Consider the following 288,358-nt stretch of genomic DNA (forward strand, 5'->3'; position numbering starts at 1 on the left):
CCTTTGGGATAGATTCTAAAAATGGAATGGTTAGGTCAAAAGGTAAATGCTGAGGTAGTTTTGTTGGATGTTGACAAATTCTTCAAAGAAATTCTACTATTTTATATTCCTAACAACAATACAAACACAAGAGTGCTTGTTTTCCTATCAATTTCACAAAACATGTTGTGAAATGATCATTTATTATTATTATTATTATTGCTATGAGACGGCATTTATTTTTACATAGTCAAATTTATGAATCATTTCTCCCCTTTTGCTACTAGATTTTGAGTCATTATTAGGGAAGTTGATCTCTCTTCCAGGATACAAAGCTATTGACTTGTTTTCTTGTTGCTATTTCTATGGTTTCATTTTAAATCTTACATGTTTTGGGTTTTATTTCTGGCTTACAATAGGAACATTAGATCCACGTTTACCTTTTTTATATATGGCTTTTAAAGACTTTTCTGGGACTTCTGTGCTAAAGGGCCCAGAAGCTGATCTGTGTATACCCTTTGGGGACTTGCACTGGCCACGACACTGGCCACTGTCAATAAATAACAGTTGATCTTTTCCCACAGATTTAAGAAGTCACCTTTATCATATACAATTTTTAAATTTTCTGGTATCATTATTGAAACGTGTTCCTGTAGCTGTTACTGAGATTATTATGAAATGCTATGATAAAGTTCATTAAAAGGTTTCAGTCCCATCAAGTCTTCCTATAAAATCCTTAGTTGCAGATTCTACATACCCTAGTAGTTTTGAAGTTAAAATTCAATAATCAGGATTTTCTCAGGAAATAAAGTTAGCAGCCTGGAAACTATTGTTTTAGACTAGTCCAGGAGAAAACAATGAATCTTAGGTGGAGAAAAATACTCCATTTGTTACACACTTATTATATACTTAATACTGGTCTGCATTATATCATCTTATTTAACACTCATACTAATCTTGTGTGGCAAGGGTTGTCATCTCCATTTTACAGATGAGAAAACTGAGGCTACAAGGAGTTTTCCCATGAACAAATCCAACTGGCCACAAATTGGGAGTAAGAAAATCTGGGGAAGAAAAAGAGTAAATAAATAGCATGTTTAAAAACTCATTTTATGTTGAGCTGGATAACTGAGGCTTTCTTCTCTTCCTCAAATCACAAGTCACAGAATTCCAATTGTCTTCTAAAGGGACGTTTGCTTTCCTAACGTGGCAACTTTTTTGTTCTATAAAGGTTTTTTTTTTTTTTTTCTCCTACAGAGTTTTCCTGGCTTAATTAAAAATTGTGACCTGTGGTTTCCTGGGCAGAGTTATTTTCTCTTTTTAAATATCAATACAGATGTCCTCCCAAAGTTAGTTCTCCCTAGAATCAGTTGAGATACATTTTTTAAGGGGGCTACAGTTGTGGCTCAGCAGTAAAGCACTTGCCTAGCACATGCAAGGCCCTGGTTTTGATCCTCAGCACACATAAAAATAAATAAATAAAATAAAAGTATTGTGTCCAATTACAACTGAAAGATAAATATTAAAAAGATATACTTTTTTAAATAAACTGGGAAATCAATGGGTTTTTTTGTTTGTTTTTTGCTTAAGTTTTGGTTCAATCTGAAAATAAGACATAAAGCAGAAAAGGTAAGAAAAATCTGCATATTTCAGCAGGTCTAGAGTAATGATCAGAGATGAAGAATTTGCACATGAATGCATTATAGGAAGGATGGGGGCTTCTCCCTTAGGAGATGCAACAGTGTACATTAGAACCACATTTCAGCGAGATCAAAACTTATTATAAATAGAGCAAATTACCATGATTTCACCTGGAGAAGTAACAGGAGATCACACCCAGCATAGATTAGTGGGCTCATTCGTGGCCACCAGTTCAAACCACTTCCTCATCCACAGGAGATCGCTCGGCTTGTTGGGTGACCCGGTTATTGGCTGTTATTATCTCTCTCTGTTGTTTTTAGTTGGTGCTTGAAGCCAGAAAGTTCTTTTTCTTTTCCTCTCCCTCCCTCCATTTCTCTCTCTCTCTCTCTCTCTCTCTCTCTCTCTCTCTGCCTCCCTCTCTCTCTCCCTTTCTTTTTTAGTTATGTGAGAGAAATTAATATAAGCATCCTTTGCTCTAGTTCTAAAAGGCAACACCGAGAGGCTTGTTAACTAGAGGTTTATGGATTGTTCCTTGGCTCCATCTGGCAATGAGCAAGTAGTGTGCTCCAACCGCCCTCCCTCCCGGGATTCACACCGTTTGGAAGAACAGAGGCAGCTTCTGCTTGGAAGCCTGGAAGCCGGGGCACCATTCCCAGTGTTGTTTTTTTTTTTTTTATTCCTTAGTTGTGTGATCTTCAGTGGTTGATTGAAATTCCCTGGGCCTCTACTCCTTCAGCCATAAAACAGAAAAATTGTTCCATCTTGGCATTCCAAGAGGGAACAAGCATTTTCCATAAAACAACAGTTTTATAGTTTCAAAGGTGCTTTGTTTGGAGTTGAAAGTAACAGAAAACCCAGTTCACTTGCCTTAAATAATAATGTGAGATCTGAAAGTTCTGAACTTTGTGACAGCTTAACAAAACCATCAAGGCCTGAAGTTCAGGGGGGTCTCTTTCCTCTGGTATCTTCCCACAGCAGTTCAGACCCCCACTGTGATAAAATGCTGGTTCTGGGTATGGGTGGTTATAACAACATTTTAGGGGAAGGAGGATGTTTTGGTTCTGAGTGTCTCTTTTTATCATTAAGGAAGAGTTTTTTCTAGAAGCCCACTAAGAGCTTTCACTCCTGTCTCCGTGGCCAGCATTGTTTTATGTGCCCAGGCCTCAGCTGACCATTGGCATGGGGAACAGGGCCACCATGACTAACTCAAAAGATTTCTCATTTGGTTGGGGACAGACTTGCCTTCCCCGAAGCACATGACTACAAAGTGTGGGAGAATACTGGGAAAAAGCCGTAGGTCCATTAGAAAGGAGGAAGACACTGAGTAGGGCAACATCATGAATTGCTACGCAGTGGGTCCTCCACGTCCCGGAGTCTTACACACAGCTGTGGATTTGAACAGCCTCGGATGAAAAACATTTTGGAAAAAAATATCCTTCTCAATGAATATGTATAGACATTTTCCTTCTCATAATTCCAATTTTACAGCAATTTACATTGCTTTAACATTGTATCATGTATTACAAGTGAACTGGAGGATTGTCCAGGTTACATCCTAATATGCCACCATTTTTACAAGGAACTTCATGATCTGAAAATTTGGTATTGTGGAGGAGGAACGGGAGGTCTTGAAACAGCTCCCCACAGATACTGAGGTACCTCTGTACATAGCTAAGTAAGTCTAAGCAGTGTTGGGTTAAACAAAGCAAAATAGATTCCTTAATGAGATGATTGTTATTGTCGAGTACCTTTATAAGGAGATGTAATGTTCATTTTTCAAACTTATTTGAGCCCAGAAAACTTTTCTTTCCTCTAAAGAACACCTAGTAACATTTGTAGGCTATTAGTGTTCCTCAAAATGCATTTTAGGAAATGCATGTCACAAATTCTAAGATCCATTCTAATGATAATATTCTATGATTGCCTATAAAATTAGATTTAGTTTTGTTGGGGTACAAGAAATTTATAAATGTAGTTATTTTCCTGGTCAGGGTCTCTGCAGATCACAGATGATATACTCAAATCTGGCAGTTTGAGGTGATTTAATAAATACGCTAGATTCAAAATTTGGGTGAACCATAAATCTGAGCCTTGAATCCTCCTTTGCCTGATGAGGTGAAGCAAGCAGTAGATTCTAGAACTAGAGATGGAGAGGACTGCCTAACCTTAGTGGTGACCCCCAGTTGGGGCACAGTCAGTACAGGCAACCCTGAGCCCCAGGTATTCTCTGCTCACCTGCTGGTACTCCATATTCCCCTGGATACCAGAGAGAAGGCAAATAAGTCCAGTGATGTGGTCCAAAATGTCAGTCTCCCAGGACAAATGGAAAATATTATCACAGTGCTCCAACATCTCACTCCATCAAAAATGTCCCCTGGGTGTCTCATTTCAACAAAGCAGACAGGGAACAGCATTGAAGCCAGACAGATCTGGATCAGCATCTGATTCTGCCCTTATTTATATAATCTTGAAATTCTTCTAAGCCATTTTATAGAGTTTAAGGTATTTCTTAGGTGTCAAATGTATGTTTTAAGACCTATCATGCAAGATTGTTATGATGATTAAATTGAGAATGCCCTTTAAAAATTATATGACTCATAGGAGGTCCTCTATAAATGTCATTGTTAGACATTTTTAAAAGAAAAAAAATGTGATTTTTCTTTTCCCTGTCTTCCCTCTGCTCTTTGCTAAACATAAATGGAGATGTTCACATGGGTTTTTATCCACAGAATTTGTTTTGGGACATTGTTCCACATCAGGTAGGGCTGGATGACACGTTCCTTCTGCCTCCAGGACATTATGAACCCCTCACAAGGATCACTGGGAAATGATGATCGCCTTAAAAATAACATTGATAATTCTATGCTTTAAAAAGTTGTGGTGAGTGCTCCACCAGCGTCCCCTAGCCTGTTAGAATTACTCAAGAAACTTTTAGAAAATGCAGATTCTAAAACTTCACCTCAGGTCTCCTGAGGCCAACCATTGGGAACAAACCCGGGGACCCCTCTTTTAGGAAATCCTCTTGGGCATTTTTGACAGCTGGCTGACTCTGATTATCTCTGCCCTGCGTGTTCCTGAAATGTTAGCCCATTAGTCTGGTCTTGAAGTGGCACCCCCTTTCTTCACTGAAAAGTCTTAACTGAGCCTCTCCAGAAATCTTCACCCAGACTGATTTTAGGTCAGCAAAAGTCTCTGCAAAACAGTTCACTGTAGATAAACTTCCTGTTTTCCTGTCGCCCTGTTTACTTGGCCACTGGCAAAGAAGATACCAGCCTCTTGAGTTGGAACTAGAGAGATGGAAGCAGTCACTTTTACATCCTTTGGGAGGATTCTTTGCAAATGTAGACTCAGAGTCTGCCGATACAACAGCGGGTTTAATCAGCCTCGACAAGCACCATCTCTGAAGTGGAAGTATTCTTCCCTCTGGGTTGTTCATAGAACAGTGACAGCATTGTGAATGATTTCTGACTCAGAGCCACTACACAACTATAAATGGCATGCCTGACCTTGATGTCTTTACATGTTAAAACTCTCTTGAAAAGCAGGACATCTGGCTCATTCTCCATCTCCCAACTCCTTCACTTCTCTTACCAAACAATTCATCCCTAAAGTCTTTAGATGGGGTGGAGCAAAGCAGGAATCCATAGTGGTGGTAGTAAGGAAAGCTGTAGAGGCTTAGAGGGGATATCCAGTCTGAGCCTGGTAGGAGGCGGTGCCCCTGGGTGAGCTGCCCAGCATGCTGTATCGATGCCTGAATGGGTGGGAAGGGTTAGAGTACAGCAGTGTGTGTACGTGTGCCCATGTGCACCAAAGTCTCCATACAGCAGGGCCACCTGCTATGGGTGTGAGGGCCCAAGCTTGGTGAGCAGAGCATCCACGTGGTGTGGGTGGAGAGAGGAACACAGAATGGGAAATCAGTGTCTGGGCAGTAAGAGGAAGAATTCTTGAGGAGGACAGTATGGAAGCAGAGGTGATTGATCATTCTGGGTATTGATCAAATAAGAAAACGTTAAGGATAATGAAAGAAAGATACTCAGAGAAGGGTGTTGCAAAAATATAAAGGAAGAAACCTAGAATAAACTCATGATTTTCAATAGATAGACATAAACATAAACAAATACATACATATGTGTAATATGTACATACGTACAACTACACACACACACACACCCTGTGTAAATTATCATGTATTCCTTTGCTCTGTCCACCGAGAAGGCTTGAGAACAATGACACCCCCAAAAGCAATGAGTATACCTAGCCCTGGATCTTGGCTTCCAAATACCATTTGCCACTGAATGGAACCAGGAATCCTAGGAGAAATGGCCGATTCCAGAGCCAGGCAGACAACGTTTAAGATAAGCCTGAAATACCTGGTACCAGAAAGCAAGAAAGTGCTTGAAGATTGAGGAGGCTATATTGGACAGACACAGAAGGCAGCTTCTACAACTCCATCATGAAATTAGCAATGGATTAACTTGATAGTATCAGATTATAACCTGTGGAATTATAACCAGAGGAAACCATGAATTCATACACACATAAGCAAATAAATGACTAATTTTGAAGTTTGATGGGGAAGAAAAATTTGCATAGTTTTACAGTATCTCCCCACAAAACACTAACTTTTAAAGAGAAGAAAGTACCTTTACAAGTGGAAAAATCTGACAGATACTTCATGAGTCAAATGATCAAAATGAGGGCCCTCAATAGAATGGGATAAATAAATGCAATGAAATAAACATTACATGGCTTCTTGACAATCCAATGGAAGTTGTGTAACTTGAATGTAACCATGCAGAAATATCTGACAGCACCAAACTTAGAGATGGTCCACAAGATACTTTAACCTGTATCCTGCAAAAATATCTAGGTCATGAAAATAAAGAGATCGAGGAACTATTCCAAACTGAATGAGATGAAGATGAAGTGTGAATTTGAGCTGGGTCTTTTAGGACAATTGGGATAATTGCAGAAACTTGAATGGCATCTGAGGACTATTAGCAGAAACATAACAGTGATAATTTCCTGATTTTGGTGGTTGCATTGTGATTATAAAGGAGAGTGTCCTTGTTTGTAGGAAATACACACTGAGGTATTTGGCAGCAGGGTGGTGGGCATCCTGTCAACTCACTCTCAAATAGAATCAGAGAGTGCTTTGTGCCATCTTTATGCTTTTCTAAAATTTTGTGATTGTTAAAAAATTTTAAAAATCATCACAGTAGGATCTGGCCCCTGTAACAAATTACAAACTCATATATGGGTGTGCTTGTGTGTTATCTTAAAATTGGTTTATTCAGATCCAAACACTGAGAGATATACTACATAATGCCAGTTCACTATGCCTTAAATAAAATGGTAGGAAAAAGTAAATAAAAATACATGTCCCATGTCACTTTCATATATATGTGAAGCAGGAAGTGCAACTTGGATCACAATCATTCGAAAAACAATTATACGTTCTTTTCTTTATTAAAGAATTTTAATTTTTTTAGACCTTTAAAAAATTTTTAATTTTTGGTACTAGAAATGGAACCCAGGGGTTCATTATCACTGAACTACACTCCCAGCCCTTTTTTATTTTTTATTTTGAGACAAGGTCTTGCTAAATTGCTTAGGGCCTCTCTAAATTGTGGCGGCTGGCCTTGAACTTGTGATCCTCCTGTTTCAGCCTTCTCAGCTGCTGGAATTACAGGCATATGTCTCTGTGCCTGGTTTAAAGAAATTTTTAAAAACCATTCATTAGGTCAATGATCAGTCAATAAACTCATTATTTCCTTTTGTACATGGAAATACCAGGTTGTCTATCAGGTCAGCTGAAGTGATTTAGCAGTAAAGTCTAAAATAAGAAAGGCTAATTCTTGGGTCCTTCCTGAGCTCACGGCTTGTGTCTTGGGTCTATCCTGGATTTATTCATTGTGATGCATGGCTCCTCCCTGTCATGTGTTGGTTACATCTTCTTAAAGTCCATTTTGAAAGTAACCTCCTAGGATCAGAGATCTTCTTTAGGTACTTCTCATCTCAAACATCTTTATTTTGTGACCAGAAGAAAAGATATTTTTAAAGAATTCTTTTTTTAAGAAGTTCTACTAGAGCCCCATATCTAAAAACTCCTGTTCTCTCAAGGTAAGATATTAGCTGGTCACATTGACCCTGATCCACAGGCTCAGGGGCTCTGAAGTAGTGTCAGGAATAATAGGTTCTTTCTTTCTTTCTTTAAAATTTTTTTTTTTAAACTATGAGCTTTCTGTTCATGGTTTGGTCCCCATGTTGCTGCCCTGGCTCAGAAGACACCATCTCACATTGCACTCAAGGGACACTTTTCATGTCACAAAACTGATGCTCCTTCCCACGGGCTGCTCCACTGATGGCGTGGCTGGCTGAAAAATCATCTCCTATTGCAAGGAGCACTACACAATGCTCTCTGGGATATGAGTGTGCTTTCCTTCTAATTTTGAGTGTTCTGCATTTTCCTTCTTCTTTGTTTTTGCTTCTGAGTACAATCTCGTGATATAATTCATGCAACGTTTAGAGTGAGAAGCTGAAAAATAAAAGATAAAGATGAACATTTATCCTGAACAACATTGCACCCATTTCTTGAAACAGTTTGATGGGGCATCATGATTTTAAGGTCCACATCTGATAAAACCTAAGAGTCCTTGATACACATAAATGGTCTGAATACATTGTTATACCTTAATTTTTAAAAAGTCTTGTTCACATAAACAACCTACTAAAAAAACTGAAATGAAATATGCAGACATTTATGCTGTATAACATGTGTGTTGCTGAAAAAAAGCACAATGCCTTCAACAAAACTGCATATTAAAAATAACAGGGCTCATGGGAAATACAGGGCTGGGGCAGACCCCTCGAAGCTATGCAACTGGACATGGAGGCAGCTATACAGAATATCTTTTAAATGTGCAAAAAAAAAAATACAGTGAAAACACTGGATTTGAGGGTGCTGAGGCAGGGAGGATGAAGGAAGAGGTCTGCATCAAGAGAAAGTGCCACCTCCTATGAGCGTGGTGAGCCCCTGGGATATCCCTGTCTGTGGAGGACGGGCTGAGTGCAGGTCCTCATTTTAAAATTTCCTTTAAGTTGAACTGCAAGGGCTTCTGCTTTTTAGCAGCTGAGCTAAGGGGTTTTCTTTTCCTGCTAAGGGGCATAATTCTCCTCCCACTTCTTTGGTTCCCTCACCTGTGAAAAATATAGGAAGCTACACATTATATGACATCATTCTCTATGCTTTGTAACCCAAGGGTCAGTCAGATGAAGTTTACACATATTCCTCCTCCTTCCCCCAGTTCTCACAGAGTCAATTCACTGTGTCCCTGTCTTTTGTGAGCACATCTATCCTCTCTTTCCATGGTGCACTTACTAGGTCAAAACAAAACGAAAGACAAAGGTATTATAAAAGACCGGGCTTCCTACAAAAACCTCAGTCAAACCAAGTGAACCTAGAGACAAAGCTCACTATATTTCTTGAAGCTCCTCCAAGGCAGAATAAAGTAATCTGCATGGAGGACATAAAATAGTTGAAAAGTATACATTTCTTACTCTTCTCCCTAAAACTAGCCTACTGGATCTTCATCAAATGCCCCCCACCCCACCTTCCTTCCCATTAAGATTCTTTTCATTTTCTCTACTTATTTTGCTTCAAGAATCACAATGGAGCTACCCCAAAAGACCTGAAACATTTCTGCTTGAATTAGTTAAAGCTGATATTCATTTATTCAATACAACTTTACCAAGCACTCCATTTGTATGAGGCCCTGTGCTAGAACCCAAGGATATAGGATAAATCCAGTTACTCACAAGATGAAAGAATATTGTGGTAGCTAAATCAAAGGCACCAGAAACCACAGTATAGTCTGGGAAGTGCTTCATAGTAAAGGTGTATGTAGCACACTCTGGGGCCCAGGAAGGACCCACAACACCCCAGTGTGTGACAGAAGTCAGGGGAGGCTTCCCCATGTGGAATACCTTCCACAACATGACCTTAGCTACTGATTGTTTTTTATTTGGGTACCAGAGATTGAACCCAGGGGTAATTAACCACTGAGCCACATCTCCAGCCCACCCCCACCCCTTTTTTATTTGTATTTTGAGACAGGGTCTCGCTAAATTGCTTAGGACCTCCCTATAGCTGCTGACTTTAAACTTGTGAACCTCCTGCCTCAGCCTGGGATTACAGGTGGGTGCCACTGTATCTGGCCCGATTATTTTTTTAAGATGCACTTCTTTAAATCTTCAAAGTGATTTGAGAGGTTGATTTTCTAGTTCTGAAAATCAAGCTTTGATATTTCTACCTTCTCCTTAAAGCGAATTGATAAATGAATCTTATTTTTCTAACATCAGGTTACACAGTTGACATACTTTGTCCATTTTTCTCTTGGGAAGATGTTTCATCATTATTTGACCTTGATCTGTAACTTTCTAGGGTGTGTTCTGAAATTTCCTTTTCTGCAAGAAAAGAAAATTAAATTGTTAGTTTCTGGAGCCTTGGACATCATTCATATGTAGAAATGTTTGTTTGAATAAGTTGATGCCTTAGTAACGGAACAATAGTTTTCTTATCATGTTCCTGTGTACCCCCAGTTCTCATTAACTCAACATGGAGCTTTTAGTCTTTACTAGTATTCCTACAGGCACTGGACAAAGCACTATAAGAATGATGAAGTTCAATGACAGCAGAATAGAAGCAAATAATGTCCTTCAGAGGGGAACAAATGTAGGACCCCTAAAAGAATGATGGGGGTGAATAGTTAATGGGAAATTCTGAAATAATCCTATGGCATTTGCCTATTGAGCAGGCAGAGATATGATGAAAAGTCAGGCCCTGTCTCTAGGTTATTTGTAATGAGCATATTAGTCTAGTAACAGTCCAAAGAAGATATTAAACTAGTAGACATGATACTTTAAAAAAAAAAGTCAGAGATCTTCAAAGTTGTAGTATTTTGCCTTGGTAATACACAGTTCTGGGGGTATTGAGGCCATATGTGACTAGATCAGCACTGTCTAGTAGCACTGTAGAAGCCACACATGTGATTTAAAGAATTCTACTAGCCATATTCAAGAAGTAAGAAGAAGCAGGTGAAATTGATTCAATAACATGACTTATTTGACCAGAACACCCATGATATAATTGTTAGTATGTCATATTCCTGCGTAAACATGCTAGTGTGTATACTGAATTGGGTGTGTATTTTATCCTTATAGCACATCTTTTAGGGACTAGTCACACATCAACTGATCAATAACCATCTTGTGGCTCCTGTACCAGATAGCACAAGTCCAGATAATGCCTTGGGAGGAAAGGATTGAATCCTGTTACATGTTTATAGGATGAATTGGGTAGACAATTATTATAAATAACTTCTAAGGTTTCTTCTAACTCTGATGTGTGTTGAGTTTATATATTTTATTATTTATTTTTAAAATTTATTTTGGTACTGGGGATGGAACCCAGGGGCACTTTGCCACACAGCTACATCTGCAGTCCAGTTTTAATTTTAATTTTGAGACAGGGTCTAAGTTGCTTAAGGTCTTTTTAAATTGCTAAGCTGGCCTTGAACTGGCAATCCTCCTGTTGCAGCCTCCCAAGTTGCTGGGATTTCAGGCCAGAGTGTGCCATTGTGTCCAGCCCGAGTCTATTTGTTTTAATCGGTATCTTTGTCCACTCACCCTTCTTCCATATCACGTGTGCTTTCCGCAGCTTCATTATGAAGAGCTGCACTATGATGAAGAGGATGAAGATTAGGAAGGACACCAGGGTGAGCAGCAGAATGCCACTTTTCTTCCTCGTCAATTCGATATACTGAGGATTTGCTTCTACAAGGGAAATGAGAGGATTTTAGGCAGTGTTCTTTACATTGCCCTTTGATTATTGAGGGATACACAATACTTCCACAATGTTTTATAGGCGAAGTGAGAGCCCAGAAGAAGAGATGGGGCAGAGCTTACTGCTGAAGGTAAAGAACACACATTATTCACGTTCTGCAAACAGGCAGAGCAGGCACACAAACAAGCAAAGCAATTCTGTAACAGGATGATTTGAAAAGTTGTTTTAATTTCATAGAAATACTTATTTTTCATTTTTAGAGAAAGCATGTAAGAATATTGACTTATTGTCAGGGGATTCAAATTAGCTGTAAGAAATGGTTTTTAGCAAAATGTAGTCAGGTAGCAAAAGAGGTTGTTAAGGAGATTGGAGAACTAACTAAATCAAATGAAAATCTACTTATCTTGGCTAGGTTAAATGTAACTCTTCATGAAGGCATTTGGGGATAAACTAGATGAGCTCTAAAAAGTATTTCTAAACCTAGAATTCTGATCCTATGGGCTACAATTTTGCTAAATGTTCTTCATCTCAACCAATAAGTAATTAAAGAGTGCCAGCCATGTGGAGAACATCATGCTTAGAGCTTCCTAAGACACAATTCCTATGTTTGAGGGGGTAGTTTTCTCTATATGTAAATAAATTAATTAACAAAAACAAACAAAAGTGAGATATCTTATGCAAAATTCTAGGTCCACATGTGTTGATATAATAATGTGTTCCGGGGTTCAGAGTCAAGAGAGGTTGCTGAGGGCTGAATTGGCCAGGAAAAGTTTTCAGGGAAGATACTGGCCTAGCAGGAGAAGCAAGGCCAATAAGGATGTTCCTCCTTCCAATCAGGGCAGTTAGGATACACAAGGGAAGTGTGGCTGAAACATGATGATATTTTCAGAGAAACATGTGTATCTTGCAGGGACTCTTTAAAGGAAGGACTGCAGAGGTAGGAGGGGTGTACTTTATTGTGGTGGTGGGGAGCTCAACTCTGCGCTGCATACTTTGGGAAGCCATAAAGGTTTTCAGAACACAGGTATGCAGAGTGCAAAGGGATATTTTGTCAATAGGAGCCAAACATGGACCCCAGGAAGAGAAACTGATGTTACAATATCTCTATGAGAGATTATGAGGTTCTAAATTCAGGGGTGGCAGTGATAATGACAATATACCTGAGAAAAAAAAGACTCAAAACTCCTTGGAGGCACTGGGGTTATGGCTCAGTGGTAGAGTGCTTGCCCAGCATATGTGAGGTACTGGGTTGGATCCTCAGCACCACATAAAACAAAACAAAACAAAACAAAACAAAAAATAATGGTTAAATTCTTAAAAAAAAACCTCCTTGGAAACTGGCTGTTTTTATATAAGCTGGGGGGTATTGCATATGTCTATATCTATATATCCACAATTATAAAGGATTACACTAAGATTTGGGGCTCTGCTTTGGACAAGCTGATTTTGTGGAAAAAGTTGCTATTTGGTTTTTAGCAATGTTGAGTGAAGGAGATGAAAGAAAATTTGGTTAGAGAGACAGAAAAATGAAACTGGGACTAATGCTCAGAAGAATGTTCTGGAAATACAGGTATGAAAATCTTCCTCCTACAGGCAACAGTAACAATCTTGGGAATGGGTAAACTCTTTAAGAATTAAGAAAAGTACAAAACATGAAGCAGTAAAATTGGAAGTAATCCCACATTACCCAAATTTAATTTTTTTTTGTGGGGTGGGGGATTTAAACCAGGGCCTTGTACATGTAAGGAAATCACTCTACAAACTGAGCCATATCCCACATTTAAGATGTCAGGAAGAACTGGAGTTAGCTAATGAATACAGAAAAACTATGGTTAGCAAAGGAAGATGTCAAGGAAGGCAGGAGGCAACTAAGTCAAGAAGGGACAAGGGAGTGATTAACCCATTGTGTCATAAAGGGCAGAAACGTCGAGAAAAATGAGGACTGGAGAAGGCCATTGAATTTTTCCACTAAGAGGTTAAAATGTCAAGGGTTTATTCTAAACACAGTGGGTGATACTTACCAATGGTCAAGTCAAGGTACTGAGTAGTTTGCTCTTTCTCTTCCTTGTCAATCTCTGGTATACTGGAATTTTCCATCATTGAGACTATGGTGAAAGAAAGTAAGAAATGTTATATGCCTATATCATCTATTCATGATTTTGCATATAACTGCTATAGCTTGCATGCCTGTCCCCTCCCAATCTCATATTGAAATTTAGTTGCCATTGCGATGATGTAAGGATGTGGGACCTTTAAGAGGGTGGTGAAGGCTCCATCCTCCATAAATGGATGGAGGCCATTCCTGCAAAAGAGTGGATTGCCCCTCTTGCTGTCTCTCCTACCCTTTCTTAGCAAGAAGGTCCTCATCAGATGTGGCCCCCTCATTATTGGACTTTCCAGCCTCCAAATCTGTGAGCCAATTAGGTTTACGTTCATTGTAAATAGCTCAGTATATAGTATTCTATTTTAGCACCATAAAATGAACGGAGATTATAGCTACCTATATAACTATATATATTCTGACCAAAGCAGCTTGAAAGCCATATTAAGTGGTCCTCATTTTATTAAAAAAAAGCTCATTTTAAAATTACTGATTTAATTTTTTTATTTTCTCTTTTTAAGTAATGTAATAATTATACATTTTTATAGGATACAGTGTATAATGACCAAATCAGGGTAGAGTTTTCATCTCATCATTTCTTTGTTTGAAACCTTCAAACTCCTCTCCTTTAGTTTAAAATATATCATTGTTTAATATAAACTATGGTTATTATGCTGTGCTGTCTATCTAACTGTATTTTGGTAACTGTTATACAACCTCCATCTAGTCTCATTCCTACCCTTTAGTAATTGCTATTCTAATGTTTTACTTTTGGATCAGCTTTCTAAGCTTCTACCATGAGAGAGAACTTGTAGCATTTATCTTTCTGTATCTGGCTTATTTCATTTTGAACTACTATTTCTTGCAAAAAAACCAAATAGTTGCAATGATTAAGTTCCCTTTGCCTTACTATTTTTTTAGGCAAATGTTTATTTTTACTTTACTTATTTATTTTGTGGTACTTTTTTATTTTTTGAGAAGGACTTGCTATGCTTCCAGGGTTGGCCTAAAACTTGTGATCTTCCTTCCTCAGCCTCCTAAATTGCTGGGGTTAAAACTATGCGCTGCTGCACCTGGCTAGGCAGACACTAGTTGAAAGCTTACCACATTCCAGGCCCTAACTGAGCGCTTGGTATCTTTTATTTCTTACTACAGCGAGGTTTTGAGGAATTAATAAATCACCTAAAGTTATGCAGCAAATTCATGGCAGAACCAACATCAAAAGAGTATTTTGGAATTCTAGAACCCCAAATTTATACTGTTATTTCATACTTTCTTCCTGATCAGGAATATTAGAAAGAAGGTCCTTAGGACACTTCAAAATAATCACTAAACGTGCAGATATGGCATCCCAAGGTTTTGAATAGGAACCTATAATCCCAGGTGCACAAAACAATGCTTTTTATATTGAAGTAAAAGCCTCAGTTGTCATTCAAACTTCTGGTTGCCTCTCCTTTAGAAATAGGATTTTCTAGGATGATGTTGCCTGATAAGACAAATCATAAAAATAGAAGATGGCTTTTTCAGATTTTGTTGCATATTTTTTCCAAATTTTCTTTCTCTCCCTGTTTCTTTTTCCATTTGAAATCTTTTTAGCTCATTGCACAGCGCCACTGTGTGGACCCAGAGGGGAATGAAGTCTTCCATGCTGCTGAAAATGGGTGTTATTAGTGACAATAAAATCACAGAAATTGGAAGCTGAAAGGAATTTTAGAGACCATATTTCTTAAATCCTATGTTGTATAAGAAAACACAGAGCAGGAAATTGAGTTGCTCAGTAGTGGTGCTAGCCAATTTAAAGACAACCAGATTCTAAACACGTTTAAAAATATTGGCTTATTAAAGCAAGTGATGTGGCTGTTCCACTTCATAATATTTTCAATTTCCATTGCCCTTGAAAACTGTATGGTACATGTTGTATTTATCAGTGTTTAAAACCCCCAAACATTTACTTTTAAACATTATTCAAGGTACACATTTCTAAAAATGTGATCTGATACTCAGAACTATGAACATGATAATGATGTGAAAACACTTATCTTACCAAATGAAATTATTATAGAGATATCACAAGAAATAGAAAAGGATCATAGAAGAATTTATGGCATCCTGAATGAGACTGTCTTGCTCAAAATACCAAAACAAATTCATCCATCTGTTCATTAAATAACATTTATTCATTCATTCTGAATTTTCTGAGCACTTGTTATTTAGCCAAAGACTATGCTGGGTAAACTATCAGGCTAAATTAAATATATGATTATTGCTCCAATTTAACTATCTAGTGAATTCACTGCCTAAAGATCTGGGAATATAAAAAAAAATTAAAAATAAAACTGTAGTTATAACCCAAGCTTTCTAAATTGGTCTTATAGCTCAATGCTGTCATAAAAAAAATGACCTAAGTTTTTGACAACCAAGTAATTGATGTGTCTTCAAAGATGATTTTGTTATTCCATGACAATACCAGATCCCAGCTCCTCCTTCTGGGCTCTGTGTGGAATGAAATTAAATCTGTGTTTTGTGTTTGCTCTGTTCTACGCAGGGGAAAACAAGAATGAGTCTCCTCATAAATGAATTAAACCTTGTCATTTACCACAGAGGAAATTCAAGTTCATAATCGTGTGTGCAATTTTGTGTGTGCGTGCATTACATCTCCAGCAAAATAGTACTGAACGGTCAAGGCATGCTGTTGCTCTCTGGTCCTCCATTATACGTCAGCCCTCCTGATGTAGCCCTATTTCAGGACAACACAAAGCTGGAGCCAGTGGGAGGGGGGGTCTTGTGTGGTCTTATTAAAAATTAAAATAAAAATATTCTTAAAACTTATAATGACCTTCCCAAGCAGGCACGATCTTTTGTCACGTTTCAGTGATTTAGACACTTACCAGTACTCGTGGGCTGCTGAGGGTCTTGAGAGGAGAGAGAGCTTTTCTCCGGAGCATCTGAGGCTGTCTCTTGATCAGTAACTAGGAAAGGGGAAAAACAAAATTCTGCAACTACAGAGAGCAATTTCACCCACATCGTGCTCAGTAAAACAGAACGTATTTGCCTGCTACTTCCTTGTGGAGGTTTTGCAGAAACCTCAGAGCTGTGTATTCCACAGCTCTTGCTCTGGTTTTTCAATCTGTACCCTGCTGGTTGTCCATCTGTTAACCCGACCAGCTTGCAAATGCATCATGCTGGACTTGTGAGTGTTGGTGCATTTGGCAGCAGTGGGCAAAGGGTGTTCACTGCCTCTGTCTGTATCCATCTACCTGTCTGTCATTCCCTCTACCTTTCTGTCCATCTGTCTACCCAGCCACACATCTATCTTCCTATTTATCACTTAGGTGGCTCTGGAGTCCCCCCAAGCCTAGGTTGAATTCCAGTGCTGCTATTTGCTGGAAAACATGCCTAATTTATGAAACACTCAGTTTTTTTTTCTTCTCGCAGAAGTGGACATACTGATAGCATGGACCTCTTTGGGCATTTTTATAAGAAGTAAGAAGCTCATTCAACAAAATAGTACAATGTCTTGATGTTTATGGAGCACAGTGCTTACTAAATATTATTATATAATATTGAGAACTACTTCGAGATGTTTCCAAAGGTTCAGTTTAGGATGGATTTCACCCATCAGTGAACAGGCCCACATCCAGGAAGAATGTAACAACTACCTGTCAATTCACCAATATGTGACGTGTGAGTAATGTCTCCATGAAATTTGTGTGCTTCTCAGTGTTTATTAAATCTAGAAATTTTCTGTGGTTTTGAAGGTGTATCTTATTAATCAAATATGTGTAATTTTTTTGGAAAAGTATAAAAGCTTGAGTTATGCCTAAGAACTCTGGGAAAAGAAAGAATTATTGAGGAAATGTTAGAGAACTAGTAATACAGTAGTACCCCCTTATCTATGGGGGATGTGCTCCAAGACCACCTGTGGATGAAGCTGTGGATAATGTCAAACCCTATATATATACTGAGGCTTTCCCTACACATACATACCTATGACAAAGTTTAATTTATAGTCACAGGAAGATATTCATTGCAGTAAATAATAGTAAAAATGACAATTATAACAATACATTGCAATGAAAGTTATGTGACTATGGTCTCTCTCTACATATCTTACTTACTGTAACTCAGCCTTCTTGCTGAACCACTGGTAACTGAAACCACAGGAAGCAGAACCACTTATAAGGAATAGTTGTACACACTATAAGTCTAAAAGAAGAAGACTATTGACAATGCAAAGAGGAGAAAGTTTGAAATCTAGTCAAATATAAATGCTGGAAGGATATGATAAAAGTGGCATCCTGTGGGAAGTACCGGGGACATGTAAAACACAATTTATCAATAATGATGGAAGTCTTTTAACATAGTAATTAGTATATGAGTTCAGATGATTATATGTTTGTGTATGTTTATATATGTATAATTTGCATATGTGTATGTTTGAACTATTTATATATATTTAAAACTAAAATTTGTGTGTACTTTGAATTATCCTCTCAGTCCACACGCTGCTGAATAGTTGTATTTAGACTTTGTTTTGATTAGGTGGACTCTAGCCACATTTAACTCCCTAGTGGGCCAGAATGTTATAGACCTCTGCTATGCACTGTGGTATACATTAACTACACTGTATACTTAAATTTTAATTAATTAAAGTTAAATGGTAGCACTAGCTGCTTTTCAAGTTTGAATTCATGTCCGCCACTGTGAACTTGAAGGCATCTGATGATATTAGTGATGGTATTATGGAACAGATTTTGATATTGAAATGTGTCAACGTTTGAAAGATCTGTATAACTCTGTAATTCAGTATTTTCCAAATGACCAAGGCATAGTGTTATGAAAATCATGCCAAGGGAAAAGATTCATTCAAGGTGCAAAATAATTCAATGGATTTTAATATAACAGAATATGAAAAGTTCATTTATAGGGTCCAGGGTCCACATAGCAACTAACCTTTAAGAAGCTACATCTTGTTGAGTATAATCTCAAAGAACAATATCCACAATTATTAAAAAAGGCTATTAAAACTATTCTCTAAAATGATATGTGTTTGTGTATACACACACACACACACACACACACACACACACACACACATATACATACACACACACACTCAATGGCATTTTACTCAGCCATAAAGGATAATAAAATTCTATGTTTTTCTAGTAAAAGGATGAAATTGGAGAACATCATCCAGTGAATTAAACCAGACTCAGAAAGTAAATAAATTTGCGCCTGTTGCTGTGATCAGCAGGCCTCCTTCAAACTACCACATGATTTCCATGGGCCCCTTTCTCTTCCAATTACATATTTTTGTGAAGTTGAATTATGTGTAGTTCAAGCAAAACAACATATTGAATATAAAAGTTATAAGAACCTAATTGTTTCTATTAAGCCAGACACAAAAGAGATCTTCAAAATGTAACACAATGCCCATTTTTAACTAATTTTTGGTATTACAAAATATATTTTTTAAAGAAAAACATGCCATTTCTGTTAACATTTTGTGAATTTATTATTTTAAAATAAAAGAATAAGTACATATTTTGGATCCCTCAGCTTTACTTTCCAATAGGTAAATATTGACAGATATAATTTAAATAAGTAAAAGTTCTTTGAGGTCTTAAAATTATTTTTAAGAATGTAGAGGGGTGCTGAAGTAAAAAATTTGAAAACTGTTCAATTTTTAAAAAAAATCTACAGATAAGTAACAGGGAATCAAAATTCCTCACTGAGAAGATGAAGTAAGTGGTTCTGAAGAGAGTCTGATCTCCTCTAATGTACCTCGTGTAGTGTGGCACCTCATGGACGTGGTTCATTGCCCCCCACCCAGGTCCTACGCTACAGAGAGGGCAGGGATGAAAGGGTCAGAACTCTCACTTGTAAATGTGTTTTAAAGCATCCTCAGCTAGCAAATGTTTTAAACTAATGACTATTTGTAATATCTGAATGTCAACCTAGACATAGCTCACCAAAGAAAGAAGGTCATAAACAAATGGAAGCCACCACCAGCTGACGCTGGCAGTCCTCTTTGACTACTTAGAGATCTAACTATGACACTAGATAGTCAATAGATCACAAATACAACTCATCTTAGCCTATTATTATAAATATTTCTAGATGTAATTTTGAGACATATAGAAGTATAGCATAAAAGGAGGGAAAAAATGATAGATGGCTTGAAACATTGCTGAAAAGTAAAAATACATTCCCACCCAACATTGTTGGTTCTCTTATTTAAGAACCTAAATGTCTCTGTGCTCCAATTCCACTATCGGAGGGGGAAGTGTGGGGAATCACCAAGGGATAGGGGTAGGTACACAAGATTACAGTGCAGCCCAGCCTATGGGTCCTTGAGTCTTTGACTGCAGCTTCCTCAATAAACTGCTTTTGGTTGGTGAGAAAGGGGCCCATGGAAAGCACGTGGTAGTTTGAAGGAGGCCTGCTGATTAGCAACAGCCTGCACAGAATAGCGCGGCAGCCTTCCCTAGTGAGGTTCCACTAAGCAACCTTGCCCTGAACGAGTGCCTTTTGTCATAAATTATTTCATTTGATAAAAGAGATTTTTCAGTAATGTATCCTCATCCAACATTTTCCTCTTTCATTCGTGTGAGCAATTCCTTGTACTCAGGAATCTCATTTTCCAACAAGAAGTACCTTGTAAAATAATGAAGCTCAGAGCTCTACTAATGACAGGCCAGTGATTCCTGCGGCTTCTTATAGGATCCTTGACTTGAAGAGTTGTTTGGGGGTTTTTAATTATTTCTTGGACTTTTGGGGAATCTTTAATACAGCGACAGCAAAGTATATCTAAAGGGCCACCATCTCAAAGTAACTGTGCAATTATTTTGTAAGAACATATAACGATATTGACTAGTTTTGATATTAGTTACTATCTCCTTTTGGGTCAAGTACAACGATGCAGTATGCTTCACATGCTCTCTCCAACAATGTAATTGCAATAAAACTATCTGCAGTCAAGTTCTGCTAGCTGTCATTATCAAAGAGAGAGAATGGTGCTATTTGCATGTGGTGCTCTGCTAGACCTCACGCCCAGCTGGATCTCTTCTGGGCATTGGAGCCTTTACAGTCCTGTCCTCAGCTGGAGAAATTTCAATCATTGCAGAAACATGCTATTAAGGAGATCTTTGTTGACAGTAATCTCACTCTGAAGGACTTTGCCCACTCCATTTAATTTTGTTTGAGAGTGCAATATGAAGGTGAATGTAAAATGACTGAAGACAATCATTAACCCTTACCCAAATCTTCAAGCCAGAAGGATGCAACCAATTTTCTCCCTTGCAGGCCCTTGTGTCGGACAATGCAGTCCACTGTGGAGTTTTTGCCGTATGCGTGCAGTACAAGGGTACTGGTCGTGTTGCACTTCTTCCCATCAGCTTCAAATTCATGATGGGTTCCGCCTATGTAGAAATTTAAAGAGAGATAAAAAGCAGGGCTTTTTAATGCTCTTCCATGGATTTGGGTCTGTTAGAGACCAGTGGCTTGGACTTCGTGGCAAACATGATAAATTTCTAACTGCAATCTAACCTCAGCCAGCTGCCTTGTGTGTGTGGGCTCTGGTCACAAAGGAAAGCAGGTGAACAAGAGTGGGTGAGCTCCAACTAACCCTTCACTACTGGGGAAAAACTTCAAAACTTACAGTGATTTTATAAGAAGGACACAAGGACCTGGAGCTTACTCAGGTTGTATGAATAAGGCAAATTAAAGGAGAAGCTTTGTGATGAAGTAGAATTGGCAATGGACTGGGAATTCGATCCAGGTTTTAGGTCTTTTCTCTCTAAAACTCTATTTGGCCCTCAGTATTCTTAACTGTGCAGGGTCCTCACAGTTCTCAAGGATGTATGATTACTTAGCTATGAAAGACAATGTATATTGAAATGTAAGCAAACCATTAAGTAGTTCCCAACACCACAGTTAATTAGTTAGCCTGTTTCAGTTAAAGGTCGAAAGTTTGGATTCTTTGTCCTCATAATATTTTTAATCTATGGTTTTGAGTGTGACACGGTACTACATTATATAAGGAAGATCTTGTTTGTTCCAAATCCATTCAGTCTTTGACCTATGATGGCTATGTTTACAATGGTTGAAAGCATACCATATGACCATTCTGGTTTTTCACTTTCAGTAGAATATTTATCAAATTACACAAGATATTCAGCACTGAGTTCACAATAGCTAAACTGTGGAAGCAACCTAGATGCCCATCAATAGGTGAATGGATAAAGAAACTGTGATATATATATATATATATATATATATATATATATATATATATATATACACACACACACACACACACACACACACACACACACATACATATATACACAATAGAATATTACTCAACATTAAAAGAGAATAAAATTATGGCATTTGCAAGTAAATGGGTGGAGTTGGAGAACATAATGCTAAGTGAAGTTAAGTCAATCCCCCAAAACTAAAGACTGAATGTTTTCTCTGATTAGTGGATGTTGATCTATAATGGGGTGGGATGGGGGTCCTTGGGAAGAATGGAGGAACATTTGATTGGGCGAAGGGAAGGGCTATGAGTGTAGGAAAGATGGTGGAATGAGATGGGCATCATTACCCTAGGTACATGTATGATTGCATGAATGGTGCATCTCTACACCATGAACAACGAGAGAATTGAAATGTTGTACTCCATTTGTGTACAATGAATTGAAATGCATGTTGCTATCATGTACAACTAAGTAGAACAAATAAAAAAGTAAATAAATTTTAAAAAAAGGATATTCAGCACTTATTATAAAATGGTCTTTGTATTGGATTTTTTTCCATGTATAGGCTAAAATGTGAGTGTTCAAAGCATGATTAATGTTTGATAGGTTAGGTGTATTAAGTGTATTTTTCATTTAAGATATTTTAAATTTATAGTGGATGTGTTGAGATGTAACCCCATGGTAAGTCAAGGAGCATCCATATATGTATTTTATTTTTTAGTTCGATTCTATTTTAAAATTTTTACCATTTTTAGTTAATTCATTAATAATTATACATATAGTGGGATTCACGATGCCACATTCACACCTGCAAACAACATAATTTGATCAATCTCATTTCCAAGTACCCTCCTTTTCCCTCCCTTGCTCTCTCTCCTGAGCTGCTGACTGTGCTCTGACTTCCCTTATAGTAGTTATTGTTACTTAATTAGTGTATTTTAATCATATAAGATGAGATTATATATATTATATGATTATTTGTGGTATATTCACATATAGATATAGCATAATCAGGTAGATTTCATTCCCTACTACGTTCCCATGCCCTCTTCTCCTCCCTCCCTCTTGATAGCTTTCCTCTACTCTATTGGTCTTCCGTCTATTTTTTGTGAGATCCTCACCTTTTTAAATATTTCTTTTTTTTCCATTCTCTTTCTCTCTAGCTTCTGTATATGAAAGAAAACATTTGACCCTTGATTTTTTGAGTCTGACTTATTTCACTTAGCATGATGTGCTCTAATTCCATCTCTTTACCTGAAAATGACATGATTTCATTCTTCTTTATGGCTGATTAAAACTTCATTGCCTATATATACCACATTTTTAAAATTTCTTCATTTCCTGATGGACACCTAATCTGGTTCAATAACTTGACTATTGTGAATTGCACTGCTATAAACATTGGCATGTATGTATCATTAGAGTATGCTAATTTTAGTTAAACAAGTGGGATAGCTGGGTCATATGGTGGTTCCACTTCTAGTCTTTTGAAGAATCCCCATATGCTCATATATGTACTTTATAAAATATATTTTCAATTTTATGCCTGCAAAAAACTTTCTGTTCACAGGTAATAACTATATTACACTTCTTACTTTAGGAAATATTGTCAAGATTTAGGAAAATGTTATAAATATTCTACTTTATTTCTAACTTGTTTTAAGCAAAAGCATTTTTATTTTCTGCAATTAGTCTTTTAGTATTAAGGCATAACATTGGTTTGGTTATAAGAATAATTTCTCGGAGGAGATTCCAACATGGCGGCGGGCTCAGAGAGATCAAGTCTCTGACCTCTTCAGCTGTGCAGGCATAGGGAGTCGTAAACAACCTAAATCTGTTTGCTCAGGATCACTAGGCAATGCTGAGCTGACGTGGATCTGGGGCGAACAGTCTGGGCCTCTCAGAACACACACTGAGCCCGGATTGGCTGAATTCAAGCTCCCGTTCGCCTGCTTCCCGCAGACAAACAGCTGTGACTCAGCACTAATCCATCCTGCTGAAACAACTGGTCAGCCCTTCTCATCCTACGGAGGTAAATGCCTACCGAGCCTTCATAGGTAGTGGCCACAGGTTTGAAACGGGGCTTGGGAGAGACAGTAAGGACCCACCCGTTGCATTGGTCACCCGGCAAAGGGAAACGAACTGTCGCCATTTGCAAGAGATACCACCATGGCAGAGAACTGACGTCATCAGACTGCGGCGGAGGAGATAACTTCATTGAAACCTGCGGCTACAGGTGTGTAATTCCCTAGCCTTCCCTCTCCACACATCGGGGAAACCTTAAGGGCCCCTCCCAGCTCTCCCGTGAGCACGATAGCCAGACCCAGGGAATCAGAGGTGGCGTGGGACCTGCGGCGCGGAACTACCGCTCCCATCAGTGCTGACAGCTGAGGTCTCTTGCACCAGCTACCGGAGGCGTGGCTACCGGAGGGCAAGTAAAATTCGCTGAGGATTCTCAGCCCCAAGCTCTACAAACGTAGGGTCTGAAGGAATGGCAAACTGGAAGAGTGTGCCCAGTCGTTCATGAAAACAGGGCTCCCGGGAGCAGCAGACCTGGCGTGTAGCCAGTATCGTGGTGAGCGGCACCCGTGAGAGGGGCCTGGCTAGAGGAAAAGTGGGAAGTGACTAGACACAAGAGGAGGCCCTAGGCACTCAGGATTGGAGACTCGCCCAGTCTGAGAGGAGCTGCTGCACAGTGATTGGTTCCCGCGTATTGACAGGAGAAACTTGGCCTGGTGGGCACAGCGCCACCTACTGGAAGAGAAGTTAATCAAACTCTAAGACTGCATTTATTAGTTTTTTTTCTTTTCTCTCTTTTTTTTTGATTTGGGTTTTTCTTTCATTTTCATTTTTCTTTCTTGTTGTTTTTTTAATTTTTTTACAATTTTTAAAAATTTTTTTTTCTTCTAATTTTAATTTTATTTTTTTAAAATTACTTTTTAAAAAAATTTTTTTTCTTTTTTATTTCCTATTTTTTTCTTCTTTTGTCTTTTCATTTCTTTTCAATTATCTTATCCCCCCTTCCTTGAATTCTACCTGCTTACTCTCATTCTCTTTAGTGACTTCGTCCCTTCCCTTCTAATACCTTTCCTCCCAAGCATCTAATAAATTTATAGGAGTAAACAGTAATTCATCAGTCAAACAAAACAAGAAGTAACATGAGCAGCTTCAAAAAGCAAGGAAGAAAAGGAGTACAAACAATGCAGGACAGCCTAAATATTCAGGAGGACCTAGAGTCATCAGAAAAATGGTCATATAAAGAACTCAAGGAACACCTTAGACAGATGGAATGGAACCTTAAAGAGGATACAAGACAGCAAATTCAAGCAGCGAAAGAACACATTGAGAATGAATTACATAAACAGATAAAAGAAGAAGTTAAGCATCTCTATCAGGAGATAGAGATTATAAAAAATAATCAAACAATAATTCTAGAAATGAAGGAAACGATAAACCAAATTAAAAACTCAATTGAGAGTATCACTAACAGAGTGGAGCAAGTAGAAGCCAGAACGTCAGATAATGAAGACAAAATATATCATCTTGAAAAGAGTCTAGCCAACTCAGAAAGGCTGGTAAAAAATCACGAGAAAAACATCCAAGAGTTATGGGATAACATAAAAAAACCAAACTTACGAGTCATCGGGATAGAAGAAGGTACAGAGATTCAAACCAAGGGAATGAGAAGCCTGCTGAATGAAATAATTACAGAAAACTTTCCAGAAATAAAAAAGGAAACAGATATACAAATTGAAGATGCATACAGGACACTGAGCACACAAAATCACAGTAGACCAACGCCAAGACGCATTGTTATGAAGATATCCAATATACAGAACAAAGAGAAAATATTAAAAGCTACAAGAGAAAGGAGACAGATTACATTCAGGGGTAAACCAATAAGGTTAACAACGGATTTTTCATCACAGACACTGAAAGCAAGAAGGTCATGGAACAATGTATTTCAAACACTGAAAGACAATGGATGCCAACCAAGAATTCTGTATCCAGCAAAATTAAGCTTCAGGTATGACAATGAAATAAAAATCTTTCATGATAAACAAAAGTTAAAAGAATTTGCAGCCAGAAAACCAGCATTGCAAAGCATTTTGAGCAAAACACTACACGAGGAAGAAATGAAAAACAATAACCAAAACCATCAGTAGGAAGTGCCTTGGTAAAGACAGAGGGCGAGGGGAAAGATAATCATGGAGAAACAAACTAAATTTTTTTAAAAAAGGATAAATAATCAAACATGGATGGAAGTACAAACCATATATCAATAGTAACTCTGAATGTTAATGGTTTAAACTCTCCAATAAAGCGACATAGGCTGGTATCATGGATTAAAAAAACAAATCCAACAATATGCTGCCTCCAGGAGACACATCTGATTGAAAAAGACATACACAGGCTGAAAGTGAAAGGATGGGAAAAAATATACCATGCACACGGTCCTCGTAAGCAAGCAGGGGTGGCCATCCTCATATCGAATAAAATCGACTTTAAGACTAAGTTAATCAAAAGGGATAAAGAAGGACATTATATACTGTTAAAAGGAACCATTCACCAACAAGACATAACAATTATCAATATTTATGCACCAAATAATGGTGCTGCGACATTCATAAAACAAATTCTCCTCAAGTTCAAGAATCAAATAGACCACAACACAATAATTATGGGTGACTTCAACACACCTCTCTCACCATTGGACAGATCCTCCAAACAAAAGTTGAATAAAGAAACTATAGAACTCAATATCACAATCAATAACCTAGACTTAACTGACATATATAGAATATATCAACCATCATCAAATGGATATACTTTTTTCTCAGCAGCACATGGATCCTTCTCAAAAATAGACCATATATTATGCCATAGGGCAACCCTCAGTAAATATAAAGGGGTGGAGATAATACCTTGCATTTTATCTGATCATAATGGAATGAAACTGGAAATCAATGATAAAAGAAGGAAGGAAAAATCCTACATCACATGGAAAATGAACAATATGTTACTGAATGATCAATGGGTTACAGAAGACATAAAGGAAGAAATAAAAAAATTCTTAGAGATAAATGAAAATACAGATACAACATATCGGAATCTATGGGACACAATAAAAGCAGTTTTAAGAGGAAAATTCATCGCCTGGTGGTCATTCCTCAAAAAAAGAAAAAAACAACAAATAAATGAGCTCACACTTCATCTCAAAGCCCTAGAAAAGGAAGAGCAAAACAACAGCAAATGTAGCAGAAGGCAAGAAATAATTAAAATCAGAGCGGAAATCAATGAAATTGAAACAAAAGAAACTATTGAAAAAATTAACAAAACTAAAAGTTGGTTCTTCGAAAAAATAAATAAGATTGACAGACCTTTAGCCATGCTAACGAAGAGAAGAAGAGAGAGAACTCAAATTACTAACATACGGGATGAAAAAGGCAATATCACAACAGATGCTACAGAAATACAGAAGACAATTAGAAATTATTTTGAAAACCTATATTCCAATAAAATAGAAGATAGTGAAGACATCAATAAATTTCTTAAGTCATATGATTTGCCCAGACTGAGTCAGGAGGATACACACAATTTGAACAGACCAATATCAATGGATGAAATTGAAGAAGCCATCAAAAGACTACCAACCAAGAAAAGCCCAGGACCGGATGGGTATACAGCGGAGTTTTATAAAACCTTTAAAGACGAATTAATACCAATACTTTTCAAGTTATTTCAGGAAATAGAAAAAGAGGGAGCTCTTCCAAATTCATTCTATGAGGCCAACATCACCCTGATTCTGAAACCAGACAAAGACACCTCAAAGAAAGAAAACTACAGACCAATATCTCTAATGAACCTAGATGCAAAAATCCTCAATAAAATTCTGGCAAATCGAATACAAAAACACATCAAAAAAATTGTGCACCATGATCAAGTAGGATTCATCCCTCGGATGCAAGGATGGTTCAATATACGGAAATCAATAAATGTTATTCACCACATCAATAGACTTAAAGATAAGAACCATATGATCATCTCGATAGATGCAGAGAAAGCATTTCACAAAGTACAGCATCCCTTTATGTTCAAAACACTAGAAAAACTAGGGATAACAGGAACTTACCTTGACATTGTAAAAGCTATCTATGCTAAGCCTCAGGCTAGCATCATTCTGAATGGACAAAAGTTAAAGGCATTCCCTCTAAATTCTGGAACAAGACAGGGATGCCCTCTATCACCACTTCTATTCAGTATAGTTCTCGAAACACTGGCCAGAGCAATTAGACAGACGAAAGAAATTAAAGGCATAAAAATAGGAAAAGAAGAACTTAAATTATCACTATTTGCAGATGACATGATTCTATACCTAGAAGACCCAAAAGGGTCTACAAAGAAACTACTAGAACTAATAAATGAATTCAGCAAAGTGGCAGGATATAAAATCAACACGCATAAATCAAAGGCATTTCTGTATATCAGCGACAAAACTTCTGAAACGGAAATGAGGAAAAACACTCCATTCACAATATCCTCAAAAAAAAAAAAAATACTTGGGAATCAACCTAACAAAAGAGGTGAAAGATTTATACAATGAAAACTACAGAACCCTAAAGAGAGAAGTAGAAGAAGATCTTAGAAGATGGAAAAATATACCCTGTTCATGGATAGGCAGAACTAACATCATCAAAATGGCGACATTACCAAAAGTTCTCTATAGGTTTAATGCAATGCCAATCAAAATCCCAACGGCATTTCTTGTAGAAATAGATAAAGCAATCATGAAATTCATATGGAAAAATAAAAGACCCAGAATAGCAAAAGCAATTCTAAACAGGAAGTGTGAATCAGGCGGTATAGCGATACCAGATTTCAAACTATATTACAGAGCAATAGTGACAAAAACAGCATGGTACTGGTACCAAAACAGGCGGGTGGACCAATGGTATAGAATAGAGGACACAGAGACTAATCCACAAAGTTACAACTATCTTATATTTGATAAAGGGGCTAAAAACATGCAATGAGGAAGGATAGCATCTTCAACAAATGGTGTTGGGAAAACTGGAAATCCATATGCAACAAAATGAAACTGAATCCCTTTCTCTCGCCATGCACAAAAGTTAACTCAAAATGGATCAAGGAGCTTGATATCAAATCAGAGACTCTGCGTCTGATAGAAGAAAAAGTTGGCTCCGATCTACATATTGTGGGGTCGGGCTCCAAATTCCTTAATAGGACACCCATAGCACAAGAGTTAATAACAAGAATCAACAAATGGGACTTACTTAAACTAAAAAGTTTTTTCTCAGCAAGAGAAACAATAAGAGAGGTAAATAGGGAGCCTACATCCTGGGAACAAATTTTTACTCCTCACACTTCAGATAGAGCCCTAATATCCAGAGTATACAAAGAACTCAAAAAATTAGACAATAAGATAACAAATAACCCAATCAACAAATGGGCCAAGGACCTGAACAGACACTTCTCAGAGGAGGATATATAATCAATCAACAAGTACATGAAAAAATGCTCACCATCTCTAGCAGTCAGAGAAATGCAAATCAAAACCACCCTAAGATACCATCTCACTCCAATAAGATTGGCAGCCACTATGAAGTCAAACAACAACAAGTGCTGGCGAGGATGTGGAGAAAAGGGTACACTTGTACATTGCTGGTGGGACTGCAAATTGGTGCGGCCAATTTGGAAAGCAGTTTGGAGATTCCTGGGAAAGATGGGAATGGAACCACCATTTGACCCAGCTATCGCCCTTCTCGGACTATTCCCTGAAGACCTTAAAAGAGCCTGCTACAGGGATACTGCCACATCGATGTTCATAGCAGCACAATTCACAATAGCTAGACTGTGGAACCAACCCAGATGCCCTTCAATAGATGAATGGATAAAAAAAAATGTGGCATCTATACACAATGGAGTACTATGCAGCAATAAAAAATGACAAAATCATAGAATTTGCAGGGAAATGGATGGCACTAGAGCAGATTATGCTTAGTGAAGCTAGCCAATCCCTAAAAAACAAATACCAAATGTCTTCTTTGATATAATGAGAGCAACTATGAACAGAGCAGGGAGGAAGAGTAGGAAGAAAAGATTAACATTAAACAGAGACATGAGATGGGAGGGAAAGGGAGAGAAAAGGGAAATTGCATGGAAATGAAGGGAGACCCTCATTGCTATACAAAATTACATATAAGAGGTTGTGAGGGGAATGGGAAAATAAACAAGGAGAGAAATGAATTACAGTAGATGGGGTAGAGAGAGAAGATGGGAGGGGAGGGGAGGGGGGATAGTAGGGGATAGGAAAGGTAGCAGAATACAACAATTACTAATAGGGCATTATGTAAAATTGTGGATGTGTAACCGACGTGATTCTGCAATCTGCATTTCAGGTAAAATTGGGGGTTCATAACCTACTTCAATCTAATGTATGAAATATGATATGTCAAGAGCTTTGTAATGTTGTGAACAACCAATAAAAAAAAAAGAATAATTTCTCTGGAAACAGAATAGATGAATTATTCAATGGTATCTTTTGATACCTATGGCCACCAGAGGGCGCCAGAACATTTAAAAATTCATTATAAATCTAAGGAGAAAGGAAAACAAAGAACTGTTTTCTCTCCTTACCATATATCTCCATGCCATTCCCCAGTAGCCAGGTTATCTGTGGAGGGGGCTTGCTTCTTGTAGTGGAGCATTTAAGTACGACATGGTCTTCTCCATTCAACCTTCTGATAACTGAAGCTTCCAAGGTTGGCTTCACAGGAATTGCTAGAAGGAAATTGATTTTTCTATGTTTACTTAGTTGGTCATCATATCTGAGCAAAGCACAGAGCCTAAGATTCTGTAGGAATGATTGTAGGACATAATCCAATGAATGGGCACATTTTTCACTTTATCTCTCCTTGAATCCAATCATGTTGAAGGGCTGTTATATGCTTGCAAAGTTTCTTTAGCTAAAGTCAGACTGTTTGTCACTCAGGGTATAATTAGTCCCTGAAAGTTCCAAAACAGATGATTTTACAACAATTTGAATGTGATATATTATTGTATTTGGTTGGTAGACACTAGGTGAGGGAGAGACCTGGATTCCGGACCTATCTCTATCACTGGCTGGTTGTAAGAACTTTGGTAAGTCCCCCAGCTTTTGGGCACAACAGTGTTTTCTCACCTGTGATGTGAAGGAGATGGCTCCTTCAGTTCCAAACTTTCCTGAGTCCATGACTTATCTCAAAGTCAGTTACTTCTGTCCTCTCCTGACATCAAAGGCACTCTCTCTTATAAAGGACCCATTGGTCCTATTTCTCTGTGCTTTTGTCTTGGAAATACTTTTTAGTTGGGCTTATTTCTTTTTCTTCTTTTCTATCCCACTTCTACTTTGGTCGAGAATGTTGCTCTTCTACCTTTATTTAACTTGTATATCTGCCATCGAAACACTGTCAAGGCACTTATTGGCTCCAAGCTTGCGCTAGATATGTCACATGCTGACAACACAAAGATGAAAAAGACAGGGTCTTCTGAGGAGCTGACAGTCTGGTGACACACTCAGCCCCTAAACTCTTAATTAAAGGATCACGGGTTGTAGCTCAGTGTAGAGCAGGTGCTTAGTGTGTGTGAAGTCATGGATTCAATCCCCAGCTCCATAAAACTAAAAAAAGATGAAGTATTTCAGGCAATGATAGCAGAGTTTTGAAAGCCCAGAAGGATACATGACCAGCCTGAACCAGGCTGGTACCACAGGTGGCCAGTCACACAGGGGAGAAGGCACCGAGCTGAGTCACATTGATTCTCCAAGCACTCAAGAGAGTCACTCCTTCTCTGTTACATTCCCACCAGGCCTTTCCTTTACGACAGGCGTCACACTGTAATTCAACCAGAGAGGTCTGAGGAATCATTTTATGTGAGATGTGGGATTATGTTATTTAGAGATGGATATAAAGTAATGTTTTTTAATTGATCTGTTCTGCCACCAAAAGATGGTAAGACATATACTGGTCACAATTGACCATCTGCAGAACTGAGCTAGTCCCCAATGATCAGGAGACTCACTTCCTCTGCCTGCACCCCAACAGAAAAGAGGAATTGTTTGGGAGAGGATGTGAGTAGAGCATCCAGTGCAACTACATGCGACTCCATCCTATCTTAGGATTCACTGTCACCAGGTTCTTTTAGTTTACCTTCCTAAATAGAGCACAAACCCCAATGGGCAGGGGTTGCGCTTAATTCCTTTTGGATCGCCTAGAGTCTCACATGGCGCCAGCATATAGTCAAAGCTCATCCAGTTTTAATTCTTTTTTCTCTTAGTTTCCCGGAAAGAAAATTCAATTGATGCCAAAGGCAAATAAATTCACAAGTTCACAGTTTAATCTAGAGCTTGTCACTCAAAATACTCTATTTCATTTTCTTTTATAAGAGATAGCAGAGGTGCCCTAGGAAATGCTTTCTTACTAGCAACACTTTGTAAACTAAAAGGTCAAGTTTTAAAAATGGTAACTACATTCCCCCTGCCTGGGTTTACTTGCTGGGGTACCCACCTAACACAGTCACTTTCACTTCCTTTGTGCTCACGGAGTGGCTGTAACGTAAGCACTTGTATGTTCCTTCATCGTGCAGGGTTACGCTGGGCACACTGATGGAGAGCTGGGTGGCAGAGTGATGAAGAAGCTGGTATCTGGAATTTTTTAAAGCTGTACAAGAAGAAAATAGAGCTGTTATGAGGAAAGGTGTCAGATGAATACAGATTGATCATTCACAGGAATAGCTTTTGATTTTCACACTTTAAAGGAACAAATAAATGTCTTCGTTTGAGTCGCCCTCCAAATTCTAGTGTGATCAGCTGGGTGCTTCTCAAAGATAGTTTAGGAAATAAAATATTTCAATAGTGGATCTGTGAAATAAACAAATTGCTTTGTTTGTACTTGTAGGAAATTAAGAATGCTAGACGGGAGAAAGATTCAGATTATAGAAGGATTCTAGTTGTTTTTCCAAGGTAAGTGCTCCACTGATTTACCTCTTTGAAATTTGGTTCACTGGAGGTCATGCTGTCACAGGGAATTCAAGAATGGAAATATATGCACCGATAAATGCACCAGCTAAGTGATTTTTTTAAAAAGCTAAGCATTTTTAAATTTAGAGATGTTCATTATTGTTTGAAGATTCCCGTAGATTATGATTTAGTCCTTCCAGGTGTTTAGCCAATGGCAAAAAAAAAAAAAAAAGGAAGCTCTAAGAAGTTCCAGCCAATAACAAGCTCTCTTCTTGACTATGATTGACATGGGGTTTCCATCTGCAGTCAAAGATCCCCTAACAAACAGAGACTCTGGAAATTAGTGGTTTTGCTTGTTTTTTTAAAACTGTTAAGATGTATAATATGAACAAGCCTAAAATAGTTGAACCTTAAATAGTTATGTGTCCTGGGGCACTGATATTATATGAATCAGAATTCTGGGATTCTCAATCTCTGTTCTGTTGACATTTGAGAGAATAATTCTTTGTGATGGATGCGATACTGTTCATTGTAGGATGTTCAGCAGCGTCCTGGGCCTTCACCTGCTAGATGCCAGAAGCAGCCCCCTGCCCTATTTCTAACAACCCAAACCATCTCCAGACATGGTTCAATCTTCTGGAGGGCAAGACCGTTCCAGATGCAGAACCACATCAACAGATCAAGCCATTATGCAGGTGAAATCCCAGAACGTCCATCTTCTCCCAATTTCCCAAAAGAAAAATGAAATAAAACACCAGAAAGCATTATTTAACAGAAGAATCTCTACTTAAAGTTTATTTCTCTAGAACTTTTATCAATTAGTACTTTCTTATTCTATTGGAATCTGGTATTAATAGTTGGTTTAGCTTGAAACGATACATATGGTTATTTTATATTTAATGTATCAATATTTCATGTTTTCAAAGCATATAAAATTTTTAGGTACTCTGCTTTGTAAACAAGAATGGAATTTGCTGTCATAGATGCTTTATCAAATATCTGGCAGTTAGGAACATTAAAATGAGACATGAGATGGTCTCATGATAAAGGGAAGGCTTTAGTAAAATCTTGTCCAAAGTCCAAGAGATGAATGAAATAGATTTTTGAGACTTGCTTTCCACTTTAGGCATCTAGTGCTCATTTAATGTGTGTTTGAGAAGAGAGAAATGGCTTTGTCAATTTTTCCCGCTTAGAAGTCTTGATTTTATGTTCAGACCAACGGGAGGAAAAAGAGATTTCTGAAAGGGGGCTTTGGAATGTGACTTGTGATTGCTCAGATGACTAGCAAAGCAGCTGGCTTCAGAGGTGGGGTGATAATATGGGCTACGTGAGGTGAGGGCCCCCAGGTCGATCCACTGTCTGCTTCTCATTTTGCTGTGGGTGTTTCATGGTCACCGAGAGTCAAAAAGCAATGTGGGGGTGAGGTGGGGACACAAAAAGGTGCTTTGTAATTTGAGCCCATTTAACAACCATTCTGGTGGGGTTTCCATTTCAGACTTCCTGCCCCCAGAAAAGCAGCCATGTGTCAAATGACTGGCTTTGGAGGCGTGATTCACGTGTGCAGTAGGAGGGCTGAGCCCACCCTTAGGGTGACTCATGCAGCTTTCTGTCCCACTAACCTGCCAGGATGGAAAATCCCTTAGGTCAAGGTCTGGTGGTGTGTGTGTGTGTAAGTGTGTGTGTGTGTGTGTGTGTGTATTTTTTTCTCTTTCATTCACTTACCAGGATGCTCATTTAAAAAGATGGTAAAGCCTGAGGGGGCCAGCCACTGGAGGGAGGCGTTCTTCCCTAGAGAACTGACACACTTCAGAGTGAGCGTCTGCCCTTCCTCCACGGTGATGGTTTCCGTGTGGTTGGTGAGAAAGGCCTCTGTGGAGGAAGAGAATCTGGACAGTCAAGTTGTCAGTGCCTGGCCACACCAGGGACGGGAGGGGATTTCGTCTCTACACAACCACACTCAGTCATTCAATCATTTATTGCATATTCTTGCAGAAATTGAGATAAAAGCGAATACCCACAAATATGAGGAGAGAGCCAGCACTGTGTGAGGGAAGTGTAGAGATGACACGTGGAGGAGGAGGGGACGATGCCGTGAAGTCTGAATGGAGGAGTTGGGTTTTAACAGGAAAAAAGGGAAGTTAGACGACTGGAGGCACTTGCTCTGTCCCAGACCAGGAACTACACAGGCTTAGGCTACCTAACTGTAATATTCAAACTAACCCTACAAAGAAGAGTTATCATCACTTTACAGATGAGGTTCCAGAGGCTCAAGGTCACAGAGGTCATGGAACTGGACTCTGTACCCAGGGCTGTGGATATCAAAATACATGTGTCTATAACTAAGTCATCCTTTCTAAGCAATGAGACCCCCAAAAGATTAAGCTTTCCTGGCCTCAGTTTATAAAATGGGTAACTTGTACCTTCAAGTATAAGTTGTGTGTCCAGAGTTCTGTGAACAAATGTTGGGGCTGGGGTGTAGCTCTGTGGCAGGACAGCTTACCCAAAATGGGCAGGGCCCTGGATTGGATCTCCAGCACGGACCAAAAAGAAGTGCTGTCATGAATTATGGAGCTGCCCTTCACTGAGAGTAAGTAAACCTCCACCTGCCAGTGAGCTTCTACCCAGAGGGAGGATGTTCTAAGATCTCCAATTCAATTTGCCCCAGTAGCACTTTCTCCAGGTAAACCTGAGGGTCCAATTCCTCTCAATCATGCCCCCCCCCAGAAAATAATTAACAATTAGTTCTAAATAATTGCAAACTTATGCCCCCAGAAAGAAAATGATGGAAAAATAAGCTGACTTTATTGCTAATTTAGCACATATATTTCCTCTCATTCTTTCTTTCTTTTTTTTGGTACTAGGATTGAATCCAGAGGGGCTTTTGCATTGAGTCACATTCCCAGCCTTGCCCTCCATTAGGAGACAGGGTCTCACTAAGTTGCATAGGGCCTCATTTAAGTTGCTTAGGTCCTCACTAAGTTGCTGAGACTGGCCTTGAACTTGTGATCCTCCTGCCTCAGCCTCCCCATTCTCTGGGATTACAGGGGTACACCACTGCACCCGGCTCTCCTTTAATGATTTCTTCACATTTTAAATTAAGAACATTTTTTTCTGAGGACAATTTGTATCAATAAAGTTATAAAACATTTTCATAAGCTGAAGAAAACCATAGGGTTATAAATTGTGAATAACAGAGACAACATATTCTATCTTATACCACACAAGAGAAAAAGAAACAAAAGCAGAGTTTATTTCCTTGTGATCAACTTTAAGTATTAGGAACAATGCTTTGGGGAGCTTTGGAAATTGATTGGGCAGCGCTTTTTGTGTGTTCCATTCCAAGGTCATTAATTTTAATCTAGCTTCCGGCGGTAATAACTTGGAATTACTACATTGTATTCAATGTTGACTTTCATGAGAAAACAGATTCCTTGAGTTCTGATGGAAAAATATCCATATCACCAGCCAATACTATAGTGAACAATGAGTCAATAAAAAGAGATATATGGGATTGGAGGTGTAGCCTGCTTAACATGCCAGAGGCCCTGAGTTCTCTTTCTAGGGTGGGGGCTGGGGAGGAAATGAATTGTGTTTTCAAAAAAAAGCATTGAGGCCTCAAATCAAAATTCTCCTTAGGTTTGGTCATTGGTTATTTGAAAATATTCTCATTTATAAAATCAACCCATAATTGAGGAATAAAGGTACTATTAATGAAGATGTTTTGAAATGACAGTAGAATTTCACCAAAGGGAGTTTTGTTGATAACAAAAAGTTGGGAAGTCATATGTACTTAGTACTGTTCTAGGTTTTTTTACATGTTACTTGAAAATCTCAATATCTCTATGCGATGAAATATATGTTCATATATATGTTGCATATATATGTATATGTGTGTGTGTGTGTATATATATATATATATATATATTTATGTTAAGAAAAACAAGACACACTATTTGCCCAAGTTCATACTATTAGTGGAGGAGCTGGGATTCTAAACCAGGCAATTTGGCTGAGGATTTGTGTTTGCTTTTTGTTTTATTTTAGTTTTTTCAGTGCTGGGGATTAAGTCCGGGCCTCACACATGCCAGACAAGCATTCTGCCACTGAACTACACACACTCCAAGCCTGAGTATGTGTTTTAACCATGTTATCATATGCTGCTTATGTTAGAGATAGAGATATGAATATAAAGTCAACCAAGGAAAAAGCGAGCAAATGGAGACCCTGGTCTTGAAGTCATCTACCCCTTAAGACAGAGCCTGGGGTTGGAATGGGGTGGGTGGTGGTGCCAAGGAGCCAAACCTGTCATCTTATGACTTTACACTTTGATCTTATTTTTTTTCTGTCCTGTGAAGATAAACTCATCTACTGACTTTTCCATGGCATGGCCAAATAGTTAAAGAAGATAAGTCTTTAGTTTCACTATCATTTCTTTACCCTTCCCCATCTGCCACAACTAAATATACCATAGTTTGTCAGTGTTCCTCCAAAAATATTACTCTATGTTTGGAAGAGTGGACTTAGATGTCCTCTGAGCTGGCTAGAGCTCAGGGGGACTTTCACTTGCCACACCATGGAACCCTTGGCCTCCCTTTTACTATTAAGCCCAGTGTTTTGCTCTTGAGTTCATAACACCTTACTGGACTTGTGCTGAGTCTATGGTCACCAAAAACACTCAGATTTTTTCCAGAGAACTTGTGGCCACAACATATTTCTCTCAGCTGTGCTGATACATTGCACTTTGGAAACCAAATTCAGATTTTATGTTCTCCCTAAGTCAGGTTTATTTGGTTACTTCAGACTGAGGGTTCAAACTTCCTGAGAACATTTCAACTCTTGATTCTCTTATCTATCACTGAACCCCTGGGGGGTACCCTCTGAACCTTATGCAGAGAGGAGCTGTATTATATACATATCTCTGTCCTTAACATGAGTGGTGTATGTTGACATGGTGAAAACATACACATTTAGGCTGGTGGTATAGCTCAGTGGCAGAGTGCTTGCCTGGGCTCAATCCCTAGCACTGAAAAAAATAAAATAAAAAGAAACACAAATCCTCAAACAGATTGCCTGGTTTGGAATCCTGGCTCCTCCACTAATAGTATGAACTTGGGCAAGTTGTTTCTTACCATTAAAAAGTTATATTATTTATCTCATAGAGTTGTCAAGATTTTCAAGTGATATGTAAAGAAACTAAAATAGTACTAAGTGCATAGTAAGCATCAAATACTTCTATTATTTTGTAGGTAGTTCCCAATAAGTAGTAGAGGAGCTGAGCTGACCTTCAACTCTTGCTTTAAAAAAGAAATTGGAGACTGGGGTGGTGGCTCAGTGGTAGAGTGCTCGCCTAGCATGCATGAGGCACTGGGTTCAATTCTCAGCACCACATAAAAACAAACTAATGTATCCACCTAAAACTAAAAAGATATATAAGTAAATAAATATTAAAAAAATTGGAAAGTTAAGTGTCAAAAGACAAAGCCTCATAGCAGCTCTGCAGCTCTTTACCTCATACCTCCTTCCTAAATGTTTCAAGACTGTTCCTTCCTAGACATTCTGAAGTCCTCTGTAGATGTTCAAAGAGGTCATTAGAGTGACAATATGCTTGTTGTAACTGGAACAGCTCCGGAGGATTAAGGATTTTGAGGATCATATAGTTATAATGTGTTCTTTCTATTTTGGACTTTAGGTGCCAGGGATGGAGTTAGTGCATGGCAGACTATCATTATTTGATGGAGGGAAAGGTATATGTGTATGTGTATGTGTATGTGTATATGTGTGTGTGTATGTGTGTGTGTGTGTGTGTGTGTGTGTGTGTGTGTGTGAGAGAGAGAGAGAGAGAGAGAGAGAGAGAGAGAGATTGTTAGAACTCTGTAAAATAATAAAATTATGAAATTTCCTTCCACTTCTCTCCTTTCTTCATCACGTTAATTATTTTTTGCTGTGAAAACATTAACTTATTTGCAGATGTGTGTACCAGTCATGCTCTAAAAATGTGCTGCTCACAAACCTCTGTGTGCTCCCACCACAAAATCAAATCCAAACATTTTAGACTGCTCATTCCACCTGCCTTGCGTCACTGGGGGTGGACTGGAAGTGATCCTGTCCCCATCCCTCTTTGTTTGATGAAGGCTTTCCCTCCTGCATGGCTCCCCCTTTCCTCTGTATCATCAGGTTTTTATTCTCTTTAACAACATCATTCTCATCAGTACACAAACAGGCTATTTCTCCCATATGATAAAGCAAACCAAAATGCTATGCCACCTTCCTCTCCAGCTACTGCCTTATTTCCCTCTCTTTTATTAAAGCATTTGCTGAAGAATTATCTACATTTTTCCTTTTACTCTTCTCTTTCTGATTAGGCGTTCAACCCCACCAATCCATGGAAGCTGCTCTTTTCTTTGTCAAGGTCATTGCCAAAACCAAAGGTCTATTTACAGGACTTACCTTTCCAACCTCTGTGTGCCTTTGCTGTCACTGACTACTCAGTGCTCCCTAGATAGTTGGCTCCCTAGGCCTCGGGTTCCCTATGCTCCTCCTAACTCACTGCTGTTTCTGCTTCTCATCCTCCATTCCTGGGTTCTCCTCATTTATCTGTCCTGATCAAATATATGTCAGACCTTGGATCTCTTCTCTGTCTTCCACTCACTCCCTAGGCATCTCATCTGGCCTTGTTATATTGTTGATGATTCCATTTAGATTTATCTAAGAGGCACTTCAAACCTAACAAGTAAAAATTTCATCTTTTCCTGCAGTGCTAGGGATCAAACCCAGGGTCTAGCACATGCTAGGCAAATACTCTACCACTGAACTACACCCTGAAAGCAAACTTTTGATTTTCTCCTCTGAAATGTGTTCTTCTAGATTTCACCAATAAATAGCAAGCCCAGCTATTCAGGCCAAAAACCATTAACTCTGAAGAAGGTGTCACTATTCCCGATTTATATCCCCCAACCTTATTTATTTATTTTTTTAAATGTATATTTTACTTAGAGACAGGTCTCGCTAAGTTGCTTGAGTCTCACTAAGTTGCAGAGGCTGACTTTGAAGAAATCAAAGTTCCAAGGCTCAGCAGCTTCCCAGCCAAGATTTGAATTTAGAGCCAATTGCATTACGGAAGTTATGATGATCCTTGTGCACAGTTCTCATGCGTAAGTCTTGCTTCCCAGAAGCACACTGAAGTGTTTGTATTTTTATGACTGTGTCTTATATTTCTCTAAAATTAATTTCTTACAGAAACTATTACAGTGTAGCTTGAAAAGTAATGTCAGTTCTCATCATGGCGCTATAATACAGGCAATAGACAGCTATCTTTACCTTATTGTTTTAATAAGAATACTGAGAAACACATGAAGTCAGAAGGGTGTCCAGTAGAGTAGAGGATGGGGACTGGGGGAAGTAGGAGGGGAGGTAAATGGGAAGTATTAGGGGATGAAATTGACCAAAATATGTTATGTGCATGCACAAATATGTCACAATGTATCCCACTGTTCTGTATAATTACAATGCTCCAATTAAAAATTAATTTAAAAAAATAATACTGAGAAACAGGGGCAAGTTCCTGGAAGAAAGTTACACATTGAATTAACAATTAAATAAAAACTAGGGTTAAGAAACATGCACTAATTTAATCCTTTGGGTCAAGAAGTAGGCACTTAGAACTTTTGCCAATGTTACTTTTGATAAAATTTGCACACAGAAATTCTGCATTTGGTATGATGAGAATGGTGGGATTTATAGGCGCCTGATAGGAATAAATATTTCCCAGTTTAAAGATGTATATATCATTTGTCTTTCACATGCTTAGGAACTAAATTGTGTTTTTTTTTTTAACCAGGAATTGAACTTAGGGGTGCTTAATCACTGAGCAACATCCCCCAACCTTATTTATTTATTTATTTTTAATGTATATTTTACTTAGAGACAGGTCTCGCTAAGTTGCTTGGGTCTCACTAAGTTGTGGAGGCTGGCTTTGAACTCATGAGCTGCTGGGATTACAGGCATGTGCCACTGTTCCTGGCTTGAATTGTGTCTTTTGACTCTTGTGATGAAATGTGGTAAGACTTTTTAGCATACTCTAAAGTGCAGTATATCCTACAATTAGTATTTGCTCTTGTTGTTGAGAATTTAGTATCAGGCTGCTGAGCAGACTGCCCACAAGGATCATCCAAGGATGGGTGCCTGCACTGCACATGGAAGGGCTGCGTTTGAAGCAGAGAATACACCTTGCTGCAAGGCTTGCTTTTGGCTATACAGGCCTAGATATTTGCAGTCTTATCATGTCGACCCCGTGTTTGATTTAGTGACAGGAAATCATTGTAGAAAGAAAAAATAGCCTCAGTGAAAAGCCACAGGCCCACCCAACTTTCCTTTAACTGTAGTTTTAAAAATCTTGTTCAGTGTGCGCAGGTGATGTAGAAGGGTGGGAGAGGAGGGTGCTGTGCTCAAGTCTGGGTGACACCTCTTCTGAGGCAGAGTTCCCCATGATTCTCTCATTATCATTGGAAACTAAATTGGAACTTGTCTTTTTTAGTTTTCTTTTACCTAACTTTGTAGACAAACTTTCACCTTTGTTTGAGGTGTGAGGTGTTTTTGTGTTCACCACTTCCTCCCCTGCAAACTCCATAGCCTTTTTCAGTATCCTCATTCACCCTTAGCCTTTCTTATGTCGACCCCAAGCACTATGTACCTACTTCTAGTCCTCCCTACCTGGGCTTCAGAGCTCTTACCTGCAAATTTTCCCTACGTGGCTCCACACAGAGCTAGACAATAAATGATGAGAAGTCTCTCCTGTGAGGTCACCACCTCTTACTGGTAGGTCATGTTGACTGGGTGGATTATTGGCTTTGGGGCTTGGTGTCTCTGACTGGAAGCATCCAGCCTTACGTGGCCACGTGTTAGGAGACTTCTATCTGAGCCTGGGGTTATAAATCGTTATTGGTTTATACTGTCATGTGTTGTTTAACACAGGGATACATTCTGAGGAAAGTATCAGGAGATTTCATTATTGTACAAATATAATAGAGTGTGCTTACACAAACCTAGATGGAATAGCTAGTACACACCGTAGGCTATATTATAATTTATAGAATTGCCATTGTATATTTTGTAGACCAAAACATCATTATATAATGCATACTCAATATAGACATGGAAGCTGTGACCTTCACCACCATCTCTGCACCCAATCCCATGAACTATTTGTCCTATCAGTGGATGGCTTCATGCCAAAGCACATGTGATCAACTCTCAAGCAAAAGGGCAAACAGCAGTCACAGCCACCTACCAAAGCACACACAGACAAAACCAGTGTGCTCTGAAGAGTTCTTGGTCTTTCCCAAAATTCAGGGGGGGTTACTGTTTGTGATCTTTACTTCTATTATAGGTCATCATAGCAGACTGAAAAAAGAATAACATATTCTCTTTTATTGCTTTAATAATACAATTATTGCATGTAGTAAATTTAAAACCATTTCAGAGAAACATGTCAAGGTGGAATTCATTCTTTCTCTTGCCCTCTGTGTCCTCCCATACCTGATAAAATATATCACCTGCTCTGTCCCAGTGATTTCTTATATTAAAATTAATGTCATCACACCAGTTCACTGCAAAACAGACATTTGACAGGCACCCTCACCTCTTGTCTTTCCTAAAAATCTCTTTGATCATTTTATTCCCCTTTTTCCCCACTATTGTTGCTGTCTTGGTTGGGACTGCCGTCATTTCTTTCCTGGACCATCCTGACCACATTTACTCTCTCCTCCCTCTAATTCATCATCCTCATCTGCTTCTAGAATTACATGTTAAAATCATAAATTTGATCATGTTTCTTCTTTATTAAAATATTCACCATGACTCCCATTGCCTATAGGAATCAGGACAAAATCCCCCATGACTTTTCTCCTGTGATCTCTTCCAGTATCATCTGCTGATATTCTCTTCAGGTATTTCATGCAAATGGTCATTTGCTGTGTCCTGAAATTTCTAGGTCCCAGAGACACTTTGCCTTTGTCTGTGTTGCTTTCCTGACCTTGAATGCCCTTATTATCTCCTCTGAGACTCAACTTGGAGACTGAACTCACATTACACCACTTTGTCTCAGAATTTCCAATCAGGCCTTGGCCTTCCTCTTCCCCACTGTAACTTATTCTCTCCTTTAGATGCCCAAAGGCTTTGCGTATACTTCTATTATAGCACATGGCACATTACTTTATATTAATTTGATTACCGGTACATCTCTGTGGATAAATTACAAACTTCTCATGGAAAAATTTTACATTATTGGGGTTTAGCACAAAATAAGATATTAGGTATTGGTTGAGTTTATGGGTAAATATAAATTAATGGACATCTTCAGAGGTAAATATTTTACTAGGGTGCTAATCTTGCTTTGTAATTATTATATCAAATAACAGACACTAGAACTAAATTAAAACCAGAAATACACAATGAGTTAACTCTTAAACCAGAACCCTATTTACATGACTGTTATGAGGTAGTAAGCAAACATATGCTTCAATTCAGATCATTACTTAAAGAGAGTTTTATTATTTGAATGTAGAATCAATAGAGAAAAAACTATAAGTGTGGAAAAAAATCAGACTTTTCAAAATCAATTTATTTTCAGTATAGCATTAAAGAAGCTGTCTCAATTACAAAAGAACAAAATAACTGTTCAGTTTTGCAATTTTTCTTTACATTTCCTCAGCCTACCTTACACTAAGTAGCCAGAATACAGTGATGAAATTTTGATGAATTTGATAGTTTCATTGTCTACAATGTAAGTAAGTGAAATTAATTTTGAAAACTTTGTTCTTATTGAGTTTTATCCATCCTAGATATTATCTATTCCGGGAATAGCTTTGAAAAGAAGGCAGGGTCCAAGATTATGGGACTGTTTTTGGTCTAAAAATTCTTGGCAGTCATAGAAGTTGTGCAGTAGAAGCATCTATGATCTTCCCATCACTTAATTTGCTGAAATAGGCTGACAATATGTTGCTTTGCCAAAATTGATGATTCACTGACAAGAAATCTGCATGATTGGAGCCTTCCCTATTTGGGACTCTGTTGGGCCTGAGTTCACAATAGCTGTTCAAACACCATTGAACATAGATGCCCTGGGATGGTCCCTTGGATGAATCTTCAAACTAGGGTATTTTTCAGTATTGAATCTTCCAAACTGTGTAATCAGTAGCTTTCAAACTTTCAGTCCACATCAGGAACACATTTTCTATTATAATACAACACACACACACACACACACACACACACACTCACACTCACACACACTCCTTAATTCAAAGTTTCATGAGATAACACATTTACTGTGTGCTTTACAGGTTGATGTTTATGTTACTATTTACTGGCTATGAAAACTTGGACAGGTTATTTAACTTCTTTTAACCTCAATTTCCCTATCTGTAAATTGGGGATATCAACACCTACCCCAGTATTTTTGCTAGGTTAAATGTAATTAACATAATGTGCCAGCACTGTGCATGACACAATAAATATGTTTCCTCTTAATAAAGTATTTAAATATAGCACTAGGGATGTGGTTCAGTGGTTGAGTGCCCCTGAGTTCAATACCAGGTAACCAGAATACCCCCCCACTGCCCCCCCCCGCCAAAAAAGGTGTTTGAATAGCTTATATTCTAGAAAACTTGTCCTAAGTTTAGTTTAATGCACCAGTTTTGCTGTTTATTTTGAAACTTATTTTTATGAGGCATTTTTTCTTAATGAGGCAATAATTTTCAGCCTGAAAAAGTTAAGATCAGTTAAAGGGAATTAAGAATAATTGAAATCGTTCTAATTTTAGCTGTCTAAATATAGTCTTTCTGAATCCGTCGATTCATCTTTATTCCACTTATTGAAAAAACTAATATTATTTGTTACTAAATTGAATCCTTGTTGAGTGCCTCAGGATATAGGGACCAAAAAGAAGGCACTGAATTGAAGTACATGAAACAGGAATTGAAATGCTGTGTAAAATAGGGAATATATTTTTTTGAAATAGCATCTTTCAGATGCCATTCTACAGTGAATGCAAATTTAGAAAGGTAATTGTGTTTGACAATACAGAACTGCAGATTCAATATTTGGAAACAAACACATAAAGGTTAAGCGATGGATTTTAAGTGGTTTCCTCTGCATGCATCTGATACAATGCAGTGCAGTCAGACTCAGGGTCACGAGGAGTCATTGCCTGTACCTTTGCCTTCACTTTTGAGGAGAAATAATTTGACCTGAGTGGAAAAGGTAACTGTGTTATACTTTTTTCTTTTTTTAGACAGGCTGTACTATATTTATTTTTAAACAGTATTCTCTACAGACACAGGTGTTCTATAGAGTATAAGACAATTAATTTTCAGAGTGCTACATTAGAATTATACTTCAAAAACCAAATTATAGTAATAATGTACAATGTAACTGATTTATGTAAAATGAGCACAATTTTCACCAGGCTTATTATTATCTCTAAACTAAACACAAGTTATGTAGTCAATTACAAAGTGCTTTCAAATTTGAAATTTAATTCTTATGACAATCCAGGGAGTTTGGTAGATCAAACATTGTTATCATCTTCATTTTAAGATACAGAAACTGAGATGTAGAGAAATTAAATTGTTTGACTAGAACTTATATTACAAGGAAGTCTCTAAATCCAAAACTGATTCTCTCTCAACTGGTAAACCCTTTAAAGACAGAGCCTAGTAAGTTTGTTACATTTTATCATGACAGAGATCCCACAGAGACACACACTAAAATGATCTTTTCCATCCCATTAGCAATTGAACAAGATATTCAACAAATGGAATATTTCTTGGGTTTGTGATTTGGGAGTGGCTCTAAAAGCCTTAGCAAATTTACTTGCCATGTCTTCCACAGTGGGTCCCTTATGCATGCAGTTGACAGGCTGATAGGTAGATGTGGAAAAATATTAAGTCAGCTGAACAATAAAGGCATTCACTCTAAGTCCTTACCTTGCAAATGGAACCAAGACAGCAAGCTGAGGACTCTCCACCACATATTGTGCCGCACTGCTGTAACACTTTGTTGGCTTCCTCTAGATTCTGAAGTCAATGCGGGAAAGTAGTTTCTTTTGAAGGGGGAGAGGGAGTAGCTCTGTGACCTCATGGTGTCAACTCCTTTGTCTTCTCTGGGAGCCCCCTCCTAGTTAGCTGCCCCCAAACACCTCCAGGTGGAACATTTTGAGGACCACATTTGTCATCCTGATTGTGGAGAGGCGTGAGTGATGTGTTGGTGATTAAAGTTGTTCTACCACAAGTGGGTAGTACTGGTAAATCCACTAACTCAAAGGCTTCAGGGGCTGGGGGGGAGGTATTAAAATGTCCCTATGTAATGATATCATCCTTATTTTTACTTTTCTATTAATTTACTTTGTAATGACTATATGACTTATATTCATTCGATACTTAGGTAATTTTTAGTCAATCTTTGTGAACAATTTATATTTCTAAATCTGGCAACAATTTCTAATGGTTATCAGAAGACAAATCCATTCACATATTTACTTCTTTTTGAAATATGCATACTTATCCATCCATCCATCCATCCTTCCATCCTTTCACCCATTTACCATCCACGATCTACCATCTAACATCCATCCATCCATCCATTCATCTGTCTGTCCAACCCATTTCCCAACTTACTCAGTCAGCTTGTATGCACTTAATCAGATATGAAAGATTAACATCTTCTTTTTTTATATATAAGGATTTTATGATCTGGTGGATGAAAAAAATAAACAAATAGAATTTTAGTGCTTATTAATTCTCATTAATTGGGTCAGTCGAGATAATCTTTACACCATTTTTTCATTTGAAATGGGGTGTCAGAGTGAGTGAATGAAACAATGGATGGACTCATCATCATTTAAGAAGCAAACACTGTTCTTTAAGTTCTTTGATTTATCATTTTTCCAGAGCATTAAAGAAGATCTTACTTTCAATTGTATTTTGGTCAATGGTGAGTATATCTTATTCATCTACAGGTATGATATTATGCTGGTTGAAAACTTTGACTAATGCCACAATAGTCCACTGAACTCAGAGATTAAAGACAGACCCTGGGGAAATGCTGCAAGGCAGGTTTGCAGAGTACATGCCCTTGTGGTTTGTATAGTCCTTCCTACTCTCATTAACCTCCGTCAGCCTACAGCCCACAGTGTGTTCAATAGGGGAGGGCAGCAGGTTGTGGCTGCTTAGAGGGGTGGAGAGAAAAGATGAGGTTGGAGCATGGTGGTCAAGGAGTGACCTGTTTTCTAATGGAACAGTGTCTACTGAACACCTTGTAAGTGGGAGTCCTCACAACTCTGTAGGGGAAACAACAACAACAATGACAACAATTTCCCCCCTATCCTTCTGAATTCTTAGCTGGGACCTCAATAACAATAAATAGATTAATATGAGAAAAAATGAACAATAAGTTTTTATAATGTATATTTCATCTATGCATGAGAAATTCACAGAGGGTGCTCTTTTTTATTTTATTTTTTTTGGTATTGGAGATTCAACTCAGGGGCACTCAACTACTGAGCCACATCTCCAGCCCTTTTTTGTATTTTATTTAGAGACAGAGTCTCACTGAGTTGCCCAGTGCCTCGCCATTGCTGAGGCTGGCTTTGAATTCGAGATTCTCCTGGCTTAGCCTACCGAGCCGCTGGGATTACAGGCGTGTGCCTCCGTGCCCAGCAAGAGTGAATAATTCTTAAGGAGATGTCTTGGAATTCTAGTCTATGTAACATTTTCAATAAAAAGTGCAGTTTTAGAGAAATGGCTAGACAAAGGACAAAGACCTTGAGTCTTGAATGGTGGAAAATTTTGGGAAGGCAAATATATGGGGAAACTCTTGGTCAAGAAGGGCTGATTAGTGGGCTGGGGATGTGGCTCAAGCGGTAGCCACTTGCCTGGCATGCGTGCGGCCTGGGTTCGATCCTCAGCACCACATACAAACAAAGATGTTGTGTCCGCCAATAACTAAAAAATAAATATTAAAAAATTCTCTCTCTCTCTCTCTCTCTCTCTCTCTCTCTCTCTCCCTACTCTCTCTCTTTTTTTATTTATTTATTTTTTTAATTTTATTTTTTTTATTGGTTGTTCACAATATTACAAAGCTCTTGACATATCATATTTCATACATTAGATTCAAGTGGGTTATGAACTCCCAATTTTACCCCAAATGCAGATTGCAGAATCACGTCGGTTACACATCCACAATTTTACATAATGCCCTATTAGTAATTGTTGTATTCTGCTACCTTTCCTATCCCCTACTATCCCTCCTCTCTCTTAAAAAAAAAAAAAAAAAAAAAAAAAAAAAGAAGAAGGGCTGATTAGTTAAGCTTGCTATGAAGTTTCCTCTGGTGCCCTCTCTGGATTAATGGTCCTTGGTACCAAGTTGTCCTGGGTAGAGAGGGAATGAGACCTTAGTAAATACATATTTTTTTTTTTTTTAAAATACAAGTGGCATATTCTGCTACCCTTCAAATGACTGCCAAGTTGTCATTTTGATCCCTATTCCATGAAATCCTAATGTAATGTTTCAGTTACTAACAGGAAATAATAGTTGGTTTTTGGTGGAAGAAGGTCATGTTTAGAGAAATAAGCAAATGTCTTATTTCCCATGGTCACTCTGGTCCACTGGGTCACCAGAGGGGGGAAAACCGAAAAAAGGCACATCTATTAAATAGCCTAAAGACACACTGTTCTAAGGGTCAGAACAAATAGGGGATTTCCCCATGTGCAGAAGCCACTGGGGTTTTTGTTGCAATTACAAGAGAGGCCTAAACTTTCTTATTGACCTTTCATGGCTTTTGTAGAGAACCATGGCCTTTCCCAAGGCCAGAGAGAGAGATGGACTTACCTCATTTCCCTGAAGATACTGCTGCTGCTAATTCACACCTGGGGTGGGATTCTTTGAGCACTGTTGTAAAACTTACCATGGAGTTTCTAAGTTAGACCAGCAGCCTTTGAAATTAGTTATTGATTCAGAAAACAATTTCCTAGGAGCAGCAAAACTTAGTGAGATAAACATGGGGGCAGAGATGGGCTGGTCACCTGGGCTTTGTCACTCTCAGCTGGGTAGCTTCTGCACATCATTTACCTCTTAGAATTATGTTTTTCATCTACAAAATAGGTAGACAGCCTAAGGTGATGGGAGGTTTGAATTAAATACAGTTCCCAGAGCACCCTGCAGTGTGGTGCATACAGGACCTACATGAATCTACAGACCTAGATGGCTGGGCAGCATCTCAGCCCCACAGAATCCACAGTAGGTTGGATTTGCTTGGAAAGGAAAGAGACAACTAAGTTTTGTTTGCTCTTAAAGCTTCTGCCTAGAAATCCAACCATTGTGAACCTGGGCTTCAGTGGAAGTGGAAACTTTAATATAATCAAATAAATCATTCTGGAAACAATTCAGGTAAGAAAGGATTTCAAAAGGAATTTGTGGTTCAGGTGAATATATCACAGAACAGCAGGGGTCACCTTCAGGTACCAGCTCACGGAGGTCTTCCTGGAGAGGTGGCCAACTTTAGTGGCTTTCTCTGTAGATGGGGTTTGAGGAAAGTTGGGTCTCACATCTGTGTTCTAAAAACCCAAGAATTTCCCAGGTTTTTCAGCCTTTTGAAATGTTTTCATGACATTTTCTTTAAAAATATGTGTGTATATGTGTGCATGTTTGTGTGTGTGTGTGTGTGTGTGTGTGTGTGTATAAAATATTGATACCAGGGATTGAATCCAGGGACACTCAACCACTAGACACATCCTCAACCTTTTTTTATTTTGATACAAGGTCTCAATAAGTTGCTTAGGGCCTCACTAAGTTGCTGAAGCTGGCTTTGAATTTGCATCCTCCTGCCTCAGCCTCTGGAGCCATTAGGATTACAGGTGTGCACCACCATAAGCATCTTTTATTTTTTTTTGAGAGGGGGTACCAGGGATTGAATTCAGGGGCACTCAACCACTGAACCACATCCCCAGTCCTATTTTGTATTTTATTTAGAGACAGGGTCTCACTGAGTTGCTTAGGGACTCACTGTTACTGAGTCTGGCTTTGAACTCACGATCTTCTTGTCTCAGCCTCCTGAGCCGCTGGGATTACAGGAATGCACCACTGTGCCCAGCTCATAAGCAGCTTCTTTAAAAAAATATTTTAAAAATATTTTTTAAAATACTCTGGAACCAGACGGATGAGTTGGTATCTCAGCTCCAACATTTCTTAGTCATGAGATTCTGGGCAAGTTATTGCATCTTTCTAAGACTCAGTTTCTTCTTTCATAAATCAGGGACTAGTATCTACTGAATAGGGGTGTCAAGAAGATCAGAATTTTCACAGTACTTAAGTGTCTGATAAATACAAGGGCTTAAAAAATGCTGGCTGTCACTGTGCCAGTCTCTGGACACTCCAATCTATGAATTTGTTATGTCAATTAAATTGGTTTGGGTCCAGATTCTGTGAACTTAGAATAAAATCTGAATGTTTTACTATGATCTGCATTAGAGGTCACAGACTCTTTCTACAAAGGGCAAAGTAGTAAATATTGTAAATATTTTTACTACTTAACTATGTGTTTGTATCCTCATAGCAGCTACAGGCAATGTGGCCATGAATAAAGAAAGCTGCATTCCAATAAAACTATACTAGAATTCCAATTTCATATAATTATCATGTCATGAAATACTATTGTTCTTTTGTTAAATTCTTAGCTTGTGAGCTATACAAAGACAGGCTATAGGCAGGGTTCTGCTCATAGGTAAGATTCAATTTACCGACCCCTGGTCTATAAGACTCTATGCTGTTGGATCAGCCACCTGTCTAGCCTGTCTCCCCCGACTTTCTGTCATGCTCACTATGCTTTCGTTCCCCAACCTCTTCTGTTCTAATTCAGCCACTTCCTTCCGACCTGGGGGGTTTCTGCACTTGTCATTTCCTGAAACCCTCCTTGTATAGTTCTTGCCAAGACCAGTTCCCTGATCAGCTGGTTTAATGGTTGCCTCTCAGGGACACCATTTCTGACCATCCTCTCCAAGAGAATTCTCCCTGCTCCAAAGTTACTCTCTGTCATGTACCCACTTTACTTCCTAAACATCATCTATCAAATTCTATAATTATCTTGTTCATTTATGTGCCATGCTTTCTTCTTTGCCACTATAGCTCCAGTCCACCAGCCTGCTAAGATATAGCATCCAATAAAGATCACAGAACGATGAACTAGTCCACAACCTCAATATCTTAGTTTCTTTTATACCATGAGTTAATAATCCCTGGTCTCCTTACCTTGTAAAATTGTTATGAGAATCAAATGAACAATTTGTTGTTTAAATTAAAAAGAGTTGTACCAAAGGGAAGGTTAATCAGTCAGGCAGCTTTCTAAACAAACCACAGAATTCAACCAACACACCCTGTTACTATTTTTCTCTTACTACAGAAACTCACTTAAGGGGAGAATGGTAAAGCAATGACCATATAAAAAAAGCTGTTTTATTTCTCATCTCTGGTATTCCCCATAGCCAAATGGAAGGGCTCCATGTGGGATCCTATTTCGGCCTTAGCAAAGAAATTAATTTCTTATTAGTATGTAGTCTTTTATTGTCATTAGCATGTACAACTAAGTATTTTATTCATTATCCCACTTGAGTCTCACAATCACGCTGGCAAAAAAATCATTATTGTGCCTATTTTACAGGTGAAATGAGTAGAAGGCATGTACAAAGCAGTCAAGCCAGGATCACTGCCCAGCTCTGCGACTCAGGAATGTTTCTTACTACAACAGGATGTTCTTCTCCAGAGACACACAGCCGTGTGGATTGCCCTAAGGACAGAATGGTGGCCAGGAAGCTAAGTAAGACATGATATCTCTCCACAGCCAGAGACAAGTCCTCTGTATTTCACATGTGTAGTTCTGGTAAAATGAAGTATGATGTTTCTTCAGAAGAAATGTGTGTGTGTGTGTGTGTGTGTGTGTGTGTGTGTGTGTGTATTTTTGGTCCTTAAACAACTTTCAAGAACAACAGCAGCAACACATTACACATTTTGCTGATTTAAGCTTAAACAAATCCAAAGTACATTGACTGATTTTCTCTGGATGTGTAAGCAGCCTTTACGAACATCACCAAAGGGGGAAATGAGTTTGGGAATCTGTCAGGCAGAGTATGACTGAGAACCAGCCAGAAGGCTAAACACAGCCTGGTCTTTTGTCAGACACCAACATTAGCTGTTATGTTTCCTCAGGAAGTAAACCATGCCAGGGCAGTAGATGGTTGTAATAACAATGAAAATCTGTATTCATATCCCCAGTACAAATTTGCATTCCAGGCTTATTTTAAAATCTTGTTAGCTTAACATATAATTTCGTTGATTATAGATTCCATGGATTGTAGTGGTGGAGAACCAAGTTTGAGTTGGATTTGCCCTCTCTGTTACCCAAATTCTTCCTGAATGGATCAGACCTGGTGAACCTCCTTGAGTTGGCTGTTGGAGAGGAATGAAGAGTCCCATGGGACTCAGGACATGCTACTCCCCAAATATGGCACTTAGATATAGGGTATGTTTAAAGCTGAAAGATTTGACACAAATGGCAGAAGCAGGAAGGTCCCTTTGACACCCCCTCACCTCCTGTTCTTCTCCCCTGAAGCAGGTCATAAAACCTAGGAAGGATTCTCTGACCTCCACCTGAAATAGATGCTCATGTAAGAGGTGTCCTCCCTATATCCGGCTGAAAGAAGCACCCTTATCTCTGAAGACAAAAGGACAAAACTGGGAGGAATCCAAACAGGCAGTGCCGTTTTTCTAACTCCATTACCATTAGATCATACTCTTTATCATATTTCTTCATGTTTGCTCACTCTTTATCAAACTTAGCATCAAAATACTTAAGCCTAACAATTTCTTTGGGTCTTGATTTCCTGATGAAGTTTTCATATTGTGGAAAACTTAAATCTGTATGCTTTTCTCTTGTTTTTTGCCTTTTGCCAAAGGGCCCTCCACCATGAGCCTAGGATTGTAGAAGGAGAGATATTTGGGGGCAGTGGAAGCATTTTGGAGCTTACTGTTTCATTCATGGCTGGATTTTCACCTCACCAGTCTGGATGACTCAGAGACTTAGTGCCTGACCAAAAGGGACCTGAGACCCTCAGAGCTGCTGGAGCATGTTTGCCCTTCAGTCAATTAGCAGTAAGTGTCCCTCAGGCCCTGTGAGAGAAGAATCACACTCTTAATGGACACTTATGAAATAATAATGACCACAATAACATCTGAGAATAGGATAGGAATAGACGCCATTCAGAATTTAATATGAGATTGCTCTGGATCGACTGAGGACACAGTTTCTCTTTATTAAATCATCTATGAACCATTTCAATGGAGATGCTCCTGGAATGGAAAGAACTAATTACAACAGTGCCATAGCTGTATCAGGAGGGGACAGCTCTCAGCCAGGAAAGCATGTGTGCTTGGGTAGTGGACAAGAAATTTGGCAATACAGTTAAATGAGGTTTTCTTTTTTATAATTACAAACTTTTTTTTTAATAAATACACTTGAATCACATAGAAAAAAAATGATACAATAGTTTTTAATAAGTGAGAAAGAACTCAATTGCCTCCCCAAAATAGCAGGATTAGGATGTATTAACCAAAAGGCTTTGGGATCTTATTCCCGTCTTGAGTGGCAATTAAAGAAAGAACCAGTACACATTTTTCATTACACATATGTATCCTGTACAAAGTCCATGAATAGTTGAACAGCTGCAAAATTCTGATTTTTGTGTGAATAATGGCAGCTAAGTGGTACCGAATAAAATATTTGTAAGGAATGATTGCATATTAAGTTTGACTACTCATCACTATAATTTTAAGCCTACATACATCAAACCTAATATTACATGTATTTAAAATCAAGTTTTCTCTTTGCATGTAGAAGAAATCTTTTCCCCCCTTTCCTTGAATTTTCAGTATAACTAGTCACTTCTCAAGGAAAATTCAATATGTGGAAGTATTAAAGAGAAACAAATCCAATTTTAATCCTACATTTAAAAATGGAAAGCATCTGCCGTCACCTACCAAAATATCCCCCATCACCTTTGTAACATGAACATTAACCTAAATAGATGTTCAATCGCTCTTTTTCCTGCCCTCCTCCGCCTGTCTCCCCTCCCTCTAAAGCAGCCTTGTCAGCCAAGTGCCTCTTCTTTCTCACACATGTGCTGGATTACAATTTAAATGCAAATCATCCCAGCCTCATTATCTAACTTCATGAAGATTCGGTACAGTTGACTGTGCTGATTTCTGTGAAAATTAAACGGAGGTTCATCTGTATTCCAACACATGCATTACTCAGAGTAAATTCAAAAGAGCAATTCATCACTACTTTTAAATTAAACACTGGCATTGCCAAGTGCCTAGGTTACGGAGAAACGCTTTCCTTTGACCACACAGGGAACCCTTTCTACAAAAGCAACGAGATAGGAACTTCTCTTCCTGTAGCTGTTCAATTAGTTCCCAGTGACACTAGGTAATTGAAATAAGAAACTTCATTTTAATACGAATACAGCTAGTTAAGTGGAAAAGATACATTTATGGTAATGCTATGCACAACGGGAAGACAATCTATATGTGTCTGGAACACTACAGACAAGAAAATGATCAATGATGACTTACCAAACTGATATCACTCCCGAAGGTATATTTTTTATTTTTTATTTTATTTTATTTTTTTTTGCAAAATCATCTTTCAAATATAAGATAACTTTAAAACAATTCTTTGGTTAAAAGTATAATTAAAATAAAAAGTAGAAACTCCTCCAAGCCTTTCAGCCATCAGCTGGCTATTTAATTGGCCATTTAGATTCCAGGAATCTAAATGTGATGGGCAACACTGTAATCTCAACGCCATACTGGGCGAGGCAAGAGTCTCCTCACTAGGAAAGCAGTGATGGCGGAAGAGCCTGGGAAAACGGAGCCCTCGGTTTATGCATTAGAATGTGCCAATTATTCTAGTCCATGGCAGAATAGATGTGGCATTTTAAAACCATGGAAAACAAAGCCCTATCTATGAATAATACTGGGGCATTAGCAGATTGATGTGACACATTTGTAGAAGCAGAAAACGGTTTCAGATTTGTAATCCCAGATTAAATCCTTTAGTTAATTTCATTTCCCCTAGTTTATTTCAGATAGCTTTCTACATTAATTTTTTTTCTTTTGTATAAGAAACCATTTGATTATTCTTTTCTGGCATTTCCTCCCTTTTTTTCTTTTTTATCCTTCCCTTACAGGTCATTTATTCTAATAAGCATCAATCTCAGATCAAAAAGAACCAGCCACAACTTCAGGTTGTAATGTCAACTTAGAATTTTTGTATGAATATGAAATCTGGTAATACTGTTGTTTTTTTATTACACATAGATTCAATATTATTTCTAAAGAATTCCTTAGTTGGAGTCCATAGTTAAATTTTTTAATAGGTAATTGTGCAAAGAGATTTTAATGTGAATTCAGATTATTCAGCCATTTTGATAAGCAATTTGGATAGTTAAAGCAGAGGAATAAACTCTTTCTTGTACTCAGGGTTCTCTACCTAAATTATTCAGAAAATTGTTTTAGATCTCTGCTTCCTTTGGCTCAGGTAGGCAGTTGCCTAAGGCTGTGTTTGTATTAGACTAAGGACATTGGAATGCAGCCCAGTCAAACTGATTTATCAGGACATCATAGGACTAAGACAACTGCGGGAGATGGAGAGGATAACCTATTCTGAACTCTATTTTACACAAGTAAAGACACTGTCTAGGGCACACTTCAAAGTGTCAAGGAAATCTGATGTGAAGTATTCAAGCATATTCTGAGCACTCAAGCCCAGGGAAACCTGTGGTGAATCCAATAAATATTATAGACCTGATTAAATGGTAGATTCACTTCATTACAAATACCAGGGACACTACATTAGCTATGGTGTGACTTTTCTTTTTTAAGAACTGTAATGGGATATTTCCCTCTCAGTTATTTTTAAGGTTAAAACATACTAATATGTCACCAAAGGGTTATTTTTATGTCCCAAAGTTGATAGGCATTTGTGTAATGCTAAAAGAAATTACAATCTGTTTCTTCAAATGTAGAATTCGTGACATATTTCTCTAAGTGTCTTTTAAAAATGCAACCAGAACCCTTTCCCTGATTAACACATATTGCCAGCAACCTTTCACTTCCTCTTCTTTCCAGGGATCATCAAATTTCAATTTTAATTACCAGCATAGGTCTGTTTTTATTTGCCATATATTTTATGAGTCTGGGTTTTAAAACTTATTCTACAACATATATAGATTTGCTTTACACTATTGTTCCCTTCAAATGGCTGGGATTTCACTTTGTACACAAATTCTACACAATGAATTATTCCATACCAGACCATTGTCTGTGGCCCTAATAGTCAGCTATTCACACAATTAAATAGACATTGATCATGGATGTTTTGGTTTGATTGTCATTCATTTTTTCTTTTAAATAAACTCCCTTTAAATATGGGAAGTAGGTATAAAAGAAACCACAGGATGTGGTTCTCTAATTTTCTTCAAGTGGCCCTACCTCCTCTATATTTTAAATTACCATAGAAAAACAAACAAAAAAGGGACAGCACAAGTAGCAGTGCATTGTGACTGTCAGCATTGAGATTAGTTCCCTGACTTCATTATACATCCCTGGTATAAGTGGTGCATTTGTGGATGTTCTGTTATGGTTAAAAGGTACTATAAGTATCCAACAACCTGGCCCTTGGTGTGGTTTATAAAGATATTCATATTGCACAGAATGAGCATCTTGATTATTCAAATAATTTATTGAACATATTCTTTCAAAATGTCAACATCCTTAACTAGTTAGCATAGTAGCATAGTCTAGGGGGCAAAGACTAGCAAATTTTGGTGACTTAGAATTGCTGTGGCTCATTAGACTATGATATGGAAATTCCAATTCTCTTTATAGTCTGCAAGCTTTCTGCACCTACCATTGAACATGTCACATGTATCTTCCACATGAAGTAAAAGCACATTGAGAGCAAAAATGCTTTGTTTCCCCATTTCACAGATAGAAGCAAGAAGGGCCAGCTGCTCTGGAGAAAATGTGGCAGTACCAGGGTAAATGTTAGAGTCCTCCAGCAGGTGTCTTGATCCAGCAACACTGGTGTATGGAGTCTGCTGAGGGTGGAATTTGATGTGTGACCTAAGGACCATCCTTTGGGGGCATGTTTTCTAATAACTTTAAAAGGATTCCTCAGCTTTGCCTATCTTAAAAATGGAGTTCAGAAGAAACCCCCGCCCCCAAACTGCATTCTGGGCATACTCCTTCCTCTTGCATCCTTCCACAGAGCAGGCCGGCAGCTCCTTTGGGGAGGAGTGAGGCTCCTTAGCCATGCATAGGCGGAAGGGGGACAACAGCATCTGCTGCAGCGGGTGTCCCAGTTTTGGAAGACAGTTCTCCAAAGCCTTGTTAGCTGGGTAAGAGTCCAGAGAGAATGGATTTATTTTCTCCCTGAATCATGTCTTTCTTTCATTTACAGTCTCATCATAAGAACTTTAAGTACGAAAGAAAATATGCTAGATTATTCTGAGCTGTCCATTTAGAATGTGGTATGGAGTTTTCCACTGTTACTAAACACCCCAAAGACTTCTCCAAAAGGCCTTTTCTTCACTCCCGCTGTGGCTTACTCTTGCAGCAAGGTCTCTCTCCAGTTGAAGCCCCCTGTTGGTCCATGAGTAAGAGGAAGAATGGGGGGATCTGTTAGCTGCCATATTCCAGTTTCTCCTAGTTCTTCACAGGAGCAAAAGCCTAGGTATGGGATCTGAAGTAAGAGTAGTACAAAAGGAAAAATGGAAGACGGAGGGTCAATGCTTAAACTTTCACCTAGACACAAAGATATGACACAAAGTGGCTCTAGAACAGGGGCATTGTAGAAATGTATCCTCTTCAAAAGTCAATAAGCGACATGAATAGAACTGATAAATGAGAGGGAAGAGTATTTATAGTGCAGCAGGATCCATCAGAAGGATCTATCAAACCATGAATCCCCTGCTGTAAGTTTTTTAGTTTATAGACTGCTGCTTGATAGAGTGAGAGACAAAAGAACAAAACATATACAATATTCCCTCCCACCCCACTTTATTCACTTTGGATACATTCCAAAACCCCTAGTGGATGCCTGGAACCTTGGATAATACCAAACTCTCTATATGCTGTTTTCCCCCCGCTATATGTACATACCTATAATAAGGTTTGATTTATAAATTAGGCACAGTAAGGGATTAACAACAATAATAGATAAAATAGAATAACTAACAATATACTGTAACAAAAATTATGAGTGTGGTCTTTTTCTTTCTCAAAATATCTTACTGTGCAGCATTGTATCTTTGGATTGTGTTTGGTCACAGGTAACTACAACTTCAGAAAGTGAAATCTTGGATAAGGAGGCTACCACGAGGCTGAGTTCCAGAAGTTAATCCCTAATTCCATATCAATCCCAAATTGCACGTCAAGTCAAAAAGGCACCTTGAACATTTCTTTTTTCTTTGAACATTTTTGAAATTGTACTTGAACACAATGGCAAAGATCATTTAATTTCTAATCATTTGTTTCACCCTTGCTTTATCTTTTTTTTTGGGGGGGGCACACATATCTGTGACATTCAAAGCAGAAGTTCTGCCCTTGCTATTATCAGTTCTTATGGCAATTTTAAAATATATTTTTGCATATGTGTCCAGAGCTACATTTATAATAATCCCTGCCCTCCAGCAGTTTACAGACTAGTGGGGAGGACACGTAAATAACCTGTTTAAAAATGAGAAGAGAGTTGCAATTGAGTTTCCTTTCCGGTGGCACAGAAAGGAAGTAGCTACCTTATATGGTAGGTGACTGACCAAAAACCCTTTCTATAGGCATGAAAAGGAAGAATTCAGATGTACAGGTCAACCTCCTGGGGTTTTGTCTTATTACTGGGTTTGCCTGTGGCCCGACCACCATCACTTGTTGCTTTCCTTGGCCTGCAGGCTTGCTAGAACCGCTCACCTAGCTAAGCTTTCAGCTGTGTTAGACTAACTCTCCTTATCCACTCCAAGGTCCCTCATTGCTTGTAATTCTTAGCTGCTTCCTAAATGTTAGCTCTGAGAAGCTGGAATTGTCGTTAACACATCTTTTTCTCTTACACAAGATCTAATAAAGTGCTTTACAGAGTCCCACTCAATGCATCTTGACTGAGTAAATCAATAAGTGAATCTTCCTAGCTCAGCATAAATACATGCTTCAAATAATGAGCCAAAAGCCAGTCGCTGAAGTCTTATTAAACTACTAGGCACCATGAGTCCCATAAGTTCAAGGTTGAATTACCTTTCTGACCATTTGTACGAAGTCCTTGGAATTCTGAGGTGACAGGCCCTGCAGCTGACAGGTACATGCTTCAAGGGAAGATGCATGGGCCACAATCAGAATGTTATTTCCTGGGGACAAAGGCAAAGAATGGGAAGGCCATTTCTATAAAGACATATGTAAACTTTGTAAATTCTGGAAGATTCATGTTCTGGGGAGGGATCAACATTCTCAAAAAGAAGACAAAACCAGGCAGGGTGGAGCAAGCCTGTAATCCCAAGGAGGCTGAGGCAGGAGAACTGCAAGCTGGAAGCCAGCCTGGGCAACTTAGCCAGACCCTCAGCAACTTAGCAAGACCCTATTTCAAAAAAAAAAAAAATACAATTTAGGATGTATATAGCTCAGTGGTAAAGCACCCCTGGGTTTAATCCCTAGCACTTCAAAAAAAAAAAAAAAAAAAAAAAAAAAGGCAATTTGCCCAGCCAAGCAACACATTGAAAATTCTTCATTATTTAAAACAAAAACAAAAACAAAAAAACCCCAACTTTTTGTCTTAAAATAATTATAAACAACACAAAGAAATGGTAAATATTTAAGGAGAGGGGAAAAGTTAATCACCCTGATTAAATCATTATACATTGTATACATGTGTTGAAATATCATATTGTAACCCATAAAACATATTTATTATGTTTATTTAAAAAATTTAAAAAGGGGCTTGGAATACAGCTCAGTTGCAGAATACTTGCCTAGCATGCACATAACCCTGGGTTTGATTTCCAGGACCAAAATAAATAAAAGAAAAAGGGAAAATTTTTTTTTTTATAGAATTATAGATTCATCTACAGGAGGTTACACATACATACATATATACACACAATGGAGGTCTCATGAAGCCTTCCCTAGTGGTTACATTGTTCATAACCATGCTACACTATCAACTCTTGAGGGTGTGTGTGTGTGTGTGTGTGTGTGTGTGTGTGTGTGTGCGTGCGTGCTGGGGATCAAACCCAGGCATACTACACTATCAAAACCAGGAGATGGACAATCTGCCTGGCTTATTTGGCTCACCAGGCAGTCACTGTGTATGAGTATATAGTTCTGTGTCACTCTCCCACGTGCATAACTGTGTGTAACCACCATGAGAATCAAGAAGCAGAAGTCCTCTACATCCACAGAGCCCCTGGGCCAGCCCTTCTAACACAGAGTGAAATGTTGCCACTAGAGAATTGTGAGCACTGGAGACCTCCTGGCTATTAGCACATGCTGTTTACCTTCATGGTAGTGAGCAGCTTATGAGTGATAATGGAAACAGTAGATGGACAACCATCTACTGTTGCTCAGGGCTATCTACTGTCAACATTTTTGTGCACATAATTTTAGTTTTTGTTCTATGAATATAAATAAATTAGCTTGAAATTTATAGTCAACAGTCAGAAATATTAAATATTTGAACCCAATCTTTGGAAAATGTAACAGCAAACAGACTTGAGCCTTACATACCCGTCTCTTGGTGGCAGCATGGCTAATACATGTGTTTGGGTAGATGTTTCTTTTTTCTGTTTTTTTTTTTTTAACCAGGGATTGAACACAGGGGTGGTTACCACTGAGCCACATTCCCAGCTCTTTTAAATACTTTATGTAGAGACAAGGTCTTGCCGAGTTGCTTAGGGTCTTACTATTTTGCTAAGGCTGGCTTTGAACTCCTGATCCTACTGCCTTAGCCCCCCAAGCTGCTGGGATTACCAGTGTGTGCTACCAATGGTTAGCTTGTGTAGATGGTTTTATATATGAATGTCCATGCTCTCTGGTGAATTATAGGCAAACAGTGTTATTCTAGAGACCTTCTGGAAATTGCAATGGGGAGTCCTCTTGGTAGGGCGCAAGATGGCCAACTATAGTGCAGAATCTAAGTTATTAAATATAAGTAATTAAGTCTAGTGTGTTCCCCTGGGATTCCTACCATTTTAGGTACTCAGAGAATATTACAAATTCAATGTCAAAGAATTTAGAAGAGAGCTAGAAATATATTTCTTTCCTATTAAGCAAGTCTGTCAAAGCAACTGCAAGCATCTTGAGTAGCCCTATTAGCCATGATAGAGAAATGGTGACATATTTAAATATGGAGTCCAAAATAATACCACCTACCTTTACTTTTACATTCACTTATAATTTCTTTTGTTACTTGGAAACTTCTATTGATATAAGTGTCATAGGATTCTGCAACCACTAGTTTGCTGACTGGAATGTGAGGTCTGGAACAGAAGAATGAACAAAAGAAATGAAAAACATTTTGATCCTGGGATGAAGCAATTGATATTCTAAACCATTTTGTCAGGACTTTTTCTAAAGTTCCCATATGTCTATCCATGTCCCTAGAAAGAAGGGAGGTAAAGAGAAGACTATTGCCTTTATAAAGACATGGGGTTGAAATGCACTGAAACAGATTGTATGTATGGTGTCACAGTGACCTGTTGAAAAATGAGATATTTAGTTCATGCTCCATGCACAGGATGATATACCCACAGTTAGACTAGTTTTACTGATTATTATCATTGATGGACCTAATCATATACCTTATACGAATTAAGGCGAGATTAGATTAGGACAGGTTTTAAAAGCAGAAAATCCATCTGATTTGTGATGTCATAAAAATTTCCACCAGCCTTTTCCTTCTCTTTGCCTCTTATTGAAAAAAAGAGATCAGACACCTGGCACTAGGACAAGCCCATAAGATATAAAGATGAGGAAAGCCCAATTTCTGGGCTTGAGGAGCTAGCTCTCTGTGTGGACCAAGTGGGGGACCCCGGTTATTGATGCAAATGATAACTATGTAATCTACAAAGGCATTAAAAAGAAAGATCAAAATGTCTGACCTGGTGACCCAGTCAACCAATGCCCTTGGGGCCCACCATCACCTGCTTCCACCTCCCTTTACTATTCAGAATTTCTGGGTTGTTTCTGGTCCATGAGCTATTTATCTTGTTCTTGAGTATGACCATGTCCTTTGCTTTTTCTATTTTCTTGTTTTGTTTTTCATTGATGGCTGTTTTATGCCTGGTGCAGATGGTGGTAAGCTCTCAAAGTGATTTCACAAGGCATTTCCTTTTCTTTACTCCTCCCTCCCTCTCTTCCTCTCCCCCCCCCCTTTTTTTTGCTGGGTATAGAACAAAGTTTGTTTGTTTGTTTATCTGTTCCTTCCTTCCTTCCTTTTTTTTGCCTGGGCATTGAACCCAAGCCTCACAAATGCTAGGCAAGGCTCTACCACCAAGCTACATTTGTAACCTCCATATGGCATCTTGATCCGAATATATTACTACTACAGATATTTACTGAGGGCTTCCAGTGTCAGGTGCTGTGCAAGAACCCTGCTTGCATTTTTCAGTATAATCTTCCCAGTAATGCCCTTGTAAATCCCAAGTTTCTAGATGACAAAACCAAGGCTCAAAAAAAAAAAAAAAAAAAAAAAAAGCCACAGAGGACTTGCTCAGACTGTTAACAACTCTTAGAACCTAGACTTGAATCTGGGGCTCAGACTTGGCCTGTAAGCAGATTCTCCACACTGGAGACCTCTGACAGTCCTAGTCAAGGTCACCCTTCTGTGCACTTGGTCTTATTGTCAAGGCTGTAGTGGTTCCATTTGAAGGAAACCTGCCCCTATAGAACCTCCTATTCAGCATGCAACAACCTCCCAAATCTCACCCTACCCTGAGCTATTAGCAGAGACAAATCACCACCGACAGGGCTGGACTGGCTTGTTCTGAAATAAACTCTCCTCTTCTTTCTTCCTAACTGCACCTCTTATTTAGTTTCATTACCATTCACATCACTCCATGTCCTAGGAGCTTCTCTCTTTCCCTCATACTGCAACAATAGGCTACTTCATGTGTCCCAAGGAGTCTCTTCAAGGGTTAGACCACTTTGTGATGTGTGAGATTTATGTGAGTGAAGGCTGTGATACATGCTGGGATTCCTCTGGATCAGTTCTTGCCTGTGGCCTCTCCCAGCACCTTGAAGTAGAACCTTCGATTGGCTCCACTATCTGACCTTTCCCAATGGGTTTGGGAGGAAGTTGAAGACTTCTTGCTCCTGTCAGTAGGAACTGTCATGCTGTCACACCTGTAGGGTCCTGAACTCTCCCAGAGGCTGGTGGCTTTGAAACACCCAGTGGACCTGGAACTCAGTGCTCTACTGAACCACATCCCCGGCCCTAAATAAAATACATTATTTAGAGACAGGGTCTCATTGAGTTATTTAGTGCCTCACTTTTGCTGAGGCTGGCTTTGAACTCACGATCCTCCTGGCTCAGCCTCCGGAGCCTCTGGGATTACAGGCCTGTGCCACCATGCCCAGCTCCAGGTCCTTTGGGGGCATCTTTGGAACAGTGTTCCCTTCAACTCTTTACTTCCCCACTGCTCTGGTTCAGGCTGTAGGGCCGACTTCTGCCTTAAGCCCCACAAAACCTAGATTTGCTGCCTCTCTAGCACTCCAGATCCATGCCCTCCTCCAGTCCTGTTTCCCCACGTGTCAGGGCCCTGTTCCCTGCTCTGAGCCTGCCTGGTTGGTAGGCATTTTGTTTTTCCTGCATTGCTGCACTGGCCCAGCTTGCTAAGACTGGGCTGCTTGCTACACCCACCCTCTAGGCTGGTCTTGCCCAGGGATGAAGCTTCCGTATGAGTCACCAGTCTAGTAAGTTCCCCTAACTTGGCTTCCAATCCCTCTCCCTCCTGTTCTCTGCTGGCCCCTGTTGCAAGGTAACAAGGATTTTAAAGCTGAGTGCTTTCGACTCATACTACCCTGTATCCCAGGGCTGGCTTCTCTTCTCGTCATGGTATCTTCAATCCCTTGGGCTTCACTTACTTACTTCAAAAGGCCTGTTCATTTTGTCATCATTAATCTCATGAAGAGTTTAATTTGAGGTTGTACCTTTCACATACTTTAACTTTGTCTTTCTCATATAACTAAGAATTAGAGGCTTCATCTCCCTCCCCATATGCCAAACAGAAAAATGGTTGAATTGAGCTGTGATTTGCTGAAAAGAAAAGAAGATCTGGAAAAAGGACCATGTCCTGATTCCCAAATTCTTGGCCTTCACCCTGCTTGCACTGCTGATAGGGTTGTGCGGTCTGTGTGTGCCTGGGTGTGTTTTTCCGAGTGCATAGTGGGCTCAGCTAGAGTGGCTTTGGAGAACTTTGTAGGTCAGCTTGAGAAGCCCTGCAGAACACACCAAGGGGAAACAGGACATGGATGGCCCAAGTAAGCCAGGATGGGGCTGGATGGAGTGTGACAAAAGTCACCTCGCCAGTGTTGGCAGCAACTCAAACTCTTTTCTGGCTACACGGGATGATGTCTATTGACATGGGGACAATGATTTATTGTGCCTGAAGGATAGAAAAACAGTGACCAGAGAAGGGTCAGGACAAAATGTCAAGTGTGGTAGGGGATCAGATTGTTGATTCAATTTTATGATTTATTGATTTATTTTTGTAGTACTGGGGATGGAACCACTGAGCCACATTCCAAGCCCTTTTTATTAATTTTTTAAAAATTTGAGACAGGGTCTCACCAAGTTGCTGAGGTTGGCTTTGAGCTTGCTATCCTCCTGCCTCATCCTCCCAAGTTGCTGGGATTATAGTGCACCACTGCACCCAGCTTCAGCCTTTTTTATTTTTTATTTTTTTGTTTTGAGAAAGGGTGGCTGATGGTCCCACTAAGTTGTCCAGGATGGCTTTGAACTTGACATCCTCCTGCCTCAGCCTCCTGAGTTTCTGGGATTACAGATGTGTGCCAGGGTGACTGGTGTAATTTTATTTTTGAGGAATGCTAATTTATTTTAAGGAAAGAAGATGTAGCACACAATTAAAGAAGGAGTTATCTGACATCTTATCTGCAGAGTAAAAATATTAGGGTAAAAAAGGATAACCTCTCCTACCTTAGCCAGAAAGTCACATTGTTTCATTGGTGGTTTGGGTAGGTATTTGAAATGAAAGTTCAACAGATATTACCAGAAAGAGAGCTAGCATTAACATTGGTCACTTGTTCCAAATTCTACTCTAAGAAATATAAGTTTAATTTCCCATTATCATGGTTGTGACTTCTGTCCTTCCTCAAAGAAAGTTTACATAGCTTTAGTGGATTTTCAATAGTCAATGTAACTGTATTATCATTGGTTGATTTTTTTTTTTTTTTTGGTTTGGTACCAGGGATTGAACTCAGGGGCACTTAGCCAGTGGGTCACATCCCAGCCTTTTTTAAAAAAAATATTTTATTTAGAGACAGGGCCTCACAAAGTTTCTTAGGACCTCACTAAATTGAGGAGGCTGGCTTTGAACTCATGATCTGCCTGCATCAGCCTCTGAGCTGCTGGGATTACAGGCATGCACCACCACACCTAGCTCACTGGTTGATGCTGAAGTATGCATGTGGATTATCAGCTGGGAGCAGTCTATACATTAAAGGAAAAAAAAATGTCAATACAGTTAGTCTGGTCTAATGGCAAAAGGGACAGAATAGGAATAAGAATGACTGTAAAGAGTACACAGTACTTGGTATGCAGAAATTGATCAATAAATGTTAGTTGTCATCATTATTTTCATGTGTGGTCAGTCACTATATTTATAACTTTAGGTAAGCCACTTGAACTCTTGCATATATAAGTGGCTTGCTGGGCTCAGGATGTAGTTCGTTGGTGGAGCACTTGCCTAGCATGTGTGAGGATCTGGGTTCCATTCACTCCTAGCACTGTAAAAAATAGGAAAGAAAAGAAAAAAAAAAAAAAGAAAAAAGTGACTTGCTCACATTCTAGGGTGATAGCCCTAACAAGTGAACATAATAAGGAAAATTATGTTTTGGAAAATTCACATTGTCACCTCCCTTATTTCCCAACAATCATCTGAATTACATTACCATTGGCTAGTACACGTTTCTGGAATGCAAAATGGTTTTGTTATTCCACTGAAACAAATATAATAAAGTCAGGAAAATCTGACATGGGTTGGGGTGAAGAATATAATTCACCCTATCCTACTGTTAATGATTGGAATCTTTAATGTCCCAAGAAAAGCTCATCTATTAGGCAGTGCAGAAATGTTCAGAAGTTCAGTGATTAGATTATCAGAGATGCAATGTCATCAGTGGATTAATCGACTGTATGCATTACTGGGTGGTAACTGTAGGGAGGTGGGGCATGACTGCAGGAAGCAGGTCACTGGGCATGGTCTGGACTATATCTGGTTATGGCCCCTTCCTCTCTCTCAGCTTCCTGGCTTTCATGAGCTAAACAGCTTTCCTTCACCACACTCTTCTGCCATGATGTGCCTCATCTAGGGTCCAAAGTGATGGAATTGACCAATCATGGACTGAACCTCTGAAACCATGAGCTCAAAATAAACTTCCTCTTCTAAGTTGTTCTTGTCAGGTATTTAAATCATGGTGATGAAAAGCTGACTAACACACCTAAATGCAAGGGAATGCTGGCTTTTTTCCAGGTTTGGTTTCTCAAATCATAGCTTGGCCTTCCCACTTATGGACAACTACCTGCAGACTATGCCTGGCCCTTTATCTAATGGATTAGCCTGGTCTGGTGAGAGCATGGAAAGTGTTTCCACACAGGTTCCAGGAAGCAGCAGTTTCAGAGGGTTACCTGTAGGTTGTATCAACACTCAGGTTGGCTGCAGCTAACTCTGAAGGAGGTATCCACGCAGGTAACATGCTCCCAGGAACCCATTTTGTCCACTCAAATAAGCCAGGCTCGACGCGGATCTTCAAGTGATTCTCTTGTTGTAAACCTTAGAGGTAAAATAAAACGAAGATGAAGGAAGTGCTATGATGTTCTCAGTGGAAAAATAAGTTTTAGGCCAAATCCTTACACAATTCTGTTAAAGCAGTTATTCTTTCTTCTGGAAGGAAGTGGAAGCCTGTGGGTTTGGACAAGGCTTATAATTTTTGTGTTTTACTGACACATGAGTTAATACTCTGGCTGCACCTCAAGAATGTATGCTGGCTTTAAGGATGTTTGGTGTCTGATTTCAGGACAAAACCCACAAATCATTATCCATGTAATTGGTTCAATTCTGTGACTACTGTAATTTCCTCTTTCCAAAATAAATTCCATGATTGTGTGACCAAAAAACTTCACATAGTCTCTTAGCATCCATTACTACACAATAGCTTTCATTGTATTTGAGTATCATGTAAATTATTCATTTTCCTATCAGAAAATCTAATGTTGAATATTTAAAAGTACCAGTGCACAAATCTTAGATTTTATTGTAGTGTGATTACTCTCAGTAGGAATTGTCTCTGTTAGCTTAGCTCTTTTTATATTACATTTAGTCCAGCTTTTTCTATGCCAATTTAATACATAAGTGCTTCACCGTAGTGCAGGGAAGGATTACTTGGGTTAAAGAATTAAAGGTTCAAATATACTGTCAAATACTTTGCTGGCTTGTCCGTTTATGGCTCATTTGTTTGTTTAGCTTAACTACACACTTCATTCTGTTTTCTTCAGTTTTCCTTTCAATGAAATGAAAATGGTGTCTGTATGTGGGGGTCTCTATAATGCAAAGTTCTATGGATTTTAGGGTAAAAGTTGAGTCTTTTTATAGTTTTCTAATTAAAGAAATAAGGATGGTTAAGACTGGAGACTCCCAAGAGTACTATTGCTGCTGTAAACAATTGGCAAACAACAGATTAAAGCTGGGTGAAATTATTTACTGTGTAAGTGCAAAGAAAGAATCACTGCTCTATAAGCTCTAAATATTTTTCAGTCCCACAATTTATCCAAAAGAGCAGTCAGGTGAGGTGGCGCATGCCTGGAATCCTAGCAGCTTCGAAGGCTAAGGCAGGAGGATCCTGAGCTCAAAGCCAGCCTAAGCAACTCAGCGAGACCCTGTCTCTAAATAAAATATAAAAAGCGTGGGGATGTGGCTCAGTGGTTGAGTGTCCATGGGTTCAATCCCCCAAAACAAAACAAAAAAACAAAACAACAACAACTAAAGAGCTTTAAATTCTCAGGAAAATCATTATTGGCAAACTTTGTTTATCTGGTTATGCTGTCATAGTATGATTTTGTGATTTGTGCAAGATCAGTCACCTCGTGAAAGAATCTGCTAAAAATTTCAGATTCAAAGCTTATAATTGGTGAGTATCCCATAATGATAATTATCCTATGATAATTAGGTGCTTAGAGACAGAGGGATGGACTAGTTGACTTTCAATGGAGAATCTTACCTTTCAAGATATTGTGTGCAGTCTGAACGCAACGTAGGGATGGGGAGCAATAGACATGGTCAATAATGGTGTTACTTTCTAATAAGGCTTCACCTGCGAAGAAAATCCGAGGAGAATCAGTCTGATAGATTTACTTGGCTTTCACTTGGTTGCTAGGAAGACTCCTTAGACCTTTCTCTCCTACTGGGGGCTCTTGTAGATCCATCAGTATCATCCTTGTTTCCAGCAAACCCCTCGGTGTTTGAATGAGAGGCCAAGCAGCAGGCAGGCCCCTTCTTGTCCTTTTCTTTCCTCCTCCCTGGTGTTAACAAGTTGTAAAATGTTCTCCTAGGAGGGACCTGGGAACAGGATAATGCTCTAACCTCTTCCTTGTGATAGAAGGGAGAGGATTAATCTTATTTTACTGTCACTCTGTGTTAATCAAAATCTCCATGGGTCATGTTCTTGCACACCAGAGATAAAGTGCAGCTGATGCTTAATGCTTTCCTCATGAAATCCACTTCTTTTCTCTACTAGGCAAGCTCCAGATGTCATATTCCATGCCTAAACACTCAAGGTCACTCCAGGTGAACTGGGCTGGCATGAAATAATCACACAGAGACAGAGAAATACCTTTTTCTTTGGATCCTCTGACCTTAGGGGTCCATGGAAAGAGAGAAAGAGTACATGCTGAACCCTTTCATTGGGAAGAAGCCATTCAAATGAGGCAAGGGGTAGGATTACAAAGGAATAGGTGAGGGTAGCTCAACCCTGCGGGTGACACCTACACCTGGAGCCATGCCTTGCTGTCTGAGCTGGAACATCACCCAAGTCACTACGAAATGTAGTGATTGGTCAGAGCCTTGTGCTTCAGGCCTGGAAGGCGTGGTCATTCAGAGCGGCTCCCCACATCCAGACACCTTAATATGGTGGTCAAAGTCTTCTGGGAACTTGTCTTTATTAATCTTTCCAGTCTACCTCTTGCCCTGCCTCTTGAAACAGATGCTTTAGAAACAAGACAGTTTGTTTCTCCCACATTCTTGATGCTATTAACCTGTGACTTTCTTTACACTGTCTTGCTACCAAGAATGTCCTGCTCTTCCTCCTGCTGCTTCTTTTTCCTTAGCTACTTCCACTCCAGGTCACAGCTCACATCTCTTCTTTTACATGTGTTTTGTGTGTGTGTATGCCCGCACGTGTGCGTGCATTCCCATAATACTTGATGCATACCTCTATTACTCAGAATACCATGTGGTATGATATTTGTCCACATCTGTTGGTTTCCCTTAGAGTGGGGACTAACATGCATGGTCCTTAACACCTAGCTCAGTAAATAATCAATACATGTCTGTTAAGGGAAAGAATAGAACAAGGTATTGCCTCTTCATGCCCAGTAGGGAATAGGCCTTCAAAGAGTTGAGTGTCATCAAAGCATCGTTTGGCTTCTATAAATTCAGCAACCCCAAGCTTCCCTCCTCACCCTTGCCCTATTTTTATAGCTATGTTGGTAAATGATGCTGTCTTAAACTAGAATCTGACCTGTCTGCATAGCAGTGATGTAAGTAAAACATGCTTGACCTTTCCTATCATGCTCCTGAGTAAGGACCATGTCTTGTTCACTTTGGTAAACCAAGCTACTGTCCTGAGTTATGTAATAAATCCCTTTTGAATAAAGGAAATAGATCACATGTAGGGAAGTTACAGATAACCCCAGGAAGTGTCCTGGTATACACTTGGTACTCGACATTTGAAAAAGGGCCAGGAAATGCTATGTATCGCCCCAGGAAACTTACCTACTAATCTTGCCTGCATGCATCCAAACACAGTGATTGGAGCATCTTTCTCATAATCCCGGAAACCACCACTCCGCTGAGGTAAGCTATGAGGCATGTTCAGGTTGCTGCGTATGTAGCGGCCTGGGGAAAATAAAAAGGTCAGACTTTTTATTTGAAGACTTCTCTTGTTGATCCTGGTACATCCTCCTTCTAAGTCAGAGTCTGAATTGAGCTCTCTGGAGCTGATGGAAAATATTGAATCTGACACTATTTCTTCAGTAGACTGTCTTGGAACCCACTCTTCCATTCTGTTAATGGAAGTGACAAGAGATAGTTTCTAAGTGATGATAACAACTAGACATTCTGAGTAGGTGGACTTTTCTGACAGGCAAGTCGCTATCTTAAAATGCCATTCAATTAAAATGAAAACGGAAGAGACAGGCCTACTTTGCAGGACTACACCATGCTGGCCATACAGAGTTTAATGGAAGAAACTCTGGCCATGGAATCACTGTCTTCTCCAATGGACTTTGCCATATGACCATGGGCAAGTAATTTATTCTTTGGTCCTTGGTTTCTCAGTTTATAGAGCGGGAACAAGAACACTTCTCTCTTTCCTAAAATTCAAGACATTCAGTAAGGACTTATAGATAGCATGCATTTTTCGATAGTATTCAAACCCATAAATAAGACCATGTACATAAATTACGTAGCTTGACTATGCCCCCTAGAGGCCATGATAGGTATGCCAATGCTAAGCAGGCCAACCAACTACAAAGAGTAAATCCCCCTTATAGGTAGGAGATGTTAGGAGACCACAGGGGATGCTTGAAATCACAGATAGTACTGAACCCTATGCATCCTATGCTATCTCCTTCATGAACATGTTTAGGATAAAGCTTAATTCATAAATATGGCACAATAAGAGATTAACAATAATAACTAATAATAAAATAGTTGTAAAAACATACTGTAAAAAAAGTTATGTGAATGTAGTCTCTCATAAAATATTATACTGCATTGTACTCAATCTTCTTCTTGTATTGTGAAATGATACAATAACTATGTGGTGAAGTAAAGTGAGGTGAAAGATGTGGGCATTGAGACTCAACATCAGGGTATTATGTAAGAACTACTCAAACATAAGCACTGTGATACTGTGACAGTAGATTTGATAGCCAGGCGAGTTACTAGGTGACTAAAGGTAGGTATCATATATAATGTATATACCCTGAACAAAGGATGATCCACCTAGGCAGGATGGAATTGGACACTGAGATTTCATTATACTATTTAGAATGGAGTGTAATTTAAAACTTATGACTTGTTTATTTCTGGGGTTTTCCACTTAATCTTTTCAGACCATGATTGACTGTGGTCAACTGAAACCAAAGAAGGCAAAACTATGGAGAAAAAAAGGAGTGGGATTACTGTACTCACCTTTGGCATCAAAGCACTGGGATAACCAGTACTTTCCAAACACAACATCCATCCTCTCCCCGTGCCGACACACAAAGAGGCATCGCTTTTGGGGCCCAGGCTGGCTGTTGACCCGCAGGGGCTGCAGAGGAAGAAAAGTGAGGAAACATGGCACTGTAGACCTGTCCTGGTGTCAGCTGGGCTGAGCTCTAGGGCAAATCTGCCAATGCATGATTTGGACAAGCGTCTTAACTGCCTTGGATTTAGGTTGGCCTGACTATAAAATGAGGACAATAAGACTCATTCTGTATACTTCACAAGTTATTTTGAGGCTCAAATGAGGGAAATTGCAGGTGCTTTGTAAAATAAAAAGGGTCATGAAAGGCTTATTTTCACGGCTGCTGGTGCTATTTTTAGTGGGAGTAGCTTTGGGCAGCTACTAAAACATGAAAAGCACATGAGTTACACCTCTGAGGTGAAACTGGCCATTAATAAAGAGACTGTCATTCGGGAGGATAATTTTCTCCCCAAAAGGGATGCTTCATCAGCTTCTTCACTGCCTCACCTCTAAAATGTGGTAGTGACCACACGCTCCCATGGAAAAAAGGAGCAGTCCTGGTGTTAGTGCCTGTTTTACATTCAGTCTCTCTGCTCCAGCAGGGAGTTCCTGCTCTGTCTACTCTAGTCACCATGTGAGCTCTGGTCTGACCATGTGAGCAGTTTGGTGTTCCCAGATATGGCTCAGGGAGGACAGTTGCTACTTCTCAATGATGAAATAGGCAAGTCTCATCGAAGGCATGTCCAAGTGACTTTGTTTTGTATAAATGCTAGTGGATCTTTCTAGATGTTTCTACTTTCTAATTTTAGCAGCTATTCCCAGTTTCCTCAGTGCTGCCAGATCCCTGTTAGTTTCCAGTTGGTCTGATAAGGTTAATGTGTAGATTGGTGATGTGAACTTTCCCATCTCTCTTCCTACTCTTCCCTATTTCAAACCCAAGGCTCTAGTCTTAAGTACTCTGCTCTTATGATCTCTTTTAAGATCTAATAAAACTGCAAAAAAAAAAAAAAAAAAAAAAAAAAGGTCAGGGAGCTCGACCCTACTACTGGACTCTGTCAGTAATACTCAGCAATCGCTCTTGTTCTCCTCTTACCTCCAACCTTTCTTGGAAAACTTCTCATATTTTAAGCACACTCTATTTATGGTGATAAGAGCCTTATTTTATTGTTTCCTTTGGTCATCACATTAACCCACAAAGCTTATATAACTTGGGTATTATTGTTATGTTAGGGATAAAAATCTCCTCTTCTCTATAGGCCAGACAGACATGCTGGTGGTCACTATTGGCACCACTCATCTGACTTTTCCAGCCTTGAATTGCTGAATATATTTTGTAATCTTTTTTTGTTTGTTTGTTTGCTTTTTTTTTTTTTTTTTTTTGGTACCAGAAATTGAACTCAGGAATGCTTAACCACTGAGCCATATCCCCAGTCCTTTTCATCTTTTTAAATTTTGAGACAGGATCTTGTTAAGTTGCTTAAGACCTCATTAGTTTGCTGAATTTGACCTCAAACTTATGATCCTCCTGCCTCAGCCTCCCAAGTCACTGGGATTACAGGTGTGCACCACCAGATCTGGCTATATTTTATAATTTTGTGCACTTTCCTCTCCCCAAGAGTTTAGGGACTCTTTGGAGGCAGCAAGGGCTATGCTCATACTTAATAAACAGTGTATCCCCATTAGCCTGGAGTATGTGGCCATAACAATCAGCCTTACCTGCATGGGCTGACAGATGATGGTGAGAGGCGTCGTCTCCCCAAGTCCCTGCTCTTCATACTGCCGTCTGTCTAACACTCCATCACCAAATGTGAGTGAGTTTGACGATGATGTATTTAAGATTGAATAAGAACTGTAAAGTAAGATGAGGAGGATGTTAACTACTTTTGCCAGGAGTCATTAGCACTTTTCCTGGGGACCCAATGGAAGTGGGAACTGGCACATCACACTCTCTGGATAGGACAGTGGCTGGGAAAGATGAGCACGGGGTCCCCATCCCTGGGGAGATTTTCTTTTTTTCAAATACTGAAGTCTTGCAGTTAATAAATTAGGAGTAGATGGACTTCTGTATCCAGAACAGATGCATCCATCCTTCTGGGCAGGGATGGGGTCCAATGATTTTGTGCTTATTAGGATGCCACAGGCATGCTTGGCACCAAAGGCATGTTAAAGAATAATGAGTATCAATTATGTACCACTGTTTCCAGCTATTTTTCTAGTTCAAATGAAATAAACAATTCCCATTGCCCTTCATCTTTTCTATGGCGATTTCCATCTGAAGGAAAGAATGAGAGTTTATTTTTTTTTTCTTTTTAATTTTAACCATCTTCACCACTTTGCCGGAGGCTCTTTAGGGTCAAAGAAACTTTCTGGCCATTATCCTCTATTCCACTCTCTTCAGTCTCCAACCCTATTCCCACCTCAATCAACAAGATGATTAAGGATAAAAGTATTTCAGAGGAGAACCATTCTCACCAGATGTTTAGAACTGTGGGCCAAGAACTCTCCTTTCTGCATGTACCACTGTAACTACAGAGGCCCCAAAGAGATCTTGCTAAAGGGAAGGCTGTCAAAACATGCAGCATTTAAATTATTGTTCATAGTAAGACTCCAAAAGCTTGAGCTAATAAACACTGTTATTTAAATACGGCTAAGCAAATCCAACAAACATCTCCCTCTGTGTCACTGGGAAGTGTTAAGGGGGAGCATTTAAATCAGATTTCTTGCATTTTTACGATGTGTGTGGCCATATATCCCTATGTGCCCATATAGAGTCCTGGTTAGTGCCTGTGGATCCAACAATCTGTCCAGTTTTGTACCTGTTCTGGGTTATTCATTTTTAATACAGCATTACTATTAGAATTTTATTTTTGAAAAGAATGTTGATATTCTTCAATATCACTAAGCTAACCAGATGTTACTTCTATTTTTCAAAAAAATTGTAAGATTTAAATATTTGGGGACTCCTTTCGCTGTGAGAAGTGGCCCTTTTCAGACCATGAATGATAGATTCATTCTATTTCAAAGCAAAGGTCTCAGAAGCCCCAGGCCCTGAAGAAGTGATTTTTAGTCCTTGTGCCTATGAAAATCACCAGGGGACCTTGGAAAAATACTTCTGCCTGGGTCCCACTCCTCATAGATTGTGATTCAACTCGGTGGGGTGGGAACCAGGAGTCTGGAGTTTAACAAAGTTGTGTCAGTAAGACTAATGTGCAGTCAGAAGAATCCCATTATGGGGAAACTTAAGTAACTGCAGCTCAAGGATATCTTGTATCATTCACACAGTCTGATAGGCCAGCTGCTCTCCTGTATTTTAAACAGAGACCCTTCTGAACATTGTACAGTTGAATAAAATTCAGTTTCCATGTCTGGTTCATCAAAGCTTCAGGGCTTGAAATATCTAGCTCTCTGGAATCATGCTGACATCTCGCCTGTCCACGTCTCTAATTACTTTATTGCAGCTAGGAAGACACTGACGGTATCCCTTCTCTCTCCCAAGGACAGTGCCAGCCTTCTTCCCTTTTTAACCATCACTGGAATCAAAGGACTTGATTGACATGGGCGTGGGGCTGTCCGTTCTAAAAGGACAACAGTCAGATGCTTTATATTAATAACAGGGTAGACGGGGCCAGGGCATGACAGTCGGTAACTCCTCTCAAGCACCAGGGAACTCTGGATCCTCCCTGGAACACATTAGGCCTGCGGTAGGCTCAGAAGGACCAGGCAGCTGGCCCACTGCAGAGACACCCTGGTGTTTCATCAACTGGAAAATCCCGAGGGGACTCAGAACCAGGCAAGACAGTCCCATAACAGCAGTGAGAAAACATTTCCTTAGGAGGGACCCAGAGAACTGAGAAGCACTGGGTAGGGAGGGGTGAGAAAGACATTGATGCCAACTCCCTGATTGCTGCCTGGATCCCCTCTGCAGCTTCCCATCAACCAGCCAGGTCTTGCTGGAGCCTCCACCCTGTGGCTCCACCTCCTACAGTCTGTCCTTGGTTAGGAGCCAGGGAAGGTCTCTCTTAGAAGGGAGCTCTGTCTCCTTGAGTCATTTCCACCTCAGGAGTTAAATAGCAAAGAGAAGTTTGTGTCTGGAGGACTGCCTTTGTGGAAGAGGCATTTGATTTGATGAGTATGTTAAACCCAAGACAGAAGAAAAGAATAATCATAACTTCCATGGTTATTTTTATTCGGTGCTGATCTGTATAAAGTTAAGTGCCTTCTACTCTCCATAGCAACCCCAAGAGGTAAGTGCAATTATTATCCCCATGTTATAGGTGAGCAGACAGAGGCTCAGAGACGTAAAGTAACAGAGCCAAGGTCACAAAGTGGTAAGAGGGAGTCCAAGACTATTGGAATTAAACTTGAATTCTTAATTACAGTGTTCCTGTGCCTAACATTAGTATTTCTCCACTCTAGCAGGGTTGGCTATGAATGATAATTGGTGATCTTCAGACACAGTTTCTAGGAAATCACATCATTAGTAATTTTCCAAAATAAAAGGAGACAATGACACATGGATGTTGGTATGACCCACTGCCTGAAGTCACTTGGGTTCACCTGGGCTTTGGCCTGAGCTCTAATGGGAGAAAGACTGGGTTTGGATGCAAGGATCTTAAATAGGTTAGCAGATCTTCTCACACATACTCTTCTTCCACCCATAGTCTTTCTGTTAGAAAAAGACCTGGGAACTGTGCTTCATCAAGCAAATAATCTCTCAGCTCTCAGTTTATTCCTCTATAAGGTCATGTGTCCCTTAACCATGGGGATGCATTCTGAGAACTGTGTCCTTGGGTGACTTGGTCTCTGTGCAGCATCACAGAATATATTTACACTAAGTAGCCTACAGTGTCACTAAGTTGTATAACTTTAGGTGACCAAAGTCATCTTTGCAGATTGTAATTGCCTAGAAGGTGATATGGTGCCTTACTCTATTTTACCTTACTTGTTTTTTTAAAAAAAATATTTTTTAGTTATACATGGACGTAATATCTTTATCTTATTTATTTTTATGCGGTGCTGAGTATCCAACCTGGTCCCTCACATGTGCAAGGCAAGCACTCTGCCACTGAGCCACAACCCAAGCCCAACCTTACTTGTTTTTATAATGATGAGATGGTGACTCTGGAACCTCAACTCATATATTTTGATCTTCAGAAACATTTCTGGAAAAGCCAATGTTTGAGGAACATGAGGCAACTTTGACCTTCAAAGGCTGGATGTTCATGGGCTGGTGTGGAGGGACAGAATGTAAGGCACAGGAAGTAATTGCTGGGTGGGGGTTATTAAGGAAGAATATGTTCTTTTCCATCTTTGGGTTTGTGGTTTGTTTGGAATCTGCCTGGCTACTTCAGGGTGACATACCAGTCTGAGTAATGACCCAGGACAAGGTGTCCCAAGGCAATGAAGACCTAGCACTTGGGGTAGTAAGAGAGATGGACCACTAGGCAGCCTGAAATCCATTGGCATCAAATGGGGCAGGAGAGTGAGCAGAGCAGGGTAGGGGACCTTCTTTTCTTTTTTCCCTCCAGGCAAAACACTTTTAGAAATCACCCTTTTCTCTGCCCCCGCCCCCTTTTTTAATGGCAGTAATAATAGTGTTAGCCACCAGGCAGCTGGTGCTCAGGGCTTCTGCTTTTCAGCCATGTTGCCACACAGCAAAAACAAGACAGAGGAACAACAAACCAGCATGCACACGCTGGCTGGGTGCCCGGGCATGCCAGGGAAGGGCTGCCTTTGAGCTGCTTGGATTAAGAAAAAGAAGGTTACTTTTGTTCCTTTTTTTTCCCTCTATTAGGACAAAGCTGGCCATACCACACAGGCCATTCTGAACATGGGACCAGTATGGGGAGGGGCAGTAGTGACAGATGCGTAGAAATCATCCACCGTAAAGAAGAATGGGATGTGTGGGCAATGTACCCTTTTTCAGTTACATGCTGTCTAGGCATGCAGGTGCCAAGGCTGAGGACTTGCTCAGGGTCACCTTGCAAGTGAGGAGTTCAGTTAGGGCTCCAGATCCTTGAACCCCATTCCACTATTGGTCTGGCAGGCATAGTAGGAATCTGCCTGGTTACTGCAGGGAGACCTACCAGTCTGAGTAATGACCCAGGACAAGGTGCCCCAAGACAATGAAGACCTAGCACTGGGGGTAGCCAGAGAGATGGACCACTAGGCAGCCTGAAATCCACTGGCACCAAATGGGGGCAGGACAGTGAGCAGAGCAACCTGGTTCTCAATTTTCTCATGTCTTAAGTCAGCTCGTTTCCTGGAAGTGTAGAACCAATGAGTCTTTTTCCCCATGGGCACCCTTTGCTCTCACTGCTACCCTAAGGCTCCAGGAACAAGTCCATTTCCCTGACACTTCCTAGAGCCTGCTTACCCGTGAAATATCCAGGTGCTGCATTCGTCAGCCTTCGTGATGTAGTTCTCCGGCAGGAGGCCAGAGCAGCCAGTGGTTAGGGAGGTGCCATAGATCCAGCCCTCACTGGTGCTGGTCTGCTCCATGGGAGACATGAAGATGAAGTCTCCAGGCACCAGTTCCAGCTCATCATCATTCTGTGGGGTGTAGGGGTAGATCACCTGTAATGTCTGAAAGAGGAAGAGAGGATGTGTGAGACCCATGTCCACCTACCAGTTGAGTGTCTGGAGGGCAAGCCTGAGCATTCTGTATCAGACAGCACACACCACCTGAGGATGGGGTATGTCCAGGAGACCCTGGGGTCTGGCAGGCTCTGGATTCAGATTTGAAAGCACTTCATCAAAATGTTATGGGCATTTTGTGTTCCTGTATGGTTCCAGACTTTCCTCCAGGCATGTCTTCACTTCTCATAAGAATTCAGGCATGGTTTCTGGAAATCTATCTAAAAGCTGGAAGGCTCTCCAGTCAACTACTGTGCAAATGCACTTGGACCCGGTTTCCCTGCTCCATCTGCTGTGGGACGCACCAGAGTGGACATGTGAACTTCAGCTCATAGAAAGCATGACTTCCTCATGGGGGTCACAGAAGGGCTGGATGGGAACTGCTCCTATAGGAAGGGCTTGGGAGTGAAGGGTTCCCCAGTTCAGCTGTTTACAAAAGACCTGGTTCCTGCCTTCAAGGAGCTTTCTTTAAATCTACAGTTTCAACAAAGACCCTGGAAGGAAACTATTCTTCATAGACATCCGTGTGTGGCTTGGCGTGGTTTCATCATGGAGCAGCTGGAGACCACATGTTCCTTCTCTGAGCACCGAGAAGGCCTCCAGGACCTAGCACAGGGCCATGCCACTTGGCCGGCTGACTCCACATTAGGGGCCTTCGTTTCCTGGTAATATTAACATCATAGGGATAGGCCTGAAGGTATTTTAGAAAAACATTACTGATTTTTTTAAATTAACAGCTGGAGACCTCAATAGTAAGAAAAACATCCTCTATCCTATTTGTTTCACAGGGGATGGCAAGATGGCAAATGCTTTCTTATCTTTCCTCCGGCAGTCCTAACACTGTTGGTGATAGGCCACAAATTCTAGTTCCCATTTAACTCTGGTCTCGGTTTTCTCATCTATAAAATATCACCTAACTAAAAAAGTTAAATGAGACAATATTAACAAATGCCTTAGGATGGAGCCTTGTACACAGAAGGGGCCTAATTGTTTCTACTGAACCATGAGCCTGATCTTCCAAGTAATATCCTTTCTTGCAGTTGACTCTGGCCCCTGGGCCCTGACTGGTTAGGCCTGTGAGCTGATCGGCTCAGTGGTGTCAAGGTGAGCCACTGGAACAAGTGCTACAGAAAGATTTTTCTCCTGGAAATCTCCAGTAGAAAGAACCAGTAAGTGTGATTTATCTCAGAAGATGAAGTCAACAACGCATGGAACTTGTTTGTATCACTGATTTCTTCATAGGGCGCCTGTTTCTTTCCCTAAGTCTCATTCTAGTTCCTTTCCGGGCTAGATCTTCCATCTAGATTGCCTCCTTTCTCCTTCTGCTCCCTCTGCATTGTATCTACTCAAAATGCTTTTCCAAACAAACCAGGGAGATTTCTGTTAGGCTTTTAATTTTTTTTTTTTTTTAAAGCCAGGCACAGAGGTGCACAGCCTGTAATCCCACTGACTCAGGAGGCTGAGGCAGGAGGATCTCAAGTCTGAGGCCAGACTCAGCAACTTAGTGAAATCCTATCTCAAAATCTCAAAATAAAAAATAAGAAAGCCTAGAGATGTAGTTCAGTGGTAAAGCGCCCCTGGGTTCAATCCCTAGAACCAAATAAACAAAAAAAGGAATAAGAATTCACAAGAATTTCTTAAATCTCAAAGTTGTATATGTGATGTGCCACAAAAAGCAACATTCCTTTTCCTGGAACACGGTGAAAGGAAAGTCATGGTGAAACAAGTCTAAACTCAGCCTCTCCTATTCCAGTACAGCACAGGTGTGGCTGGCAAAGCTCAAAGTAGCTCAGAGAACTCCTCCTTTGTCCCATCAGAAAGAGGGATGAGTATTCTACTCTAGGATTTCCTCAGAAAAATCAAGGCACAGGAAAGGTTGGAGATAATATAGTGGAAACATATAGTAGCTTTGGTTTATGGAATGAACAACATAAGAATTAAGGTAGTGCAGCAAATCTGAAATTATAAGTGTGGAGGTAGGAGTGTAGCTCAGTGGTAGAATTCATGCTTAACAAGCTAGCCCCGGGTGCCATCTCCAGCACCACCACTACTTCCACCACCATCATCATCAAATTAAAAAATAAAATAATAACTGGGATCCATGACCACTGTCCTTTCCTACTTCCCTAAAGCAGATACAAAAACAGCCTAAATATGAGAGATATCAGGACACGTGCCTAGTTTGTACCATATTATACTAATGTTAATGTCTAGCATCTGCTTGTGAGAATTCTATGGTATGTTTTCCTTCCTTGCTACACTGAAACTAAACCCCAAGTCTGCTGACTGAAGGGCCATCACAGCTCCATGTGACAGTAACAACTGAAGGCATTGCTTTTGGAGTTTTTTTTTTTGTTTGTTTGCTTGTTTTTTTTTTTTTTTTTTTTTAAGGAATAATAATAGCTGCAGCAGTTTTTTTGGTTGCTCCTGCCCTGTGTTAGGTATTGCCTTAGGATCTTTCCATACATCTTATTATTCAGTTCTTGCAACATTTCAGCAAAACATCATCACCATTTTACTGATGAGAAAACCAAGGACTGGAGGGTTATATAAGTTGTCAAAGTGAATCTAACCACTGCTGAAGTGAAGGAGCCAGGTTTGAAGCCAGGGATGGTAGGCTCTAAAATTAATGCATTTATAGGATCATGTCCTTCCTCTTGATTTCTATTGCTTGGCACACATAAGTTGTGTGGTCCAATATCATCACTAATAAGGAAGAATCTGTGTGAAGTATAAATGGGCATTTGTAAGACCAAAATCAATTGAAAATCTAAAACAGCAGAGCGATGAGACCTTGCAGTTTTTCTGAAGCATCACTCTGCCTTGCCAAGTGTCCTTGCTAAATGGATCTCCTTCTTTAGACATCTGTTTGCTCACTGGAACCATCAGTCAAACCTGCCTCTTGGAGACAGAGTGAAGGAGAAGGAAGGCAAGAGCTTTGTATACGCAGAAAGGCACAGGTAGTCTGCAGGTAAAACCAAAAGATTTCAGAGGGAGGGTCTAGTCAAAGGAGACCAGGAGGGTTTAATCAGAAGGAACAGTAATAAGTGAGCTTTTACAAATAAGAGATAAAAGAGGCCAAGTTATTTTTAGAAAAATAATTCATGTGGGCGCTTGCTGCCTCTTTCTTTTCATGCCAATTGGGTAGAATGTGGGTCAGGCAGAAAAGCAATTACCCTTTGAGTTAACTGGAGGGCAGTGTTGATTAGAGGATGTGCCTTGTAAAATTCCATTGCCACCTTCTCCTCTCAGGAAGGTGACTTCTCAGAGGCCATCACATACAACCCTTGACATTTTTTTTTTTGTCTTTGGGAAGTTTCCAATCAGCCACACCTTTCTCCTTATCTTTAGGGCCAATCTTAAGTGATCCCAGGAGATGCCAGAATTCTTAAAGAGGATCAGACCTCTTTAATTAATTAATTAATTAATTAATCTATTAATTCATCATTATAGAAACTTGCATCAAATAATTAAAAAGGAGGTCATGACATTCCAATCAGTGAAGTCAGGCAGAGCTGCGAGTCCCTGACACTCATGGGCCACCACACCTTGCTCTGAAGTTTTGACGCTTGGACTGGCTCTTCCCAAAACTCCCAAAACAAGAAGGTTGCCTGGTTTCAACCATGATGTTCTGTTTTTCATGTAAAAAAAAAAAAAAAGCCTAAAAGAGATGTTAAAAGTCTATGTAAAGTCACAAAAATCTCAGTTCTTTTTTCTATTGAAAATTGGGAGACACATGTAAACACTGTTTAATGAATATTAAATTGGAAAACAAACATTTCATCTATGTTCTCCATTATCCATGGGGGATTATTTCCAACACCTACAGTGGATGCCTGAAATTTCAGATAGTACCAAACTCTATGTAAACTATGTTTTTTTTCCTATACAAACATAGTGATGGTAAAGTTCACTTTATAGCTTAGAACAGTAAGAGATCAATACTTATAACTAATCACAAAATAGAACAATTATAATGATACGCTGTAAGCTGGGCATGGTGGCCTGCACCTGAACTTCTGCACCTTTGGAGGTTGAGGTCAAGGATTGCAAGAGGTCAGGTGTTTGAGACCAGCCTGGACAACATAGCAAGACCCTGTCACAGGAACTAAAACAAAACAAAACCAAAACCAATATGCTGTCATAAGAGTAATATAAAATGTATTGTTTAATTCTGGCATTTTCCATTTCATAACTTCAGATCTGCAATTGATCTCAGGTAAATGAAACCAAAGAAAGTGAAATGGTGGGTGAATGGGGGGACTACTGTATGTAGTATCTTTTCTAGATGGGTTGCCCATTTTTATTGGTCAAAATTCCTGGGCTCTGAAGTCATCTCTGGTCCTCAATTGTTCCTTGGCTTTGAACCAGACATTTAATCTTTGTGTCATGTTCTCCTCCAGGAGATAAAGGACAATATGACTCTTCTAAGATGGCACAGGCCTAAGTGGAAAGCAATGCTGATCCCCTCAAAAGAGCAATACTAGGATCTGTCTGTCTGTCTACAACAGGAATCAGCCGTCCCATTTGTGCTGCCCATTGCCATGCACATGAATGCTCACACAACTGTCTTTTTTTTTTTCATATTTGCCTGTCTTTTTTCCCCTGCTGAACTCAAAGCTCCTTGAGGGCAGAACCATTTTAAAAAGTCTAGCATGTTCCAGGGTACCTTGCATGCCACAGATATCAGCATACATCTGTTCATTTTGTCTTCTATCAATATCAAGAATTTATATATTATACTAAAATCTTTCCCAACATTTTCTATCTCTTCTCTATTTTACTTCTGTATTCCTCCAATAAGTTTGGCAGAGCAGAAAGAACCCTGCGAATGTTACCTGGATGAACCACTTAGGACCTAGAGGGGAGGGATGCATTCTCAAAGCCTCTCAGGGAGTCTGCAGAGCCTGGACAAAAATCCTACGCCACCTGGCTCTAGGTCAGGTGCTTGCCTCTTGTTCTCCTTAGGCATCCCTCTCCTAAAGTAGCCAGGAGCAGGCACTCCTGGTTCTGATCACAACCCCGTACCCAATAGTGTCAGGAGCCACAGTGAGACATTACCTCATGGTTAGCAAATCGGATATCCCGAGAGAATATGGTAGCTACCCAGTCGCAACCTAGCTTGACATCAATGTTCTGGGCTAGTTTCTCCAGAGTGGGTAGGTGGCTCGCCTGGAAGTGGTAAGCCAGGGTCACGTGTAGCTGCTTCTTATGAGGTTCCACGTGTACTTCTGGAAAAATGAAGAAAATGGTCAATGAGGAGAATGTGGTGATCCTAACAATGGTGGAGAATTAAGAAAGAGCACAGACGAATACCCAGATAAATTCTTCCCAAATAACAGAGAGTCCCTTGGTGAAAAGAAAGATGCTTTTCTCCTTTCCTTCAAAACAGCAGAATAAAGGGGAAAGGGGTCACAGACCCTGAATCAACCCACTAATCAAGAGACAAGGAGCCACATATATGGCTTTTATGTAGAAGATATGGATAGGTTGAGGGGTAATCTTTTTGGCTGGCCCTTCCTCACAATTCCAGCTGATTATTACTAGCCTTGCCATTCTGATGAGGAAACAGATCTAAAAGGATAGTACAAGTTATGTAAAGATACACAGCGTACTTTGTGACTCCCAAATGTATTGCCTTCACTTTGGGATCAAGTCTCTTAGCTTCTGAGTGAGCCTTGTGGAGAATTGAGGGGAAAAGGAGGAGGACCCTTTAAAGTTTAATGCTGGGTTTCTCAACAGCATTTTGGGTGGAATAATTATAATAATTATAATACACAGGGGGCTGCCCTGTGTATTATAGGGTATTGCATCTACCCACTAGATGCCAGCATCATCACCTGAGTTGGAACAACTGAAAATGACTCCACACTTGGCCAAGTGTCCCCTGGGGGCAAAATCAACCTTGGTTGAGGACAATTGATTTAAATTATGTCTCATTTTAAGACATTCTAAAAACAAAACAAACCGACCTATATGTGGGAATGGCTTTAATTTATCTTTTGTGCTTTAATTGAGGGAAAGTCATCTACTTTCTAAGTTTAATAATGAAGAAGATGCAACTGGAAGAAATTAGGGACTTGGAGAAATAAGGGGCTAGATCAAGTTGCACAGAGAATTAATGGCTAAGGTACAACTAGAAGTTGGGTCTTTAGGTTTTATGTGCTTTTCCAGTTGTAGTACATGGCATTATTTCTCCTTCTCCTTCTCCTTCTCCTTCTTCTTCTTCTTCAGATTGAACCCCAGAGGCATTTAGCCACTGAGCCACATACTCAGCTCTTTATAAAAAGCTTTCATTTACAGACAGGATCTCCCTAAGTTGTTTAGGGCCTCATTAAGCTGCTGAGGCTGGCATTGAACTTATGATCAATGCCTCAGCCTCCTGAGCCACTGGGGTTACAGGCTTGCACCACTGGGCTCGGCCTGCATGGCATTCTGCGGAGTTAAACCCCACAAGACAAGGTGTTTGCCTCTTGTCTACTCTGTATTTCCACTAGGTGTACTATCCATGTTCTCAGTACCTGTTGATGAGCCTCCCTAAGCTACCCAGAGTGGAGAATGACAATCTGCTGGCTGAAAGAATCTGGGTGTGCCAACAACTCTAGAATGCCAAGTTGTAGGGCAAAGACATGATGACCTGCTTTCCACAGACAGGTATTAAAAAATCAGGACCAGCAAGGTATGAGTGTGCCTTCCCCCCCCCACACACACATCCTTGCCAACACTTATTGTTGTTAGTGTTCTTAATATGGAAAGCAGTATGGAGAACTGGGAATGGAACCACCATTTGACAATTATCCCACTCCTTAGTTTATACCCAAAGGACTTAAAAACAGTATATTACAGGGACACAGCCACATCAATATTTATAGCAGGTCACTTCACAATAGCTAAACTGCGGAACCAACCTAGATACCCTTCAGTAGATGAATAGATAAAGAAAATGTGGTATACATACACAATGGAATATTACTCAGCATTAAAAGAGAATAAAATCATGGTATTTGGAGGTAAATGGATGGAGCTGGAAAATATAATGCTAAATGAAGTAAGCCAATCCCAAAAAATCAAATGCCGAATGTTTTCTTTGATATAAGGAGGGTGATTCATAATGGGGATGGGTAGAGGCAGTGTGGGAGGAATAGATGAGCTTTAGCTAGGGAAAAGGGAAGGGAGGAGGCATGGGGGTAGGAAAGATGGAGGAATGAGACAGACATCATTACCCTAAGTACATGTATGAAGACACAAATGGCGTGACTCTATTTTGTGTACAACCAGAGACATGAAAAACTGTGCTCTATTTGTGTAATATGAATTAAATTGCATTCTGCTGTCATATATAACAAATTAGAATTAAAAAAAAAAAAAAGATGAGGACCAGCCACTTGGGGCAGGGCCAAGAAGTTCCCCCAATCACCACCAGGAGGCCTCACAAAGGCAGAGACATGAAGGGGGCCAAGTTCTTGGAGAGTGACAGCAGATTCTTGGAGAGGGACTGGCGCTCTCCATTCCCATGTGAAAAGTGAGGACCTTAACTATCTCTTATTCCACATGCACTCTAAGAATTTGCCACAGGCCTGGATGAAACTTGCTTTTCTGATTTGTGAAGGATTAAGGTTTTGTGGTACAACATTAGTTTAGGTTTTTGTGGGGATTTAGTGGTTCTGACAATAGCCACTGTGGGATAAAAAAACGAAACAAACAAAACAAAACGCTGTTTTCTTGAGGTCAAGGGAAAAAAAAAACAGGATATAATTTGCTTCCCTGTTATGCCGTTTCTCTGAAATATCCAGCTTGTGTGAAATGTCAGGCATTAACGCTAGAAACTCAAGACTGGTCCCTGGGAAGAAAAGACCGCCAGAGCGAGGGTTGGGTAGCCTAGGGTGGCTTGCTACCAAACTATGGGGAGGCGCTGGGGATGGAACCCAGGGCCTCACTCATGCTAGCCATATGCCTTACCACTGAGCCCAGAGAAAGTGTCTTGAGGGCCTGGAGCTGCTTCTGATAGCAGAGATGTACTGAGTTCTTGCAGTGAGCCCTGACCACACTCTTCCCAGTGTCCAAGCCCTATCTGGGGCTTTTGTGGTAAAGAGGAACACCAAGCAAGAGGCCCAAGTTGGTGATGAAGATAAACAGCAAGCAACAGTGGTGGGGGGGCATTAGTGCAGGGTTGAGGCTGACACTTGGTGGCCTTGCTCAGGCCTTTTCCTCCCAGGTCCTCCATAGGATACAGGAGCTGGCAAGCTCTGGTGTCTCAGTTCTGCTTTCAACGTGCAGATTCAGCTGTGCTTCTCACACCTGTGTCACCCTTCTTCTTGCCAGCCCTCTGGCCACCTGTACCCTGGAGGGGCCCTTCCTTCATTTTCCTGATCAACATCTTCCCAGCTTCCTCTCTTCTCTGAAGATGGAACCATTTTTCTGCAGTGCCTCTCACTCTCCTCAATGCCTAGGTATCACACAGGGCCTGAATCAGGTTTCCTGACTGTGTCTCTGGCCAGGGAAAACCATTTTTTTTTTGTGGGGGTGGGGGAAGTACTGGGGATTGAACCCAGTGCTTTATGCTGAGCTATATCCCCAGATGTTTTTAGAATTTCAAACAGGATCTCACTAAATTGTTTAGGGCCCTGCTAAGTTGCTGAGGCTGACCACAAACTTTTGATCCTCCTACCTCAATCTCCCAAGCCACTGGAATCACAGGGATGTGCCACAGCTTTTGGCTAAGGTAAATCACTTCTTATTCACCTCTTGTTGCATAAACACACATGCCCAATAAATACCTGCTGACTGTGATTTTATTCTGGGGGAGTCAAGAGTCCCCTCCTCCTGTGGATTGTCTGTTCATCCCTCACTGCAAAAGGCTCTCATTAGCTAAGAGAGCTTGTCTGCACCTGCAGTCAGACAGAAGAACTTTGCAAACTTCTCTGTCTTGTCCATACACATCCTGAGCATCCCTGAAAGGTAATTCCTTCCACAGGAAATCAATTGACTTTAACTAAGAGCTTCCATGAAAAGAGCAGGAAGAGGTTACGTTTTTGGACAGAGTTTTAAGGCTCTTGGGAGCTCATCTACTGGGTTTCACGACATTGAAGGGTATTGGCTCAGTGGATTTTATTATGGTATACTATGAAGTGGTTCCACTCTATGTCTTATGCTACAGTGTAAATGGTGAGATCCAGACAAACATCTGCAGGAGAGAGAAGTTTGGGAGCAAAAAACTTCTAAACTAGGATAGTTAGTAGTACAGAGGGATAATTTATAATTCAGTATTGAGTAGTCACTTGTGTACCTCCAACCTTGGTGTTTGGGAGTAAGCTTTGGACAGTGTCTCCAGGGGGTAGCACAATAGAAGTAGACATTTTTACAAGGGACCAAAGGGGTGTGGGGTATGCTTTGCCATGTGTGCCCAATCCTGCATGGCCCTCCCCTTCCTAATTCCATCCTATTATAACTATCATGATTTGGATGTTAAATGTACCCCAAAGGCCATGTGTTGAAGGCTTGGTCTCCAGCTTTTGGGAAGTGGTGGAACCTTTAATAGGCAGAGCCTGGTAGGAGGTTTTAGATCAAGGACATGTTAAAGGACAGAGAGGAACCTGGCCCTTCTCTCCCTCTGCCTCCTGACCACCATTAGATGGACAACTTTACTACATGCTCCCTGCCATGATACTCTGCCTTGCCACAGGCCCCAAAGCAACAGAGCCAACCAACCATGGACTGCAACCTCTGAAATGATGAACCAAAATGAATCTTTTCTCCTTTTAAGTTGATTTCTCAGGTTTTTTTTTTTTTTTTTTTTTTTTTTTTTTTTTTTTTGTCACAGCAATGGAAACCTAATAATCATTTCCCATCCCTATCCTTCCCAACTCCAAATACCAGGGGCCAGGGCTGGGCTGGCAGTTGTGTGTGCTCACCGGTTTTGGAAGCAGCCTCTGCAGCAAAGTCGGCGGCAAACTTTTTGAGGACCTCTGCACTGTCTTCCTTCACAAAGAGGCCGATGAAGTTGGAGGAGGTATAGAGCTCCAGGGGTAAGGGAGCCGAGAACTTGCACTTCCAGCGACTGACGGTGGTCTGCAGGGCTTCCCCCAGGGCGTCTACCTTGCTGTCCTCACACTGGAAGGGGAAAACAAGCAGGCTTCACTCAGAGCCTAGGAGACAGAGAGGCTGCTGCCACTTATGGGTGGATATTTTCCCCCAGAGACCGGAGGCTGATAATGCAATTAACCATACTCCTTTTTGTATGGTCGAAGAAGAACATCAGGCTCCCAATTATCTGGACACAGATCATCCAACTGAGAAAATTAAGCTGGGGAACGTGTGACCGGTTTCCTCCTTCCCTTGCTCTGCAGTGGACACTATCAATTCCACCAAAATGCAGCAGGACTGGTCAAGCAGAAAGCAAAAACAAGGGTCAGGATTGGAGAAGTGTTGGTCAAAGGACACTAAATTTCGTTTGGATGTAAGGAATACAATCAAGAGAGCTTTTGTATAGCATTGTGACCGTGGTTAATAACAATGTAGTATATACTCAAAAACTGTAAGAGAGTAGACTTGGGGGCTGGGTGTAGCTCAGTGATAGAGCACTCAGCTGGCATGGTTTTGATTCCCAGAAACACAAGGAAAAAAATTAAAAAAAAAGACATAGAGAGTAGATTTTAAGTATTTCACCACAAACAAATGGAGTATGTGAGGTAACACATACATTAATTAGCTTGATTTAACTATTCCACAATGTACACATATATTAAACCATGAATATATACAACTTTTATTTGTCAATTAAAAAGAAAGTTTTCTATTGGGTGTAGTGGCATACTCCTGTAATCCCAGAGGCTTGGGAGGCTGAGGTGGGAGGATCACAAGTTCAAGGCCAGCCTCAGCAACTTGGCAAGGCCCTAAGCAACTTAGTTGAGACCCTGTCTCAAAATAAAAAATAAACTGGGCTGGGGATGTGGTTCAGTGGTTAAGTGCCCCTGGGTTCAATCGCCAGTACCAAAATTAAATAGATAAATAAATAGGGCTGGGGATTCAGAGGTAGAGACCCCCTAGGTTTAATCCTTGGTTATCTGGTATAAAACAAAACAAAATAAAACAAAACATTTTTCTTTGCTCAAAACCAAAAACCAAAACAAACAAACAAAACTAAAACCAAACCAAAAGAACAACAAAAAGCCCAGGAGAAACATCATGGGAGAGAGTATAGCATCCCAGGATAATTTGTGTATTTTGTACTCTTTTGTATCATCTGTACCTTTTCAATTCCTTTTAGATGATCAAAGTAGTCTCTCCCTCCACCCCCACGGTAGTTGAGAAGAGCGAGGCTCTGAGAGCTGTGACATCATTCTCCTACCCTCTTCAGAGCATTGGAAGGAAGAATGAGTGTCTCTTCAACTCTGAATGTTTTCAAGAAAGATCCTGAGATGACTAAGAGGAAGCGATAATCACTTTAATTTTCAGAGTAAATGGTAAAAGGGAAGGTGTTAGGAACATGTTTTTTTTTTTTTTTTTTTTTTTTTTTTACCTAAGAGAGTGAGAATATTTGGAAGAAACAAAGGAAAATATATTTTTTAAAAATTGTCTTAAAGTGCTCCTGTTCTGGGCTGGGGTTCGGCTCAGAGGTAGAGCGCTTGCATGCATGAGGCACTGGGTTCAATCCTCAGTAGCACATAAAAATAAAATAAAAGTATTGTGTCCACCTATAACTAAAAAATAAATATATATTTTTAAAAAAGCGCTCCTGTTATGCTTTGTCTTGAATATATGTGGATAAATTAAGTGTTCTTTCTCCATTGCCATGGAAAACCAAAGTAGATACACATACTTAATGTATCATAGTGATGGGGATTTAATGTATCATTAAATAAGCTTTCTGATAGGATTATGGATTAGGTATGCTGGCAGGTGAAAGCCATCTTTGATTTCTCTAGAAAGATGTAGTGAGAAAACCCCATGGACAGTGCCCACGAGGCTGAAATACATTTTCCAGTCTGTGGACGACACTTCTTGTTCCCTGCTCTGTTTCCTTGTCATAGCAGGTAGAGGGTTGACAAGGAGCAAGAATGAAACAGTATCAGTGGCTCTGTTCCAGCTGCCAGGCCAATGTGTCACCCACAGAGGGTCAGGCTTGTTCCTAGGGTCTTGAGGAGCCACTCCAAACCCGGGGTGCTCCTGGGCCTCAGCAGACATAAGGGAAGAGAGGTGGGCCCTGCTGACCCCTGGGAGCTCCACCCAGCCCAGGAGCCCAGGACCATTTCCAATCTTCCTGAGCAGCTCCCACTTTTACTCTGGGTCCCCAGGGGTTGGCTGGGAAACTGGGAGCCAGGCTTCCCTGGAGAGGAGGGACAGCTCACCATAAAGAACTGGCAGAGAGTGATGTGGGGGAAGATGTTGTGTGCCTTGTTCTTCCCACAGATCTGCTTCGACTGCTGCCAGAAGTCAGAAAGCTTCTGCGCTAAGGGACCGGTGGGGCGGAGGTAGAGGACGTACTCCCGGGGCAGGGGGTCATCCAGGAAGGGGTCACCGACATGGGAGAACAACCTGGAAGAGAGAAGAGAGCCAAGGAGGCCTCAGTGGAGAATAATGGAAGGGAAGAAAGAGCTGAGACAGATCCCCCCCTCCACAAGCTCCGCTCCCTGGGCACTGCATGGAGAAGGGTTTTCATTTGTGCTGTAAAAAAACACCTCTCGAATCTCACTAACCAACTCTCAGATGCATCAACTTCTGCTCTCCTGCTTGTCATCCCACAACTCCCTTAAAAAACCCTAAAGCTGCTCTCCAGGAAGCTTTCTCCCATTAACTCCAAATCCTTCCCCATCCACCAGTACCATTCCAACACATCCTGTCACTTAGTCTCTGATTGAGCCCACAGTGACTCCCAGGAGCAAGGAAGCTCCCAGGAGGGTCACTTTGTAGGGTCTTCCCAGGTAGTGATATTCTGAAGGTAAGAATAGTTTTCAATATTGATTTGCCCAGCATTGCATCTACACACCAAAAGTGAATCTTGTTTAAAAAAAAATGTATATATATATATATATATATATATATATTTAGTTGTAGATGAACACACAGCATCTTTATTTATTTTTATGTGGTGCTGATGATTGAACCTGGTGCCTCACACATGTGAGGCAAATGCTTTACCACTGAGCTACAGCCCCAGCTCCCAAAAGTGAATGTTTAAGTGGCTGGAGGAGAGCAGATATTGTGAGAGGGTCTATCCTGGAAAGACTTTGAATGTCTTTAACCAGTCCAAGGAGAATCACACTCTGAGGCCAGGGTAGCGGAGGCAATTGACTTGATAAGTGGGCTTGTCTCACAGCCTTCTGGTTCATTCCCCCTGGAAGGGTCTTTTGGAGAAAGCCTGCATGTCCCCACTCATCCACACACACTCAGAATTAATTATATGCTATTTTCTCAATTTATTTATTTCATACCAACCAGTCACATGCTGCTTGAACACTTCTTCCTCCCGTGGATGCCAAGGCTTTTTGTCTGGAAGAAGAAATCAAATATCTATTGTTAGTATTTTTAGCAACCTCTCAGCTTTCCTCAGCGCAGAGACAAGAGCAGATGAAGGAGGCCACATGAAAGCCCACGTCCCACTCCATCCTCAGTGGTGTGCAGCAGACACCTGCAGCAGGTTTTCCCCAAGGGTCACATCAAGGCACATGGAAGTTAGGACTTGTCACTGATTTCCATGTAATTAGCATTGGATTTGCATGCTGCCTGACACCCAAGCAGTCTATTTTCAGCAGTCTCCACATTAGAGTTTTATTTTTGCTTCCTAAAAGTTGTCATGTCTTGGTTTTTTCCTCCTCCCTTTTCACCCACTCATTTTTTACTGACCCAGATCCCCTACAGAGCAGATTCTTGTTTGCAGCCCATTGGCAGAAGGGGTTAGAAGGTTATGCAAACATCAGGCAATACCAGGCCTGGTGGCCCATGCCTCTAATCCCAGCTACTTGGGAGGCTGAGGCAGGAGGATCACAGGTTTGAGAGCAGCCTTAGCAACTCAGTGAGACCTTGTCTTATAATTAAATTTTTTTTTTTTTTTAAAAAAGGGCAGGGGATATAGCTCTGTAGGATTAATCCCAGGGGAGCTGGGATTGATCCCTAGTATGGGGGTGGGGTAGGGTAGCGACGTGGGGCTAAATGCCCACCAAGACAATTGGGTTTGGAGAGTCATTACCTCCTTTCACCCCTCTTCCACCACCAAGAGCCTGATCCATCTCCTCTAACTATTTTTTACAGACATTTTTGGAAAGAGCGGCACTGGGAAAGGGCATGGACAGAGCCATGCTGATATTCCCCCATTGGGAGGAAGAACCGAAAGCCTCACTACTGGTGGGTCAGTATTCACAGGATGGTTGTAACAGTGAGCACTTGTGCACAAGCTTATAAGTAGAGTCTTCTGAAATTTTAGACACATCCACAGGAGTCAGGTATTGGGGTTGGGGTTAAGATAGTGGGGTTCAGATAGCGGGGTTCAGATCCAGCTTTGCTCTCCCTCCATCCTTTCATTCATGCATACATTCATACTTGTATTTACTCACTATCTAAGAGCATCAACTGTTTTTGTTGGGACATTATTGGGCACTGGGATTACAATAAGGAACAGTGTGGTCTCTACCCTCATGAAGATTTCAGTTGAGTATGGTTGAGACATTCATTGTATGGTTAATTGTTTAATCACTCAGGTGGTAAATGCAATGGAGGGGAAGCACAGAGAGCCATGGGGAGTTCTTGCCTCATCTCTGGTTGAGGAAGGTGGCTTTGAAGAAGTGGCATTTCAAATGAGACCTGAAGGATGTAGACTCATCTGAGTGGGGGGGTGGGGTGGGTGGGATTGCTTGCTGGTTGTGATGGTGGAAGACACCTCGTACCTCTACCCTATGGTGAGATGGAAAGTTGAAACAAGATAGTGGATGAGGAGCCTTAGAGTGACCATGCACCGTACGTGAGCAATAAACATCATTCTTTCCCCTTTACACTGTACTGACTGATCCAGGGTCCTCGGGAGGGAGACAGCAGGGAGTGAATCCAAATTAAACTGACACTCCTTCTGAGCCTCCCTTTCCCAGTTGGCTCCAGAACTCAATCAATCCTCCTTCCTTTTCATACCTCTCTATGGAGCAATTAGAATGATGGAGGCTGTGATAACCTCCGGGTCAGGTGGGAAGTGACCTCAGAGATCATCTATGAGTCCAACTTCTTTATTTTACACAAGGGAAAACTCAGGTGGAAAGAAGTGAAGAAACGTGCTGTAAAGCAGCCTGGTTAAGAGGCAGCTGGGTGAAGGCCAGGCTCCAATGCTCCGCTCCACATCTGAAAATCATTCAAAGACCTTCCTTTTCCCTGTGGAAATCTGAGCAAATACGCAGAGATCAGGATAAAGACATCTGCACAGTCAGTTAGAACAGCATCGTGAAAGACAAGCCTACTCACAATAAGATGAAGATATGCAAAAGCAAGACAGACCCTGGGGTCCCCTTGAAACAGCAGCACAGTGACCCACACTCACTCCCCAGCCTTGACAAGGTGCTTCATTGCAGCCGAGCTGTGCCAGACAGAGGCCAGGGACCTCGATTCTGTCAATAGGGAAGCCACGTACCCGCAGAGGCAGACCAACCTTGATCTGTTGGAGGTTGGAATCTCTGAGGGATTAAACTCACCAGAAAAAAAGGACCCATTGTTTAAAAAACAATTGGGAAAAGCCAAACTCATTTGTGGCACAGACAATGTGCTATTTATATAAACCACCCAATTTCTTTTTTCCTACGCCCTTCCCTCAATGAAATACATCTGACTGAAATTTAATTTATTTCTTCTGAGGAACTAGGAGAATCCTCTTGAAATGAAAGATCTAATTAAGTTATGATCTTTGTAACTCAAAAGACATGTTTTGGACAGGATTCAAAGAAAAAAAATTGAGAGAGATAATTAAAGGTTTAGGTGTGATAAGGCCCTGTGATAAAAGGTTAAGGAAATCCAAATTCTTTCTAAAGAAGATAAGTCTGAAAGGGCCTTAATTTTGTGGAGGGTTATCTTATCTGACGCACCCATTCTAGCAAGGATCAGCCAAAATAAAGTCAGTGCTGGCTACAGGACAAAGGGTTCAAGTTAGCTACCAGAAAGAACTTTCTGAAAGTAATATGCTTGAATGTTTCTGTGTGTGTGTGTGTGTGTGTGTGTGTGTGTGTGTGTGTGTGTGTGTTTAAATTTCTAGAAAGTAGTTATCAATCTGAAATAGAGGAGTGAAATTTCCTAGACAGGATGCAGCGAGGGTAAACTTTCCTTTTCTCTAGAGCCTCAGGCAGACCCTATGGCCTCTTCACCCACTACTGGGTTGGCAATGATTTGGGTTGAGTTTGTTCCCAGAACTCTGCCCACAGAACAGCCCAACACGGGAATCAGTAGCACAAGTCTCCTCCTCTTCACCCAGCTGAAGAGACTGTTGCCATAGAGCGCCAGCTCCACGGCCATCCACTGGGGCCATGCTGGGAGAAGTGGGAGTGTGTGGGGTGGACCCCGAACCCCAGGCCGAGCCAGAACATCTGCTACTCTCTGACTGACTCAGAAGTTGGCTGAGGATTCATTTCAGAGACTTTTTGAGACCTCAAGCAAAAAAAGACTCTCTCTGTCTCTCTCTTTTAGTATTGTGCATTGAACCCAGGGGCGTTCAACCACTGAGCCCCATTCCCAGCCCATTTTTTATTTTTCATTTTGAGATGGGGTCTTGCTAGTTGCTCGGGGACTCTCTAGGTTGCTGAGACTGGCTTTGAACTTGTGATCCTCTAGCCTCATCCTCCCAAACCGCTGGGATTTCAGTCATACACTACCACGCCGGGCTATCCCCAGCACTTATTTATTTATTTATTTATTTTGAGACAGGGTCTTGGTAAATTGCCAGGCAACTTAATTGCAAAACTTACAATTCTTCTGCCTCTGACTCTCTAGTCACTAGGATTAAAGGCATATCCCTCCCTGTATCCGGCTAGACGGACATCTCTTTAAACTGAGATACCAGTAGCTCTGCTATTGGATTACAGCAAGGGATTATAGTAATGAACAATTTCAATGGGATCTTCTTGGTTAAAATCAGTGAGCCGTGTGAATCATGGAAGTTCTATCACATACAAACACAAATTTGACTTCGGATCCTGGTCCTAACTTTCTCAGTTATGTCTAGGGTTCATTTACAGAAGATTGTGAAAAAAATAATGCAAATTCTCATGTCAACCAGGGATGGGGAAGAATAGCACAAATAGGACATAAACAATGGCTAGTCAAGAAATCAGGGAAGTAACTGTCAGGAAATTGGCCAAAAGGGGAGGAACCAGTGGCATCCATAGATGGCCTTGTTGGCTTGGCTGGGATTCCTCCCACTATGATCTCTCAGCTCCAGTGCTCTTAGGTCAGGAGGTAGGTCTGGTCCCAGGGTCACAGAGATACTCTTGTGCCTTTGAACACAGCTTGCAAAGGACAGATCCCTTTCTCCTGAGTTTGCCTGAGGTAAATAGCATCCCTTCCTCCAATCCTTCTCCTTCCCCTCCTCTCTCTCCCTTCCTCTATTTTTTCTTTCCTTCCCTTTTTCCTTCTCCCCCCCCCCCATCCTTTTATCATTTACTCTTAAGAAACTCTTGCCAGAAACCAAATGAAAACCTAAAACCAAACCATGAATGTGTTGAGTGTTGTACTCTGACTGCTTGGCACCCTTCAGGGAGAAGAGCCACTGGTTCATTGGTTGAGTCAGGCTGGTGCTACTTCCAGGTCCAGCAGATTCTCCTTCTCTGCTGGGACTACAGATATTGAGCTTGACAGGAATCACCTGTTTCACTCTCTCGAAGGATGAGTCCCTCTGAGCCACGCTAGTTCTCTGGTATCCACTATGGCTCCGGCCCGCCTGTTGTTTGAGTTCCTGTCTATTGGACACCAGCCAGGCCCTGGGTTGTCATATGGTGCAGAAAGAGGAGAGCCTGAGTCTTGCTCATAGAGAGTTCACATGGAGGAAGAAAGACACAGAGCAGGTTCTTATAATGCAGTATGTGAAGGGCAGGACAGCGGCATGGAGTACCAACAAAGCTTAGGCTAAGGGCTCTAGCTCCATGGTAAAGAGTTTCTAGGTCTGAAGTTCTTATATTTTATCTAGAGCTACCTAGACCCAGTTACTAAGGCAAAGACAAAGAGGTGCTTTCGCATCTTTTCAATTTTTTTTTTTTTTTTGGAACTGGGGATTGAGCCCAGGGACTTTCAACCACTGAGACACATCCCCAGCCCCGCCCACCTTTTTAAAGTATTTATTTAGAGACAGGGTGCCACTGAGTTGTTTAGGGCCTCACTGGTTTGCTTTAAACTTGTGATCCTCCTGCCTCAGCCTTCGAAGCTGTTGGGATTATAAGTGTGTGCCACCGTGCCTTGCAGATCATTTTAATTTTTGAGGTAACAATGTGATAGTCATCCTCCACTGAAGCCAGCTCAAGGTTCAATATTTGATTGTGCTACATTTCTCTTGATATCATATTTTGTGAAGCTGGGGTTTTGGCAACTGCAGTAGTAGAAAGCATGTACAAGAATGTTACAACAAATCCCACTATTATGTATAATTAATATATATGTGTGTGTGTACATATATATGTGTGTGTGTGTGTATATATATATATATATATATATATAGCAGCAATTACCCAATAAAAATCCATGTGAAACAGAAAGTAAGAGTGGTGGTGGTTTGAGCAGTCGTATAGTGCCCAATAGACACACGTATACCATTAATAAATAGTGGTGATAATTTAAGGATAAAATAAAAATACTATTTTCTTTCAATTTATTTATTTATTTATTTTCCAAATGCCTCCTAAGTTATTAGGACACAAATACTTACGAAGGTATTTGAGTTTAAATACTGAATAAATAGAACTGTTAGATATTTATGTTGACCACAAGCTCTATGTAAAAATTACTGATACATGAAAGGTGCTGTGACCTGAGAGTTTTGGAATTTGTCCAAGAAGAAATGATGTAGCAAGCTAGATAGAGGGAAAAGGAGAACGTAGCAAGAAGGGTGTGAGCAAAAGAAAAAAGGCCAGAGGCAGCACTGTACGTAGAGGGAAATTAGAATTAGGTGATGCTAGGGCAAAAACTGAAAAGCTGGAGTGGATAAAGATGAAGCTGAAAAGGTAGGCTGCAGTCAGCTCACAAAGGTCTTGCATGCTGTGTTAGAGAGCTTAGACCTGATTGCATCTGCAGGGATCGGAGAAGGATGTTCAGCCAGAGTGGTATGCTGGGATTGGAACAGAGGGATAAACTCAAGGGAGATAAGCTCCCTGAAGCCCCATGGGTGTGGTGGGAGACTGTAGAAGGTCTTGACTGCAGATCAGAAGGGTGCCTGGAGAGCATGCACTAGAGCAGTGGAGGTGGCAATGTTGGAATGATGTTTGGATTGTGGATGGAGCAATGTTCAGAGGCTGTCCTGGGACTGTAGCTTGACAGTGTGGATGGTGGAGTTTGGGTTTTGGAACATTTCAGAGGAGAGAGAGTGCAGGAGTAGAAACAAGTTTAGGCGGAGGGTGGTAGTTATTGATCCAGGTTTCATGATTAGAACCATCTTGTTGCTAGGCATCTCCTTCCTAGGATGTTATCTCTTTCTTTTATTTATTTATTTTTTTTGGTACCAGGGATTGAACTCGGGGCACTCGACCACTGAGCTGCACCCCCAGCCCTTTTTTGTATTTTATTTAGAGACAGAGTCTCATTGAGTTGCTTAATGACCTGCTTTTGCTGAGGCTGGCTTTGAACTCATGATCCTCCTACCTCAACCTCTCAAACTGCTGGGATTATAAGCGTGTACCAGTTCTTAGAATGTTTTCTTGACTATGAATCCTTGTCTTATTCTTTTGTGACCAAGACATTTCTTTTGGGCCACCATTGAGTTCCTACTTCTTGTCTAAGGAATATCTTCTGCTCCTAACTTATTCAATACTGAGACCAGTAAATATTCAAGACATCCCTAATGCAGGTGGGTATGACCCCTGGTTCTTTAGCATGAACCTCCATGTGACTTTAGAAGGAGAGTCCTTCCCTTATATTATTGCCACTTGACAAAATCCAATGCCTGTAATAAAAAATAATATATATATTGCCCACTACATATATAATTATACATTATACACACACGTGTGTGTGTGTATATATATATATATATATATATATATGTGTATATATATATATATATATATATATATATATATGGACAATAGTCACTCAAAATAGTGAGACTTTTTTTTTAATGGTGCCAGGGATTGAACCTAGGGCCTTATGCATGCAAGGCAAGCACTCTACCAACTGAGCTATATCCCCAGCCCTAGACCTTGATTCAATTAGAGAACTAATTTTTTTGAGCTTTTCAATTACAGGATGAGTATCTCTTATTCAAAGTGCTTGGTACCAAAAGTGTTTGATTTTGAAGATTTTGGGGTTTTGAGATATTTGCATACACTTTACCTCTTTGGCATCCCTACTCTGAAAATCTGAAGCCTGAAACAGTTGAAAATGAAAAGCATTTTAATGTTTAAAAAGTTTTAGGTTTTGGAGCACTTCATATTTTTGAATTAGGGATCAAATTAGGGATGTTCAACCTGTACTTGGAGTTGCATTGTCTTTGATTTTGAATTGATAGACATTAACTCCTGGCCTCTGGCATGCCATCTGCTCTATGCACTGGTTCTCTGTGACCAAGGACCTATTTGTGAGGAAAAGAGAATACATGAGGTCAAGTACATAATCCTCCAAGTGGATAAAACTCCCTGTGAAACCAAAATTAAATGATATATTTCCTTTATGTAGCTAAGACCATCACATTTTTTTGAATATTTAATACAAACTTAAGGATTTAAAAAAAAAATCTCAACCTTCAGGATGCCAGTTGCTCAGTTTTCCACACCTAACACTTTTAATTAAATTTTAAATGGCCTAATTAATGAGATGACTCATTTTCTTCCCTCAAAATCAGCTTAATGGGCTGCACTATACAGGAGGATGGGGAGACAGAGGCAGAACCCAACTCATTTTCTTCACGGTGGGTGAGTTCAGCTACCCAAAGAGGCCACCAGTATCATGAAGGAATATTGAGGGATTCTTTTAGGGTGTACTAAAAAACAATGCTTTTTTTTTTTTTAAAAAAATAAGTTTAGATAGAATGTCAGAGTCCTTTTCTGTGTTCTCTGAATGCTTGCTCAGTATAGATCATCTTTGTAGGTTGATCTGCAGCATCCCGAGGCTGGCAGCCACCTGAGCATCAAGGACAAACAGGTGACTCTACATGTATTTGTTTCTCTAGTAGGAGAAAAATGAAGTCATCAATAATGATGAAAGTCTTTATGTACCATGTACTTAACAGATATTAAACCCTCATGACAAACTTGGAATCCCATATTGTTAGCACCTGAGTGCCCCTGGGTGGATTAGCTCTGAAAGCGAGAGCCAGATCTCTGTGACTATCCCATTCCAAAGCTTGATTCTGGAAGTATAACTAAAAGTTATGAATCAGCAAAAAAGTAGACAATAGCTCCCCTCACCCATGGGGAGGGGGTATGTTCTAAGACCCCAAGTGGATGCTAGGGAGTGTGTATAGTACTGAACTCTATAAATATTTCATGTTTTTTCCTATGCATACACACCTATGATAAAGTCTAATTTATAAATTAGAGAGATTAACAACTAAAAATCTAACCATTTCAGTTGTCTGTAATAAAAGTTATTTAAAACTTATAAGTTATTTATTTCTAGAATTTTCCATTTAATATTTTTGGACCAAGGTTGATCTTGGATAAATGAAACCATGGAATGAAAATGGATATGCAGGGACTACTATACTGAGCAGTTGTCAATCTTGGAAGATCAGATGCTTCATTCTGTTTTTTGAATACATAATTTGGTATCTCAAACTGTTGATAAAAGGTCCTAATCAAAATATTTGGGTTTTATATTACTGACAGGGCACTGCTGTGGTTTCTCCACACTCCTCTTGAGTGGGAATTCCCTGGTTGTGGGAGTGGAAGGACACTGTGTCTGCACTGAGTCACCCACCAGAGCCACTAAATATTGTCTAGCTATTCCTGACTATTCTCAGTGAAGTTATGTAGCACTGGGGTTGCAAGCAGCTTGAGACTATGGAGGTTAGAATCTTTCCTTTGCATGGAAATTATTTTTATATGGTAAGAAACTTTGCATAAGGGCTCTCAATGTAGCAGCCACTTTTATTCTATTACAGATGAGGAACCCATCCAGTAGTACATGTCAACAGCTATGTATTCAGCACCGAAGGTCCACGTAAAATGCATAGAGGCCATTAAGACATTGTCCTTGCTCTCAAGGAATGCACTATATCTGTGAGGCTCCCAGATTGCTCAGTTATACCAGCTTCAGAACCAGATTCTTGCACCACAGCACAGGCAGATGTTCTCTTCAGTGAGCCACATTTGCTGCCCAGTGAGACCTGATTGCAGTCAGAGCTTCAAAAATCTCGCTCTCCATCCTTCTGTGTTGCATGGCTTGGGGAAAGTTATTTTGCCTCTCTGTTGTCAAGTTCCCCCACCCCACCCCCAGTTGCCTTGAAATATAGTAAAAGTATAAGGATCCTGGGGCTTTGAACAATGCTCTTAGCATCTGTCAAGTAATAAAGCTGCGGGGGAAAGGATATTTCCTAATTTGTTTAAAAATTTTTTCTGTCAACGATTACTAGATGTCTCTGCTCTTCCATACTCACATTTGACTATGACCCTGGACCACTGTCAGAAGGATTGTTTCAGGGAAGGGGTTGGGGACATGGGTTGAAGAGGGGAGACTGGAAGCATGACTGCATCCAAAGGGAGGTAAAATAAGCCCATGGGAATGCATGCCAAAACCAATTAAAAATGTCCTATTACTATATCCTATTTTTATCACTCTTGCTTCTTCTGACTCCTGCTTCTGTATCCATGGCAGAACAGCATAGGCAGTTCATGATAGCTCTTGACTCCTAAGGCCACGTTCTCACTCAGAGATGCTTCCGGTCCACTCAGCTCTGCTGAGAAAGACCCTAGACACCCTCCGCAACTCTACCACCCTCTACTTTTGCTTCTCTCTTTAACCACAGAAGACGGGAGGTCCTCTCCCCACAGTGTCCTAGCCACCCGTGCTGCTTAATACAGGAGTTCTCACTCTACAGATAAAGTCTTACCCACTATAATTCTAAAGGGAGAAGGAGAAGATGTCTAGTGTGGTGACAAGAAGTGACATGTGAGTGAGATGACCTTGTAAGAAACCGAATGAAGTGAGAAAGTGAGGGTAAAGACACTGAGGCCACATCCTGGCCCAGGAACAGCCTGGGCACAAGATCCTGGACTTAAACAGATGTGAGCTCCCAGAGTTTCCAAATGACTCATACCTTGGAGATAAGGTCTACAGATGAAGAACGCTGGGATTCAGTGGGTGGCCATATCAAGCAGTGGTCACCAAAGTGGTTAGTTAATTATCAGACAATTCTAGTCTTATAAACTTCCTCCTCTAAAATGAAAAATTTGTCATTTCTCTTCCAAAATGAAGACTGAGTATCCCTTATCTAAAGTGTTTGGGATCAGAAATGTTTTATATTTATGTATTTATTTTTAGATTTTTGGAATATTTGCATAGACATTACATTTTGTAGCTAGGTTCGTGGTTATCTTTGCTAGAAAAAGGCTTTTTCCTTCCGAGTAGGCAGTCTTGTTAATCATTTAACCTAGTACCATAAGGTTATTATACCTGAAACTTATCTAATCCTGCTCCTCCTGGTTGAAGACTGATGTAAGTCAACAGACTGCCAGCTACCTAAGATAAAAGGAGATTAAAACTTGTGCTAAGATGGTCTTTCAGGATGATAGTTCACAATCTTCTGGGTCTTTCTGGGTTACTGAATCTTTTACCTTGCTGGAAACAACTTTACTTTGATTCATTAGGCTCTTTTCAAGCAGCAAGTAAATGAATTTGGTATTGGTAACAGGTTGAGAATCTGAACCTGAATATCTGAAATCCCAAATGCTGCAATCCCCCCTCCCCCCGCCAATTTTGAGTGTCGTGTATAGTTCACAAAGTTTCTGACCTGGGAGCTTTTCAGATTTTCAAATTTTGGATTAGGAACACTCAAATTATGCTGAGTCCTGGAATCTTGGAGTCTTGAGCAAGTAGCCTCACTAATTTTCTCCTACCCTTAGTCCCCTAAAGGACTTGGATAAGCTGGCATCCTTGAGTCTCAGCTCAAAGCAAGAGCCCAACTCATCAGTGTGGAAGCATTGAGCCTGAACCCTGGGAAGTGTCTTGGCTAATGGACTCCCAGTTCTCCTTTCTCTGGAAACCCAGGCAGAGGTGGCCAATAAACCTCTTATTGTGTGTGATCATAGGGATGTGCTCCTGATTCCTGGGGTGCCTTCCAGGTGGGACCAGGATTTCTTGGCAGCGGAGGGATGGTGATATGGAAAACTTCAGTGTTGGTCTGTCTTTAAGCTGGTGCCCAACATTTATCTCAGCCATATCAGAAGAGGGCTTCTCTCTTATCTTCCAAAAGAGTGGGTAAAACCAAATCTATTCTCTGTAGAAGCAAGTCTAGACAGGAAAAAGGTTTTTATGACTAAAACCCAAACAAATTCTGCTAATCTAAAAGGGAGAAGATCTGATCTTTTTTTCTGAATTACTTCTTTGGCTTTTTTTTTTTTTTTCATGTTCATTCTTCCTGGATTTTACCTTTTTTTTTCCTTTGATGAAGGTTTTGTACCACCCAAAACTATATTCCGCATGTTTCCTTTTTCTCTCTTGTTGGCTTAGGTTGGTTCCAGGGATGGCACTTTCCCATGTGAGGACAACTGTGTATGAGGATGGGCAAGTGGATATGAGATATAGAGCCAATGTGATCCCATGCACTCCAGTGGCCAAAGCTAGGAGAAGCTTGTTGTTTTAGTCAGTTTTGTCACCACTGTGACCAAAACCTGACTAGAACAATTAAAAGGGGAAGAAGTCCATTTTTGTGGCTCACGGTTTCAAAGGTCTTAGTCCATAGATAGCTGACTCCATTCTTTGGGGCCTAAGGTGAGAACATCATGGCAGAAGAGTATAGCAGAAGTAAGAGGCTTAGAACATCATGCCAGGAAACAGAGAGAAAGAGACTCCCTTTACCATGGACAAAACCTAAACATCAAGGGCAATTAACCCACCATTAACCCATTAACCCACCTCTTCCAGTCACACCCCACCTACCTACTGTTCTTGCCCAGTTAATCCCCAGCAGAGGATTAATGGACTGCTTAGATTGAGGCTCTCATACCCCAATCATTTCACCTCTATCTAAGCTTTTTTGCTTAGATAGAGCTTTTGGGGGACACTTAGTATCTAAACCATAACACTTGCCAAGCAGCCAATTTAATTCCTTGACTTCATGCTCTTCAGCTCCTCTCATCTATTAATGCTCTTGCATTGAGACTTCAGTTTCTGATGTCACCCTCAGCTGCCAGTGGCCAACAAGATTCTGTTCCATTTTTAATTGATGATCAGAGGCCAAATGTCACCCATCACAGTGGTGAGAAACACTTAAGGATGAGCTAAGAGCCACACAAACCAAGGAGAACAGCAGTGGTCATTTATCCAAACCTTCCCAACTACAGTAAAATCTAGGACTGGCCAAATACTGTGGCCCCAGCAGGTCTGTTTAGGTGTAGAACATGGATACTGGTTTTCAGGTCCATTCCCCAAAGGAAGTCACTTTTTAATTTAAGGCTTTAGTTTGCCCATCATCAGAGAAGAGGAGGTGATCAAGCCCACAGGAAAATTGAGAAGAAAAAATGACATGTATAAAGAGTTCTGAGGTCTTCAGAAGCAACCTTGAGTGTTAGACAGCAATTCTTTGCAAAGTACCTTGAGAAGATCCTTCCCATCCTTCCTTATGGTCAGACAAAATTGTATTTAAGACTGTCCTTGACTCTTAAAGGAAACCTCTTTTCTCCTTATAGACATCGAGAAAAGGAGACTCAACAATGGTTCTTGATCACTGAATGGCTGTCGCACTCAGAAAGTTCTTCCATGGGTCCAAACTCCTTCCAAGTTTATTCAGATTCATGCCATAATTTTCTATATCTATGTCATAAAAGCCATTTATTCTATCACTTTCACACAAGAAATTCCAGCTACTATTTGCCACCAAGGCCAGTAAAATAGGCTTGTCAAGAGCCCAAGTGGTTCATTTTAACCACCTTATCTCCCACATTTTGCCCCCACCCCCAGCCTTCTCCCCATGAGGCAGAGACCGCCATGGAGAAGCCTGTCAATATGCATCCACCATAATGGTCCTATCCATTTCCTTTGGAGGAAATGAACCTAATGGAGAAAGATATATTGATCCTAAAGTCCCAGTTTCAGAATCAGTCTCCTGGTGGTGAACCCTTTCAGTGAGCTGGGGTTAATGGCCTCTGCTTTCAGCCATTGTGGCCTGTTTGAGAGCTGCACATCTAACAATCAATGGGACAGGGAGCGTGCCGGGGCCGCTACCCCTAAGGCTGGCCTACAGGAAGGAAAATGTGCTTTAGAAAGCTAATCAGGAAAGGAAAAAAATTACTGAGCTATTTGGGGGCTTAAGCAGTCCTCCCAGATGAAGAACTCCAACCTGCAGCCACCCCCATCCCTATCAACAAGGCTCTCCCTTCCAACCATAAAGGGCCTATTAAGCAGATCTCCTCAGGGGGTGGCCAGCAGGGAAAATGCTGTTTAGGTTCCCTGATGTTTTTATGTGGTGGGGCCCAGCAGCCCATATGGGAGGCCTTGTTTTGTTCTTGCTAAAAAGGGGCTGGAGATCTGGTCTCTGCTGCAGGGAGGCAGCAGTTTGTAATTGGGAAACCAGCCATTAGACCATGGGTGGTGACATAATAAAACACATTTCTCTTTGCCTCTGTTGTAAGTCTCTCTAGGATCTAGACAATGCTTTTCCTCCTCACAAGATCAATGCGTTTTTGCACAGAGGCACAGGTGGGAGTGTTTGCAGTGTTAAAAAAAGTACATTCTTTGGAAACAAACTCTTTCTAATGGTAAAGGCTGTGGACAAATTAGTTATCCTAAGGCTCATCTTCCCAATCTCTTAAATGGGGCGAATACACTACCTTGCAAGGTAGAATATGGTTAATAGCAGACAATGCATTTGAAGGGCTCAGCACAATGTCTAACATACATTAGTCACTTAACAGAATAACATTTGCACATATACCTATGCTTATTACCTAATCAATCTTTGTGGTTTTCCTAGAGTAAACTTAAGTTCCATGCTAACAGAAATATTTCAAGACTGGGCAGTGAATGACCCAGATTCCTTCTCTGTTAAAACCATGCACGGCCATCTGGGAAGGTCTTGAGGAGTGTTTAGGATTTGGGGAAAGAGAAAAAGTTTTCCATAAATTCAATCACACAAGGAAAGGCTCAGAGGTGGAAACCAGTCAGCGATGGGTGAGCCTGGCACAGGAGGTCTACTGCAAGGAGGGCTGATGACACAGATTGTTGGGAGTCAGGCAGGGAAATTTAGATTGGGTCAGGAAGAAAGTGGGGGAGAGACTGAGCAGCTGCGAGCAGTAGGGGAAGGACAGCAGGAAAGCAACACTTTCCACGGCCGTAGTCATCCAGGCTGCCATGGGAGGATAGGAGTTTCTGCCCAGCAAAGGATCCAAAGAGAGGCACTATGGCCATGAGCTGGGAGGCGACAGTTGTCCGGCTCTGGGGAAAGGCTTGCTATGGCTGCCTCTCCTTCCTAAGATCTTAGATCCTAAGTCACTAGCATTCTCCGTGGGACCTTTATTCTCCACTCTGCAGAGTTCACTTCCTAAGGGAATAGCATATAGGCTTCAAATGTTCAATCAATTGTATACATGGAGTAGTATTGTTGCCTGAGCAACTGAGGGTCAGGAACTGTCTCTGTCTTGCCCAAGGACAGCAGCAAACCAGGGGCAGGGTGCTCCTACTGTGAGATCCTGGATATTTTCTCATAGCACAGTCTCCTGCCCATGATAGGTGCACAATAAATATGGCCATGGTTCATATTTTTAGGACTATATCCTCTCCAGGACTTCACCATTTCTGCAGGCTTTCCTGGGCTTTTTTCTGTAGGGAGATCTCTGAGAGCAGAATGTGGGTTAGTCCTGTAACAAGCTGCTGGGTTCAATTTCACATTTCAGGCGTCAGTCTCTGACTCCTTGTCAGTCCGGAGGATTCTGTTTCTAGGTTACAGGTTCTGTAGAACACCATGGAAATAAGGGCTCCCCTGGAGCAATAGCATCTGTTGTGCAGAGTCACTGCGACTTCCCGGAGGACAGCCCAGCTGGTTTGGGGGCAAAGGTGTCCCTGGGGGGCACTATGGAGGGTGGGAGGTTAACACAGAGCCATTGCAAATCCCCAGGCACGGTCTAAGGCCAGCAGCTCTATGGGGAAGTGCTTCAGGATGCACCAAAGGTGGAGAATATTCTGGGGGAAGAAGCAGAACACCAGGAAAGCAGCAGCTGCCCTCAGGCAGGAGGATGGAGCTCACTCATGAGCAAGTGCCGCGTCAGTGCGGTAGTAGTGCTGGAGCTGTGCTAAAGATGTTTATATAATCACTCCCAGGACTCCTCAGAACAGCTGTAGAGCATCATGGGTATTTTCATTGCACAGAAGAGAAAAAAGTGGCAAAAAGAAGGTGAGGAGACTTGCTCAGCCTTTCTCAGTGGAGGGCAAGGGTGTGCCTGGAGTCCTGTTGCCTCATGCCCAGGGTCTGAGATCTGCTGTGGTGAAGGCTCAGGGTGCAGGGGAGTCATGTGAAGTTAACCTCAACCCCAATGATCAATCAATCATCAAGGGGGACTGAAAAGGGAAGAGGGAACAGCCCCCACCTCACTCCACTCCACCAAAAGGAAAAAAAAAAAAAGGATCCAGGATAAACACATGGTAATGAGGAGTCACTTCAGGTTGCAGATGACAATAGAGACTAATTTTTGTCTCCTCGCATCCCCACCCCCCACTCTCTGAGCCTCTAGAATCAGCTAAAAATATTTAAACATGGCAGATTTTTTAGTGCTTCTGAACTGGTTTCAGCCCAGAGCAGCAGAAGAGGTTCTGTCTGACTCACAGCTTTGGAGGGTCAGAGAAAAACCACACAGACCAGAAGGAGCCGTTGTCCTCCTCCTAGAACTCCACCCAATAAGTCATTGCACCTCTTGCTTCACACTAGAGGTACAGACCTGGGTTTACGAGGGCCAGATGCTCACTGTATGAAACACTCAGTGCTCTGAGAAGGTGCCATTATTTCCCTCAGTGAACTTATGAGAAAAGTGAGGCCTAGACAGAGTATGTATAACTTGGCCAGGTCACTCACTTCAAGGGAGAAGAATAGGCATAGCACTGGGATGTAACTTGGTGACAGAGTGCTTGCTTAGCATGCACAAGACCCTGGGTTCCATTCCCAGTGTTGCAAAAAAAAAAAAAAAAAAAAAAAGAGGATGTGCTCTCCTGTGCCAGTTCATATGTCATCCTGAGAATCAGAGGGCCAGATGCATGTCAATACTGGCAGTGGTTGCTTTGTTTCTGAATGGTGATAATGTTAGATGAAGAGACTATCTTCTATAGGGACTTTCTACAAAACATTAATGGCACTGCCTCTCAGTCCACCATTAGACTGTCCAATCAGTCATTCATTCAACTAAACATTCCTTTGATAAGCATGTACTGAATCAGCCTCTGTTGCCTGACACTGTGTTAAGCCCTGTAAATATACAGACAAGGGAAATGTGGCTCTTGCCCCTTAAAGGGAATCATCACACTTAAACAGATAGAGGAAGGAAGAGGAGCCGACATTAATGAGATGACCATTTTGTGGTGTGTCACTTACAGGTTTTGTCTCACTTAATTCTTAAGCCAGTTTTGTGGGGTATTACTGCTTTTGTTTTACACATATTCAAACTGTGGGTAAAAGATCAAGAATACTGTCCAAGGCAATGCCATAGGTCAGTGAAGGATCTGGGGCCAAACCAGATCTGGCTTTTAAACTCATGTTCTTGTTGGTACACCCACTCTGACCTTCCCTTCTTTACAGAATGATGGAGGTCAATTTCAATAGGGAGTGTGTAAGCAAAAGTGAGTCTAGGGTAGAGGAAAAAGTGGCTGAGTGGACTAGAGGAAGAGGAAGAGGGGGAGGGAGGAGGGCAGGAAAAGGGGAGGGGCACCGGGAACTGAACTGAAATGAATACAATTCCATGCATGTATGATTATGTCAAAACGAACCCAACTATTATGTACAACTATAATGCACAAATAAAAGTAAAATAAGATATATCAATTTGAAAAAAAAATGAGTCTGAATTTGGAGATGGGGGTTTTTGGCAGGAGATTGAGCTATAGTCATGAGATTCTTGGGTGAGGTTTCAAGGAGAGTGGGGAGATGCCACTGAAGAGAGGCCATCCACTGCCCCTTCAATCCTGCCAACTGATACTCTGGAAAAGATTTGAAACTCTTCTAACTGGCATGGCAAAAACTCTTATACAATCAAATCCCACTCTGCTGGTCATTTATCTCAAAAGTTAACCAACCCTAGAGAATAAAACCCAGATTAGCAAAAGAAAGGGACAGTCATGGAGTTCATTGTAGGAAAGATGACCAGTGGAGTTATATGTGGGTGGGGGCAAAAATAGGAATTCATGTTTACATTCAAAGAAAAGCAAACAGGGGCTGGTTTAGCTACCTGCTGCCATCCAGGATTCAACACCAAGTATCAAGTCCTTTTTTGGTGGGAAAGGTGGGCCCCTGGGGATTGAACCCAAGGGCAATTTATCACTGAGCTACATCCTCATGTCTTTTCTTGGTGGGGGGGGGTACCAGAGGTAAGACCCAGGAGCACTTAACCACGGAGTCACATCCCTAGCCCATTTTGAGACGGGGTCTTGCTAAATTGCTTAGGGCTTTACTAAGTTTCTGAGGCTGGCCTTGAATTTGGGATCCTCCTGCCTCAGCCTCCCAAGCTGCTGGAATTACAGGCATGTGCCACCACACCCAGCTTTGCATCCCTTTTTAAAACTTTTTATTTTGAGACAGGGTCCTCAAGTTGCCTAGGGTAATCTCAAATTTGTGATCCTCTTGCTTCACTCAGTCTTTGAAAGGCTGGGATCACATATGTGTGCCTTGGCTCAGCAGATCCTATTTTTAAAGACTGTTACCTCCAGAAACACATATAAACTCCCCACCCTGGAACACTGAGTCCTCCATGACATGACCTCACTCCGGTCTACCTCTTCAGGTTCACCCTCAAACATTCTGCCCCTGGGCTTTGTCTCCTACTCAAAATCTTTCTCCTCTTGGTTCCTTTTCCTGCAAGGTCAACTCACTTCCTCAGCCAGTTCCTGTCCATCCTTAAATACTCACCTGGGTCTTGTCTCTTCCAGGATGCTGTCCCTGATTGATCTGGGCACTTGTATCACCCTATACCCAGTTGAAGGCCAGCCCCTTCCAAAGTCTATTAAAATGATGTCCTCTGCAATGGATTGTGAAGGGGAGAAGGAAAATATTGAAGATCTTCCCTGTCTATGTGCCTGCCATGACCTTTGCAAATCCTTGATGGAACATTTAAAGAATGCTGACTTCTTGGTGGATTTGGCTCGCTCAGGAGAACTTAGAGTCATTCACTTATCTCAAGGATATCACTCCCTCCCTTTGGGGATCTGGCCAATTACAGGGTGGATGAAGTGTCCTTGTGGGGATCACCAGGTCATGTAGATTGTTAGAGTTTTATTTGTTCTAACTTGTATTTAAGGAACCCCACTATAAGACTTTGGAGTCTCACTCATGGAGAGGAGAGGATGCTCTGACCAGGTCTTCCCAGCTGGGACCCTGAAAAGCTACCCTGGGCCTCCCCAGCTGCATGACTTCAGGTGCTTTCCCTGATCTGGTGATATATTTTCTTCTCTTTCTTGCTCACCTATCACTTTTTCTCTTCCTTCCATAGTAGTACTAAAATAAATGCTATCCTATATGAAGAGAGTAAGTATCTTTATTGTCTATTGGATCTGACCTGCCAAATTCAGTAGCTGCACCCATAGGTAATGCTTTAAGGTTACAATTGTGAACTACCATTTCTTATTTTCTTTGTAGTTCTAGCAGCTGGCCCAGGATTGGGAAGGTTGTAGGTGATAACTTTAAAAAATATGATCTTCATGAAGATGTTAAGGATTTATATATCCAGTGTGGCAAACAGACCCTAAGACCTGGGATCACTCTGTGTTCTGGCACACATGCCTTTCTGTGACCCCTTCTTCTGGAGTATGGGTAATACCATGAATTACTTCTACACAACAGAATATGGCAAAGGTGATGTCAGGTCTGTGAGTCCATTAGAGTATACACGTGAGACTTTAAGTGACACACTTTCCTATTGGTCTTGAAGCAGGAGCATGATGTGTACTGCCTCGGCAGAGGCCCACGTGGCAATCTCTAAGTGGCCTCTAGGACTCGACAGAAGCTTCTAGTCAACATTCAGCAAATAGCTGGGGCCCAAAAGAAAATGAATGCTCCCAACCATCTGAGTAGCTTGGAAATGAATCCTAATCCAGCTCCGGGTGAGAACACAGCCCGCTGACACCCTGATTAGGATTTTGGGAGACTGCAGACAGACTCAGCCATGCCTGGATTCTTGGCCTAAGCAACTGTGAAATAATAAATGGGTGTTTTTAGCCTCTAAGTTTAGTGCTGAGTAACAAAAAGTGTATACACCTTCAGTAGAAGAAATGGGCAGAAAAGGAATGTCAATTGATTCTTGGTTGGTAGGAGATGGTATGACCAAGCTCAACACTACAGGAAAATTGGGAATTTAACGTAGGATCTGGAAAGCCCCAACCCCAGACCCACTGGGAAGCGCTCTACCACTGAGCTATACATCCCTGGCCCTTTTACTTTTACCCCAAGCCGTTTTTATTTTTATTTTGAGACAGGGTCTCCCCAGGCTGCTGAGCCTGGCCTTGAACTTATGAACCACCTGTGTGGGCCTCCTAGGTCACAGTGCTTGCTTCATATGGAAATTGCTGCTTTGATTCATGCATCATAAACTTTTTTCATCCCATTCCAGACGCCAGTTAAAACTTGATGAAGGTCATTCTAGGCCAAGAGTTACAGGTTTGTGACTTAGAGGACAGAGTAGAGTGGCTAGGACACGGGCTTCAGCATGACACACCTGCCTTCTCTAAGCTGGGTGCCCACATGTATAGACTAAGGCTGATGACACAGCGTGTCATGGTTGTGTGGAATGCAGTAAGGAGGTGCTAAGTTGGAGCCTGCCCAGTGCCTGAGTTCTACAGATCCTAGGTGCCCCCCAGCCCTACCACTGCCTTCTACAACTTTCCATACTAAGATAAAGCCTGCTTTGAGACACTCCTGGATGGAACCCTTCAATAGTTCCTTTTCTCCCCATTTTTTTTTTTTTTTTGTTGGTACATTAACAAAATAGTTCTTAATGAATGCTTTGGAAGTTTACTCTCTAGCTGAAATCCCAGGAAATTCTACCTGGCCTCTTTTAGCACTGTTGAACTAATGGAGGTCAGCCTCAATTTCCTGAAATGGCTTGCTACTTCCCCCTTTAAGGGGGTATTTGGTATTGATTAATGGGACCTTATCAAACACATCAGGAAGTGAGAGGGGTCCAAACCCTCCAGGCAGCCATTTGTTGGCTGGCCCAACTACATTCTCCCCTTGCCACATCCTCCCCTTCCTTCGGGCACTCAGGCATCTTGAGTACTGGTGTGCAGTAAACACACTAATGCCCTTTGCAGACTGGGGGCCCTGAGAAAACCTCATCAAAGGGGATGACTGAGTTTTTATCAAGGTCTTGTCTTTCCATTGGGATAAAACACACAGCCTGGATTTCCTAGATTTAACAGATATGCACTGTCTTTGTTCAGGGGCTGCTATGACAACATGCCATAGACTGAGATGGCTTATGAACAATAGAAATTTGTTTTTCACAGTTGTAAAGACTGGACGTCCATGATCAGGGTGCCAGCAGGGTCCTGGGTGAGGGCCATCTTCCGGCTTACAGACTGCTAACTTCTCCTTACAGACTGTTAACTTCTCACTTGGTGAAAAGAGGGTGAGGGAGTTCTCTGAGCCCATTCACGAGGACTCCGCCCTCATGTCCTGATCACTTCCCAAAAGCCCCTTCTACTTCCATCCCAGTAGGGGTCAGCATGCTGAGGGGGGCACTTTTAGACCATGACATCTATGAAGGCCCAGTATCCTGAATGTGAGTGTGTGTGTGTGTGTGTGTGTGTGTGTGTGTAGGCCAAGATATTTAAGATTTGACAATATAGTATATGTGTTAATGTGAGATATTTAGGATACAATACTCACAAAATTTCAGGCCTTGGAGACTAAGATGAATCCTCCGTTCAGTTCTCTCATGTTACAAATGAGGATCCACACAGGTAAGTGAGTTGACAAGGTCTCCCAACTCCCAGAACCAGGCTCTTGGTAAATGACAGGGCTGGGTCTCTGTCTTTTCTGTTTGAACTACACTACTTCATTTCCTTTTGATCTAGTGCAACCTCTTGAGCTCCTGAGAAAGTGCTAATTTACTGAAGGCCTCGGGACTTGCTTCAGACAGAGCAGCAAGAGACCCTTCTGCTTACAGTGTGGTCATGGCTGGGCGGATGGATTGTTCCTTCTTCAGAGTTAGCACTTCCGCCTGGGGTCCAACTTCCTCCTTTGGCTTCCTCCATGTTGTTGACTCCCTAGGCCTTACCAGACCCCTCCACAGAGGGGCACCATAACCTTTCAGAGCAGCTAGGACCATCCAGGATGTGAAGGGATCTGAGTCTGGAAGGAGCCAAAAATGGCTCTCCTTTCCTGGTTTTAAGAACAAGACACTGAAAATAAATGGGGTGCAGGGAGGATGGGAAGTCTGAGATTAAGGGAACAGCCCAACTTCCTCCCCTTGGTGGGTAAAAGGAGAAGAGAATCTCAGCACAGAGAAACACATGGGACATTAGAACTGAAATGGGCCCTTGGGATCACCTAACAGGCCCCTTTCCATTTTCCAGGATTCCTGGGAAAATAGGAGAAGAAGAAAGTGAGAGAGGCACAGTGGGCACTTTTGTTCATGTAATAATATCTGATTTAATTCTGCTGCCAGAGCTTGGAGGCAATTTTTAAAGAGGAGGAAATAGGCATTGTGAGACAGACAGGCAGTACTGGACTTCAGTTTACAAATGTGCATGCTTCAGAATCCAACCTAGCCACTGGCTTTAATTATGGAAACATGGTCCTACATTTCTGGAGTACAAAGAGGACCTGATTCAGCTCTAGATGACTTTGTATGGGTTTCAAGGCACGAAGCTCTTGAAAATTTTCCACACAGTTTATTCTTATTGCTGCATTCAAATGCCAACCCTAAATATGGTCAGCCTTGATTTCTGTTAGGCCAACATGTGGTGGTGCTTATGTCTGCATCAGGCTTAATTCCTTCTGTTCTAAATTAATTGATCTCTTCTTTAGCCAGTGCAAGAGTTGCCCAGGAACACCTGTGTCCAGTGCCCTCCATGATAAAGCAGAAAGAGGGTACTGCAGGATTGGATACAAGACTGTTGTAATGAGCTTCAAGCCTCAGGAAACAGATAATCAAACTAACTAGTGAGGACCAGAAGCAAAGCAGATTATAACTAATGACCTGCATTTCTACCAGGTTTGTCTTTATATCCAGGAGATTTTTAGAAGCACTTTCTGATTTGTTTTCCTTTCTTTCCTTATTTCTTTTCTTTTCTTTCTTTCTTTTTTTTTTTTTTTTTTTTTTTTTTTTTTTTTTTTTTTTTGGTACTAGAGATTGAATCCAAAGGCTCTTTACCACTGAGCCACATCTCCATCCCTTTTATTAGTTTATTTTGAGACAGGGTCTTACTAAGTTGCTTAGGGCCTTACTTAGTTGCTGAGGCTGACCTTGAACTTACAATCCTCCTGCCTCAGCCTCTCAAGTTGCTGGAATTATAGGTGTGTGCCACTATGCCTGGCTTGTTTTCTTTTCTAAATATAAATCCAGTCTGATAATTATAGGACCTTGGGCCTGGTTGATGAAGCCCAAGTTGGGCTCTGTCCCCAGTTCAGAGGAGGATCTTAATGAGTCACTTCCCCCTGCCTCACTTCCTCTTGGCTGATAAAGCCTCTGAGTAGAGTGGGAGTGAGAGATAACCAGCTCCCGGCTGAGGACCACTTTGGTGGGATTTGGGAGTAGAGGGCATGCCCTGCTCTGCAGAAACATCTTCATTCATATTGGAAGCTTTTCTAAAGAATCCTGGGCAAAGCCCGACAGACCAGATGGACACTCCAATTGCCACACCCTCTGGCCCCAGCAGCCCCTCCTCCCCAACTGATAATATGACCTTCACTTTCTTCACTTCCACTTTCCTTTAAAAAAAAAAAATCCATGTGTGGGCTGGGGCATGGCCTGGGAATACAGCACTTGCCTAACATGCTCTAGGCCTTGGATTTGATCCCCGCACAGCAGAAAAACAAAACAACCAAACATAGCCACTTAAAATGCCCTGGTCCTTTCCACAGAAGGCTGTAAGTCAAAGGGCCAGTTGCTACCTGGGTGTGATCCGAGTTTTGTTTATGGACTGGGTGTCAGGGAGTGGCTCTGAGTGAGGGGAGAGAGGCTGCAGAGTCCTTGTGCTAACGTATTAAGCTGAATTCACAGAATATGTGACTTGAGAGTGACCATGGTGTTAACTTCTATTAAATAGGTTTAAGATCTGTGGGGCACCACTGGGTCCCACAGAGAAGCAGAAGGGGGAGAATCATGTCATCTAACTTCTCCATTGTACACAGTAGGGAACTTAGGCTTAGAGAAGAAAAATGACTTCTTTCAGGTCATGGTGAGTCAGTGTAGAGCTTACACTAGAATTCAGGCCCCACCACCACTCCACCCTGTGCCTTCTCTCCACCCCAGGGCTCACTCCTGCACAGCCTGTGGAAGGCAGTGGTAAGGCACACAGAGTTCTAGACCAGCTCTGTCACTCAGTCACAGTGTGACCTTGAGTGAGTTCCCCAACCTTCCAGAGATTATGGAAAATAAAAAGGGGACTCTTATGTGGATCTCAAGGGCCTCTTCCAGTTATAATAGCACATGAGTTTTTGTGCGCTGTGGATTTTCTTCTTCCAACCACCAGGGGGAGGAAGTTGAGCTGTTTCCTTAACCTTGGACTGAAATGAGTGGATATAACAGAGGGGTGGGCTGGGTGCAGCCTGATCATGAAAGCAGCCTGCAGAGAGTGAGGGGTCATGGAGAATTCTCAGTGGGAACTGATGTCAGATTCCAAAATAGAAGTGGCACAAGCCCTCTGCAAGTTGTCAGCTCATGTCTCTCACTCTGCTTTGTCACAGCTGGAAGGGACCACTTCCTCTCCAAGCTGCTTATGTACATAGTCTGACCCTTCTAGCTGGTCTCCTAGGTACAACACATGTTGAGTTACTCCAGTTACACTCATCCCTCTGTATCTTTAGGGTATTGGATCTAGGACTTGCAGCCTCAGATACTAAAATATGCAGATGCTCAAGTCCCTTAAGGAAGATGGCATAGTAGCCTGGCACAGTGCTGCAGGCCTGTGATTCCAGAGGCTAATGCAGGAAGATAGCAAGTTTAAGAACAGCCTGGGAAACACTATTAGTGAGATCTTATCTCAAAAAGAAAAAGAGGAGGAGGAGGAAGAGGAGAAAGAAAAAAGCCAGGGATGTAACTCAGTAATAGAGCACCCTGAGTTCCATTCTAGTACTGCAAAAATAAGGAGAAAAATAAAATTGAAAATGGCAAGGTATTGGCCTATAACTTAAGTACATCCTCCCAAATAGTTTAAATCATCCCCAAATTACTTATAACACTTAATACAATGGAAATGCTGTGTAAATAATTGTTATACTGTAGTGCTTATGGAATTACATCAAGGAAAAAAGTCTGTGCAGTTTCAGTCAGGCACATTTTTTTTCCCTGAATATTTTCAAACCGTGATCAATGGTCTCCATGGTCAGATCCTTTCTATCTATGGACACAGAGGGCTGACTGTACTTTTTTGTGTTTAGGAGAATGATTCTTCAGGAAAATGAGGTGCCTGTTTTAGCTTCTCAGAAAGATGATTTGCTGGAGGAGAAGAAGGGAGAAGGATAAAGGGCCCATCTTTACTTCTGGAGAGGCACTGATAGGCCAGAAAGCCAGCCTCCATTCTGCCCAGGAAAAGACTCATTTCCCTGCAGTGGTTTGCCTATCTTAGCCGTGACGGCTGCCTTTGGCATTCCCCTCACTATTATCTGCAAAACCATTCCTTGAAAGCAGTGCCAGCCAATGTACTCATCACTGGCCACAAGTTATATAAAACTAAAAATTCAGTTCTTCATCACGCTAGTCATACTTCAGGTGCCAGCGGCTGTCATGCTCGTCACTACCATTATCACAGGACATTCAGCTGAACAGTGATGAGCTAGAACCTAAGTTTCACAGGGAAGGGACTTTGCTTTCACTGAGTACCCAGTGCAATGACTGGCATGTAAATGGCTTTAAGTTTGCTAATGCATTTATTGAATTCATGGTTTAGCAGTTAGGGCGGAGAATACTGTAGTATCTGTACAGTCATGTTGAGAATTCAGAATTACACAGAGGTTTTTTTCAAGAAACTCGGGCTTTGTTTTGTTCTATTTTTTTCCCCCTGGTGTTCATTCTCAAAGTTTTTGAGCATCCATTGGCACTTCCTTAGGCTGTGTGCTAAATGGGACAAAGAATTGGGAAAGAAAAGACCCAGGGCATGGTTTTAGACCAGGTTCCAAATAGAAGGGTAAGCAGGAGTGAGCCGGGTAAGTCCCTGTGAGTCTCAGTCAATGGGAATAATGATACCATCCTCAAGGGGATGTTTGTATGATGCACATGAGGTAGTATAACAGAAAACACTTTGGAGACTAGACAGGGTTGGTGTTTGCATTATTGACCATGGCCTCAAGTTGCTCTTGTGTTCCACAGTCATAATCCTTGAGAATACTTTGCTGCTTCCTTCAGCCACTCTCCCTGCCTTGGGATGATTACTTCAGTCCATCACACGCCCCTCCAAGGAAGCATTTCTGCCACAATACCTCTATTATCATGCCTCTCTGCGTCAAAGGCTGAAGTGGCTTCTTACTGCCTCAAAGATCAAGACCAGTCTCCTTCTGATATTTTATACTATCAGATACCCCATTTGATTAGAAAGCTTCTATTTTACGGTGATCAGGTAGGACTTTCTTGAGACAAGAAATCTTACTCTTGTTGCAGATGTGCTCCCGTCCCACCCAGGCTTTTCCTTCTCCCACTCCTCCAAATTGTACCCACTACCTTGAGTTCACCCTGCCTGTAACTCCAGCCCCCAACAATCCTGACATTCTTGTGCTCATCTAACTCTGCACATTAGAACACGTTCTCCCATCCACGCTTGTTCTCTGATTGTTTTGTGTGTCTCACCTCCTTAACAACATCGGACAACATTCATAGGCAGGATTGGTTCTTAGGTAGTGCTCGGTACCTGTTATGATTTGAATGTGTCCTGCAAAAGTCTGCATGTTGGAAACTTAATTCCCAAATTCATATGTTAATAGTATTTGGAGTGGTGTCTTTGGGAAGTAAATAGGATAAGACAAAGATATGAAAGAGTGGAACTCCCATGATGGCAGTAGTAAGTTTACAAGAAGAGGGAGACTTGAGCTAGCATCTTGCTTTGTCTCACCATGTGATGCCCTCTACCATGTTATGATGTAGCAAGAAAACTCTGATAGATGTCGAGTGTCTATACTGCCATCATGCTCTTCCACTTCCCTAGCCTCTGGAATCATGAGCTAAATGAACCTATCTTAAGAAATTTCCTGGTTTCAGATATTTTGTTATAGCAATAGAAAATAGAGTAAGACAGTACCCTTAGGGGTACCTAGAGATGGGGCAGCATGGTTGGCCTATAGATTGAAATTTTAAGTTGGGCCAGATAAATGGAGAGTGAGGTAAACTAGAAAGAAAACTAGGTTTGACAAGACAGCTTGTACAAATGGGCTATACTTTTCTTCCTTTAATGGATTCCATCTTTTAGTATAAAAATTTTAAATACTTGTATTTGTTAATTTATTATATTGTTATTAATGAATTTATTAAGAATTCATCCCCCCACTTTTTTATAAGTTGATATAATTCCAGTCTAGTCAAAGGAACACAGAGTTGTAGTTGCTTGTGGTTTAGAGAATGAACTCCTTTTGGTTGCAGCAATTGGTCTCACCCTGAATCACACCTCTGTTGACCTCACTGTTCGTTTAAAGGCTTCTCTCTATAGAAGGTTGATGGGTCTAGGATGAGTTACAGCCAAGAAGTGAGTGATGAGGAGCCCAGGGACTTAAAAGTGGCACCCTAGGGAAATGAGGAGCATAGTCATTAGCCAAGATCACCCAAAAAGATGATCCCAGGCTCCTAATCACTGCAGAAGGCCTGGTATATGGCTAGACTCCATTCTCTTCATAATGTACACCATCTTCTCAGGAGAGCAGGTTGCAGCCAGGTAGCGCTGCTATGCGAGGCCCAGCCAGCATAACTACTCTGGCCGAGTAGAAATAGATCACCCAATCAACACCTAATTATAGGGCAGACTGGATCCAGGAGGGGTCTTGTTGGTGGCCTTGATACCAGAAGACCGCCAGGCTGCCAACTTCTCCCAGACCAGCCACAAATGACCTCAGACTGGAAAAAGCTCCACGAGGACAGATGCTAGAAGCTCTGGACGGCAGACAGCAGCTGGGCACATCACATTGCTTCTTATCCTGGGGCTGTGGAGAACGTTCTCCCAGGGAACTCGGCAGCTTTGGGGAAGACTACGGAGAGACAATGCTCTTTGGTACAAGAGAATTGGGACTTCACTTTGGGGGGACATGTTGCCTCATCTACAGAGAGACATAATATCTAATTCATAGGAGGAGAGTGATGATAAATGCTGCCAGGCATAACTTAAAAGCTCTTTGCCGTTGGCCACGCACCAAAATAGATGATGCACTTTCCCAAACACTACCAGGCAGGGAAACACTGTGAGCAACATGGTCCCAAAACCAGGCTCCTCATAGGGTTCTGTCTACCTGCAGGTATTCATCCTTCTAAACAGGCACAAATATATTGATGCTCCCTGAACTCTACCTCAATCATCACACTGGCAGCTCTTATGCTTTTCAGTGACACTAGTAGTGAAATGAGTTTCTGTACCTTTCCCCCTAAAGACCTCAAAGCATGGGTCACATGGTTGTCTGTTTCTTGGACCTTCCTAAAAGAATGACAAGAAGAACAGTTGAATCTTAATGGTGGAGGATGGGGGATATATGTTCATCTGACTTGTCCCCAGCTCCCCTAAGACAAGAGAGAAAGAGCTTGGACAGGGATCTGAACATTCAAGCAATTACAGCCATCCTCCTGAGGCCCTCTGGGTGAGTCTCAGGGCTCTGCTGAGAGTGGATAGACCGGAAATGCAGACCCGAGAGAGCAATCACCAGTGGAGTTCAGCAGAGTCAGATTCTCAGCTTCTCAAGTCATTGCACGAAAGTCCTTGGGGAAGAATGCTTTTTCTCTTTTTCTACACTACAAAAGGATGATGGATTTGACCCCTTACCTCATGGATGATGCCATTATTAATCAGGACCTCTTAGCCCACATAGCCCTGGCTGAGTGGAGACCTTTGTAGCTTTGGGGGTTTAGATCCTGTGAAGTGGAAAGCACCCTGCCCTCCCAATCAGCCTGAATAATATGCCAGGAAAGAATAAAGGCCAGCACACTGCAATTGGGACCCCAGATCAGCAAAGGGCTCCCAGCACTGGTGAGCCTGTTCTTTAGCTCAGGCAGCCTCTGACTAAGGAACAGGAGCTGCAGTAACAAATGCACTGAATAATGAACTTTGAGCCTTGGCTCTGCTGTTTACTAAATGAGATTTAGGGAAAACCTCTTTGGCCATTGGAAGCTCATCTATAAAATATGAATAATAATGATTGTTCACAAAGCTATCATTAGAGTTAGAAGACAGTCGGTGGTCGACCCACAAACCTGGATTTAAATATTACTCCTCACTCACTAGTCGTGTGACTTTTGGGCAATTGACTAAACCTGGCTAACTCTCAGTTCCTCATCTCACAATAGAGGGTGATAGCAACACTAGAGTATTGCCTGGAGGTTTTTACTGACACCATGCCTGGTGCACAAGGGCACTCAATAAACTTTCTCTGTGAATATTCTAGAAGATGCAAAGCACAAGCCCAGTGCAGTGGCACATGCCTATGATCCCAGCTACTCAAGAGGCTGAGGCGGGAGGATCATAAGTTCAAGTTCAGCCTGGACAACTTAACAAGATCCTGTCTCAAAATTAAAAATAAAAAGGGATGGGGATGCTCAATGGCAGAGCTCTTCTGGGTTCAATCCCCAGTATTAGGGGGAAAAAAGATGCAAAGATGCAAAACAAAATGCAAATGCAAACAATTGTGATTATTTTCTAAACTGTGGCAAATACATGAAATGCTTTGCATACAGCAAATGGGTAACAATGATCTGCTATGCATAATTATGGCACGCATGGAAGCAGTTTCACTCTGGAATTCAGTTCAGAGATTAGTATCATTTGCAATTTCCAGGCTGCCAGCCCCACAGATTAGACATCCACTAAAGACATGCAGTGCATGATTCAGCGACACCTCAGGGGAGGAGTTTTGATGACAGTGAAAGCCACAAGGGATTCGACCTGAGTATTTTTGATGTGTCAGCAAAAGGCTCTTCCTCTCTCAGTTACAACAGACATACTGCCATGTGTGGTACATGCTACAGGAGAACTGCAGGTGGGACCAGGAGAACATTATAACCATTCTGGGCTGTCTCAACCAGGAAGATGTTCTCCACTCAAACATAGGTAAAATTGAGGGTTCTCTTCTCATCTCCTTTCCTCCAGGTGCATGATCCCTTGGTGACAGCTCACAGCCTTGTTAGGTAGCAAATCGATATTAAGCACAATGGTGTACAAGGGACCCAGGGACAAGGACAAGATTCAGGGCTACTAAGAGCATATAGTTGGATAGCGCGCAGGCCTTACATTTAGCCTCACACCACTGTGATCCTTAGCTTGACCTTTCACAAGACTCTTGTTTCTTATTCTGGGTTCAAAATCTACTACTGGCAGGGAGGAAATGGAAGTATCCCAAAAAGACTCCGGGAAGAGGGCTGGGGATGTGGCTCAAGCGGTAGCGCACTCGCCTGGCATGCGTGCGGCCCGGGTTCGATCCTCAGCACCACGTACCAACAAAGATGTTGTGTCCACTGAGAACTAAAATAAATAAATAAATAAATTCTCTCTCTCTCTCTCTCTCTCTCTCTCTCTCTCTCTCTCTCTCTCTCTCTCTCTCTCCCCCCCCCCTTTCCTCTCTCTTAAAAAAAAAAAAAGACTCCAGGAAGATAAAAATGTCAAGAGATGCTTGGTGATAGTAAGTTGTATAGGCTTACATTATTTCGCCCAGTGAAAAGAAAGCTCAACCGAGATTAAATGACACTGTCCATTTTCACTAAGAGAAGAACAGCACAGAGGAGAACTGGGCTGCTGCATAGAGTTGGGTCAGTGAAGGCCCCATCTAAAGGGGCAGCTGGAATGAAGCAAAGCTGGCCATATGTTGATGATTACTGAAGCCGGATGAGGATGCACAGGGGCTCATTATTCTATTCTCTCTACTTTGGTGAATATTTGATAATTTCCACAATAAAACATTAAAACAATGAAAGAAAGGAGGCAGCTGCTACTCAGCTGCAGCCTACAGCTCACATGCAGAATGAGGGTCTGGAGAGGCCCACCCTGATTTTTTGGGAACGATGGAGTAAATTGTGAGTGAAGCGTGTGAAGCTGTTCTTCATTTTATTTGCCACCCTGTATTTCTTCATGCACAGGGTGGGTATTCTGGCTCCCAGTTTTGTAGGATTAGGAGACTAAGCGTGGAGACCTCCCTCCCAGTTAATGATTTCATAGCTGCTCTCTAATTGTTTATCCTGGGTCACCTTGTACTACATTTTTACCTGCATGATGTTGATTCATCCTTGCAACAATTAGGTCACTATGATGCCAGATAAATCCTCACCACAGCCAGCTCCTTCTTATCACCCTAGTTATACAAATGAGGAAAATGAGGCTCAGAGGCTACCTAGCATGCCCAAGGCAATTGTGGCTCTTAAGTTGCAGACTCAGGATTTGAAGGCAGGCAGTCTGACCTGAGTGAGTCCCTCTGCACTCTTGTGCTATAAAGTCTGAATTTGGGCAATCTCCCTTTGCTCTTTCCAGATTGATCAGCTCTCCTAAAGAAATCTTTCTAACCTTGTCTGACTTTTGTGCCCTTCGCAGGATCTTCTCCAGGTTTGTTTTTTCTCTATTATTGTACAGGAACCCAAACGACTTAACATCCCTGCAGGATCCTTATACAGAACTTAGAAAAAAATCCATTATCTCATTTTATTCTCATAGCAGTCCCAAGGCAGGTTCCAACAGGCAGGTCAGAGGATAGTTTGTGGTCACAGAGCCATCACTCAGCTCAGGACCCATGACTCCAGGGCACTTTTCTTTCCTCCTACCTAATATTGCTCTTTGGTCCTGAGCTCTGCATGGTTCCCTCAGGGTGCCCTGCATGACAGAACAAGAAGGACATTTCCAATATCTTGCAGGCTGACGTCATTGGGCCAATTCATTTGATTCCCCAGGCACATGCTCTGCTTGGTTTCACCCTCCCTCACATCCCCCAACCCCCAGTCCATCCTCCACTGAGGCCAGAAGATCATGCCCCTGTCTTACTTAAAATCCTTCAGAGGCTGCCAAATCCCTGGCTGCCTCTTCTGCTGTGACACCCACCCCAATGTGGAGCCTCTGCCTCAGTCACAGAAGCCTCTGTTACTGCCCAGTTGCACCCTGCTGCTCTCATTGTTGGGCTCTGTCCACTTTCCTTGTTCTGCTGGGATTGTTCACACCCTTTTTTTCTGTCTCATCAAATTAAATTAAGACTTCACCTTCTCAGCAGAAAACTTCCAGAATTTCCTTTCTGAAGTTTTTGGATAATAATGATCCAAAAACTCCCCTAAAACCCTTCCCAGGCTTTACTTATCTACATCCCCCAAAGGACTTTAAGGTCCTTGGAGATAAGGCTCTATGTCTGTTCAACTTTGTGCCTTCAGAATTGATTGCGCAGTAAAATGCTCTGAGAGAGGTGTGAAGGAAGGACAGAATGAATGAATTCTCCCCTGTGGTCCCCACTCCAGATAGCAGAGCTGCTGCCTTCTGAGGTCACAGCGCCTTATAATATTCTTCTGTTAGCCCTTACTAGTCATATCCCAATCATTTCCTTCTATGTCCATTTCCCCAATACATGGGAATATTCTTCTCCATCACACACTGGGATTGGCAAGGGTAGGACAAATAGTCCTGAGCACAAACCCCAGCACACAGTAGGTGTTGAATTCATTGACTGAGTGAAGTGACCCAGGTCCTTGCTCTTTTCTGCCAATGTCAGTTACCCAGAGACGATACCTTACAGCTGCCTCAAAGCTGTGGTTTGATTTCAGCCATTCCATAGCCACCTTCAATTTGTCAGCCAGCCACTCACATCTTAGATCCTCCCGGGTCTATCCTATTGGTGTGGAACTCCACTACTGAAAGAGCTTTGTGTTACTCCAAGACCAGGGGGTTTCACTCTGAAGTTCCTCTTTGGATTATTTATATTTATAAAAATGCAAAAGCAGCCCTGATTAAATATCAGCCATGGTTAAAATTCCATCCCTGGCATGGTTTCAATCTACTTCTTTTGTGTGTTTCATTACACAAAGAGGGGGAAAGAAGCATTCTCTCCCCCAAAACCAAACACCGAATGTTTCTTTGATATAAGGAGGCTGATTCATAATGGGATAGGGAGCGGGAGCATGGGAGGCATAGACAAACTCTAGATAGGGCAGAGGGGTGGGAGGGGAAGGGAGGGGACATGGGGTTAGAAATGATGGTGGAATGTGATGATCATTATTATCCAAAGTACATGTATGGAGACACGAATTGGTGTGAGAATACTTTGTATACAACCAGAGATATGAAAAATTGTGCTCTATATGTGTAATAAGAATTTTAATGCATTCCACTGTCATATATAAATAAAAAAAGAAGCATTCCCTTTAGGATCCATCTGCCCTCCCACCCTTGCATCCATCCATCCATTTATCCATTCACCTCACATGTGTGAGGTCTTGTTCCCGGCTCTGGGAGATTCTGCAATAGATCTAACAGATTCTCTGGGCTCAAGGAGCTCAGCTGAGACAGAGACAAACACAGAGCAGATGATCCAAGCACTTGTGATACATGCTCTGCTGGCCACTGTAAGCATGCAGGTGGATCACCAAAAGGAGAGTCAACGCCCCTCACAGAGCCGGCAGGACTAAACCTTGAAAAGTGAGTGGAAATTTGCCAACAAGACTAGAGGAGAGAAGAACAGCAGATATGAAGTGGGCGGGGACTGAAGGTGTAAGGAGAAGTTACAAGGTGGCCAATGCGTGCAGAGAGGCATAACAGGATGGAGAAAACTTATCATTTAGATTTTTCTCAATAAGAGGAAATTTTTGTTTTCAAAAGTTTGTGAGCCCAGGGCTGGGGTTGTGGGTCAGTGGTAGAGCACTTGCCTCGCATGTGTGAGGCACTGGGTTCCATCCTCAGCACCACATAAGATAAATAAACAAAATGAAGGTGTTTGTCAATCTACAACCAAAAAATTTTTTTTAAGTCATGTAACTTTATATATATAAAAAAGTGTGAGCCAATAAAATTTCCCTTGTAAAAGAAGAAAAGGTATATTGATCATGGTCTTCTCTCTACTGGTAGCCAGAAATGATGAGTCTCCTCTAAAAAGCTGTGGTAAGAGCCTAAAATAGAAACCATTTTCACCCAATATTAACAGCACCTGACAAATTTCTGTATGTATATATGGGATTACGATGATCTACCCCCAATACTGTAAAGTACCTAGGATCAAAGATTTTACTGTGATCCACACGGAACCCCCAAATCTCACCAATTCATGGGACATTGTAAGTACCCCGTAAGTGTTTGCTGAAGGAGTTCACTGGGTTCTGCTGGCTGCCAGGAACTGTGCTAGTTACCAGGGATAAAGAAATCGCTAATGCATTGCCTACCCTGTGAGCTGGGGGCCACAGGATCTAGTCTAAAGAGTTGGAGGTCATTTTTGCAATGCTAAGAAATTTTGTTTTAAAACTTGAAAAACAAAAACTTTCAAACAAGCTGAGAAATGGGTTTTTTGGAGCCGACAGGAGCAGCCTCAGCAGCTTTCCTGCCCGGCTTGCAGACGCCCTTTAAGCTTGGCTCCTCCCTCGTACTGCTGGGTAGACAGATCCCTGGGAGGGCATAGCTTCTCACCAGCCCCTGCAGGGGCAAGCCCTTGGCTTCAGTTGCCCTTCCCCCAGCTGTGCAGCACACTCATGTTCACACTGGGTCTCACACATGATTACACAGGCACATGTGATCACATTCACACAATACATGGTCACACAAGATCACAATCACAGTCACGCAACACACAGAGCTGCATATACTTGATCACACACACACACACACACGCACATACACACATACATACAGAGCCCGCATTCCCGCTTAAACACACACATGTCCACGTGCTCACACAACACACACTCATAGTCACCCACAGGCACACATTCATTCATGTGCACCGGAACACACATCTGTGTACACACATGCTGTCACCCTGGCAAACCCACACTTGCACGTGCACACTCATGCATGCACATACTCAGTCACACAGCACAAGCTTACACACTCACACCCAGCCCCAGCCCAGCCGTTAAAGTAGCAGCACTCACATTTTCCATCTATTGGTGGTTTCAAAACAGGAAGCCCACATGGGGAGGGGAGGTGTTGGTGAAGTGAGAGCTTCTGAGAAGGGACCCAGGTGCATGGGCTGGACTCACTGGCGCCTGTGTCTTTCACAGGCAGAAAGGCTGGGTGAGCGAGGCTCTGGCTTGGCCCAGGTCCATGTAGCATCATCTTGGCTGGTCAGCTTATCTGATGCAGCCATTCAGACCAAATTATCTGTCCCTTAGCTGGTGGTTTTCTGAAAGGAAGAAGGGAACACCCTATGCCTGCCCATCTGCCATTATGTAGACCTCTCCTTTGGAAACTCTTCCCAGAGCCCTCCTGGACTATTGCTGGGCTGCTTCACCTCGCCCCTCAGGCCTCCCTACTCAGCTGGGCTCCTTCACAATGGGAACATTCTGCCTTGTGCCCTGCCCCTGTCTGCTCCAAAATGAACTTGACCAGGGGCCTGCATTCTCATATTCAAATCCTTGCAGAACTTTATATTTTGCAATGTTTATTCATAACCAGTCTCTTCTTTGATCCTTGAGACAAGATTTTCTGTGGTGATAATAGCATACCCATTTTACAGCTGAGGAAGCTGAGAAGAAAGACATTAACTCACTTTTTCCTGGGTCTCAGAAGCATAATTTAGTAATCAAGTCTCCATTTTAAGACTGTCACAATCTGTGACTCTCATCCTGGCTCTGAAGACTGGGCATGCCTAAGTTGTCTAGGTTCATCAGTACAGCCAAAGCAAAAACGGATAGCTACAGGGGTACCATAATGGAGACAGGACTAAAGTTAGCAGGAACAGAGCACTGTCACGGGGTGGGGGACCAACGCCTCATGTGGGCCAGGAAGCATTATTTCACCCCATACCACCCTGTACCTCCCCACATGCATGTGCATGTACACACACACACACACACACACACACACACACACACACACATGAATAAAGTCTAGCTGGCCTGGCTAGCATTCAGGAGGTCTAGCTGCTCCATTTATATACTTCAAATGCCCGAGGCAGTTGGAACTGATTTCCACAATCTACAAAAATTAAGGAAAAGCCATGGCAAGATGACATCTCTGGGGGTGAATGACATTTCTGGAACTTCTCTCTTTCTCTCCCTCTCTCTCTCTCTCTGAGAAAAGTTATAAAATCATTTTTCATCAGCAATGACCTTCCAAAGGAAATGGGCCTCAGTGCTCTAAAGCTGAGAGGGCTCCCTCTTTATTATTTCCCTGCCCAAGGGGGTTCTGGAGGGTGGAGTAGTAGGCCAGGAAAGGGTTATCTGGATTCAATTCCACTGTCAGACTAGCAGGACACCCTCCCAAAGCAGCCCAAGATACCATGCATGTGGCTGGAAGGAGACAAGGTGGGGGACTGAAAAACGAGAGCAGAATACACTTTTCCTCCAGGCTAGCATTTCCCCTATCAAACCATAATTTCTTTTTATTACCTCTTCCTTTTAGGTCTCACATAGTTAAGGGCCAGGACCTGCAAAGTGGGACAGCAGAAATCACAGGAAAAAGGGATAGGCTAGACCCAGGGAAAACCCTGGAATTTGCATTCCTGGAGATCAGGTCTGAAACCTGAGACTCCTCCTCCAATTGGGGCAATTTCTTGCTCTTCCCCTTGGCTTGTTTTCCCTCCTCCTGTCTGGAATACTGTCCAAATACTGTCCCTCTCTGCAAGTCCCACTCTTTTCTTAAAAGCCTCTTCCGGACCCTTCAGGCCTGAATGCTCTCTGAGGTCAGAGACTGTGATGATGAGTATCACTGAGTGACAAGAGAGAAAGAATCTGCAGGAAACAGATGCCTGAGATGACCTTGGAGCCCATCCCACTCCACTCTGGAGCATCTGTGGTTGCTGTACTATTTTTGTTGGGAGGCCGGGAAAGGGTTCTCTGGATTCAATTCCACTGTCAGACTAGCAAGGCTAACTCCCGGCTTGTGGAGGTAGAGGTGGCCCAGGTTCTTGAAGAGATGTGGCAAGGGGAGGAGAGCAGTCCCAGAGGAGCTGTACTGCTTAGTTGGGGTGAAACACCAAGGAATTGCTTAAGGCTTGTTTTGTTGGTCAGCAAAAGGGTCCAGGAAGTAGAAGCCATGGGAGGGAGAGAGGAGGAGGGAAATGGGTCTGCTGACTCCAGAAGCTACTCTGAAGCATCCTGGCCAACCAAGTTCAGAGTTCATGTTTCTGGGGCCTTGTGGAGAGGGAAGAGGAGACTCTTTGCTTATGGATTTGAGATTTTCCAAGCTAAGCATCCTGGGCTTCACAATGCATATGGGTCAGCATTCCTACCAGAAGATTTCAATTTGCAATATTCAATTTTCAATATTTGATTTTCAAGATTTAATATTCTGCCGGTCTTATGGAGTGGGACATCAGAAAACCACTATATGAACTGATTTAAGTCTTATAGTGAGGACTAGAAAAAAAGTATATGTAATTCTTAGTTAGAGTCCTTGCTGAATTCTGATAAGCACCCAAATGTTCATTTACTCAGAGACCAACACAAGAGTTTCATTGTTGTGGATTTGTACATTTTGGCTTGTTTGCATTTATTTTTTTTTCTGGTAGAAATACTTAATATTGCTACTAGAATCAACTTGGAAATTTTTGCAATTTGCTGTTGAAAAAAAACAGAACATGAATATGTCCTATGAATAGAAAGCAAACCGAATAGATAATTTATTCTGTGCAGAAATCTGAATCATATCACAACCACAGTCCTTAAGCTATCTGGAGGCTAAAGCCAGTTTGAAGTCTTTTTTTAATGGAAAATAAATTTCATCATTTTTAAGGCAAAAAGGTCTAATAAGTTGGAAGTACTTTCCCATTTGGGGGGTTTACTTTGATGACTGAAAAATCCATTAATATGTGAGGATGCATTCTGAAGTTAAATAGTAATCAAATTCCCTAAGAATAATTTTTAAAGTTAGATTATTAGTCATCATCCCCTTATCTAATTTACACAATTATTATAATGCACAAATATATGACATCAGCTAAAACATGAACTAAATAATGGGTTCTAACTCACTTTTAAATAATACAATTAAATTTTATAAAAAACAAACATGCAAAAATATTTGTCAATAAACCCCTTACTGTTCAGTACTTTGAGTTCGCCTCAGTTTACCTTTCTGCCTTCAGTTTGCCTCCCACCCCCACCCTGGCATACCAGAGCATGACTCCCATGCTTCTGGTATACCGGGGTGGCTCAGAAGCACATATTCTGGGTAAGTGGATGGCTTATATTCAAATCCTCACTCGTCAGTGTGTGATCATGGGCAAGCTGTTTCACCTGTAAGCATCGGTTATGTTCAATGTAAAATAAGAATGATTATAGGACCTAACTCATGTGCTTGTTCTGCGAATAAAAATGAAGTAAAACAGGAAGCATTTAGCACTGGGCATGGCACATATAGTGCCCTCTGTGTCCATGGGTTCCCTGTTCTCCATTCAACCATCTGCAGATGGAAAATGCTAAAAAAAATATTGCATCATTATAGAACATGTAGATTTTTTAATGACATTATTCCCTAAACAATATAGTATAGCTACTATTCACATAGTATCCACATTGTTATTAGGTATTACAAGTAAGCAAGAGATGATTTAAAGTATATGGAAGATGTATGTAAATTATATGCAAATACTACACCATTTTATATATGGAACTTGTGTACCCTTGGAATTTGGTATCTGTGAGGCATCCTGGAACCAGTTCCCGATGGATACCAAGGAAGACTGTATTGTGCTCCCAGTAAACAGCTGCTGGCATCCCAACGTTGGGACAGTGAACAATTCACCCATTTCAGAGCCAGCCATTCTTTTACCAGTATGTGTTATTTTTTTCAGGAAATGAATCAGAAGAGTGATCCTCCTCTTTTCTTCACCTGGGAGAAACCCAGCTCACACTTTGAGACTCAGTTTGAATGCCAGATTCACTGAATTTTTTCCTTATGTCCTTCCAACCCACTTTAAAGCCAGTTGGTAATTCGTATCTACCCTGGCCACAAGCTACTAAAATTATGTCTTTAGGATCATTTGCCACAAAATATGGGGGCATTCAAAGTGCTGGACTGAATGTTATTCCTCTTTGTACTGCAGATGCCAGGCACCAAGCAGACACTCGATAAATATTTATCGAATGAATAAAACTAAATGGAATCAAATGGCATCTGCGAGAATGTCAGGATGTATGGAGCATATGGCTTTACAGAAATACAATCCACTTTATAGCTTTTCCAGAAACCAGTTATTTCTGGGTGGAAAGGAATTTAACCAAATCAGCTAACGTGGAAGACAGAATGAAAGGAGAATGTTGGAGAAGAAACGAGGGGGGATGGCATCAGGATTTTGCTCTTTCCAGGAAAAATGCGTTATCTATCTGCCTTAAAAGTTTAATGGGAATGAGATACTTTTTTTTGACACTGCCCAGCCCCAAACCCCAAAATCCTTGTCTTAAGACAATTGATATGTAGAAATTAAATGATGTCAAGTTGCCAAACCAGAGAGTGAGCAAAGATAAAAATTTATTCCTGCTCTTGAAACAAAATTTTTTGGAAGATGAGATTGTTGTTTTCCTTTGGCATAACAGAGTTAGGAAACCAATTTACATGTCTTGAGAATCTAGGAGAGCAACATAGAGTGGGAGGAAAGTGATGATAGGGAATGGGACTAATTGAAGCACTTACTATATAACAAGCTACTTAAGATCAAATGTAACACTCAAAAGAAACTCAGAGATAAATATCAGTGGCCCCATTTTTTTTTGATGGGAAACTGAGTCTTGGTGAGGTAAGTGAACTGGATGAGGTCAAATAGCTACAAGTATTTTTATTGTTGTTGTTCTATAGTAAAATTCTTTCACCAGGAACCACAAAGTGGACAGCTCTTACATAAATCTTTCTCCTCTATCATCCATCCTTCTCTCTATTATTAAGATTAGCTTTCCTACAACAATCAGGTTAAACTTTCTACTCTTTTACAACTGCCAGTAGCTCCTTTGTACTTACAGAAGATAATTTCAAATATTCAGGCTCATTAAAGTGACCTTCTGTACGGGCTCAGCTCCCACCATAGCTCTTCTGCCTGCTCTCCATCATCACTTGACCACAGACCTTGCGGTTCTACATAATTCCACACTTCAGGCTCCTTGGTTCAAGTCTGTCCTTTGGTGACGCTTTTCTCCATTGCCATTAAAGGCCAAGCCAACTTGCATCTCCTTTCTCTTACTCCCAGAGAACTGCTCCTTTACATTTAAACACTTTCTCCCAAACACTCAATCTCCCTTTTCTTTCTGACTAAATGTTACCCTAATTTGGTACTTCATTAATTAGGTGTTTTTCCTAAAGTCCTCTAAAAGTTACTCGTGTCACTGAATGATAATTGCTAATATTTACTGGATATTTCGATGCTGGCCTAAATACCATCAATCATTCCAATTTATAGATGAGGCCTAACTAAGGTCACTCTCTCCAATGGGCTTTTTGAAAGTCATCCTCGCCTGACCTCTCAGCAGCATTTCCCATGATGGACACTCTTTGCTCTCTGCTTTTATTTCCCTGACCTCACACCCTGTTGGTTTTTCTTCTGCGGTTTTCTCTGGCTGTTCCTTTTCAACTTCCCTTTATAAATGTTAGTTGCTGGTGTTTCTGCAAAGATCTGCCCAGTCTTACTCTTCACATTCTACTTACCCTCTGGATCTCAGTCACTCCCTAATGATGTCTTAATCTTTAGGTTCCACCCATTTCTCAACCTTTGGGCTTCTATAATCTACTCCTTATTGGAAATCCCCACTTAAATATCTTGCTTGAACTAAATTTCATGGGTCCAAAAGACTTAGCTCACTCCTTTTCCTCCAAACCTGCCTCTCTCCTAATTCCCTTGGTTAATGACACACCAATTTCCCAACTCAGAAACTTAAGATCCATCCTTGACTTTTTTCTTACTCTCACCTTGTACAGTTGATTGATCACCAAGTCCATGTCTGCCTCCCACACATCAGCTCTCTTCACTCTTGTCTCCTTCCTATGCTAAGCCACCACCACCTCTCACCTTGACTAATCCAAGGCTTCCTGCCCGATCCCCTGCTTTCAGTTTTGGCTTTTCCAACACATGTCCAATTACACAATGATCAACATAGCAGTAGCTCTCTATACCTTCAGGATAAAGTTCCTGAATGGTAACAAGGCTGACATATCTGTGTGATCAACTTTCTGGTCTCTTCCTGATTTCTTGTAGTTGCTGTCCCTTCTCTATATGCTCTGGCCACATTAGATTTCTTTCAGTTTTTGAACATGTAAAATCATGTTTTTTTTTTCACACTGAGAAAATGAACACACAATTCTCAATTCTCTCCTCAGGAACACTTTTTTTTTTTTTTTTTTGTACGGGGGACTGAACTCAGAGGCACTCAACCACTAAGCCAAATCCCCAGCCCTATTTTGTATTTTTTTTCTTTTTTAGAGACAGGGTTTCACTGAGTTGCTTAGCGCCTTGCCTTTGCTGAGGCTGGCTTTGAACTCTGGATCCTCCTGTCTCAGCTTCCGGAGCTGGGTGGAACCTAAATTACTGGGATTACGGGCATGCACGACCATGCTCTGCAGGAACACGCTTATCCTATGCCAATATTTCTGCCCATTTTCCCATCTCAGTTTAAATCTATGTAGTTTCCCTCATCCTTGACACTGACTTCCCAGTTTCACATTCTCATGATAGTTGCATTTCTTTTTTCCAACATTCATTATGCTTGCAATTAATAACTTATTTAATACTTGTCTTCTTTATTAATTGTGTGTATATTAGGCTGCTATTCTCAGTGGCAAATGTAGAACAGGGAATGGACATGTGGCAAGTGATGAGTGAAAATGAATAACCTCATTCAAGCCCCCCCCTTCTAGAAATGTGACACCATGAATTCTTCCCAGCCAACCCTCTGTGGTCCCCGGTTCCTGTGTGTTCATGCTGCCCAGGTTAGTAATTACAATGATCTGTTTTTCTCTTCCATTCACTTATAAACTTCTTGGAGAAAAAAAGATCAAGTCTTTATTCTTCAAGCTTTATCTTCTAGCACGATGCCAGTGATGTTTGCTAAATTAAAGAAGAATTAAAGAAGGAGCTGGGTACAGTGGTGCCTGCCTATAATACTAGCCATTCAGGAGCTGAGATGGGAGGATCACAAGTTCAAGGCCAGCCTTAGCAACTTGATGAGATCCTGTCTCAAAAAGGGCTGGGGGTGCTGGGGTTGTGGCTCAGTAGTAGAGCACTTACCTAGCATGTGTGAGACACTGGGTTCGATTCTCAGCACCACATTTCAATAAATAAAATAAACCTCCATTGACAACTAAAAAAATATTTTAAAAAGGGGGGACTGGGGATGTGGCTGAAAGGCAAATTACCCCTAGGTTCAATCCCCAGTACTCCCCCCTCCCCCCAAAAAAAGAAAGAATAAAAAAGATCTAAAAGCTTTGTTTCATAGATAAGGTATGAGTTAATACCTTATCTTAACTCTAGGGATGAGTTAATCCACTTCTGATGGGAGATGAAGGAACACTGAGAAACAACAGGAGTTGTATTTTAGCAGTAGATGTTTCAAAAATGGCTCTTTAAAAATGGGCTGCTAATTGAAGTAACTAGAAATTATGAAGCATTCTCAACTTTCTCATATTCCTCATTGCTTTCCTCTATCAGGTATCAAAGCAAATGGAGTTAGACTATCTCCTTTGCTCCAAATGCACCTCCACTATGTTATACCAGCATATTTTTATTTTTAACCCAGCAATTCTGCTCAGTTTACATATTTCCCCTCCTATACACCATCCACATTGCTGTTGGAATTATTATTCTAGAACTTACATTTAGCAGTATCCTCTCAGCTTGATCCTCCAGGGACTCCCTGTAACCTATAGTATAAAATCCTTTTCCTATACCATCTAAGGTGCTCCAGGATGTCACCCAAGCCAGGTACTCCATAAATATTGAACTACTAAAGTCTAGGTCTATGCAAGCCTTATTGGTGGAACAGGTCTTCCTATCTATCCAGCTTGTCATTTCTTTCTCTAACTGGAAGATTGTACCCGTGGCCTGTCTTTGTGACAGTTGTTCTTGTTAGGAAACAGTTATATTACACTAGCTTTCTGTTACCCGCATGTTGCTGAGCTATCTACTGTGAATTTTGTGCCCACTTATTATATGCATAATAACTGCAAATGTAGCAGTTTAGTGTGCTAAAAATAAGATTGTTAAGTACATTCCAAGGACAGATAAACCAATGGGGGAGATGGATGCTATTGGGTATTATCCATGTGATTTCTCTAATGCCATTTTCCTGGTAATGTATGCAGTTCCACTCCTCTACTCAACCTCTTAAGTGCAAATAATTGAAGCTTGTCAAAACATTTGGAATAACTGTGACCTTCATGTGCACAGTGCATAAGAAGGTGCCGAAAGAGTACTGACCTCCAAAAAGGGGAAAAGTTCAGTCCCAAATGGCTTCAAGAAAGACAAAATGAGTTTATATAAAGCTTGCTAGGAAACAGGAAATTAGGAAAAACTGTGATAAGGAAAGCCATAAAGAGAAATGCTGACCCAGAAAAGACAGATCTGAAAATGCAGAGGGAAACTTTTTGACACAGATGCAGGATCATTTATCTGAGGCTTTTTTTAAAAGACAGGGCTGAAAAAGTGAGAATTGAACTCATCATAATTCTATAAGACAAGCATGTCTGATGACTGGGTGGGGGTTGATTATTCCCTCTACTGGAATTGCTTTAATGGAATCTTCTTGATGAAAGCTGCGTCTTAAAATACTCATCCAGTGATGAGGAGTTATTTCAAGATGTGAATCAAGGCCGAGTATGCAGTGAAGTTCGCATGTGAAGCAGCCACATCTTCAAGGACGTTAAGCGGAGCCAGAGGAACATCGTGCTGACAGCTGTCCACACTGGCCGTTCTGGACAGCTGGTTCCCGCCCCAGCGGCACACTGGAAACCAGCAATGACTAGTAAATCCATGAACACTGCCCAGGCAAAGAGGGAGTCCAAAGAGGGTGGGACAGCTTTTGAGCCTTTTCCTTTCCACTGGTAACCCCCATTCATCTGGCTCAGTCTTACCAAGCTCTTTGCAGTTTTCTCTTTCCTCACCCATAACTGTTGACAAGGCCCTCAGTTGATCCCCAGGACACCAGCCCTCTTTCTGTAATCCTGAAAGCTGAAAGCTTTGGAAGTGCAAATCTCAAGAGAGAGAGAGATTACATTTCAACTCCCAATTCAGCTATCCCTTCTGTGATTCATTCATGATCCAAGTTGAATGAAGCCTACTCTAAGTTAGCATACTCAAGCCAGGCAGCAAGACACTACTTCTGAATTCATCCAGTCCAATTCATAACTCTATTATCCTACAGGCTTGTCACTGCTGTGATAATCTGCTGACACACCCATGGATGTCTGGAAGGCAAGGACTGCTGAGCTACTTAACACGTGATTATGGAATGTCTGAATGAATGCAGGTCTGAAAGGAGGACGACTGTGGGAAGTAGATTCTGTATGTTGACACCAATTGAGAGACAAAAAGCAAACACGTGGAATGGCAGGACTTACCAATGTGAAACTTGGATCTGGGCCGAGCTGGGGTGCAAGGCAATCAGGCCACATAAACAAGCAAATTGGATGACTGGGATTTGTGTTGAGTGACTTATCATTGACATGTTGGTTGATGTGAAGACTCCCCTTTGCAAAGTCAATACCCTCATCCAGTCATTGCCAGACATCTTTCCCTGAAGCATTTATTAAACTGGGCACTGGGGAGCTCCAGAAATAATGGAGCTTGAACCAAGCAATTTGCATTTCTGATCATTTAGATTAAAATTTAATTGGGCTTTGAGATGGAGTAAGCAGGAAGCTGCTAAGGTTGGTCTTCTAGAGCAAAAGAGGAACACATTTTCTGTTGTGTATGAAGCTATTTATTTGTTCATCCAAAGTTCTCTTGTATTTCTGTTTAGCATGGGGCTTTGTGTCTTTAAACAGAGGAAGGCCAACTATATAACCCATGTGGGGTGGGAGACCTCTGCTCTGATACCCTAAAAAGCCTTAAAAAATCTTTGATATTACCTATGTATACAGATGAACACACTACAATTAATCAGGAATTTCAGTCCAACTCACTGAGATAGCTGAAAACTTTTCACTGGAAGGAAGGTGGGATTTTGCTACTATTTGAACCATTTTAGGAAACTATGATTTTAAAAATAGCTCCACTTTTGGGGTCTTTTAGCTATTATTGTTTGAACAGATCAGTCCCCTGGAGCTCAGGAAATTTCAGAGGAACCTATTCATGCTTAAACTGTTGGCACACACATGTCCTTCACTTAAGGCTAGTTTAAGTAACTTGTTAGCTTATGTACTTGAGGCTCATTGGGGAAGGGAGATGGAAAGACAAACCATGATTTCACCTCCACTATAAACACAGGAAACAAACAGTACTACAACAAGACTTTACAAGCTGTATTTTACAAGTTGCAGGAAATACCATGGAAGAACACAAGCCTTCCTTAAGGCAAGATAAAGTCCAGCTGAGGGCAAAATTCCTGAGCCTCAAGTAGGAAATGGAATACCTCAAATGTGCAGCACCTGGACAAGAGTATAAAGGGAGACCACATACCCAATGTGTAGATGTCTAAAAAAACATGTCAAGTGAACCAAGAGATGGAGTAAGCAGGAAGATGTGGTAGAATATGTCCTCACCTCCCACCTTGACTGCTGGGCCTTCATAATGGCCTGGAGTTATAGTTTGGATGTGAGGTGTCCCCTAATAGCTCATGTGTGAGACAATGCAAGAGCATTTAGAGGAGACATGATTGGATTAGGAAAGCCTTAACCCAAACAGTAAATTAATCCCCATCAGAGGAGTAACTGAGTGGTAACTAAAGGTTACCACTAAAGGTGGGTAGCGTGTAGCTGGAGGAGGTGAGTCCCTCGGGTCATGCCTTGGGGTATATATTTGGTATCTGGCAAGTCTTTCTCTACTTTAAACTGCTTCCCTCTGCCACACTCTTCCACCATGTTGTTCTGCCTCACCTCAAGCCCCATCTATGGACTGAGACATCTGAAACTGTGAGACCCCAAATAAACCTTTCTTCCTCCAAAATTGTTCTGGTCAGTCTTTTAGTCACAGCAGTGAAAAATCAGACTAAAACACTTGGCAAGAATGCTCAGACTCCTCCTGGGTGTGGTGGCATAGACCTGTAATCCCAGTGACTTGGGAGGCTGAGGCAGGAGGATCATAAGTTCAGCGGCAGCTCCTAGGCCTTGATCTCTCTACCTGTGGGCTGTTCTATCTGCTATTGTTCTGTTTGCTATATGCTCTATCCTGGCTCCTTTGGGTTCCAGGAGGAGCCAAACATGTATGTGTAGTGACACCCCAGGAGCATGTCAAAGTTCTGTCCACACCCCCACAGATAGCTACTCCTTGATCAAATTCAGGGCAGTGGTGTCTGTTTTCTTGAGGCTGGAGGGAGAGATCCAGGAAGCAGGTCCCTAGTTATTTGGGTTTCTAATATCCATAGCATGGTTCGTGTGTGTGTATGTGTGTGTGTGTGTGTGTGTGTGTGTGTGTGTGTGTTCGTTCTAGGTGGGTAAAGAGAACACAGGCTCCAGACAGCATGCGTCCTTGGATCTAAGGACTCTTCATTCCATGGGGTGTGGTGTTGCTCATCTATAGTTCCTGCTACTCAGAAGGCTGAGGCAGGAAGACCTTCATCTGAGCCCAGGAATTCAAAGCCAACCTGGGAAACAAAGTAAGACCCTCACTGCCATTCTCAAAACAACAACAACAACAACAACAACCCAAAACAAACCTTCACTCTGTAAAGGTATAAAGGGCAGGGCCATAGGAAGACCAGAATGGAATGCTCTAGTTGGCATTCCATCGCTAGGTACAAAAACCTCATAAATGACTATGGTTAGAGATTCAGTAGATTGGACTAGTCATAGTAATGTCCCTCCCTTGCAAAGGCTATACACCTGCAGGTAGTGATGGTTTACTGCCAGGGAGAGAGAGAGAGAGAACAGAGGGACACAGTTACAGACAGAGGGTGATAAGGATGCAAATATTTATATCAAAGTGGGCTAGAGAGAAGCTCTGTGGAGAGCGACCCGCAGCCATGTGCATGTGTAACAGTACGCAGTGGATTTGGCTGAGAATGGGCCTCTCTGGGTGAGTGTGGAGAGGCTGGCCTGAGACAGAGATGGACCAGTAATGTGGATGGAAAACACCAGGGTGGTGCTGAGTCCATCTGGCTGCAGAGGAAGTGGTTTCACAGACATGACAGGGACGGGACATGGGGTACTGAGTGATGTCATACAGGGCCTTGAACAAACATGTTCACACGCAGGATCTCAGATCCTCCACATACCCTCTCCAATAACGAGGGACTCGGGTCAATGATACCAGGGCTTCAGCATCATCATCCTCACCTGTAGTCAGACACTACAGTTCAACTCTCCACCCTGCCTGGATGGGTTTCTGGTAGGCATAGAGAGCAAGGCACCAGATTCAACCTTACCTTTTTAAAATTTAAATTTTGGAATTTTCTATACAAATAAAAAAAAAGTAAAGCGTACAGGATAATAAACTCTCTGTACTCATCACCTTGCTTCAAGAATTACAGTTAATGTTTTGTTGAATTGTATATGTATTCTTCAACTTTTTTTTTCTGGAATATTTTAAGCAAATCCCAGCTATCATACCATTCATCCAAAACATGTATAATGATTTTTTTTCTTCTTTTTTTGGTCCAGAGTATTTTAAAACAACCCAAACATCAGTATGCATCTCTGCTTGGTTAGGCCTGTTTTCTAACATAAACACTCCTATTATCATATAACCTTGCTCACCAATATAATTGAATGTCAAGTCCACATTTATTTCCCCTGGATTTTATTTAATAAAAAAAAGGTGTCTTTTAATACTTAGGTAGTTTGAATTAGCGTCAACTAATGTCCTGGCCTGATTTTAGCAGGACAGAAAGCTGTTGCCCATGGTTCAAGTATGAGGACCTCTCACAGACCTCATTCTAAACAAGTGCTGAGCCACAGAGTCAAAGCAATGAGGCTTCTTCGTCTGGCTTGAATTCTACCTCTTGTGAATGAAGTCCCAGTGGCCACTGCAGGTAGTTGGGCCCCTGCTGCTTGTGAGTAGCTCACTCTGCACTTCAAGTCCCAGAACCACGGTCCAGAGCTTCTCAGTACTCACAGGATTTAGGTCACTGAGCCATGGTAGACCTGAAATAAAAGTGGCTCTTGTCCTTTCTGGTACTGCCAATACCTTTCATGGTTTGATCTTTCTAGTTAAAGGCCAAACAGAAGCTGGGGTGACAGAAAGATCAGTGAGCAGGGCCTGCAGGAGCATTCTCTCTGTCCCTATCTGATTGGGTGGCCTTGAGCAAGTCTCTTACCACTCAGTTTCTTCCTTTCTGAAGTGAGAGGGAGGAACTCTGCAATGCCTAAGACCCCCCAGCTTTGACAAAGCTACCAAGTGACCATGCTAGGTGTTGGGGGTCCACAAATGTCTTCCCTCCAAGATTATAAATTCTATGTAGAGGAAGGTTATCTCTTATTTTAGCATTGCCAGATTCTGTTACAGTGTGAGGTACATAGTAGGCATTCAATAAATGTTGCTGCATGAAATTCTAATCCAAGAACCAATTCTGGAGCAAGCACAAGGAGCCAGACACTGGGTTAGTATAGGGGTCATAAACATCTCTCTGGAGAGGCTAACCTTTAAATACGGAGTTGTAGTGTGGAAAAGCAAAGTTCTCGGATTTAAGAGAAGTGGTTATGGGTCTTAACAATTCAGAGTTAAGGACATGGGGTTGGTGGCTTCAGTCTATGGGTTTTCTGCTTTTTAAGTCGAAACCCCAAGATCAGCTCTGCTTAACACCTGCTTCCCCGACACATTCCTGGTCCCAATTACTTCAATAGCAACACTGGGAAAAGTGGCCTTAACAAAAAGAAAGGGTGGAAAGATGCTCATGCCAATCCACAAAGGGGAGTATCCTCACTAGCTTTCAGAATACTTTCCAGGGTGAGTCGTCCCAAAGCAAAGCACGCAAGAGTAAAGCACACTGCTACCTGGTCCTTGTTGTTAACTCAGCGACTCTCTGTCTTCCTGAACATGGTATGCAGATCCATCTAAGTTGACTGCATAGTTCCACTTCAACATAGACCCTAACTACAGGGCAGGAGAGGGTCCCCACTTAGATGTGTTTGCTCTAGTTTAGGGTGGGGAATATGACACTGGTGGCCATCTTGCTGGGCTTTGTGGGGAAGGCGGAAGGGCTGTTCAAAATCTTTTGGGGTCCTTGGGTGGGACAAGGATTTCTTGAGGTCACAAAGCTGGCAAAGTTTTGAATCACAACACAGAATTAAGCTCTTCATTGCCAAGCCCACATCTGAGAGAAAATGGCCTCACGCTCTACCAAGAACCAAGACAGATGCACCGCCTCAAGAAAAGACTTCCAGGAAGGTTCCCAGTAAATGGAACCCAGATCCCTTCCAAAACATTAACCAGGTTCTGCATTTTTCAGGCAACAGTATCAATGTCTTATTTTATTTTTATTTATTTATTATACTGTGCAAGTTACTCCCCACTTGTGACAGGCAGTCCCCAAAGAAGATGCCAATGGAGTGTAATTTTAGAACTGAAGGCATCCTGGAGATCATGTAGTCCAGCCCTTCCCCTGTTTCATGCACAACTTCCTTCCTCTGAGCCTCTCCAGTGACCCTTGGAGAATGCAGGAAATTCTCTACAGTAAGCAAAGATCACCATGTCTTTATGATCAGAAGGAGTTTTGCAATTCTAGCTAATTACAGTCAGCACTGGCTCACTGCTGCGATTTGGAGTCTTAAAGCTTCCGTGTGGCTCAGCACATATGGCGGAAAAAAATAAAGAACTCTATAACAGATACTGGGGAAGCACTTGTAGCCACATGTGTGCCACAGGAGTCTCCAGCGGAAAGCAGCTTCAAATCAGACACACATGGCCCTGGTAGAGACCAGGCGGCCAATTAAGGCTCCAAAGATTAGGCAGGAAGAGCTTTAGGGAAGGAAAAAACCCAACAACTTGTTAACAATTAGTAGCCTAAATTCTTTCTTTAAAAATAAGTCCTGGGACAAGTGAACAAGGGGGAAGTATTTGGCTGAGAAATCATCAAAACGGCCTCACTCTGAGAATCCCTTCCGCTGGGAAGCTGGAAGAAGTGTATGAATGTGAAATTGCTTACAACTTTCCCCACATGGAAGCCAGGGCAGACAGCACTGCCCCTATTTTACAGAACAGGGAGACAAAATCACTACAAACATTCTGCGTTTATTTCATTCTAGAAGTAATATCTGAACTAGTTAGAAATCCCTCATGCATGCAATTTATTTTTCAAAACCTGTCAATATACCCGATACATATTCCAAAAGTGCCCACTCTTTTTTCTTTTCTTTTTTTTGCGGGAGGGGGTGGGTACTGGGGATTGAACCCAGGGGCACTCAATCACTGAGCCACATCCCCAGCCCTTTTAAAATATTTTTAAATTTAGAGATAGGGTCTTGCTGAGCTGCTTAGGGTTTTGCTGAGTGCTGAGGCTGGCTTTGAACTCCCGATCCTCCTGCCTCAGCTTTCCAAGCTCTGGGATTATAGGCATGTGCCACAGCACCAGGCCCAAAGTGCCCATTCTTATGAGGGGTTACGGTCAAAATCTCTATTCGTTCTTCCTGCATAAAGAAATGCTACGGGATATGCAAGAAATGAATAAGAATGACTGGGGATAACAAGGTGATGGAGCATAGGGGCAGGAACAAACTTATGTTGAAGAATAGCTTTTTCTATCATTTTGTCTTTTGTACCATGAGAATGTAACCTATTAAGCAGTGCAATTAAATGCAAATGAATTCTTCTGACCCCACTTTTACTTCTAAGTAGGCTGCACCTGGGGGAATGGAGAATAGTGGCTCCTCCATTACCCAAGGATGCAGGAGAGGCAGCCTGCAGTCCCCCTTGCACATACAGAACAACTGGGAGTCTGGACGCTGGAAGGGCCCTTCTCAAGGTCACCCTGAATGTCCCGGGAAAGACACTAAATTCTTGCAACTCTTTCCTCCCAGCCATGGTTGGTGTTGGGTTCTCTGTGAAATGATAGATGACCTATATTCCCATTTAATGAGGTGAAAGACTCAAATTATCAACTTCATTTGTTTCCTTTTTTATTGTGCCATCACAGGAGCCAGTGATTTTTATCAAAATACAAACTTGAAGATGTTGCTCACATGCTCCCATGAGTCCCCAGTGCCCTCCCTCCGGCTAAAGTTCAAATCAGCTTTGACAGTTCTGATGGCGCTTGCTGACTAGAGGGGTCTCGCCTTCCATCTCCTCTTTAGGCATCACATTCTTCACCTTATGTCATTTCCTGTACATGCCAGAGTTTGCATGCCTCTCTGGCCCCGTGTATGCTGTCACCTCTCCTTGGAATGCCTTTTCCTTTGCTTCCAGCTAGTGAATTCCTACTGATAACTTTTAACATCAACTGCCACTACCTCCTCCAGCTCATGTGCATGGCCAGCCTGTTGTCTGAGCTCCCACAGCACCCCAAATGCCCCTCTCTGACAGCTGTTCCCAAGGCATACTGCAGCTTTACACTGTAATGATCTGTTTCCATGTTACCTGGGATCCTGCAAGTGGTGAACTCAGTCCTTAATGTTGGCTGAATAGTAGTAGCAGTTAGCACTAAAACAGTATCTTCTACGTGCCTGCCCTGTTCTACATGCTCCACTCATAATTCATCAAATTCTGACCAAAACCCCAGAGAGCAGATACTAGTGCTGTTTTGATCTTACAACTAAGTAACTGTGGCACAGTAACATGAAATATAAAGCTAGTTAAGTGGCAGAGCAAGAATTTGAATCCACGGGCTTTTCAACACTTTGTAATGCTGTCTAGGAGTAAATGAATGAATGAAATAACTAGAAATCAAACTGCCATTGCTAAGGCAAAGGTTCTCCAAGTTCTAATCCCTAAAATCCCCAAATAGCAGCCACTGGAAAACCTGGACTGAAGAGGGCACCCTTCAAAGTCACCATGAACATTTCCAGCCTAGGAGTTCTCTGTGGACCAGGACCCACTAGAACAAAAGAGCCACACTGACATGGCCTCATCTAGAAAACCCCAGAACATCCACACACAATTTCTCAGAGCCACCCCCAAGGTCACCCTGCATCCTTTCCATTATAATGCAACTTGAGATTTTGAGGTTTCTTGTGATGATCTGGCTCCCAAACATGATGCATATTTGTCAGAGGGGTGATTTACCACTCTCCAGCCAGTGGTCAGTGGTTCCACTCGTTGGAACTTTTTCTTGGAACTGGGCTGAAACATGTGTTTGGGCACAAAGTCTAGTCTTCAGTCTTTGCACTCCCTGACCAGCGATGGCCTGGTGGCTGTGCCTGCTCCAGTGTGAGGCTGGGCCTATCTGTCAATGTTGCCTGGTGGCTCCAGAGAACTGATATGGAAGGGTAGCTTCGAATGCTTTACTGGAGCACTGGCCTTTTGCTGGTGGACAATCAGAATATGAGAATCAACAGCCCTAGGAAAAAAAGAGACATGGAGTCTCCAAGGGAGACTGTAGCGGAAAAGGAATCAGGTTTGGAGACAAGGGCCTTAGGCTGGAGATTTGGCTCTGCTATTCACTAACTTGGAGACTTAAAATAAACTATTTACCGTGTTTGAGTCATATCTGCAAAGGAGGTTAATCGCTTCCCCATGTGCTATGAGGAACAAATAAAATATTATGTACAAAAGGGCTTTGTAATCTAAACAGTGGTTTCCAACCCTGGTTAGTTGTCAGAATTGCCAAAGAATTTCTTTTTTTAATTACATATTTCTGGATCCTTCATAAGCTTACTTAATTAAAATCTCCAGGGGAAAGGGTCAAGGAATGTATTTGCAGAAACTTCTGGGTGCTTCCAAAGCATAGCCACAATTCAAAAGCACTGTACAAAATTGGCATTATTATGATTCCATGGTGAAAGAAATACCAGGTAACATCTAGAACTGCCTGACCTGCAAATGGAGAATTTCCAAGGGATGTCACTTCACTTGAAGTGTCAAGAAAAGAAGCCCGATTCCCTATGGATTTGGAGCTCACATACCCGTGAGCTTAGGGATGGCAGCTCTCCATGGAGGTATAAATGGTTCCTTCTGTCACTAAATATTTTCCTGGAGAAAGGACAATCTCCAAATACAGAAACACTGACACTTCCCCTCTCTCTTTCTGAACCTGGCAGCAGGGAAACTAGAAGCAAGATGTCAAATCATAAGTGGAATCCACAGCAAAAGACAAACACCAAGTATTGGAGACCAATCCTTGGGCTCCTGGTGGGCAGGGGAGAAACAGAGGGATACCTAACCATTGTAAGGGGAGGCAAAATGCTGAAATGCAAGTCCTGCAGGGTCAGGAAATAAGAGCAGATGTCCTGAGCTCTAGATGTGACTGGGCCACCAACCAAGAAAGGCTTCAGCTAGCCACCACCTTCACTATCCCTCTGTTTTCATCTGAAAAATGTTGTCGCAACTTTACTACAGGAAACATTCCAAGCATTAAACAAAATAACAGATGTGAAGGGTTGTAGAACACTGGGAAAGGCCACACAAATACAATGCAACCTTTTTATCCTTCAAAAGTAGGATGGCCAGTGCATCATACTACAGAAAAGATTATTCTCCAAAGAATTAAAAAAGTCTATGCAATTGGTTCATCCAATAAACAGTGTACTATGTGAATACCATTCTTTGGTTTTCCAGGAAAAAAGAAAGCTCCCTGTCCTAAGAGATGTCCTTAGAAAAGAGAGCAGCAGGTCAGATGCAATGGCACACACCTATAATCCCAGTGACTTGGGAAGCTGAGGCAGGAGGATCTCAAACTTGAGCCTAGTCCCAGCAACTTAGTGAGACCCTGTCTCAAAAAAAATAAAATAAAATAAAATAAAACCCACTAGGGATATGGCTCAGGGGTAGAAAAAAAAGAAAAGAAAAGAAAAGGAGTAGTGTGCCTTTAAATTTCATCCTACAGCAGAGTGCACTTGGAGGTCTGCAGCTGAGCTACCAACTCTGAGGTTATGTTAGGTGATTTGGAGAAGGGTTAAAAAGTGAGCAAACTGGGGAGAAAAGGAAAGAGATCCTGGAAGGCTTTTAGAAACTACTAAGTAACAAATGTAGCTCCCACCTCCCACCCACGCGCAACTGGAAATAACTTTAAATAATGCATCTGCGAATGTCTGCAGAACAGGCAGTCTGGATTAAGGAATGTTAAAGGGATGATGTTCCAACAAGGATACTTTCAGGGAAATCATCTTGGGAATCATTGAACTCTCAGGCCAAGTTCACCCCCACAAATATCCTCAGGCAAGTTTTAAGCTACAGCTGGAATTCTGGTGTGGTAAATACTATCATATGGAAAAGTAAATTATGGTTGTTCACTTAGCCACGGCACTCCAAATTCTACCTTTAATGGTGTGTAGAAGATTCACTTAACTCTAACTTAACAAAATTCCGAAAAGATCTTGGCTGGTATTTTGGAACCTGCTGTCAAAACACATCTAGAATCATTCATCCTTCTATCAGATATTCATTGAACATCCACCATGTGCCAGATATTGTTCTAGCTTTAGGGATACAGCAGTGTACAAAATTTAACAAAGCTCTTCACCCTCATGTGATTTATATTCAAGGGGAGACTACAGATAATAAATAAACACATGCACCCCACATTAAGTGTTTTGGGAAAGAATAAAGCAGGAAAGATGGGAAGAAATCCATATTTTCCATAGATTAGATATGGTAGCAATGAATCAGGGAGGGAACAACCTGGTGGACATCAATGTCAAGAACACTTCTGCAGACAGGCAAGCACTAAAGGCCTGAGGCAGAAACATGTTTAGTGTATTCAAGGAACAATGAGCAGACCATGTGGCTTCAATTGATTGAGCAGAGGAGGGTAATAGGAAATGAGATCCACAGAGGCAGCAAGGGACACACTAGTAGGGATTTGAAGGCTTTTAGATTTTACTTAGTAATGGGAAAAACACTAGAGCATTTTGAGTAGGAAGGCAATCTGCCTTGCATTTTTGAAAGGATTCCTGGATATTTTGACAAGGATAACCTGTAGGAAACAAAAGCAAAAACAAGGACACTAGGTTGGAGGGCCACTGCAGCAATATATGCACACCACATTATGTGTGTGGTGAGACAACACTAGTGACCTGGACTGTGTGGAAACAGTGAGGCTGGCAGGTTTGCTGGTGGGCTGATGTGAGAAAAAGTGAGGCACTGAGGGTGACTGCAAGGCCTTAGACTGGGACATCGGGGAGAATGGAGGTATCCTACCTGGGGATGACAAAATGGCAGGAGGAACTATGTTTGGGATGCCCGTTTGACAACCATACGGAGATGTTGAATAGAGGCTCTGAAAAGCAGGATAGAAGACTGGGCTGGATGTGAATGCAGGAGCTGTTAGCATAGGGATGCTATTGAGAGCTAGGAATCCAGATGAGACCACCATGGGGGTGAGTGTGGCCAGAAGAGAAGGGGTCTGTGGTTTCAGCCTGCAGTCCTTCCATATTTGTAGGTGTGACAATGAGGAACCTGCCAAGGAGTCTGAGCAGAAGCAGCTACAGAAGTAGGATGACCACGAGAGAAGAGATTCCTGAAAGCCAGGTGTCTTCAAGGGATCATCAAGAGAGGAAGTGCCAAGACCTGCATCAAATGCTGATGGTGGAGGCTGGGGTTGACCACCAGATGCCGCAGTGCTATGGCCACTGGTAACCTTAACAAGCACTGCTTGGGTTTGAGGGGTGCCTGGAAAACATTCAAGAGAGAAGGGGATAGAAGTGGAAACAGCCGACTCTGAGAAGTTTTATTGTTGAAAGAAGTTGTTTTAATGGTTTAGGTTTCACAAGAGAAACAGTTGAAATGATCTTTCAAGTTAAGTCTGATTGTTACCACCATCTGTTGGAGGCTCCAGGCTTGTATGAGGGATAGGTGCTTAAGTTTTGCCATCTCAGGAGGCATGCCACAGCTGCATGTGGGGCACACGCCTGTAATCCCAGATGTTTAGGAGACTGAGACAGTAGGATTACAAATTCAAGGTCAGTCTCAGAAACTTCGTGAGACCCTGTCTCAAAATAAAAATAAAAAGGGCTGGGCATGTTACTCAGTGGTTAAAAGCTCTTGCATTCAATCCCTGTTTAAAAAAAAAAAAAAAAAAAGGCATGCTATAGGGCTTTCCCTCTCAAAGACTAATTTTCAATAGGAGGAAGAAGAAAGACAAGGAGAAAATAATGAAAGCAATGGGTAAGCGAAAAATGTAAGCCTTTAAAGTTTCTGAAACCATTTATTTTCCATCTCTAATGTTGGCTCCCACATTTTCACATAAGCCAGAAAGGAAAAAAGAAAAGAAGAAACAAACAAACAAACAAAACAGGAGGAAGGAAGGAAGAAAGGAAAGAATTGGGAGGAGGGAAGGGAATTATTTTATTCCATACTATTACTACTAATATAATATATAATGGAGCCCTGCTGAGCACTATGTTAATTTGCATTTATACATGTTGTGATACGTAATCATTGCACAATCCTAGAAGGCAAACAACAACAAAAAAATCCATTTTCTGGATCAAGAAGCTGGTGCTCAAAGGCTAAATGACTTGCCCACAGTCATGTGGCTGGAGGTGGCAGAACTGGGGTTCAAACTCAGGTCTGTGGCCATGAAAGCCTTTTACAAATCCTCCCATCACTAAACACTGATGCTACATACAGTCTTGGTGATCTTCCAGGAATTTGTGGCTCTCAGTCTTTACGTTAGATAGTTGGGGCACAAGAAAAGCTCAATTTGAATCATGTTCAATATTAGACCAGGGATTTCCTTTCTTGGGTGTATTTAAAACTTAGGTGAGAAATTCATTGATAGTTGTGCTTCTCACCATACAAGCACTGGCCCAGTGTTATGGGGGCTGGGCCAGTGGATGAGCGTAGGGGAAAGCAACAGGAAATCATTTGCTGATGGTTGACTGGCAAGCCCCTGCAACTTCTCAGAGCTGCAGAACTGCCACCGTCACAGCAGTTTCTGGAGAATGAGAGGCTTTGGTCAGCCAGAAAACACCTGAGGTGACGGCATGGGTACAGCAGTGGAAAATGTGTATACTCTGAGGGGCTGTTTCCCCCTTTGCAGAACATAGGGTACCCAAGAAGCTAATTATAGCCCTCATCTCCCCAACCCCCACTGAGAGCAACTGCCATGGACAAGTGCCTTGACTGCTTAAAATGTTTCTCCCTCTCTTGATCTGTAGCCACAACCACGCCTAGTGCATGTGGTGGCAACCACAGGATCCAGGCAGCCTGGGTATGGCAAGGACACCCATCTCAGCTATTGTCAGGAAATCTCTTTACGTGGGTACTGGTCCATTATGTGCTGGCATGCTTCTCTGATGGGACTGTAGGGTAGGTTCACTTCCCTAGGAGCAAAGATGGGGACTTGGCATTTTTGTCACCAGTCAGTCCAGGATGTAGCAGTTCTTGGGACAGAAAAGGAGGATTTGCAAGGCAGGCCTTGGATGGAAGAAGAAGGGTGAATCTCCCTGTCCCTAGGCTTTGCTCTCTTATGCTGAGACTCCAGGGAGTCTGGAGATACTTGAGGAACTTTTTGAGACCTGAAGGATGGGATCTATGCCACATGGAGGCAGCCAAGCCCAGGCCGACAGGAAGACCTGAAGCAACCCAGGAGAATGGGCTGGTCCCAAGAGTAGACTTGATCTTGAGCTGCTGGGTATTTTTTTGACCTCGGCTGTGCTGTGGGACATCCAGATGCCAAACTGTGTCAATACTTGGGAGGGGAAATGAGACCATAATTTTTAAGTCTCTTTATGATCTACAAATTTTGGGGCCAGGGTAGCCATGCCCAGGGTCTTCCAATGGGAGAAAAGGGAAGGATTCCCTCCCCTCCCTTTCTGAGGTTTCCCCTCAACAGCCTGGCCTGATGCTCAAGAATTGGAGAACCGGAATCCTCAGGAATTTTATCTTAATAGATAATATTATGCTCACAGATGGAAAGAGTCCACATTTATAATCCAACCTCCTTGTAGAGTAAGTCTGAGAGCTTTGAGCAAGGTTTTCTAGAGGCAAACTGGCCTCATAAGATGAAAGATATCCAGGTGTCCTAAGCAGCAGAAGGGACAGAGATTCCCCACAGAAGATGTCAAAGTCCCTACTCTTGTCCCAAGATTCCCTTTCCTCTGGGTTTCTCACCAGTCCAAGTTTGTGGCCATGTAACTTTTCTGCCCCTACAGATGGGTAACAAAACCTGATTAGAAAATTTCACCTCCAAGTCCTGTCTCCATGGTCTTCATTGCTTCTAAATCCAAGGCTGAAAGGAGAGTGTTAGAATGATAAGAAGAAGGAAAGGAAGCATTTGAATCTCTTTTGTTTCTGGAACATTTTCAAGAGAAGAAAATGTAATAAAATTAAAGGAACTGAACTCCATGACCTCCTAGTCTTTGGAGGAAGGATGCTGCCTCTGTCAGCAAATGGTCCCAAGGCCAAGGGCCACAGGGGAGCATCATGACCTCTCTCTGGTTTGTAGAACCTGGCAATGGCCAGGAAGCCATATGTTGTGTTCTGAGACTCAAGCATAAACTTTTGCTGGATGTTTGGATTTTTAGTTTTGTAATTATTCCATTTTGAGAGAGAAAAAAGGTGTGTGTGTGTGTGTGTGTGTGTGTGTGTGTGTGTGCGCGCGCGTGCTTTGAAGGGATGAGGGAGAAACAGATGGGGTGAGGAGAGTAGATAGAGGAGAGTAGCAATCATTACTAGAGACTTTCTGATTAGTGTTTTGCCAGCAATTTCTGTGTGCAATTTTAGCAATGGCGCTAGAAGACAATAGCTCTGCTGCAGCCACCCCAGTCACGGGTTCTTTTGATTCAGAAGCTTTCCAGCTGGTATATGCATATGCAGAGTTAAGCAGCACATGTCTAACCACATTCTTAATGGACACTGACAACAGTGCTATGATTGTTCTGAACCAAGCAACCACCTCCCCTCAATGGCAGCAATGCAAGGTCCGTCTAGACCATAGAGGCCTAGCCCCAGCTGCCAGTCAATAATCACAAGAAATAACCTTGCTTGAGTGTTATTTATGTGGCAAGCACTGTGTAAGCATTTAAAATTTATCTTAATGGAAGCAGATCAAAAGGGAGGGAGGCATAGAGGGCATGGGGAACAAAATCTATCAAAATATGCTATGTCCACGTATCAATATGTCACAATGATTTCTGCCTATGTATATATACATATATAACTACAATGCACTAACTGAAATGATAATCACAACAATAATAATAAGTAGTAATAGAGTGGAGAAGATCAGTAGTGGAGTACAAGGGAACAGGGGCAGGGAGAAGGGGAAGGTATATGAAAGTGAGATCAAATATGTTATGTGTATGTGCAAATATGGCATAATGAATTCCATTATTATGTATAATTATAATGTATCAATAAAATTTAAAAAGTAATAATAAATAGATAAAATGTGTCTCATTTACTTTCAGAACAACTCTGTGATGTAGGTACCATTATGGTACCCGCACTACCCATGAGCAAAGGAGAAGGTGATAATTTGTACAAGGTTATGTTAATGGTATGTGCAACCCAGGCTCCAACTCAAGTTTGCCTGACACCTCTGTTCTTAGCCACTGAGCTACCTTGCCTTCCCATCACTAGCTAACATGGTACATTGCTAAATATACCATAAGTATATTTAGCAAGGATGAAAGGAAGAAATGAAAATTGTAAAGTGTTCAGGCGTGGTTCCCACCACCATTAGAATCTCCAGTTTACTGATGAGGAGACTGAGGGTCCCAAGTTGTTGAGCAATTTGTCCAAAGTCACACAACTGATTAGTAGCACAGCCAGGATTCATAACCAAGATTGCGTTGGATCATTTCATCACATTGCCCCTGGACCGAGTTCCTGGAGGAAGGGATCTCCTCTCAATTGGTTCAAATTTTAAAGTAACGGCAGAAGAGGAAGCTCAGAAAATTTTCTTCGCAAATGTACCATAAGTATATTTAGCTGGCATTTGGAAAGGGCTTGAGCCTAATGGCCAATGTGTAGCAATTTGGGGAAGGCAGATTTAGGTTGCATGTGAAGAACTTCTTAGTAATCATCAGAGGTGTCCCAAGAGAGACAATGGACTGCCTTGGAAGAAGGTGAGCTCCCCAACCATGGAAGAGTTTGAGCAGTCCTGACCAACACTTGGTGGGAACACGGTACAGAACAACCATTGTTTTTGCTCTCCAGTATCTTCAGAATATGGGTGAGATTATTCTAGAACATCAATATCGATGAGAGGGGTACCCCATGAAGGCAGTTCTCTCTGTAGCTTCCTGGCAGACAATGCCCAGGCAGATGACCTGGACTAAGTCAACTAACTGCTCCCATTTAAGACTTGAAACCTTAAGGAAGTGACCAATGTGTAGGGGTGTGACAAGAGTGGATAGAAGTGTCCTCACTTCCCCCATGTTTTCAGAGCCTGGTTATCCAAGCTCTAGTCAGTTCTCTGAGCTACTTAAAATCTTTTTCTGCTTAACTTAACCAAAGGTGGTTTCTGATGTGGGACACAAGCATCTGACAGAAGGCCGGACTATGTCAGCTCTCACACTGAACTATTAGTATCTGAACTATTAGTGGAGCATAGGAAAAACGCATACTTCAGGTTTCTCAACAACTACGGGGTCAGAATCTTCCACTGTGTATCCCAAAAATCTTATTCTTAAAAACTCCCCAGAAGATTCTGCTATGTAGCCAGATTTTGGAGAAACTAGGATAAATACATTATAAAGTCTCCAAGACAAAATATTATGAATCTCTGAAAAACTCTAAGAATTTGGGCTCAACCTTCAGAAAAATGAAAGGTATCTATAGTTTCTTTAGCTTCTACAGAAAACTTCCCCTTGGGAAAATCACATGCACTCCTCAGAGGCTAAAACTAAGATATTCCTTCCACTTCCTTCAGATATTCCTTTCCAAGGGCTTTCACAAAAGATCTGTGCCTTCCCTCCTCTAGTGGGGGGAACCCATGTTTTCCAATGCATTCATCTGATGCCACAAAGTCAGCCTTATTACGTGAATTTTCCTTTCCCATACCAAGGCGCCTCTTTCTCTTGTGGCACTGCTCTAAGGGTCTTTGTGTCCTAAGCAAAGTCTGAACTTCAACTTTCCTGCCTGAAGATGAGGAACCAGTACCAGGTTGCTTTGTCTAGTCTCCGGGTCCAAGAAAGACAAGCGAGATTGAGAAGTTGGTGCATCACAATCTCCCAGCACTATTATGAAGGCTCAGAAAGGTCTCTCAGACAAGAAAGATGAATGTCAGTTAACTTTTAGGCTCAGCTCAGAAGCACACATCTCTGTGCCACCATTGCTCATTCATCCTGGAGCAAAATCCCCACTTCTCCAGGAAGCTAAACTGCTTTTATGAAGCTGCATTGAGGCCAGTGGAATTTTCTTTCTGGGCATTTTGGTTTTGAACATCATGGTAGGAAGGTTCATGTGAAGCCCATTGAGTCTTCCCCTTGCCTCCTAGCATTCAGATTCTTCCAGTCTTGTTATCTGGGCACTTTCTGGGGTGGGGAATTCCGTAGCTCCCTTCATAGCCTTTCTGGTGCTCAATAAGACTGCCGAATGTAAGAAAAAAAGAGCTAAGGCCAACAAGACCCTGGCAGTGCCAAACTGTCCCTCAAGGACAGGATGGAAGCAAGCATGAGAGTCTCATGGTCTTTGGAGGCTACTAAGAAATCCCCTCACGTGACCTCCCTTCCCCTCTGGAGGAAATGCTCAAGTTTCCCCGTATCTGCCAGGTAGCTGCTTAGGAAAGTTAACTGACCTCCCACCTCCTCACCGCAGAGCTTCATATTGGCCACCACCCTCCAAGGACTTAGAGGACAGTCCGGTCATCTGGTTTCTGCCCAGTGTGCATCCGTACAGTGCACATGAATTCATCTTCCAGGTCCTTCAAAATGTACACAGCTGAATTCCACTGCTGACTTTGGCACTTGCTCCTGGTATCTGAGAACAGATTCAATTAAAAAGGAAGGAACAGATGCTGCAAATCACTCCCTCATTTCCAGAGAGTTTTTTTTCCCCCCAAATACCCTGAATTACTTGATGATGAGCAGAAATTCAGGGGAAACACACACACACACACACACACAACTGGCAAGGCAACTTCCAACTTGGCTTCAAACCCAGGAGAAGCTGGGGGTTCCCCTTCCAAGGTGGTCTTTAAGCCCTGGCACATTCTTTTGCCTGGCACAGGTATTGTTGTGTGGAGAACTTGGCTGGGGGTGAACGGATGGACAAAATGAACCCTAGGGTTTTTCTCAGCTTTATGATTCTTTGCTCTTACTCTCTTTTTTTCATAGTATCTTTGGGGTTGGGTATGGTCCAGGGCACATCAAAGGTAGGATTAGTACTCCATAAGACAGAAAAAGGAAGGGCCAAGGACAGCAGGTGATTTGCTCAAACTTAAGTATAGGATAGCAATTCTGTTAGGAAATCTGAGGGTTTTTTTTTTTTTTAACCAGGGATTGAACCCCAGAGCATTTAACCACTGAGCCACATCCCCAGCCCTTTTTTATATTTTATTAGAGACAGGGTCTTGCTGAGTTGCTTAGGGCCTCTCTAAGTTGCTGAGGCTGGCTTTGAACTTGCAATCCTTCTGCCTCAGCCTCCCCAGAAGCTGGGATTACAGATGTGCACCACCACTCCAGGCTCTGAAATCCAAGTTCTTTTCCCAACTGCATCTGTACCCATTACACAGAATGAGGTAGTAGAAATGAGGCCAAGCCTAGGCCGAATATTCAGCAAGATAGGCTTGAGTATTCTTAGAACATGCCCTTGCAAGGCACTTAGGGGTTGACAATATCCATCCTTCCTTGCCTTCCACTCAGACCTGCTTACCAATTCCACATCCTGCCTGGCACTCAGACCCACTCTGCATAAGTGTTATGAGCTTCCCTAGAACTCAGGGGATGGGGTGACCATCTTGTCATGAATGACTTAGGATGGGACCCGTCTGGCTAGAGAGCAAAGAAAGGAAAAATAGAAGGAAGAAATAGACTTTTTGAATGAGATCTTATTGCCTCACTTCTCTTTTTCTGAAGTTCTTAAGGATTTCAGGGTTTGGACAGAGGATGTGGGTCTCTCAAAAATATCTCCTGCAGAGATTTTAGGCAGCTGGGAGCTGCATGGCTGAGAAGCTTCCTTGCCACAGTTTAAAGGGGCTCCCTTTGAGGGAAATGGCTGAGGAGATCCTGTCTGGATTCAGTTAGAAGAGAGGCGCTTCTTTCGGATAACTTTGCTTCTAACAATCTTCAGACAACAGGGTACCCATACTCCCTAACCCCATGACTTTCCTGGAAACCTTACTTTCTGACACAAGAGTCAAAAGCAATGTTTTGTTTATGATCTGTCAATGAAATGGATAATTTTAAAATTAAAATATCCCTGAAAATTCAGCCTAGCTATTCCCATGACCTCTCTACCACCTCTCCAGGTCATAGATTACACACCTAGGGTCTCTCTCCTCATGGGATGAAAGAAAAATTCCAAAGAAGTGATTGCAGCACAAATTTTCTGTGTTCCCAGAGCCCACTGTGCTACCTCCACCTCTACCAATTCTCCTCAGCAGAGACTTCCTGGTGAACCTCCACCCCCACTACCACTTTTGCTTTGACACCTTTACCTTCTCGTTTGGGGCCACATTGGAATTGGCTACCATTAACTGTAGCTCAAGATTATGTGCTTCTGGAGGCAAACATTGGGGATACTGTCACAGCATAGATGGACGGGGGTGTAATTTCTGCCTTCACTACTTTTCCGATGAGGTACATCAGATATAGTCCTTAATGTATCAGTGCCTTCTAGAAAAATGGGAGGGGACTGAGCCTGCCAGTGTTGTTGTTATGCAGAGTGAGATAATATATGCAAAGGATAGCACAGCACCTGGCACGTAATAAACAAGCACAATAATACTGGCCCCACCAACTCCCCAACTACCAGGACACTCAGGGACTTGTTCTTCCTCCTCCTCCTCCTGAATGCCTTTCTTATTATAAATTGGAAAATGCATTTAATTATAACTTCTAACTTTACTTCTGTTGGCTTATCTTCCTCCTATTGTGGAGACCTGGAAGCAAAGTCATATCATTTATTATCCACCATTTTAAATCCATGGCTGAGAATGTTCTTTCAGTCCCCTGCAACTCCATGAATGAATGAGTGAATCCATGAACACAGTCACTAAAACCAGCTTAGAGCTTTAGTTTCTTGGACACTGTGATAATCTCATCCAGTTCTTAAGAAGAAAGAGCTAGGTGGTGACTGAAATTCCCCATTTGCAAAAAGCCTTGGACTAAATGATTCCATGTAGAATACCAGCACCACAAATGCCTTCCTTTCTTCTTGTGTTTAGTAAAGTTAAAGCTCATTTATCACCCAATACACTTGTTTGGTTGACTTCTATGGGGGCTGGTCTAAAACTGGTGAAATCTCCATTCTCCTCCAAAATTCACTGTTGCAATTACATCATGACCAAATTTTTGCTGTGGGGTAGATATTGGTCTTCTCTCTGAGCCTCTTTTGCAAAGCAGCCATAAAGGTGGGGCTGGGGAAGGGAAGGTGAAGAGTTTCCAGTCTCTCATATCATAGCACGAAGGTGTTTATTAAAGTGTTTAAGTTAGCTAAGTCTTGGGTAGTCATGAGACTGCTCCCTGCAATAAAGGGAAATGATGGGAAATGGCCAAGTGTTGAACACTTATTGTATGCCAGGTACCAGGCTAGATACATTACATACACTTTCTCATTTCATTTTCTCAATAGCTATGACAGAAAGATTATAATAAACATTCAGCTGGTGAGAAAAACTGAAGCTCAGAGTGGGAAGTTGCTCCATATTACATGGCTCCTAGAAGATAGAGCCAAGACTAATACTAACATCAAACTCAGAGATGTCAAGACTGGGGCCCTAGCTAAGTGGTAGGGTGCTTATCTAGCATGAGTGAGGCCCTAGGTTCAATTCCCAGCTACCAGCTAGGGAGTGTGGAGTGGCCGAGTACCATGCTGAGCATGTGTGAGACCCTGAGTTCCAGCACCTCCACCCACCAAAAAAATTACCAAAAAGCAAACAAAAATAAAGTTCAAAATTTAGTGAAACTCCCTTGAGAATAGTCAGCATGTCACCTCTAAGGTTCCTTCCTCCCCACTTTCCTCCACAGGATGTTGAAGATGGTGAGAACTTTTGAAATAGTCTCAATCAATTTCTTTTATAGATAGAAAACTAGGTCTTCAAAGAATAAGTGGCTTGGGGCCTGGGGCTGTAGCTCAGTGGTAGAGGGCTTGCCTAGCATGCAGGAGCAGTGGGTTCGATCCTCAGCACCTCTTTAAAAAAAAAAAAAAAAAAAAAAGAATAAGTGGCTTGGGCAGTGTCAGAATTGGAGACCAGTTTTTTTGAATTTCTGGTCCAGTGCTTTTCTACTAGTATTACTATGTCAAGAGAAGAGATGGTCAAAGAGAAACTGCATCATAATATTCACATATTGTAAGTTAATTCTATGAATTAGTTACTTATTGCTACTGGGAGACAAAGGAGACAGTGGGCTTTAACTGAGATTTAGGATACTTATTCATGCAACAAATGTAGCAGGCACTATGCTGAAAAGAAAGAAAGAAAAAAGAAACATTATCAGGGACCTCATAGTTCAGTGAGAAAGAGGCTTACTTAAATAATTCTCTTTTATCATGTTAAGTGCTATAACAAAGTATGGACAAGGTACCTGGGCAGGACAGAAAGGGAAGGAGCTAGTTAGTTCTCTTGCAAACATATCTACAAGTCTTTATTGGAAAGAGATAAGGAAGGAGGGCACGAGGCAGAAAGGGCGCAGGCTAGAAAGAAGTGTATGACTCTCTGTCAGGGGAAGGAGGAAAATATTGGAAAAGATTGCAGAGTAGAGTTGTAGAGTCTTTTCGTAAGATAAGCAGCAGAAGAATATCATCTGTCTGATGGCACACAAAGAGATAGAAAGACCAGTTGGTCCCAGTTATTTGGATTTTATGAACCAATACACTGTGAAATCAGGAGCCAGTCAGGCTGGATCATATAGATTTGTTAACTTTTTATTTTCTCTAGTATCTGAATCTCAAATCCCCATTCCCAGTTAACATCATTAGTTCATTAAAGAAGGATGCTTTAATATGAAAAAGGTAAGAATAGCATGAAAAAGGGTACTTTCCTCCCAAAGAGGATCACCTGGCAATTTTTGGCCAGTATATCTTTTTTACTTTCTTCATTTTACTGTGGACAACTGACATTGTTGACAGGATTAGGACCCATATATAACTGAAGAATATAATCCATTAGTGAAGATAGCTACAGATAGAGATGAACATTTTTTTTTTTTTAAACCTGGAATGGTGACATCTCCTGCTGGTCTATACATGAGACAATACAGGAATGTGTACCTCAAATTCTCTGCCTTACATTCCCTTTTAAGCATGTGAACCAAGCTACAAGTTATAATTTTCACATACACATATGTAACTTCCTGGTATTCCTTTTAATCAAAAACTTCTATAACCATCCATCTACATATTTCTTCTAAAAGCCTTTTATTCCCTTTTACATCCCAATATCAGGAGAGTGACAAGCTTCAAACTCATTAATCAGAGGGCTCTCCATGGGCCCCCTCCTCCCATGACTCACTCAGTTACCAAGACCACTAACTCCCTCCAGTATCCAGGGTACTGGAGGAAAATGCAGAATGTACACTTTCTACTTTAACAACACAAGTTGTTAGCAGAAAAACCACTTCTCCAGAACCTTAGGGGAGGAACTTTCCCACAGCCTATCAGATATGCAAACAAGACCTTTGAATACCTTCTGAGTACTCAGATTATAGAAGCCACCATAAGTATACGGCTGAGGAGAGAGCTCTCAAATCTTTTTGTAAAAAAACAGGAGATGAATTCTTCCAAACAACCTACACTTTCTGAAGTCCTAAGCCCTAGATCTGAATCAGTGATGGCATTAAGAACAAAAGCTTTGGCAAATAAAGGAGGAATGTTTGTATCTCCGCTCTTCATGACGGGCATTTTGACACCTAAGGAGCAGCCACTAGGGCCTGAGGTGGCCTGAGATCTAGACCCAGTCAGTCACTAGATCTGTGACCCAGGGCCTCAGTGTGACTTGTGGACGATGATACCACACCTCACTAGGATCACAGGACTCAAGGCTGGCCAACTACTTTCCTCAGGAAAGGAAGAAATCAGCCTCTGAGGACTGTTGGGCAGAACACGGGTGGAACAGTCTTGTGATGAAGTTGGGCAGTGAAGAGGGGAGGTCAGAACATAATTCACTTGCAGTCATTTTCTTTCTTCACTCAGTTGCTCACCACACTTCACTGCCTCCTCGTTAAATATGAGGTGGGGATGGTGGGGGAAGCCCCACTTGGTTGGTGAGATTCGAGGTCCCTGGTGAAAAAGTCCCAGAGCCACAAGCAAGTTTGTGATGGTAGCTCCTGGGGAAGTAGCCTCCCCTGAGTCAGGCTTAGAAAGCAGGCTTGGCTTCAAGAATTTTTGAGATATTGCTGGGGTGTGCAAAGGAAAGTGAGGGCACTGTCCTCAGGCAGTAGACTGTGGGCTCATGGGGTGATTGCTATGACTCCGTCCCTTTGGGACTCTTGAGTCTGGGTGGCAGTTAGGAAGGCAGCCTGTGCCCATGAGGTGGCATCTCTCTGTGCAGAGACAGGGCTGCAGTGTTTTGGTCAGGTCAGACCTGCTTCCTTTTGTAGTTGAAGTTCTGAGGCAGAGATTCCCCCCAAATAAATCCTTCTTTACTAGGTTTTTCACGTGGATGGCCTTCTTTTTCTCTTTTCTGACCTCGCAAGTAAAAAGCAAAACAAAACAAAAAACATAATCCAGGCACACGGTAGTGCACACCTATAATCCCAGTGGCTCAGAAGGCTAAGGCAGGAGGATCACAAGTCAAAACCAGCCTCAGCAAAAGCATGGTGCTAAGCAATTCACTGAGACCCTGTCTTTAAATAAAATATAAAATAGGGCTGAGGATATGGCTCAATGGTCAAGTGCCCCTGAGTTTAATCTCTGGTACCACCCCCCCCCAGGCTCCCAAAAAAGAAAACATAAGACAATAATCTAGAAAGATTAGACCTTATTGAAATCCAGGAATGAAGTTCTATATTAAAAATAATAATTATTATTATTTACAGAGTCAGCCATCTATAACTTCTCTGGGGAAAATTACCTCTGTAATATGCCTCAGTCTTAGACTTGGAGAATTTTCTCCTTATATGCTATAACTGTCCCCTTTAGTCCCTTGTGCTCAGGTCTCCCTGGAAACTATTCTCATACGTGGCTGGCCTCTGTGACCTTTTACAAAGTCATCTTCCACCAAGGTAAAGAGCAGAAGGTGGTTTAAAAGCTGAGAAATATGAACTTCTTCCAGGTGCCTTCTTAGAGGAGGATGCTGGGAGGTTGTGATTCAGATGCTCCATATGACCGCTCAACTGGCAGGCTGCAAGCCAAGGACTCAGCCCATAAATAAAAGGTCAATCAGCTTTGGTTTCTCTACATTCCTACGCAGCCTACGAAGCACTTGCTGCTGCTGGCAGAACTCTGCGTTGGCCTATCTGAGACCCGTAGCCACAGGCACCTTGAGCAAGTCAAGCTGGTTTCCAAGTCCAAGTGAGTCATCTTTGAGGCCATGACTGCTTGCATGGAGGGGACAGTGGTCCTGGAGCCAAGAGGTCCTCTTCTCTACCAAGACAAGGAGGTACAACTACTCCAAAGCCTGTAGGTACATTCCAAGGATGCTGGGCCCCTAGAATGCGTGCCCCAATACCATTAATACTCTCTTTTCTATCCTAGAAAAATGTCATTTTCAGCTAAACCAATGCCAGGTCACCATGTTCTCTTTCTTTCAGAACCTCAGTCAGTCATCTCCTATGTCATGAGAAGTGGGATGTTTGTTCACTCTAAACAAGGGGCTCAAAAGAACAATAAAACACTACTCACATTTATAGTAAGAAGTTTGTATAAAATCCTTGAGTCTTAAACTCACTTATTCTCACTTATTATTTTGGACATGATCGGAACTTGTTTTTGAAATCAATAAATTGCCTGTATTCCTACACCTAATCTGTCACTCTCAATCATAGGGGTTTTTCCATATTCTTAAAGGGAAAAGCATCATTTCACTGCTATTTATTTTGAAAAAGAAATTTCCAAGATGTATGTGACATGTCTATAACCAACCTAATTCAATAAGCACCTACTGAGGAACTTCCATAGGTAGAGCTTGGCAGAGTGAGGGACAAGCTCATCCCCAAAATGAACCAGGCACAATATACAACTTTGAGAAGCACATGACTGGTTCAAAGAATGAGTGAATAAGTAGACAAATGAATGATGAATGAAAGCAGATTCAGGATTCATAGTAAATTTTGTAGCAATTCCACTTCTTCACTTAATTTCATTAATATGGTCCAAAGAAGCATGAGGACAACATAACATTTTTCGTCAGTTAAAAAATCTGATGATTTTTCCTCCAGTTAAATGTTTTATCTGTTCCCTAAAAATGTGTATATATATGTGTGTATATATATATTATTTCTGGACTCTGCAAGCTAGTGTCCTCTGAAGTCTCCAATCTGACCTTGAATGATGAAGGCAAGGGGTCCATATGCCTTTGGGGCATGGAGTCCTATATTCTACTTTATGTGATGATGCTCTATCTTCCTTTCAGTACTTTCAGAAGATTTACATCTCTCGCCTTGCTGACATCATTAGTATTTTGGGTGAAATGGTTTCTTACACATAACTATCTTGGACTTGGATGCGTTGCTAAAACAAATAATTTTGTTTTCCAAGGAACAAATGGCACTTCTCTTAATGGGGTGTTTGACGATCATCCCTCCTTATAAAGTATACACACTATGAAGTACTTGAAAGCCACATGTTAGAACTAAGGGAGGCACACAGAAGTAAAGGGCACAACCTCCGTCCCCAAGGAAATTGTAGTTTACTCTGGAAGTCAAGATTAAAACATGGCAGTACAAGGGCTCAAAAGGGAGGCAGCCAAGGTAGGTCCTAGGAGTTTGGAGGAGAGAGATGGTTCGTTGTGGGCAAACGCTGTCAGGACAGCTTTTCAGACCACAACAAGGACATCCTGAGGGGAGAGTCAAAAGGGAAGGATTTCCTGTGTTCAACCCCAGAAACACAAAAATGGTGGGGGAAGAACTGGTCCTATCCCCAGGCCTCCATTCTTTTACCATGAATACCCTGAGATCCTCATGAGAAGGGGTGGGCTGATGAGTGGTTGATACAATTGAGGGTCCTGTGATCTTGAGCAGAACTCTGCTCACCATGGAGCTCAGGGTCTTGTGATGATAGTCCGGAGGAAGAACAGGCTCATTTTGAAAAACCCACAGATGCTGGAAAATATGAGTATTACCCAGAAAAGAGGCTTGAAAAGGCTGACCAGTAGAACTTGCCGCTGTGAGTGCATCCTTCTCATTAATAAGAGTTCATATTATCATTTCCATGCTATGTGATTTCTCCCATTGCGTCTTCCACCGGAACATTTAACTTTTTGCACTTCAGGCTAATTACCCTGGGGGACTTCCAGCCATGGAATATAATAAAAAGACCCAATTAGAACATTTCCTGCTGTCTTTTTCTTTATTATTCAAAATCAGTCAGTAAGATCCTTGGACCCTCCCAAGAAAAAACTGGATCTGTTAATACCCTCCAACAAAGAGGCCAAGAAACTCAAAACAGATGGAGCAGAATCATACAGCCATGCAAATTAGCAGCAGCTTAAGGGCTTGACAGAATCAGAATGTTGGGGGCTGAGAATTTTTAATATAAAACAGAAACCATGACCCATGGCACTAATATGCCTTTTGTGATGAAACATGTTATTCTAGTTAAGTGTGGTCTAATCTCCCGGGGTTCTGAGCACATATAGACTTCCATCGCAGGTCATTGTTTGGGGTTCCTTGTTTACCCAGCTGAAGTGTCCTCTCATCTGTTGGTTAGCAACCTTTCTCAATAACAACCCAAACTATTACTATCAGAACCAGAAGTAAAATATAGTATGAACAAGATGAACACATGAAACTCTAATATAAAAAACTAAGATAAAAAAATTTAAGATGCAATGATGTTAAGAAAAGAAATGTTAAGTTTATCCACCAAACATAAAGCTTAACAAAATCCTAAACTTGGGAAACGATTTTTATTTATTTATTTATTATTATTTTTTTAAATTTACTTATTTATTTTGGGTACTGGGTATTGAATTCAGGGGCACTTGACCACTGAGCCACATCCCCAGATCTATTTTGCATTTTTTTAATTTAGAGAAAAGGTCTCACGGAGTTGCCTGGTGCCTTGCTTTTGCTGAGTTTGGCTTTGAACTTGCAATCCTTCTGCCCCTGCCTCCTGTGCTGTTGGGATTACAAGCATGCATCACGGCACCTGGCGGGAAATGATTTTTAAAATATGTACTCACTGTCTTTAACTCAGGTCAGAACCCAAAGCAAGGAAGAGACAAAGCTCTGGATGTTAAACCACCCCATCAGCTCTGGAGACTTTGTTCTAGTTTAAAGCCTTGAATTGGGTCTTGAACCAGGTCTGTTAAAAAAAAAAAAAAAAAACCTTCTAGTTCTTGACCTATCACCAGGGAGTGACCTTCACCTCACTCCTAGCGGCTCTGCTAAGGGTGATGATGGCTGCCACCTTCTCCTGGCATCCCGGGTGCACAGCAGGCTGGACCTTCTCTCTGTCCATTTCTGATTTCTCACACTGCAACTTGCCCACTGAGGGAGCCCCTGTCCGGGAACCAGTGATAACGACACTGCCTCTGGTCCTGCTGCCATCCTATAGGTACCACCATTAATTGCCTGAATGATTTTCAAAAGTGAATATTCACATTCATATAGAGCTTATTAGATCACAAAACATTTTAGGATCTGTCATCTGGTGCGTTTCACATAGTCAATGTGAAAGGCACATATTGCTGTCTGTAGGTATTTCACAGAAGAGGAGACAGCATCCAGGAGGCTGTAGGAAATGCCAAAACCCACAGGGCACTGCCAGGACATGATGCAGACCTAGTTCTGTGACTCCGTGTGCCACTCTTTTCAGTTATGAGATCTTTGAAATCGGGGTGATATTGTTCCGCCCTCTGGAAGAGGATGTTGAAGGTTAGTGCTCTGTTATGTTTGATTTGTGGTAAGTGGAAACAGTGTGGGCTCTGGAGAGAAGGCCACATGCTGATCCTGGTCTGCCGCCTGCTAGCTGGGAAACCCGGAGCCTCTGAGCTCAATGTGAGCCTCTGAGCTTTTCCTTTTGTAAAATAAGGCTAACACCCACCTTGTAGTGGTGCCGTGAGGATGAAATGAAATACATGTGTAGAGCAGGCACTTAATAGGTGCTACCATTCCCCCTCTCATGCCCCTGGGGCCCCAACAGGGACCAAGAGATTTAGAGCTAATCCCAGCACGTGGCTTGCATACATGACATTTAGACACACAACTTCAGGTTAAAATGAACACCAATGACATTGCAGAGGCAAACAGAATTTCAAATGGATGAGGCATCTAAGGAAGGTGGGAGATGGAGACTGTGGGGATGGATCAGGATTGGGGGACTGCTCTAGGTTTTGGCCTTTGTAGCAACACAATGAGCCCCACACAGAGCACTGGAGGCACTCTGAGGTCTGGTGTTCAATATCTGCACAGTTGTGCCTTCCTGGCGTTCACCCTGGGCTCTCCAGTACTGTGAGTGCAGTTTCCACTAAGGGAAGCCCCTGTCTTCTTTCTCTACTTCAGCTTTATGCCATGCCATTTTCCTATAGTCTCATGAGCCATCCAATCCTACCTTGTTGCAAGTTAGGGAGAAAATTTAAAAATCAAATGTTCAAATAGGATGACTGGTGAAGAACTTTTGCTAGGGCTGAGAGGAGGGGCAGGGAACATTCTGGAAGATGGGGAGCAACAGGAGGCAGAAATCAATGGCTGATATGAATTGCAGCAAAAAAGTCGGCATGATTCTAGGGGTTCCAGGTTGGTGAAGGGGCACTGAAAACTTTTCATTTGCTGTGAAAGACAGTAATCCTGATTCTAAGATTTGGTTGGCCGGGTGCACAAACAAGAGCCCTGGGTTCATACTGCTGAGACCCAGCTCTGCCCTTAACCTGACATGGGACAGAGGAGCCATCCTGCCATTCTGGTTTCCTTGTCAATAGACTGTGGGGGTTGGCTTTGGAATCAGACAAACCCAGATTCAAGTTCAGGCTCTACCACTTACTTAATATGCAACATTGAACAAGCTGATTTATCTCTCCCAACTCTGGTGCTCTCATCTGTCAGATGGGGATGAGAAAATGTGTCTCCAGAGGCAGTTTGAGGTACTTAGGTATACCTCTTGCACAGTGTCAGGGTGTGAAGTTCCCAGCACAGTAGTTACTTACTCGGTACTCATCTCTTTCCTTTATTCTGTCTCGAAGTTGCTGTCAACCTATCACTCTAGGGTAACACAACGACTCAATCTCCTATAATTCACCTGACTACACTGCCCTCCCATCTATCAAGGCACTGAAGTGGCCAATGGCCAATTCCATCTGGATAAGAAGACAGAAATCAGGGTAAGATGGTGGAGGGAAAAAAAAAAAAAACCAGGGTAAGAATTGGGAGGCAGTGGAGTCAGGTTCAAATTCTAGCCCTCTTAGTCACTGTCCAGCCAACACAAGTTTCTTAATATTTCTGAACTTTGGTTGTCTGACCTGTCATATGAGAACAATCAAGGAAAAGTTCTTTGTGGACTGGAAGTGCAATTGGAATATGAGTGGTCAAATTCATTCTACCATTCTTGGTGCTGTATTGAAAAGTCCAACTATTTGAGTTTGAAAGTGTAATTTAAGTGTTTGGGGAGCTAATCTTGTATCTTTAGCAGTCAAACTAAAGTTTAAACTTTCCCCAAACCCTAATCTTCAAATTCAAATGGCTATTTTACGGATTGTTAATGTATCACTAAAAGAGCTGGACTGGTTTTTCTTTGCTATAAACAAGTCACTTCAGTGACCCATTGGAGTCACCAACTCCTGATGGCTTGATCTTTATTTGAAAAATAATGCAATAAACTACCCTCTTATTTTAACAGCTAGCACAGGGCAGGGCAGGAGGAACCCCCACCTACACTTGCTCTGAACAGAAATCGTGCTGCTACCGATGTGAAAACAAGATAAGGAGAAACGTCTGTCAACAGCATCAGTTCTCCCCTAGAGTCGGGCTGTTTTGTGTGTATTTTGGACAGACAGGAAGCCAAAGGCCACGCACTCACGTGCAGTGCTGCTCTGATGTGGCTTTGGTATTAACCACGGCCCAAGGAAGGTTGGGCAGCAGCTTGGACATACGTGCACCTAACTTCCTGGTTCTATTTTCTACTAAAAGTTTTTAAAAATATGTACATATTTAGTGACTCAGTGTCCCATAAAAATCATCATTAAGGTTAAAAATATGCCTGCCTAGAATTGAGAGATTAAAAAAACATTTAAACTAGATGGAATCATAAGCTCAATGTGCCTATTTAGTAAGCTCCCAATGGCTTTACCACAAGTAGTGCCAAACGAACACTTTCTTTTTTGCATACTTGAGACACAGGAACCAATGAGCTACTGTAAAAATCCTGCAAGCAGTACTTTTCTCTGACTTTTCTGAGCATCATAGGACCTCTAGGGAGTGAGGCACAGTGCAAACGGAGGTCCAAGCAACATATCCAAGGCACTTAGAGAATTATAATGCATGAAACATGACATGCATAAAGGCTTATGAATGGTGAAAAGAGTGATGAAGAGAAAGAGAGAAAGAGACCCCAAAGTCTCTCAAGAGCTACTGAAATGGTGATCATGTCAGACGCTTATCAGCATTTACTCTCTGTGACTGTCATCTCTCTGAAAATAATGGAGTGATCACTGTAGGACCCAGGAAGATATTCCTAGGAAAGTTGGAAGCATTTTTTGAAACACAGAGTTGGGAGAACTCAGCAAGTTTGCAGAGGAGGTCCCAGATGCTCATGCACACCAGCTTGCTGGACCCGGTACTAGATACTCCTATCCATTTACAGGTTCCTGACAGAGAGTGCCAGTTTCCAGCTCCTTTGAAGCATCCATGCAATTGAGTGATGACAGAAGTAGACAGAATCAATGAATGCAAGGTTTTAGGTTTTAAAGCAGACCAGTTGTGAATAGCATGCCCTAGAATACTCCAAATTAAGCACACATGAAGTGCCAAACTCTACACTAAGAGTTAGGGATCTCAAAACCAAGATGACACACTGAATTCTGCACTCAAGGAACTCATAGCCCAAACAACTCTAATCTAGGAGTTCTTCATTCTCTGGGCTTAAAACCCTCTCTCCACTGCTGTCTGGACATCAATGGCAGCCATTTCCATATTAATTTGTTAGTTTTGCTTTGTCTGCATCTGTACAATACTTACATATTTTTCGTTAAAACAACTCATTTGCTCAGTGTATTTACTCAAATACATTTTGAAGGAAATTTTACATTTCCCTATACTTGGAAAACTTGTAGCACTGCCTGTAAAAACAAGATTAAAAAAACCTGTAAACTGGAAACCAAGCACTCTTACTAAATTCTAATTAGATTTTCTAGTCTGCCAGCATCCTAAGCCTAAGGCCAATAGCCCTTCAATAAAAGAGAGAGGGGATGCTGTAAGTCAATTAGCTCTGAAATGAGACCCTCCCAGCTTTGTGATCAGAATGGGGAAAGAAATCATGGTTAACTATGTGACTTATTATTTCCCTAAAGTCTTGTTGGCATATCACCTGAATCAGGCCCATGGTCCCCCAACACCAAGTGTGCTCCCTATTAATGTCCTCTTAATGATTGGGTCTCCATCATTGCAACCTGAACCTAGGACATCACATAGGAGAATCATAGGCATTCAGCATGTATCTGTTGAGTAAATGAGTGCTCAGCTTAGCCTCACCATTCTTTATGCTAGCCACACTTACAGGCTAGTTTTTCCTCCTATGGTTCATGCTCACTCATCTCTCCAGGCCTTTGGACTGTCTATGGAATGTTTTACCTTTTGCTTCCTCCAGCTGATTAACTCTAACATCTTAAAGTGTTAGATTGTGTCATCTTCCCTTAATGGTTTCTCCTTATCACTTTGGGCTGAGAAAAGAGATCTTTCTCAATGTGCTCAGTACACAAGTACCGTGGTTATAGCACTTATTACATTATAACCATGAATTTACTTATCCTTTCTCTTCTTCCCGTCTCTAAATTCCTTGAGGGAAGGAGATGTTTCATCTCCATCATCAGCATCTGTCATTAGCGGATCCTCCATCAATGATGATGTTAAATGAATGCACTTCCACATATTTCCCCTTAGGCTTTTACTGTGCCAGACTACCCCAGCCTTTCCTTTTCTGATTGTTCGTATACTGTGTCTTTGCTGAAATGCTCTTGATGATATGTGAACTCCCTTCCAAGGTCCTAATGAGAAGTCTTTGGGACCCATTCCCCAAGCTAAATGCAACATTTCCCTATCTCTATTCCTATCATACACCCATATATCATTTTTACTGTAGGGCTTATCCCATGTCAATGCAGTTCTTTATTTTCTTTTTCTTTTGGTCTTTCTTCTGTGGTGCTGGGAATAGAACCCAGGGCCTCATGCATGCTATAAAAGCACTCTATCACTGAGTTATATCCACAGCCCTTTTTATTTTATTTTATTCAGACAGGGTCTCATTAAGTTGCCCAGGGTCTCACTGGCCTTGAACTTGTGAACCTCCTGCCACAGCCTCCTGAATAGCTGGGATTACAGGTGTGTACCACCACACGGGATGCAGTTCTTTTGTTCTATGTTTCTGTGATTTGGTATACTATGAGTGTCTCATTTTTGTGTCGCTAAGGTCTAGAAAGTACCTGGAATATAGTGGGTAATCAAAAAAGTATCATTTATCAAAAGGAAGGAAGGATATGTTAAAGAGAAATATATTTTTGCTATTACTTTTCTTCTTTAATCAATTCCCAAAGCACCTGAATTTGAGCTCAGGAAAAACATAAATTATCAAATTGATTGCTGACATTCATAGAGTGTTTACTACCTGCCAGGTAATTTGTGAAGATGATCTTATTTAATTAGCCCGACCTTTGTAAAATAGGTACTTCTATTGTTGCCAGTTTGCAGATGAGGAAATCTGGGCTTAGAGAGATGATGTCACTTGTCCAAGGTTCCATCACAGGGCATGGACCCAGGCCTGAAAACTTCCAGTGTGCATACCCACCCTCTGGCCTGGTCTATGACTTATTCTGTCTGACCTACTGCTCTTCTTCATGATCAGAAGCAAAATCCTGGGCAGATGGCCTGTAGGTAGCATTGATTATACTCTTTGAGATCACAATTAAGTTACCAAGCACACCCTGCCCAAAGCACAGGACCCCTGCCACAAATGGCAATTATGGTCTCTTGCTTAAGGGATATGGGACTCACCAAAATCATGAGCTCCCCCAGCAGAAGGCAAAGCAAGGCAGGCTTTTCATTGATTCCAGAAGTGTATTTTTTCATTTAAAAAAATATCCACAATTTGACATTTTGGGATTTTCCTGCAAGTGGTGGGTAGCTACAGCAATAACAGATGAACTGGTGTCTTTGAAAGCTGAATAAAAACACTTTTTCACAAAGATTTGAAACCTTTAATTGACTGAGGAGTTACATGAGAGTCCAGCAGCACCCCAAAGGGAGAAAGAATACTGGCACAATTTTTATAAGTGTGTTCTCTGCACAAGGAAAAGAGCTGCAGCTGTGTTCTTTACTCAGAGCCCTGTGTCGAAAGCAACTGTGATAACGAAGGCCAGTTTCTTCTTGCACCTAAGGAAGTCAGAGAAATGCTTCTTGCTTGGCTGATGAAATTTTTGTTCAGAAAAGAGTGACTTGATTCTACAAAAACCATCTCCAAATATTTGGATAAAATTTGGGAGGGGAGAAAAGAAATAAGAGCCATCTTATAAAAGTTCCTTCCTACTTCTTTCTTAATTTTGTGGTGCTGGGGATAGAACCCAGATATGGTAGGCAAGTGTTCTTCTACTGAGCTACATCCATGGCCCTTTTACTCCCTGCTTCTTGATGATGATTCCAGAATGCTCTGGAAGGCGCAGCAGAGGCCCAGGGTGGGACACACAGCCATGTGGTTTTATTTTTCCAATGATGAACCTCTCAGGAAAAACACTCCGTTTTGGAGAGAGGCAAACATATCTGGACAACAAGTTAGCGATGACCTTTCATTTCTGGAAATGATCATGGTCCAGGGGGAGAAATTCTGGAGAGGGGGAAGGAACCGGAAGAATAGAGGTTTGGTTCTGGCTTTGCCACTTGTTTCTTTCATGGCCTTGGGCAAACTGTTTAAACCCTCTTGGCTTCAGCCTTTCACAGAAGAAGGGAGGGAACCAGGCCCAGAGCCCAGTGATCCCTAGGTTTCCTTCCAGCTCTGAAATCCTATGATATCAGACAGCAAGATGGCACATCTGACCACTTTTCCAGGGTCACAGCCTAAGGTGAATACTCTCCCAGTAGCAACCATAATTACACTGAGCCTAGCACACCACCCTCAGCCAACCGAAAGATGTGAGATAAGGGAACAAGCATGAGGTTTGGAGGGAGAGGCAGCTTTGTGGTCTCTACCTAGCTGTCCTGGATATGTACCTAAACTTGCTGGGCCTATGACACAGTGGATTTGAAGGCTGGAAGATCTCCTGAGGATGCTCAGGACAGCAGCAGTATGTCTGCCATCTCTGGTCTCAGGGCTGCCTTACCTGTGGTCCCAGGGCTGCCTTACCTGGTTGGCTGATATGTCACCTAAGATTTCCATTTCACTTGACCTTTGGATAGGCTGATTGTTAAACCACACATGTTTCAAAAATCATGAGATAGGGCTGGGAATGTGGCTTAATGATAGAGCACTTGCCTAGCATGCAAGAGGCCTTGAGTTTTATCCTTAGTATTAAAGGGGGGGGGGAGCAGCCATGAGTATGTAATTCTACTTCTTAGCACTTCACTTAACAAAATAATGAGACATATAAAGTAAGCTAACAGCAATAGCTACCATTCATACACGGCTGACTATGCACAAGGCACTGGGCTAAGTACTTTATATGAATTATTATCTATAATCCTCATCACATGTCTCTGAAGTAGTTTTATATCTCCATTTTATAAAAGAAAACACTAAGGTTTTTATTCTCAGTCTTGCTGTGCAGGACACAAAAATTTATGTGTTAAGTATATTAATCTCAATAAAATGACCCAGATTTCTAAAAATAGGAAGCTGATTAAATGGTATTATTATATAATGGCACACTAGGAATGCATGAGCAATTATGTTAGGAGAATAATTTATGATACAGAAAAGAGTTACATCAAAATTTTAAGTAATAACCCTAACTTTGTTTAATAGCTAGCTAGCTAGCTTGTTTTTTTTTTTTGTTTGTTTGTGTTTTCTCTATTTCCAAAAATTACAGGATAAGCATATATTACTTTTTAAATTGTGGAGCTACATGAAGACCCATCAGAAATAACCAAAAACCCATGTCCATCCTTCCTGGTGTCTGATCCTGGAAGTGATAATGTAATGTATTCAGATTCTACACAATTGATGTCTCCCCAATCAGAATCGAGGCCCCACAGCTGCTCCCTAAGATATGCAGTGGATGAGTGAAAGATGGGGTGGAATTTCAAAAGCAAATGAACAGTTGTCTCTCTGAGGTTGAACATCTATCATGCCCAGACCTCTATGCCCTAAAGAAGTAGGCAGAGAACCCCAAATGAAGCCACATGCAATAGTTTGAATCTGAAATGTCCACAAAAAGCCCATATGCTAAAGGCGAGGTCACCAGTCTACAGTGCTATTGGGAGGTGGTGGCTTCTTTAGGAGGTGGGGTCTAATGGGAGGAAGTTAGGTCATTGGTAGCATGTCCACCAAGGGGATATTGGAACCCCAGCCCCTCCCTTTCTCTCTCTCTTTGCTTCCTGCTGCTGCAAGATGAACAGGTCTCCTCTTCCACATGTTTTCCTTGGCTGTCACAGGCCCAAAGCTATAAAGCCAAGTGACCATGGACTTAAACCTCAGAAACTGAACCAATATTAACCTTTTCTCCTCAAAGGTTTATTACCTCAGTTATTTTGTGACAGAAATCTAACAAGCTACCTAATAAAACAAAATTCATGAGTACTACACCTCTATTACATATTAAAGTTATCATCAACATTAGTAGATAAACTAAGCATTTATTTCAGAGTAGGGAGAAGAGAGAGCACAGAGTTGGCTTCATGACTTGACAAATACTCCAAGCTTAAAGGTACTGGAGCACCATAGAAACTGATATGCACAAATGGCAAGATGCCAAGTGTGAGGGAAAGAGTAGGCTAGCTTCAGGCACACCTGAGCTAGAAGGCTGCTCTCATCTACTAAGGGACCAATACTATGCCAATTCTTAACTTTCTTATCTTAAAATGAGCATAAGAAGGCTATTGAAAGAAAGAAAGATGGCATGTAAAACATGTAGTATATTAGAGTGCATGTGGTAGGTGCTCAATAACTTCCTCCCGGGCACCCCTCCACCATTCTCCCTGTGTTAGATAGCTTTCCCTCACTGTAATGGAATATCCGAGAAAACCAGCTTAAATGAGGAAAAATTTATTTTGGCTCCTGGTTTCAGAGGTTTCAGATCATGGTTACTTGTCCTGTTGCTTTGGGCCTTTGGCTGTACAGTATATTATGGCAGCAGGAGTGTAGGTGGAGGATGACCCTTTGCCTCATGGAGGCCAGGAAGGAAAAAGAAAGGGAGGAAGGGTTCTGGGTGCCAATATCCCCAGTGACCTGACCTCCTTCTGCTAGGCCCTATTTCCTAAGGGTCCCACTAGCTCTACAGGCTGGAATCAAGCCTTTAGCATAAGGACCTTTGGGGGACATTTCAGATCCAAACCATTATATTCCCCCAACACATCACACCTGTTCTCTGTCCTCCTCAAGTTCTAGAACCTTTCTCTTCATGAGTGAGTAGCATTAAAACCTCCAATTTGAAGCCCCACTGTGAGGGACCATCTAAAGTGGCAGGTTTGAGTCAAATTCCAAGCCATTCACCAGTCATCATTGTTAAAAGAGAACCAGGCAGGATTCCAAACAGGTGGCAGATTGCCATATTCTGCATATCTGAATGTGCTATGACCTTATCCTGTTCATGAGATGCTCCTAAAGTGTCTAAGGTAATGGTGTGAAAACCATCTACACTTTTCATAAGTGTTCAACTTTTCATAAATGTTGCATCTTGCCACACTGGAGGTACATCAAAATAGAAATGGCCTTGTATTAGGAAAAAGCAGGGCTCAGAGAGATCCTTCTGTGTGTCTGAGATCAGTTGGCATGTGGTTAGTGGAAATGGAGAAAAAGGGGGATTAGGGAAAGGAGAGAGTCAAGGATGAGCCAACTATTTAAATGAGCTATTTGTGGCAGGATAGGAAAGAGAGACAGCACATTCTGATCTCCCTCTCTTCCACTGTCACCCCAAGCTCTACCCATAAGCCTGGAAGACTTCCTCCAGGGTCCTGTTCTTTCCCTACACATCATGGTCAAAGGCCTTCACAGATCCAACTCCCAGACGTGTGTATAGTTGAGACCATGTCAGCACCCTTTCAACCTTTCCTATACATCTGCCCCTTCAGAGTGCACAGCATCCTTATGTGACTGTTGTAGAGACAGTGCCACCAGCATCAAGCCTCAAGTCAGGCTTTCTCACGGAAGAGCTGGACACCAGCCTGCTGTTTCCACATTCCGCCATGTGTTGACCAGTTCGCTCACATGTTTTTCCTTCTTAGGCATCTGTCCCTTCTTTGACATGACAGCTCATTGGAGAGAAAGTCTGCTTCTCTGGGATCCACTTGGGTTTTGTCTGGCAGATTTTCTGCTGGGCTCTTAAGCGGTCCTACCTACTATGTTCCCCAAAGGATGCCCCAGAGGATTTTCCAACATGAAACCTGCTCTGTTTTGGTCTTAATTTTCCACAAGCAGAGAAAGTGAAGGCGGCCCAGTGGTTGAGTACCAGGTAGGCCGGTTTTAATGCCTTCTCTGTTCCTCTCTCCCTGTATTCCCTTATGCAATTCACTCAGCCTTTCAGAACTTCAGTTTCCTCATCAACAGATGGTGGTAACACTACTTGTTCAGATTTCAACCTGAGAAGACTGATGTGATGTTCAAATAAGACCATAGAGATGGAAATGCTTTGTCAACTGTGGTATGCTAAAAAATGAAAAGTGCTGTTATTATCATGGGTTTTGTTTTATTGTAACACTTTGCATTGTAGTAAGTCCACTTCCGCTGATAAACTGATGTATTAGCTTTCCATTATTATAACAAAATACCTGAGTTAGGTTACTTACAAAGAGAAAAAAATTTAGCTCAGTGAAGGGACCTGAAAGCCAAATAGCATAGCGCCAGCTGAGGATTCTCTTAGCTACATCATCTCATGAGGGATAGCACCAAAATGGCAGGAGCAAGTGTGTAGGAATAAAGATCACATCACTAGACAGGACAAAGTGATTTAGGGATTGAATTTGCTCTTAACAACTCACTCTCTCAAGAACTCAGGGTTGCAGGAGAACTACTTCAATCCATTACAAGGACATGCCCCCAATATTCTAAGGGCCTCTCATCAAGCCCCCTCTCCCAACTTAAAGTTCCCATCACCTCTTAACACTGCCACCCTGGGGACCAAGCTTATAACACATGAACCCTTGGGGACAAGCCATATTCAAACCCCTAGCACTGGAAGACTCATATGAGGAAAAGTTTCAGAAGAACTCCTAGCCAAGGTAAGGATAGGGAGTGAACCAAGGTGAATAAGTTAATCAGATCTACAAAATTTCTTGAGCACTCTTCTAGGCCAGAATCTGAGAATCTGAATGATGAAGGAGACAGTCAAGGTCCTTTCACTGTGGGCACAGTAGACTTTTCCCTTCTCTATTTTGCTATTCTGAGGCTATAGGAATATTGACTGCTGTTATAGATTGGATATGAAATGTCCCCCAGCAACTCATATGTGAGATAATGCAAGACTTTTCAAGAGGTGAAATTATTAGATTATGAGAGATGTAACCTAACAAGTGGATTAATCCACTGATACCAATTGACTGGGCAGTAACTGAAAGCAGGGGTTCATATTTTGCCCCTGGTGAGTGGAGTTCTTTCTCTGCTTCCTAGTTGCCATGTCCTGAGCTGATTCCTCTGCCAGCCCTTCTGCCATGACGTCCTGCCTCCACCTCGGGCCCAGAGTTGTGCATGAAGTCAGCCAACCATGAACTGAACCTCTGAAACCATGAGTAGAAATAAATTTTTCCTTCTCTACATTGTTCTTGACCAGTCTTTTCACAATGATAAAAAAAAATCTGACTAAAACATATGCAAACTTTGTTTTAATCTCAAAAGAAGATCCAGAATTGGTGAGAGAAAGATATTATTAGTTTCAGACCCAGGTGTATGAAAATAAGTGGATGGTCCAGAAAAGTTAAGGAATGAGAGTTCTAGACAAATGATTTTCAAATTCTATGCAGATTTCAAGCCTCTGCTTGAAATCCTCACTGAAAATCTTTATTAAAAAATGAACTCAAGCCGGCAGTGCTTTGAGTTCCTCTCCACTTTTCCAAATGTAGGAAACTGGACCAAATACTTTTTCAGTTCTAAAACTGTTTATACCAGATTCATGAAATGTCATCTCCTCTAGCAGGCCTCAGGTGCCCCTGTGAGGTTAACACAGCCTGTTCTCCTCAGCTCTAGCATCTGTGAACCAGTTCACAGAGCATTTTCACTGTGCATCATCACCCCTGACTTACTGGCTTGTCCCTTATTAGAGATTAAGCATCCTCTGGGCCTTATTTGATTTTGAATCCCTGATACTGAGCATCATGGTGACAGATAGTATATACTCAATAAATCCTTATTCATTAGATCATTTCTCAATGGCCCACCTTAATTTCTATGATCAGTTTACTAGGTGGGTTGAATGTGAACACATTCTCTAAAACATAGTGTACAAGCTGGTTTATAAGTCAGATGCCTCATCTTAGCCTATTTGATAATTTTCCTATTTTTCTTATAAAGATGTGAAGTTTTAGCAAGTATCTTGGCTAGGTGAGGTTTTGATCCAAATGACATTTTGCTCTTGATCTAACTAGTAACTTTAAATAATTACAGGAAACTGATGTTCCATGCCTTCTGGGGCTGCCGTCAACATAAACCAAATCATTGGAATTTATAGACTCATGATTTGGTTATCAACAAGAAAGTTACAAATAGAATGTCAGGGAAGGATGAGCAGGAGGATAAATACACAGACACACAGCCAATCCTTAGTGTCCCAGTTAACAAAGCTCTTGATTACAAAGATGTGTATCTCAGACTCTGGAAACCAAAAGAAGTGGAAAGAAGTATTTCTCAGTTTTTCATACGAAAAAATAAAAGTCCAGGAAAGAATAAGGAATTTGGAGTTCGCAATTTGGATGCACTCTTTGCCCTTCAACTGGGATAACATTCTCTGTGCCTCAATGTTCTCATCTATAAAACGGAGATATCACTACCATCTGTGTCAAAACTGCTGGGGCTAGGAGGAGATTTCATAAAGGAAGGTGAGAGTCTGCGTGGTGGCCGGGATGAGACTTGAGTCTATCGGCTCCAGTGGAGCAGGCACACAGTCAACTGCTAAATAAATGAAAACTGTCATAATTAATTATTTAGGAAAAAGCAATTTGTTTAAGGCTTCAAAGTGACTCAGCAGGGTCCTACTCTGAAGGAGAATTTTGACTCTGTCATCCTCTCCACTAACCTTTGAGATTCCCAAGTGGCTCTATATGGGCAGATGATTCACAACCGGTGGCTTTTTCGACAAAGCAGCGCGAACAGAGGGGAGATGGGCCAATCTTGTTCTGACAGCTGGGCCACCCGGGGTGGCAGTGATGAGTCAGCTTCGCTGCTGTTGTGCTCAGCAGACAAGGCTTACCAAGCTGAAGCAGGGCCTGGCAGACCTGACTGATGGGCTGTTGTGTGGCAGCAACTGATGACTTGTCTCTTTGTGCTCCCTCCTCAAGGGCACTCCTAACTTCACCAGCTCCTCCCAGCCTCCAAGTGGAAGCAATACCTTATTTTCAAACCCTGCAGGAGTCAAGCAACTAAGAGGGGTGCCTCTGTGTCCCCATGCATATGCAACCACATGTGTGTGCATGTGTGTGTATCTATGTGTGTGTACAGGTACCAGAGAATGCATATATATCCAAACCTATCACCTCAGTGGGCAGTGTGCCATCCCCAGGCTATGGTGGAAGATTAAGGGATGGGACACCCTGACAATGGATGGCCAGGTCCTACTTCCCAGGACTTAACCTTACTTAGAGGGGAGCTTATCCATGTCCACAAAGCCCTCCTTGCATACGTGATTTCAGAGTGCATTGTTCACTTTGGTTTATCTAAGGCCTGTGTTCTCAATCTCCCCATTGACTGTGTCCCAAAGCAAAGCAGAAGTATAAGAGGCAAATTTCCTTGTGAGCAACTGTTTCTGTCTGAGGAGTTGGACTAGAACAAGAGAAAAAGGGCCAGAGCTGGGGATGTATATATATGAGATATATATATGGAATTTTGGGTGGATTTTTTTAAAAATCCATTGTCTTAGACTTTGCTATAAGAATTACTCAGGAATTCTATAGTTTTAGGAAAAAAAACAAGTGGGACTTTTGATTTATTCTATTATGCCTTTAAATAACTATTACAATTAATTATACATAAATTACTATAAACAAGCAAGGAGTGAGGTTTTTTTTTCTTTTTTTTTGGTACCAGGTATTGAACCCAGGGGCACTCAATCACTGAGTCACATCCCCAGTCCATTTTTTCTTTTTCTTTTCTTTTCTTTCTCCTCCTCCTCCTCCTCCTCCTCCTCCTCCTCCTCCTCCTCCTCCTCCTCCTCCTCCTTCTTTTTTTTTGAGACAGGATATCACAAGTTGCTTCAGGCCTTACTAAATTCCTAGGGCTGCCTTTGAACTTGGGATCCTCCTGCCTCAGCATCTTGATTTGCTGGGATTACAGGAACACACCATTATGTCCAGCAGGAGTTTTTGTTATTTTTGTGTTTGCTTTTTGGCTTGTTTTTGATTTTTTGGAAGTGCTGGGGATAGAACCTAGAGCCTCCCACCTGCGAGGCAAATGCTCTATCACTGAACTATATTCCTAGTCCCTGAGATTTCAATAAAAACCAACAGGTACAAATTAAATAATTTCTAGCCAAACTAATTGTAAGAATAACATCTAATCAAAGGTTTATTTTGCTAAGTTAAAAAGGGCTTTAAGGGCTAGGGTTGTGGCTCAGTGGCAGAGCACTTGCCTTGCACAAGTGAGGCACTGAATTTGATCCTTAGCACCACATAAAAATAAATAAATAAAGGTATTGTGTCATCTACAACTTAAAAAATCTTTAATGACTTATTTCAGGTGTTGAGATGCCCTGGGTCTTGCTTTCCACAATACATTTTTTTCCAGGACAGGCTGCTCACTGTATTCTGCCTTGCACAAAGCAGTTTTGACATTAAAATGTCCCTAACTAACCATTTTTGATATATCCAAAAGAAAGTTAATTTGCCTTTTTAATTTTTTTTTCCTTCTTTTCCTTGGGGGCATGGTACACAAGGCTCTAGGCTCTTCTCTTTTTGCTTTGTTTTTGTTTTTGCATTACTGGCATTGAACCAAGGCTCTCTTCCACTGAGCTATATCCCCAGCCCTTTTTATTTTGAGACAGAGTCTCATGATATTGCCCAGTTGGGCCTGAATTTGTGATCTTCCTGCCTCAGCCTCCAAAATAACTGGGATTACAGGCACATACCACCTTGATTGGTTTCTAGCTCTCCTTTCAAATCAACTACACATAGAAAAGGGTAGAGCCCCTGCTTGAATTCAGCAGGTCTGTTTGAGTCCTAACCAGTAATGAGCTATATTACTTTGAGCAAGTCATGTTCTCAATCTGAGGCTTGGTATCCTCATCTGAAAATGTAAGTTTGGCTTGAATGACTTCCCAGCTCACTGGATTTTCACAATAACTCTCTGCAGCATATAGACCAAGGAGTATTATTTGAAAGCTGACAATCTGGAATCCTATAGATCAGAGCTCAGCAAACTAAAAATCCAGCCCTCTACCTGAACTTGAACAACCTGTGTACTGAGAATGGGTTTTACATTTAAAAAAATTTTTTTAATAAAAAAATAACAGTTTGTGATACTTGAAATATAAAATCAAACTTCAGTGTCCATAAATAAACTTTTGTTAGAACACAGCCATGAGCATTTGTGTACATATCACTCATATCTGCTTTTGCATTTCAACGACAGAGTTGAGTAGTCACCACAGAGACTACATGGCTTGCAAAACCTAAAATATTTACTCACTGCCTCTTTACAGTTTGCTGACCCTTACTATAAATCATGGTGTCTCAAGTTTTATGTACAGCTATCTCTTAGTGTCTGAAGGGGATTGGTTCCAGGACCCCCTGCATGTACCAATATCTGTGGATGCTCAAGTCCCTTAGGACATCTTCCTATACACTTGACATCATCTCTGCATTATGTAGAATATCTAATATAATGTAAAATCTATATCAATTGTTGTTATACTGTATTGATTAGAGAAAAATAACAAGAAAAAAATCTCTCTACATATTCAATGCAGATGCATTTTTTTTCTGGATATTTTTTGATCCACAGTTGGTTGAGTCCATGGAATGCAGAACTCTTAGCTACAAGGGGTCCACTGTACATGCCAATCACTCAGAGATCTTACTAAAACGAGTATTCTAATTTAGTAGATTTGGGGGTGGAGCTGAGATTCCACATTTCTAACAAGCTCCCAAGTAATACCAAAGCTGCTAGTCTGAGGACCACAGTTTAAATAGCAGGAATAAGCTCTCTCAGATCTGATGATGGCACAAACTTGCTCAATATCCTAACCCAAAACACCCTCATCCCATTTTTCATTCATTGTACCTATGCATACAATGACTTCTGTCTGGAATTTCCCTTCCTCAACCCACCTCTCCAGCTTGATATTTATTTCCTTCCAACCCTGGCTAATGGGGTATCTTCTTTGAAAGGAGTTATCTTGGATTCACAAAGATGGACTTAGTGGACTTTCCTGAGGCCCTTTAGTGCCATGTATTCCTCTTCATAGCCTGAATGATGTGATTGAGACACAGAGGTACTCAAAGGCTGTGTTACCTTGTTTATTCCCATATACCCACTTGCCAAGGACAATTCTTGATACACCACAGGGATAATGCATGCTCTTTGGAGTCAAACAAATGAATTGCACTCTATCACACAGCAAAGTAAGTGAAAAGCCCAAAGCAGAACCCACACTTTCTGTGTCTGCCATGTGGTTTCTTATCCCCAGGCCATGCCTAAAAATGCATACTCTCTATCCTGCCTGATAAAGGAATTCCCTCTACTGCCTTTCACAGGGAGGCTCAGTCGGTGCTCTGAAACTCTTGAGAGTTTGCAAATAACAGCCTCTTCCAGGGTTGACCACTGTGTGGAGCACAGGGAAGTCCTGAGCCCAGGGTGGTCAGTTCTTAAAGGCATAGCTCTGAGCTTCCCAGCTTCCCAACAGCAGGTCTAAGGGGCTGATGGCGGTGGTGTGGCAGGATGGGCACCCACACTAATGAGTCAAGTGGGAGTGACCGCGGACACTGTGAAAAGCGGTTAGTGAGAAGGCCTGGGAAACAGACTGGGCCTTCACCACATTGCTCCCAGAGGCTGCAAGCACTTCCCTCTCACTTCTTGTGGTTTCTATTTCCTTATTGGTCACCTGGGCCCAGAGGAATGTGGGTCAGCCAGGCAGATGCAGGCTGAGAAGAGCCACAGTAGAAAGAAGAGTAGAAAACATGATCCTCCCTGTCCACCAGCTAGCTGAGAGAGCTGGGGCAGTGGGGAGGGAGGAGCGTAAGAGGCACACATCCTGCCCTGAAAAATGCCCTCTGTTCAACATGACATCAGATTCTTACCATTACATTCACATAAGTATTCTCTCTAGAAGGCCACTGATGGCTGCTGTGGGCTGAATTGAAATGTGTCTCCCTAAAATCCAGAGACGATTGAAGCCCTAACCCACAATACAGGAGTATTTGGAAATGGGACCTTCAGGAGAATTACATTCAGATGATGTTGTGAGGGTGGGGTCCTCACGATGGGATTAGTGTAGTGCCCTTAGAAGAAGATAGTAAAGAAACCAGAGCTCACTACTTTCTTGCTGTCTCTGCTTTCTGAAGACACAAGATGGCCATCTGCAAATCAGAAAGAGAGCCCTCACCAGAACCTGAATCCTGCCAGACTTTGATCTTGGACTTTCTTTCTAGCCTCCATAACTGTGAGAAAGTAAATGTCTGTTGTTCAAATCCCCAATCTGTGGTCCTTTGTTGTAACAGCCCACACTAAGACAGTAGCTCTCTTTCATAGGTAACTGGATCCGTTTCAGTTTCCTTGTATGAAGGAAACTTTTATTAAGCTCATGAAGACAAGTCCAGTTTTGCTTACCATTGTTTTACTAGCATAGGGCACATGTGTCATGAACGTTAAAAAAATGTTAATAGAGGAATAAATGAATGAACTGAGTTCTGACTAAGTACGAAGCACCAGGACACCTCAGACACCACTCTCAGGAGGCAGAGCCCAGTCTGAGAAACTGATGTAAGCCAACTAACGATGACAATCTGAAGACTTTTCTCAAAAGACGGAATATTTGAAGAGGATATAACAGATTTCACCAAATGTGGTACACAATAGAATATTAGTCATAAAGAAGAATGAGATTATGGCATTTGCCAGTAAATGGACTATCATGCTAAGTGAAATAAGCCTATCTTAAAAAACCAAAGGCTGAATGTTCTCTCTGACATGCAGATGCTGACACAAAAAAAGCGGGAAGGAGGTGTGGAGGTTCACTGGATTGGACGGGTTGGGGGAGTGGGGAAAAGTGGGAATGGGAGAGATAGTAGTATGAATCGGACCTAACTTTCCTACGTTCATATATGAATACATGACCAGAGTAACTCCACATCTTGTACAACCACAAAAATGGGAGGTTATACTCCATGTATGTATGATGTCAAAATACATCCTACTGTCATGTATAACTAAAAAGAACAAATAAAAAATATTTTTTAAAGTAGAAGAAAAAAAAAGATCTCACCTAAGAGATAAAAATGCACCCAGGAAGAAAACATTTATTGATTGATAAATGAATTTAAGCAAGACCCAGAGGTACTGAAAATACCACTTAAGAAATCAAAGGGGCTGAGCTGCACAGAGGGCACGGTTATAGGGGGTGGAGGGTGGAAGAGAAGAGGATGGAAAGACAAGTGGCAGCCAGACTGTGATTAATTCCTGATTGACAGCAATCATGATACTCAGACACATAAAGAGCCTTGGGGAAGGAAATGGAAGACAACTCCACAGTGGAGGAATGTCAGATTGTCAGTATTTTGAAACTTTAAAATGGAATCTTCAGCTCTGCATACCTGTCATCCCAGTTATAGTCAGGAGGATCCCAAGCTCAAAGCCAGCCTGTCTCAGAATAAAATAAAAAGGACCTGAGACATAGCTAAATGGTAGAGCACTTGCCTAGTATGTGTGAGGCCCCAGCAACATAAAAAATAATCCCAGAAAGATAAAAAATAATAAATAAGCAAATAAAATGGAATCTTGAGGGGATGGGATCTTGTAGCTCAGTGGTAGAGCTATTGGCTGGCAAGGGCAGGGCCCTGGGTTCAAGCCCCAGCACCGAAAAAAACTAAAAACAATTTTTATAGAACACACCCAGTTCCCCCAATAAATGAAATCTTCAAAAGGCTTTTTGGGTAAGGTGGAAAGACAATGGGCTCTAAATCCAGATGAATCGAATACATTTGTAGAGTCCTTCCAAATTGGTTAACCCTTTTAATGTATCTGTCTCACTTTTCTCATCTGTAAAATGGAAAAACTATTTACTACTTTCTTCAGGATTGAGATGAGTACAGTAACACAGTTAGCACCATGGCAAGTCTTTATTTAATTAAGACTTTCCAGATTCCCTGCCATTCATTCCAAGTTGGTCCTTTGAAAACTGGACCAGTAGCTCCCCTTTCAACATACTTACTTTTGTGACTACCACTTATGTCTCCGTGCCTTTCCTAATTGCAGGGATTACTGTGGCCAGGAGGTATACTGTTTATCTCTAAGGTCCACTGACCTATACCATGCTTGGCTCATTAGAAGTGCTCCTTACAACTTTGGAGAACTAAATTGCACAGACGGGCAAGGCAGACATAAACTGTCTCACCCGAAGTTCCAGGACACATCAGCAGCTGAGCTAGCACTAGAACTTTGACCTCACAGTCCATTGATTTCATAGACCACATGCTCTCAGACCAAAGAGAACAAAGGCTCGGATCTCATCCTGTGACATACAAATTCCTCTGCAAATCCCCAGCAAATGGGAACTGCCACCGAACACTGAACATTCCACGTCACCTTCCTCTTTCTCAGAAGCGGCATCCACACTTTGCATGGAGGGGCAGTCGCAACACTCAAAACAACTCTTAAAACACTTCCCTGCAATGTGGTCTCTAAACACAGGAAACAGCAGCCGTCTTCTTTGCCAAGAACGTTTATTTGCCAGTCATGGTGTTGGAGTTTAAAGTGAGTGAGTTTAAAGCTGCAATCCAGGAATGAAAATAAGCCAGCAAGAAGAAACCAAGGCACGCCATCCATAGGTCCAGGGACAAAGCCTTTGGAGTCAGGAGAACTTGGGTTGAAAACAGCTCTGCCCCTAATTCATAGTACATGTATGTGCAGTAACTTTTCCAGCTTCCGTTTCCTCATTTGCAGGTAGGTTTATTCATGCTAACTGCCTAGGTTTGCAGGGAAGGACAGGTTGTGTTTATAAGATGCTATGGCTAGTGACTGGTACATAAAATGATTAAATTAGGCTGCTGATGTAGCTTGGTGGTAGAGTGCATGGTTGGCCTGCATGAGATCCTGAGTTGAATCCTCAGCACCTTAAATAAGTGAATAAATAAGTAAATAAATAAATAGTATTTACTGTCAACACTTTTGAGGACTTGTTTGAATTCACTTCCTGCCCTTTGGTAGAACTAAGGGTGCCCAGTGGAGTCATTCACTAGAATCTGTGTGATTCTGTAGCATCTCTTTGTATCTGGGCACTTAGCAGAGTGTGATATACTTATAGGTTCACTTTTCACTTCTTTTTTAAATTTTCACTTATTTTGCATTTGTTTTACCTACCAGACTAGGAGCGCCAAGGTAGCAGAGGTCATTTCTTATTCGTATTTGTTTCTTTTGGTCCTAGCACAGTATCCACAAAACAAACCCCTATAAGCAGGAAATTAGTGAAAAGAGGAAAGAGTGGCATCCTTAACCCTAGGTATACAGCTCTAAGGTGACACTCCACTACTGTGGCACGAGTCAGCATATACTGAGAAGGCTGAGGACACAGGGAAATGCTTCCTTCCTTCTTTAGCATGATCTTCTTCTTTCTCTTTGAGAGAGGCAAACTCTCTGTTTGGAAAAGCCATTCCAGAGCCAAGAGGACCAAACCGAAGGAGCCCCAAGTTCTTTAATGAATTTTTTTTTGTGTGTGTGTTGCAATATGTATTCTCCTTATCCTCAGAAACTGCAGTGATAACAGAAAGAACATTAGCCCTTCTGGGATTTTCTATTGTAAGGGCTGACCTACAGCTATTCCTCTTACTGCTAAAAATTCCAGCCTCCTAACCCTATTACAAGTTCAAAGTCATCCTCAGGAGCCCCAGGGCCTGCATTCCTCTCCTCTCCAGCTCCAGAGTTCTTTTTCTTCCTTCTTTGGGTGACTGCTGTTCCCTGACTTGGTTACACTGGATTGGCTTGCCATCTTTTTTCAGATGCCTCTGTAAACTTCCACCCATATCCACTCCCAACCCCTGGTCCCCAAAATGCTAGGCTCGACTCACTGCCACAGACTCAAATCCAGCCAGGGGCGGGTACACATCGGTAAAGACCTATCCAGCAAGAGAGAGCATGCTCAGACACGACTCTCCAGAGGCTCTTGCTGGACTGCCATCAGCTCATCACTACCCAGTTCACTGGTAGCAGATACACAGAAGCTAATCCATAAGGGATACCCTTCAGTGCCATGTCCCTTCCCACAGGCCTCAGGTCCCAGCCTGATCGCCAGTGACATCAGACATGTTTCCAACTCCATATAGAACACTTGGGCCCTTCTGGGGCTGCTGATCAGAAGCTCAGCTGAGTTTGATCACAAGTAGACTGAGAAAATAAGACCTCAGGAGACAGAGCAAGTGTCATTGGGCCGCTTGTTTCCAAAATTGTTTTTCCACATGAACTGAAATCTGGTCCTGTTCTCAGCAATTATATCCACCTATTAAGAGTTCACAGAATAATCATACCCTTTTCACAAGACAGTCTTTCAGATACTAGTAGAAGATAACTTCCCTCCCTCTCTATCTTATCACCTTCTGTCAAAGTCATCTGCTTGACTGTCTTCCCTAGAGGTAGGGAACTCCTTGTGGTCAGGCACTGGGTCTTATTGCTCTCTCTGCTTCTAAAACTTATTAGCAAATTCCTGGGAGCCTGGCCCAGGCATCTCTTGGCAAATTTTTGTTGACTAAACCGGACCCTCTTTGTGTCCTGCCTCAACATCTTCCCTACCTCATCAAGTTTTCTCCAGACTAAACATACACAGCCCCACATTACTGTTTCCCAGGACAACTCGGAAAAGCAGAGACTAGTTCCCCAGACTACAGCAGTTGGAGAGGAAAAAATTTTTAGAAACCAAACAAAAAGCAAAACAACTTGACATGCTGAGATTTCATCCTCCACATCCTCAGAGCCAGCTGCCTAGCAAAAAGCAACCTTCTCTGTTTACTTGAGGTCCCCTGAGAGTCATCCCGCCCCACAGCCTCTGGCACTCATTGAGCAGGACATCTTGCCTCCTCCTGAGGCTGCCTCTCTGTTCCTCTGGTTTGCAGGGTTGGCAGCTATAGGCCACAATAGAACAGCCACCCTTGTCACCATCCTGCCGAGGCTTGATGGATGAAGTGATGCTGGGAGTTCTGTGATGTCTGATGTGGTCAGATGACCAGGGGCACTGCTGTCTTTCAGCCTTCCACGGGTGAGCCTGTGAGTTTACATTGCATTTGGAGCAAGATAAGAACCTCAGCCACTTTCCTCAATCCGGATGTAACAAAGTTGCTTAAGGTCTGGGGTCTCCAGGAGTCTCTTCTCAATGGATCAATTGATTTTCAAGACTTACCTACAAGCTGTCTTCGACAGGGGCCCTTTGTCATTATCACTACTGGGCTATAATTTTTGTGGATTCTTCTTCTTTTTTTAATTTTTTTTTAGTTGTGGATGGACACAATAGCTTTATTTTGTTTATGTAGTTTGTTTATGTGGTGCCAGGGATCAAACCCCGTGCCAGGGATCAAACACATGCCACGCAAGCGTTCCACCACTAAGCCACAACCCCAGCCCTGTGGATTCTTCTTGATAAAGAGAATAGCAGCTCTGTGCACTTGGGAGGCCAGGCAGAAAGCAGGCATGGTGTGGCTCCCATGTGCATTGAGGAAGAAAGCCTCCATATCCCTGAACTGGTTCCCCTCGACTCTCAGCCTTCCCCAGAATGCCTATCAAATTGACTGAACATGATTTATACCCAGGCCCTAGATCTTAAAGAGGTTGGGGAGGGAACTTAGAAACACATTCCTGCCAAAGACTGGAAAAACTTATTACACCTAGAATCCCCTTCTAGACGCTACTCAAATCAGTGATTCCAAAGATCAGGACCTTCCCCACCACATCTGCCATTGATTGTGCACTTACAGGTCAGGCTCTGCACTAAGTGTTTTTATATGCTTCATCTCTTTAATCATTGTGACGATTCCTTGAGGCAGATAGCATCACCTTCATTTAAGAGATGAGAAATATGAGGCTTAGAGGGATTTTGTAAGCTGCCCAAAGAGGAGTAGAAATTTGAATGTACATCAGTCTGAGCACAAACTCAAGTACCAGACAAACTACTATGCACTCTGCCCTCAGAGCCCTTCATTGAGGACACAGGAGAAGGAGCATGCTTCCTGTTTCAACCAAGTTCTTTCAGTTGGCGGCATTAGGCTGAGTCTGGGATCCCCAGCTGTGACTCCCAAGTACGACCCTGTTCCAGTCCAGTCCTCCCACAGTTGGGAGCTGAATGGATGATATATATATATATATATATACACACACACACACACACACACACACACACACACACTCATACTCACTCTCATACACACACTCATACACACACTCATACTCAGACACACACTCATACTCATACTCTCTCTCTCTTTCTCTCTCTCTCTCTCTCTCACACACACACACACACACACACACACACAGTTCCAGAAAGGGAGATAACATCATCCTGATTCCAGACCACACTGCAGTTACTAGGACCCAGAAACAGACCAAACCAAAGAGCAAATCAGGTTACGCTCTTGACCCCAGTTCTGGGTAATCTAGGGACATATCACATCATTCCTTTGGACCTCAAATTCCTTTCCTTCTGTTATTCTTCAAGCTCCACCAGACACCAGCCACATGTCAATAATGCGGGTGCTGGTTAAGAATTCCAACTCTGGGAGTCAGACAGCCTGGGGTTTGCATCCTGGTTCTACTGCTTACTAGCTGTGTGGTCTCAGGAGAGTTAGAACTTCTGTGTTTTAGTCTTTCATCTTTAAAATGAGGATAATAGTTGTTCCTGTCTCCTAGGTTCATTATTAGAAATAAACAAAATAATACACATAGGAAGTACTTAAAATATCATGTAGGCATACAGTAGGCACTCAGCAAATGTGAAGTGCTTGAGTTGGGAATGGTAAGGGTGAGGAGACAAGATGAGCCTAATAGACCCCTCTCCTGTGAGAAGTATCATACACACATACTGTGATGGACGGAATGACAGCCTCCTAGAGCTGTCAATCCTTTCAACTTGTGAATTTGTCACTTTACATGGCAAGGGGGACTCTGCAGATGTGATGAAGCCAATGTTCTTAAGCTGGAGAGATGCAATCATAAGAATCCTCATAAGTTAGGGAGAGGAGAGGTGGCCACAAAGCAGAGGTTGGAATAATGTTCTTGGAAAGTGGAGGAATGTACCCCTAACTCAGGAATTCAAAACCTAGAAAAGTTAAGGACACAGTCCTTTTTGGATCCTCTAGACAGAATGAAGCTCTGGGGAAACCTTGATGTTAGTCTGTAATTTTGGATTTTGGATTTTGAATTTCTGATGTCCAAATTGCAAGAGAACAAATCTGTGTTGATCTAAGTCACTGAATTTGTGGAAATTTGTTATAGCAACAAAAGGATACTATTACACATGACTTTGGCCATACTCGCTATCATTTACAAAACCTCTCATGTTTCATAAGAGTCACATGCTAACTCCTTATGACTCTTGTCCCAAGTACTCAAGAGAGATGAAGTAAAAACGAACGCTTCCAGAAGGAAGTGTTCGTTTTTGTGCAACTGGCTTCTCAAGTGGCCCATATATCCTCATCCTAATGGGATTAGCCTCTGAAACAATGACATATGATGAGTGCCATCTACCACCACACAGAACCCACAGCTCTTAGGGTTTTTAGGAGATCCCAAAAGTACCAGGACTCAACTGCTGATACCAAATAATAGTAACCTTTTGTGTGTGCATGACTTTTTAACTTTTATATCCATTGCTTCACTTTGATTTATCCAACTTGTAGAAATAACTTTCTCCAAACCACACCCTTAGAAAGTAACAGCCAGGACTTGAATTCAGTCTTTTGTCTTTAAAGCCAAAATTATCTACCCCATAGCAGCATGTAACCTGTTCTTACCTTCATGGGGGGGGGGGGTGACTGAGACAATTACAGGCCCCCTCCAACACATCCTTCACTCTCTTGTGTGAATAGTACTTCCTTATCCAACCATCTGACACTCCTCAGGTGTACCCATTCCAACTGGCCTATGGACAAGTGAGTTTTGTCCTCTTATCAGCTGAGATGCACACAAGTAGCCAGCAATAGGAAGGAAGCAAAAGGAAAAGAAAAGACAAAGAACAATAAGAAAGGGCTAATTCAAACAATAGATCAGCCCATGCTTCCAGAAAGCAGAGCCAAACCTTAATAGAAGTCTATTTCTTGGAGCCTGGACTCAGGGTAACCTGATATGGAAAAAGCAAATCATGGTCTACACTAGGGGTCAACAACCTAAGCTTCCATTTGGTCACAGACTGGCTATTAAATCTTGCAAGCCACTTCATTTGCTAGTCTCATTTTACTTAATTTGAAAAGAGTGTGTTGGACTAGATAAGCTCTATGTAATTCTAGTTCCAAGATTCTGACTCTGGAGGATTTTCCCAATGCAGTATCTTATACTTGTATATATAGGTTGAGTATCCCTTATCCAAAATGCTTGGCACCAAAAGTACTTAGGATTTTTAGATAACCTTTTTTTCAGATTTTGGAATATTTGCATATATATGATATCTTGGACCCAAGCTTAAACATGAAATTCATTTATATTTCATATAAGCCTCATAAACATAGGAGGTAATTTCATTATGCCAGATTTTGACTGTTACCTGTTACATGTGGTCACTTGTGGAATTTGTCATTTGCCGTATTATGTTAGTGCTCAAAGTTTCAAATTTTGGAACTTTTTCAATTTTGGAATTTTGGATTAAGGATGCTTGACCTTTAGTATGAAATCATTTGACTTGTCTACTGGTCTTTTCAAAGCCCTCCTCTCAACCTGAAGAAGAGTGCTGCTTCAGATTTAATTCAATGCTCCCTGTCTGGTTATATTCTCCTCCTCCTCCTCTCATACAGTTGTGTCTTCTATTTCTTGCATTACATTTACCACCCTTTATCACAACTTTCCACCTTCCACACTAGGGTGTCAGTTCCCCAAGGGCAGAGACTACATCTAATTATCCCAGGTGCTCCCAGGTCCTATACTCACAGGCTAAAATAGTTGCCCATGAATATGTAGTGTTGTGTCCACATATTTAAAAAAAAAAATGGCATCACACAGGGAACTTCTCAGGGAGAAAGTGGCAGAGGACCTTGAGCAGTTCACTTTGTATCCTATGGGGATAATCCCCTTTGTCTTGCTGGCTTCACAGGGGATTAATGATGCTTAATGAGGTTTGAGGGAGATGGGATGAAAAGAGAGAAGGGGGAAGCAAAGGGAAGGGAAGCCAAATGTGCTGTGGTTGAATTAGTTCTTGAAGGTGGGGAAAATCTGATCAGGAAAAAGAGAGAGAGAGAGAGAGAGAGAGAGAGAGAGAGAGAGAGAGAGAGAGAGAAAAGACAGGCAGGCAGTTCAAGTGGAAGCTGATTGAGAAATGAGAGTATAGATGCGGCTGCCTGAGACTCCAGCAACCTGCGTAGTTGTGCATGGTCTGTGTGCGGTTAAATAGACTGTACACAAAGGCAGCATGGAGGCATATTTCTTTCCTATTCTTTAAGTGCTTCCTATCCAGGATAAAAGAATAAATATTTAGAAAGCGAATGCACTCCGTAAATATTTTTAAACAGGGCACAGTCCAGACGGAAGTAGGATTCTAAACGATCCTGCTACCTGATTCACAGAAAGGGTTCCTCTAACAAAATCTGAAAGGAAAGGAGAACATTCGGCTGCCTCTGGCCATCTGGGCTGTCAGCTTCCCCGTGGCATTTTCCGGACTGCTGTGAGCCGCTATGTTGGAGTTTCTTTCAGCTTCCCACTCTGTGTGGGAACAGCCCTGGCCCTGGTGGAGCTCACTGCCATGGCTGCTTTATGTACAAGAATGTTTATGCTTCCACAGGGGCCAGGGAACACAACAGGAAGTGTTACACAAACAGCTGGCGACTCCACAGAAGGAAAGCTGTCCCTTTAATTAAAAAGGTGTCTATGAACAATTTATTTACTCCAGGTGCCGGGATCAAGGCACCAACCTCCTCTCTTATTTAACCAGCACTTTGGTTGCATTTTGCAAGAAAGCACATTATGTACCAATTTGAAAATTATTCTAATGCATACTAGTTAAATGACTCCCTACTGTTGTAACTGCCTCATATCTTTCTTTTTTTCCCATTTATTTACTCTCTGGAATATCAACAGTCCTGAAGAGCTGTCATTAAAGGATGAGGAGATGAATTTGATAGTAAAGCACTGTGGAAAAAAACAAGACAAATGTAAATATAGAAAGGCCAAATGCTCTGGAATAGAAAAGAATACATGAGGCAGTGAAAACATCCTCCGGCTTTTCAAAACCGCTATCCTTGACACCCAGGAGTCATCACAACTGCAGAGGATCTTGGAGGTGCTTGAGTTCAACCCCTTTTATAGTTAGGACTACTGAGGCCTGGGAAGGAAAAGGACGTATGTGAATCCAAACAATTAATAAACAGAGGACAAAGCCGTGGTCTGAAAGAAAGGTGACCTAGCTTGTCTTCATGGAGTGTTACCACTGGGCTCCCTGTGGGGTGTGACAGAGTCCAGAGCCTTGGACATTCAGTAAATCTTTATTCCCTCAGACCTAGAAAATGTATAACCCCTGCTGTTCAGAGGACCACTAGGGAAGATCTTTGGTGGCATGACTGAAACATCGCGAGGAAAATGGGGATGTTAGCAAGATGAAACAAGAAAGGGGTCACCTATCATGTACCCTGAGCTCCTGGCAGAGGACTCTGGCCACTGTTAGATCCAACTGCCTATCTTCTAGGGAATAGAGAAAAACCAGTGATTCTCCCAGAAGCCTTTGGGCAAAAACCCAGTGGCCCATGGAGAATCCTCAGAGAAGAAAACAGGGCTTTCAGTCCCTATAGGACCTCAGGCATCATTCTCTTGGCACTGATTCTGCATCCTGCTTGAGGCTGTGCCCATCACCGTACAAATGATCTATTCTAGGGTGTGCTTCTCTCTCTCTCTTTCTCTAGGCCTTGACTCTTGATTCCATTTGAGAGTAATCAGGAGACAACCATATGGTGACCCTTCGAGTCCCTAAGCCCAGCCATTTATTATAGTCAGTGGCTTGGTCAGGGCTGGCTCTACTCTGGGTTTGCTTGTGCTTAGGCCTGGCATCCTGTCAGGGCCTTCTGGAGAGAGAGAGAGAGAGAGAGAGAGAGAGAGAGAGAGAGAGAGAGAGAGAGAGAGAGAGAGAGGCACATGGGAGCAGAATGCAGTACTGAGGGGAAAAGCATACGTTGGTCTTTACCGCATCTCGTTATTTTGTGTCCCAACTCAGAGAGGAGTGAGGAAAAGCGCCCAGAGCCAAGGCCACAAAGGAAGCCATGCAGCATTCAGCACTTGAATGGCAGGAGAACCTGCCCTCATTACTGAAACCCAGACACTCTCCAACTGCTTGCATGAGCCGGTCCTCTGAATGCTCACAGCATTCTCTGAAGTGAGCATTGATATTGCAAAAATTTTATAGACAGAGCTGAGCATGGTGGCAGGCACCTGTAGTCCCAGTTACTAAGGAGGCTGAAGCAGGAGGATCACTTAAGCCCAGGAGTTAAAGGTGAGTCTGGACAACATAGTGAGACCCCATCTCAAAAACAAAACCAAACAAATGTATAGATAGGAAAACAGAGGCAACTTGCCCAGCCTCACCTGCTGGAGAGGGTCAGAGCTAGGATTCAAACCCAGGCTGTCTGGACCACTGCCATGAGTTCAAACTTCTGTGCAGAGGGATAGGGCAGATAAAGATGGGGCTCTTCAGTTTCCATATGTTCCTGTACAGGGACAGCCCCCTGCACGTGAGCCTGCAGGGATAGTGAAGGTACTGACAGCACCACCAAGCCATGGCCAGCTGGAGAGTGCTGGCAGGACATAAGACTCCCTAGGTTTGCTGCCTCTGAGAAGCAAAACCTTTGGTTCTGGCCAAGACAGTCCCCAGGCAGCTGGAGTCTGAGGCAGCTGTCCCCAAGCAGGGGACAGAGCCAGAAGACAAGATGCTCTTCAATCTCCAAGGCACTTAATCTTCTGACCCTCTATTTTCTGGTCAAATTATGAGTGAGACTTGATAGTGATTATGGATGTGAATCTGCTCTGTCATCTCTAAAGTGGTCTAAAAACCTAAGATATTATTAGAAATTAGGGCGTAACAGAGAATTTTCATAGAAGCTATGTGCAAGTGGTTATGATTATTCTACTAGCACATTTGAAACTTCAAGGTCAATCAAAAGAGACAAATTACTGATACATGGAAGATCTGGATCAAAAAAAATATGTTGTAGTCCCAGTGACTTGGGAGGCCAAGTCAGGAGGATTTCAAGTTGAAACTAGCCTCAGCAACTTAGCTAGGCCTAAGCAACTTAGTGAGACTCTTTCTCAAATAAATAAATAAATAAATAAATAAATAAATAAATAAATAAGATGTAAGGATGTAGCACAGTGTTAAAGTGCCCCCAGGTTCAATTCCCAGTATCAGAAAGAGAGAAAAATAATAATAGATTTTAAAAAAACCTATTATGCTGAAAAAAAGAAGCCAGGTACTTCTATGCTGTATTTTATGACTCCTGAATGCAAATTAATCTATAATGATGGAAAGCAGACAGAAAGCTGCCCAGGACTGACTGCAAAGGGATACAAGAAAACTGTTATCCCTTTGCAATGGATGTGTTGTGTCTTATTTTGGTGATTACACGGTATATTCATTTGTCTAAATGCATAGATCTTGAAGTAGGTTTAATTTATTGTACATAGTTTTACCTCAATGAACTTAAAAAGAAGGCATGTCCAGGTCTTTCCTTTTAGCCAGACACAGTGGAACTGTAATCTCAGGAGCCTGAGGCAGGAGGATAACGAGTTTGAAGCCAGCCTGGGCAATTTAGTAAGACCTTGTCTCAAAACTTGAGTGGTAGAGAGCTTGCCTAGCATGTGTAAAGTCCTGGATTTAATCCCCAGTACCGCAAAAAAAGAGAAAGAAACAAAGGGTGTTTACTTTTAAATCAGGACCTCTGTGTAGCCTAAAAAGTTCACTGGACTTGAAGTTGTAGCCTGAGGCTGTTAATGGCAACAGGGTCTCCTTGTACCAACTGTGTGACTGTGGGCAAGTCCCTAAGCTCCACTGAGCCTCAAATCTCCTTGCCTTTAAGACAACGTGTGCTCAACCACTCAAATTTACAGCTCTGTTGTGTTAATTAAGGGGGATATTTAATGCATGTGAGAGTAATTTTTAAATTACATAAAAACACACAAATATCATGTGCATGTGTGCACAGTTTTATGACAGATAGAGACTTCCTTGCCATGCCCTTCATCTCCATGTGGGCCCCTATTTGTCTTCTCTTTCTAACCAAAACAGCCACTAGGAAAGGAGCCACAGATCCCAGGCCAGAGTCAGAGACATTTCAGAGATGCTGGTTTGACCAAGTGCTTTTGGAGGATCCAATGTCAACCAACAGGTAAGCTGGAGAAAGCCAGAGAAACTAGATCCTTCAATTCCCCAGCTCTGCAGGTTGCTTCTCAATTCCTTCTGGAGCCTGCTTCGAGCTGCCTTTATCTTTGGGCAGTGAGGCATAGCTAACAGAGCTCACTGTCCAAAGCCAAGTTGGAGGCGCGCTTATTCCAGCTCTTTCCTTCTGTTTTGCTCCTTAACATTGAACAGTGTTCAAATATTCTCAGTTGGAAAACAAAAAAACAATCCAATAGTTCATGTAAATCCTTACCAGACACCTCCACTACTATCTCTCCTCCTTGCTTTTCTTTTAGTCCAGCAAAATAAGACCATAATAAAATCTAGTGTTCAAATTCTATTTTGTAAATTTACAACGTCTTTTCTATCCATTCTCCTGTTTAATCTTTGCAAAACTTTCTTGAGTTAACAGGGCAGGTATTACCATGCACAGAAGCTGATCACAGTACTGAGGGAAAGGGGTTAAATGCAAGACCTAAAAGCTTCAAGTATCAAGCTGGACTGAAACTTGGGATACTCAACTTCTGCCAGTTCCTTACTCAAAAATACTATTTATTTATTTATTTATTTATTTATTTATTTTGCAGTGCCAGGGATGGAACCCAGGGCCTTTTGCATGCTAAGCTATTACTCTACCACTGAGCAGCCAACCCCCCCAGCTCCCAAAATTATGATCTCTTATTCATTGAGGAAACATACCCAAGTCATTTGCTGTAGGCAAAGTTCCAGCCATAGGCAGCCTCAAAAAATAAAAATAAGAAACAGATCAGGGTTGTACCAGCAAAGACTCCTAAGATTCAATTATTTAGTGACTTACTCTAAGGCCCACAGTTGGCCCCAGGCTAAAGTAGCATAGGACCCTCAGTCCCCCAGAGGCCATAGAGATCAGCAGGGGACCTTGGTGCTTTGCAGGAAGTCGGGTGCACACCACACAGCTCTTATCAGAGTTCCTGTCCTGCCTTCTCAGGCGTCATACTCAGCCCCTCTCCTGGCTGGGGCCTACGCTTCCTGGGGCCTCTGCCCATGCATCCACTTGACCTTTTCCTTCCAACAACCTCACTTGCCTGGAGGAAGCTAGACTTTTATTTTTAGAACTTTTGGAACAGGGAAGCGCTAATGAGTATAGAAAGAAAAAGGAAGGGATAGGCCATTTTGGCCCCTTGAAATTTTCCTTCCCGTTTCGTCCCTAAGACCTCCTTGCTCCACACCACACACATGCATCCCACAAGATCTCCACTGTCCACCTTTCTCCATGGGAAGTTTCTTCTACAGCAGTGTCTACATTGGCCTGAAATTCTTATGGGTTGAAAAAAACCCAAGCCTAGCTCCAGGAGTAATGAGCAAGAGAGAGCACACACCACGTCTCCCTGCTTGGGCTCAGCCCTGCCATTCTGTGCTTTTAGCTCTGTCAAGCACTTAACAAGCATATACTCATTGAGCATGTTCCCCTGAGAGGGCACCAGCCATGCCCTTAGGGGTTAAGTGACTTTTCAAGCCTTCAGCTCAGCACAGCATAGGCTGAAATGGGACCAGGCCTTCCTGGCCTCTGTCCTCTCTGCAGCTCACCCAGAGCCCAGCCAAGGTGTGTCCCTTCTTGCTTCTCACTACTCCAGACCCAGTTATGCCTCCAGGAAAAACCTGGCCTTGCTGCCACCACTCTCCCAAGGGCCATGCTTGGGACGTCATTCTCATCCCTTCTCAAGGCGTCCTGGATATCATTCTCATCCCTTCCTCCTGGACCTGTTCTTTCCTGCTTTAGATTTTCATCTTGCTCCTTCCTCCAAGCAGAGGACTTGAGAAAGAAGTTTCTTATCAGTGGAGCCTGATGCCCTTGCAATCTTTCTTCTCAGTTCTCCAGAATGAAGTTGAAAGTCTGCTCTCTGAAATCTGACCCCTCTTGTTACAGATCTGAGTTATTGAGGGGAAAGCCAATTGCACTAGCCTTTCTGGGATAAGGTAGAGAAGATTAGGCCTGCTCAGGGAGTTGAGCTAGATCAGATGACCTCTAAGAGCCCTGGGCATGTGGACACAGAATTTAAGAAAGAACAGAAAACTCCACCTCCCTCCCACCAGGCCTTCTCTGTTACTAACTTTGGTAAAGAAAGGCAGCACCAGGCGCAATAATAATAGTAGCTGTGATAGACTAAATAATGACTCCTCAAAGGATAGCCACAACCTAATTCTTAGAACATGTGTATGCTACCTTACATGATAAAGAAAGGACTTTGCAAATATGATTAAGTTCACCATCTTGAGATGGGGAGATTGTTCTGGATTGTCCAAGTGGGTCAAGTGCAAACATACATATCCTCTTATACATAATGGAATACTATTCAGCCAAAAAAAAGAATGAAATCCAGTCATTTGAATAGAAATTAAGATCATTATGTTAAGTGAAAAAAATTAGGCACAGAAAGACAAGTACTACATGTGAGATCTAAAACTTCACCTCATAATATTTGAAAGAAATGTTGGTTTATCAGAGGCCAGGGAGAGTAGGAGGAGGAAGAAATAGGAAGAGATTGATCAATGGGTACTAAGTTACAGTTACATGGGAGCAAGAAGCTCTAGTGTGCTATCTCTGTATAGCACGCATATGACTATAAATAACAATAATGTACTAAATATTTCAAAAAGTTAGAAGAAAATATCTTGAAATTTTTCCCATAAAGAAATGATTAAATATTTGAGGTGATACTTAAGTTTAGCCTGATTTAAACATATACATGTATCAAAACAATACATGGTGCCCCATTAATATGTATAATTTTTGTTTCATATATCGGTTAAAAAATAGCTGGGTGGTGGTGACACACACCCGTAATCCCAACAACTCTGGAGGCTGAGGCAAGAGGATAACAAGTTCAAGGCCAGCCTTAGCAACTTAGTGAGGTCCTAAGCAACTTAGAAAGACCCCCCTCAAGATAAAAAATAAAAAGGGCAGAGGATGTTGTTCAGTAATAAAGCATAAAGCATCTCTGGATTCAATCCCCCGTACCAAATAAATAGAGTCAGGTTCAGGAGCACACACACAGCTTCTCAAGATACTGAGGCAGGAGGATTCCAAGTTCAAGGTCAGCCTGGGCAACTTAACAAGATACTGTCTCTTTAAAAAAAAAGTGGGTGGGGTTTGCTGAGGATGTAGCTCAGTGGTACAGTGCTTTCCTGGGGTGCAGGAGGCCTGGGTTCAATCCCTAATACCCACCACCACCACCACCAAATTACTACATGTAATGCAAGATTTCTAAGAGACATGCAAAGGGAGATCTGGCACAAAGAGGGGATAACAATATAACAATAAGGATGGAGATTGGAATAAGGTAGCCAGAAGCCAAGGAATGCCAGCAGTCATTAGAAACTGGAAGAAATATGAAATGAATTCTCCCCTAGGGCCTCCAGAAAAAGCATGGCCTTGCTGACACCTTGATTTTAGCTCAGAGATAGTGATTTTGTCATGAGAAAATACATTTCTGTTGATTTCAGGCACACAATTTCTAGTCACTCATTACAGCAGCCATGGGAAACTAATTCAGCATTTAACACTTAAGGACTGTGCCCTATGTGTCAGGAACTGCTCTGACCATTGCACCCACATTTAATCATTCACATCTTGTCCCTAGATGTGAGACCTGGCAGTGCAGACACAATGCCTGGGTTTCTATTCCAGCTTCACTGCTTACTATTGTGACCTTAAGTAAGTTATATAACCTCTATAAGTCTCAGTTTCCCAATTCATAAAATGGGCAAATAGTACCTTTCTCATTAGTTTGTGAGGAAGGGGAATGGGTAATAAAGATAAAGTACTTAGAATAGTATCTAGTAAGTATCCAATAAATGCTAGCTCTTATGAGATTTTCAGGAGTAGAACAAGCCAAAATTAGACCATGGCACTAATGTGTCAAGGACCTGGGCAAGGCCTCCTGGATTCAGTTCAGGAAAAAATATTCCCTTAAAGCCTGCTGAATAGCAAATATGACAGTGTAAGGAGTCCAGCTAAATACTTTTTCCCTTAATTAAGCAACTCAGGTCTTTAATGCTGGCCTCATTTCAGAAAAGAATGAGGCTAGGACTAAGCTAATTCTGCAGCATTCCCAGATGCTACCTCCAGCTCTTAAGAAGAGTTACGCACATTGTCGTTCTTAGGAAGGATCTAACTTGCAACACTCACACCTGACACACCCCAGCAGAGCCCACCACATCTTCTCCCAGCAATTTTGGCATCCAGAATTGGAGCCTTCATGCTTGGAAGTCAATGGATGGCAGAAACCTTTGGTCCACGTTGTGACCTTCCACCAAATGTGGTCAACACAACTCCAACCTGTTCCAGTGGCTGGGTGGAATGAGAAATTCATGAATTTGCTTTGATAAAGAGGTTAGGGTACAGTCAAGTTAGTAAAGAATAAAGTTCACCAGGGACAAAGGAGGGAGACCTAGAGTTACCATCTTGTGGGGTATGGGGGGAGGAGAAAAGAAAGAACTTTCATTTGCTTGGAGCTTTCTGATAAAGTTTGCCCAACTCTCCTGTTCGGGTGATGTCATTGAAAGATGGAAAGGAGCAGCAAGAACCCAGGCTTTGTGCCCTCACTTCTCCAACTGGGGAGAGGGGTCTGGCCCTGGGGCTCTGGTTTCCTCTTAGGCAGGGTTCCAGCCCCCAGACTCGAATTGACCAGCTTCCGAAGACGCCTGCTGCTGCTGCCCAGGTGCTGGCAACCAGGCATCTTCTCACCCAGCTGGCTGTCCTGGCAGCCACCTGCGCTCTCTCTGCCCTTCCCTAGCCCACCTTCTGGGAGGAAGGAAAAAGGAGGACAGCTCCCCCTCCTTACTTTCAGGCACCCACAGATTCCTGCACTGCCGTCACCACTGACGAGAACCCGGGTCCCCTGGAGGAATCGCTTCCCCTCATTCCATCCTCCCTATCAATGAACACGCAGCAACACCCACGCTCCCGCTCCTCCTACTCCGGAGGGAGACCAAACCCGAGACCGACATCCGGAGCTGAAAGACGCTACAGGGGGGGCGCCGGCTTCCCTGCCCCGCAATTCCTTGCCCTTTCCCAGTCACCAGAGGGTCCCAGGCCTGCCCAGCATTCTGGACGGAGAGGTTGCCAGAGTCCTCCAAGGGGCTCCTCCTCTTCAGGGAGCTCAACGCAGGAGACCTCGGGAAGCGCGCGCGACAGAACCTCTTAGCTCCACCCGTAGGGCCCGCGCACTGGGTTCTGAGCACCCTAACCGGGACTCGAACACTATACCTGTGCCCCCAATCTTTAGACAACCCGAATCAAGCCCTCAGCCCAGCGCTCCCCCGCAGCCTCTTTTCCAGTACCAGGGCCCGGAGAGGAGTCCCGGGCTGCTCTCGCGCCCATTCTGCCCCCAACAGGTCGTGGGCAGCGGGGAGCGCGCCGCTTGTCAGGCAGACGCAGGGAGGCGAGCCGGAGCGAAGCCGAGGGCCGGCCGTGCGGTGTGGGAGAGGTCGCCGGGACTCCCAACCAGTCACTTACGCGCGGGCTCTGGGGAACCCCATGGAGAGGAGCACGTCCAGCGCCGATCCATGCTTGATAGTGCCGGGGCGCTGCTGGCGGTTCCTCCGGGGGGTGACTTTGCTGTACAGCTCCTCTCTCGCAGCCATGCCGAGCGGGCTGGGGGTGCGGTACTGAGCCATGGCTTAGCGGCCAGCCATTGCCTGGGAAGGCTCCCGAGCCGGTCGTCCGGCGCGGCCCGGACCAGGGGAGGGGGCTCTGCGGTCGCTAGCCAGGCGAGTGGCGGCGGCGGCGGAGGCGGCGCTCCGAGCTTCCCTAGTGTCGAGACTCTGACGCTTCCTGGTGAGGCCACCGGAGCCAGACGCTGGCAAGCAGCTTCTGCGGGACCAGCCGTCAGCCAGGCGGGCCCCGGGTGCTCCCAGCGCTGCGCCTGCGGTAGCCCTCCCTACTCCGCCCCTTTCCTTCTCCCCGGCAAGCAGTCCGGGAATTTGCAATGAGTAATTTTTGAATGGATCAAAAAGGAAAAGGAGCCTTGTGGGCTGGCCCTGACTGGCCTGTACCCGGGCCCCGCCCCTCTCTTAAAGCGGCAGCGCTGTCCCAGGCTACTCGCGGCTGAGAAGACTCCAACCACAGAGGCTGCCAGTGTGCTTTGCTTCAGAGCGTCACTCCAGAGGCCCAGTCTTCTCCTGGTCTTGCATATCGAGCTGCGGGGACTCCAGATTCCAGATCAACCCTTTTAAGTTTTATTTGGTTCTTGATGAGGTTAAATAATAATGGAAATCGGGTGCACTGATCGATGACATTAATGGACCTGAAGCCAAGACCAGTAAGGCCCAGTTGAAGGCTTTGCCTCCAAAGGATCCTGCAAAACCTAAAGAGTTGTTATGACCATTGGAGGCCGAGTTCCCATCAGCTAGCCAAGGTCTACACTGAAGACCTGCCACACTCTCTGTGACTGAGCTGTGACTGGACAGGGCCTTCTGGGGAAAAGTGGGTCCTCGGACTTTTGAAACTGACTGAACCAAGGAGTTGAGAGGACAGGCTGGAAGGGAGAAGAGAGAATGAAAGAAGGCAGGAGAAAGGAGGAGGGCAGAAAGAGCATAGAGAAAGAGAGAAAATTATACCAAGAGGCTGATTCTCACAAGGAAGTGAGTATTCTGTCAACAAAAGCATTCAAAAATATATACATACATACATACATACATACATACATACAAAAAAACAGGATCAGCTGGGCACAGTAGTGCCCACCTGTGATCCCAGGGACTCAGAAGGCTGAGGTAGGAAGATTGCAAGTTCAAAGACAGCCTCAGAAACTTATTGAGGTCCTAAGTCACTTAGGGAGACCCTGTCTCAAAATTTAAAAAAAAAAATAAAAAGGGCTGGGGATATGACCCAATGGTTTAGTGCCCCTGGGTTCAATCCGTGGTACCAAAAAGGGGGGAAAATCAGAGCTGCACAGCAACAACAAGTGAGTTGCACCACAGGTTGGACTAAATGCTTCCCACCCACCTCATAGTTGGAAGTCATGGTTACCATTGCTCCATGCCCCACATCATAAATTTGGCTAAGGGAGTAGGACTCTTTCTTATTGTCTTCAGTCTGGGACAGAGCACTGCTTGTTGTAACGAAAGAGGCCTGGAGTAAACCCAAGCAGATTCTCTTTTCTGCATAATAATAAAACTTAGTATTTATTAGACTTTTGTATGTGCCAATAATTGTGCTAAATATAATTGAATGAATTAACACATTGAATTTTTACAGTGCCCTATGAGGTGTGTATTTTTATTATACCAGTTTTATAGATGAGAAAATTCAGCTCAAAGACCCAAGGAAAATAGTTTACCTCATAAGTGCATCGCTAGAACTTTTACCCACTGTGGCTCCTGGGCAATTTATTCTCCCCTCAACAGCCCCATTTGTCTCATGTGTATGAATCATAATAACCTAGTATTGCATACACAGGATTGTCCAGAAACAGCAGCCCTCTACCCCTTCCCTGCTTAGTGTGTTGGGGAGAGGGGGTAACCAGCTCCCATGGACTAGCTTTTTGATGTGGCTTTTGGCAAGGAAAAGATACAGTTTCATTTCCTGAACCCCACCCTGGACCAATGGGTTTTCTACAAAATATCCAGTGGGCCTTTGGAAGTGGGCAGATAAGACAGTTGGTGCTTCAGCAACAATGTGTATAATTCTGCCTGGTGCTGTGTAAAGGATGAGGGACAGTTCATACCTCCTGGTTGAGACAGTTTATATTGCTTCCCAAGCAGAGGGGATGCGCAGGACCTTGCAGAACACAGAACAAAAAGACAAGACAGGAACAGGGAAAACATACATATTCTAACTTCTTTGGATGTGTTTGGTAAAGCATGCTGGACATTACTTAGTGTTCTAAAGTTTTTCCAAATGTCTTGGCTGAGAGTCAAATGGTCTGGAATCTAATCAAGAGAAATTATTATCTGTGGAAGTGCTTTGTGAACCAAAAGCACTACACGAATAATAAATTTACTGAGTACTTACTATATGCTAATGCCCTTCTTGGCTTCTTATGTGTGTAGTTCATTTAATTCCTTGACACAGCTATGAAGTAGCAACTACCATATTATCAGACTCTTTACAAAGGAAGATGCTGAAACAGACAGAGGTCAGTATCTTGTCCAAGATCATATAGCTCATGAATGGTAGTAAGGACTTGAATTTATAACATTTGGCCAAACAACTACTTACTTCCATTGTTAGGGTGACAGAGAGGATGTCAAATTTTAAGATGGCTGATTGTGATTGCCTTTATGACTTCTCCTATGCCCCTCCACATAGAATTGCTGGAGCTCTGTCTGGTTCTCCCAAAAGATTGAATTAATTGTCTTTGTTCCTGCCTCTAGGCAAACTGTGAGACATAGGAAATGATGGGCATAAAAATAGTTTTAGGTGGCCTGGAAAAAGCACTATGGAAAACCAGACACCTAAGATGCAAACCATTTTGTCTAGGGGCACTTTTACAGAAATCCCAGCTTGGCTTCCTCACCCTTCAGTGCCAGACTTTGTTTTCCTTGGGACTGCTGCCATTTGTTCTGTAAGGGTTAGGGGGCTGGCAATTAAGATGCATTGTGCTTTAATTGTATTGACTTGGAAAAACTGGGAGAAACTTTATAAACATCCATATTGTTCTGTTACAAAGAGAGAAGAAGAATGACTATTCATCTGACAGTATATCTTACAGCAGTGGAGAGGGAGGAGGTGGGAGGGAGCCCTTTCACAGTGATGGCGCTGACACATCAGCATTAAACTGCTTCCTCGGGAGGGAGAGCAAGTTGTCATGTCCCGGTGCCCACTCGCGTCAGAATCCATCCTGGACCACAAAGCACTTTTGTTCATCTGAGCACCGTTCAACTCCATGCCAATGACCCCAGACACTTTCTTGATATAGTAGTCCTTCTGAGATGTCCATGGGGATGCCCAGGATGTGCCCAGTTGACTGCACTTGTCATTTCTGAAACGTGTCCTGTGTCTTTTCCTTGAGAATAGGTCAAGTGATTGCATTAAGAACAGAAAGTAAAGTCCACAGGACATTTCCAGTTCTGAGGACTGGGGTGTCGCCTTGGTGAAGGAGGGCAGTTTTTGAACTTTTGGATGACCTTAGCTCCTGGATTTCCTCATGGCCAGAGGATGTTGAAGCCATGTCCTGCCTTTCTCTATGCTTAGGTTTCCTCATCTGCCACATGAGGGCATTCACTTGGGCTGATAATCCCTAGGACTTTGGAACTCAGGAACGTTTGGGGTGGGGTGGGATTCTCCAATTGCACATCAGGTGGATAAAGCATGACATCCCCTCTTGCTCTTTCAGAGCTGATACTTTCTCACTTTTCCTTCTCAGGAGTTTTATGTAAGATGTGGGAAGAGTTTAGAAGAAATGAATTTTAAAGCATGGAACTAGATGATTTTTAAAAACCAGTTTAATTTTGACAGACCATGATTGACTACAGGAAAGCAAAAGGGAAAGGAGTAGGGTTGGCCATGGGAGGAAGAGCTTTCTGGGAAGGAAGGATAGGGAAAATTGGGTTGGGGAGAAAAGAGAAGGGCCACACAGGGAATGTTGGAGTGAAGTGGACTTTACAAGGTCAGGCCAGTTCTCTGCTATCCCCAAGCACAAGTGAACCAGACCTAAGGACCTGGAACTGGAGGCCAGTTCAATCTCTTAAATTTGTCCCTAGGATTCAGAGTAGTGCTGAGCACATAGAAAGTTCACAGAGGCATGTGTTTGATTACCGATTGCTTATTTAATCTGTGAAGCCAAGTTAAACAGTAGGAAAGGCCAAGGCTGAAAAACAGAGTTTGGAGCATCAGTACAAACCAATAAAAAGTTTATATTTTTCTCATATAGGGAAAAAAATCAAAATCTTTCCCTCAACTGCAAAAGAAAGAAAGAGGAGACTATTTTTTATAGTTTGCTTTTTGTTTTGTTTTGGGATTTTGCCATCTCTGAACAAAATCCCCAACACATCTGTTTTGGAATCCATGTATCCATGTTCCTCCTCCTTAAGACCTCTGCTTGAATATATAATCTATCTGTCTGTATATATATATAAAGATAAATAACTTTTGACCTATGAAAACATGAGTGGGAACATTTTCTTTCTGCCAAGCCATAGGTAGAATATCCAGGAACTCTATCCAGTGATATTTCTCCCATTTTATGCTAGAAATTGAAAAATTAAAAGTGTCAGTTACTGCCTCCCTCACCCACAGCCTGCTAATTCCCTACCCAAAAAACCACCCATTCTTTTTTTTTACTTTTTTAATTTGTTTTAATTAGTTATAGAGTTGAATGCATTTTGATACATCATATTTGGTGGAGTATAATTTCTCATTCTTCTGGCTGTACATAATGTAGAATCCCACCGCTTGTATAGTTATAAATGTCCATAGGGTAATAGCATCTGATTCATTCTACTATCCTTTCTACCTCTATACCCCCTCCCCTCCATTCACTCCCCTCTACCTAATCTAAAGTGACTTTATTCTTCTCCATTGTGAATTAGCATCCACACATCAGAGAAAACATTTTGATTTTGTTTTTTGGGGATTGGCTTATTTTGTTTAGCATGATATTCTCCAGTTCCATCCATTTACCTGCAAAAGCCATAATTTCATTATTCTTTAAGGTGAGTAATATTTCACTCTGTGTGTGTGCATATCACATTTTTTAAAATTCATTTATCTGTTGAAGGCCATCTAGGTTGGTTCCATAGTTTAGCTAATGTGAAGTAAGCTGCTATAAACATTGATGTGGCTGTGTCACTGTAATATGCTGATTTTAAGTCCTTTGGGTATAAACTGAGGAGTGGGATAGCTGGGTCAAATGGTGGTTGCATTCTAAGTTTTCTGAGGAATCACCATACCACTTTCCATAATGGTTGCAGCAATTTGTATTCCCACAGCAATGGATGAGTGTGCCCTTTCCCCATATCCTCACCAATATTTATTGTTGTTTGTGTTCTTGATAATTGCCATTCTAACTGGGGTGAGATAAAAATCTTAGTTTTGATTTTCATTTCTCTCATTGCTAAAGATGTTGAACTTTTTTCATAGTTTTTTTGTGACAAATTCTGTTTTAACGTTGGATTATAAGTTTGCGAAAATAAGCAAAACAATTCACCCCAGATTCCTCATCTTTAAGTTGAAACCAATACTTACCTCAAAGGGGATTTGTGGTAATTAAATGAATCATGAAAGTGAAAGCACCAAGCAAGGACCTTGCAGAGGTTCCTTCTGGATGCACCATTCATCTTCCCATTCTCGTGATATTTGTGCAGTTTCTTTGTTGAATTGGACTTGTGAGCACAGAATTATATTATTTATACATGGCTTACTTATACTTAATTAGCTAGTTATTTAATCAGTCTATTTTTAGTAGTACAATAAGCGCCTACAAACACTTCACCTAGGATAAAAGCACTTGACAATAACCAATATCTATCCAGATAACACCTCCCCCAAGTCTATTCCTGCCTCCCAGAATCCCAGATACCTTTATTCTGTATACTATGTTCATTGTTCTCTTGTTTTTCTTTTTATATAGTTGTATTGTATCTGCAAGGAGTCCTCCAACATATACCAAACTTGTAAAGATGCTTTAAATATCATAAAAACACATAGTGCTATTTGTAATCTTTTGGAATCCCATTTTTTTCCTTAATAGTATGTGGTTAAGGTATATGTTGAATATCAGGTAGCTCACTGGTTGTTAGCTATGTGATATTTCACTTTTCCTGTTAATGCACGTTTTGATTAATTACAAGATTTTACTTTTATGACTATGGTGTCATGAATACTTTTACATGTCTTCACCTGCACTTGTGCAAAGAATTACTTTGGTGTATGTCCCTGGGAGAATTGCTGGGTCATCTTCATCTTAGAAGGTAATGCAAACATGCTTTTCAAAAATAGTTATACCAATTTATATTCCCCTCAATAACACAGAATAGATCTCTTTGCATTGTAGTTGCATGTAGCTACACAATCTGGGTTCTTTTATAGGACATTTGAGGACTAAGTTCAAGGGTTTGAGCTCCTATGTTTGACTTTTACTTTCTTCTTTATCATTCATTCATTCACTCAACAGTCATTCAGTGAGCATCTACTATGTGCTGGGAACACAGAAGTGAATGAGATGAAGTGCTTGCTCCCCAGGAACCTACATTCCAGTAGGGGGTGACAGAGAGTAAAAGAATAAATATAATAACATACAATAAGTGCTTCAAAGAAAAGAAAACAGGGTGGTGTACTAAAGGTCAACTGAGGGTGGAGAGCTACTTCAGCAAGGATGGGTAGGGAAGGTCACCCTGTGTGGAGGTAACATGAATACCAAGATGAGAATGATAAGGAGGCAGCCAAATGAAGGAAGTGGAAGGGAATTGTTGACAGACGGCACAGACACTACAGCTGATGTAAAGGAGAGAAGGCCCAAAAGAAGAAACCAGGCCAGCAAAGCTCAAGGAGTGAATGAGGGGAGAATGAGACAGGCAGGGGTGTGCCTCGGCCAGCTGGGGTGGCTGGGGAGAGCCCAAGGGTAAAAGTTCAGGGGACCTGGAACCGGTTGTTAAAGGGTCAGCAGTTGGAATCCATTGTGGTGGGAATGTTTACACCATGGAAATTGGCAAATGCTTCCTTAGGGCTTCTTCCCTCTGCCCTGAGAGCTGCGGGTGGGAGAAGGAGCTCACACTACTGAACAGATGCAGTTGAAAGGCGAGACAGCGTTAACTGATCTCCTAGAGAGGCTGCAAGAATCAAACCAGTGGATACTCATAAAGTGCCACGCAAGGCATGGGTCCTCAGTGATGAATGAGTTTGTCTGCTCCTCCCAATTTTCATATTCCGTCCTTAGCTTCCCTCCAAAGTTCTGTTCATGGCAATCCTGAGGGGGAAAAGGACAAACAAGTGGAGCAGCTACTACATTAGGACTTTCACGTATTATCTAATACCATCAGCAACACTGTCAAACAGATATCTATGCAAACCATTTACCGAAAAGCTTTCCGAGAGCCAGGCATTGTGGTGCACAGCTGTAATCCCAGCTATTACGGAGGATGAGGCACAAGGATCCCAAATTCATGGCCAGGCTGGACAACTTAGCAAGACTCTGTTTCCGAGTTTTAAAAGGGCTGGGTGTGCGGCTCAGTGGTAGATCACTTGCCTAGCATGTGTGAGGACCTGGGTTTGATCTCCATTATAGAAAAGAAAGGAAGGAAGGAAGGAAAAGAAAAGAATGAAAGAAAGAAAGGAAAAATAAAACCTTCTGAGGTTCAGATAGTATGAAACTTGATTAAGTCACCCAGCTCCTAAGTGATACAACAGCTTTGGAAATGAAGATACCTAATTCAGGTACAGAGCACTATGCAATGGAGCTTAATTAATTAATATCAATTAAAATATTTTTAATAGGCACCTCATTTCAGTAGATAATTTGTATGGCTATGCTAGCAAATGAACCACAAAACTTTTGAACCCACAGGCCAGGACTGTTGCTGAGGATGTGTGAATTAGAGGATCGCAGCAAATTTGGCATCAAAGTGACCGTCACTGAACTCATCGAGCCCTGCGATGACTAGTGAGTACATAACAAATAAAACTCTATCTCCTCCCTACTTTGCTTCTACAATAATTGGAAACCTTCTCTCTCTGGGTATGGGACTCAATGTTAGGGGTGACTTGAAGGCGTGAGATGTCCAGCAAGAGACGGAAGTGACCACGACATGACAGCACAGGATATCTGAGAGACATTGTGGTGAGCCCAAATTGCTCTAGAGGCAGAATGGTGGGAGGATGACTAGGCAAGCTTCCCCAGGGCAGAGGATGTCTCAGCTGGACACTGGAAGATGAGTAGACAGTAACTAGATGAGAAGGGGTGGGGGAGGATTGGGAAGGAAGAGAAGAGAAGCAAGCGTGTTCCAGGCAGAGGAAACAGCACATGTGAAGGCCAGACATTTGAGAGACCAAGTCATCTCTGATGACTCAAGTGGCAGGAGCATGGTGGACTGGGGAATGCAGAAGGAGATTCAGACACTGGTATGGTGTGGCAGGATTTGGGTCGTTGTAGAACCAGACTTCTGTACAGGTCCTGGCTCCCTGGCTGAGGTCTGTCCAATCTCACCTGCCTTACTGAGAAATGCAGCACCACCCAATGATTAGACCAGCAACCCCAAACCACTTAGGTCCAAGGACAAAACTCTGATTGCCCATTCTTCAAAGTCCAGCTAAAGACCTGAAATTTCTGGAAAGTCTTTCCACAGCCCTAGTAACTAAGAAATCTCAGAGCACTTTATCTTAAATCTCAGGCATAATTTACAATATGCCACCTTTATTTTCTCTTTTATTTTTCATTCTTTCTTTTAATTTAATTATTTATTTGACTTATTTATTTGTGGCACTGGGCACTGAACCCAAGGGAGCTCTACCACTGACCTACATTTTGAGCTAGGGACTCATTAAAAAATTGCCCAAGCTGGCCTCTAACTTTCCATTCTCCGCCTCAGCCTCCAGAGTACCTGGGATTATAGGTAGGCACCATTGTGTCTGATCTCATTTTCTCTTGTTAAATTTAAATGTTTGTTTTTTAAATCATGGAAGCAATATTGGGAGATATTTTATCATAGATTTATTATCAAAAAATAAAGAAAGAAAAATATCATTCCACATAAACGTGATCCATGGTAATATTCTAACATATTTTCTTTCAACGTTTTTAGTAAAACTGATGCTCAGTGTTCTAGCCAAATCACGTTAATTTGAAGTTCCTTGAAAATATGGATTATGTACTATCATTGTGTGCTTTTTTACTTGCCTCCCATGGGGACCCTTTAAATATTTGTCATTGATGGAGATAGTGCTCAATGTGTTATGAGCTCCCAGCTAGTTGGGAACAGGGCTTGTGCCTGAGGAGGGTGGTGATGTAGGTTTGCTTGGAAAAGTCTGTGCTCTGAGTGGATAAAGTTGTGAGAAGCCCACGAGAGGAGATGGCATAGCCCACCTTGTCAACTTCAAAACCCAGGAAAAGCCTCTCCACAAGTGTGACTCTTTAGAGTGGAGACCATCATTGTTGGCTAGCATCTTCTCTATTGGGGATGGGTGGCCAGAGAAGCCCATAAAAATAAAAGCAAAATTAATAAAGCAAGGAACAAATCTTCTTGCTCTCTTCTCTCCCTCTTTCTGGGCAAAAGATAGGCTTGCCCTCTGGAGGAATGTGATTGTATTAGTTTCTTGTGACTGCTGTAACAAATGAACACAAACTGGTTCAAAATAACAAAAATTTGTTTTTTCACATTTCTGGAGGCCTAAAGCCCTAAATCAGCACCACTGGGATAAAATCAAGGTGTTGGGAAGGCTAGGCTTCTTTCTAAAGACCGAGAGGCAAATCTGCTGCTTGTCTCTTCCAGCTTCTGGTGGATGATGGCAATTCTTTGCTTATGGCCACATCATTCTAATCTTAAGACAGCATCTTCAAATGTCTTTCTGTTCTGTATCCACATCACTCTCTCCTCTGTGTCTATCTTTCTGAAATCTCCTTTGACTTTCCCTTTTAAGGACACTTGTGATTGCATTTAAGACTCACCTACATAATCCAAGATGATTTTCATCTCAAGAGCCTTAATTCCATTAAATCTTCAAAACCCCTTATTTTCCTTACCAGGTAACATGTACTAGGATGCAGCCTGCCACCTCTAGTTGGCCAACTACACTAGTATTCCTTAGAGCAGTTAATCTTGAGCCTGGAAAGAACCTCATTGTCTAGAAGGTTTTTTGGGGGGTGGGATGGGGAGGGGACTGGGGTTTGAACTCAGGGCCACTCAACCACTGAGCCACATCCCCAGACTTATTTTGTATTTTGTTTACAGACAAGATCTCACTGAGTTGCTTAGAGCCTCGCTTTTGCTGAGGCTGACTTTGAACTCATAATCTCTTGCCTCAGCCTCTCAAGCCGCTGGGATCATAGGCTTGCGCTACTGCATTCGGCTAGAAGCTTTTTAACCTCATGACTTGAATTAAGGGGAAAAGGCAGAAGATGGGGAGGGGCAGGAAATGACTCAGGAAATCACACTTGCTCATTCCTCTTTGGAAAAGGCCACTCTCACTTTATGGTGTCCTCTCTGCCTAGAACTCTTCCTTCTTCTGGCCTCTTCTTAAAAGCTCAGGCTGATTTCACATTGTCCACATGCATGGATGGAATATCTAACCCCTGGCCTTCTGTGCCCCTGTCACATAGTCCTAACACAGTGAAGGGCATTTTGTTTAGTTAAATGCTCATTTATAGGGCAGAATGTGCTCCATAAAGCTTCACATGCCTTACCCATAGCTATGCCCTCAGTAGGTGCTTAATAAATGTCTGCTGAAGGAACTTGAATCGCATCTCCAATGATAGGTGTCAAGCAATTGCATTCCTCTCCTCCCTCCCTGGTTTTGAGGTGTAGGTCAACATTCTCTCTCCCACTCCAGATCTCCACACTGGCAGGACAGGTTCAGAGAACCTTTCTTCTTATTCCCCCAATGTCCATGGTGATCAGGCAGAATGCTGGGAAGTCTGTGATGTACAGAGTGCTGGGAAGACCCAACGTGGGTCTTCTTGCAGCCAGTTGTTGGGAGGTCTGTCTAAGGGGCATGCCCTAGAAATGCTGGTCGGGGGATATAGAAAGAAAACGACCCTCTTAAAATAGGCTGGTTTGAATCAGGAAGAGAGGTGACATTTTAGCTAATCTCTATTGTTCAATGGGAAGTGTGGTTTGAACAACTTATGTCCCTAGATGGTAAGAGACTCTGTTATTTCAGCTGCTCTGTTCTGACTACACATTGTCCATTGCTCTCCCACGAGGCTGAGAGTGGGTGTCCCTGGGTTAAGTGTCCCCTTTGAGCAGAGCCGTAGCCTCCAGACCACTCCTAGAAGTTTTCTCATGGCTTGTTCTCTGCTCATTAGTTAACAATTTCTGTAAAGGGAAATCAAGAGAGAAGAAGAAAAGCAAGCCCAAGTTGGCCCCTTAGAGACTTTATTAAAGAGCTGGGGGCTGAAATTGCTCTTGCACTTCGATGCTGTAGGCCACTTCTGTCCACCTAAAATGTCACCCTCTGGTTCTGATTTAGCAATAGTGTTCACACAGATTTTTACAATTTTCAAGAACTTTCAGGCATAATATCTTATTTAATTATTTTCCCTTTAAGAAAGCAAAACAATATAAGGAAGTTCCTTTAAATACATTTTTATTCAGGAAAAAAAAACCATCCAAAACTGATGAGAAACACAAAGACTAAGGGTCAGTAAGATTATGTGGCTTACCCATGATAATACAGTGATGGAGAATAAATCAATATTTAAACTCAAGTTTTCATCCGAGCGCTGTGGTGCACACTATAATCCCAGCTACTCAGGAGGCTGAAGCAGCAGGATTGCAAGTTTGAGGTAGATATGGACACCTTAGCAAGACCCTCTCTCAAAATATAAAACAAAAGATGTTGGGGATGTCACTCAGTATGCAAAGCCCTGGTTTCAATTCTAGTTTGCACAAACAAATAAAACTCGAAAGTTCAAGTTTTCTGAAATCAAAGCCATGCTAGTAATGTTGTCTCTTTTTTGAGCTAGGTCCAGAAATGCCTTGTGACTTGTTATTGTAAGGAGGGTAGGGCAGGTTCCTTAAATAGCGTCATCTCTGGAGTGAGGCCAAATGAAGGGTTGGATCCCTCAGCCTCCGAAAGGCATCTGAAATAGGGATTATCTCGGCACTCCTGGTGAACTCTTCCCTGGAATCTGCTGTTTTGTTGGTCACTCTTGTCCAGTCTCAGCGTCCCAGGCATGAGGAGGACAGGCTGAGAAGTTTCGTGATTTAAAGTTGCTTTGAGAAACTGTAGTTTCAAGCATCTAGCGCTTAGATTCTGATTTCTAATGTGATAGCTTACTAAAAGAACAAGCTCCCCGAAAAATTGTTGGTACCAGGACAGAGGAAGGGAAGCCCAAGATTGGCCTGGAGCAATTTGTCATGTCAGAAGTCGGGAATTGCCCCCAGGAATAAGGGGATCATATAAAAGAGACACGGGAGCCAGCTTCAAGGAACAGCCACATCCAATTTAAACAAGTTCCTAACCCCTCCTATAAAATAATTTTATTGGGTTATAATAGGTCAAATGAAAAAAACTTCATAAATCCTTAGTGATACTTTTATTTGTTTTTTGTATCAGGGATTGAACCCAAGGGTGCTTAACCACTGAGCCATGTCCCCAAGATATATATATATACATACACACACACACACACACACACACATACACACACACACACACACATAATACATATACACACATTATTTAGAGACAGGGTTTCATTACGTTACTTAGGGCCTTGCTAAGTTGTTGTGGCTGGCCTCCAACCCTTGATCCTCCTGCCTCAGCCTCCCTGGCTGCTGGGATTGTGTACCACCATTCTTGGCCATAGTGATATTTGAAATGATTAAAAAAAAAAAAAAAGGGAAAAGAGGGCGAGAAAAGGGAAAATTGTTTTTCATAAAAGAGCCCCAATGTATGAATAGAGAATAATAATAGAATTAGAAAAAATATCCATTTTTATAACCTTCAATGTCCTTTGGCAAAAGGGTAGTTGGGCCTAGGATATTCCCATTGTTACAAAGCATCACCCCACAGATTTCTTATTAATTACAGAAGGGAAATGCCTTCATCATGCAAAGATCTGGTGGTCACGGACTTTATCCCGGAGGTCAGGCTTGGCATTGCTGACAGGGCTGTCCTGAAGTGGGACTCCTGACTTGAGGGTTAGGGGGAAGCACAAAATGTGGCCTGTGTGAAGCTCTTGTCAGAAATGTTACCTGAAGCTAACCAGGGAAATAGTCGTTCTTCCAGAATGTAGCACATTCTGCTAGAAAACTAGTGTGGACCCTGTAAAGAACGCCATGACATGCATATCAGAAGAAGTTGGCTTAGTGTTCTTCCTCTGGGAAAGCTCAAAAGACAGTCAAATGTGGTGCTTAACCCTCAATTGGATACAAGAAAGGAAATGGGGACTGAGGATGTGGCTCAAGTGGTAGCACGCTCGCCTAGCATGCATGAGGCACTGGGTTTGATTCTCAGCACCCCATAAAAATAAAATGGAAATATTGGGTCCACCTAAAACTTAAAAATAAATGTTAAAAAAAGTTTATTTAAAAAAAAAAAAGAAATGGTGGGAGAAAGTGGTAAGGGGCATTTTGGAGACAGATAGGAAACTTGAATGCAGGCTCCATGTCAGATGTTATTTCTATATTAATGCTGGTTTTCTTAAATGTGATTTTGGTGTGATGTTTTTGGAGACTGTTCTAGTCCTTGGTAGGTGCAGGCTGATATTTTTAAGGGTGAGATGTCATGATCTGAGATGTCTACTTTTGGGTGGTTTAGGGAAGTCTGGGTGTGAATACAGAGAACTTCTGTGAATTGAGGTAGTACTGCAAGCACTTGTCAGTGGGTGATCTATGTGAGGGGATATATAGTATTCATTGTATTGTTCTTTTTACTTTTCAATGAGTTTAAAAATGTTTGATTCTGGGGATTGAACCAGAAGTGTTTTTAGTACTGAGCCACATCCCCAGGCATTTTTATTTTTTGAAACAGGGAATTATTTAATTGCTTAGGGCCTTGCTAAGTTGCTGAGGCTGGTCTTGAACTTGCAATCCTCCTGCCTAAGCCTCCTGAGTCTTTGGGATTACAGGCATGTGCACCTCTGTGCCTTGGTTGACTTTTTTGTTTTTGAAGAAATTCCAGGTAAGCCTTTTAAATTACAAAGGTTCGTAGGTTTTTTTTTTTCAGGAACAGTAATGTATTTGCAGGGAAAAGGATGCTGAACTTGAGCAGGGGGAGAGTCTAGGCTTCTGAGCAGAGTTGGTAGAGTTAGAACTAAAATCAGGGACGTAAGTCTTCTTATTAGGAGGCAGCAAGAGCCCCAAGACCCCAGAGCCATTCAAACAATTTGGCTTCTGGTTCTTGGACTCATCCCCTTTCACATCACCACAAGGGCTTCTCATAAATCCACAGACCCAGGTTAAGAGCATCAATATGGTAGACCTTTGAAATCTAAGTAAAGTGGCTCTTCTTCAGGATTCTCACAGTTGAAGCAAACTTTTCTGCAAGTAAGTTCTCTTGGGACCATCTCCAGGGCAGTGCAGGTCTCTGAAATGGGTTTGTCTCCCTCCCATGTTCGCCCTTACATATGCACAGCCATCTGTGGCTGCACACAATCAGGGTCACTCTAGGAGAACTGGGTTGACATGAAATAATGACACACAGACAGAGAAATACCTTTTTCTTTGGGTTCAGTGACCACTCCTCAGCCACAGTTCCCATAAGGGGGCAAGGCAGGCAAGAAAGAGAGCAAGGAGCATGTTCTGAACCCTTTTATTGGGGAGAAGCCATTCAAATGAGGCAAGGGATCAGGTTTCAAGGGGTTGAGTCTAGCTTCTTTTTTTTTTTTAATTGGTTGTTCAAAACATTACAAAGCTCATGACATATCATCTTCCATACATTTGATTCAAGTGGGTTATGAACTCCCATTTTTTACCCCAAATACAAGTTGCAGAATCACATCGGTTACACATCCACATTTTTACATAATACCATATTAATGACTGTTGTATTTTGCTACCTTTCCTATCCCCTACTATCCCCCCTCCCCTTCCCTCTCATTTTCCCTCTCTACCCCATCTGCTGTTGTTTACTTCTCTCCCTTGTTTTTTTTCCCCCTTTCCCCTCACCATCTCTAGCAGTCAGAGAAATGCAAATCAAAACCACCCTAAGATACCATCTCACTCCAGTAAGATTGGCAGCCATTATGAAGTCAAGTAACAATAAGTGCTGGCGAGGATGTGGGGAAAAAGGTACACTTGTACATTGCTGGTGGGACTGCAAATTGGTGTGGCCAATATGGAAAGCAGTATGGAGATTCCTAGGAAAGCTGGGAATGGAACCACCATTTGACCCAGCTATCGCCCTTCTTGGTCTATTCCCTGAGGACCTTAAAAGAGCATACTATAGGGATACTGCCACATCAATGATCATAGCAGCACAATTCACAATAGCTAGACTTTGGAATCAACCTAGATGCCCTTCAATAGATGAATGGATTAAAAAACTGTGGCATTTATACACAATGAGTATTACGCAGCACTAAAAAATGACAAAATCATGGATTTTGCAGGGAAATGGATGGCATTAGAGAAGATAATGCTAAGTGAAGCTAGCCAATCCTTAAAAAACAAATGCCAAATGTCTTCTTTGATATAAAGAGAGCAACTAAGATCAGAACACGGAAGAAGAGCATGAGGAAAAGACTAACATTAAACAGAGACGAGTGGGGTGGGAGAAAGGGAGAGAGAAGGGAAACTGTATGGAAATGGAAGGAGACCCTCATTGTTACACAAAATTACATATAAGAGTTTGAGTCTAGCTTCTTGATATCTTGCAGGTCAGCAGGTTGACCGACATCTTGGAAGGCCACGCCCATCGCATGTGCTGTGTGGGGATCAAAGGCAGAGCGAGCAAATAGGTGCACAGCCCAGACAGAGCAGCAGCATCAGTCCAGTCCTCTTTGTGTGCTCAAAATGCTCACAGTCCACACACAGAGCCCATGGCTGGCTTACCACAGCCATCTCTATTAAAGCTAGTGTTTTTAAACCTCTCTCTAGAGAAAAGCATGCCCTAGATATTTGTAATTCTATTTCTGGTCCCCTCTGTTTTCAGGAATGCCACTATCCCTCGCCTCCTGTGACTAATTCTCCCTGTTTCTCAGAGCCAATCTACTTCCCCATTTAGAAAGTGGCTCCTGGTGAAGTTGCCAATAAGTGCTTCTCAGAGCTTATCTGGAAAAAGTTTTGTGGAGCTGAGTGATACTTGATCCCAGAGCTGAATGGCCACCCTGTAAAAGGGTGTTAGTGTTGTGGCTTTCTGGGTCTGTTTTGAAAAGAATCACTCACTCACTTGTTAGGGAATGAGTAACAGTCCATGATGGATGAATACCAAATTGATTTCATTTCCTGCCAATGACTTCTGTATGAGGGTCTGACTGGTAGAGACAAGCATTCCAAAAATGTTTCGAGCAAACACAGCGTAGTTAGGCAAAATGTGTATCTTCCCAAGATATGCTTCTATGCTGGGGCCAGCATTCACTTCAACGTCTGCATTCTAGTGGATTAACTTGCAATTTTGATCTTGGCCTTTATTTTATAATCGTATCTCATCTATGGACTAATAAATAATTATAAACAAGGGATAGTGGAAGGAGACTAAAGGCGGCTAATCACCAACTACACATCAGATAGTTTACCTGAATTGTCCCATTTAATCCTTATAGCATCCCTGTAAATAAGGATTTCCCCCCTCATTTTATAGACAAGAAAAACAAGATTCGATGAGCCAAGACTTGCCCTAAACACACAGTTAGTACCAGAAGATGAAATCTAAGCCCTGTACTCTATGGTTTATTATCTTCAATAATTTATAGTCAATGCTACTATTTGTTTGATAAGTGATAGCAATATGTTTTAAATAGTTAATATCTTTTTATCCTCAATACAGGTATGGTTTTCTCTTCTTAATGACTGGTATTGTATACTCTTAGTTAAATAATTTTCTGTAAAATCTGTTGAGAAGAATGAGAATATGAGTTTTCAAGTCAGATATTAATAAGGCTCTCATGCTGCTTGTTTTTATTAGTCTGAATATTAAACTGGAATCATTCCTCTATTGCACCCATCAATTTAATCACTGATTTCAGTAATAGTGGATTAAAAGAATCCTTCAGAAATTGTTAGATTCTAGCATGTTGCAAATTTTCTGGTACCAGGGTTTGAATCCAGGGGTAGTTATTATTTTTTTTTTTATTTTGAGATAGCATCTCACCAAGTTGCTTAGAGCCTTGCTAAATTGCTGAGACTGGCTTTTAACTTGCAATCCTCCTGCTTCAGCCTCCCAAATTGCTGGAATTACAGGTGTGTGCCATTACACCTGGCTATACATTAATTCTGAAAAAAAATCTTAAATAAAACTAGTACTCCTAAGAAATAATTGTATAGCACTGTTAGGAGGTGAGCAGAATACAATCATTTTTTGGTGTCCTTGGAGATTGATTCTAAGACCCCCCTCCTTGGATGCAAAATCTATGGATGCTCAAATCCCTTATATGAAGTAGCATAGCATTTGTATAGAAACTACTCATCTCCTCCTGTACACTCTAACCCATTTTTAGATTACTTATAGTACCAGATACAATGTCAATGCTATGTAAATTGTTGTTGTTATACTGTTTTGTTCAGGGAATAAAGTCTATATGTGTTCAGTACAGACATAATTTTTTTTCCAAATAGTTTTGATCCTCAGTTAGTTGAATCCATGGATTTGGAACCCAAGGATATAGAGAGCTGACTATTTGAAGGTGTGGCTGTTACAGCCAATTTTCTGAACTCTTCCACTTAGATTAACTGCTACTTCCAATTAAACTGGGAAAGCAACTTAAATTCTAGAAACTTCAGCTTCTGCATAGGGAAAACAGAGAAGTAATACTGTGTTCATCAGTCTGTTGTGGTTATTTTAACCAATGATGGAGGTCAAATCTGCACAGAACTTGGCACATAAAATAGCTTACAGACTCAAAAACAGCAATAACAAATAAGATGATATCCAATGATGAAGTAAAGTTGAGGTGCAGAAAATAAAACAGGTGAAAGAGAAAGAGAGAGAAGGGGGAGAGGACACTTTGGCTGATTAGACAAGGGAAGCCTGTGGTGAGGAGGTGACATTTAAGCCCAGGGCTGAGCACTCAGCAGGAAGTCCGCATATCATCCTACATAGAAGGATGTGAGATTAAAGTAGGTAGTATACAAAAGTGGAATGCGGACTGTAACACCCTACAAAAAGGGACAGAGCTCATCACTCTGTTTATACCAGAAATAAAACATTGCGTTCATTCATGCTGTATCCATTCATTCATACATGCCTTTATTTCCTCTGACATTTTGCAGAGTTGACAGAATCTTGCTGACATCGTAGTAAGGCCTGATTCACTCCAGATGTTTCTTGGGAAAGAGAGTCAATCTGGACAGATATTAGAGTAGCCCTCATTTCTATGGTTGTTTTTTTTCAGGGATCGAATTGTCTCACAATAATGCTGGGAATATTGCCCTTTTACAGATGAGGAAATTGGGAATCACTTTTAATGACGTACTTAAAATGATTCCCTTTTATATTAAAGATAACTGTCTGTCTCCAATGCCAGTTGGACAAGGTTGTTAGTTATAAGGGCCTGATTGTGGCTATTCCTTCAGGGTCTTAGACTCTCCTCTTTGCTCAAACCCCTTCAAGCTCACAGGGGATGCTCGGCTCGTACTGTAAGAATGAAGACCAGGTAGACACAGCTAATTCGGCTGTCTTCCCCAAGAACACCCGGTATGAATTAAGTCTTGCTATACCCCTGGGGACCATGCGTAGTCACCTATAAATGAGTTGACTGTATTTTTTGAACTCAGCGTCAGCTACGTGGTCTGACAATAAGGCACAATATTCAGATCCAGACTGTCCCTAATAAGCATATGGTGCTCTGAAGAGGATCCCTCCCTATCAATGGCTTTGCAGTTATGAACTTCCTAACACTGGGATTAGAACAGGAGGGAGGGAAAACAAAGAGGTGCAGGTAAAAACAGCCCAGGCTCAACCATCTTGGAATTCCTGCATTTTTCTGCACCCAGGCATTCATTAAAATCTGTTACTCATCTCCCTGGGGTAACCATTATAGAATGAGAGCTGAAGCAGGTTTTGCAGGAATAATCTGTATGGAATAGAAATGAGCAAATGTCTTGAAATGCCTGGAAATTTCAAATCTCCCAGGTCCAGCAGAGGGGACAGAAGCCAGCTCAAGAAGCCCCCCCTAGGAGCTGTCCCTTGCTAGTCTGCAGGGACTTCAAAGGCTTGCTGCATTCACAGGCAGGAGTGGAAGAGAGCAAGGGGGAGGGAAAAGGTGAGAGAAGAGAGAAAAGAAAAAAAAGGCGGGAGAGACAAAGGACAGGCTCCTTTAACAGTCTCCTTTTGGTGCAGTGGTTTTTGCACTTGTAGGTCTGCGGCAGGATGTGAAGTGGGAAGTGTTTTGTGGTCAGGAGAAAAACTGCAGCTGGCGGGAGATGGCGTGGGCTGATGGATACTCTGGAGAGAGGCAGCAGAGGTTGGGAGGCAGGCGGGAAAGAGCTGAGGCGGTGGTAGGATGAGTGAGACAGATGGCCTTCCCCTCCCATAGGGATTTGCAAATCCAAGAGTTTCAGATCCATGCTTAAGATTTGGTATCCTGCAATCATCACCAGGTTTGGTGTGTGTTTGGGGTCTTATTTGAGTGTTTCCTGTAATGTGACCGTGGGCAAGTCACTTAAGCACGGGTCCTCGGATTCTTCACCTGTAAAATGAAATGACACTACTAAGAGCAAAAACTGTTAGAACTGAGTGGAGACTGTAAGATGCACGCCCAGAGCCGATCTCGGGTTCCCTCGCAGCGTGTGCGTGCGGTAAGTCACCTTTCTCCAGGTCCCTTCAGCCACCTGCACTTCCCAGCCATTTCCAGATTCACGGGGCATCAGATTCTCCACTGGGGTGCCCCCCAATGGCAACCAACCTGCAGGGCCACCCACTGCTCTGCTCCCCTCTGCAAGACAGCTTCTCCCATCCTCTGTCATCCGAAAGGCACTGGGAGGACAAGAGAGCGTCTACTCCACCTTTGACACCTTGCTTCAGGTGAGATTAAATGGAAGGCAAAGGGTGGGGAGAGGGAGGAAGAGAGGAACAAAGAAGGAGCTGGTTTTCTGGCTGTGGCCTCTGTTTGTTCTTCTTAGTGAACACCCCACCTCCTCCTCTGATCATGAACTGCTCTGGGCTCCGAGTCCTTTATTTTCTTCTTCTCAGCACAGTTAACCCTTGAACTAGGCAAACCAAGGGGAGAAAAAGAAGCACATAATAACTTCCTGAGCATTTGAACACCACATGGTAGATTACGGAGTTGTTTCACATCCACGACGCCACACAATTGTACCAGAGAAGTTCCTTCTGTCCTTAGCCCCATTTTACAGCTGGGAGCTGCAGAGTAGTGAGGTGACTGCGAGTGCTGGATCTGGAACTTGGTCCTGAGAATTTGACCCCCAAATCTTGGAACTTTCCTCTCTCTTCTATGTCTGTCTTGGGGTTGAAATACAGAGGGCATGTAGGGGACAGGGGAATGACTCTTTAAGGAAATCCGCACCTTAGCAAAGCTAGAATAGGGATTATCTATGAAATAGTGGATGAGTTTCTATACACATCACCCTTCCACTTAACCTGCCCAACCCTAGTTTCTCAAGGGAATTCAGAATTACACAGTTGGAAAAATCACACAGCTTCTCTCCTTGCTTCAAACATTTAAGGAGACACTTAAAAACTATTTGTGAAGTTAAACGAGGGTGTCTGGCTTTCGTGCTTAGCCCAATTCAGAAAATGAAGCGTGCAAAGTCCCCAGTGGGGTAGCACCTTCCCTTCTCCCAGATAAAAGGACATAGTTACAAAATGTTACCATGTGGCTTAGAACTAATAGAACAAATGGGAGCTTCATTACACAAGTCTGTGTGCTTTAAGATAGATGTTTTGTACCTGTGCTAAGACAGAATATGACTCCAGAGTCTGGAGCGTTATTAATGTTAAAAGGAACATTATACTATCAAATTAGGAATCAGCTTGAAGATAATAGTATATTCATAGAAGGATGTTCTGTTGAGAGAAACTGAGCCCTACCCAAGCCCTCTCTGGGGAGTAAGACATCCTGGACTGCAGGACAAATACTTTGAGATCAAATTTTGCTCACCTGGATCTCCAAGTCTCTCCTTCAGATGACATTTATTTTTTTGTTTGCTAAAAATAAAACCTCAGAAACACCCCAGTTTTGCTGTACCTGATGGTATGTGCCTGACACAGTTATTCCACAGTCTAAGGTAAGGAGATTGCAAGTTCAAGGCCAGTTTGGGTACATTCCCTATAGGAACAAGGAGGGGTGGGGATAACAGCTCAATGGTAGAGTGCTTGTCTAGCATATGTGAGGCTCTGAAGTCAATCCCCAGCACTGGAGAAAAAGAAGAAGAAAAATACAAAGACAAAAAGAAACACCGTAGTCTCTCTTCTTTGAGCTCTTGCCCAGTTCAGTTACATGAAACCCTTCCTAACTCGCCTCATCCTCTGGCTGAAAAAAAACCCTATCTTTTGTCTGAAACCCAAAGTCACTTTACTTTACTTTAGACCCTCATCACCACCTCTGAGGAGGTCAGCACCAGAGGAGTCTGCCCAAGGTCCCATGGTGGTTACAACTGAAATGAAAATTAATTCCAGGGGTCCTGATCTCAGAGCATGTCCATCGCACCTGTGTCCTCACCTGGAAGGACTAATGGAACTCTCTATGGCCCATCAACACACTGACAGATTGGATATGTAATGCCTGTCACGGAACCAGAACCTAAAGACACAGGGCTGAGCAGCTCTGGCAAGGGGCTAGGGGTCAGGAGAGATGTGGACTATGGAGTGCTCCCAAGGGCAGTGCAAGATGTGAGAATGATAAAGAGGGGTCAGCAGGCAAGTTAGTCTTGCTCTTCTCCTCTGCAGCCTCAGCACAACCAGGAACTCGCAGCTCTAAGCTCCAGCTCAACACGGTGGTGAGTGACACACCACCCTGACCTTCAGGACATGTGCAATAGAAAGCAAGGCGATTACAGTGCAGAGAAAGAAGTAGCAGGATTGTGACGTCCTTGTTGTTAGGGGGATTCATGGGAAGGACACCTACATAGGATTTAGGAGATCAGTGAGAACTTCCCAAAGGAGTTATAGCTAAGCAAAGAGCTAGATGATCAAAGGGATCCAGAGGGGCAGGAGATAGTTTTTAGCAAAAGAAATGGAATGTGCAAAGGAAGGGGGAAAGTAAGTAGCAGGAATTCAGACAATGAGGGAAGAAGGGGAGGCTGATGGGATGGTGAATTCTACAGTTTGGCCTGAAATGTCCCCAGAAGTGCCATGTGCTAAAGGCTTGGTCCCAGCTTGGTGCTGTTGGGAGATGCTGAAAACGTCAAGAGGTAGGACCTCGTAGGAGGTTCCCCAGACACTGGGGGTATGCCCTTGATGGGGACAGTGAGGTCTCAGACCCTTCCTCTTTCTCTCCTTTGTTCCCAGTCATGAGGTGAACAGATTTCCTTCACCACATGCATCTCTCTTGATGTTCTGTCTCAGCGGGTCAACTGACCATGGAATAAAACAACCCAAATAAACCTTTCCTCCTTTCAAACTGATTATCTCATGTGTTTTGTTACAGTAATGGAAAGCTGATTAACACAATAAGACATGAAACTAGAGATAGACAGGGACCAGAATTCTGTGACCTTCAAAGAATAGGGGAAGCAAAGTGTGTGTGTGAGTGCGTGTGTGTGTGTGTGTGTGTGTGTGTGTGTGTGTGTGAGAGAGAGAGAGAGAGAGAGAGAGAGAGAGAGAACAACAAATACAGAGAGAAGGAAAAGAGAACACCAATTTATCCTAGCCTTGCTTAATCAATAAACACTTATTGAAAGTAATTGTGCAAAGCTCTGTGTGCCGAATCTGCTAGGGAATAGGCAGCAAAAACCACTCAAAGCTTTTCCTTAAGAACCTTACAAGCTAGGAAGAGGAATAATATTTTTAAAAAATGAATAAAACCAGGTAGAATACTAAAACGGTGATAATAGTAGTAGAATGAAATTTTAGCTGAGTTTGAAAAACAGAGCAATGCAATTCATTTGCAGCATCACTGAAGCTCTCATGAGGAAGATGCTCTGTGGGCTGTGCTGATGAGCAGGCAGGACTGAGTCAGCAGAGATGAGGGCCTGTCTGACTAAGGGTCTGGAGCAGGAAGGGAAAGAGGAAAGTAGGGGAGGGAACAGGGGATGCTCCAGGAGGAGTTCCTTTAAGTTTGCTGGGTGGACGCCAGAGTCTCTCAAGGGCCTCACTGTGGTCTGAATGGGTTCCCTCAATTGCACAAGCTGGAAACTCAGGCCCTAGAGCCATGGTGTTGGGAGGTGGAGCCCAAGGCGGGTGTTCAGCTCCTGAAGGCTCCGCCTCCATGAATGGATAAAGGCTGCTTTCAAAAGGCCTTGCAGGAGTAGGTTCTCCCTCTCCCTCTTCTGCCATGTGAAGATGCGACCTTCACCACTACCTGCCCCTCTGCCTTCCACCACATGAGAACGCAGCAAGAAGTCCTCTTCACATTCCAGAAGCTGGTGCCTGGATCTTGGGCTTCCAGCTCCAGAACTATAAGAAATAAGTTTCTGTTCTTTATATATTTCCCAGATTCGGGTGTTCTGTTACAGCAGCGTTACAGTGACTAAGACAGACCTTGAATGCCAACTGAAGAATTTGGATATAACTCAGCAAGTAAATGGGAAACATGAAAAATAGTCAAGAAAAGAGACATGATAAGAACTAGAAGATTAAATTAGCCATGGTATCTATGTACCAAATTTAACAAGCTGGAGTTTGTGAAAGTGTTATAGCATATTTGGTGAATTCTACAATTTTTCAAATTACACTTTTCCCCCCAAATTTTATAGTCATAAGACACATAAATTTGCCATCTTAGCGACTTTTAAGTATCCAGTTCAATGATGTTAAATATATTTATTATGTTATACAACCATTACCATCATTCATCTCCAAACCCTTATCATCTTATAAAATTGAAACTGTATCCATTAAACAATAACTCCCCAATCTGTTTCTTACTGCTTTTGATAAACACTATTCTACTTTCTGTCTCTTGAATTTGACTACACTAAGTACTTCATGTAAGTGAAATCAGATATTATTTGTCCTTTTGTGACTGGCTTATGTCATTTAGCATTCTGTCTTCAAGTTTCACCTGTGTTATAGCATGGGTCAGAATTCCCTTCTTTTTCATGGCTGAATACTATTTCATTATATGGATTGACCACATTTTGTTTATCCATTCATTTGCTGAGGGGCACCTGAGCTGCTTTTTTTTTTTTTTTAGCTATTGTGAATAATGTTGATAAGAACATGGGAGTACACAACCATAAAGAAGAATAAGTTATATCATTCAAATGGATAGAACTAGAAAACATCCTGCTCAGTGAAATAAGCCAGACTCAGGAAGTTAAAAGTCAAATGTTTTCTCTCATATGCGGAAGCTAGAGCAAAATAAGGGGGAAAAGGTGGAGGCAAATCCTATGAAAATAGAGGGAAGATTGGTGGAGTAGAAAAAAGAGTGAAGGAGAGGGAGGAGAGAGAGAAAAAAGAGGAAGAATTGACCAAAATATGCTGTGTACGTGTATAAGCCCACCACAGTGAATTCCATCTTTCTGTGTGTCTGTAAAGCACCAATTTAAAAACAATAAAGAAATAGAAGGAAGACCAATAGAGAAAGGGGAACAGGGGGAGAGGAGGAGAGGGAACTAAAATGGAGCTTATTATATCCCATGCATGTATAATTATGTCAAAATGAATCCCAGTATTATGAATAACTATAATGCGCGCACACACACACACACACACACACACACACACACAACACTTAAAAACAAACATGGGAGTCCAAATCTCTCTTTGATGCCCTGCTTTCAGTATTTGGGCTATATACCCAAGAGTGGAATTGCTGAATCAGATGATAATTTTATCAAATCACATATTTTTATCTTAACAAAAACCTTAATATTATCCCACTCTGGAGGATTTGAATGATTTCATTATATAAAAAAAAATCTGTGTCTCAAGTCAAATGTCTATTCTGTCCCTGAAGAAATATTCATTGAGCACCTACTGTGTGCTAGGCATAATTCTAAGCATTGGGTATAGAGTAATAGAGAAACAGACAAAAGTCCTCCTCCACAAATTTGAAAATCAACCAGATATTTTTCAATCTTAAGAAGTTGTCATTATCTTTCTAAGTACATTAGTGGTGTTGTGGTTCAGGAGTTTTTAGAGTTGAGAGCTTTTTAGAGGTGCATTTTGAGATTTGTATATGAATTGACATGATAGGCAAGATTGGCTTTAAAACAGCCCAGTGGGTTAATGGGTGGAGGGAAGTGAGGAGGACATGGATGCAGCAGGATTGTCCCAAACTGGTGATTGCTATAGCTGGGTGAAGGGTACGGAAAGATTCACAGGCTTCTGTGTATGCATAATGTATATATTATGTTGTGAGTGTGTGTGTGTGAGTGTGTGTGTGTGTGTGTGTGTGTGTCACTGGGGATTGAACCCAGGGATGTTTTACCATGGAGCCACAACTCCTGTCCTTTTACTTTATTTTTTATTTTGAGACAGGTTCTCACTAAGTAGTTGAGGATGGCCTCAAACTTCTGATCCTCCTGCCTCAGCCTCCATAGTTGCTGGGGTTACAAGCATCTACCACTGTGCACAGCTATACATACTATTTTTTAATAATTAAAAGTGAAGAAAAAGAGCCCTTGCCCTTGTGGAGTCTGCTTTTTAGGGTTGAAATTTGTGCTACCATGGCATCAACACCAACAAGGACAATACAATGTCACAGTGCCAGACAGGGGCAGAAGTTGTGAAGCAGGTCAGACACACATGAGGGAGGGAAATGCAGGTCCTTTCTGGGACATTGAGATACAAGCATTCTGGATTCCTAAGAGCCCATTGGGTGCCTGCAACATCTTGGGAGTGGCTGTTTCCAGAATATTCAGAGTACGTCTATGTACATGAAGCTGTTCATTAGCAAGTATGGAGTGAAGTGTTAAATGTTTTAAGAATTATGAGGTACATTATTAAAAATAACTCAGTGACAACTTAAAAAATATTAGTTGTTAAATACACAATATGACAGTGACTCAGAAAGTGGCCCATCACACTCAGAATCACAAGAATCAAGTTATTTACAAGTGAAACATAAAATGAGATGAGTAAATTTAAAAAATACCTAAATACACAATAAAGAAAACACAAACTAGTAAGTCTACCTCTCTAATGCTACTAGTTTCAGTAAATTAAAATCTCACCTTAAATTAATGTACTTTGATTTCATTAGCTGCATATGTATATTTAATTTAATGTAATTTTTGATTTATACTAGTATGAAGAACTATAGGTGAAAACAGTCATAACCAATTTTGTTTGTAAATATTTTAAAAGATCATAATAAAAAACAAAATTATATCAACCCTGTAGGGCCTTGGAGTTTTTTTGTTTGTTTTGTCTTGTTTTTTTCCTCCTTAAATTGTATTCACTCATTTCTCAAAGAACACTCTGGTAAAAAGTCTATGCTGTTTTCAGGGATATGGAAGGACTGATTTTGATGCTGCAAGAACCCAGGTGGGAAATGGTTTGAGTCAGACGTTGGCAGTACAGTTGAATATGAAACCTTCAATTCAAGAGATGTGTTGGAAGTGAATCTGCCCTTTCTGGAGGATTGGGAATGACTTAGACATGGGAAGTGAATGAGAGATTGAGCCTAGAGGAGTAGAAATTCCATTCTCAGAAACTGGTTATTCAAAGAACGAAGCTGTAGGGCAGGAGGGGAGGGGTTGCTAAATTAAGTTTGGATATATTGCATTAAAAAAAAAATGGAGTGGCAACAAGCTGGAAATGCAAAGCTGGGTCTTAAAGGCATTGGCTGTGGCCTTCAGAACCAGAACACTGCCCCATGAAAGTGTGGGAGATGGGGGCCCCTGGGGCCATCACCCTAAGGACAGGGCTGAGACACACACACACACACACACACACACAGCCCAAACTCAGGCTGGTTCTCCAGGACCAGAGGTTCTCTGGACCAATCAAGGGACTGGAAGGGTCCACTGGTCAGCAGGACCCAGGGCCACGTGAGGAGGGGCAAAGGGCCCAGGGCTCCAACCCAGAGGAATTTGCTGGCATGACTTCCAGCCACCGCTTTGTGAGTTGTTAGTTGAAGTCAGTTGTATATGTTTCCTGTTTTCAGTTCGGATTACAACTAGTAAACAACCAACCAAAAAAAGAGAGAGAGAGAGAGGAAGTTTCCGGTGTGGAAATCTGAGACCATCTGTTTCTCATTCTCTTCCCTTCTCTACGCTGGTTTCTTATATTCTCCGCTTTCCCTCCCACCCCTAAGAACATACATCTCTTGGGGAGCTTTGTGACCTTCTTGGGTTACCTCTGCCTTAATGACAATGCCGGCTTTCTTATGAGATTAAACTAGAAGGTTCCTTGTTTCCATTCAGAATAAATATCTTGAATTGTTTACTTAAAATGTTTTTTCATGAAAATTCTGCATTTCATCTAAATAACAAGGAAATCTAGATAAAATAACAAAATCATTGCTAATGAGGCCAAGTGTTATTTTGTTGAAGGCAATAACAAAACGCCATCTTAATGTCTTATTAGCAGGCACATTTAGACTTAGCCAAAGGATAATAGTTAACATGTAGAGTTGAGGATAGAAATGCAGTATCAGGTGGGCTGCATAGGAGGCAGCAAGAGTGTTGCCAGGACCACGTCTCTCCTGGATTCAGGAGTGGATTGTCTTTCTTAAGAAACTGTTTTCCTTTAGTCTGGTGTTACAGGTCCCTCTTGTGTTGGTTGGTGACATTGTCTGGCTCTGGTTTCCTAGAACCATGGGACTTGATTCTGTAATTGACTTCATCAGTGATTATAAACATCCTCTTCCTCCTCAGCCTTGCCACCAAAACCACCTAGTGTGTCTGCAGTAAGGCCCAGTGGAAAAATGGAAGGCTAGTTCAAAAGTGCTGTGAAGCCAGGTAGATCTGAATTTGAATCCTTTCTTCCCCACTAGAACCTAGCGCTAATTGCTTATACCTTCGAATGTCAGTTTCTGCATTGATTAAGTGGAGGTGACAGTAATGTTCACATTATTATCTTCAGGACAAAAAAAAAGGATAATGTAACCAAAATGTCTAATGTAGAGGTTAAAAATATTAATCTTTGTATTCATTTCTTTTTCCCTCCCTCCCTCCCTCCCTCCCTTCCTTCCTTCCTTCCTTCCTTCCTTCCTTCCTTCCTTCCTTCCTTCCTTCCTCTTCTCCCTCCCTTCTTTATTTCTTCTCTTCCAGTCCTGGGGATTGAACCCAGGGGCCCTTTACCACTGAACTACATCCCCAGGCCTTTTTCTTTTTTCTTTTGAGACAGTGCCTCACTAAGTTACCCAGGGTGGCCTCTAACTTACATCCTTCTGCCTTAACTCCTTTGCATTTCTTCTTTTTCTAAGACAGAATTTCTTGTAAAGAAAGCATGAAAGATGTAACTGAGGCAAATTGGATGTGCTGTCAGCTTATCAAAGGACTGAGTAATCATTCGGCTACCCGCATAATGGCACAGCAACCAAATAAGAAATGGAGCATTCGTCAGCAATGTTGTTTTAGCTCATCATTATGTACTCTAGAGGACCCCATCCCTGCTTCCTGTTTTTGGATCTTCCTGCTGTCACTGTCCCTACTTGGGAAGGCTAAAGGCCAGAGCCCTTCCTCTCATGGTTGAAATCTGGAGGTGCCTGCTTCTTTTCTGCCTTGTAACCCTGCTTGTTGCAAGCCCTCAGCTAAAAATGCAAACACATTTTATTGGGATTAGTCAGGAAGGTTCTTGTAAACAAAGTCTTCACTAAGGCGTTACTGATTATACAGAATGACGCTCCTGCTCAAAATCAGGATTCCTCCTTCCTCTGAATTCATGAAGAGTATATAATGCAAGAATTTCACTTGGCCCTTGGCATATCTCTTGTTCTAATATATGCATCTCCAGGATCCTTGGGACCATCCCAACTCCTCTTTGAATTCCTACTGAAAAGGAAAGGCTTTATCACAACGTCAGCTCTAATAAATATTTATTGAATTAGGGTGAATTGTACATTTCATTTTTTCTTAAGGAAACTGGAAATATTTCAAGGACAGGAAGGCCTTTACTTCTTTGTACTCCATTTTTCTCTCTTTTAATCTCACTGTGATATTCAAGACATGATCCGTAAGTACATGGTAACATTCACAGTAAGCAGACCCAGGATTGTAAGGCTGCAAAGCAGCTCAAACAACATCCAGTTCAGGTCTGAATTCCCTGACAAGGTCCCTGCAAATGTCACTCCCCCTTTTCAGGAGCACTTCTCACCCTGGGATCTTCTGCTTTCCAAGCAGGCATTTCAGACAAAGTCCTCCATTGACAGAACTACGGTTTGTCTCCCTGTATTCTTCATCTGTGATCTAGAATCTATCCAGTGAAGGAATATAAAACACTTTTTGACCCATTTTCCACATGATGGCCCATTATATATTCAAAGAGAGCTCTTGAATCTATATTTTTCTATAAGAAAAACTTCAGTTCGCTATATGATATGATTTTAATTTCTCTCAATCAGATCTCTCTTATTGAATTTTTACTTGGTTCTTCCCTTGGAGTCAATTTTAATTATCAGTATTTTCATTAATTGAAAACATGCTGCATACTCTATGATGCATACAATTCTGCATACAGTTCTCTGTTGTCTCTTTTAATTTTCTTTAACTTCAAAGGTGGGTGTTATTACCTAGATAAGCAATTTTTTTAGGTTCAGTGAGGATTAAAACTTTGTCCAAAATGTAGCCAGCAGAGCTAGGATTGGAATCCAGATATGTCTGATTCCTAGGGTCACGTATATACCTATTATGGTGCATTGTCTCCCCGAGTTAAATTGGCTCAGTCTATTTTGTTCCGAGTTTATTGATAATCTGGACTGGACTCTTTGCCTGACTGCTCCAAATTCCATTTCCTCTCTTGTAGTTAAAGAAGTATATTTGCGTATAATGTTGATTGATATTTTTCCCCTTTTAGACATTCTTCTTGCTCCTTCTGGTACGAGGCTATCTCCTCTGTGTTCTTGAGCTTTTTTAAAAAAAACTCTGTTTTTAGGATTGCATGGTGACATGTCTAACCCGCTGGACCTATTACCCATCACAGTCATCGCTACATGATAGACCAGGTGGAAACATGTCTCCACACAAAAGATCATGCTTTCAAGTCCAGGCAGCATGTACCTACAGCTGGTTAGACTGATGTTTCAGTTCCCTTGGCAACTTGGAAGATAAAGTGTGTTCTCAGAAATACTCTCCTTAGACCCAATTGAAAATTCCATTTGTTGCTATAGCTATCTTCCCCGCTCCCCTCCACCCCGCACCCCCAAATCAAGTCTTTCAGTGAGAACTTGTTGAAACTATATTTCAACTAGCTTTCTTCTACTTATGGCAATCACACAGATTGAAGTTTCAGAAGTAAACCCAGTTTCAAATGCCTTGTTGGGAAATTGTGTTCCCAATACCAGTAGCCTTTGGTGGGGCTCATGTACCTTGAGGCAAGAACAGCAAGAATGAGGAAATGGGCTTCTGCTTCTTTTCAGCTATTCCCCAGCTTCATGGCCTAAGACTCACCACATACAGGATTCTCCTGTTCGAAGCCTTCAGCACAAAGTGGTTAAGCAACCAATATTAATTTCAGAGAAATACCAAACTTAAAAAGAAAATAAAAAATTGTTCCCAAAACAAAAATATTCTCCTGCACACCTAGGCAATATTTTATGCTTTGTTAATAAAAGAAAACCTGGCTGCTTTGGCAACTGAGAAACTGATGTGACTCCATTTTTGAGAAACCAGCTTCTAAACCTCAAGGCCTGTCCTAAGGAAGGGGGCATGACCCTTGTCCTAACCCACTCCTAGGCACATACCCACCCTGCTGAGTTGTTTGTAAATAACAGGAGAGATCTGTGGTGCCAGGTGTTCCTGACTCAGTCAGGCTAGGTGAGGACCCATAGCAACCCCCTAGCAACCACCAATCAGCATGAGACAGGGAAAATACCTGGGATGCCAGATGACCCCCCAGTAGTTTATGGTGGTTGATAACATGTAGTTTAGCAGGTACACCCCTTATGGCCTAAACCAATCAGTTCAAAGGAATCTCCCTCTTGTACTAACCAATCACCCCTACCCAAATTGTTCCCACCAGTAAATGTGCTAATCAATGTTAAGAGTTGTTGTTTGATTTTCCCACTGTATGGAATGATTTGCTGTGTGATGTTGTGACGCATAGAGTATCCCCTGAAACCTATAAAATCTCACTGAAGAAAAGACCAGGACTCACTCCCTGGGTCTGCTGCATTGGGAAACGGTTGTGAGTCCAGGCTTGAGCTTGCAATAAAGACTCTTGTGTGATTGCATCGGATTCGGCTCCTGGAGGTCTATTGGGGTCCAACAAATCTGGCATTACACAACAAACTATTCACTGTCTTCAGACAATGTTGGTTCTAGATGTAATTACTCTCAAATTCCTAGAAAGGCTCACTGGAGGTGATGTGGCAGTGACCTACGCTTGTGAATCTGACATGATTTATGTTTGGATTCTGGATCTGAGATGATCTGAACCTCAGTTGTTTGTGTGGGAAGTTGGGTTGATTCTCTGAGGCTTAGCAGTCTCTCTAAATCCCAGGTGTTCTGGTAAATTCACAGGTGGTTTGGAGACTGAAACAGTTGGCAACACTTTTCTTCTGCTTTATAAATAAAACTCGTAAAGGGGGACTTGCAATTCCTTCTACATTGGGTTCCAATCTGTAGTCTTTCCTTACTTGGCCTCAGGGATGCTCTACCCACCTGAATTCCACCCTTTCACCTCCTTTGTAAATGGCGCCTGGAAGTTCATCTGGGTTTCCTTCAAGCTCCTTTCTCCTCACTGCTCTCCCCGCAGGAGATCTCTGTCAGTGTCTTTGCTTTAAATACCATCTTTCCGTTTGACACCCCTAAATTTATATCACCAAATTTGGACTTCTCTTGCGTGTGTGTATGATATTTATACAGATTTTAATATACTAATATATAGTAATATAGGGTGTCACTACTTTGCCCATGCTCGTCTCCAACTTGTGATCTTCCTGCCTCAGCCTCCTGAGTCACTGGGAAGCCTCCTGAGTCACTGGGATTATAGATTCTGGACTTCTCTCTTGATCACCAGACTCTTAGATCCAATTGTCTATATCACTGCTTATTGGATGCCAACTGGATCTCATCTCTCCACCATTTTCTAGTTTCTGACTTCAAAATTTCCTAGAATTGTGGGTTTTATTCTTTTTCCAACCTCCTACACCCAGTCCATCAGCAAGTCCTTTAAAATACGTGTCATCTCTCTTTAAATATGTTCCATATCTGATCACTTCTTGTCATTAACCCACTATAGCACACTCTGGGCCACAATTATCTCTTACCTGGACTATTGCAATAGCCTCTTCACAAGTTTCTGTTTCTATTCTAAAACCACATCTACTCCACTGGATTTTTTTACAGTCAGCAGAAGGGTCCTTCTGAAAGGCTAATCTGGAGACCTCACTCTCTATTCACAGACTGCCATTGGTTTCCCAGAATAACAAAAGCCTTAACATGGCTATTATGGTTTGGATCTTAAATGTCTCCCAAAGGTCATGTGCTAAAGGCTTGGTTGCCAGCCTGAGGTGCTGTTGGGAGGTGATTAGGATCCTGGCTCCTCCTCCCTCTCTCCCTCCCTCCCTCCCTCCCTCCCTCTCTCTCTCTCTCTCTCTCTCCCCCTTTTCTGGCCACCATGAGGTGAGCAGCTTTACTCTACCACGCTGTTCTCTACCATGATGTTCTTGCCTCACTTCAGGCCCAAGAAAGCAAGGACTGAAACCATGAACCAAAATCAAGCTTTCCTCCCTTGAAGTTGATTTACTTGCAGTGACAGAAAGCTGATTCACGCAATGGTCCTGCACTCTCCCCAAACTCCTCTTCTCTCCTTTGTTTTCTTAAAACTCCTCAAATTCCCAGTACATTCTGCTCTTGATTCTTTACGATTATTGACTCCTCTGCCAACGATATTCTTTCCTCAGATGTTTTCAGTCTCAGCACAAATATCACAGCCTCAGAGGGGTATTTTTGAGCTAAAGATGACCTTCGCCCAAGTCCTTCCATCCTTGGTACAGGGCCTTGCCCTTCTCTGCTAACTCTATCTTCTATTATGTATTGGTCATCCTTCTCTCTCTTTAAGCTCATGAGGGCTTGTCTTGGTTATTCCACATCCTTAACACCCAATACTAATGGATTCTTCATTTAGGGAGAGGAAAGTATTAGAAAGATAGCTATGGCCAAAGAAATATATGAAGCCAGAAGGTGTCTGTGGTATTGGGGAATCCACTGAGCTGCTACCTCTGAGTTCCTTCGCAGAAATGCCCAGTCTAGGCTGTGGTGGTCAAATTTGGGGTAAACACCAAGTTGTGGTCAAAGAGGCAAAACCCAAACCAAACAATATACGTAATGCCAAACCCATGTAAGTGATGCCAATGTTATTATCCAATGGTGGAATGAGAAAATGAGACTTTAAGGTCTGCATTCAGAGAGACTGGCTCTGAGTGAGAGGCTTGGGAAAGAGACTGTGAACAAAGAAAAGGTAATAGAAACTCCTATATTTAGGGCAGAACTGCATACTCAGAGTCAGACCTGATTATATGAAGGCACTGGGAAAGTTCAAATAAAAGTAGGGGATTAGTTTTTTTATTTTTGTTTTTGACCTATTTTGAGTCACAGATTTTCCCCCCTCCAGAGCTATCCTAAAATGCCTATTAAAATAATTAACATTTTTTAACCCAACTGATTCACTTGGCAGGAATAGCTTGTTCCTCTGCCAATGTTGGGCTGACCTCAGGGATTTCTCTACTGGAAGTATATTGTTTTGTAAAGTTTATCATTGGGTTGCCACCTTGAAAATTCTGGGAGGTAGTAAGCTTTTCACTTTCTTGTTTTCTTTATAGTAATATCTTTAACTTACATCTAGTCCTCTGAGTACACACACACATGCCCAAGGTCAAATTTAATGGAAAATGTGAGATGAGATGTAAAAGAGTTGAAAACAACAGAGAGAAGGAGGGGGGAGTTCCTTCATTAAATTATCAAATAATTGTCACTCTAAAAAAATTATACATATTATATATAACAAGAAATTTCCTATTTTAACAATGTTTAAGTGTCTATTTCTTTGGCATTAAGTACATTCACATTGCTATGAGAACATCACTACCATCTGTTTTCAGAACTTTTTCATCTTCCCAGTTTGAACCTCTGTACATAGTAACATTAGAGATAACTGCCTCATCTCTAGTCAACCACTGTTTCTACTTCCTGTCTTTTGAATTTGACTTTTCTAGGTATCTCATATAAGTGAAATCATATAGTATTTGTTTTTGGCTTATGTCACTTAGCATAATGTTTTCAAGTTTCATTCATATGGTAGCAAGTATCAGAATTTTTCTTCCTTTTAGAGGTTGAATAGTACTCCATTGTATGGATATACCACGTTGTATTTATCCATTCACATACAGAAGTACATTTTTTTGAGGCAGAATAATCCTGAACATAGGTACCTCCAGTTGAGGTCCTATCAGCAAGCAGAGATGTGTTCTAGTAACATCAGCTGGGTCAACAAGGATGGGTGACACAGTTCTCAGCTGTGATGCTGTTATCATCTCTGCCTTCCTGGGTCTGGCATGGCCAGCAAGCTCTAGGAGCCGATTGCTCTCAGCCTGAGTGGCTCATATTCCTGGCTCACGTCTTCCTTCAGCTGCATCTTGGTCTTTGCCTAGCTCTTTAGCTGCCTCCCCAGAGGGAAGCTGAGGAAGGAGACACAAACACAAGTCTCCCTGGATGAGTGGCTCTAGTCAGATTCTTGGGGAATGAAAAACGACATTATTGGTTTTGATTGTTCATGGATTTTGATTGTTTCTGACTGTATTGTTGGTTTACAAAGTTGAAATTCTGTAGGATTCTTGTATCGGGAGATATCTACACTCTGGTCTATATCTCACTTTCCATTTATTTATTCTTTGACTTATTCCTTGAATAAAATTTAAGATGCTTAATATACATATATGAATATAACACATTTCATGTCCTTGAGTCAAATAGGTTGGGGGAGACATAGGCACACAGCACATGCATCACAGTTGTTATGATATAATGCTGTAAGAACCAGGAAAGAAGTGGCATGGAAGTCTGGGGAGGCTCCTGGGAGGAGGTAATGAATTTAGCCAGCCTCTGTTCTGTCGATATGTGTGTGACAGGCATTGTGCTGGGGTGGGTGGGAAAGGGTATGTATAAGTATCTATCACTTTGGAATAGATAACTTAAAACTCAGTGGGTAGAAATGATTGGGGGCCAGCCGGACTTGGGAATGAGAACTACACTCTACCTCTTGATGGGCTGGCAGGAAATGTTGATGGCCACTTTTGCAGATACTCTACAACAGGGAAAGAGAACGTGACTCGGTTTCTTTCCTAAAGGAGTTCATAGTCTTAGCACTGATATATGACACAGACATACTTTGAGCAAATAAAGTAAGTTCTTGAGCTCTGGAGCCTGCTCCTTTGGGGAATGGAATGCAAGACTTGATCCTTTTGTGATCTGTATCCAGCATCAGTTTAGGAACATTCCAGGTTACCCACCACTAACTCTCAGGGTAACAGAACCCATCTCCTGGAATGTTGTGCCTCCCTCCTGGCAGAATGTTTGGAACACTAAAAGAAGAAGACCAACAAAACGAAACAAACCAGAGAGCTGGGAGTTCATTGTTCTATTTACAGAACAAGTTATATGAACTCTTCTCTGCCAGTTTGCTAATAACTGGTGTTATGCTCGAATTCGGGACCCCCAAAAGACCACCAGAGACCAAGATCGATGTAAACAGCAAAGAGGTGTTTATTGCGAGCTAGCTCGGTCCTCCGCGCACGCGCACACAGCAACTGGTGACGCTGAGAGGCCCTGAGCCCAGGGTTTGCAGCAGTTTTATACATTCTTTGGAGAAGGCAGGGACCCCCACATACATCATAGCATCTCTTAGCAAATCATCACACACCGTGGGAAAATCAAATAACAACTCTAAAACATGACTAGCACATTCACTGGCGGGAACAAGTTGGGTAGGGGTGATTGGTTACTACAACAGGGAGATTCATTTGAACTGATTGGTTTAAGCCACGAGGGGTGTTCACGCTGAACTACATGGTTTCCCAACACTTTATTAACCACCATAAACTACTGGGAGGGTCATCTGGCATCCCAGGTATTTCCCTGTCTCATGCTGATTGGTGGCTGCTAGGGGGCTGCTATGGGTCTCCACCTAGCCTGACTGAGTCAGGGACACCTGGCCCAGCAGATCTCTCCTGTTATTTGTAGATAAACCACTTAGCAGGGTGGGTAAGTGCCTAGAAGTGCTCTGTGGGTCTTTCCAAGGACAAAGGTCATATCCCTTCCTTGGACAGGCTGTGCTCTGAGATAGAGTCTGGTTTTTCACTGGTTGTTTAATAATTTTTGTGTGTTTTTGACTTGAGGCTATTTTCATTTGAGTCTGGAAGCAAGGGGGCAAGGAGGCAGTTAAAGTTCCTCAGTGGTTATGGTCTATTCAAAAAGGACCTGGCCAATATGCATGCCTCACTGGCTTAGTCATTTTACAAAGAATACTCTTTCCTTTACACGCCTGGGGGCACAAATCTCCAGCTGCCTTCTTGCCTATCCATTATCAGGGGTATTTTGTCTCTTAAATCTGATTTCAGTGGTGCACAAGAGCAACGCCTTGTGGCTTATTTCAGGCGCTGCATCTCTGGGGGCTGGCTCTGACTAGACTAGTCAGCCTTGGTTTCCTCTTCCCGGAGGAACGTGCTTCTCTTCTGCACAGGATGGCACCAGTCTGTTGGAGGCATAAATCAAAAAGAACAGTCTGTTTGCCAAAGGAATGTGTCTATGCAAAAACATATAGCTCAACACAACTGTGGCTCCGAGAGGAAAATCAGAGCATCTGCCAACCCACAAAGCCTCCTCACAGCTTGTTCCCTGCATCCCTGCCCTTTCCAGCAGCAGCCGCTATGCTTATTCCAATCACAGTTAAAAGACTTTTTTTCTGGAAAGGAAGAGCACAGGCCTCAGCAGCCATCTGATCTAAGAGCTAATTTGTACTTTAGCAGAAGATGAAAAATATTGGCAGTATGGACCTCAGAGAGTTGAAAGCCATGGAGTGAAATTTTAATGATGTTTATATTTTCATCCAGGACTTTTAACTGAGGAAATTTGCTGTTCAGTATAAAATCAGACATATTAATGCTCATTGGGAAGCTATTTAGCTGAAACCCATAGCAAATACATGTTGCATATTTATTATATTCAAAGGACTATACTAGGTGATGTAGAAAAGTTAGAAGTATTTTGTTGGGTCCTCACTTTTTTTGTTTGGTCTCTTCCTGAGTTTAGAAAACAATATTGGTATTTTTTTTTTTTGAGTTACTTATGAATCTTGGTGCTCTGATCTATCTTTTGCCCAAGATAAGAACCAATGGATGCATATAGAGTTTTAAAAGCCACTGTCCTAAGAACTACTAGGGGAAGCCCATTTTTTTCAGAGGAGAGGGTGTCACTCCTTGGCTCTTTCCTTAGCCCTGCCATCTCTAGTCACTCGAGGCTTCAGTGAGATGGTCAATGAGCTTAAGTCTGCTTAATATCCCATATTTTAGGGAAAGGATGAATGCAGGTGCTATGTCTGGCAGTGAATGTTTCTGCTCAGTTGATTTTCAATCTTGCCACCAATGAGCATTGTTATGGCTGACTTCTTTATGGATTGACTTGGGAAATAAGTACATCTCTTGAAGATAAATATTAGGTATTTTCTAGAGATTATATCATCCAAATTCCACCTGGGTCAGATTATTTCCCCTATTATTGAGGCTTTGTATCTGTCTTTAAACAATTGTCTTTGTTATGATGCTAAAAGGAACTTGGATTTTTTTTTTCCTGTTTCAGCTGAGAGATTCATCAACATCACAAAAGAATGACAGATATTTTTTATAATTTTCAGTCCCTATTTCTGAAGGAATGATTGCTGTGAGTCCATTGGTTTCAGGGTCTCACCTTGATGAAGGTGTGTGGCTATGAGGGATGCTGCCAGTTCTCACCATGTTCAGAAGGTGGCCCAGATAGAACAATGGAGTCAGATGCTCCCCAAACAACTTCTTACTAGGGATTCCCTCGGTGAATTGTGTGGGGCAAATCTGGGACTGGGACAGCCTCAGACTTACTTTAGCAAAATAAGAAACAAGTGCACTGTGGAAAAGAGAAGTGCAGGTCATTTTGCTAGTGGAAGAGGGTCATCTAAGTCATCTGTGGCATTTCCAAAGCCTGCTATTATCATACCCTGTAAATTCAAATGAAGAGAGAAGCTGTATCTAGAGGACACAGGAAAAAATAAGAGGAAAATAGAGTTTTCTTCTACAGAAGGTCATTGCTAACAGTGAGAGTCTGATTGGTAATAAGTCATTCTGTCTTCAACAACTCATTATTTATTTCTGTTCATTAATTTTAGTTAATGTTGAGACTGTATCCCAGGGTCTGGGAAGCAATGATGAAGAAGAAAACAGAAGTCCTGTCATCCTTAAGTGTGTGGTCCAAGAACTATCAACAGTTCTCTCTCCATTTATTCTTCTTTTGAATATACAAGAGCACATACATGTATGTATCCTCCCTCCTTTTTTTTTTTTTTAAGAGAGAGAGAGAGAGAGAGAGAGAGAATTTTTTTTTAATATTTACTTTTTAGATTTTGGTGGACACAACATCTTTGTTTGTATGTGGTACTGAGGATCGAACCTGGGCTGCATGCATGCCAGGCGAGCGCTCTACCGCTTGAGCCACATCCCAGCCCCTCCCTCCTTTTTTTATTTTTATTTTTATTTTATTTTTTTACAATAATGGTAGTACCTTGCATAGTCTATTTCTGGATTTTTCCTTAATATTGCATCTTTAAAATTTTTCCATGATCACACTGATGGTACAACTTTATTTATTTTTACTTTTTCCCTGCAGTGCTGGGGATCAGACTCCCTCCGGCCTTGTGCCTGCTAGGCCTACCACTGTCACACCCCCAGACCTTAATCTTATTCTTTTAAAAAATTGTATAATACTGGGGTTGGTGGTGCCTGCCTGTAACATCAGTTACTTGGGAGACTGAGATAAGAGGATGGCAAATTCAAGACCAGCCTAAGCAATATAGCAAGACCCTGTATCAAAGTAAAATAAAAATAATAATAAAGAATAATAAAATTATTAATAAGGGCTGGGGGTATAAATCAGTAGTAGCATGCCCCTGGGTTCAGCCAGTGGTGGTGGGGTATATAGTAGTTCATTGTATGGTGTTATCACAGTGTACATAACTCTTTCCAATCTTTTGTAGTATAAAAGATGCTGCAATTTAATATTCTTATATTTTTAACATAGTATTTTTTAACATAATATTTAACATAGATGGGCACATATATATCTAAGGGAAGATCCTAGAATTGAAGTATGAGATCAGGGGATATATATTTTTTTTAATGTTTGCTGGATATTAAGAAATCTCTTTCTAATGAGGTTATATCAATTCACCCTTTCAACAACAAGGTATACAAAGTTTATTTTCTTTGTCAATGACAGTATATCCATTAAAAAAATGTTGGCCAAGCTGATAAATGAAAAATGGTTTCTTACAGTTTTAACTTGCATTTATTCTCTCTTAAAATACAATAGTGCAACAGAATTGTAGTTACTTAGGAACTTTTAAAATACTTTGTATATACTTAAAATATTTAAAGATATATAAATACTTCAAAATACTTAAAAGACATTTGTTGTTTTTCTGTAAGTTACACTTTTATCCAATGTCTACTTTCTATTAAAGAAATTAAACTTTGTTTGTGGTATGAGTTGAAAATATTTTCTCCTCAGGAGCATTTTGTCTTTCAACTTTAAGGAGTTCTTTAATACAGATATTTAAAAATGTAAAATGCATTATTTGGCAGGGTACGGTGGTACATGCCTGTAATCTCAGAGGTTTAACAGGCTGAGGCAGGAGGATCTTGAGTTCAAAGCCAGCCTCAGAAAGTTAGTGAGGCCCTAAGTAACTCAGTGAGACCTTGTCTCTAAATAAAATATAAAAAAGAGCTGGGGATGTGGCTCAGTGGTTAAGTCCCTTGAGTTCAATTCCCAGTACCAAAAAAAAAAAAAAAATAAAATAAAATAAAATAAAATAAAAGTAAAACATATTACTTTTGAAAAAAAGTTAAAATTTCTTGCTTGGAAACATTAAGATGTTACTTTGTATGTTTCAAATTTATATTTAAATCTGTGGTCTATTTGGGTTTTAGTTTTAGGTTCAGTGGGAAACAGGAATTCATCTTGCTTTTCCACCACAGACTAGCTTGTTCAATGGCACCAATTCCTTGCTGATTAGAAGAGCCACTTTCTCAGGTATCAGATTACCAAAAACTTTGGAGTATAACTTCTATAACCTACAACATTCTAGTGATTTGTTTCCCTGTTTGAGTATTTGTGCTAAATTATGTTATTTACTGTGGTTTTATAATATATTTTACACTGGTATTTTTTTTTCTTTTTTAAGGTTGCAGAATTATTATATTTATTTATTTATTGGTACCAGAGATTAAACTCAGGGGCACTTAACCCCTGAGCCATATTCACCAGGTTTCTTATTTTTTATTTTGAGAGAGGGTCTCACAAAGTTGCTTAGAGCCTCGCTCAATTGCTGAGGCTGGCTTTGAATTTTCGATCCTCTTGTCTCAGCCTCCCAAACTGCTGAGATTACAGGCATGCACCACCATGCCTAGTGCAGGATTATTCTTGCACATATATTTTTTCACCTAAGTTTTGGAATCAGATTGTCTTATACATACAACTGTGCCTGTTGGTATTTAAAATTATTTGTTTCATTTTTGAGATTAAAGAAACTTTGCATTTAAAAACAGCTTTAAGTTTACAGAAAAATTAAGCACAGAATTCCCATATAATACTTCCTCCTCTCCATCCCATAGTTTTCCCTATTATAACATCTTACATTTGTGTGGTGCATTTTTAAAAATTGATAATATTGATACATTATTATTGATTTAACATCATGATTTATATTAGTTTTTTTTAAGTATTGGCCACCTGTACACTAAGGTAAGCATTCTACCACTGAGCTACATCCTCACCTTTTGTTTGTTTATTTGTTTTTAATTAGTTATACATGACAGTAGAATGCACTTATATACTTTGATGTATCATACATAGATGGATACAATTTCTTATTTTTCTGAGTATACATATTGTACAATCACATTGGTCATACAGTCACATACTTACATACAGTAATAATGTCTGTTTCATTCTATTTTTCTTATCCCCACATCCCCTGTCTTCCCCTCCTTTCACTTCCCTCTACCTAATTTAAGGTAACATTATTATTTTTTTGCATTACAATTCTTAATACACATAAATACCACTCTTTTTGTATTTTTGTTTGTATATAAAGTATGTTGACACCCAATTCAAGTCTTCATACATGTACTTTGTATAATGACGTCCATCATATTCCACTATCACATCCTCACCTTTTTAACCTAGGCTTGCCTCAAACTTGCAATCTTTCTGTCTGAGTCTCCCAAGTAGCTGAGATCACAGATGTGCACCACTATACCTTGCAGAATTCAATTTTTGTGTTATACATGCTATGAGTTTTGACAAATACATAATGTTGTGTATCTATCTTTACAATATGGTACAGGATAAATAGTTTCACTGCCCTAAAAATTCCTGTGCTTTAGTATTCATCCCTCTTCCCTGGTCCTCAACTGATACTCCAGAAACAGCTGATTTTAGTATTATCTCTACATAGTTTTACCATTTCTAGCTTGTTATTCAGTTAGAATCATAGTATGCAGTCTTTTCATACTGACTTCTTTCACTTAGCAATCTGAATTTAAAATTTTTCCAGGTCTTTTTGTGGCTTGATAGTGTATTTCTTTTTAATGCTGAATAGTATTTCATTATGTGGGTGTACCACAGTGTGTTTATGTATTCATCCACTAAAGAACATTTTGATTGCTTCAAATTTTCGGCAATTAGAAGTTAAGCTTCTGTAAACATTTGTGCTCAGGTTTTTGTGTAAACACAAGTTTTCAACTCATTTGGGTAAATACCTAGGAGTATGATTATTGGATCATATGGTATGACTATGTTTAGCTTTCTAAGAAACTGCCCAACTGTTTTTCAAAGTAGCTGTACCGTTTTATATTCCTATCAGCAGTGAATCAGAGTTCCTTTTGCTCCACCTGTTAGTATTTTAGTTAGGATAGCATTAAATGTTTAGATTGATCTAGGAGTTACAGGACTTTTCATTATGTTTAGCGGTATTATCCAAACCTTTCAATTTGTATAAATCTTCATTAACATGTTTAAGTAGCATTTAAAGTTTTCTGTAGGAGTGTTGAGAGGCAATTCTCTACAGATCTCTCAGGTTTCTGTATGTCTTGTGTTTTTGCCTTTGTTCTAGGATTTTTATATAGCAAACAGCCTTAAAATGTAGAGATGGTATACATTGGAGAAAAGATAGCCTCTTCAACAAATGGTGCTGGGAAAACTGGAAATCCATATGCAACAAAATGAAATTAAATCCCTCTCTCTCTCACCATGTACAAAACTCAACTCAAAGTGGATCAAGGACCTAAACCAGAGACACTGTGCCTATTAGAAGAAAAAGTAGGTACAAATCTCCATCATGTTGGATAGGCCCCGACTTCCTTAATAAGACACCTATAGTGCAAGAAATAAAATCATGAATAAATAAATGGGATGATTCAAACTAAAAACTTCTTCTCAGAAAAGAAACAATGAGTGAGGTGAATAGAGAGCCTATGTTTTGGGAGCAAATTTTTACCACATGCACATCAGAGAGAACATTAATCTCTAGAATATACAAAGAACTTAAAAATCTTAACACCAAAAAAAACCCCAAATAACCCAATCAATAAATGGGCCAAGAAACTCAATAGACACTTCACAGAAGAGGATATACAATCAATCAACAAATATATGAAAAAATGTTCAACATCTCTAGCAATTAGAGAAATGCAAATCAAAACTACTCTAAGATTTCATGCCACTCCAGTCAGAATGGCAGCTATTAAGAATACAAATAACAATAAGTGTTGGCGAGGATGTGGGGAAAAAGGTACACTCATACATTGCTGGTGGGACTGTAAATTGGTGCAGCCAATATGGAAAGCAGTATGGAGAATCCTTGGAAAACTGGGAATGAAACCACCATTTGAGCCAGCTATCCCACTCCTTGATCTATACTCAAAGGGCTTAAAACAGCATACTACTGGGACACAGCCACATCAATGTTCATAGCATCTCAATTTACCATAGCTAAACTGTGGAACCAACCTAGATGCCCTTCAGTAGATGAATGGATGAAGAAAATGTGGTTATATGTACACAATGGAATATTACTCAGTATTAAAATAGAATAAAATCACGACATCTGCAGGTAAATAGATGTAGTTGGAGAATATAATGCTAAGTGAAGTTAGCCAATCCCCAAAACCCAAATGCCAAATGTTTTCTCTGATTTAAAGATGTATATTCATAATGTGGTGGGAGCAGGGTATGGGAGGATTAGATGAACTCTAGATAAGGCAAAGGGGAGGGAGGGGAAAGGAGGGGGAAATGAGGTAGGAATGATGGTGGAATGAGTTAGACATCATTACCCTGATGTTCTGGGTAATAACACCTACCTTAGAAGTTAAAGAAAATTAAAAGAGACAACAGAGAACTGTATGCATGGGGGCAGGAAAGACAGTGGAATGAGATGGACATCATCCTCCTAAGTACATGTATGGAGACATGAATGGAATGGTATGACTCTACTTTGTGTACAAGCAAAGGTATGAAAAATTGTGCTCTATATGTGTACTATGAATTGTAATGCATTTTGCTGTCATGTATAACAAGTTAAAATTTAAAAAATAAATTTTAAAAAATGTAGAGATGGCGTCTTTCTAGGAGCAAAGGGCAAGCACACCCAATGGTTAGATTCCCTAAACTGTGTCTTCTCCAGCAATGGGAACTCTTGTGTCACTTGGTTCTCTTTTGCCCTGCTCTATTGGAACTGTGGCTACTGTGACTGATACTGCGGGTAATCAGTGACAAGTCCTGCTTCCCCACACATTGAAATTTGAACATTAGAGAAGCACGCTGAGGCAAGCATATGAAGCAGGGTTTATTTAAAAAGGGGTAACACAGACTTCTCCCATGAGGGAGAAGGGGGCCATAGCTGGTGTCCTGGTAGCCCAAGAAAGGAGGTGTTCTGCCCTTTTTATATGTCCTAGGCTTTATTTGTTCTCCTGCCTTTCCCTCCTTATCTTTCTCCTTCCTGCATATGTGACTAGGCCCAAATGCTCGGTGGGAGGGCCAAAAGGTGGAAATAGGTGGCTGAAGGGGGAAGGGCAGGATGGAGTAACAACCTTATAGCTCCCTGTAGGGAGGGGAAATTCCTGGGACAGGTTACCTTGGCAACAGGTTGGAGCAGGGGCAGGTTCTTGATAAGATCCCTCAGGGGACAGCCTCCAACTTCCCAGACTCACTCAAAATTGGCCTCCTAGACCCAACCTGATTTACTATCTACACTGCCTGCCTGTCTAATTCTGGCTTCACAATTACTGTGAGGAAAACAATCCTTTGTCTCTGATTCAGGAGTCTCTTATTTTCTGCCAGCATCCAGGAAACTGGCAGGCTAAAGTTTCAGCTTGCAGTAGAATAGAATATAGCTACTGTTTGGTAGGAAAAAATATGTTATGTGTTTGTATAAGAAAGCTGTTCTTATTGATAAAACCGTACATAGTCATAGCTACTGCAAAAAATGAGTTTGTTTCTTTCTTGAAAATGCATGTATCTATTTGCCTAATTGCCTTAGCTAGTAGCTTCAGAAATATGACAAATAGAAATAATTATAAAACCTTATCTTGTTTCTTACTTTAATTGAATTATCTATTGAATTAAAAAAAATTTAAAGAAGTCTTTTTCTTTTTCCCCCCATATTTTTATATTGGTGCATTATGGTTGTACATAATAATGGGATTTGTACCTCTTGCATTTTGCTGTTAAGCTGGAAACTTAGCTTTGACTTAAGAATTCATATAATTATAAAAGTAGATACAGATATATATACAGGAACATGCATGAAATTTGTATTGAGAAATAAGTATTTATAATTCAGGAAGGGAGCTGATTAAGGTATAAGGTGCCTGCAGTCTTAGCTACTTGGAAGGCTGAGGCAGGAGAATTGTGTGTGTGTGTGTGTGTGTGTGTGTGTGTGAGAGAGAGAGAGAGAGAGAGAGAGAGAGAGAGATATTCTGGGAATCAAACCCAGGGCTTCATGCATGCTAGACAAGCCACTCTTCCTCTGGAACTACATTCTCTGCCCTCAGAAGGATTGCTGGGGACCTAAAGTTCAAGACCAGCTTAGGCACAAAACCTTATTTTGTTTTAATAAGCAAAACCTTATTTCAGAAAAAAATCTATGCTTAATTTTATCAACTGATTTTGTAGGATCTCTGAATATATAAATTTTTTCTTCCTTTACTCAATTAATTGTAAATAGATTTCTCGATATTAACCATTTTCTCCAGATTTAAATCGTGTTTGGTCCTGGTATACTGAATTTTAAGAAGTTCCTGGATTATATTTATTAATGATTTTACTTAGGTGTTTTGCATCAGAATTCATACAGTAGTCTGTACATTGTGATGCTACTGTGACATATTTATTAAGTATGCTCTCAATATATAATAAATCCATAGAAATAGTTGACATATTTATTAAGTATGCTATCAATATATAATAAATCCATAGAAATAGTTAAGAAATTTTCTCTTTTTGTTTAATGTTCTAGAATAGTTTAATAATATTGAAATTTTATGTGTCTTAAACATTTGGGTAAATCAATTATTTGGTTCTATTTATTTATTTAAATTTAAAAAGTTTTATTTTAAGTTGTGATAGTAGAAGCAAATGTGACTCCATTTTGTTTCATGACCTCATCTTGTAAAACAACCATGCCAAGTAGAAGAGTCATGACTGGGGTAAGATGTTCTTTTCCTTTTGCTATAGAAACCTTTAAGAACACAGAACTACCTAACGGGGCTCTGTTTCTGTAACTGGGGTGACTGGGCTAACTGTGATTGATTAGGCTTCCCACCACTTGACTGCACTGTCCCGCTTCTGTAACCTGGCTTGCTTGCATTGGCTGGACCCCCAAACATCCCTTTTGCAGTTTCGGGCAATTGTTCAGGGCTGATCAGGAGAACAGCTTTATGTTCTGTTCAGCTGCCATGGGTGTGCTTCAATAAAGGCTTGATTCGATTTACGTGCGTGGTCTGTTTATGAAACCCCGGGATGAAGCTTTAACTATAACATTTGGGTGCTCGCCCAGGATCCATTTCTTCCCTACCCTCATGGAAAATTTGCCTCAATGATGGTCCTTTGGACCTCGGCCCCGGAGTAGAGGGGAGCTCCTGAGAGATGTTCCTCAGCTTCACTCCGAGGGTGACTCCAATCCATCCTAGGACACTCTGAAAAACCTCCTGCCGGCCTGTCAGACCTGGTGAGTCGACTCTTCTGGGGAAAAGGTCAGATTGGACAGTCACTTACACCTTTCCCAGCACAAGACAGGACAGGACTGTCTCCCTGGAGGTCTCCCTGTGTGACCTCATCTGTCTGTATCTGGAGCCCACTGGAGGCCTCCCTGCAGGGGCTCATCTGTCTGGGGGCAGGATGAGACGTGGTCTCTGCCCCATTAGAGGTCTCTCTGGGTGACCTCAGTGATTGCTGCTTGTCCTGTGTCTGTTCTGCTGTTTGTTGTTTCTCCAACATCCTCTTGCTGTTTGTCATTTGTCTCGTGTCTGTTTGCTGGCTGTTTGTCTTGTGTTTATCTGTCTGAGTGTTATGCGCGGGCCCTTTTCTTGTTCTCATAACCGCTCCTCTTTCATTAGGACTCCTTCACTCCACCGACATCATATGACAAGGAAGCTCTACAGAGATCTCTACCTGGACCCCTTTAACTTGTTTTCTTAACAATTTTCAGGACTTTATCTGTTAGTTTGTTTTTGTTTGTTCCCTTTGTGTTCTGTGTTAATGTCTACCTCAGTTTGTTTCTTTTGGGAAAAAAATGATTAAAACGGTTTTAACTGTGCTCACTACAGCTTGAATTAAAATGTAAAGTGCTGCCAACAGGACTAAAAGAATTGTCAAAAGTAAAAGCTAAAGGTAAAAAGAAAAAGGCATTCTAGAGATTGCCTTCATTTAGGATGGGCCAGGTGGCCAACTGGGTAAATCATGTCAGTTCCTATAGAGGACAGATTAAAACTAAAGTGTTTTATAAAATTATTATTCCACTCATAATCCACTTGAATCAAATGTATGAAATATGATATGTCAAGAGCTTTGTAATGTTTTGAACATTACAAAATATATTAAAAAAATAAAATTATTATTCTTAAATTGTATAACAAAAAGCATAATTTTGTCTAGAAAATTTGGCTTTTGTCTCTCAGTATTTGCAAGCTTGAATAACTCCCAACTATTAAAAAATGGTCCAAAGATTTTTCAATGTCAGGCTAAAATTTGGTGGCCACTATCCAAGAAACAGGAAAAACCAGTTTAGAATGGGACCCCAACCTGGGGGACTCTCCCAAGGAGACCAATGGAGCTGCGTCTTTGGGAAGTTTCTCCAGGGAAAAATAAACCCCCTTCATTTGTCTATGTTCCCTCAACACTTTTCACTTTGCTGAACAGGACCACCTCAGAAAAAAAGGTCAAAAAACTTTTAAAATTCTATATTCTATAAATTCATGATTTTGATCCCATACGCTTAGGTTAATATGTTTTTCTGATTACACTCTGCTTTATTCTAAGGCCAATTTACAAAGGCTAACTCTCAATCTAATAGGTTTTTTAAAAATGAGCTACAAGTCTTTTATTTGTCTGTTTGCTTTGTGTGGGTGCACTGGTGTACTGTCTGTCTACATGTATTGCCATGTTTATATACATTTGGTACAAAAAATTGACATATGAGCTCATAAATTAAAATTTTAAAAAATAGATCCAAATACTTTTGGTTAATATGATTTAAAAGGTTCAATTCAAATTGGGAAAATAGATAAAAGTACAAATGACTTTAAAGTTACTAATGCACAGTTTTGTTTCTAGATGGTTAAACAGCTATTAAAAATGTTAATGTCTATAAAGTGTCTGACATCCATTGTCTCTAAGATTTTTCTTCAACAGAAAAAAAAGATTACTAATACTATTCAATGCACTTCTCTGATACCTTGTTTTCAAAAAAGATACGTAAATTACATCTAAACATATATAAAATTAATCATGGATGTGTTTGTTAGAGATATCTAATTGGTACAAAGTTAAAATGCTGAGTGTTAAATATAATATCAAGTACTCTTAACTCCTTAAATTCCATAAGGTAAAATATTTAAACAATGTTGGTGTTTTCATAAGTTGGTAAACTAAAAAGGAAATTTAAAATTATTTTGTGTTATTTTAAAAACAAGGTTACTATAAATTACAAAGTTCCAACAGGTATAATTCTACATACAAGGAGTCAAGAGGTTTCAACTGTATTTTAATTAAAGTACTATAAATAACAAATATTTCATCCTATTAAAATGGATTAATTTATCTAAATTCAGAAATTTATGAGGGTTATTTCAAGGTATAAAAAAAGGATCAATGGATTAAAAATTGTTAAAAAGTTCTAAATATAAAAACATATTTAGTAAAAAACATTTCCAGGTAAAAAGTCTTTATTTGGTAAAGTATAATTATAATACAACTAAGTAAACAACAAAAAGGTCTAATTAAGTACTCTATAAATAAAAGACAAATATTAAAAGGTTTATATGTATTTAAGTTGGTTATATATGTAACACAAATAGTTAAAACTATTCAAGGTTGTTCCCTAAGGACAAATAATAATGTACTGATATATTTATATGTTAAAATGACAAAAACTTCTAAAAATATTAATTACATTGTGTCTGCTAAGTTTTATTCCCTAGAACAAGTAATCTTGGAGAAATTAAGGTTTGTACATCTGTGGCTAAACAGCAACTGTTATTTTAAAGTATTGTCCTACATTACAGAGTCTAGATTTTCCTTTAAAAGTTAACCTTGGTTAATATAAAAACATCGATACAAGTGTGGTTACATTACTCTTCTTTACAGATTAAATGTGTTCATATCTTTCAGGTATACAAGTCTTTAAGGTAAAAGGTTTAAAGGAACATTTTATCAAGCTGGTATTCTACAAACTAAAATTGTCTGTAATGGTAACTTAAATTTACAAAGATAATATATTTTATTGGGAATTTATTTATATTATTTGATGTTTTATAACCAAATCTTATGTTACCTTATACACTAAAATATAAAAATTTAAAGATATGTTAAAAAGTAATGAGAGCCTAATCTATTTAAAGATTAATATTATAAAACATTTTGCCACTTTTCCACATTAAAAAAAAAATGTTAAGGGCTCTCAGCCTTTCCTTAATTAATGTTTCAGATGTATGTCATATTGTGCTACTAACATTCATACAGAGTCAGGAAACAATATATGTAAACTTTATAAAATGATATTTAAAGAGAGAGACAAAGATCAGCTTTAGAACTAAAACACTTTACCTAAGATTTGTAAAGAGCCCTGCCTTACCTGAGATAAAGCTCTTCCTCCCACCTTACAGCACGTCAGAATAACTTCAAAGTAGGCCAGATTTCAGTTGATTTAAAGTTAGATTCAAAGATTAATTTTATTGAAACGATTACTGTGATCTCAAATAGGAAATATAATGTATAACTCAGCCAAGGTTCAAAATTATATACAAGCTAAATATGTTTTTACTATCGTTAATTTCACTTTGTATTTTCATTATAACTAAAAGAAAGTGACCACGACACTCAGAGCAACCAAGAGAACTTTATTGTGGCAGTGTCTGATTAACACCAAAGAGAGAGAGAGAGAGAGAGAGAGAGAGAAAGGAAAGTTCAAGAGAGCAAGAGAGGGAGACCTGGCAAGAGAGTGTTTTTATAGCCAAAATCTAATGGGGTCTTGGGGTCTGCAAGCTGCCTTGTTGACGTTCAGTGATTGGATCATACAGTAGATGCTGAGGTGTCATCTTCTGCCTTCAGGCAGATCTTCAGCATTACATAAATTAATAAATAAAATAAGGATATTGTGTTATATAAAAATTAACTGTAAAGTTATAAACATTAAAGTTAAAGCCCAGCATTCTTACTTTAAAACTGGCAAAACTGACTTGCTGGATGTTTAAGGCAAAACTTAAATATTAAGTTTAAAGTAAAGGGGCCAAAGAAACCAATATTTGACTCTTGCCCTCTGAGTCAACCTGAACCCAGGACAGGGGGAAAAGCTTTGCAACTCCAGGTCACATAACCTCCCGTAAGGGAGATTAATGGGACCCCTGGAGAACAGAAAGCCAATGAGTGTACATGCTGCAAAAGAGGAGGGTCATAAAAAGGGGAGACATGCCTGATGCTTCCATGGGAAGCCATATGGTCAGCAAGACCTTGACCCATCCTAATGCAGATGACACTAACAGAGCTAAAATGCTGCTCATAAGTTCCCCAAGAATGTCCTCCAAGGAAACTCAGCTGACTCTTACCAATAGTTAGAAACAAGGTCAGTTTGACCAGCTTGATCTTAAACACTTAGCAAAAACAGTTAAAAACCAAAGCACAGCCATTCCTGGGCATTAAAAAAACAAACAAACAAACAGTTATTTTAATGTAACTTAAAATGTACATTGTGTTAACATCCCTCAAAATGAGTAAGACTGGAAGCAACAAAAGAGAAATTCTTAGGCAAAAATGCTTGATAACTATCAATAAAAAAAAAACTGCCAGAAGTTTTTAGTCAGTTTAAGGTCTACAGATCTTCCTAACTTCCTACACAGGTAGATGTAATCAATGTTTATTAATATAATTATCTAGCCCTAAGTAACAAAGGGATCTTTACTGAACACAGAAGTCATGCCAAAAAGGTATTTTTGTAAAAATCAGATGACATTACCTGACTTAATTAAATGTTGTATTTACATTCCTGATAACTCTGACAATGTTGATGATTTATATTCCCTAAAAAGGGGGCCTTATTAGGCTTTGTTAGGCCTTGTTATGGGAACAATTTATCAGGTCTTCTACCTCCTGATAAAAAATTATTAATTTCTGTCATTTTCATGATATTCATGGACAGGTTCCAGATTCTACAACTGCTATTTTGTATTAATCTTACTTCTTCACTCATGTCTTTTTGTTTCTCTCATAGAAGTGTCCATCCCAGGTGAATTTACATCCTGTTCTTCCTAAACCAGATTTTTACCATGGACTCCTTGACCCACTCAGTTTCTAAAAAAGGGACTCCAAACTGCTTGCCCACTGCGCATTGCCCCCTCTCAGCTCGAAGTAGCATGAACGGTCATCACCCTTTTCCCTTACAGCAGTAGGAGGTCCCTAACATTAGAGGAAAAATTATGGTCAATATAGATGTTCGCCAATATATCTGGCTCAGAAAGATTTACCTGGGAAACTACTCCCAAGATCACCTGGGGTGATCACCCAGAAAGAGACACTTGCTTCCACAACCCAACTTATAAGTGGAACAACTCCCCATTTGCCAAAAATTGTGCTTCCTGGGTCCCACTTCAACTCCTTGCCTAAATCTCCAAACTGTCAATAACTCTGAACTATGTAACCTGCTATTTTGATGGAGTAAAAGGAAAAGAATACCTGGACTTATTACAAGGCTAGGGTCCACTGATTTATTAACATAGACTGGCTGCCCCCATTTTAGTTCCCCTCCTGGCTGGCTTGGGACTAGCTGGATCTACTGCTTTGAGAATTGCAGCTCTTATCACAGGCTCTAAAAATTTCAAGTCCCTTAGCCATCAAATAGATATAGATTTAGGAAAACTAGAAAGGTCAATCTCTAAACTAGAGGTTTCACTACACTCTCTGACAGAAATAGTCTTACAAAACAGATGAGGTCTAGATGGTCTCTTTCTGGAAAAAAGGAGGACTTTGTATGATTCCAGGAGAAACTTGTTTCTATGCAAACCATTCTGGGATAATAAAGGACAGTTTGGTGCTAGTGAGAAACATGTTAAAGGAAAGAGATAAAGCACTAGAAACTTCAGGCAATTGGTTCCAAAACCTATGCTCATGATCCCCTTGGTTGACTACCATTATTTTGGCCTTAGTTGGGCCCCTAGTACTTCTCCTGCATGGGATTACTGTAGGATTCCACCTCTTAAAAATCCTCCTAAACTATATACACAAAAATGTAGGTGAGGTCAAACTTATGGTCTTGCGAGCCCAGTGTAGTCCCTTAGACACAGAAGGATGAAAAAAACACTGAGGCCTATTGATGTGCAAGACTGACATCAAATCTACTAAAACCAGTGAGGAATGTGATAGTAGAAGCAAATGTGACTCCATTTTGTTTTATGACTTCATCCTGTAAAACAACCATACCAAGTAGAAGGGTCATGACTGGGGCAAGATGTTCTTTTCCTTTTGCTATAGAAACCTTTAAGAACACGGAACTACCTAATGGGGCATTGTTTCTGTAAGTAGGGTAACAGGGCTCTGTTTCTGTAACTGGGGTAACCGGGCTAACTGTGATTGGTTAGGCTTCCCTCCACTTGACTGCACCCTCCTGCTTCTGTAACCTGGCTTGCTTGCATTGGCTAGACCCCCAAACATCCCTTTTGCGGTTTTCAGGCTTATAAGGAGTGCCCTGCAATTGTTCGGGGCTGATCAGGGGAACAACTTTATGCTCTGGTCAGCCGCCACGGGTGTGCTTCAATAAAGGCTTGATTAGATTATACGTGAGTGGTCTGGAAGTCAGTTTATGAAACCATGGGATGAAGCTTTAACTATAACAGATAACTTTTAATTGCATATAGTTATGGGATACAGAGAGATAATATGACTAATTAATATCATTTAGAATAATTAGATCATTCTAATTAACCCATTATCCACCACTTCAAATACTTATCACTTTTTTTGTGATAAGAACATTTGAAATTTACTCTCCTAGTAATTTTGAAATGTTTAATACACGATTATTAACTGTATACACCACATTGTGCAATAGATCTCCAAAATTAAATGACACCTATTCCTCTTGTCTGAGATTTTGTACTATTTAACCATTGTCTCTTCATTCCTCCCTATCCTGCAGTCTCTGCAACCAACTTTATTCTCTGCTTCTGTTCAAGAAGCAATTGTTTTCAATGCCACGTATTAGTGAGAACATGTGGTCTTTGTCTTTCCATTTCTGGCTTTCCCTTATATTACGCTTCTTCAGTTCCATTCAGGTTGTTGCAAATGACATAATTTCTTCCTTTTTTTTTTTAAAGGCTGTGTCGGATTCCACTGCACATATACACCACCCTTTCTTTATCCATGCATCTGTTGATGAACACTGAGATTCTATAACTTGACCTTTGTGAAGAGTGCTGCAATGAACATGGGAGTGTGGACATCTCTTTGACATACTGATTTCAAATCTTTTAGGAAAATACCCAGAAGTGGGATTGCTAAATCATGTGACAGTTCTATTTTTGGTTTTATGAAGAACCTTCATACAGTTTTCCATAATGGCTGTACTAATTGGCATTCTCACCAATATATTAATCTCATGCCTTTTACCGGTAATTGGGAAGCTCTGATAAAATGTTCAATTTTTTTTTCTGTTGTCTTTTTCTTTCTATTGTCTTTTAAATCCTCTTAAGGTACTTAGTCCTATGCACCCCTAACCTCCCCCCAACACACTTTTTTTCAGTGCTGGGGATGGAACCCAAGGCCTGCTGCTGAGCCACACCCCAGCCCACCTGCTCTAGTTAAAACCTTTCAGACACAGCACTCTTATTTCTTAATTAGACTGTAATGACTACAGTGCCCCACAGGATTGGGCATGTTCTACTTTGCTTAGCGTTGACTTGCAGATTGATTGAACTGACTCTGAAAATACCTAACAAATGTCTACCTCTAGTCTATTGATGTGATGAGGCTGAAATCCATAAAGTTTAATGGATTTTTAATTTTTCAAAAGTTGCTTTCTATGATCAAACACATTTTTATAAATTCTGCTCAAGCAAGGGGACATGTTTCCTGACTGCAGAGTATCTCAGAACTTGAGACAGAGACTCCCAGAGAGAAGCAGACGGCATGCATGCTGTGTTTTTCAAATTCATCTGGTCATAAACACCCTTCCGCCCCCACCAACAGTGACTCATATGTTCTGTAGCAATACTACACAGAGTATTTGTTTTTCAAAAATTTATTTTTTCCAAAACTTCATTTTTATTATTATATGTTACAGAAATGAGTCTGTAATAGATCGGAAAAAAATTAAAAAACTGGTCCTTTTACTAAACCTTTTACTAAACCATTGCACACTTTGCAGTTCCTTGTCAATGCACATGGCACACTTCCTTGGCATCTCGTGTGGTTCCTTTCTTCCCATCTGCTTCTCCTATTGAGCTGCCTGACCCACAGGGTGGGATGCCTCCAGGCCATCCAGATACTTGCCTGGGAGGCTGGCCCTGCAGTCCTTAGCCAGAGACCCATTCAGAATGCCCTCAATCTTTCCTTGTCTTATTTTCTTTTCTTCACTTTTCTTGACCTAGGTTTGCAACTCACCAACAAAGCACTGGGCTGTTTCTTCTAGGGAACTTTGACTAAACTCTGCTATATACATATTGGAATGTCTGAGCAGCATTTCAGAAAGCATTTTTCCATATGTAAGGATAAATATACACAGATAAGCCTAAATTTTAGGGACTATGGCAGAATTTTTGAAGGTCCTTGACATTTATGCATTCCCTAATCATGTATTGAGGGCTTCCTATATGCTGGGTTTGTTAAGATCTGGAAGACAATGATGAAAAAACCTGTTCCACATGCTCAAGGAGATCACAGTGCAGCACAGGATGGGGAGACATGGGGCAGTGTGGGTAGAAGTAGGTGCTTATATAATGGGGCAGCTGGGGATGGCCTTGAACTCAACGGACAATACCATGCCCAGGAAGTTGCTCCAAAGTTGCATCTTGAGCATTTACTAATAAACTTGTCACTGGACTTGGGTCCTTGGATCCAGAGTTGTAGAAGTGAACACCAGGCTCAGAAGAATTTAAGCACAGGCAAAGCTATATTTTGGGGAGAGTGGGTTTCTACTCTAGCCAGAAGGGAGGCAGCACATGGGGGATAGGTATTCCAGGCTGACAAAGAACAAAGGGGTAACAGAGACCTGTGTCTCTTGATGTCATCTTGTGTCGAGGTGGAACTTGAGCTTCACCTGTGCTCTTCTTCATCATGCTTCTTCCTGTATTGCATGTCTCATACCGTGTTAGGTCGCCACCTAGGGGTGTTTTACTATGCTAATAAGGTAAGGGTAACTGTGTGTTATTTAAGTGACTATTCTAGCAAATCAGAAATTTGCCCTTATCATCTGAGAAAGTCTCTAATATTCTTTTCAGAATATCTGGCTTTCGCTGGCATTTCTGCTGATCACGTAGTCTCAGAAGGCTGATGTGACATCTTTGCCTCCCATCTCTTGGTGGGTTATCTCACTCCCATAGCCTCAAAGACTAGTTTAACCTTTAAATTCCTGATTTTCTTAGAGGGCTATTAACCCCATAAGACAGAAGCTAGCTTGGCTGTTCATTTTCTCTGAGACATTTTATTCCTTAGCCCCATAGGGTTTTTTTTTTTTTTTTGGGGGGGGGAGGGGCGGTTCCTGGCTGTATCAAGCTGCAGATGTTAGCTGAAGATGGGAGCACTTACACATAGGGGCCCCATGTACACAAGTATGGAGGAGGCCAGTCCTGGTATACTCACTGGGGTAGTGAGTGGTGTTCAACATGACTGGAGCTTGGGTATGAGGTGTTGAGAACAAGGAACCGGAAATGCAAATGGTCAGATCAGGAAGGACTCTGAGAACCTTCAAAGGGTTTGAATTTCACATTGAAAGGTGTCAGTGGGGACAGCTGAAGGATGTTAGCAGAGAGATGATGTCATCATTTGACATGTGTCTGCAAAGTCTATGATACTCCTCCTTTCTACAGGTGAAGTCTAATTCTCCTCCTTCTGAAAGTGGACTGGACTTAGTGACTCATCTCTATGGAGTAGAAAGTGGTGGAAATGATAATGATTGCCGAGCCTTGGATAGAAAGGGCAATGTAGTTCCCCATCAGCTCTCTTTTAGGCTCTTCCCTTTGGAGCTCCGGGGCCCCATATAAGAAGTCTGCCTGATTTGAAGTTGGCATGCAAGAGGACTTGGACATAAAAATAAGAAGAGCTCCTGGAGTCCCAGTCCAGGAGGTGGTCATGGGAGTGAGTAGGGTTTTAGATCCAGCTACTGTCTGCCTGTATCCATGAAAGACCCAAAGGGGAACTTCCCTGCTAAGCTCAGCCCAACTCCAGCTCCCTGAGAAATAACAACAGAGCATTGTTATCACCTTCAACTGTTGGTTTTGAGTTGTCTATTACAAAAGACTAGAGAACTAATATAGCTGTCATGGAAGCAAGTACAGTATAAAAAATTATCTGGTTGTAGGGTAAAGAATGAATAGAGTGCAGAGCTACGTGGGAAAGAAATGTTGAACTCTCAAGCCAAGGAACTTTGGAAGCAGCTTGGACAAACTGTTGCCTCTTCTTGACTTGGGACTCCTCCATGTCCTACAAGAGTCACCTACTGAGTGGCTCTGTCTATGGGCTTGCTGAAAATCTATTTTAATGCACGAAAAACTGGCCACTGAGAGTCTCTGAGCCTAAATGATTTGGCTCTATAGATTGGAGTCTATTTGGATCAGCCTGGGAACTTACTGGTGTTTTACAGCCTGTAGCTGGGGACTCAGACTTTCATGCACAGATAGCAAAAAATGAATCCAGAGTGTATCCAGAAAATGTATCCAGAAAACAGTTACTACCCAGCACTGGTTATGGGTCAGGCATTTTTCTGAAAGCTGTATGTACTTGGAGAAGACCAGCAGAGGTCAACAGAAATGGTCAGAATGGAGTGAAACAAACTTCCTTCCAGGCAGTGAAGGGCTCGGAATTAATGGAGCAAGCTCCAACATGGGCAAGCAGGCCTGGGTGGAGCAAGGTTTAATACAGGCAAGCAGGCTGCATGGCTTCATAGGCCGTACTTGTTCATTCCTTTCTATGAGGTGGATGATTCTTTCAAGAGCTTTTATCTAATAGAAGAGGCAGAGTGAAGTTTCCAGTACTTAATGCATTTCCTCATGTGAGGACCCCTGAAATAATCCTCTTCTACCCCTACAGCCCTCACCTCACCCCTGTTCCGTATACAGTCCTCACACCTGGGCACTCAGAATGGTTGATACTTTTCATCCCCATAAAGGTGGGCTGGGAATTCCACTGACTGGAGAGTAAGTTAGACTCCTCAGGATCAAGTCCAGGAACTTCTAGGAGCTTAGCATGCAGCACCAGAAGTCTCTTGACTGCTTGTATCTCCTACAACCTTCCCTGAGGCAGAGGTTGCAGTTCATGATCACTGTCCTGCATGCGTCCATGTTTGTCCCATTCCCTTGGGTCTCCATGACTCTCCCTCTGTTGAATGTGAGTTGGAATCTTTCCCAACCCTCAGGATCAGACCCCAATGTTATCTCCTCTATGAGATTTCCCTGGCCTCCTGTTCAAAATGAGTGAGTCTTTTCATGCTTCCATAGCAGGATGTTCAATTTCATTGCTGATTTCGCTGCCTTATCCTTTAGTAATCTGCTTACAATTTTCATTATTCCTTTTCTCAATGGGATATTTTGAAAAAAAAAAAGGTTTTTTTTTTTTTTTTTTAGTACTTGGGATTGAATCCAGGGGTGTTTTACCAGTGAGCTACATACCCAGCCCTTTTTATTTATTTACTTACTTTTAAAATTTTGACATAGGGTATTGCTAAGTTACCCAGATTGGTCTTGAACTTGAGATTCTCCTGCCTTAGCCTTCTGAGTAGCTGGGAATATGGGTATGTGCCACAGTGACCATATGAAAAAAAGTTTTCTTTTTCATTCAATTTCATGTTCCTTCAGTACTTACTAAAGTGATGGGCACATAGTAAATGTCAATAAATTGAATTTTCACAAGGACCAAATAAGAGAGACAGTGGATGGTAGAGGAGGTTTTAGCTGTCAGACTCCATAGATGAATGAAGTGGCTCTTGCTGGCTGCTTTTCATCTCTTTGGTACCATGTGTACACACCTGGGAATCTCTGGGTGCCTGATGGCCCTCAGCTCTATCCTACAGCATCAATCTGTGCATCTTTGCTGAGACAGTTTCGTCCAGTTGAGCTTTAGCTGTGGTCTGAATTAGATTGGGGGCGGGAGATTATTCAGGGGACTTTTCTCTTTTCTCAAGTGTTGAAGGTGTTCATTCTGCCATCATTAGAAAAAAATGAGACTTTTCAGTTTGACCAGCAATTCATACTTAGCTCCTTGCATTACAGTAATGTTCCCTTTATCCAACTTTGACTTCTCACCTTCCCCAGTTAGCTTTTTGTCTCTGTGACTAAAAAACACACTGTGATAAGAACAACTCAGAGGAGGGAAAGTTTATTTTGGCTCATGGTTTCAGAGGTTCAGTTCGTGGTTACCAATTCATTATTCTGGGCCCCAGGTGAAGCAGAGCATCATGGTAGAAGAGTGAAGCAGAAGAAATCTGTTCAGCTTATGGTGGCCAATAAACAGAGAGGGAGAAGGAGAGGGGCTGCAGGGAAGGTGAAAAGGTGAACCATCCAGGGCATACCCTAGTGACCCACCTCCCCCAGCCATGCCCCACCTGCCTACAATTATCACCAAGTTAATCCATTTAAGCCAGGACAAACTGATCAGGTGATTGCTCTTAATCAAATCATTTCACCTCTGAATATTCCTGCATTAACACAAAAACTTTTGAAGGACACCTTATACACACACAATAAGAAAGCACTTAGAAGAAAGTAATGCAAAATAGACAGAAAATAGATTGCAAAAAGCTTAAATAGGGCCAGGGATGTAGCTCAGCGGTAGAGTACTCGCCTAGCACGTGCAAGGTTTCATCTCCAGCACTGCTAAAAAATAAAGAAAAATAGAAAGTTTGTACAGTTATATTTAAAGCATATTGAAGACCACTGCAATACAAAACAAATATTGCAATAATGGGAGTACCACAATTTTTTTTTTGTTTTCCAGGGAATATAAAAGTTAAATTTATACTATAATATAGTTTACTAAGTATATGGTAGCATTGTAGCTAAAGAAAACAGTGTGCATACCTTAATTAAATAATAGTTTATTGCTATTCTAACAATTATCTGGTCCACTGGAAAATGGTGTCGATGGACTTTCTCCAGACAGGGTTGCCACAAATCTTTAGTTTGTAAAGTGCCATGAAACAAGGTATGCCTGGATGTTTTACATTTTGACTTAACAGAGAAGAGAACCACCTTCAGTCCCATTGATTCCCACACTGTTTTTGTAACCGAAGTGTCAGCTTGGGTGTCTGGTGTCCTGCTGCAGAAGATTGAGAGCAGAGATGGAAGTGAAATGTCACGCACCATGGGATCTTCAGAAATGGCATAGGCTGAAAAAAAGGAGTAAAACCCCAACAGGAAGAGGGGTTCCCGTATTGAAGAGCAACACTTCTAATATAATACTAGTCATTATAGGAGAGGGGTTGTTATTATCTAGTTTAAGAAAAAAGGAACATCTGTCATATATTTCAAAAGATTTCCACCAAATGAATTTAAACATAAATAAGTTAAGATTATATGCATATATGGAAATAACATACTGTGGTCCAGTCTCAGGGAAGTTCTATGATCAAAAAATACACAGGAGCCAGTATGACAATTTTAAAAAGAGCATGTTATTTCCATTTCTCATGTTCATGATGGTGAATATGTAGATTGTAGAAAAACTTCTTCCCAACCTCATACAACTTTCCTCAGGTGGACTTTGCCCCTCCTTTTTTATTCTAGCCCCAGCTTTGGTCCTTGCAGATTCATATTCTTTTCTTCTTGTCTGTTTTACCTCCTTTTGTCCAATTTGGCATTACAGTATTACTGGGTCTGGCCAGGTCTGAGCCTCCTAGAAAGATGGGAATGCATCTGAACTCAGCCAAAATCTTCAACAATTATGTGAGGAAGCACCTAGGCAACACACATTAACTTTATATTTTGTTTTTTTTTCCTCTCCCACAAAAAGATAAGCTTCATTGACGTTTTTGTTTAATAAATCTCTTGTTCTTTTTTTAAAATGACATTTCCTTTCAATTACTTTGAGGTTTTAAGTAAAAATCATGTTAGGATGGTTCTGTTCTTTACATTTCATTAGGATTCATTTTCTTGACTCTTCATCCTTAGTGCAGATTTCCCTCCTGTGCTTTGAAAACTGGCCAACAAAGTCAACATTAGGAAGCTGAATTCACTTTCCAAAAAGTGTAAATAATAGAACAATCCTGGAATGATTTGAAGATAAGGGCATCTGAATGAGAGTTTCCCCCCTCTCTGCTGTCAATGGTCCCCATATTGTGGTTTTGTGATTGGCTGCACTGTGCCCATGGGACTCCAGCTTGCAGGTCAGGTCTTGTGCAGATGGCTCAGAGCTTCTCCCCACGGGTGACGATGGGGAATCATCTCAGACCCCATAGTGCGTTGGCCCATGTTCTCTGTGTGCTTCTCTCTCAGCCTCTCTTCTGTTGTCCCAGGTGGTGTCACAGCTTTTCTAGTTTCCTTTTCCTGCTGACTCCGACTCCAGCCCCCTGTCCTCCTCCTGTTATCCACAGGGTTTGGATTCCCAGCTGCCTCTGCCTGTTTCTGGACCAGGACTCCAGAGGCCTATGCTTCAACCTCTACGTTCCTGACCATGCTCATAGTAGCACTCAATAAATATTTATCAAATAGTTAAATTAATTAATCTATCTTTTGATAGCAGCTATGGCTTTTTGGCTTTAAAAATAATTCTTTGTTGTTGAGTTTATAAAACAAAAGAGCATTTATTTTATTTTTTTTTTAAAGAGAGAGGAAAGGGGGAGAGAGAGAGAGAGAGAGAGAGAGAGAGAGAGAATTTATTTATTTATTTTAGTTCTCGGCGGACACAACATCTTTGTTGGTATGTGGTGCTGAGGATCGAACCCAGGCCGCACGCATGCCAGGCAAACGCGCTACGGCTTGAGCCACATCCCCAGCCCCACAAAAGAGCATTTAAGGGTGAATGCATCCTGACCACAGGTCAAACCTCAGTTAACTGGGTGCAAATATATCTTCTTTACCGAGGCTTAACAAACAGCTTACAGTAAGAGTTACTATATTTATGGCCCAAGGTGGTGGGAGATGATGAAGTAGTGGACTAGAACACAGAGACTTAAGAAAATAGCCCAAGGCTCATTAGTGACATTGAAATGCACAAAGTTATATGACCATAGGAGTTATAAATGGACATAGAGATCATGTAGGAAAATCTGTGACATCTCTGATGGAGGCTCACCTGGCTATTTGAATATTTGGGGTGATGACGAGCTCCTTAATGGACAAGTTAACTCAAAAACATTAGGAAAAGAAAGTTCTTTAGGTTGGACCAAAAAGCAGATCCTGAAAATTCAGCCATTGGCCTCCAATAGTCCCATTTCATGATATGCCCTTAATTTTCTTTGTTGTAAGCAAAATATCCCCAGTTTCTTTGGCAGCATCAAGTAGTGATTCAGAACAAAGTCCCTGCAATTAGGCTCAGGGGTAATGGTTTATTTAGCCCAGTGGTGTGTACCTTTTTCCATAAAGGGACAGGTAGTAAAGACTTCAGGCTTTGCAGCTCATGATCTCTGGTGCAATTACAATAGTTTCCCCTTATCCATGGTTCTGCTTCCCTGTGATCAACTGTGGCCCAAAGTTATTTTTTTAATATTATTTCAAGAGAGAGTCCACATTTTCATAACTTTTATTTTAGTATATTCTTATAACCATTCTATTTTGCTGTTAGGTATTATTGCTAATCTCTTACAGGGCCCTACCTCATGAACTAAACATATCAGATTTGTATATGCAAAGGAACCCTCTACATAGGTTCCATACTTTCATCAGTTTCAGGTCTCCATTGGGGGGTCTTAGGTGATATCCCCCAATGATAAAGGGGGATAAACACACTCAATTCTGCAACAGGAGCATGAAAGGAGCACCAAACAACGTGTTTATACATAGCTGTGTTCCAATAAACCTATATTTACAAAAACAGGGGTAGGCTTGGATTGGGGTGGTAGTTTGCCAAGTGGTGATCTAGCCAATTCTTATGTGGTTCTAGATTCCAATCAGTTAGATCAATCTGGTGGACAACATTCCAGATGCAGGTGATGAACATATAGTCCAACTGGCTTCTCATCTCTCATAAGAACACAAAGAGAATGCACCCATCATAAAATGTGTGGAAGAAAAAAAGAACTCAGAAAGAAAGATAGCACCATGCAGTGGATTCATGCACAGACAAGTGTCAGAGAATTCCAGCTCTGCCACATCCTATTGTGCCCTTGAGCAATTATTTGTCTCCTTCTGAGCCTTAGCTTCTGCATTTTTGAGACTAAGATTCCCCATTGTCTCCTACAGGATTGCTTTTAAGATTAGGGATATATTGTGCCATGTACTTAGCACAGGACTGGCACTTTGAAGCAGCTATAAATATTAGTTGTTATATATGACGATGTGCTGTTCAGTTCTACTGTGACTGAGCTTTCAGAGCCCAAATTGAAGTAAGGAGAAGGAAAATTCCACTCTGTTTAAAATTAGGTTATGGTAGTGAGTTTCTGCCCTGCTCACTCTGCTGCTCCCTTACCCTCTGTGCTTCCACCTGTTACCCAATTAACACCCTATTAAGCTGAACACCTGCACGGAAGCCATCAACGGGCACCTTTCCAGCCTTCTCACTGCCACCTCTCTAACCCAGGGCCCCCAGTCCACTGCCAGGCCTCACAGGTGTTTGCCTGCAGGAAGCTTTTCTGGTTTGCTGAGCTTTCCCTGGGACATGAAATTAATGTGGTAATTAATGCAAATGTCTTTGCAGAAGCTTCTCTCCTGGGCCCTGATCTGAAGAGATGATCTTTGCATTCCTTAAACTTTGAAAATATAACTTTGTGAGCATGTGTGTTGTGTAGATGGTGTGTGCTGGGGGTTGGGGAGCCAGCTGGCGAAGAGAGAAACACAGAGGGAGGCAACAGAGAAAGACCGAAATGAAGAATGGCAGAGAGAGGCAGAAAACCAGCTTTCTTTTCAGGTCTAGGCAGTGAGGGTAAAGTTCAATGGTATCAGCTTTTGAATCTCACTCATCTTTTTATGTTTGAGTTCAGGAAAGTGGTAAGACCTGGAAATTTCACTATTCTCCCCCTGAAGTGGACCAACAAGCTGCTGAGTGGTTCAAGCACTTTGCATCTTGCTAGATGCTCTACAGTTGTTCTGATGGCTTTTGCAGACTCGTGTATGCATACTCCGTAAGTATCCAGACTGCCAGGGTGGACTTGCACCAATCGCCCCCACTGGCTAGCATGCCCAGGAAGTTGAACTTATAAAACTCTTGCCCTTAGCTCCCCAAGGATGAAAAGGAATTCGGGGAAGTGTTTCTCAAGCCCCAGTGTGCACACCAGCCACCCAGGATCTTTGTTAAGATGCAGATTCTGATTCAGTGCATCTGGGGTGGAGCAGAGACTCTGCATTTTAACAGTTCTCAGGTGATACCCATGCAGCTGGATCACACTGGAACAGCAAGAATATAGATCCATTTTTTTTAATCATTCTAATTCAAGGCCTGGCTTCTATGATCAACAACCACATTCAGTTACATAGTAAACTGTTAGAGGTTCAGAAAGGTCAATATCTGTGGTCCAGGAACTTATTAGTGCATTGAGCCTACTTGTTGGTCCCAAGTCAGACCATGAACCTTCGAGTGCAGCCTGCAGTCATTGATCCTGACCATGAACCAGCATTTTATCCTGTCTCATCCTAGTGAGCCTAAGTCATACCTGACAAATCAATTTGAGATGGCAAATAGGTAGCAGTTTAGTTTCCTCAGGGGATAAACTGCTATTGTTCTGATTTCAAAGTGAACAAGAAATCAAATTGGAAGCCCAGAGTTGAGTTGGCAGAGACTTGACATTTGCTAGCAACAAATTTAACCTTCCTGGGCTATAATTTTAGCATTTGTAAAATAGTGAAACATACCATCCCACCTATCTTAAAGTGTTGATGGATTTAAAAAACTCAAATCCATAAATGGAAAAACTATATATGAAACTACTCTACCAAGTTGCATTATTTTGAGACAAAATACATGAACTTTCATATGGGCAGAATAAAACCAAAGAAGAAATCATGTGCATATTGCTCCATGAGAGTCAAAGAAGATTCGGGGAATCCAAATGTCTTGCACAGGTTTAAAAGATTTCTTAACAGAGATTGTGCTTTCTGGCCTAACTATCAGGGATTACAGTTTGACAGGTAAGATGTCTTTATGGGGATGATAAGAACGAATGGTTGAAATCTAAAATGTCTTAGAAAATCTGAACTTTGGTTTCTCTATAATTAAGTCACCCCTCTGCTCACACGTAGGTTTGCCTGTCATCAAATGAGGCATAGAATTCCCACAAATTCAAATCCACTCCAAGAAGCTTATTCCAGTTAAGGTTATGTAACTCCAGGGAGCTGCAAATTTCTGCATCTGCCTAGCTTTGCAGCTAGTTGCATGACTGTTCTGTGAGTCAGATCATGAAATCCATGAATCTGAGAGCTGGAAGTGTCCTTTGAGATGGTCTTGTCCAAGACCATCATTTTCCAGATGAGGAGCTGGTATGGCTGGCCAAGACCACACTGCTTGTTAGTGGAGAGCCAGAATTCCAGCTCATTGCTCTGGTCTCTGACCAGTTTCTTTCCTCACCAGGTTGTTAGTCACTGTTCAGGAACTTAGGAAAACTGAGCAGAAGGGTTCTTCCTTCTGTGCTTGAAAAAATGACCTTGGCTGCCCTTGTGCCTGTTCTCAGGGACTACCCAGTTATCACGCTTATGCATCGCTTTCCAATGAGAGGCTTGTGGCATCCTCAAGAAATACAGTCAGACATTGCAAGGGGTATAGTAGCGTCGGAGGTTAGCTTAAGTACCCCTCCAGGGAGAGGGGCTATGCAGAAATCTTCATTGTTTTCTGTTATGGGACATATTCGAGCCAGATGAAATTACTACTGCAAAGTCTGTGGTAGTACTGAATTAGTAATGTGATAATAATAATGTTAGCAGAATTTCCATGGCAATTTTGACTGCTTACACATTTTCATAGAATATTTGAGTTCTCCTATATCTGTATCTACCATAAATTGACCAAATAACGATGGAATAGGCTTGCACCTTCCTGAACTTCAGGCTGATCACTTTCAGAGCATACATCCCACTGCTGCCTTCCAGGAGAGAAATACATGATACAGGGGATGGTGCAATTTTGATGAGTTGTAGCTGACATCTGTATATATAATAAATTACCTTTAGGATTGTTCTTGACAGGCTAATATAATCATGAATCCAGCTCATTTTCCCCCCTCTTCTTTTGCTGATCAGCTCAGGCTATTGCCTAACTTGAGCTAGACAATATATTATATTCCCTTCAGAATGACAATCTAAATTTGAGACTGGCAAAAGGAATAAGAGCCCTGTTCTGAAGGGATTGGCCTGGATGTGAATATTAAAAACGTATCCCTCTTTACTCCAAATTCTTCAAACCTGCCATTGGACAGGAGGTCATATTTAGTGTGAGTGCTCATGTGTCATGCCTGAGATGAAGAACCACACAGTGCCATAGTTCATCAAGATTGCTGCATTTAAGAATCACCCAGCATCTAGAAATCCTGATGCCCAGAAGACCCATTAGATGAGCATGTCTGGGTGGGAACAGGTGCTGGTGTTTCTTTTCTCCTTTTTTAATTGGTGTACTATAATTATATAAAACTGTGGAATTCATCATGATGTATTTGTACATGTACATAACATAATTTGCTCCATGGCACTCCCCAGTACCTCCCCTTCCCCTACTCTGGTCCACTTCCTCTACTTGACTGGCACCAGTGTTTATTAAAGATTCTGAATGACTTCAGCCTGCAGCAAGTTTGTGATTCACTGAGACAGAGACCCATGCACATAGAGCAAAGAAAAATGGCATTGTTAGCCTTTCTTTGTGCTTTTCTTTAGACTAATTTTATTGAGGATGATGAAGAAGAAAAGAAAAGCTTTAAAAGCTACAAGTTGAAGAAAGCAGAATGAGGGAGAAGGCTAGGATTAGGGAAGGAGTAACAGAGGAGGGAATGAGGGGAGGAAATATAAGAAAAAAAGAAAGGGAGACAAGGGCCTGTTGGAAGAAGGTGCTTTTGTCTCTTTAGGTAAAGGGCTTGGGATGCCCCAGAAAGTAGTGGAAGATTAGGAGGGAGACAGCATCCCTGAGAAATATGGTGGGATTTGGGTGGGCAGAGGTAATAGCACCAGCAGGTACACTGCAGGGATCTCCTGGGAGATTTCTGTGTTGGGAGACTCACTCTGTACAGCTAATAAAGAGAAGGGAATACTTTCAGTGACATTGTTCAAGTTGCCTGCATAGAATTTATATACTACGTACAATTTATCCTTTAATTATTATACAAATAAAATTTTAAGCATTCAGTCTGCTTGGCTATGCCCTTTCTAAGGAACGTGTATTGCTCATGCCTAGGGAGAAAATTGCTCCTTTCTCCTTGAAAGGTCATTCAACTTGAACTTGAAGCTCTTTGGCTGAGAGGAGTAGAGATAAAGTTCTTAGGTGCTTTAGGGAGATTATCTGGGCTTCACAGGTTTTCTTTACCAGTTCTTCAGCATTAATGAGACCAGGAAGACACGCGGGTGACTCCTCTGTCTGGGGGCCCTCTAAGGCTCACACACACTCCCTGGTATCTCTGTCAGCTTCTCAAACTCTCACAATTGTTCCCTTGCCTGTATCCCACAGGACTGCAAATTCTATGAGTGTGGAGAGAGCTGCCCTTATTCCATAATGACTCTAGCCCCTAGTAGGTCCCTGACCCATCTTAGATGCCCATTAAGCATTTGCTGAATAAATACTGGTGTTCCATCTTACCTCTGAGTAAAGCTGGCTGACATACTCACCGTCAGCAAGTTCAAGTTTTCTTTATCTGAAAAGTGAAGATAATGAGGGGTGTATGGTGACAATTACACATATTGATGTAAAGTGCTCTTAGAAGGTTTGACTCAGAGCAGGCACTTGGTATGTGATCACTGTAAGCAGTTCTTTTCCCATGGCTAGGTGTGGAGTTCACCCCCAAACACACCCCATTCCCTGCAAACCTGCTATGGTAAACCAAGTCCAGATTCCATGAGTTTGCACGGTTATCAGCTGAGCTTTCAAACATTTTCTTTTTAAACAAATCACTTTGAGTTCCCCAAATATTAAAAAAAATGTCACAAAAGGACAGTGGTCTAGCCATGTTCTTTATTTGCTAGTACAGCTTATGTTTTTATGTATTAATACCATTCCTCCCAGAAGAAAAAACTTGGAAAAATCTTCTGTGTCAAGTGCAGGGCTGTATTAGGCTGAGCTCGAGATGTGATCATATTCTACTTGGACTCAAGGCAAGCTGATAGGCGACTGTCATCCCCTCCTGGAGCTCAGTTCTGACAAGAGTATGTTGGGTGGTCAGTAGAACCTCCTAGCCACATGTTCTATTGCTTATTATCTTGCTATGATATTATATATATTATATATTTTATATATTTTATATATATATATATATATATATATATATATATATATAAAATCCTTTTCCTGATTGCTTCAATGGCTGGACTTCTCTCAGATTTTCTGTGAAGAAGTCTGTATGGTAAAGAACAGATCCTTTGGGGTTGATAATTTCATCACAGCTATTAGAATGAGAAACATTTGTATCCATGAGTCCTGAACTTGGTGCCAGGAGATCTGAATTTTAGCTATAGCTTTGCACAAATCAATTTTTGCCTTGTCAATGAAAGTTAGACTAGAATGATTGGTTCTAGAAGACTAAGGAATTCTCTAGAACTTTCAGAAGCTTTTATGGAGAAAAAGGTAGACATTTACTGAGTTCTGCTCCCTGCTCCCTTCATTCCTTTGGGAAGAATGGTTCTTTTTCTGTCTCTTTTATGTATTAAGTATTGTTACTTTTTTATTTTCAAAAGATTAAAACTTTATTTTTTAGAAGGGGTAAAGTTATGAGAGTTCTTTATGTATCATCTCTCTGTTTTTATATTGTTTGAAATTGTTTTTGCATTCAACATGTAATGACACATATTCATAAGTAAAAGTGAAATACAAACAAGAATTGAATGGATGATATATTTCAAAGAAAATTTATATCTTTATAACAAAAACTTCCATTCTTTTTTTTTACAATTGCTTGATGTTTTTTTCTTTGCAATTTCCCTTGAAAATAAAGTATTATTAATCTTATTTAATTTGTCTAGATATGGGCATATTAGCAATTTGTCCTTTGAATGGGAGGAATTAGGTTAGAACTGATGTATTTAGAGTATCTCTCTCCAAACACTGATCTGAGAATTATAAACTATCACATTCATATGAGAATTATAAAAGCTTCAAGTTTATCTTTTGTCTTCTCTCCCACTCAGTCTTGCTATTGTTCCTTTTACCTCCCTCCCTATTTTCCTTCCTTCCTTTACATTATGAGCTTTATAGCTAAACAAAACTTTTAAAATGTTAGTCTGGGTGATTCTGCAGTTCTAGCATCCTGAGCATCCATTATATTAGTGTTGATCCATATTAATAATTAGAGAATGATTTGTAATTGAAAATACCTGATAATTCATAAAAAAATCTTGATAATTCATCAAAGCAGAAAACTTTCACACCTTGCTTCACACACAAGAGACTGTGTTCCTCCAGCAAAAAAGATAGCGATGACTAGATATTTGTGTTATATACTTTTTTTTGTTCTTTTTTTGGGTACCAGGGATTGACCTCAGGGACACTCAGTCACTGAACCACATCCCCAGCCCTCTTTTGTATTTTATTTAGAGACAAATTCTCACTGAGTTGCTTAGGATCTTGCGTTAGCTGAGGCTGGCTTTGAACTCACAATTCTCCTGCCTCAGCCTCCCGAGCTGCTGGGGTTATAGGTGTGTGCTACCTTGCTTGGGCTTTTTTTTTTTTTTGTTCTTCTTATGCTTTTCCCCATACCTGTATACTACTTTTTGCCCTCCAATGTTATTTCCTTGAATATAATCAGATTTACCTATAATAATATATGTGCACTAGTTTTGTTTTTTGTTTAGTAAAATAAATGAATTTATTGGTGACTTCATACATTGTGAAAGAGCAAGGGACAAGGTGAGACCCCATAGATTAAAAAGGTAAGAGAAACCTAGTTTCTGCCACTTTCTTATGTGGGTTTGTGTTAGGGTCTGCCATAACTTGGGATGCATCCTCTGTTTATTCCAAATTGTAATTTGATTATTTTAATCATAACGAGATGAAAACATCAGGACATCAAAATATAGTGTCAGGAAATACCTCTGTATTTATGCATGGTTTCTGTCCTCCTTCTGAAGGTAGTTGTCTTTGATCATCCAAATGGTTCAGGGCCCCAGAATAGGTTCAATTTACTTGGTCTTTGAAGGCAGATGACACGGGAGATGGCTGCTATCTGTAGCCATGTCTCTGCCATTATAACTAGGTGACCACCTTGAAGGAGGGAAATGTTCTGACCCCTTTTATTGTTTTTCTCAGGGCAGAAATCACATGCTACTTGTGTTATTCAAGCATAAACATAATTCCAAGCAGGTTTTTAGGGATACCTGATCCTAACTTTGTTAAGCATTTCATTTGGACACGGACAGTCTTTTCCTTTTGATTATTTAATTAAAAGCCTCCAGAAAACAAATACCCATGATTTCTGAGCAAAGGCAAACTTTTCACAAGAAATTTGCAAATGTAATATGTTCTTTCCTTTGTAGCAAATCTACAGCTTCTCTCCTGGGAGGGCACACACAGATGCTCCTGTTACTTTTCTTAATAACAAGGCAATTTTGTGTGTCTGCACATCTTGCCTGATGCACATGAAAATGGTAGCCTTTTACAAGATGGTAGCAGTGGGGCTCCTAGGCTTTCCCTTTCCATGGAGATAGGAGGCACCACAGGAGGGCACAGGGGAATTAATGTAAAACTTCTTTATGCTTTTCTGTATGACTTAAGCTGAAATGGAAAGCTTACCCAACTCCCATGGTGTGTTATGCAACACAATATCATAAATCCTCTGACCAAGTGGTTTTTGTCTCTTTACTCTTCTCAGCATCCCTAATGTCTCATAGCTACCAAAAGTCTGGTCATGTGTCTTGGTAGACAAGATGATGGGTGTCTTGGTCTGTTGTGGCTACTATAACAAATCACCAAAAACAAGGTAGCTTAAAAACAACAGAAAACTATTTCTCATAGTTCTGGAGGCTGGGAAGGCCAAGATCCAGGCACTGGCAGGTTCCATGTCTAGTGACGGCTTATCTTTTCTAGCTCATAGATGATGCCTTCTAGTTATGTCCTTATGTGATGAAAGGGACAGGGAAGTTCACAGGGGCCTTTGGGGTAGTAATCTCCTATATTAGGGCAAAGTCATTATTACCTAATCACCTCTCAAAAGCTCTACCTCCTAACACTATCTCCTTGGGGTGTTACAATTTTAATGTATGGACGTAGAGGTGGGCATGTTTAGACTACAATAATGCATAATCTCTAATAATAACCCAATGGAAACCTTACTAACTGGTGGTGGTAGCACATGCCTGTAATCCCTGCTATTCAGGAGGTTAATTCAGGAGGATGGCAAATTTGAGGTCAGTCTGGGCAATTTAGCAAGACCCTGTCTCAAAATAAGAAATAAAAAGGGGTGGAGATGTATGTAGCTCAGTGACAGGTGACAGAGTGCCCCTGAATTCAATTGCCCATGCTACAAACAACTTCTCTATAGGTTCTTTAGGATCTGATTTAGCATCTCTAATAAATTCTTTGCCATTGGACTTTTTAAAAAATTACAAAAGTAAAATGGCCACATAGAAAAGTGTTGAAGACTAGATTGAACTGAATTTACTGAGCAATTAAAATCTATTAGATAAGCTGCACATAAAAAAATACTATCAATAGAGATTTCCTGTGTTATAGTGACCAAAGATGACCCTGTGGTAGAAAGGAAATGCCTAGGCTTTGGCAACAGACAGATTTTAGTCAGAATCCTACATCTGCCACTTACTATGTGGTTTTGAGCAAGTTTCTAAACTTTTCTGAACGTTACTATTTTCATAGTAATGTGTACTGTAAAAATACATTTTTATGTGCAAAAGTCACTGTGAGAACAAAGACTGTAAGTGAAGTATGCAGTTCTCATTCTAGTCATTAAATGTGCTCAGTCAGTGTCACTAGACATGGCTTTTGCAATGATAGCTTCATGAACTGATTCTGTCCCATACATGTTTGCCATGCATGCGTATGGGTACCTGTTTTCATTCATGAATGACTAGGAGATTCCTGTTTGGATTCTGGCTAAGGTCCTTCCACCCCACCTCCTCCTCTTTTGTGGTCCTTCTCTGATTGCCTTCTGTGTGCTCCAAAGTCTCACTTTTCTCTTCACCTCTGACATACTAATGGCAAAGGTTCTTGGTTATTCATCCTGAAACTGCTTAAATTCAAACTCACCACCTGGGTTTGCATTTTCCCAGAAGTTTTTGTTCTTCTGATTGTACACTCTGTTTAGATGCAAATAAATTTGTTCCAGCTTCCTGTTAATACCCTCTGAGGTTGTTAAGTGAGGGGATTTTTTGAATATTTGAGTTTTGGCAGGGAAAGGACTATTTCCTAGCTGAGTGATCCCTGAGAGATTTTCCTCCTACAACCACAAACCCTTTACCCCGCAATTGCTTCTTATGTCCTCTCGAATATGTATTCTGCAGCAGCTGGGCTTAAATATTTTAATTTCTTGACTGTTTTGCAGTTTAAATATTTCATGAGCCCATACATCTTGAGGACACAGGAACTCTGAATTGTCCTTCTGGGAGTAAGGGTGGACTTCTCCTGCTCCTTTCTGTGCTTTCTGCTCATATGCTATCATTTGCCTGTGCAGTATCCATTTAGTCCTTCTTGCCTGCTAACAAATTTCGCTTTTGTTCTAGACAGAAATACACACAGCTCCACAGGAGATAGTCACCTTTCCAGCCTCTCCTGCAGGAGAGGCCAGGCAACACATTGCCAGGTAATACAATAAGTGAAAGTCTTTCCAAGGAGATATTTGCTTTTTACAATACAAAGGGGCAGATATAACTGGTATCTCCCTGTTATTTGTCTCCTCCTCAAGTTCAAAATTGTTATTATGTCTGAAGCTAATATATTCTTCTTTTTTTCCATTTGTATCTTTTAAAATTTTTCTTTTATTGGTGTGTTATAATTATATATATATATATATATATATATATATATATATATATATATATACACATATATATATGTATGTATGTATATCCTCTTGTCTGGTTTCCCAAATGATTTTCTAATCAGGAAGGATTTATAAGTTGAATGCAAATGAGATTTTTTAAAATCCAATTATGATTCTTGGAACAGCATGATGTTGAAATGTGAAGAGGTATTCCATGGCAAAAGAATTTGATGGTCAAGTGAATTTGAGTAACACTAGGGTAAGTGAAATTTAAAGACTGCTCTTTTTGAAGGGCTTCAAACCATTTTTTTTTTTTTTTTGAGTTGAGTGTGCCTTTGTTGGCTGGGCAGATTACTTCAGGGGACACAAAGTGGGAGGAATGAGTGGCCCCAGGCTGGGCTTGTATGTGATGGAGGTAGTAGCCTTTAACATGGCTTAGTCTCCACTTGGCTGAAGGTCTTGGGTTGTGGATGCCAATCAAGTTGTGCACCACCTCTGGCAGAAGGGCCACATGCCAAGGTGCCATGGTCTTTACCACCTCTGCTTCTCCAAGGTGGCTCCTCCTTGGCCTTGTGAAGGTGCATCAGCAGTGAGTGTAGCCACCCCCGAGGCCCCGGTGCAATGGCCACCACTGTATGTTCCTCCAGTAGCTCCTCAGGTGAGTCATTGTCCCACCTGTAGATGAACTTGGGAAACAAAGGTTGCTGCTGCTTCTTCTCCACTTAGGCCATCTTGCCAGCTCTTCAAAAAAATCTTTTTAAAGAAAAGTCAGTTATATTGGCAAATCTACAAAAGAGGTATATTAGAACATTTCCCAAACTGACCATGGGATCTATGCTGGAACAACTGACCTTAAAATTGAACAGCTGAAAACAACTAACTTTTATTGTCTCACAAAGTAGGTCAGGAATTTGAGAGTGACTTCATCAAGAGGTTCTGTCCTAGGGGCTCCAACCAGGCTGCAGAAACCCAATGCTCCACTCGGAGGGATCTATATTGACTTCTCCCAGTGTGGGTGATAAGGGGCTTGAGGAGGGAGTCCTCACAGGATGGAAGATATCGTGTGTGTGTGTGTGTGTGTGTGTGTGTGTGTGTGTGTGTGTGTGTGTGTTTTACTGGGGATTAAATTGAGGGCTTGGCACATGCTAGGCAGGTGGTCTACCACTAAGCTACACCTCCATACCTTTAAAATTTTTTGAGTCAAGGTCTCTTAAGTTACCTAGGTTGTCCACTTTAATCATTTTTAATTTTTAGTTTGGTAGATTTAAGTACGTTCACCTTGCTGGGCAACGATCACCACTATCTGACTCCAAAACTTTTTTGTCTTTCAAAACTGAAACTCTGTACCTGTACAGTATTCTCCCCCATAGCTGGTAGCAATTATCATTCAATTTCCATCCTTATAAACTTGACTGTTCAAGGTATCTTGTAGAGAATCATACAGTGTTTATCTTTTTGTGTCTGGCTTATGTCACTTAGCATAATGTCTGCAAGGTTCATCCGTGTTGTAGCACATATCAGAATTTCCTTCCTTTTAAAGGCTGAATAATATTCCATTGTATGTATATGCCCCACTTTGTTCATCCATTCTTCTGTCAATGGGCACCTGGGTCGCTTCTCTTTTAGCTCTTGTGAATAATGCTGCTAGGAACATGGCTGCACAGATATTTGTTCGAGGTCCTGCTTTCAATTCTTTAGGGTTTATAAGCAAAAGTAGGATTGCTGAATCATATGTTAATTCTACTTTTAAGTTGTTGAGGAACTTTCATACTAATTTCCATAATGCTTGCCCTGTTTTACATTCCCACCAACAATGAATAAGGGTTCCTATTTCTCCACACCTTTGTCTACATTTGTTATTTTCTGGTTTGTTTGCATGTTTTAGTTAGATTTTTTTTTTCTGTTGTGACCAAGAGACATGATGAGAACAATTTTAGAGGAGGAAAAGTTTATTTAGGAGTTCACAGTTTCTGAGGTCTCAGTCCATAAATAGCAGGCACCATTTGTCTAGGCTTGAGGTGAGGCTGAACATCATGGTGGAAGAGTGTGTGGCAGAGGAAGGCAGCACACATGGTGATCAGAGAGCAGCGAGAGAGACCTCATTGACAGATACAAAATATATATTCCAAAGGCAAACCCCCAATGCCCCACCTCCTCCAGCCACACCCTATGACTTTAGTTACTACTTCATCAGGGTATTAATCTGATAACTGGGTTAAGGCTCTCATAACCCAATCATTTCCCCTCTGAACCTTCTTGTATTGTCTCACACATGAGCTCTTGGGGGACACCTCGCATCCAAACCATAACAGCATACATGTGTTTCATAATAGCCATCCTAAAGGGTATGAGGGAGTATCTTATTGTAGTTTTTATTTACATTTCTGTAATAATTAGTGATGCTGAGCATCTTTACATGTACTTATTGGTCATTCATGTATCTCCTTTGGAGAAATGTTTATTTAAGACCTTTGCCCATTTTTATTTATTTGTTATTGAGTTATATAAGTTCTTTGTATATTCTGAATATTCATCGCTTACCAGATAGATGATCTGCAAGTATTTTCTCCCCTTGTATGGAGAGTAGTGTCCTTTGTTGCAAAGGTTTTGAATGTCACTCCTATTTTTTTCACTCCTATTTGTTTGTTTGCCAGTACTTTTGGTATTATAGTTAAGATATCATTGCCTAGCCAAAGGCATGAAGATTTTCTCTTATTCTTTAAGAGTTTTATAATTTTACCTCTTCTGTTTAGGTCTTTGATTCATTTTGAGTTAATTTTTGTATATACCATAAAATAATGGTACAGATTCATGTGAATGTCCAGTTTTCCCAGCTCCACTTGTTGAAGAGACTGTTCTTTACTGTTTCTAATAGTATTATTCATAATAGCTAAAATGGGGAACTGAATACAAAAAAATAATCTTTTTGAAAGTCATTTGATTATACATGTGAAGGTTTATTTTTGGCTGCCAATATGTCTTGCTTTGTGCCAATCTTACCCTGTTTTGATTATTGTAACTTTGTGGCAAGTTTTAAAATCAAGAAGTAAGATTTCTGACTTTGTTATTCTTTTATGGACACAGTAACCTAACCTTGGAAATGCCATCACCTATGCTGTGTTCTATTCATTAGGTGTCAATCAAAAAGTCAAGGGCACATTCAATGGTAGGAGACCACATGGATGTGAATGCCAGAGGCAGGGATCACTGAGATCACACTGGAGTCTGCCTACTGCAAAATGGGTTTCCCTTTGACACTTTCTTATAGTAATGAAAACTGAGTAGTACATTTAGTACCCATGGCAGGCTAACTTTATAAAGAAAAAGGAAAACCATATAGTACACCTACTAACATTTCAAGAGATAATGTTCTGTAACTCACAGTTTGAGAAAATTGAAGCCAGGATACCAGGTACCTCCAGAAGGACCGTAGTATTAACATTTTGGTCATTTCTTACCTTACCTAAATAAGCCAGCCGGAGTGACTCTGTAGATCAGACGCAACAGAAGAGGATGCCAATGTCTGAGCTGCTCCAACAGTATATTTGGAGAGACCGAGCACCTAAGAAGAATATTTATTGAAAAAAATTTCAAGAAACATTCACCAAGTGCCAGCAAGCTGCCTAATATTTTATCAACTGCTAAACTTATCCATTATCATGAATACATCTATAAATGTACTACTCAGCTTTTCATTACTATAACAAAGTTCCCAAGGCAGGCTAACTTTATAAAGAAAAGGGGTTTATTTAGATCTCTGTTTTGGAGTTTCAAGGGCATGGTGCTGGCATCTGCTCATTTCTGTTGACAGCTTTCTTGTTGGCAAAACACTGAGGCAACACACAACATCACATGGCAAGGGACAAACAGCTTGAGTGTCCGTGTTTTTAAGTTTGGTCTCTGTCCCTTATAAAGCCACCCAGATTTGATGGTTGGCGGTCCACCTTACTGATCTTATCTAAATCTAGTCACTTTCTAAAGGCCTTACTTCTGAACCTCACAGTCAGATTAAGTTTTCTATAATAGATTAAGTTTCTTAATACCATTTACATGTGACTTTGAGGATCAAACTTCTGCATGAGTTGGGGGAGGGGGAGACAAACCATATTGAAACCTTAGCAGTAAGTCACTCTCAGTGTGCTGAGGAAAGCGATAAAGCAGGTGGGGCTGCACGGGAAAGTCACCTAGGTAAAGTGGCTTATGAATTCCGCTGGAACAGAAGTGAATGGGGGAAGTGTTATGGCCATGAAAGTTATTTCAGAAAGAGGCATTATTCAGACACGTGAGGTTGTAGGTGAATTATGTGCAGGAAAAGAGACCGTATTATTAACCTTGCTGAAGCAGGGGGCTTGTGGGAAAGAATGGAGGCTGAGTTAGGGCTGTCTGAGGGCTTGCAAGCCCAGCTCGATCGGTATTCTAAGCGGAGGGGAGTCTTTGTAGGATCTTGGTCCCTTGCTCACTCTCTGAGAGACAGCTCAATCTGGATAGTGAGGACCTGACCTGTCCAGGCCTTTTGTTTGGTTCCCAAAATAATAGATTACCTAAGCACCTATCTTGTTTCAAACCAATCTTTTAAAATATTTATTTTTTGCAGGTAGCCAAGTAATGCATATTCATATTTAAAAGTCAAATGATTCTTAATCAAAAGTTGGTTAAAAAAACCAGTTCCCACTGGCAAAATACCAGTTCTAGGCCCTTCCCTTGTGACCTCACTGTAAGGAAGCATTCACCAAACCCTTCCAGTTCCTTCTTCTGGTACTTATTTAGGTTCGGGGGAGTGAATACTGGACCTTGTTCATGATAAGCACATATCCTACCACTGAACTGTATCCCCATCTCCTTCTGTTATGGACATCCATCTTTCTTTCTTCTCTCTCTCTCTCTCTGGGAGAGGAGTATGAGGGGGTAAACTCAGAGGCACTTGGCCCTGAACAACATCCCCAGCCCTATTTTGTATTTTATTTGGAGACAGGGTCTCACTGAGTTGCTTAGCGCCTTGCCTTTGCTGAGGCTGGATTTGAACCTGTAATCCTTCTGTCTCAGCCTCCTGAGTTGCTGGGATTACAGGTGTGCACCACTGTGCCCTGTGACATCCATATTTCTAAATAATGTTTTTATACAGCTGTTTCTTAATATATCACTTTTACATTCTAACCTTTGATTTTCCTAAATGTTTGATGAATTTTTTTATCAAACCTCTAGGTGAAGAGTTTATATTTAAAAGATTTTCTAATCTTTTAATGGTAACTGAACTGTTCAGATTTTCATTTCTTATGAGGCTGATTTAAGTAATTAGTCTCTCACAGGAAATCAAACATTTCATGTACTTTCTTAAAATTATAAACATAGTTTTGAGTAATCTCCAAGCCAGGTTAATTTGCTCTGTAAAGTTAAAAATTTCTCTCTAATAATATTTCTTTTTTTTTGTATATTTGTTGCCCATTTATTAAAATAATAACATTAATCACTTTTTGTTATTGTTTTTCAAAGAATTAGGTCTTAGGTTTACTTACTAATTTCATAATTTTCCCATTTCCTAATTTATTAATTTCTGCTTTTATTTCTATTAATAATCCCCTCTGTTTCTCTGTGATATTTTAATTATTCTTAGTGTTTTGTTAGTTAAGTTACAGTTTTTTGACCCAGGAGTTAAGAGAGTAGGATCTTCTTTTTTCCTAGTTGGTATTTTCTGTTGTTTTGCCATGTTTTTCTTTTTAGAATTTCTTATAGTCTCTTTCTTGGTTTTATTTTCTTTCTTCTTTTCAATTGTTGCTCATCTTTGCATGAGTTCTTAGATGCACTGTGGAAGATGAAGAGTGCTTTGTCCTAGAGGTGCCCTCAGAACACCTTGTTGTGGGTTCAGTCTTAAGTTTCCAGAATCAAGAGATCAGCAGGTGGAAGGCTGCTTACTGAGTCTCTTCCCTCTACTTTCTACAGGATTTTTTCAGGTTTTCTTTTATTCAAAACATTGTCTCTGTTATTTTTTTGAACATCAATGTCCAGGCCCCAGGTAGGAACAGCTGGGTGGTGACATCAGGTCCCACCTACACACATCCACTCCTATGTAATTAACTTGTGTTATACCTTGGATACCCCTGCTACAAAGGGTCTTAGCTTACCTAGCTCTCATACCCCGTAAGGATATAGAGTCTTGTTAAGTGAAGAAGAGCAGTTGTACCCCCACACACCCCACCATTACACAATGTGGGATCTATAAAGACCTTACACCCTTTTCCCCCAAAGCTTTCAAATTTTAACTTTTAATATAAATTAAGGAGATAATAAAATGAAATACTATTTTTTTGGCATTACAAATATTTTTAAGAACTGTATTTCTGCCTTTAGAAGAGTATCATAAATCCTCTTAAAAATTACTGTAATAAAAATCCTCCTAAAGAACACAGGTCAGGTTGCTTTGTGTCCAGCAGGCACCATCTGGGCATACTCTCTGCCCCAGGCAATGGATTTGGAGGGAAACTGTAAACGCCAAGAGGCTTCATGGGTACAGTGTGGTATTTCCTTTTCTGTTTCACATTCTCTCAGCTACCTATGAGTGATTTCTGAGAAGTGAAGGTGGAAATGCATCTTTACTCTAGACCATGTTAAAACTAGAAGTTTTGATTTCCCTTTTCATTTTTTAAAAAACGTGGCTAGCGCTTTAGCAATTGTATTGAACTGTCTACTATGTGCTGAGGTCTAGTACTGGAGGCAATTCAGGGAAGATTAAAACAGTCTTTTTTTTTTTTTTTCAAAGAGGGCACTAAATGTCTGGAGGAGACTGACACATGTTATAATGGAGGCATAAGTCAATGCCATGGAGGATCAGAGAAGGAAGAAAAATCCACTCTGCTTGGGAGTTCAGAAAAGCCATCTTAGAAAAAGGGATATTTGAGTTTAGGATCATAATAGTCTTTACAGAATTAGGTGGGGGAAATGAAGGGAAGAGTGAAAGCCGGTAACTTTTATCCTGGAATGCAAATTAAGATTGCCTAGTATTTAAAAAAATGGGCAAGGCATACTGATTCTGCTTAAGATGGAGCAAGCACCTTCTACCCCTGCTTCTCCCACTGAGTGTGTCTTAAAATTCTGGGTGGAATGCATGGAAGAGTTGTTAGAGAGCTCTGATAAGTAAAGAGTGGCAGTTGGATCAAACATGAAAACCGGAATTTAAAGCACCACTGAAACAGCAATGAATTTATCTTTTTTTTTTTTTTTTTTTTCCAGTAGCTCCTGGCTTGCGTGTAACAAAACTCAAACCCAGAAGTAGGAGCTAGTACAGAGAAGATTCCAGAAGATCGTTCTAGTTCTGGCTTGAGGAACAGGCAACTTAGCAATCAGAAAGAATGAAAAAATACCTCCCCGATTTCTTCTCCTGATTTCCATTCTCTTAAGTTCTAAATCCCAAGAAATTTTCTGTCAGCGACAATGGGAGCAAGGGAAGTCTGTGGGAGCCGCCCAAACTCCAAGAAAGTAAGACCTTCCCAGTGGCCTGTTTTCTCTGCCTTCTCCCTGCTGTTTGCCAGGCTTATGCCTAGTCACAGAAATACACCACTGGGTGGAATAAATACATCCCAAGTTTCTGGACAGAAGACTGAAAAGGGAGCTCCAGGAAACTAGGACGTAATGGAGAAACAAGGCACAGGAACTCAGGAAATCACATCATGGAGTTATTGATGAGCTCTGGAGCTCATTGTCTGCCTGGGCATACATGTTTTTGATCCTCATCGATGTATCAACATATCGATGAGTCTGAGTGGAATTAACAGAGCGACCATTGCCCAGGTCCTCAGTACAAGGTGGCCCACAGAAGACAGATCCAAATAACAGTAAAGGCTTTGAAAGCAGAACCATGGTACATAAGGAAGTCGAGAATTTATGACCTGAATCTAACCAGTTACTTTGCCCATGAAACCAAAAATGTCCACATTCTCCACTGGATTTAAATGAGACCCAGGGTCTCATTACAGTGTCCAAATTGTCTAAGATACAATCTGAAATTACCTGGCTTATGAAGAACCAGGAAAATCTTAACTCATGGGGAAAAGACAAGCAGCCCATGCTAATGCTGAGATAGTGAGACGTAACAAAGCCTTTGAAGAACAATCATGAACACTCTAGAAAAATATAAGAAAATAGAAACCTTCAACTAAGAAACAGAAAACATTAAGAGGAGCCAAATAGAAATTTTAGAACTGAAAAATACAATGAATTTATAAAAACTGTGCGTGCGTGTTCTCTCTCTCTCTCTCTCTGAATTGTCCTTAATATCAGAATAGAGATAAAAAAATAGAGAACTTGAATACAGATCAATATAAATAAGTCTATCTGTACAACATATATATTTAAAAGATGTAGAAAAGAATTAACAGAGTTTAGGACAAAACAAGCAGTAACTTTCATGTCGTTGGCATCTCAGAGGAGAGAAAAAACTGCAGTATGGAAAAAATGTTTGCCTTAACAATGGCTAAAAATTTTGGCAATATGGTGAAAGATGTAAATCTAAAGATTAAAAAGCTCAGAAAACTTCACATAGGAAAGACATGAAGAGATCCACAGCAAGACATACCATGATCAAACTCTTAAAAAACAGAGAAAAAAAAAATCTTTAAAATCAGCCAGAGGAAAATGGCGTGTTAACCACAGAGAAACAATGATTCAAATGACTACAGTTTCCTCATTAGAAGCCATGTAGGCAGATGGAGGTGGCACAACATATTTGAAGTGCCAAAAGAACTGGACTCCCACAAATTACTGGTAGAAATGAGAAATGATACAAACACTCTAGAAAACTTTTAGGAATTTCTTAAAAATTAATATATACCTGCCATTATGACCTAGTGTCTCACTTCTGGGTATTAAATATATGCATGCATAAAACATGTGTACAAATGTTTATAGCAACTTTATTTGAAATCATCAAACAAATTTTCTTGAATAAGTTAATAGACAAATTATAACAAGTGCATATGACAAAATATTACTCAGCAATAAAAAGGAAGCCATTGTGGATACATGTAGCAACTTAAATGAATCTAAATCTTTCTATATGAATGAAAGCAAAAGGTCACGCAATTAACATAGTGCTATTTGTATGGCATTCTCAAATACAAACAAACTACTGTTACCAGGAACAGGTCAGCAGTTGCCAGGTTGCAAGTACAGAGAGGATATAGTTATAAGAGTGAACTTTCTGGGAATGAAACTGTTCTGTCTCCTGGCTGAGGTGGTGGTTACATGTGTGTGCATGGGTTCACATTTAAGACCTGTGCACCCAAAAGAAGTCATTATTACCAGTTGATAAAATTGCAATATTAATTGTGTAAGTTAGACGGTGGCTATAAACATATTCACTGTGAAATTCTTTCAACTCACCTGTAGCTTTGAAATATTTTGCCGCAGTCTCGGCTGGGCACAGAATCACGAGCCACCACACAGCTTTGTAGATTCAAACAGCAATTCTTTATTCCCGAACTCATGCCGGCCTCCACACACGTTCTGGGGCAATCCCAGTTCTGCTGCCACCCAAATCACCTCCTCCAGGATGCTTTCTTCCCAAAAGTGCTCTCTGAATCTCACGAGAACTCCAAGGGAGCTCAGGTAGCAGGAACGCCCTAATTCCAGCAGCAATAATCCTCAACATCGAACTTCCCTAAAATCCAAGGTCTTAAACTGGGAACGCCCTTAACCCAAGGACCGGGATACTTCCTCAAACCTGATCAGCTCTAAACCCGGATCCGCCTTGGTCTTTGAGCAAGGTCACCTTACATGCAATGTCAACAGCGAAATCATTAACATGGGGTACGCTAGCAAGGAAATTTTGATGCGTCATTTCTACGTGGTAATGGCCCTCAGCAATATTTCCTGACAATGTGCTGGGGAAGAATCACCAGCGAAGCTCAGGCTTCACTTCCAGAAGTTCTGATCCAATTGCCAGAGAAGGCCTGAGCATTTGTACTCCATTCCCCTCCCTCTCTCCCTGGGGTGTTGGGGGTGGGAAAGGAAGCCTGCTGTGAGAAACAACCCCTGATAAAGCCCAGTGGTTGCTTTCTCTTCACTTCCTCCTGGGGATTCTTACTTTCCACCTGCTACCTAGTTTTCTGATCCTCTCTCATAACAGACTCAGTAGATCTGGCAGCTGAATCTTCAACCACGTGGTTTCCTCCTGGTCATCTCCCTGAGTCATCAGTTTGCCATTGTCACACTTGAAACTTAGGCCACTGCTGTTTCCTGTGTCTTTATGTTTTCTTCACCTTCTTAGATTCATTGCTGTGAACCTTCCACGCCCACTTGCCTTTGCTCATGTGGTTTTCTCTTTTCCAGAAATTTCTTGTATGTGTCCTTCCAAAATAAGTGCATACTTAATTATCTTGGATGTGATGACTGGAACCATTCCCTAAGGCATCCTAAATGCACACCGGAGACCTGTGCGAGAAGATGATCATTAGGAAGAGGGGAGCAGAGAGGAAACTTATACTTATGGGTTCAGAGGTGAACAACTGGAAGAGGCCAAGGGCAGCAGGCAGGAATAGAATCCCAGAGGCAGTGTGAAATATTGCCTAGGTCTGTACCCTGCATCTATCATTCTCTAGTCTGGGCTCTTCTATGAAACACTCTGCACCTCACGCCATCCACGAACAACTTCAGGGTTCAGATGGTCCATTTGAAGAATAATGGATTTGACTCAGATGACCTTTTTTGGACCACTCCCCTTCAGTAGTTCCACGATTCTGGTGGGATGAGAGGGCTCTAGGAGAGAATGGCTGTTATGAGGCATTTTCCCATTATTGTAAATTAGTTCATTGAAACTGCTTTCTTAAAAGCTGATATATAAGAATAAAGAGCTTGAATGGGAATGCAGAAATACAGCAGGTGGTTTGGAAGCATGGAGGTATTTCTTAAGGAAGAGTTAGACTGAGAGGCTGGAGCTCCACGGGTGCTGGTGAAGTTCTCCTATCTTCATTTCAAGAAACAAGTACTTCTGGCCAGGGATGTAGCTGGGTGGTAGAGCATTGGCCTAGCATGTGTGAAGTCCTGGGTTCATCCCCAGCACCTCAAACACACACACACACACACACACACACACACAACAGCAAACAAACACTTCATAATGTCACCCAACTAGCAAAGGAAGGCCATCTGAATTTGAACTCATAGTTAACAAATTTCAAAGTTTAAAAGAGAGGTGCTCTGGGAAGTGGAAGAAAAACAGGAGGAAGGAAGGAAGGAGGTACTGGAGATAGGCTCAGGGACTCTACAAATTTCCTTAGGACAAACTGTGGAAGTAGGAGGAAGCATAGAGCCTTGATTTTGTCTTCTTTGAACTCTGAGGGTCCCTGGGTCCTTTTCAAGGTTCTGCATTCTTGGCCGAGAGTCCAGGGGAGTGACTGTTGGAAGAGTTGAGACTTTTTATGGAGCTTCTCAGTTCCCATTAAGACAAAGCGTTTGAGGAACTATCATAGTTTTACTAAAGTTTTCTGAAATGGATTTCAGAGAATATTGACCAAATAAAGTCATCACAAGTCTTTTGTCCAAATGACCTGGAGGCCCTTGGGTAATTCTTTGTTTCCCAATGGTTTCTGGGGATATGGCAAGAATAGAGACCAAGTGCTCATGTGCTCTTTGTTCAGACAAGACCAGAATCCCATGACTAAGGTCTGGGGCTATACTGACCACTTGGGCTGGGCCTGGCACCTGCGGGCATCAGGTTCTGGTGAGAACAGGGAACAGTGTAACTGAGTCCTTTGAGAGGATGGTTCAGACACCATTAAAAGAATAAATACATTGTTTGCATTAAGACTAGAAATAAACACTTCGCACCACTGGGTGGCAGTATGGCGTTCCTCTTTGTGTCTCCTAAGCCGCAGTGTTTTTGGGCCCTAAGGAATCATATTCCTTCTGGCCGCCCAACCACTCTTGGTGTGTGTGTGTGTGTGTGTGTGTGTGTGTGTGTGTGTGTGTGTGTGTGTGTTTTGCATGTGCGGCTGGCTGTTGGTGATTTAGAAAAAAGCATGATCAACCTTTAGGATCAATTCCGTCTCCTCCCTCTCCTCTGTCTTTCTGTATCTCTGAACAGTTTTTTTAGATCTTTGTTTTATTAATAGTTATAATAATAAATGATAATACAAAGAGCAAGCCTAAACTCAGCACGGACAGGAACTTCATTTTTAGACCGAGATGTAATACTTCTACTCAAAATATTCCTCTGGGGCGGCGGGGGTGGATGGTTGGGTGGGGGGCGGACATCCTAACAAGAGGAAATAGATCTCTCTTGAAAGATGAACTGGTGCTCTCTGCCCAGCACAAAGGCAGAACCAGAAGGTGGTGCACTGAGAAGTTACGTCGGGACTGCTCTGCCATCTGGTGGGCGAAATGACACCTACAGTTTGTGAACTATTCTCAGGTTTTCAGACTTTCATGAATTTTAAAGCAAAACAGGAGAACAAGCAAACAAAAAACTCCATAAAAGCCCTGAATAAATAAATAAGGCCGTTGTCTGGTTGCCAATTTCAGATTTTGTGAAGTAAGTTTTTTAAAGTGGCATCCGTGTCTGCCACATCTTAATTTTAAAAGTTTTGTTTTGCAGAGCTGGGTATTGAACCCAGGGCCTTACACATTCTATGTAAGTATTCTAGGACTAAGCAGCATCCCAGCCCTATAGCAACTCCCAATGAGAAAATGTTCTCTCAGAAAAGAAAAAGACCCTTTGAATGAACTAGTTAGCTTAGAGGAATTGTCATTAAATTTTTCTTATTTTTGTAAGCTTGTTACAAAAGAGATGAAAAATTTTTATCAAGGTTTGATACTGGCTTAAGGATTGATCTTGTGATCTACTGGCATAAAATGCTTCAAACAAATATTTCATAAATATCTGGGGACTCTTAAATGTTTCAGTATAGAGAATTGAAATTAAACTACCATATTCAAAATTGTTTTTTTTTAATTTTTATTTTTAGTTGTAGATGGACACAGTATATTTATTTTATTTATTTATTTTTATTTGGTGCTGAGGCATCCAGTGCCTCACATGTGTTAGGCAAGCCCTCTACCACTGAGCCACAACCTCAGCCCTCAAAATTGTTTTTAATGACCGTTTTTAAACAAATAATTTCTTTTTATGAAGTTGTAATACAGGGCATGGTGGCACCTGCCTGCAATCCCAGCCACTTGGAAGGTTGAGGCAAAAAGATTGCAAGTTCCAGGCCAGCCTCGGCAATTTAGCAAGGCCCTAAGTAACTTAGTAAGACCTGTCTCAAAAATAAATAGATAAATAAATAAAAAGGGCTGAGATGTAGCTCAGTGGTAAAGCACCCTCTGTTCAATTCCCGGAACACCCCACCCCGCCCCCAAAAGTTGTCATTATTTCCCTTGTTTCTAACTCTTGAGGATTTCCTCTTTCCCTGGTTTGGGAGTGAATTGAGTCCTTCTAGTGCTATCCCAGCAGTCTGCTGGGGTTTGTATGTTTCTCTAAATGTTGATTTTATAAATTGAATTTGAGCACCTGTGTATTTATGAAGTGCAAAATGTACTGATCTGCATTATGGGCATTATAAGCATATACAATATAGAAAAACATTGAATTTAACATAAAAAATATTAACCAAAGTTTCCATTTTCTGCCCTGCCTTGTTCCCTTTGTGATTCTTCCTAAACACACAGGAGCTCCCCATTCGGTGCCACCAGCCCATCTTATATGTATGTCTTCTCATTTCTTTGCTCAGAACTCATGGATAATTCTCCTACATGGAGATGTAATTCCACACCATGGTACTTCAGTTCTTAAAACCTTCTCCAGTTTACTTGTATTGGCTCTGGTCCACCATGGACATATTCATATTTGGAGTGTTGTCATCTCCCTTGGGTCCAGTCCTGACCCAATCACCTCCCTCTCACATAGACACACTTCCCTCTTCAAGCTCCAGTTCAATGGTCCCCTCCTTTAGGATGAGACTTGCTGAATTCCAGAGGGTCTTTCTAAGTCTCCTTGTTGAATTCTGTTGGGAGTTTGGGACAACGCTGCGGTGCTTGAGGAGAGGAGATGAAATATTTGGTAAGAACATGGAGCCTCATAGCTGGAAGGGAAGTGATGAACTTATTCTTATTAGGGTAAAAAATATTTGTTTCCTTGGGAACTCCAAGGAAATTAGAAAAAAATGTTAGTAGTAATAAGAAAATTTAGTAAAGTGATTGTATTTTATATAAATATACATAACTAAATTAATTGTATTTTAAATATACTCAAATCATATCAATCTGTATAACATGAGCTAAAAACGAAATGAAAAATATTTCCAGCCATAAAATAACTCCTCAAATGAGCTCTCCCAACATTAAAATCAATAATCCATATGCAAGACCTAATTGGAAATGACAACAAAATTTTTACTGAAAAATAAAATTTAAGATCACATTTCTTAGGTTTGAAACCCATCTAAATAACTATGTGATAACCATGTAATCTTGGGCAAATAACTAATATTTTTGTACCCATTGCTACAATAAAGAAAATAAAGAATTTCACTGACCTTGACTCTTGACTCCAGAAAAGGAGACTCTAATTCTTTGGAATTTCCAAGCCATAGGAATGTCTTTGTTATTCATGATTTCTTTGGATCATACCTGAGTCAGTGCTGATGAGAGGAATCAGAATGGGGCTGACCATATCAGAAAGACTAAGCATGTGATTAGAGGACCAGATTTTGAGTGGGGTACCATCAGTCTGAACTCCTTTGGGGAGGAGAGGCTGGGTAGAAGTTTAATTCAATGTGTCAATGATTCAATTGGCCATACCTGCAAATGAAACCCCAATAAAAAACTCAGAACACCAAAGGTCAGCGGATCTTCATGATTGATAAACACACAGATGGGCCAGAAAGGTAACACAATTCCACAGGGAGAGGCCACCAAAGCTCTGCATTTGGGATCCCCCTAGATGTTGCTTTATAGAATCTTCTTGTGACAGCCATGACTCATAGCCTTATAATAAATCATAAGTATAGTGTATTTCTGAGTTTTGTGAGCCCTTCCAGAAGATTATCAAACTTGAAGAGATTGTGGGAACTCCTGAGTTTATATCCAGTTGTCAAAAGTATAGGTGGCCTGGGGAAACTTGTGACTGACATCTGAGGTGAGGGCAACATGAGATCTCAGGGCTGTTAGTGTCAGAATTGAATGCACTACTGCAGTACCTTATTTCCCTCATTTTTAAGAGGGGAATTAATAATCAAGTTTACCTAGTACAATTTTTGGGACATAAAGTACATTAGTACATACCTACTGTTGGGGGAATTAAATATTGTTTAGATGGAAGTTCTTCAAGATTGACCCTTTTTCCAGTGGGTTTTTTTTTAATTATGGTGTTACATTCTATTCTATTCTATTATTTTCATTTTATATTACATTAATTTTATATTCTATTATATCTAAAAACACTCATTTCTGGGTGCACATGAGATATTCAACATTTTATTATAAAAGAGTGTGTTAGATGAGCTTGTCCAACCATAGGCTAATGTAAGTGTTCCAAGTACATCTAAGGTATAGTTTAGGTTAGGATGTTTTGGTGTAATAAATGTATTTAAACTTATGTTATTTCTAACCTACAATGGATTTATAAGGATGTAGCCCCATCCTGACTCATGGAACATCTGTATCTTGCCTTTCTCAATATCAACAGGGAAAAGAAATAGAAGAAAAATTTGAAGATGATTGAAAAGTGAAGGAATAAAGTAAATTCCCTAGAAGGCAGTGAAACGCCTAGTACTACTACACTTCAAACAGCATGGTACTGGTGCTAAAATAGAACAGTAGCGCAGGATAGAATATAGAGACAGACAAGACCCCAAGGACTTAGTGTATGTAAATAGCACCTTTTCAAATCA

At 41.3% G+C, this 288,358-nt stretch overlaps 2 protein-coding genes across 3 annotated transcripts; both read right to left on the minus strand.

Annotated features, from left to right (window-relative positions):
• Positions 1-8,027: 8,027 nt before the first annotated feature.
• On the minus strand, positions 8,028-45,890 carry CRTAM (cytotoxic and regulatory T cell molecule; the record flags this gene model as incomplete). Its single annotated transcript, XM_081282244.1, has 10 exons — positions 45,830-45,890; positions 34,569-34,715; positions 32,395-32,547; positions 30,488-30,631; positions 20,828-20,989; positions 16,454-16,534; positions 13,486-13,569; positions 11,308-11,454; positions 10,000-10,086; positions 8,028-8,158 (listed from the first exon to the last, which is right to left on the minus strand). The coding sequence occupies exons 1-10, from the start codon at positions 45,873-45,875 to the stop codon at positions 8,028-8,030; spliced, it is 1,182 nt and encodes a 393-aa protein (XP_081138370.1). The 5' UTR covers positions 45,876-45,890.
• Positions 45,891-53,178: 7,288 nt separating this feature from the next.
• On the minus strand, positions 53,179-199,967 carry UBASH3B (ubiquitin associated and SH3 domain containing B). 2 transcript variants are annotated; one of them, XM_081278574.1, is made up of 14 exons: positions 199,530-199,967; positions 91,749-91,802; positions 90,662-90,848; positions 88,226-88,424; positions 83,376-83,545; positions 78,055-78,263; positions 73,395-73,527; positions 71,642-71,762; positions 70,220-70,342; positions 68,448-68,540; positions 66,859-67,003; positions 61,365-61,471; positions 59,238-59,347; positions 53,179-57,696 (listed from the first exon to the last, which is right to left on the minus strand). In XM_081278574.1, exons 1-14 carry the CDS (start codon positions 199,688-199,690, stop codon positions 57,559-57,561), a joined length of 1,950 nt encoding a protein of 649 aa, XP_081134700.1. In that variant the 5' UTR covers positions 199,691-199,967; the 3' UTR covers positions 53,179-57,558. The 2 variants fall into 2 exon arrangements, with proteins under 2 accessions (XP_081134700.1, XP_081134701.1); XM_081278575.1 differs by having other exon boundaries at positions 91,745-91,802.
• Positions 199,968-288,358: the final 88,391 nt, after the last annotated feature.

This window comes from Spermophilus citellus (genome assembly GCF_964194105.1).
Source record: "Spermophilus citellus genome assembly, chromosome: 2".
Classification (NCBI taxonomy): Eukaryota; Metazoa; Chordata; class Mammalia; order Rodentia; family Sciuridae; genus Spermophilus; species Spermophilus citellus.

Excerpts from the sequence above, each read along its gene's own strand:
- UBASH3B (XM_081278574.1), bottom strand. The coding sequence starts at position 199,690 with ATGGCTCAGTACCGCACCCCCAGCCCGCTCGGCATGGCTGCGAGAGAG. Across the intron at positions 78,264-83,375 it reads TCCGATTTGCTAACCATGAG|ACATTACAGGTGATCTACCC; the intron begins GTAATGTCTCAC and ends TTCCTCTTTCAG. Across the intron at positions 67,004-68,447 it reads TGCACACAATATCTTGAAAG|GTTTACAACAAGAGAATCAC; the intron begins GTAAGATTCTCC and ends TTTACCTCTAAG.